The 273,699-nt window shown below is 51.1% G+C and overlaps 19 protein-coding genes and 1 long non-coding RNA gene across 36 annotated transcripts in view; 13 read left to right on the forward strand and 7 right to left on the reverse strand.

The window, feature by feature from the left end:
• The first annotated feature begins 776 nt into the window (after window positions 1-776).
• LOC101517794 (serine protease 42-like) lies at window positions 777-6,093 on the forward strand. Of its 2 annotated transcripts, XR_009247379.1 has the most exons (6): window positions 777-1,064; window positions 1,278-1,434; window positions 1,659-1,921; window positions 2,739-2,899; window positions 3,161-3,231; window positions 5,701-5,838. XR_009247379.1 is itself a non-coding variant. In XM_036497550.2 (5 exons), the coding sequence occupies exons 1-5, from the start codon at window positions 794-796 to the stop codon at window positions 5,932-5,934; spliced, it is 1,086 nt and encodes a 361-aa protein (XP_036353443.2). In that variant the 5' UTR covers window positions 777-793; the 3' UTR covers window positions 5,935-6,093. The 2 variants fall into 2 exon arrangements, 1 of the variants encoding a protein (XP_036353443.2); XM_036497550.2 differs by lacking the exon at window positions 3,161-3,231 and having other exon boundaries at window positions 5,701-6,093.
• Window positions 6,094-11,875: 5,782 nt separating this feature from the next.
• On the forward strand, window positions 11,876-14,773 carry LOC101530275 (serine protease 44). The gene is made up of 5 exons (XM_058679172.1): window positions 11,876-11,945; window positions 12,272-12,434; window positions 12,755-13,017; window positions 13,747-13,910; window positions 14,473-14,773. The coding sequence occupies exons 1-5, from the start codon at window positions 11,876-11,878 to the stop codon at window positions 14,716-14,718; spliced, it is 906 nt and encodes a 301-aa protein (XP_058535155.1). The 3' UTR covers window positions 14,719-14,773.
• A 3,185-nt stretch (window positions 14,774-17,958) lies between these two features.
• On the forward strand, window positions 17,959-31,688 carry LOC131482935 (serine protease 44-like). The gene is made up of 4 exons (XM_058679173.1): window positions 17,959-18,413; window positions 31,085-31,231; window positions 31,436-31,592; window positions 31,676-31,688. Exons 1-4 carry the CDS (start codon window positions 18,332-18,334, stop codon window positions 31,686-31,688), a joined length of 399 nt encoding a protein of 132 aa, XP_058535156.1. The 5' UTR covers window positions 17,959-18,331.
• LOC131482888 (serine protease 44-like) lies at window positions 18,731-23,007 on the forward strand. Its single transcript, XM_058678982.1, has 5 exons — window positions 18,731-18,777; window positions 19,028-19,184; window positions 19,437-19,699; window positions 21,417-21,571; window positions 22,111-23,007. Exons 2-5 carry the CDS (start codon window positions 19,093-19,095, stop codon window positions 22,345-22,347), a joined length of 747 nt encoding a protein of 248 aa, XP_058534965.1. The 5' UTR covers window positions 18,731-18,777; window positions 19,028-19,092; the 3' UTR covers window positions 22,348-23,007.
• Window positions 31,689-31,924: 236 nt separating the features above from the next.
• Window positions 31,925-34,945, forward strand: LOC131482936 (serine protease 44-like). The gene is made up of 3 exons (XM_058679174.1): window positions 31,925-32,181; window positions 32,836-32,996; window positions 34,697-34,945. Exons 1-3 carry the CDS (start codon window positions 31,938-31,940, stop codon window positions 34,943-34,945), a joined length of 654 nt encoding a protein of 217 aa, XP_058535157.1. The 5' UTR covers window positions 31,925-31,937.
• A 6,625-nt stretch (window positions 34,946-41,570) lies between these two features.
• Window positions 41,571-51,003, forward strand: LOC131482887 (serine protease 44-like). 2 transcript variants are annotated; one of them, XM_058678977.1, is made up of 10 exons: window positions 41,571-41,694; window positions 41,909-42,065; window positions 42,370-42,632; window positions 43,521-43,681; window positions 44,907-45,024; window positions 46,906-47,124; window positions 47,351-47,507; window positions 48,192-48,451; window positions 49,511-49,671; window positions 50,530-51,003. In XM_058678977.1, exons 2-10 carry the CDS (start codon window positions 41,926-41,928, stop codon window positions 50,767-50,769), a joined length of 1,719 nt encoding a protein of 572 aa, XP_058534960.1. In that variant the 5' UTR covers window positions 41,571-41,694; window positions 41,909-41,925; the 3' UTR covers window positions 50,770-51,003. The 2 variants fall into 2 exon arrangements, with proteins under 2 accessions (XP_058534960.1, XP_058534961.1); XM_058678978.1 differs by lacking the exons at window positions 48,192-48,451; window positions 50,530-51,003 and having other exon boundaries at window positions 49,511-49,665.
• Window positions 51,004-52,688: 1,685 nt separating this feature from the next.
• Window positions 52,689-61,397, forward strand: LOC101530022 (putative serine protease 45). The gene is made up of 6 exons (XM_058678979.1): window positions 52,689-52,876; window positions 54,351-54,380; window positions 58,931-59,078; window positions 59,514-59,788; window positions 60,444-60,607; window positions 60,913-61,397. The coding sequence occupies exons 1-6, from the start codon at window positions 52,711-52,713 to the stop codon at window positions 61,141-61,143; spliced, it is 1,014 nt and encodes a 337-aa protein (XP_058534962.1). The 5' UTR covers window positions 52,689-52,710; the 3' UTR covers window positions 61,144-61,397.
• Window positions 61,398-62,226: 829 nt separating this feature from the next.
• Window positions 62,227-73,029, forward strand: PRSS46P (serine protease 46). Of its 2 annotated transcripts, none has more exons than XM_058678980.1 (5): window positions 62,227-62,386; window positions 63,119-63,296; window positions 63,469-63,725; window positions 64,589-64,752; window positions 72,683-73,029. In XM_058678980.1, exons 1-5 carry the CDS (start codon window positions 62,302-62,304, stop codon window positions 72,920-72,922), a joined length of 924 nt encoding a protein of 307 aa, XP_058534963.1. In that variant the 5' UTR covers window positions 62,227-62,301; the 3' UTR covers window positions 72,923-73,029. The 2 variants fall into 2 exon arrangements, with proteins under 2 accessions (XP_058534963.1, XP_058534964.1); XM_058678981.1 differs by having other exon boundaries at window positions 62,241-62,308.
• A 1,810-nt stretch (window positions 73,030-74,839) lies between these two features.
• On the forward strand, window positions 74,840-79,169 carry PRSS50 (serine protease 50). Its single transcript, XM_004581730.2, has 6 exons — window positions 74,840-74,968; window positions 75,052-75,222; window positions 76,481-76,643; window positions 77,329-77,612; window positions 78,582-78,748; window positions 78,927-79,169. Exons 1-6 carry the CDS (start codon window positions 74,869-74,871, stop codon window positions 79,167-79,169), a joined length of 1,128 nt encoding a protein of 375 aa, XP_004581787.2. The 5' UTR covers window positions 74,840-74,868.
• A 1,446-nt stretch (window positions 79,170-80,615) lies between these two features.
• TMIE (transmembrane inner ear) lies at window positions 80,616-87,217 on the reverse strand. The gene is made up of 4 exons (XM_004581413.3): window positions 86,631-87,217; window positions 84,585-84,702; window positions 81,621-81,770; window positions 80,616-81,328 (listed from the first exon to the last, which is right to left on the reverse strand). The coding sequence occupies exons 1-4, from the start codon at window positions 86,724-86,726 to the stop codon at window positions 81,228-81,230; spliced, it is 465 nt and encodes a 154-aa protein (XP_004581470.1). The 5' UTR covers window positions 86,727-87,217; the 3' UTR covers window positions 80,616-81,227.
• Window positions 87,218-92,558: 5,341 nt separating this feature from the next.
• On the forward strand, window positions 92,559-107,719 carry ALS2CL (ALS2 C-terminal like). 3 transcript variants are annotated; one of them, XM_058678660.1, is made up of 26 exons: window positions 92,559-92,956; window positions 95,157-95,289; window positions 95,814-96,015; window positions 96,416-96,481; window positions 96,668-96,833; window positions 97,061-97,192; window positions 97,706-97,825; window positions 98,255-98,313; window positions 98,440-98,506; window positions 98,755-98,951; window positions 99,408-99,632; window positions 99,953-100,051; window positions 100,142-100,303; window positions 100,667-100,778; window positions 101,172-101,249; window positions 101,642-101,775; window positions 102,722-102,892; window positions 102,982-103,066; window positions 103,152-103,309; window positions 103,722-103,787; window positions 104,290-104,463; window positions 104,704-104,746; window positions 105,990-106,051; window positions 106,131-106,280; window positions 106,494-106,590; window positions 106,918-107,719. In XM_058678660.1, the coding sequence occupies exons 1-26, from the start codon at window positions 92,933-92,935 to the stop codon at window positions 106,999-107,001; spliced, it is 3,066 nt and encodes a 1,021-aa protein (XP_058534643.1). In that variant the 5' UTR covers window positions 92,559-92,932; the 3' UTR covers window positions 107,002-107,719. The 3 variants fall into 3 exon arrangements, with proteins under 3 accessions (XP_058534643.1, XP_058534644.1, XP_058534645.1); XM_058678661.1 differs by having other exon boundaries at window positions 92,567-92,956; window positions 99,567-99,632; window positions 106,918-107,715; XM_058678662.1 differs by lacking the exons at window positions 92,559-92,956; window positions 95,157-95,289 and having other exon boundaries at window positions 95,848-96,004; window positions 106,918-107,717.
• Window positions 107,720-108,488: 769 nt separating this feature from the next.
• Window positions 108,489-110,183, reverse strand: FAM240A (family with sequence similarity 240 member A). The gene is made up of 2 exons (XM_012925954.3): window positions 110,041-110,183; window positions 108,489-108,594 (listed from the first exon to the last, which is right to left on the reverse strand). The coding sequence occupies exons 1-2, from the start codon at window positions 110,181-110,183 to the stop codon at window positions 108,504-108,506; spliced, it is 234 nt and encodes a 77-aa protein (XP_012781408.2). The 3' UTR covers window positions 108,489-108,503.
• Window positions 110,184-120,591: 10,408 nt separating this feature from the next.
• Window positions 120,592-124,723, reverse strand: CRIPTO (cripto, EGF-CFC family member). Of its 2 annotated transcripts, XM_058678614.1 has the most exons (7): window positions 124,592-124,723; window positions 123,531-123,651; window positions 122,876-122,928; window positions 122,645-122,794; window positions 122,181-122,298; window positions 121,971-122,089; window positions 120,592-121,077 (listed from the first exon to the last, which is right to left on the reverse strand). In XM_058678614.1, exons 2-7 carry the CDS (start codon window positions 123,548-123,550, stop codon window positions 120,944-120,946), a joined length of 594 nt encoding a protein of 197 aa, XP_058534597.1. In that variant the 5' UTR covers window positions 123,551-123,651; window positions 124,592-124,723; the 3' UTR covers window positions 120,592-120,943. The 2 variants fall into 2 exon arrangements, 1 of the variants encoding a protein (XP_058534597.1); XR_009247339.1 differs by lacking the exon at window positions 124,592-124,723 and having other exon boundaries at window positions 122,206-122,298; window positions 123,531-123,796.
• Window positions 124,724-128,717: 3,994 nt separating this feature from the next.
• Window positions 128,718-145,549, forward strand: LRRC2 (leucine rich repeat containing 2). Of its 4 annotated transcripts, none has more exons than XM_058678542.1 (9): window positions 128,724-128,932; window positions 133,309-133,452; window positions 135,548-135,776; window positions 137,428-137,584; window positions 138,503-138,639; window positions 141,282-141,427; window positions 142,646-142,798; window positions 143,741-143,877; window positions 145,334-145,549. In XM_058678542.1, the coding sequence occupies exons 2-9, from the start codon at window positions 133,328-133,330 to the stop codon at window positions 145,381-145,383; spliced, it is 1,134 nt and encodes a 377-aa protein (XP_058534525.1). In that variant the 5' UTR covers window positions 128,724-128,932; window positions 133,309-133,327; the 3' UTR covers window positions 145,384-145,549. The 4 variants fall into 4 exon arrangements, with proteins under 4 accessions (XP_058534527.1, XP_058534525.1, XP_004581469.2 ...); XM_004581412.3 differs by having other exon boundaries at window positions 128,724-128,928; XM_058678543.1 differs by lacking the exon at window positions 128,724-128,932 and adding an exon at window positions 129,801-129,901.
• A 3,874-nt stretch (window positions 145,550-149,423) lies between these two features.
• Window positions 149,424-184,753, forward strand: LTF (lactotransferrin). Of its 3 annotated transcripts, XM_058678793.1 has the most exons (18): window positions 163,115-163,234; window positions 164,333-164,558; window positions 165,784-165,947; window positions 167,611-167,719; window positions 168,006-168,188; window positions 168,489-168,636; window positions 169,423-169,478; window positions 171,711-171,889; window positions 172,157-172,331; window positions 173,017-173,171; window positions 174,969-175,059; window positions 175,844-175,891; window positions 177,334-177,489; window positions 178,931-179,072; window positions 181,988-182,055; window positions 183,065-183,249; window positions 183,764-183,953; window positions 184,622-184,753. In XM_058678793.1, exons 2-18 carry the CDS (start codon window positions 164,516-164,518, stop codon window positions 184,654-184,656), a joined length of 2,127 nt encoding a protein of 708 aa, XP_058534776.1. In that variant the 5' UTR covers window positions 163,115-163,234; window positions 164,333-164,515; the 3' UTR covers window positions 184,657-184,753. The 3 variants fall into 3 exon arrangements, with proteins under 3 accessions (XP_058534775.1, XP_058534777.1, XP_058534776.1); XM_058678792.1 differs by lacking the exons at window positions 163,115-163,234; window positions 164,333-164,558 and adding an exon at window positions 149,424-149,624; XM_058678794.1 differs by lacking the exon at window positions 164,333-164,558 and having other exon boundaries at window positions 163,068-163,234.
• A 9,054-nt stretch (window positions 184,754-193,807) lies between these two features.
• On the reverse strand, window positions 193,808-195,823 carry CCRL2 (C-C motif chemokine receptor like 2). 2 transcript variants are annotated; one of them, XM_058678801.1, is made up of 3 exons: window positions 195,569-195,823; window positions 194,696-194,896; window positions 193,808-194,059 (listed from the first exon to the last, which is right to left on the reverse strand). In XM_058678801.1, exons 2-3 carry the CDS (start codon window positions 194,882-194,884, stop codon window positions 193,844-193,846), a joined length of 405 nt encoding a protein of 134 aa, XP_058534784.1. In that variant the 5' UTR covers window positions 194,885-194,896; window positions 195,569-195,823; the 3' UTR covers window positions 193,808-193,843. The 2 variants fall into 2 exon arrangements, with proteins under 2 accessions (XP_058534784.1, XP_058534783.1); XM_058678800.1 differs by having other exon boundaries at window positions 193,808-194,896; window positions 195,569-195,806.
• A 14,360-nt stretch (window positions 195,824-210,183) lies between these two features.
• Window positions 210,184-213,303, reverse strand: LOC101535443 (C-C chemokine receptor type 5). 2 transcript variants are annotated; one of them, XM_004581411.4, is made up of 2 exons: window positions 213,239-213,303; window positions 210,184-211,879 (listed from the first exon to the last, which is right to left on the reverse strand). In XM_004581411.4, exon 2 carries the CDS (start codon window positions 211,866-211,868, stop codon window positions 210,810-210,812), a length of 1,059 nt encoding a protein of 352 aa, XP_004581468.4. In that variant the 5' UTR covers window positions 211,869-211,879; window positions 213,239-213,303; the 3' UTR covers window positions 210,184-210,809. The 2 variants fall into 2 exon arrangements, with proteins under 2 accessions (XP_004581468.4, XP_058534782.1); XM_058678799.1 differs by lacking the exon at window positions 213,239-213,303 and adding an exon at window positions 212,213-212,548.
• Window positions 213,304-224,142: 10,839 nt separating this feature from the next.
• CCR2 (C-C motif chemokine receptor 2) lies at window positions 224,143-228,379 on the reverse strand. Of its 2 annotated transcripts, none has more exons than XM_058678796.1 (2): window positions 228,203-228,379; window positions 224,143-225,352 (listed from the first exon to the last, which is right to left on the reverse strand). In XM_058678796.1, the coding sequence occupies exon 2, from the start codon at window positions 225,306-225,308 to the stop codon at window positions 224,226-224,228; it is 1,083 nt and encodes a 360-aa protein (XP_058534779.1). In that variant the 5' UTR covers window positions 225,309-225,352; window positions 228,203-228,379; the 3' UTR covers window positions 224,143-224,225. The 2 variants fall into 2 exon arrangements, with proteins under 2 accessions (XP_058534779.1, XP_058534781.1); XM_058678798.1 differs by having other exon boundaries at window positions 224,143-225,357.
• A 9,756-nt stretch (window positions 228,380-238,135) lies between these two features.
• LOC131482870 (uncharacterized) lies at window positions 238,136-266,317 on the forward strand. 3 transcript variants are annotated; one of them, XR_009247359.1, is made up of 6 exons: window positions 238,136-238,267; window positions 238,498-238,668; window positions 239,740-239,815; window positions 244,038-244,281; window positions 265,970-266,096; window positions 266,211-266,317. It is a non-coding gene; the product is annotated as an uncharacterized LOC131482870 (long non-coding RNA). The 3 variants fall into 3 exon arrangements; XR_009247361.1 differs by lacking the exons at window positions 265,970-266,096; window positions 266,211-266,317 and adding an exon at window positions 248,045-248,600; XR_009247360.1 differs by lacking the exons at window positions 244,038-244,281; window positions 265,970-266,096; window positions 266,211-266,317 and adding an exon at window positions 239,930-240,200.
• A 4,356-nt stretch (window positions 266,318-270,673) lies between these two features.
• CCR3 (C-C motif chemokine receptor 3) overlaps window positions 270,674-273,699 on the reverse strand; it is a 3,423-nt gene continuing 397 nt past the window's right edge. Inside the window, exon 2 of the mRNA XM_012925880.2 lies at window positions 270,674-272,081. Within this exon, the coding sequence (XP_012781334.2) occupies window positions 270,992-272,081 (1,090 nt within the window). The 3' untranslated portion in view covers window positions 270,674-270,991. The remainder of the gene's footprint in view (window positions 272,082-273,699) is intronic.

Genomic DNA, 273,699 nt, shown 5'->3' on the forward strand with positions numbered 1-273,699 from the left:
AGGGCACAAGAGAATCCTGAAAAATTGGAGACTGAAACTGGTGAAGGGAGCCTGGCCCCTGAGGCACTCTGTATTACTCTTTTAGTTAGGCACAAGCCAGTGGCCTCACAACAGCTCAAGTGGCCACTAGCACCTGCCTGACTTGAGGGACATGATTGGAGCAGACGCCTGGCAAGGACTGGAGAGTGAGCCATCAGGGAGACTCCAGGGACCCCTCAACTAGTAAAAATGGCTTGCCCTTAAAAAGCAGTAGCTACTTTTTAAATGGGTCCCGGGCCTGGCGCAGTGGCCAAGTGACTAAAATCTTTGCCTTGAACACGCCGGGATTCCCATATGGGCACCGGTTCTAACCCCAGCTACTCCAGTTCCCACCTAGCTCCCTGTGTGTGGCCTTGGGAAGCAGTTGAGGACGGTCCAAAGCCTTGGGATCCTGCACCTGCGTGGGAGACCTGGAAGAGCTCCTGGCTCCTGGCTTCGGATCAACTCAGCTCCAGCCGCTGTGGCCTCTTCGGAAGTGAATCATGGGAGGGAAGATCTTCCTTTCTGTCTCTTCTCTCTGTATATCTGACTTTGCAATTAAAAAAAAGGGGGTCCCAGTGTAAGCGCTGTGTAACCTGGTTGCCCTCAACAACTAGGGGACTGAAGCCCTGCTATAGCAGCCACGCTGCAGAATTAAGGGCCCTCACATTTCCCACTTAAAGAGGAAGAATCTTCTGGCACCAGACCACGTGGCTGGCACGTTCCCGCCACCCCGAGGGCAGGACGCGCGCCGCCGCCACCGCGAGGGGGCGCCATGAGAGGCGCTGCCGGTACCATGGCCTGGGCCGGCGGCGGCTCCCTGGGCTTCCTGGCCTGGCTCTTGCTTTTCCAAACTCAGCTCACGGAGGCCCAGGAAGCCCGGGCGGGGACTCAGACGCCACCTTTCCCGTCACCTCTCCTCTCAGAGGGCCACAGCAGAGACCCTAGAGCCAGCTGGTGGGAACCGCTGGCTCTAGGGGTCTCGGGATCCCTGTCGACCCCCAAGGCTGGGGAGAACAACCTGAGTTTGTTGGCCTTTGACTCAGGTGACTGTCAGCGGAGAGGTCCTGGGGTGCTGTGGGGGGCATGGTGAGGGACAGGGGTAGGGGTAGAGTGTGCAGCGTTACTCCTGGCCTGCGGAGTGGGAAGCTGCTGTGGGGTTCAAGGGCATGGCCTCCACTTGGCCACCTGGGGTGGAGTACAGGGCACAAAGGAGCCAGGGCCTGTTATCTTGAGGCCCTCTGCATTGTTCTCACTAGACTGTGGCGGATCACTTGTGAAGATCGTGGGTGGAGCAGAAGCCATGGAGGGGAAGTGGCCCTGGCAGGTGAGCGTGCGGTTCGAAGACAAGCACTTGTGCGGAGGCTCTCTGATCACCTCACAGTGGGTGCTGACTGCGGCCCACTGCATTTTAAGGTGAGGGCAGCCACATATGTGGGAGCACAAGGGTTCCCCCAACATCCCATCTGCCACATTGGCAAAGCAAAATGCACCACACACACAGCGAGAAAGGGGAAGAGCTGTTGGCATATGCGAGGCTGGCAGGTGGAGCAGTTTGGAGAATGACTAAGTGGCTGGGGAGATTTGGGGTCAGATTGAAGCACAGGGTCTCTGCGAGCGGTGCGTTCTTTCTCCCACAGTAAGACCCGTTACAGTGTCAAAATGGGTAGTCGAAGCATCCATAAGGAAGACATCAGCCTGGTGATACCTATCCGGAAAATCGTTGTACACCCTGGCTTCAGAAAAACTAGAACCGTGAGAAACGACATCGCCCTTCTCTTCCTCTTCCAACCAGTGAATTTTACCTCTGCCATTCAAACAATCTGTGTCCCTTCAGAGATCTTCTGGGTGGAAGCTGGGACCAACTGCTGGGTGACTGGATGGGGCAAAACATCACAGCACGGTGAGGCCCGGAGGCAGGAGGCCAACCTAGGGGCTGGAAGTGCCCTGAAGGCTCAAAGAGGGGTAGGGCTGGGGGGCAGGAGGCAGAATCGCCAGATAGGCAAGCAGGGAGCAGGTTAGCCTCTGCTAGGGGACTGGGTCCTGGTGGGCTGCGGTGACCCCAGAAGTTGTTTTGAGGTCTTTGCTGGCAACACAAATCTGTGATGGCAGCCACTTAGGAAAAGTCATCTCTCCAGGGAACTGGAATTGCCTGGCCAGCAGCAGCGGCGTGTGGGCCAAGTTTCTTTCTGTGTATGGGTGGGATACCATGAGTGCCTGGGGGAACAGGCACTGATGCTCTGGGGGAACAGAGGCAGATCCTGTGATGTTCTCTGATGGGCAGCTTTCTGCTCCAAGGATGCTGAGCTGGAAGTCTCTGCCTTGGTAGGTAGGGAGTTTCCCAGCTCTGCGGAGAGGAGCAGAGCTACAAGACCACCTCAGGTGTGGCTATGGGTTCTCCTCTCTCTGGGAAGAGGATGCATGGCCTGAGAGTCCAGGATCCTGTCCTGGAGAGCAATGATGTCTCTGTCACTTGCTGACCCTCAGAGCGACAGGGCAGGGCTTTGCTTCCTCATTCGGCTGAGACCTTGCCTCTCCTGAAAGAGTTTTATTCCTCCTTTGACGGTTTGCTTCTTATGTGGTCTGGTTTAGGACCTTGGTTTCCCTGCTCTGCCAGCTAGGGATGCTACTTAGCATTTAGCCTTTTTGCAGAGGGCCACTGGGTGCTGGGGGCCCTGGCCACCTGTGCATCTCGACACAGCCCTGGTCTTCTTTGTCAGCGAGTGCCAAGCCTGCAGAGATGCTGCAGGAGGTGGAGCAGGAGATCATCCACTACAAACAGTGTAATGAGATGCTAAAGAACGCCTCACTCTCCAACAAAGACCTAGTCGTGGAGGGCATGATCTGTGGCTATAAGGAGGGAGGAAAGGATGCCTGTCAGGTGAGAGGGGGCCCTTTCAGCATTTCCAAGTGGCTGGACCGCCGTTGTTCAGCTGTCTCCTCCATTCACTTCTAAGTTAAGGAGACTCGGGGGAGGAAACCCTTGCGGCTCCCCAGCGATGTCCGAGGGCACTCATGGCCTGTGCGTGGGAAGCTCGGGGAGCAGATAATGTTGCTACACACTGTGTTCTTTGAGTTCCTCTCCTGTAACACTCCCCATGCCAGTGTGAGCATTATCTCCCGTTGTCTCACAACCCTGCAGCCTAGGCAGTGACCTAAACCTTCATATCCCCCGGTCGGTGAGATCCAAAGGCATTACTTCGAGGTCCTTCTGTGAGTATCTGTGGGACTCCCAGACCCCTGCTGTGCCCTCTGCACCAGCTGCCTTCCTGAGAAGGGATTGCTTAAGTGGGTTCTAGAGGAGTAGTTGGATTTCTTAGAGGAGAATTGCACTGTAGGGAGGTGCATCCATTGGTTTCTCCCCAGATGCCCACAACAGCCATGGCTGTATCAGGCTGACACTAGGGGCCAGGAATTCCATGCAGGACTCCCGTACAGGAACCAGTAACCCAATGATTTCATCTGTTACTGCTACTTACCAGGATACACCTTTACAGGAAGCTGGAGTCAGGCATGGGAGGAAGGTATCAAATCTAGGAATCAATGTGGCATGTGTCTTAACCACCTGCTCCAGAGGGCATTCACAATAACAATTATTTTCTTAATGTATTTAAAAGGTGGGGGGAGAGAGAAAGAGATAAAAATCTTTCTTTAACTCACTCCCAAAACATGTGAAACAGCTTGGAGTAGGCTAGATTCAAGCTGGGAGCAAGGAGTTTGACTGAAATTTCTATGCAACAGGAAGTCAACCACCTGAACCATCACCCACTGCCCTTCAGGGTGCACATCAAGAGGAAAGTGTATTGGAAGAGGATATAAGACTGAATTCTAGGGACTCTGATATTGAAATCAGGCATCTCAAGTGATGGCCTAACCCACTGCACCTTTCTTCCTCCTACTCCTCCTTCAACATGTATTTATTTATTTCAATGATTCATTATTTTTATCTGAAAGGCAGAGTTACACAGAGAGAGGACAGACAGACACAGAACTTCCATCCTCTGGCTCACTCCTCACATGGCCACAGTAGCTGGAGCTGAACTGATCTGAAGTCAGGAACCAGGAGCTTCCTTTCGGTCTCCCATGTGCATACAGTGTCCCAAAGGCTTGGGCCGTCCACCACTGCTTTCCTAGGTCATGAGCAGGGAGCTGAATAGGGCAGGACCCAAACTGGCAACCATATGTGATAGCAACATTATAAGCAGAAGCTTATCCTGCTGTACCACTGTACCAGCCCTATAGAGATTTATCTATTCAAGTCAGTTAAGACATATGCACACACACACACACACACAACAGAGAGAGAGAGAGAGAGAGAGAGAGAGAGAGAGAGAGAGATTGGTTTACTGCTCAAATGACCACAATGGCCAGAACTAGTCTGGTCCAAAACCAGGAGCTTTGTCTGAGTCTCTCCTACATAGGTGCAGCGGCCCAAGGCCTTGGGCCATCATTTGCTGCTTTCCAGGCCATTAGTAGGGTGCTGGATCGAAAGTGAGCAGCTAGGACTTGAACCAGCAGCTGTTATGGGATGCTGTCCCTGCACGTGGTAGCTTTCCTCACCGTGCTGCAGTGCTGGCACCTGGGAGGCACTTCTTAAGGAAATATTTGACAAATCAGGAGCAGTGAGGTGCTCCTGACCAAGGAGGTGGATTGAAATTTGAATATGTGCATCCTGCAATGTTATATCAAGTTTTTGATTTTAGTCTGGTAAGACTTGGAGGTGGGGCTGATGAACACGATCATTGTTTGCCTTTCAGATGAATGGATCCTTTAGTGATGTGTTGCATGGACTGAAGACTATGAGCTTATTTTTATCATGTAAACAATAATATTGAGACCCAAACAGGGCCTAGGCAGTGAAGAGGTCTAAGGATGTGTGTTTGAGCTCTAGGTGACTGTCACCTGTTTTGGGGGGGGGAGAAACGGGGGGAGTGAGGGAGAGGCTGAGATATGATTGGAGGCGAGGCCAATGGAGCAGGTTTGGGAAGAGACATAAGGAGTTTTACTTGAGTTGGGGTGTGTACAGGGGATCCCTAAGAGTGGAACTCAACATGTGGAAGGAAATTGCTTTAGAGGACAGGAGTACTTAAGAAACTTTTGGCTAAATAGAAGGATTCGAGGGCACCACCTTACAGACGTGACATTCACAGTGTTTAACGGCATCTCCAGTAACCTGAGAAATGATCAGTCGTAATTGCCTCTGGGATATTAAACTTTTTCCATGGGTGGGAATTCAGCGCAGCAAACAGGCGCTGTTCGGTACACCTGCATTCTATAAGAAGAGTGCCTGGATTCAAGGCCCAGCTTTGCCCTTGATTCTAGCCTCCTGCTATTGCAGACCCTGGGAGGCAGCTGGTGATGACTCGAATATGTGGGTCCCCTGCTACCCATGCAGGAGACCCAGATGGAGTTTGGGTGGGGGTGGAGGCGCTTTCTCTGCCCGTGCCTCTGCCACTCAAATAAATAAATTGAAAAGTTTGACCATTAGTTTTTCAATATGTGAGTATTCCCACATTCCCCTATTCAATTCTCCTACTCACAGAAGCCTGAGTCTGGAGGGTTTTTGGGGTCTTGGGGAAACCCCATGTGCACCTGTTTCTGCAGCTCCTTCTAGTACAGACAGCCTGCTCTGAGGTGAGTTCCCCTAACATTCCTGAAGTTCATTTCTTTCTCTTTCTCCAGGGAGATTCTGGGGGCCCCATGATGTGTGAATTTAATAAAACGTGGGTCCAGGTGGGGATTGTGAGCTGGGGCATTGGTTGTGGTCGTGAAAAACTTCCTGGAGTCTATACAGATGTTCGCTTCTACAGTAAGTGGCTGATCTCAGTGGTGAACCAGGCTGCCCATATCTATCCAGGGGTCTTTCTCTGCCTCCTCCTGGGTCTGGTGCTGCTCTATAGCATAGCATCCTGGTGATCTTGGAACAAGGTCACCATCACATCCACTCCCCTCCTGCTTCTGAGTCTCACACTTCCATGTCCTCTCCCTCCCAACCTCGCATTTCTTTCCAATGATCTTGCCTCACATTCTGGTTTGGGATCTATCAACTCCATGGAGATTCATATAGTAAAGTGTGGCCTGCCTTGGCCACACCCACAGCCGGGCTGTGCACTTCCTGGTGGGGAAAGAGGGAGTGAACTGATCAAGCTATGGGACAGCTGACTTGCCAGTCAGAGCATGATGGCCTTTGGACGTCTTGGAGAAGACTTACCGAAGAAAGAAACATCGCATCGGCGAAACAAGCCCTAGACGTGGCTCTGAGTTTAGCGCTGTCAACCTGAGACTTTGTCACACAACCTGCTTGGCGATGCTCAGAGGGAGTGAAGGAAGCATCGCTGTAGAGGCATGAAGCCCGAGACTGCAGTATTTGGCTTTGTTGTCTGGGGCTAGGGCAGGTTCCCCTGTACCCCAGTGAGGACCCATCTGTTATTGGACAGCCTCAGGCACATAGGCCTTCTCAGGGCACCCCTTTTCTTGGTGTCTCAATGGCTACATCCATGGACGCCACCCCAGGTTTGTGGGGAGGCAGTGATGGAGTGTGCAGGTTTCAGATGTGAACTGAATAAATGTTTGGAGGGTATTTCCTACTGTGTGCTGAAGCTCTGCTCCCCTGGGCTGTGTGGCCTAAGGTGTTGTTGATATTATCTGCTTGTTTTCATGATATTTGAAAGGCAAATATAGATGGAGGGAGAGCTTTCATTGGCTGTCACTTCCCAAAGTCCCACAAGAGTCTGAGCTGGGCCAGGCTGAAACCAGAAGTCTGGAACTCTGTCTGGGTCTCCCACTTGGGTGGTAGGGGACCCCCAATACTTGAGCCATCAGCTGCTGCCTTCCAGGATGCACATTAGCAAGAGGCTGGGTTGGAAGCGGAGCAGTGGGAGATGTGAACCAGGCCCTGCAATATGGGGTTATTAGGTTCTGTGGTTTGTGCTCCTTAGTAGCCCATTCCCATGTCTGCGTGGAGCTTTGTGGCTGAGCTTGCTACTCATAGTATCTGGGGAAGAGGAAGAGAGCGAGACCCTGGCAGCAGGGGTGGGATCACCATTCCCCATTTTCTGCTGGTTTCTCCCTGGTCCCTATAAGTGGAACCATCTCTGGTCAGGCTCCAATGAAAAGGAAAGGCTCAAGGTTGGGGAGATGATGGGCTGGGTGCTTGCCGTGTCTCTGGTACTCGTGGTCCCCCTGCAGGTCTTTGTTGCTGAAGAGCACAACTTGCTGTCAGTTTCTTTGTTCAAGAAACTTGCAGGTTGTCTCCCCTGGGGAGCGAAAGGTGTGTTTTGCATGTGGGATGGCAGGTGCAGATGAAAGAGAGTTACAGAGAGGGAGGTAGGGACACACACACACACACACACACACACACACACACGGGGTGTGGGGGAAGAGAGAATCTTCCATCTGCTGGTTCACTCCCCAAACGGCTGCGTGAATGGAGCTGAGCTGATCAGGAGCCAGGAGCTTCTTCAAGGTCTCCCATGTGGGTACAGGGTGCCAAGGACTTGAACCATCCTCCACTGGTTTCCTAGGTCATAAGCAGCGGACTGGAACACCAACCTCTGCCTATATGGGAGGCCAGCGCCCGTACAGGAGTTTAGCCTAGTATGTCATGGCGCTGGCTCCTAATTAGAACTTTTTGAAGACTTTTCTAAATTGGCTGTACCATTTTACAGTCTGATGAGCAGTGAGTGAGCGTTCTGGTAGATTCACATTCTCAGCAGTAGTTTTATTTGTCCAATTATAACAGGTGTGAAATGGTTTTTCACAGAAATTTACATTTGCATTTCCCTGTAACTGATGAAAATGAACACCTTTCTGTGGGGTGTTGATCAATTTGTATACCTTTTTAAAAATATTTTATTTGAAAGGCAAAGTGATGGAGAGGGAGAAACAGACCTCATATCTGTTGGTTCACTCCCTCCTAAGTGGCTACAACAGTTGGAACTGACCAAGCTGAAGCCAGGAGGCAGGAATTTCATCTCAGTCTCCCATGTAGGTGCAAGGATCAAAGTAGTTGGACCATCTTCTGCTTTCCCAGGAGATTTAGCAGGGAGCTGGTCAGAAATGGAGCAGCCGGGACACAACCAGCCCTCGACATGGGATGCCAGCATCTCAAGCAATGGCTTCACCCACTTTACCACAACACTGCCCCCCCACTGATCTTCTTTTATGAAGTGTCTTTTCAAATGTTTTGCTCATCTTTAGTAAGTAGGATTTTTATTACTAATTTGTAGATAATTTTTTTCATATATTTTTCCATATATTTTCATATATATTTATTTCATATATTTTATTCCCTTTCTCAAATGGAGGTTGCACAAATTCTCCTATTTTATCTCCTATAAGCTTTCTGGTTTTCGTTTTTACATGTAGGCCTATGATGTACACATGAGTTTTTGTGTTTGTAATGAGAAAAGTATATTTTTCATACCTTTAACGTTTATTCATTTTTTTACAGTACCATTTGCTGAAAATGCATTTGTTTTCACATTAATTTACAATACTAATTGACAGTATATATTTATTGCCTTTTTCTGGACTCTCTTCAGTTTTTTCTTTAAGATTTTTTTTTTATTGGAAAGTCAGATATACAAAGAGAGATAGACAGGAAGATCTTCCATCTGATGATTCACTTCCCAAGTGGCTACAGCAGCTAGAGCTGAGCCGATCCAAAGCCAGGAGCCAGGAGTCTCTTCTGGGTCTTCCACACAGGTGCAGGGTCCTAAGGCTTTGGGCCGTCCTTGACTGCTTTCCCAGGACACAGGCAGGGAGCTGGATGGGAAGTGGGGTCGCTGGGAGTAGAACTGACGCCCACATTGATCCCGACGTGTGCAAGACGAGGACTTTAGCTACCAGGCTACTGCGCTGGGCCCAGTTTTTTTAAACTATACTTTCTTGTAAAGATTCACTTATTTATTTTTATTTGAAAGTCAGATAAGCAGAGAGGAAGATCTTCTGTCCAATGGCCCACTCCCTAAGTGACCGCAACAGCTAAAGCTGAGCTAATCCTAAGCCAGGAGCCAGGAGCTTCTTCCAGGTCTCCCAAATGGGTACAAGGTCCCAAGGCCTTGGGATATCCTCAACTGCTTTCACAGGCCAACAAGCAGGAAGCTGGATGGGAAGCAGGGCTGCCGGGATTAGAACTGGCACCCATTTGGGATCCCAGCATATGCAAGGCAAGGACATTTCATGGATGCTGGGTGAGGGAGACCATCTGTGGCAGCAAGGTCAGAGGGACTCAGGAAGATGTGCTGGCACTGAGTCCCCGTATTTCTAATTTGGGATGTCAAATTATCTTGTGGTTCCTGTCCGTTGGACTTGTAAGGCTTACACAGGGAATTCTGGGATCACGGACACACGGGTTGGATCGGGCCTCTTGGCTGATGTGGCCTACTCCAAAGTGTGTGGGTTTCTGAAACCCTCCTGTCTCAGATTTTGCCAACAGAGACCCCTGAGATGCAGCTGATGCTGCCAACAGAGGAGCTGTCCAATGGTGGAGAAAGAGGTTGACGTCGCTGCGCACCGCCCTCCTGCGAACATCACCGTTGGGATGATGGTCACTCATGCCTTCTCTCTGGTTCTCATTCCAAAGCAGTAGAGATGCCAAAATTCCTATGAAGCTGGACGCCTGGAACAAAAGGTGGTCTTTTCTCTCTTACTGTTATGTGCCATGCTCTGTAGGATAATCATGGGAGAAAGTTGCTGTTTTCTTAACAAGGACAGACTAAGCTTGGTGATCATGACAGTTTTTGTGAAATTTCTCCTTTAAATCCTTATTGTGTAAATCTGATGCATCAGTTCTTTGAGATCTTTTTTGACCCTCACAAACAAACAAACAAAACCTTTCTTTATCTTTCTAAAAGCATTAACCTCTCCATTGTTGACATGTTTCTTGGCTATTTGGGTTTCCTCAGTCATACTTTCAAGGTATGTGCTATTTCAGAGTGGTTTTCAATTCTTTCTTTATTCTCAATTCTGGTTCTTCATTGACTTTTTTTGCTTAAGATTTTTTTAAAGATATATTTTATTTTTCTGGAAAGGCAGATCAGATTTATGGAGAGAAGAGAGACAGAAAGACCTTTCATTCACAGGTTCACTCCTTAAATGGCTGCAACAGCCAGAGCTGAGCTGAGCTGAAGCCAGGAGCGTCATCAGAGTCTCCTTTGTGGGTAGCAGGGGCCCAGGTGCTGGGGCCATTGTCCACTGCTTTTCCCAGGCCATTAGCAGGGAGCTGGGACAGAAGTGGAGCAGCCAGGACATGAACTGACACCGTATGGGTTGCCAGGGCCACAGGTGGTGACTTTATTTGTCATCCTACCACATCAGCCCTAAGATCCTTTTACTTCATTAAAAAAAAATTAATGTATTTATTTGAGAGGAACCTGGAACTCCACCCAGGCCTCCCATGTGGAAACCAAGAACTTGGGTGATCTCCCCAGGTGCTTTAGCAGGGAGCTAGATTGGAAGTGGAGTAGCTGGGACTGAAACTGACACTCATACGGGATGCCATATCATGGGTGGAGCTATGCGGTGGCTTAAAATGCTGAGCCGCAATGCCAGCGCTTTAATTTAATTTGAACAGTGCCATGTAAGGCAACATAATCACAGGTTCCATGGATTGGGATGCACATTTTTTAGAGCTGTAAAGATGTCTACTTCAGGGTCATTTCCAGATGTTGGCAGTTGTGGCTAAAGGTAAACTCTGTAAAGATTTGTGTTTTTGGGCCTGGCAGCGTGGCCTAGGAGTTAAAGTCCTCGCCTTCAGCGCGCCCGGAATCCCTTATTGGCGCCGGTTCCAATCCTGGCAGCTTCACTCCCCATCCAGCTCACTGCTTGTGGCCTGGGAAAGCAGTCGAGGATGGTCCAAAGCCTTGGGACCCTGCACCCATGTGGGAGACATGGAAGATGTTCCTGGTTCCTGGCTTAGGATTGCCGCAGCACTGACCGTTGCAGCCTCTTGGGGAGTGAATTAATGGATGGAAGATCTTCCTCTCTGTCTCTCCTCCTCTTTGTATATCTGACTCTGTAATAAAAATAAATAAATCTTTAAAAAAAGATTTGTGTTTTTTCTTGTGTGTGTGAACATAAAACCCTATTTCTCCGGGCTAATTGTCCAGGAGTATAGTTGATGGGTCATATGGTGATTGCACATTATGTAAAAACTTGCCAGTCTATTTTCCAGAGTGGCTGTAATATTTTATATTTTCCTCCAAGGGACATTCCTTGTCAGTATTTGGTGTCTTTACACTTTTTAAAAATTAAATTCTAGCCAGATGTGCTGATTTTAACTTGTTTTTTTGCTAATGGCTAAAGATGCTGAGCAAACTTTTCCTGTGGATGTTCAAAACGCAGCTCTCTGACAGTGGTTAGTCATGGTAGGGTGTTTCCATTTTGACTGCAAACCAGTGAGGTTCTAGGAAAGCCCAGGCATAATGTGTGCCTGGGGACAGCTGCGTTTTGGGAACACAGGCCGGCAGGGTCGCACCTGCTCCCAAGCCGTGGCACAACTCCACCGGTGGGCGCCTGGTCTCCCGCGAAGGGGTGAAAGACTCTCTGGCCATGCCCTGCCCAGGCCACGCCCACGCCCCGCCCACGCCCCGCTCCTGCCCACGTGGCCAGTGCATTTCCCGCCAACACCAGGTCGGTCTACGCAGCGCGCACAGCGCTGTGAGAGAGCGCCAGGAGAGGCACTTATTTGCTGGTGCTGATGGCGTTGGCTGGCTGCGGCTTCCTGGGCCTCCTGGCCTGTCTCTTTCTCCTTCAGTCCCGGCTCAGCAAGGCCCCGTGCGCTGGAGCGGAGGCCGGGACAGCCGTGTTTACCCCTTCTCCTCTCCCCTCAGCGGTGAGCCACAGGGACCTCGGGATGGAATCGCTCACTCCCGTAACCCCGACACCCCCAAATGCAGATACTGTACCTGGAGACATAAACCCAGGTATGCTTATTTCACGGAATGTTTGGGGGCCCTGCCTTGCTCCTGGGAACTGGCCTTCTCTGAGGGGGTTGGGCCCCTGTTCTAGAAGGGTGTGTGTGAGAGGGGCGGGGAGGGCATTGAATGGCCCCAGCCGCCCTTGAGGTCTAAGGAAACCGAGGCCTTCTGTGGTCAGTCTTAGAGGGACACACACAGCTGCTCTGAAGGGTAGGAGGTGGTGTGGCCTTGCTGGGAGAGCTTCAGCGGGTCCTGGTGGGGGTGGGGCTGAGGTGGGGTCAGCGGCAGGCAGCAACTGCCTTACTTTTTGGCCCCCTTCCTTCACTGTTTAGCTTCAGGCTGCGGCCACAGAGTTGTGAGGATAATTGGCGGAGTGCCAGCCCCAGAGAGGAAGTGGCCCTGGCAGGTGAGCCTCCAGATTGATAATGAACACATATGTGGAGGCTCCCTCATCTCCCATCAGTGGGTCCTGACTGCCAGCCACTGTATCATCGGGTGAGTGGGACTGAGCTATATGGGCCCCCTGAGCCATTGACCTGCAGCTCACACCCTCTTGTCTGAGCTTCCTTCCCCTCCTTTGATAAAAGTGGGGGATGAAGGGTGGGTGATGTCTCCATAGTTACTCAGTTGGGGTGAGATGTGAGAGTTGGCATTTCTACCAAACCCCAAGTGATGTGTGCTGCTGCTGGGCTCTGGTGGGGGAAACTCCAAGGGGAGTAGTCAGGGGTCCTGGGAGGGGCTGTGTGGTGGTTGATGGCTGGCCTGGGGATGGAGTGGAGGGGCAATGTGTGGACCCTGCAGGCTCTCCCACACAGCTTTATGGACTACACGGTGAAGCTGGGAGATGTCAACATTGGTAATAAGAGTACGGCAACCGTGGTTCCCGTGCGAGACATTGTCATACACTACGACTACACTTCTACGGGGACTATCAGGCATGATATTGCACTTGCTCTGCTCGACTTCCCTGTGAACTACTCCTCGTACATTCAGCCCATTTGCCTCCCCGAGAAGACTTTCATGGTGCCAACTGATACTGCATGCTGGGTAACTGGATGGGGTAAACTACATGAAGCAGGTGAGGCTACCAAGTAAGATGGCTTCAACTTGAGAGGTTTGCCCAGTGCCCTGGGCTCAGCCTACAAATTGGAAGAAGGGACAGAGAGACAGATTCTCTAGCAGAGGAGTAGAGAAGATGTTGCCAGGGAGTTAAACCACAGTTGATGCATTTCTGCTGATTTGGCCTGACCTGTGGGCATGGGTACCGAGTGTAGTATGTTCCGCCCCGGGAGGAATTTTTTTAGCTTAGAGTGTCATGAGCTGTCTGGCACTTTGTCTTTCCCAGTGGATGCCCTTTTGTAGATGTAGGGCTTCCTGTATGTGAGAGTCCGGAGAACTTTGAGTGAGGCTGCAGGGGGAGAACTGGAATCTGGACCTTGGAGTTGTTACCCATTCAAGAATCCGATCCTGCTCTAGAAAGCTTTGATGCTTTACTGACACACAGGGATCCCTGTCACTATTGCCACTGCTACTCACATCCATACCTGGTTTTGATTTCTCAGGCTTGGCCTTCCCTCTGCTGGTCTCCCTGGGCAGGCCCTGTCTGGGTTTGCATCTTATGTCCCCTTCTACCCTCATCGCTGCGGGGGCTTATTCCTCTAGTGTCAAACAGCGACAGTGTCAGATGCCCACAAGAATACCTGCTTGTGAACACACTGTACTTGAAATGTAGGCGTGGATTCTGGTGACTCTACTCCTGCCCTGTCTGCCTTCCGCAGATCAACTCACTTCTCCTTTGTCTCTCCAGATCCATCAAACAAGGCACCAGAGCACCTTCAGGAGGTTGAGTTAAGCATTATGCGCTACAAGGAATGCAATAAATTACTCAAAAGACTGATGAACAGTAGAAGTGACGTGACCCAAGAAGGGACTGTCTGTGGCTATAGTGAATTAGGAAAGGACTCTTGCCAGGTCAGTTGCTGGGCCCCATGCTGCCTTGACTTACACCTGTCTCCTCCAAGTTTTCTCATTCCCAGGCAGTAGAACCTAGGTGACTTGCCTAGTCCTGTACTCACCCTTCTTCAATTTGGTGAAATGTGAGAACTCTCCCCTGGGCTAGTCTGAGCCAGTCTTCCTGGAGAGAAAGACTGTTCTACCTACAGGGGTTTGGAGGTGGGACCAGGGCGAATCAGGCAGATGATACTGATCATACCAAGTTCTGTGTTTTTCTCCCCCCTAGTGTGTTAACTGAACTTGGGCAAGCACTTTACTCGCTATTTTCTCAAAGTAGATACCTTTTCTATGCTTATATTCAGATTTTTTTTTTTAGCACACAGTTTTGCTTGAACAGGTACACAGTATTGTTAAGAAGTTTAAATTCACGTAGCTCAGATTCATGGAAGCCAAGAGCTACCGGTTCCTTTGGAATGTCCAGAGATGCCCCTTCTGAGCTTCATTTGGAGCCCCTAAACAGTACTCAGCCTGCTCTGACGTGGATGTATTTCATGCCTGCGGTTTCTCTTTCTCTCCTCAGGGAGATTCTGGGGGGCCCTTGGTCTGTGAATTTAATAAAACGTGGATTCAGGTGGGAATCGTGAGCTGGGGCGTCGGCTGTGGTCGTCAAGGCTATCCTGGAGTGTACACGGAAGTTAGTTTTTATATGGACTGGGTCAAAAGACTTATGAATCAAGCTACGTGTCTGGATTCATCTGCCTTCTTCATCCTGTTCCTGTGTCTGATGCTGACACCCGGCTTCCTGATAACTCTGTGGTCACCCTAGCCCACTCCCCCTGTTGTTTCTTAGTCTTGTACTTCACAATAAATTTCCAACAGCATCCTGTTCTATCTCAGTGCCCTTTCTTGAAATCCAGTGAGGATTCCTTTTTTTCAAATTTATTTATTTTTATTGGAAAGTCAGATATATAGAGAGGAGGAAAGACAGAGAGGAAGATCTTCCATCCATTAATTCACTCCCCAAGAGGCCTCAACGGCCGGTGCTGTGCCAATCTGAAGCCAGGAGCCAGGAACTTCTTCCTCCAGGTCTCCCACATGGGTGCAGGGTACTAAGGCGTTGGGCCGTCCTTGACTGCTTTCCCAGGCCACAGCAGGGGAGCTGGATGGGAAGCAGGGCTGTAGGGATTAGAACCAGTGCCCATATGGGATCCTGGCATGTTCAAGGTGAGAACTTTAGCTCCTAGGCCACCATGCCAACCCAAGAAAGAGATTTTATAGTGTTCTGGCCTAGAGTGGGTATTACTTCGCTCAGCTGTGCTTAGCAATGGCGCTGTGCCCTGGCGGGAAGGAGCGATGAACTGATGGGGCTACAGCGTCAGAAGACCTGACTGGTGGAGCAGGATGACATGGCCATTATTGAAAACAACGCTTGAAAAAGAAACTTCATCAGCGGTGAACAAAAGACCCAGACCGGACTCTGCCTTCAGGACACTCAGCCAGAACTGTCAAATCAGACCCACTGTGAGGATTGTTCAGGCAGAAGTTTGAGGCCACAAATTAGAAGTAGATTATAAGTAGGTGGGATTCTTAGATAAAGGGAACTGGAGGCTGGTGGGCTGCTTGTCCTTAGGAGCGAGCACCCCCAACAGGGAGCATTTCCAGTGCCCAGATTGGGATTGTGACGTCTTGTTGTGAGAAGCAGGGCTTCCTGGAGAGGTGACCCCAAAAAAGGACAGGTGTGCGATGGGGCTGAGAGCTCCTGTCCCAGCAGAGGGCGAGAAAGCACTCCCAGACACCTATGATCATGTCCTTTGACCCAGGCCTCCCCTCCCCTGGAAGAACCCCATAGTGAGGGGTGGTGTCCTGCTCTGTCCCCTGAGACAGTGCCAGCCACCCCCACTCCTGGAGACACTGAGTCACAGCTGCACCTGTCACCCATAGTGCACCAGGTGCAGGGAAGGGATTCCCTCAGGTGATGTCCTGGTCAGCAATTGTCATGGCCACAGACTGGTTGCAGGGAAGTAAGACCCAGGGTCCTTCCCTGATGTGGGCTTGATAGAGGAGTTGTTGTGCGGGTAGTTGGGACCTCAGTGCCACTGCCTTGTGGTTCAGCTCCTGTCCTTGCCTAGTCATCTGCTGTTCAGTTCCCAACATGTGTGACTCCCAGGAGTGTTCTCAGCCAACAATTGCACATCACAGTATCTCAGGGTCTGTCAGAGACACTTGGATTTTCTAACTGCAGGAGGTTGGACAGCTTGACCATCAAAAGGTAGTGATAGGAATCTGAACTAGGGGCCTGGCTGCGTGGCCTAGCGACTAAGGTCTGTGGCCCAAGTTAACAGAGTATATTATGGACGATCCTATTTATTAAAGATTTCATATTTACAAATTCATCGGCATGGTAAAATTTGTTTTAATCCTAATGTTGGTTTAGGGTTCTGACTAAACTCGAGGCATGAGATGGTCTACTTCTCTTGTTGTTTATAATGTACTGCATTATTTATACAATATGCTAGTTCTAGGCATTCTGTTCTCTTGCTGCCTGGTAGTCCCAAGTGCAAATGCCCTTGTGGGTGTGTGTGTGTTTCGTGGAGAAAGCAGGTGTGTTAGGCAAGGTTTGCTCCCATGTTACGGTGTGTGCTGTGGTGACAGCAGCCATGAAATCAGTGAACCAAAACTTGGTGTTAAATGAGGAAAGCACCTAAAGCAAGGTTGTGGGTGAATGTTGAGAACACTGATACCGAATCTCCCGGGCATCTTGCCATATTTCTGGAGAGACAGTGATTCGTAGTAGTTAAGTTGGTGCTTGTGGTGCCTTTCTCAGTTTCTGTGACTGTAAGAGTGCCACTGTTGGCCTCACCGTTTGGTTGGTTCTGTGGGCAGTGGTGATGGTTTAGCCTGAGTTAGCTGTCATGGCTGCATGCACGTGGTGGCTACTGCGTTGCCCTGATGTGCCATGAAGGAGGCCTTTTTCTCCAGTGGGTGGTGATGTGGGAGGCCAGCCAGGGGTAACTCAGCTTCCTGCCTGGGCTTCTGGCTCTGTGGTGGCTGGAGCTGGAGGACTCAGGTCTGAGGGGGTCCAGAGGGTGGAAAACAAGCGACAGCACCTCCTGCTGGTGAGTTCAGAGTTTGTACCCCTCCCTTCTGGCACCTTGTTTGTGAGAGCAAATCACAAGCTGAGGATGGGGAAAAGTCACATTTTTTTTTTTTAATAACAGAGATGTACAATATTGTGACTATACTTTGTAGTGTATTGCTAAGAACTACCACTGAGTATTACAACTTAGATTAAAATGGATGGTCTTTGTACATTTCCCAATGTGTCAAGGAGAGATTATGCAGTTGTAAGACCACACTATTCTCAATCCCCAGTGGATTTATAGATCTGGGCACACATGAAGAAAATCTGGTCACAGTTCCATTGAAAATCTCCTGACATCACTGTGTCCTTCACTCCCCATGTGGGAGACCTGGATGGGGTTTTAGATTCTTGGCTTTCTCTTAGTTCAGGTCTGGTTGCTGTGAAGAGGCAGTTGGAAGACCTATCTCTGCCTTTCAAACAAAAAAGAGAAGGTTTTGTCAAATACAAACTGGTATTCAAGACTGAAGTGTAGAATCCCACGAAGTGGGGCCTGGTGTGATGGCCTAAATCCTTTCCTTGCATGACCCATGATCCCACGAGGGTGCTGGTTCATGTCCTGGCTACACCACTTCTCATGCAGCTCACTGATTGTGACCTGGGAGGCAGTAGAGGATGGCCCAAGGCCTTGGTTCTCTGAACCCACGTGGAACACTGGAAGAAGCTCCTGGTTTTGGATTGAGTGACCTCCGGCTGTTGTGGCCACTTGGGGAGTGAACCAGTCAAAGCAAGATCTTCTCTCTGTACTTGCTTTTCTCTGAACATCTGTCTTTGCAATAAGGAGAAATAAATCTTTTTTAACCTCCCTCCCCCAAATCCCAAGGAGTGGTTTTGTGTGATAACACCATAAAGACTAAGGAAGGATCTATTTAAATGTGATCTTGATGCTTTCACCGAAGGATAGAGTGGCCTCAGACACAGCACAGTTCCATTTCTTATCACTAGTTCTTCATAATGTTTATTTAGTGGATAAATCTGTTGTATGTGGGTTTGAGTATCAGTTTTATTTTACCAGCTACATGTTAAGTAGAAAAACAGAGTGGTACCCATGAGAGAAACTGTTGTGTAGGAAGCTTCCTTGGAGGGCGTCAGTCTTCCAAGAAGACCCAGGAGAGGAAATCAGCATTGCAAGTCCCACCCTTCTCGGCATTCCCTGGAGCAGTTCTGGATCTCCTGACTGGCATCAGGACTCTCAGGAGCCCCTTGCCTGTGACCCCTGACCCCGCGTTCCCGCCCACACGGGCGCTGGGACGCGCTCCACCGCCGGCAGGGGGCGCCAGGGGAGGGTGTGTTGGTGTCGATGGCGTCGCGAGGAGGCGGCGCCCGCGGGGGCCTCTACTTGGGCCTGCTGCTCTGGCTCCAGCTGGCTCAGGCCGTGCTCAGTGAGGCCCCGGGTGGGCGGGAGGCGGCGGTTGTGGGGTCCGGGTGGGCTGTGGGGTCCGGGTGTTGTGGCGTGAGGCGGACCAGGGTACGGGGAGGAGGTCGGGGGCCAGGTTTTCTTCCTCGCTGGGTCTTCTGCAGGTGTGGGTTCCCGAGCCCATGAGGATTCTGGGGTGACAGAGCCAAGTCCAGAGCCCCCGGGACCAGCAGAGCACCCTGAGTTCCCCAGGATCCCAGTTCATACATCAGCCCCGGGGTCTCCAGCGCCGGCTGGGCCTGTGGGACTTCGAGTTCTGTCAGCGTCCACGGTGCCACCAGATTTGAGCCAGGTCCAGGACTCTGAGTCTCAAGAGCTGTTGCCTCGAGGTATAGCTGGGACCAGTGTGGGAGGGCTGTCTGAGGAGGTCTCCGGGCCCAGCATGGCTGGGGAGGCTGAAGGGGCAGATCCTGTGGTTACAGCTGTGTGAAAGACCTGGTAGCTCTCTAAGATAAGCTGATGTGCCCTGGGCTGTCTGGGCAGGAGGTAGGGGTTTGCCTGTGCATGTGTGTGAAGTAGGAGGGGCGGCGGCTTCACTCGGCTTCACTCCTAGTCCGTTCTCTTGACCGAGCCAATCAGCATGCGGCAATAGAGTTACGAAGATAATTGGTGGAGCTCCAGCCCCTGAGGGGAACTGGCCCTGGATGGTGAGCCTGCAGATCAATAAGGAACACTTCTGTGGTGGCACCCTCATCTCCAGGCGATTTGTGCTGACCGCAGCCCACTGCATATTTAGGTGAGAGTGGCGCTGCCCCTGCTCTCCTGATGTGTCTGTGCTCCTAGAATCCACTATGTTCCCAACTTAGAAAGGGAGGGGGGATGCTTCGTAGTTGTTGGGCTAAGGCAGAATTGGCATTGGCCAGGGGCCCTGGGAGGGTTGGTGGTTTGCAGGGACACATTCTCAGTGGATGAGCCCAGTGTGGGAAGCACTGGAGTGTGTGAGGAGGGTGTATGTAGCACCTCCAGGATGTCTGGCCTCTCTCTACAGATACATGGACTACACCGTGCTGCTGGGAGACCGAGAACTGCAAGGTCTATCACAGCATGCACTTATAGTCCCGGTTGTAAAAGTCATCGTCCATGATGATTATGATAGTAGATCTCTGAGGCATGACATAGCCCTTCTTCAGCTGGCCTTCGCTGTGAACTACACTGCCTACATTCAACCCGTTTGCGTTCCTGAAAGATCTTTCAAAATACCAAAGGTGATCCAGTGCTGGATCACTGGATGGGGCCAACAACAAGAGGAAGGTGAGGCTGCCTAGTGGGGTGCTGCTGTGGGGTGTCTTGGTGACTTGGGCAGCCTTGCAGCTCCAGACTGGTTAGAAGAGGTTGCATGTGAGCAGGTGGACAGTGGAACAGCTGCTGCCAGGAGTGCCGTGCAGCTAGCAGGACCTGGGGCGTGGGTAATGGGTGTGGTAGGTTCTCTCCTGCGTGGATCCTGCCTCGAGGGTGATGGGTTGTGGGCCCTAAGAGGTGCCCCTCTCCAGAATTTACCTGTCTCAGTGAGGTGAGCTCTCTGTCCACAGGAGGGGTAGTGGGACAGAGTAACCCTGCTGGGCCTCCTTCCCTCTGAGAGGCTGGTGTGTTCCATTTCTGGGGCTGCCTGTAGGAGCATGTGGTGTCCTGTTCCGGAAGTGAGGGAGCTATCCTGGTGCTCGGGGCTGTCACAATTAGTGCTGATGCCCACGGTGGCAGCTGCTGGCTTGGTCTTCCTTTCTTAGTCTGGCAAGGCCTGGCTGCTCCCTAATGTGTGTTCTCTGTGGTAACTTTTTCTTAATATTTATTTTTTTTTTTTTTAAAAAAACTTACTTATGTGATTTGAAAGTTGGAGTTACAGAAAGGTCTTCCATTTTCTGGATTGCTCCCCAAATGGCTGCAACAGCCAGAACTGAGCTGATCTGAAGCTGGGATCCAGGAGCTTCTTCCATGTGTCCCAGCTGGGTGCAAGATCCCGAGGACTTGGGCCATCCTCTGCTGCATTCCTAGGCTATCAGCAGGGAACTGAATTGGAAGTGGAGCAGTGACACTCAAACTGGCACTGATGTGGACTGCTGGCATCTCAGGGGGAGGCTCAAAATATATATATACATATTAAGTATAGTACATATATATATATTTTTAAGTATTATTTTTACTAGATAGGAAGATCAGATTTCCAGAGAGAAGGAGAGATAGACAGACAGATCTTGCATCTGCTGTTCACTCCCCAGATGGCTGCACAGCCATAGCTGAGCTGATCTGAAACCAGGAGCCAGGAGCTTCTTCTGGGTCTCCTATGTGGGTGTAGGCTCCCAAGGATTTGGGCCATCCTCTACTGCTTTCCAATGCCACAAGCAGGGACCTGGATGGGAAATGGAGCAGCCAGATCAAACAGGCACCTGTAGGGAATCCCGGTGCTTGCAAAGTGAGAATTTAGGCACTGAGCTATAGTGCTGGGACCTTCTGTGGTCTTTTAAGATTTTTTGTTTATTTGAAATACAGAGGGACATAGAGACATGGAGTGAGCGAATGTTAACTTCCCAGAAGGTCACTGCTGTTACGTCTGAGCCTGGCTGAAACCAGGAGACCGGAACTCTATCACGGTGTCCCCATGTGTAGCAGGGGTCTAAGTACTTGTACCATCCTTGGCTGCCTTCTCAGGCACCTTAGCAGGAAGCTGGATCAGAAGCAGAGCAGTCAGGACTTAGCTGGGGTGCTAGCATTGCTCATGGCCGCTTCATGTGCTATACCATAACACTGGCTCCTTTTTAGCCACCTTGAGTGTGTTAGTTTCCCCTCTTCTTTCAACATGGACACTGGCCCTGAATTTCCTTTGAGGTCAAGGGGGGACCATACTCACCACCTTGCTCCTTGTTAAGGGGTGATCTGTGTGTGATCACCCTGGTTGGAACTCAGATAGGGTGCCCATGGCGAGAGTCTTGTCATTATGGTGCAAATTCACTAACTTCAAAATTATTTTCTATAGGTATGCCAGCGTCTGACCTCCAAGAAGCAGCAATTGAGCTTCTTGACTACCGTGTATGTAATTTGATCCTCAAGCAAAAGATGTCAACTAAAAAGAATGTGGTCCATATAGGGGCTATCTGTGCCTTTAGTTTGGAAAATAAGGATACCTGTAAGGTCAGTTGATGGCTCAGCCCTGTTCTGTGTGACATACATCTCCTTAAAGCTTTCTCCCCTGGCAGTAGCACCTGGGCCTTTGCCTAACCTTCCTCTTGTCCTTCCTCAAGTTAGTGGGATGTGAGTACAGCCACAAAGGCTGCTGCGGGCTAGCCTGGGCTGCTCTTTCTGGAAAGGACAGTCATTTCTTCCTGGTGCTGGGGGCTAGGAGGGAGGTCCGGTGAATTGGGCAAGTAATGCAAGTACCATTCAGCCCCCCTTGTGTGTAGCAGGCAGAGTACATGGGTGAGTACTTGACTGATCTTGTTCGTTTTCTGTATTTTGGAGGACCTTTGTTTGAGAAGGTACATGCTTTGTGACTGTTGTTTCGTTCTCATTTCTGATATTCACAGAAATCTGAGAGGTTGGAAGAGCAAGTGTCCTTGGGGAGCTCGGGGATGGCCACATTTGCCTGATTCCTTGGCACCTGCTGTGCAGACAGCCTGTTGTCTGGGGGGGAGAATATGTTCCAAGTGTGTTGTCGGTTTCTTTCTCTTCAGGGAGATTCTGGGGGGCCCTTGGCCTGTAAAGTGGATGAAGCATGGATGCAAGTGGGGATTGTGAGTTGGGGCATTGGCTGCGGACGCCAAGGCTTTCCTGGAGTCTATGTGGAAGTTGGCTACTACAGGAAGTGGATCTTGGAGCATGTGAGCCAAGCTACCTGTCTGAACTGCACTGCCTTCCTCATATTGAGCCCATGCCTGCTGCTGTCCCTGAGGATGCTGGTGACCTCATAATTGTCACCACTTACTCCCCTGTTCTTTTGGAGACTCCCACTCAACCTGTCATGCCACCTACTATCCCATTTCAGTATCCTTTCCTCAAAGCGTTTGTGGGCCTTAGGAGATCCTCACGCAAGCACATGGAAAGGAGACTGGGGCCAACATGTTGGCTCCTCACCACCTTTCCTGGCCAACCCTAGACTGTACTTCCTTGGTGGGAAATGGGGTTAAACGAAACTCATCTAGAAGACCAGCCAAACAGACAAGTGGAGCGAGATGGCTGCCTGACGTCTTAGGGAACTTGGCAGAGAAGAGACCACATCAGCAGTGAGACAAGAGCTGGCTTTACCTCTGGTAGTGGGGTGCTCCTTGAGACTTTGCCAGAGCAGCTGGCCTTGCGATGGCCCAGGTCCCTACAGAGGTGTGAGGCCCTGACTTTCACCTCTGGCTCAGTTGCCTGGGTTTGGTGAAAGTTCCCCTGAACCCTAGTGAGGACCTGTGTGACAGCAGTGGGCCTAGGCACCTGGGCCATCTGGGGAGAACCCCAGTGTGGCACCCCCTTCCAGGGTTCCACATTGACTGTCTCCAGGGACACCCCGCATGTTTGAATTGAGAAAGTTATAGAGTGTGGTGACTTTAGCTATTAGCTGAATAAATGTTTTCTTGAGAGCATCATCTGCTGTATGATTGTAAGCTCTATTCCTCTGTGGGATTTGGTTGCATGGCCCATACTCTGTAGAGTATGCATTCCTGGTCTTCAGTAAACTCTCTGCCCGCAGATTAAAAAACGAACCATCTGTCACTATCGATGGCGGGATCCCCAGAACTGTGTCCTGTTCTAGCCACCAGCATCTCCAGAGCTGGCAGTGTTGGGACATGATTCAGCAGCCTCTGTAGTGAGAGGCATGTTTCCCTGGTTCTCTCTGTGGCACCCTGTGGTTCTGTGCTGTGACTGGATCTCAGAGCTGAGTCCTTGCCAAAGGAGGGCATGTGGGAAAGGCTTCCCGGGAGAGAGGAAAGGGTTTCTGCTTCTGAGTCCCTGCCTGGTGTGCTGAGTCACCCAGTCACCTGTGGACGTCTCAGCCCATGTCTCCTATGAACTCCTCCACCTTTGTCAGTGGAGACCCAAGGCATCAGAGGCCATCAGTCTGTAGTTGTATTATCTGGTGGCTGAGTTTGGTTACAGCTGCGACCCTGTGTTTTTCCAGCCTGCTTGTTTGCAGGGCTCGCGGTAAGTCCCAGGTCACATGAGTGTAGAGTATTTTCCATTAGGTGACAGGGAGCCTGATGGATTGCCACCTGCCTTCATGTACTTCTCTGCAATACAGCTGACTGCCTCTTCTCCATGGTGGTCCTGGGCTGGCATGGCTTGTATGTCTCTTGTTTATTTATTCATTGGTGTGCCAGGGAGAGAGTGATGAGAGTGAGTGAAAGACACAGACACAGAGGTAAAAAGCAAGAGATAGTTGCTGTTTGCTGATTGACTCCAGATGCCTGCAGTGGCCCCTGATGGACTGCAGTAGAGAACCTAGTCCATGTCACCGCCATGAACCAGAGACCCACTAATTAGAGCTTTCACCTGCTGCCTGCTACGGGAATAGGAGCTGCACCTGGGCCTCAAGCTCACAGGCTCAGAAGTGTGCCCCAAGTTACAACTTCAGTTTTTTAGGCCCTAGGGAAAGGGGCTAGGTTGCTGCGAGGAGGCAGCCTCGGCAGAAAGAAAGGTAACATGGGGAAGAAGGGTTTGAGTGGCAGACAGTGAGTGCTCAGGAAGTGAGTGCTCAGGAAGAGGAGGCACAACAGCCAAGCACACAAGCCTGTGGGCTGCTTGTCCCTAGGAGCGAGCACCCCCAACAGGGAGCATTTCCAGTGCCCAGATTGGGATTGTGACATCTTGTTGTGAGAAGCAGGGCTTCGTGGAGAGGTGACCCCAAAAAAGGACAGGTGTGCGATGGGGCTGAGAGCTCCTGTCCCAGCAGAGAGAGAGAAAGCACTCCCAGACACCTATGATCATGTCCTTTGACCCAGGCCTCCTCTCCCCTGGAAGAACCCCATAGTGAGGGGTGGTGTCCTGCTCTGTCCCCTGAGACAGTGCCAGCCACCCCCACTCCTGGAGACACTGAAGACCCAGGAGAGGAAATCAGCATTACAAGTCCCGCCCTTCAGGACTCTCAGGAGCCCCTTGCCTGTGACCCCTGACCCCGCGTTCCCGCCCACAGGGGCGCTGGGGCGCTCCACCGCCGGCAGGGGGCGCCAGGGGAGGGTGTGTTGGTGTCGATGGCGTCGCGAGGAGGCGGCGCCTGCGGGGGCCTCTGCCTGGGCCTCCTGCTCTGGCTGCAGCTGGCTCAGGCCGTGCTCAGTGAGGCCCCGGGTGGGCTGTGAGGTCCGGGTGTTGGGGCGTGAGGCGGACCAGGGAGAGGGGAGAAGAAGCAGGATAGGGGGCACATGGCTGTCCTGTGTTTCTCACTGGCCCTTTTACTTCAGGTGTGGGTTCCCGATTCCGAGATGATTCTGGTGTCAGGGAGCCAAGCCCAGAGTCCTCGGTTACCGCGGGACACCCGAAATTGCCCTGGACCAGAGAAAGCCCTGTAGCTGCATCAGGGCCTGGGAGACCTACTGTTCTACCCGACTTGCGCAGGGCCCGGGACCCTGAGTTGGAACAACTGTTGCCTCTAGGTGCTACTGGGGCCAGTGTGCCGGGACAGGCCTGTGAGGTCTGAGGTGGAGGGGTAGGGGGTGGTGCAGGTTGGGTGTTGTTTGTAGGTGGGAGGCCCAGCGTGGCTTGGGAGGTCACAGGGCCCAGCCTATGGTTACGCGTGTTTGAGAGTCTGGGAGCTTTGGAGGATCAGCTGCTGTGCCCTGGGTAGCATGGGGTGGGGGTGAAGGTCGGAGGCAGCAACTTCACTTCTGGTCCCTTTTTTTTTTTTGGTCGAGCCAATCAGCATGAGGCAAAAGAACCATGAAGATAGTTGGTGGAGTGCCTGCCCCGGAGAGGAAGTGGCCATGGCAGGTGAGCCTGCAGGTCAACGGTCACCACCATTGTGGTGGCTCCCTCATCTCCAGTCGATGGGTGCTGACTGCCGCCCACTGCATACACAGGTGCGTATGGCTCTGAATATGGTCTTCTGATCTGTCTGTTGTCCCAGAGCCAGCTGTGTTTTCCCAGCAGCTTTCTCTTCATCTGACAGAGGGTGAGGCCTCAGTTTATGTTCAGGTGGGGTGAGCTGTGAGGATTGGCATTGGTCCCATGGCCCTTGGGGAGGCTACTGATCCTGGCTCACACGTGAGTCCCATGGGCCACGGTGGTCAGGGTTTGTGGGTGATTGATGCCCAGCCAGGCAAGCTGGTACCAAGACAGGGAGATGTGAATGCTGCAGAAACTCCAGGAAGGCCCTGTGCTTCTCCCCTACAGCTTTGAAGAATACACAGTGAGGCTCGGAGACAGAATGTTGCCTGGTCATTCCAAGAAAACAGTTGAGATCCCAGTGGCAGATATCATTTACCCTTCAGATTTTGATTTAACAACTTTAAATCATGACATTGCACTGGTTGTGCTCACCTCCTCTGTGAACTATTCCACGTGCATCCAGCCCATATGCCTCCCTGAAAAATCTTTGAAAGTGGGACCCAAGACCCCGTGCTGGGTCACTGGATGGGGTCGGGTGTCAGAGCAAGGTAAGATGGCCTAGTGGCATGATGCGGTGGGGCAGCCTGGAGAGGGGGCCATATGTGAGCAGGTAGGCAGTGAGGCAGATGCTACCAGGAGTCCTGTGCAGCCAGCAGGACCTGAGGTGTGGGTGCTGGGTATTTGTGGGTTCTTCCAGTGGGGAGTCCAGTCTGGGGTGATGGACTGTGGGCCCTAAGAGGTACGCCTCTCCAGAAGTTATCTGCCTCAGTGGGGTGAGCTTTCTGTTCCCAGGAGGGGAGGCCACTGTACAACAGCCATGCAGGGCCTCCTTCCTCTGAGAGAGGCTGGTGTGTTCCATTTCTGGGGCCTCCTGTGGGAGCATGTGGGGTCCTGTTCTGGAAGTGAAGGTGCTTTCCTGGTGCTCAGGGCTATCGTGATTAGCGCTGACATGCCCACAGTGGCAGCTGCTGGGTGGGTCTTGCTGCTCCCGGATGTGTGTTGTGCCTCTGTGGTGGTGAATGTGTTGTGACTCCCTCCTCTCTGATGGCCCACTAGGCCTGAGTTTCCTTCTGTTTCCCCACTGCCTTGCTGACCACTATGGGAGCACCTGTGTGTGATACTGTCCAGGACCCAGCATGGGGGCTGGGGGATCCTGTCTTGTTCTCATTGTATAAATCCACTGACTTCTAAATTATCTTTCTATGGTTCCAGTACAATTTCCTATTGCTCTTCAGGAAGCTGAGCAAAAAATTATGCACTTTAAAGAGTGTAAAGCATTATTCCAGAAACAGTTCAGCAAGCCAGCTAGATTCATCAAATCAGGGACTGTCTGTGGCTACAGTTCTCAAGGAAAGGATGCCTGCCAGGTCAGTAGCTGCTCCTGCACTGCCCTGCATTAAGCTTGACCCCACTAAATTTCTCTGCCCCCTGGCAATAGGGTTTGAACCGTTGCCTAAGCCTGCACTCATCTTTCCCCAAGTTAGTGGGATGTGAGCAGAGCCAGGAATAGCCTGAACTGATTCTAGAGGACCCAATAGCTAAGGCTGCTGAAAGGTGAATCAGTCGGGTGATACCAACAATGTCAACTCTATTTTTAGCCAATTCTTTGTAAAAAGCAATGTTCTTGGGCAAGTACTTTACTCATTATTGTCTGAGTAGCCTTTTTAGTTTTTTTAAATTCAAATTTGTGGAACATAATCTTGAGTAGGTACATAATTCTTGCTTGTTAAAAATTGTCAATGTTCAAATCTGTATTCAGAAAAATCTATGGGCTGTAGGTCCACTGAGGAGCCTGGGAGTGCCCCGTCACATGTACCTGATTCCTCAACATCTTGCTGTGTCATCAGCCTGTTCTGATGTGGATTTGTTGTAGGCCTTCAGTTGGTTTCTTGCTCTTTCTATAGGGAGATTCTGGGGGACCTTTGGTCTGTGAACTTAACGACTTGTGGATCCAGGTGGGCATTGTGAGCTGGGGCATTGGCTGTGGTCGCAGGGGTCTTCCTGGAGTCTACACGCAAGTTAGCAGTTATATAGACTGGGTGTATCGGCTCATAAGTTGGGCTTCCTGCTTGCACTTTGATGCCTTCCACATTTTAAGCCTGTGTCTGGTGTTGTCAGTAGGCATCCTGGTGACCCCATGATTACCACAAACCATGCTTCTCCTCTTCTGAGTTTCTGCCAGGCCTCTGCACCAACCTCTCATGACGTTTCACAATGATTGCCTCCGATTCCAGTTGAGATCCTCAGAAACTTTACATAACAGAGTGTGGTCGAGAAACTGCATCCAGCTTCCTAGCCTGGTACTTTGGTCACCTTTTCCAGCCAGGCCTCCATCTGGGCGGTGCTCTATCCGGTTGGAAGGATGGAGGCAATCATTCCCCATAGAAGACCAATAGTCAAGATTAGTGGACCAACATTTTGGAGATCATTTACTGAAGAAGAGACGTTATCTGTGCTGAAAGCAGTCCTAGATCTGGCTGTGGTTTTAAAGCTCTTGCCTGAGAACTCTGTCAAACCAGTCAGCTTGGCAATATTCAAAGTGAAAGATGCATTGCTAGGCCTCTGCAGAGGTGTGAGAATCCAGACTTTCACCTCTGGTTCAATTGTCTGGGGCTGAGAGAAGTACACTGGCACCCCAACATGGACCACCCTACCAGAGAGAGCCTCTGCTACACAGCAGCACCTCATGGGGCAACAGAATCTAGCACCCCCGTAGTGGTGCCCCATTGGTGACATACAGGGACAATCTACATTGTGCTGAGGCAGCTGTGAAGTGTGAAGACTTTGAATGTCAACTGAATAAATTTTTGCAGAGTCCTTTGTGTTCCGAGGCTCTGTTTGCCTGTGGGGTTTAGTTGCATGTGACATATTCTACAGAGAACAAGTTCACTGTTTATATGGGGTGATTATTTATGGTTTTCTTTCCCCTGGAAGCACCATGGGAAAGAAGCTTTCCAGCCCTAGCTAGGTCTGACAGGTGGCCCCAAGCTCTATGATTCCCCGGTCAATGCCCTGCTTTAGCCGTCAGCATCTCTAGGGCTGGCAAGGTTATAATGTAGATGTATGGCCTCTGCAGTGAAGAGCAGGCTGGTAAGAGGGACAGAGTTTGGGGCATGGCACACTCAGTTGTCCCTGTACCTCCTTGCTGCTCTGTATTATATGTGCCTTAAGGGAGCAGCATGGGCTGTGAGCTGTACCATGGGTTACACAGTCAAACACATGAACCCATGGGCCACTAGTGTCTAGGAGCAAATGACCTACAACAATGAACATTTCTGGTGTCCAGATTGTGACTGTGAGACTGAAAGAAATCAGGGTTTCTTGAAGAAGTGGTTCCAAAAAGGACAGATGTGGAGCAGGAATGTGTCCAGTGGGCCTAAAATCACCTGTCAAAGCAGAGAGCAAGATCCCAAGACTCTTGGGACCCTTTGGGAGACCCGGAAGAAGCTCCTGGCTCCTAGTTTCAGATCGGCTCAGCTCTAGCCGTTGTGGTCACTTGTTTGGGGAGTGGATCATGGGACAGAAGATCTTCCTCTCTGTCTCTCCTCCTCTCTATGTATCTGCCTTTCCAATAAAAATAAATAAATCTTTTTTTTAAAGATTTATTTTTTAAATTTTTATTGGAAAGGCAGATATACAGAGAGGAGAGACAGAAAGGAAGATCTTCCGTCTGATGTTTCACTCCCCAAGCGGCCGCAACGGCTGGAGCTGAGCCAATCCGAAGCCAGGAGCCTCTTCTGGGTCTCCCACGCTGGTGCAGGGTCCCAAAGCTTTGGGCCATCCTCGACTGCTTTCCCAGGCCACAAGCAGGGAGCTGGATGGGAAGCAGGGCCGCTGGGATTAGAACCGGTGCACATATGGGATCCTGGTGCGTGCAAGGCAAGGACCTTAACCACTACACCATCGTGCCAGGCCCTAAAATAAATAAATCTTAAAAAAAAAAAATAGAGTTGCGGTAGACGGCTCTGTGGCCAGCATCCTGGACATGGAGACGCTGGAGAAGGTGTCCAGATATATATATAGAGGAGGAGAGACAGAGAAGATCTTCCATCTGATGATTCACTCCCCAAGTGACCGCAATGGCCAGTTCTGTGCTGGTGTGAAGCCAGGAGCCAGGAGCTATCCCTAATCTCCCATGTGGGTGGAGGGTCCCAAGGCTTTGGGCCATCCTTGACTGCTTTCCCAGACCATAAGCAGGGACCTGGATAGGAAGTGGGGCTGCCAGGATTAGAACTGGCGCTCACATGGGATCCCGGCACGTTCAAGGCGAGGACTTTAGCCACTAGGCCACGCCGCCAGGCCCTACTAAGGGTTTCTTTATAAGTCATCACTGTTATGAGTTAGAAATTCAACTGTGCTTCCTGTAATTTTGCTGATTGTTTGGCGAATTGTGCTGGTCTAGTCTGAGCTCACAGCCATGACTGCATTCATGGGTTAGCTCCATTGGGCTGGAATGTTCCATATTGGCTTGTTCATCTAGTGAATGGTGGTATAGGTACATGGGAAGGGATACCTCAGTAGCCTCCAAGACTCACTCATTCTGCAGCAGAATAGACGGGTGGACTCAGGACTCTAATTGCTATGTTAGTTTACCGCACTCTTCCCCTCTAGCACAGTCGGCTGGTTATAGCATATCACAAGGCCAGCTCACAATCAATGGGAATTGGAACTAAATTGTATTGCTTGCTGGGGATAAATATATTCTTGCCAGATTTTCTAATCCATCGCAGTACAAAAAGCAAGGAAATCCATATGATATCCTGGCTGAACAACCCAGCATCTCCAATTGGAGAAGCCCAAGGAGAGAGACGAAGTGCAGTGGAAAGTGCCTCTGACACTTGGTCAAGCAGGAGTGATCAGCTGGGGTAAAGTGTAGAGTCCAGGGAAGCAGGTTCGAGTGACAAACCTGTGAAGACACACCAGGAAAGAACTACAGGACCATGAACCCTCTAGTCTGTGAGGGGAGGCTACTGTGTTTGGGGATACTGAGCCTGTTTCTGGTTATTAATCTGGATGGTAGGCACAGGGATGGCCCCCCTGTTAGGATTATGTCAGCTGCATTCGTGTTCTAGGTGGTGTGGGTATCACTTTCATTTTACCACGGGTGAGACTGAAAATCCCCATGTGGAACCCATGAGAGAAGTTGACATGTGTCAAGTTTCCTTCATACACGCAGTGATCGCCACGTGGTCACAGCTGATCTTGCAGAAGACCCAGGAGAGGAAATCAGCATTGCAAGTCCCACCCTTCTTGGCATTCCCTGGAGCAGTTCTGGATCTCCTGACTGGCATCAGGATTCTCAGGAGCCCCTTGCCTGTGACCCCTGACCCCGCGTTCCCGCCCACACGGGCGCTGGGACGCGCTCCACCGCCGGCAGGGGGCGCCAGGGGAGGGTGTGTTGGTGTCGATGGCGTCGCGAGGAGGCAGCGCCCGCGGGGGCCTCTGCCTGGGCCTCCTGCTCTGGCTGCAGCTGGCTCAGGCCGTGCTCAGTGAGGCCCCGGGTTGTGGGGTCCGGGTGGGCTGTGGGGTCCGGGTGTTGTGGCGTGAGGCGGGCCAGGGTACGGGGAGAAGAAGCAGGATAGGGGGCACGTGGCTGTCCTGTGTTTCTCGCTGGGTCTTCTGCAGGTGTGGGTTCCCGATTCCGAGATGATTCTGGGGTGACAGAGCCAAGTCCAGAGTCTCCAACACTCACGAAGCACACCAAATCCCCCGGGATCCTGGACCGCCCTACAGGCCCGGGGTCTCCAGCACCTGAAGAGCTGTTTCCACGAGGTATAGCTGGGGCAGGTGTGCTGGGGACAGTGTGCATTGCTGGGAGGCCACAGGGCCCAGCCTGTGGTCCAAGTGTGAAAGACTTGGGGACTCCAGAGGATAAGCTGCTATGCTCTGAGCATCCTGGGGTTAAGGGGTCAGGAATGGGGAAGCAGGGGCAGCAACTTCACTTCTGGTGCCTTTTTTTTTGGCTGAGCCAATCAGCATGCGGCAAAAGAACCATGAAGATAGTTGGTGGAATGCCTGCCCCGGAGAGAAAGTGGCCCTGGCAAGTGATCCTGCAGTCTAACGGTGCCCATGTGTGCGGAGGCTCCCTCATCTCCAGCCGCTGGGTCCTGACTGCCGCCCACTGCGTGTCAACGTGAGTATGTGCTGAAGATGTGCTGGTTCATTCAGCTGGAATCTGTCATTTTTCGCTGCCTCAGCTTCCTATTTCTCATCTAGAAAAAGTGGGTGATGCCACCAGTGTTGCTCAGCTGGGGTGAGGCAGGATTGGTGTTGGTACTAAGGCCTCAGGCAATGCTGCTGTTGCTGTGGGCCCAGGGTGGTCGTGCCCCTAGGAGAGATGTGGTTGGAGGGGGGATGTTTTCAAGGCAGGATGGAGTGAGACTAGGAAGCCTAAGTGTGGGAAGGGAGCTGTGCAGTTCCTCCTGGATGTCTCTGAAGATCATGTCCTTTCTCCCACAGCTACTGGAGTTATTGGGTAATGCTAGGAACCCCAAAATTGTATGAGCGAGACCCAAATGCTGTTCTGGTTCCTGTTCGAGGCGTCTTTATTCATCAGGATTACAGTGTTGGAACTTTGATTAATGACATTGCAGTCGTCCTGCTGGCATACCCGGTGAATTTCTCTTCGTACATCCAGCCCGTGTGCTTAGCTGAGAAGATGATGGAAGTGAAAGCAGGGACCCCGTGCTGGGTCACAGGATGGGGTCGAACAGTAGGAATACGTAAGACTGTTGGGCAGGGTGCTGAGCTGGACAGCCTGACAGCTCCAGGCAGGAGAAGGGAGCCACATAGAGTGTGGACTGGGAAGCAGGGTGGAATAGATTCCTGATACCATACAGGATCTGGGGTGTGGGTGCTGGTTGGTGCCCATAGAAGTACCTGCCTTTGTGGGGTAAACTCTCTGTCCCCAGGAGCGGTGGGGGAAGACCAAGGTGCAGCGGCCCCGTCTGAGTCTGTAGGGCCTCCTCCCTCTGAGAGAGGCTGGTGTGTTCCATTTCTGGGGCCTCCTGTAGGAGCATGTGGGGTCCTGTTCTAGAAGTGAAGGTGCCTTCCTGGTGCTCAGGGCTGTCATGATTAACGCTGACATGCCCACAGTGGCAGCCGCTGGGTGGGTCTTGCTTTCTCAGGCTGGCAAGGCCTTGCTGCTCCCGGATATGTGTTGTGCCTCTGTGGTGGTGGGTATGCTGTTATCTCCTCCTCTCTGATGGCCCACTAGGCCTGAGTTTCCTTCTTTGGAAATGATGACTGTGCCACCTGCCCTGTGTGTGTCTTGGACATCCATGTGACCCACAGTCGTTAGGCCCCTGAGAGGTGCTGACAGTCTGGTTCCTTGCCAGTAGTTGCAATGTGTTTACTTGTCCATTGTCTTTCCTCAGGGTCATCACCCAAACCAGGCAACCTTCAAGAGTTGGAAGTGTACATAGTTGACACTGACGAGTGTAAGATGAAGATTAATGAAGCTGTAGGATGCTATGGAATGGGCGTGCGAAGAGGGATGGTGTGCAGCTACCGACAGCAGGGTCAAAGTCCGTGCTGGGTCAGTCCACTGGGTTTTGCTTGTCTCTCCTTATCGAGGGCTGCCATGGACTGGCTAGGCTGCTGCCTCCCCGATTCAACACAGAGAATTGTGGCAGATGCCCGCCACATCTCTGGTTGTCTTTCTGTTTTTTTTCTCATAAGGAGTGCTGCCTGAGGGCACTGCTGCTGTAGGTGAGGAAGCAGGGTGGGCGAGGCTGGTCTGCACCTTGTATGTGATTAGTTCTCTTCATGTCACCGTGTAGTGACATACAAATGAATGAAATTTTACCATTCACAACAAAATGGGCTTTAGCTGGAAACCATTATGCTTAGTGAAATAAGTCAGTCCGAAAAGGACAAATATATGTTCTCCTCTCTGTTAGTCAACAACTGAAAGAACACACACATACTGGCCCGGTGTGATAGCATAGAGGTTAAAGTCCTCGCCTTGAGCGCACTGGGATCCCATATGGGCGTCAGTTCTAATCCTGGCAGCCCCGCTTCCCATCCAGCTCCCTGCTTGTGGCTTGGGAAAGCAGTTGAGGACGGCCCAAAGCTTTGGGACCCTGCACCCACGTGGGAGACCTGGAAGCATCTCCTGGCCCTTAGCTTCAGATTGGTTCATCTCCAGCCATTGAGGTCACTTGGGGAGTGAACCATCAGATGGAAGATCTTCCTTTCTGTCTCTCTTCCTCTGTGTATATCTGCCTTTCCAATAAATGTAAATAAATTTTTAAAAAAAGAACACGCATACACAAATTATAAACTCTACTAGGGATCAGCATACTGGGAAATGACATCTATATAGTATGTGTCTGTAATCTTGAATAATAGTAGGATGCCATCATTATTTTAAATTATGTTTATCTTATGTTACTTTATTTTCTTTTCTCTACATCTGTTAAGCTATGATACATTTAAACATCAGAAATTAAGCCTGAGACATTGAAATGAATGACTTTGCCATTGTAATAACCTGATGTGATAACTTGAAAATAATAAGAGGAAGATTATAGGGAAGGAAAGGGGTGAGGCATGATCCCCTATGCATATAAATTTATATCCAGGGAAACAAAGAAATAATTATATATATAGAAGATAAACTTAGACGGGGCTGGGTAGGCATGATCAGGACAAGCTTGCAGAGGTGGGCATCTGGGGATTTGTGGTCATCATAGCCACCTTGGGGAGGAACAGGCAGAGCTGTGCTTGCGAATATTTTAGGGTGTGTGGTCTCATGACTGGGTGGCACAGGGGAGATCCAAGGGCATAGTGAAGATCTAGAACCTTCCTCGAAGGGATGATACCCTGAAATGTTGGCCAGCCTTGGAGGCCGATAACTGGGGAGTGAGGGGGGAAGCAGCCTGGGGGGTCTCAGAGAATTTCTTAGGCCACAGGCCTTGCCCCTTGCTGCCCTTGAGTGCCAGTGTTGGGGGGCTGCGGAGGGTATTGGGAGGGCCTGAGGCAGGGGAATGGGAGGGTCCCTTAGTGTCATTCCTGTGTGTCTTGGCGTGCCCACTGTCCTGTGGGTTTGGTGTCTGGCATCTGTGGCCATGAGCATCAGCTAAGGGAAAGCATTCCTCTCAGGATGCTGCAGTTTTCCCATGAGCCTTTATGTTGCCTGTCACTGAGTGGTAGGCCTGGCACGCCACAGTGGTTCTGGGCAAGCCGTGTGGGGGCCTTCCCTTCCTGGAGTTTACTTCTTTTTTCCTTCCCTAGGGTGATTCCGGAGGCCCTCTTGTCTGTGAGATCAATGAGACGTGGATTCAAGTGGGGATTGTGAGCTGGGGTGTGGACTGTGGTGTCAATCCCCTTCCTACAATGTACACTCATGTCAGTGAGTACATGGACTGGATAACAGCCATTTTAAGTCAGGCTGCATGCATGGGGTCCATGGGGGTCTGCCAGCTACTCCTGTGCCTGGAGCTTCTGCTGCTGTTGCTGCTGGCCATCGTGGTGCCCCTGTGACCCTGTGTTTCTGAGTCTCACACTTCAGTGTCCCCTGTCCCTTCCAAGTTCTCCTTCCTTGCTCAGAGTGAGTGGAGTGGCCATGGCCAGCTGCCTGTGGAAGAGTGAGGCCCTGCCTTCGCCGTGTGGCTCAGCTATCCGGGCTGAGAGAAGCCCCTGCTCCCCTGTGAGGACCCACCTGTCAGTGGAGAGGCTCAGCTGTGCCGGCCCTCTCAGATCACCTCTCTTTAATGGCTCAGCAGCCACCTCCCAGGACACCCCATGATGTGTGGAGGAATTAGGGCATGTGGCTTCAGGTGTTAACTGAATAAATGTTTGCAGAGTGTCCTGTGTGTTCTGTGGTTTGGCTGCCTGGGGCGGTCGGTGCATCTGCTGTGCTCTGTGGAGAGTGAGGTGCCATTGACCTTGGGAAGATGTAGGGAGACCTGTGTTGGGGAACCATGTGCCCCAGCTAAGTCTGATGAATTGCTTAGGCCTTGTCAGCTGCAGCCTACATCCTTTTATAGCTGTCAGCATCTCTAGAGGTATCAGGCTTGTTGCTGAGTCATCATCCTGTGCTGTGAGTGCATGTCAGGAGAGCGTCCACGCTCAGAGCGAGGACACAAAGATGTCCATTATGCTTGTCTGTTGATTTGAACAGACCTGTCTTGAGGGTACACCATGGGCCATGGGCTGGGCCTTAGTCCCAAAGCACTGACATCTGCAAGGAAGAGGGTTGTGGGGAAGGACAAACTGTGTGAGACAGAAGGGATTTCACCCCTCAGTCTCCTACTAGTGTCCCAAGTCACCTGGTTGGCTGGCTGGAATCCCAGCCTTTGTCAAGCCCCAGGTATCCATGATCCTCTCTGAGCATATCAGTGGTCCTACCTGCTGGCTGCAACCCTCTGCTTTCTGTGGCATCTGGTCACAGCTAATCCCAGTGACTCCTGTCCAGTGAAATGCCCACTAGGCAGACATGGAGCCATGGAGGCCACTGATCTCCATTGTTCCGTGCAACTCTCTGTCCAGTTTTTCTAGCTGGATCTTTTCTTTGTTGGTCCTTGTGCTAGCATTTCCTGTACTATTCCATCTTTGCTTTCTTTTTAAAAATATTTATTATTTATTTTTATTGTAAAGTCAGATATACGGAGAGGAGGAGAGACAGAGATGAAGATCTTTCGTCCGTTAAATTATTCCCCAAGCGGCCGCAAAGGCCAGAGCTGAGCCAATCTGAAGCCAGGAGCCCAGATCTTCTTCCAGGTCTCCTACGTGGGTACAGGGTCCTAAGGCTTTGGACCGTCCTCGACTGCTTTCCAGGCCACAAGCAGAGAGCTGGGTGGGAAGTGGGGTCACCAGGATTAGAACCGGCGCCCATATGGGATCCTGGAGTGTGCAAGATAATGATTTTAGCCACTAGGCTACTGTGCCAGGCTCACTTGTTTTTAAGATTTATTTATAAGGCAGTTTTTCAGAGAGAAGGACAGATAGAAAAAGTTCTTCCATCCACCGGTTCACTCCCCAGATTCCACAAGAGCCAGAGCTGGGCCAATCTGAAGCCAGGAGCCAGGAGCTTTTGGGTCTCCCATGTGCGTGCAGGGACCCAATGTATATTTTAAAGGAGCTACATTGGCTGTGGAATGGCCAGGACTAGAATCAGTGGAGGGAGTCTGTAGGGGAGGCAGGTAACACTGGGTAGGTTAGGAGTGTGGTGAGGCAGTGTTGGACACAGTGGCTTAAGTTGTTTCTTGGGGTGCTGGCATCCCGTATTGGAGTGCCTGGTTTGAGTCCCAGCTGCCCATTCCTGATGCAGCTTTCTGCTCATACACAACCTGGAATGCAGATCATGACTTAAGTGTCAACAGTTCCTGTCACTGTCATGCTCATGGGAGACACAGAGGAGTTCCTGGCACCTGTTTATCATAGCTGGCTCAGCCTTGACAATGAAGGGTATTTAAGAAGTGAACCAGTACCAGTGCCTAGAAAGTACTGTACTTTCTTTCTGCCTTTCAGGTACAGTGAAATGGAGATAGAAGAAAGCAGTAGTTTCTTCCTATAGTTTGAAAACTCATTTTTCAAAAACCACTTCTGATGTTAGAAAGGGCATATATGCACGATATTTTAAAACAAGAAAAAAAGCCAAAAACAAAACAACAACAACCACCACCAAAAAAAAAAAAAACCAAAAAAGCAACCAACCAAAGGCCCAGCCCAGCCTTGTTCACTGAAATTAGACCAAGTTGGAAAGGCGTGTGGGATCAGTCAGGATCTGTTACCATGTCCTTGTGGCTCCGTTCTCCCCTGCATACGATGCTCAGAGTCTCTGTCCTGGAAACCCCGTTTGAGACACTTCGCCTGGCAGAGAATTTTAGGAGATGTCCTAGTGACCTGCTCTCATGCAGCAGATCACCCTAAAACAACACAGAATATTGTGGTCAGTCCTCCTTACTCAGATTCTCATTGGCAAATCCACGGATGGGTGAAATTTGATTTCTTTCCCAAATCAGTACGTGTGTTGCTTTTGTGGTCACTTGTGGAAAGATAAAAGCAGTGGAAAAGTTTGATTCTTTGACATGTGCTTCTTAGCTGATATGGAGATACATTTCTCTTGGCTTTTATAAAAAAGTATGCTTTCAGTGATTTCTTACTGCTGTGTTTTTCATATTTTGTGCCTTTTGTTTATGTTGTTTTAAAAGACTGGGAGAGTATGGCTGAAATACTTAACTGGTGCTCAGTGTAAAAAGGCTATCATAGACCTACGGAGGATTCAAAAGGAATTGATTAGTTCATAGAGCAAAGAAATTAAAGATGAAGATAAAAAATACAAACTACCAAGGTTTAAGAGTTTTATTAGCAGTGATGGTACCATTTCATCTATCCCTAAAGAATTGAATTCCTGGGAATATAACCAAGTCAGTGTCATGTTTTCACATGTCATCTTTTCATTTTTTCAATTGAAGAAAAATGGATGTCCTTTAAGAATGTTTTATGACAAGGAGGCAAAAAGAAAAAGGAGCCAAGTCAGGTCTAAATGCTAGTTGCTGCATGACTCACCATCAGAATTCTTTCAAAATTGTCCTTGTTCACCAAGAGGAATGGCAGGAAACATTGTTGTGGTAGAGAAGAATCAGGGAAGGTTTTTCTGGGTACTTTTCTGCTAGAGCCTTGGCTAACCTCAAAACACTTTGACAGTAAGCAGAGGTTGTCATTCTTTATCGTGTAGAAAGTAAACAGGCAAATCCCTTAAACAAAATATATTCGTAACTGTCGCCATGACCTTCACATGAGATCAGTCTTCCTTTGAATGACTACACCGCTTCCATCACTTGGTGGTGATTGTTGGCTCATCAGGATCCCACTGAGAAAGCTGTTCCTCACCTTTTCTCACAGTCATTTTAAGAAATGGTGCAGGGACTTAACCTGCCCATATTAACTTCCCATTGAATGCTCCAATCTCCTCTGGTGCTGGTCTGGGTGCACCAGGTTAGGCACCCATGAGCAGTGGGTTTGCTGAACTTCAGTTATGCAGTCAGGATTTTGTAAACCAAGCCAAATGAGATGTCCACGGTGTGTCTGCTGTTGTTTCTGCTATTTGCCAGTCCTCTGCCATTAGCATATGAGCCACTTGAATTTTTTTCCTTGAAAAGTGATGTGTCTGCTGCTCTAGGCATCATCTTGAACATCATTTCATCCTTCCTTAAAATGAGTTACCTGTTCCTAAACTGCTGTTATATAATCAGGGCCTTTGGCTCCTACACTTTCTGTAAAATGTGAAAATCTTCCCACTCTCTGTCCCAGCTACACTGTGAGTTTTCCGTGTGCTTCAATTTTAGTGGAATTCGTGTTGCTGTTGAATTCATTTTGAAAGTCCAAATGAGTGTTCACTTTGGACTGATTTCAGTGCCTCAAAGTAGTACAAGTTAGTATGAGTCTGCTTTGTTGCAAAAAAAAAAAATTATGAAACTCATACACAATTATTTCAAAATGTGGATATTCTTTGAAGTTTATGAGGACCCATGATAGATGTTGCAGGCATGTTTCAAAGAGCTGTTGGGGTAAGGGCAGCCTGGTGCAGGAGTTTGAGCCATTTTTTGTATTGCCAGCTTCCAGTTTGGCACCAGTTGGTGTCCTGGCTGCTCCACTTCTTTTCCAGTTCCTTTCTTGTGCAACTGGGAAGACAGTGGAGCATGGCCCAAGTCCTTGGGCCACTGTACCCATATGGGAGACTTGGATGGAATTCCAGGCTCCTGGCTTTAGCCTGGCCTAATTCCAACCATTGTGGCCATTTGAGGAATGAACTGGTGGATGGAAGATTCTTTCTCTGTCTCTCCCTCTCTCTCTAAATCTGTTTTTCAAATAAACAAACAGAATAAAGGGCTGTTGGCTATGAGTTTGATGATGCAGCAGAGAATATTGAAACAGAGGGTACTTGCTGATTATTTGGTGAGAGTCTTTTGACGAGAAGCTCATAGGCACCTGCCCACTAGGGGCAGAGTTTTTGTATTTGCTAATACAGTGCCCATGATGCCTTTATAAATCAGAAGTTCTGTGAATTAGAAAACTCAAATGTGTTTCTCATAATTGTGTTGGTCAGTCAGATGGCTGTACTGTTCAGGTCTGATCTCATTCCTCAGGTAACATACAAGGGTAGCTGCTCTGGAACCAGGGTGGCCCAAGATGGCCTTGCCGAGCTGGCGAGTGGTATGATGTGGGAGAATGGGGAGGGGCCCCTTACTTTCCTCCAACGACATCTCATTCTTTGTGAGGCTAGAGCAGATGGGCTCTGGACCAAGGTGTGTCAAGTGTTAAAGCAGAAGCTGCACTGTTTTTTACTGTTAAATTCATTAATGATTCAGCCTACCTTCTACCACAGTTGATTGGTTACAAAAGGTAAAAAAAAAAAAAAAAAGCCCATGTTCAGCGGGGATGGGGAAATATGTTGCATTCTGTGATGAATGAAGAGGTAAAATAGTGTGACTTATGTTTTCTACTCTACCAAGTAAGGATAATAATTGAAAAGTATTGAAACCTATGAATATGCTCAATTCCACCATTGTAAACGTTTTCCAGCTCTTAATAACAAGACAAAGATGCAAGTAAATCATGATTTTCAATTCCCACTGGATCTGAGGCTCTAGGCCAACATCAACAGCTGATAACTTCCCCAGAGGAATCATCCAGCCATCACTGGCCTTCTAGTAACAGAATGTATTACCTACTGTCTTGTTGACCACGTATTGAATCAAGTCCCACTGTCAGCTTGCAGGAAGTGCAGAAGACAGACATGTTGGAAAGAATAGGAATCTGACCACAAAGTGAATGGGAGACTTTCTTAGTGAAATGATTCAATTCTTCAACTTCAAGAAGAAAGATGAAAAAGTATGGTTGTGAGTCTCTGTAAAGCTGAGTCAGAGAAGCCACCAGCGGGAGTAGAACCCTGGGAAGCAGGTTGGAGTGACAACCCATGAAAACATAACAAGAACTATAGGATTGGGCCTGACACAGTAGCCTAGCGGCTAAAGTTCTCGCTTTACACATTCTGGGATCCCATATCGGCGCCGGTTTGTATCCCAGTTGCTCTACTTAACTTCCAGGTCCCTGCTTATGGCCTGGGAAAGCAGTCAAGGACAGTTCAAAGCCTTGGGACCGTGTATCCATATGGGAGACCTGGAAGAAACTCTTGGCTCCTGGTTCCTGACTTCGAATCAGCTCAGCTCCGGCCATTGCAGCCACTTGGGGATTGAAGCAGTGGATAGAAGATCTTTGTCTTTCCTTCAATCTGACTTTCCAAAAAAATTAAAATATTAAAAAACAAAACAAAACAAAAAACTATAGAATCCTGGGCCTGCTGGTGTGTGAGGTGGAGGACACTATGTTTGGGGAGATACCCAGGGCCTATTGAGCCTATTTCTGATTGTCAACATGGATTATAGATCCAAGGATGACCCCTCTGTAAGGATTACATCAGCTGCACTTGTGTGCTGGGTGGTATGGCTATCACTTCATTTTACCACATTTGAGACTGAAAAACCCCATGTAGAACCCATGAGAGAAGCTCTTGTGTAGGAAGCTTCCAGGCAGGGCGGGGGTTGGGGGGGTGTTGTTCTTGCCTGAAGACCCAGGAGAGGAAATCAGCATTGCAAGTCCCACCCTTCTTGGCATTCCCTGGAGCAGTTCTGGATCTCCTGACTGGCATCAGGACTCTCAGGAGCCCCTTGCCTGTGACCCCTGACCCCGCGTTCCCGCCCACACGGGCGCTGGGACGCTCTCCACCGCCGGCAGGGGGCGCCAGGGGAGGGTGTGTTGGTGTCGATGGCGTCGCGAGGAGGCGGCGCCTGCGGGGGCCTCTGCTTGGGCCTCCTGCTCTGGCTGCAGCTGGCTCAGGCCGTGCTCAGTGAGGCCCCTGGGTGGGCGGGAGGCAGCGGTTGTGGGGTCCGGGTGGGCTGTGGGGTCCGGGTGTTGTGGCGTGAGGCGGGCCAGGGTACGGGGAGAAGAAGCAGGATAGGGGGCACGTGGCTGTCCTGTGTTTCTCGCTGGGTCTTCTGCAGGTGTGGGTTCTCGAGCCCATGAGGATTCTGGGGTGACAGAGCCAAGCCCAGAGTCCCTGGCACGTGCAGGATACCCGAAATCCCCGGGGACCTTGGAACATGCTACGTCCCCAGGGTCTCCAGTGCTGACGGGTCCTGCGGGACCCCTACCTTCTACACCATCCACAGTACGACCAGACTTGACCTGGGCTCCAGGCTCTGAGCCTCAAGAACTGTTTCCGCGAGGTACAGTTGGGGGCAGTGTGCAGGGGCCCAGTGTGGCTGAAGGGGTTGAGGGGCCCAGCCTATGGGGCAGGGTGCTTGTGAGAGACCTGGGAGCTCCCAAGGATGAGCTGCTGTGCCCTGGTTATTCTGGAGTGGGGGTGGGAGTGGGAGTTGGGGGTATGTGTAGGGGGCAGCAGTTTCACTTCCAGTCCCATCTCTTGACTGAGCCAATCAGCATGCGGCAATAGAACCATGAGGATCGTTGGTGGAGCCCCAGCCCCAGAGAGGCGGTGGCCCTGGCAGGTGAGCTTGGAGAGCAATAAGAAGCATGTGTGTGGTGGCACCCTCATCTCCAGCCGCTGGGTCTTGACCGCTGCCCACTGCATATTTGGGTGAGTATTTGGAGCACAGAATGAGGTCCCCAGGTCTCATTTCGGCCTGGAACCAGTGGTGTTCCCCCCGGCTTAAGCTCCCAAACCCAATTCTGACCACAGGCATGATGGCCTCCTAGCTGTTGATGTGGGTTGTAACCTGAGGACTAGTCATTCTAATGGGTCCCCACATGACGCTGGAAGGGGCTGTGGTTTGGTGATGGACTTAGGAAGGTGAGGCCAGGCTAGGGGGCGCTAGTGTGTGTGGAAGGGGAGTGTGCAGACCAACTAGGGTCTCTGCAAAAGCCATCTCTTTTCCCTACAGTGAGAAAGAGTACATGGTGAAGCTCGGAACCACGAAACTGTATACTCCATCGGAAAGTGCTATGGTGGTTCCTGTCGAAGACATTGTCATACATCAGGACTATGAAGTTATCACCTTGTTTGGTGACATTGCCCTTGCTCTGCTGGCCTTCCCCGTGAATTTCTCTTCAAGCATCCAGCCTGTGTGCTTAGCTGAGAAGATGATGAAAGTGAAAGCTGGGACCCTATGCTGGGTCACAGGATGGGGACGAACAGTAGGAATACGTAAGACTGTTGGGCAGGATGCTTTGCTGGGCAGCCTGGCAACTCCACACAGGGTCGGGGTTTGGGAGAGGGCACATAGAGTATAGGCTGGGAAGCAGGTTGGGACAGATGCTGGTGCCAGCAGGACCTGGGGTTGGGTACCAGGTAGAGTGGGTTGTCCCTGGGGTGGATCTAGCCCAGGGTGATGGTTCATGATGGAGCTGCCACTCACTGGCAGTACCTGCCTCGATGGGGTGAGCTTTCAGTCCCAAGATAGGGAGAACAAGGCCAAGCTACCCTGTCTGAGTCTACAGGGCTTCCTCCCTTCGGGTTTGGTACTTTTCTGTCCTGAACTGTGTGAGAATATGTGATCCTCTTCTAGGGGGTAAATGCTTCACTGATGCTCAGAGTGGCAGATGTTTGGTCATCTTTAAAAGAGAGAGAGAAAGAGAGATTTTTAAACTGCTGGTTTACTCTCCAGATGGCTGGCCAGCCTGAAACCATCTTTCTCTGCCCAAACATTTGGATCATCTTCTGCTGTGTTTCCAAGTACATTAGCAGGAAGAGGAGCATACAGAACATGCCTGGTGCTCATGTGGGATGCCAGCATTGAAGGCGATGGCCTGCACATTGCCAGCCCTGGTGTCCTTGTCATCATTTCTCAGGCTGAAAAAGTCCTGGCTCCCTCCTTCTTCCTTCTGCCACCTTGGGTGTGTCCTGATGCCTCCTTTCTTGATGTCACATGAAGGTTGTTTCCTTCTGTGTTAGATGGGGACCATACACACTGCCTTGCTTTCCCTGTAGGGATTTGTGTGTAATTACACAGGTTAACACCAGCATGGGGTACCCAGGACCCCTGTTCACATTCAGGGCTGCAGACCCACTGGCGTGCCCATTGTCTTTTCTTAGGATCATCACCAGCACCAGATGACCTTCAAGAGCTGCAGCAACATATAGTTCTCCGTGATGATTGTGATAAGAGATATAAGAATGAATTTGGACGCTTTCGACTGTTTGTGCAAAAAGGGATGATCTGTGGCTACAGAGACAGTGGCCAAAGTCCGTGCTGGGTCAGTCCATTGGATTTTGTTTGTCCCTCCTTCCCTAGGGCTGCCATGGCCTGGGCAGGCTGCTGCCTCCCCAATTCAGCCCTTAAACACAGAGATCGTGGCAGTCATTCACCACCACTTCGGGAGTTGGTCTGTTCTGTTCTTTTCATAAGGTGCAGCCCATGCTGCCCGAGGGCACTGCTGACGGGTAGGGAAGTGGGGTGGGTGAGGCTGGTCTGCATCTTGCGTGTGGTGAGTCCTTCCTCATGTCACCATGCAGCGTGAGCATTCACCCCCTTAGCTCAAGGGTCACCCCATCACAGCCCTGCAGCCCAGACCCTAGAACCCATTATGTCCCCCTGGAAGGGGAGGTTTTGGTGAGAAACTTTGAAAAGGCTGCTAGACATGTTCATGGTGGGTTTGTGGAGAATCATCTCCCTTAGAGGTGGCCTGGGCCCGGGCACCCAGGAGCTTGTGGTCATCGTGGTGGCTGTGGCTCTGAGCCCAGGCAGGGTCCAGGGCAGTGAGGTGTGGGAAGGAGCTGAGGCTGAGGTTGATCATCAGGTCTTGGTGGCCGGTGGCTGTCAGGGAGGTGATGGGGGTGAGAGACAGGTAGAGGAAGGCCCTGGTTCTCACAGTGATGTTGGTGGTGATACCCCAGGCCACCTTGGAGAGGGACAGGCAGAGTTGTGCTTTCAGATGTCCCAGGGCCCTGAAGGTAGGAGACAGATGAGGGGAGTGTGTTGGTTCATAGCTGGGCAGCAAGGGGAGATCCCCTTTCTTGCAGAGATTAGGTCTCTAGACGTTGACCAGCCTTGGAGACTGAGGATTGGACAGTGAGCAGGTATGGCCTCAGGGTGGCAGGGGTTTAGCATGCTGCTCAGGCCACAGATCTTCCCTTTTAGTGCCAGTGTCAGGGCTATGGGGAGCATTCATACAGCCCCAGGCAGGGGAAACGGAGGGACCACAGTTTGAATCCAGTGTGTCTCGGGGTGCCCACCCGCCTGTGGGTTTTGTGTCTAGTGTCTGTGGACATGAGCAGCAGGGAAGGACAGGCATTCCTCCCAGGATGCTCCAGTTTTCTCATGAGCCTCTATGTTGTCTGTCACTGAGTGGTAGGCCTGGTAGGCCACAGTGTTTCTGGGGAAGCCGTGTGGTGCTGTGTCCCCGCGTCTGGAAGGGCAGTTAGCCTGCCTAAATGTGGAAACTCTTCACTCCCTTGGAATTTTTCTCTTTCTTTCCCTAGGGTGATTCTGGAGGCCCTCTTGTCTGTGAGATCAATGAGACATGGATTCAAGTGGGGATTGTGAGCTGGGGTGCTGACTGTGGTAACACTCCCGTTCCTACAGTGTACACACATGTCAGTGAGTACATGGACTGGATAACAGCCATTTTAAGTCAGGCTGCATGCATGGGGTCCATGGGGGTCTGCCAGCTACTCCTGTGCTTGGAGCTGCTGCTGTTGCTGCTGGCCATCATGGTGCCCCTGTGACCCTGTGTTTCTGAGTCTCACACTTCAGTGTCCCCCTGTTCCTTCCAAGCTCTCCTTCCTTGCCCATGGCTGTGCCTCACACGCTGCTTGGGATCCTTGGGCTCTGCAAAATGCACACAGCCTAGGGTACACGGAGACTGGGTCCTGTGAACACCTCAGCCAGGGAGCTGCCCTCCTGCCTCAGCTGGGCCTCCCTCCCTGTGCTCTGCCCCATGGGAAGCCAGGGCTGAACTGATCCTGTGCAGAATACCAACTAAGCTGCCCTGGGGAGCGATGGCTTCCTGCCACCTTGGGGACCATCTTCCATCAGAAGCGATGTCATCCACAGTGAGACAGCCCTGGGCCCAGCTCTTGTTTTGGGGCTGTGACCTGGAAGTTTGTCAGATCTGTCATGTTGGCACTGCTCACATTGAGTGGAGTGGCCATGGCCAGCTGCCTGTGGAAGAGTGAGGCCCTGCCTTGCCCGTGTAGCTCAGCTGTCCGGGCTGAGAGAAGCCCCTGCTCCCCTGTGAGGACCCACCTGTCAGTGGAGAGGCTCAGCTGCGCCGGCCCTCTCAGATCACCTCTCTTTAATGGCTCAGGAGCCACCTCCCAGGACACCCCATGATGTGTAGAGGCATTAGGGCATGTGGCTTCAGGTGTTAACTGAATAAACGTCTGGAGATTGTCTGCTCTTGTTTCTGACCCCTGCTGCCTATGGCCTTGGGATGCGTGTCCTGTACCCTGCAGAGAGCCTCACTGACTTCCCTGGGGAATGCTTTTCTGTCTCCACTAAACTTGGAAGACCAGTGAGGAGGGGCTGTGTGCCCGCTGTGTCCTGGGTGCTGTGTCCTGTGTGCCCGCTGTGCCTGTGTGTCCTGGGTGCTGGAGCCCGCAACCTCTCTAGAACTGTCAGGCTTGTTGCTGAGTTTAGCAGCTTTTGCAGAGACGTGCAATAGTCCACAGTCACCCAACCCTGTGTGCCTAATAGGAGCAAAGTTTCTGTTTTGCTAGTACACTGCTTGTGAGAACTTGTGTGAGTTAGAAGATTGAATTGTGTTTGTCCTGATCCAGGAAAGAGCCTTAAAACACTAAACCCACTAGGAAGGAACTACAGAACTGTGAGCCCGCTGGTATGTGAGGTGGAGGTCACTATGTTTGGGGACTCAGCTGGGATCTACAAAACGTGGTTCCTACAGATGACCCCCCTGTTAGGATTATGTCAGCTACATTCGTGTTCTAGGTGGTGTGGGTATCACTTTCATTTTACCACGGGTGAGACTGAAAATCCCCATGTGGAACCCATGAGAGAAGTTGACATGTGTCAAGTTTCCTTCATACACGCAGTGATTGCCACGTGGTCGCAGCTGATCTTGCAGAAGACCCAGGAGAGGAAATCAGCATTGCAAGTCCCACCCTTCTTGGCATTCCCTGGAGCAGTTCTGGATCTCCTGACTGGCATCAGGACTCTCAGGAGCCCCTTGCCTGTGACCCCTGACCCCGCGTTCCCGCCCACACGGGCGCTGGGACGCGCTCCACCGCCGGCAGGGGGCGCCAGGGGAGGGTGTGTTGGTGTCGATGGCGTCGCGAGGAGGCAGCGCCCGCGGGGGCCTCTGCTTGGGCCTCCTGCTCTGGCTGCAGCTGGCTCAGGCCGTGCTCAGTGAGGCCCCGGGTGGGCCGGAGGCGGCGGTTGTGGCGTGAGGCGGTCCAGGGGGATGGGGAGAAACATGATGGGCACATGGCTGTCTCTACCTCGCTGGCCTTTTTACTTCAGGTGTGGGTTCCCGAGTCCACGAGGATTCTGGGGTGACGGAGCCAAGCCCGGAATCCCGGAAACCTGTGGGACATCCGAAATCCCTGGGGACCTCGGAACATGCTACAGCCCCGGGGTCTCCCGCGTTGGCTGGGCCTGAGGGACCCTCTGTTCCACCTATATCCAGGCTAGACATGGACTGGGTCCTGAACTCTGAACCTAAAGAGCTGTTTCCACGAGGTATAGCTGGGGCCAGTGTGCAGGGGCGAACCTGGGAGGTCACAGGCTCAGTGTGGCTGGGTGGTTGAGGGGCCCAACCTGTGGTGCAGAGTATCTGTGAGAGACTTGGGAGTTCCTGAGGATAAGCTGCTGTGCCCTGGTTATTCTGGAGTGGGGGTGGGAGTGGGGGGTATGTGTAGGGGCAACAATTTCACTTCCAGTCCCATCTCTTGACTGAGCCAATCAGCATGCGGCAATAGAACCATGAGGATCGTTGGTGGAGCCCCAGCCCCAGAGAGGCGGTGGCCCTGGCAGGTGAGCCTGCAGACAAAGGATGGCCACATTTGCGGAGGCTCCCTCATCTCCAGCCAGTGGGTACTCACTGCCGCCCACTGCATATTAGGGTGAGTGATGGTGGGGGGGCTGAACTTCACAGGACCTGGACCCGGTAATATTTCCCTCATGAGCTTCCTCTTCTTCATCTGAAAAAGGGGGTGATGCTCCTTAATTGCTTTTTGGGGGTGAGACCTGAGGACTGGCATTGCTGTTAAGGCTTCAGATGCAGCTGCTGTTAGCCTGATCCAAAGCTCTGGATCCCCGCTGGCCCGGGTGGGCAGGTGTCCCTGGAGGGAGTGTGGTTTGGAAGCTGATCTGGCTGTTGGCTGGTCCTGGAAGTTGGGCCTGGAAGGGAGTGGGTAGCGTCAGACAAGCAAGCCCTGGAGTTTGTAGAGGGGACCTCTTTTTTTTTTTTTTTTAAAGATTTATTCATTTTTATTACAGCCAGATATACAGAGAGGAGGAGAGACAGAGAGGAAGATCTTCCGTCCGATGATTCACTCCCCAAGTGAGCCGCAACGGGCCAATGCGCGCCGATCCGAAGCCGGGAACCTGGAACCTCCTCCGGGTCTCCCACAGGGGTGCAGGGTCCCAATGCATTGGGCCGTCCCCAACTGCCTTCCCAGGCCACAAGCAGGGAGCTGGATGGGAAGTGGAGCTGCCGGGATTAGAACCGGCGCCCACATGGGATCCTGGGGCTTTCAAGTCGAGGACTTTAGCCAAGGGCCCAAGGGGACCTCTTTTCCCCACAGTTATGAGAACTACATAGCAAAACTGGGAGACCACAGGCTGCGCCCTCCATCCTCCAATTCAATTCTGGTTCCTGTTCGGGACATTGTGCTGCATGAAGATTTTGACTCCTCTTTGAGAAACGACATTGCTCTTATCCTGCTGGCCTTCCCTGTGAATTTCTCTGCATATATCCAGCCTGTGTGCTTGCCTGAGAAGCAGATGGAAGTGGAGAAAGGGACTGTGTGCTGGGTCACTGGATGGGGCCGTCTGGAAACAAACTGTGAGAATCTTGGGCAGGATGCTGAGGGGAGAGGCCTGGTGGCTGGGATGGCCTTGCAGCTCCAGGCAGAGGGGAGAGGGCCACATGTCAGCAGGTGGGTGGTGGAACAGAAGCTGCCAAGAGTCCCATGCGGCTGGTAAAGTTTCCTGGTGCCAACAGGACCTGGGGCATGGATGCTGGGTATGGGGGTTCTTCCAGGGTAGAATCTGGCTTGGGGGTGATGGGCCTTGTGCCCTAGGGAGCTGCCCCTCACTGGAAGTACCTGCCTTGGTGAGATGAGCTCTCTGTCCCCAGGAGGGGTGGGGGAAGACCAAGGTGCAGCAGCCCTGTCTGAGTCTGCAGGGCCTCCTTCCCTCTGAGAGAGGCTGGTGTGTTCCATTTCTGGAGTTTCCTGTAGGAGCATGTGGGATCCTGTTCTGGAAGTGAAGATGCCTTCCTGGTGCTCGGGGCTGTTGTGATTAGCGCTGACATGCCCACAGTGGCAGCTGCTGGGTGGGTCTTGCTTTCTCAGGCTGGCAAGGCCTTGCTGCTCCCCAGTGTGTGCCCTGCTTCTTTGGTTCTACCCCTCATTTGTTTGTTTGTTTGTTTGTTTGTTTAAGGGTTCATTTATTTATTTAGAAAAAGTGACAGAGTGTCTACTCTCTGGTTAGCTCCCCTCATGACTGCAACAGCCAGGGATGAGCCAGACAGGTGTCAGGAGCTTCATCTGGGTCTTCCACATGAACAGAAGGGGACCAAATACTTGGGCTGTCTTCAGCTACTTCTAAGGCATGAGCAGGGAGCTGGATCAGAAGTGAAGCCACTAGGTCATGAACCAGTGCCTGTAGGGGATGTTGGTGTCTCAGATGGAGGTGGCTTTATCTTCTATGCCGTGCCAGCACCATCCCTCCTCTCTTGATGTTGTACTGGGCCTAGGTTTCCTTCTGAGTCAAATGGGGACTGTATACACTGCCCTGCCTGCCCCTGGGTGGTCGTTGTGTGAACACAGTGGTCAGGTCCCAAAGTGGATAGTGAGCCCCACAGTGCATGTCCACTAAGTTCTATGTTGTCTCTCCTCAGTGCAAATACGACCACCAAATGACCTTCAAGAGGTGGAGCAATACATTATTCTCTACAAGGAATGCAATGTGATTTTCCAGAAGAAACTGAAATTGTCATCAAATCTGGTGCAAAAAGGGATGATCTGTGGCTACAGAGACAGTGGCCAAAGTCCGTGCTGGGTCAGTCCATTGGATTTTGTTTGTCCCTCCTTCCCTAGGGCTGCCATGGCCTGGGCAGGCTGCTGCCTCCCCAATTCAGCCTTTAAACACAGAGATCGTGGCAGTCATTCACCACCACTTCGGGAGTTGGTCTGTTCTGTTCTTTTCATAAGGTGCAGCCCATGCTGCCCGAGGGCACTGCTGACGGGTAGGGAAGTGGGGTGGGTGAGGCTGGTCTGCATCTTGCGTGTGGTGAGTCCTTCCTCATGTCACCATGCAGCGTGAGCATTCACCCCCTTAGCTCAAGGGTCACCCCATCACAGCCCTGCAGCCCAGACCCTAGAACCCATTATGTCCCCCTGGAAGGGGAGGTTTTGGTGAGAAACTTTGAAAAGGCTGCTAGACATGTTCATGGTGGGTTTGTGGAGAATCATCTCCCTTAGAGGTGGCCTGCGCCCGGGCACCCAGGAGCTTGTGGTCATCATGGTGGCTGTGGCTCTGAGCCCAGGCAGGGTCCAGGGCAGTGAGGTGTGGGAAGGAGCTGAGGCTGAGGTTGATCATCAGGTCTTGGTGGCCAGTGGCTGTCAGGGAGGTGATGGGGGTGAGAGACAGGGATAGGTAGAGTCTGGGGAAGGGCCTCGTGCCAATCCTGTGTGTCTCAGGGTGCCCACCAGCCTGCGGGGTTGACATGTTGTATCTGCAGTGAAGGTGGAGCATTCCTCCCAGGATGCTCCAGTTTTCCCATGAGCCTCCTGTTGCCTGTCACTGAGTGGGAGGCCTGTAGGGCCACAGTGGTTCTGGGGAAGCCAGGGCAGTCAGCCTGTCTGGATGGGGAAACTCTTCCCTCCCTGGAACTTGTTTCTCCTTTTCCTTCCTTAGGGTGATTCCGGAGGCCCTCTTGTCTGTGAATTAATGGAGACATGGATTCAAGTGGGGATTGTGAGCTGGGGTGTTGCTTGTGGTAAAACTTTTCTTCCTGCGGTATACACGCAGGTTAGCCTGTATAAGGACTGGATAACAGCCATTTTAAGTCAGGCTGCATGCATGGGGTCCGTGGGGGTCTGCCAGCTACTTCTGTGCCTGGAGCTGCTGCTGCTGGCCATCGTGATGCCCCTGTGAGCGCCTCAGCCCACTCCCCTGTGTTTCTGAGTTTCACATTCCATCAGCCTCCCCTTCTTTCCAAGGCCCCCACCTCAAAATCCATTGGGGGATCCATCTACTCTCTGGAGAGCCACACAGTACTTGTGGCAGGGAGATGGCTGTCTGCCAAGTGTCCCAGACTGCTGACCCCGTCTCTTGCCTCAGCCAGGCATGATGCAGTGGCTATCTGTCCCCCACCACAAGTTTGTTATTGGCATATCCTGGGCACGATATGCCTCCTACCAGATGTCACAGAATGACTGATGACCATCATGCACAGCAAGTCCTAGATGTGGCCTGCATCAGGGCTCTTACCTACAACAGTCCAACCAGGCAGCTTGCTGGATCCTCTGAGCTGGCCAAGGGGGCATGGTTGGGTTTCCTATTGAGGTGTGTGGCCTTAACCTCAACATCTGGCTTAGTCAGTCTGTGGCTGTGGAGAGGGCGGGGCAGGTACCCCCTTTACGCCCTGTAGACTTGCCTATCCGTGGAGGGCCTCTGCTACTCAAACCCTCTTGAGACAACCCAGGCTGGCACCCCTTCCTCAGTGCAGCAGCAGTTGTATCTGGGTCCACCTTACCTTGGGTTGAGATAGCTGTGAAATATGGAGATCTCCGGTGTTTCCTGAGTAAATGTTTGCTGTGGGCTCTGTGTTCTGAAGTTGTACTTGTTGTGTTGGCTGCAGACAACGGCCTTCGTACCGTTGCCTCAGTTGAGCGGGAAAGTCACTCTTGGGTCTTTCTTTCAACCTGAAATGGAGAGGTCCTGGGTCGGCCTGCTGTTGAGTCCTGGGTTGTGTGGCTGTACCAGATACTGCTCCCTGCGTAGGTATTACAAGGCGTGCTGTATTTCTATTTAATAACTGCTGCATTTTTTAGGGTAGCTGAGGAGACCGGAATGGGAAGTGAGAGTGAAGTGGGCAGGAGAAGGACTCTGCTTCTAGGTTTGTTACCTACCTTCTCAGAGAAGAGGCAACTCCAATCTCCTGCCTTTGGCCTATCCGGGTGTCTCTGGGTTCTGGGTATTGACAGGGGAGGCTGGGGGTAAGAGGCTGGCAGGCCACCTCAACCCCCATCTCTAAATGAATATAGGGCCAGCTGCCCAGCTTTTGAAGGCACTGAATAAGAGTGGATTAGCAAAGTAAGCAAGACCATCCCAGTAAGGTGTTCTTGGTCAGCAGGTAGCTCTTCTGCATTTAGGGCACTATTCGTAGCTCTGGTTGAGGCTCTGTCTGCCCACCATCCTATGAGTGCTTAAAAGTCAGATTTCCAATCCTGTAAAAGTAGGGTAGATCTGTGGCTAAACATTCCCAGTAAGTTCCCTGGTGCTGTGGGTCTGGGGGCCTCACAAGGCTGGGCATGGACAAGAGTAGGAAAGGTACTGGGGGTTGGGGCGGGATGAAATGCCACACACTACCTTCACAATGTTGATCCACTCTGCTGCGGGTTGGGTGCCCAGGCATCAGACAACCAACCACACTAGACCAGGGAAGTGAGCATCGAGGTGGTCCTCTCCCAGCCTCTGCCCAGCACCACAGACCCACCGACAGCATGTGTCTGTAGAGAAGCTGCCAGGAGCCCACCAGCCCTCACGCCACCACCCCTGGGTGGCTCTGATCTTACTGGAGCTCTGCAGGAGAAACTGGCCCTTCCCCGCTCAGTTCTCCAAGACTCCTAGGCTTCGTCTTAACTGCGTCTCCGGTATGAACACTTGGGGGGGACCTGGCCAGGACCTGCGGGCGCTGTCATAAACCAGGGGGTGGGAGTGACTGGGGTGGCTTCCTGCGGCCAGCCACCACAGACGCAGGATCCAGCCAATGGTGGCCTCAGGAGCCAGGAGGCGGAGGTAAGTTCAGGGGTGGGCGCCACGTTCGGCAGGGTCACGTGTCAGGTGTGGTCACGTGCTCAGCCGCCATCACGCATGGGCCGGGGCAGCTCTGCCGGCTACTGCGACTTGCCATTTCCGGAACTTATGGCTGCCATGCTGCGCAGTGTGGGCGCTGGGGCCTCGAAGCGGCCCTGGGGTCTGAGCTCCCGGGTGGTGTTGCTGCTGCTCCTGCTGCCGCCGCCACCACCCCTGAACCCCGGTGAGGGGCGGAGGACATTTTCTTGGCCTGCTCCACCCCCTGGGACTTGGGCTGGGCCCACACCTGTCCCTGGGCCTCTACTCCCCTCCCTCAGGATGACGCAGGGATTTTCCATTTCCTGTTCTTCTGCCTTCTCTGCTCAGGCCACACCTGCCCTGCTGGCTCCTGTGGACACCGGTGGACCAGCGTTCCCACCCCACGCTGCCCGTGGGGACACCCATCCTAAAGCCCCACTCTCCCAAGTCTCCGCCTCCACAGCAGCACCCCTCCACCCCGCCCCGAGCTTCCCAGGCAGCTAGGCCCCACAGGGTCATGCAGGTTGGCCTAGGCAGATTTCCTGCCCTCCAGCTGCTCTCACCCTCATCTCAGAGTCTCAATTCCAGGCCAGCAGAGCTCCCAAGGAAAATAGCAATCTTCAGGATGCTGTCTCCTCGGACCCTCCCCAACCCCCAAGGGCCTTTCCCAGCCTGGTCACGACTGTTCCAGCTCCTTCAGGAACCAGTGGGACCTGGCTGCTGGACAGGACCAGCCTGTCTTGTCCTCCCCCTCACACTGTCCAGCCCTGACTCACTGGTGCTTTCTAGTGAGCTGGTTGGCAATCCTGTCCGTTCCTTCTGCCCTACTCCCCTGGTGAGCTCTCCAACCCCAGGGAGCTGAGCTGCCTTTTGTAGATGGTGCCTCATAGCCAGCATGGGACAGGCAACCACTTGCTGGGCTTGTGCACCTGAATGACCTAGAAGCAGCTCTTGAGGGTGCAAAGCCGAGGCTTCTGTCTCCCCTGTCCCCCAACACACATACACCCTGGTATCCAGGCTCACCCTGTGTTTTTGCAGCAGCCACTTCCTCATGCAGACTCCCCGTTTCTCCCTGTGGCTCTGTAGAATGTCAGTCAAAATCTCAGTGCGCTCGGTGAACTGCCTTCACGATAGGGCCTACCTAACCTGCCTTTTCCTTGACCGGCCTCCAAGAGGCTCCTGGTCACAGCTCTGCAGGCTCCTGCAGGTGTCTCACAGAGATATCCCTCCAGCCCCACCCTGACATCATCTGTTGCCGTTACAGGCCTTGCCTTGGTCCTTGGTGTGTCTGCCATACACCAGGATGGATGTTTGTCCTGTAAAGGATGTCAGGATCACTTCATTTCTCTTTTGTTTTTTCCCCTTGAAGACCTGGCTCCAAAGGTGCTTCTAAGTGGGACACACTGGACACCTGTGGTCCTGTCCCTGAATTACTGTAATTGTGAATGCACCTGCCCTGGTCTGCAGGTAGATTGTGTATTCCTGTCTGTGCCATCTGCTGGACAGAGTATTCCTCCGGGCCAGGCTCTGTCTGGTGCACCTCTAGTCTCAGGCTGGGCAGGAAATGAGAGATTAGCAAAATTTAGTGAGTGAATTAACAAATCATAGCAAATGCACCTCTCCTATCACCCTGTCACAAGCTGGTGCTTCACCTATACCCCTCTTTTTTTCTTTTCCAGGTTACACAGTGGATAGCAGAACCACACAAGGTGGGTCATGTGGGTTCCTGGGAATATGTTCTGACCAGGATCACGTAGATAGTATTTTTGGGTTTGGGGAGACAGGGGTTTAGTCTCAAGACCCGTTTCCTAAAGGACAGCTTGTGGCTACCAGGACTAAAGACCCACACCCAAAGGAAGTGGTGTCTGAGCCTCCTGTGCAGTGTGTTCAGGCTCAGCCCACGCCACATCCCATCAATGCCGTGTCCAGGAAGCTGCTCCAGGCCCCTTCCACAGCTTTTGGGCTCTGCACTGCTCAGCTGCAGCTGGAGTACCCCCTCTCTCCATGCCCTGTTACAGGGTCTGCAAAGCCTGACTCCTGGGGTTGCCTGTCTTTTCCTTTAGATGCCTGGGGCAGGGAGTTGGGTTGTTCTTGTTCTTTGGGTCATGGCCCTGTGTTGTCACAAGTTCTGCCAGGCCTTTATCCTGGTCCATTATCAGCTGCTTGGTTGATTTAGTTGTTCCTGCATCCGTGCATGCCTCAATCCTCTTCCCCTTCTCCCTCTGCCATTCTGGTATGCTAAGTGTGGCTCTTTGTGTGTGTGTGCTTGTCAAAACACATACTGCTGTTTGCTCAGCATATGTTTCAAAACATGTATAAGTTGGATGTATTCTAAGTCTCTTTCTGTTTCCCTTTTTTCATTCAGCCCATTACAACTTTTTAGAAATAGTCTTAGAATGACGAAACACTGCAAAAATACAAATACTACAAGGAACTTATAAATATTTTTTTTTCAAAATCAGTGGACAGTGCATATAGCATGGCTCTTTGTTGTTAAATGTTTCAATATGTATTTTCTAAAAATATTCTAAATATATTCTTTTTTTAAAGATTTATTTATTTTTATTGCAAAGTCAGATATATACAGAGAGGAAGAGAGACAGAGAGAAAGATCCTCTGTCCAATGATTCACTCCCCAAGTGACTGCAACAGCCGGTGCTGCACCGATTTGAAGCCAGGAGCCCAGACCCTTTTCCTGGGTCTCCCACACGGGTGCAGGGTCCCAAGGCTTTGGGCTGTCCTTGATTGCTTTCCCAGGCCACAAGCAGGGAGCTGGATGGGAAGCGGGGCTGCCGTGATTAGAACTGATGCCCTTATGGAATCCCGACGTGTTCAAGGCTAGGACTTTAGCTGCTAGGCCACGGCGTCGGGCCCAAAAAATATTCTCTTATATAACCACAATCTGCTGGTCAACTAATAGATTATACTGATGGGCTCAGCACTGTGATTCTGCAGATTAAACCACTACTTGGAATGCTAACATTCCTTAGTGGAGTGCTGGTTTGAATCCTGGTTATTCTGCTTCCTGTCCAGCTCCCTGTTGATGAACCCGGGAAGGCAGCTGAAGATGGTCTAAGTACTTGGATCCCTGCCACCAACAGGGAGACCCAGATGGAGTTCCAGGCTCCTGGCTTCAGCCTGGCCCGTTCCCTGCCATTGCATCCAACTGTAAACGGGATCCATCTCTCTCTCTCCTCTCTTTCTCTCTTTTATTCTGCTTCTCAAACAAATAAACCTTTAAAAATAACTTGGGAAAAACCCTCAAATTTATGCTGGTACCATGATTTTATCTTTTGTCCATCTTGGCTAATTTGGTCAGTCTCTCAAATTCCTACTAACAGTTCATGAAGGAGTGTTGCCAAGGCCTACCAACTTTTTTTTGTTGTTGCTGTTCTCTGTTAACTGTTTTAAATTTTAGCATATTTTATTTTTGTTTTATGATATAGTTTCATAGATTCTGGGGTTGCCCAGGCCCTTCCCCAAGGTCCCTCCCTTTCCCCCATTGCAATAATTTCCCCTTTAGTTTTACAATGGCTGCCCTTCAGACCTACCAACTCTTGATCCAGATTTTCCATCTTTTTGCCAATCTAATCAGTAAAACATGACTTACTGATTTAATTTGCATTTTTCCATTGCTAGCAAGTCTGAGTGTGTCTTACTGTGTTTGCGCCTCTCAAGGGTCCTCTGTTGCTAAAATGCTGTGTCGTGCTTTTTTTTTCCTCACTGAGACTATTGCAAATGTCACCTCCACTGTGTTCTTCCATTAACTTTGCTGCTGGGGTCAAGACTCCTTGATCTGTGTATGTTGTCAAGCTCATCAGTTTTACGTGCTCTGGTTTGTATTTTGAGGTTTAGTTTCAGGAGCCTTTCTCACCGAAGATCACAGGGCTTCTTAATTTTATTCTCACCTTCCATCCCTAGGCCTTCAAATGTTAGCAAGGATGTGGTTTTGTTTTGATTTCCTGTGTGGTGAGTCAGTTTTCTCTGCTACTCCACAGCCTTGCTTTACCCACTGATTTTAGTGGCTCCTCTTTCTTTTGTTTTTAATTTTGAAAAAAGATTTCTTTTTAATTGGAAAGGCAGATTAACAGAAAGGAGGAGAGGCAGAGATGAAGATCTTTCATCCCATGATTCACTCCCCAAATGGCTGCAATTGTCGGTGCTGTGCCGATCTGAAGTCAGGAGCCCGAAGCCTCTTCCAGGTCTCCCATGTGGGTGCAGGGTCCCAAGGCTTTGGGTTGTCCTCGACTGCTTTCCCAGACCACAAGCAGGGAGCTAGATGGGAGGTGGAGCAGCCAGGATTAGGACCAGTGCCCATATGGGATCCCGGTGCGTGCAAGGTGAGGACTTTAGGCTACTGCTGGATTGATCTGTCAGTCTTTTGGATAGACCATGAGTCTGTCCTTGCACCAGTATATCACACTGTTTGCTGCTGGTTTGTGTTGCCTGCATTTTAATATCTGCTAGGGCAAAGGCCCCTATGTGACTTTGCTCTGCTTTTCCAAAACAGAGTGATTGATGGGCTTTCATTTCTCGCGTCAGCTTTATAAAGGTACTTAACAATTCTAACTTTGAAAATGAATTTATAGATTAATTTTGGGGGAAAGGAAAGTCATTCTATTTCAGAGCAAGAATTCTTTTATGCCAATTATATGTTCTTCTTCTTTCCTATTTTTGTAAAGATTTGTTTATTTATTTGAAAGGCAGAGTTACATAGGTAGATACACAGAGAGAGATCTTCCATCTGCTGGCCCATTCTCTAGATGACCTCAACAGCAGGGCCTGAACCAGGCTGAAGTCAAGCGCCTGGAACTCCATCCATGAGGGTGCAGGGGCCCGAGCACTTGGATCTCCTCTGTTGTTTCCTCAGGCACTTTAGTAGGTAGGAAGATGGATTGTAAGTGGAATAGCTGGGACTTGAACTGGCACGCTTGTGGAATGCTGGTGTCACAGGCAGCAGCTTAATTCACTGCTCTTCTTCGTCAATCACTTAATATGTTCTTTATTAGGATTTTAAGTTTATTACCACAAGAAGTTGGGGCTAGACTTAGATAAGTTAATTTTTCTGTATTTCATATTTTTTGCTCTGGAAATGTGATCTCATTTTGAGTATATTTTCTAGTTGGTTGTATTGGGAAGGAGAAGTGTTGTTGATTTAAAAAATAAATTATTCTTCTCAAAGTTTATCAGCATATAAAAATATTGCACAAATCCTGAGAGTCTGACTCGAAGACTCATCACACAACTATGTGATCGTGAAATAGACCCTTCTGATACCCAGACCCTCCCTTTACCCAGCTGTCCAGTGTGCCACCACGGTGCCCTCCTGGAGACATCCTTCCATGATCATGGGACATGGCCTTTTTTTTTAAAGTGGCCTCCTAATATTTTATTTAGAATTTTTAATTTTAAAATTATTATTTATTTATTTGAAAGGCAGAGTTATAGAAAAAGAGAGAGATGGACAAACAGAAAGAGGTCTTCCACCCATTGGTTCACTCCTTAAATGGCCACAATGGCCTGGGCAGGGCCAGGTAGCAGCCAGGAGTCAGGAGCTTCTTCCGGGTCTCCTATGCGGCTGCAGGGATCCAGGCACTTGAGCAAACCCTCGCTACTTTCCTAGGAGTGTTAACAGGGAGGTGAGTTGAAAGAGCAAGGAAGCTCAAACCAGCGCCCACATGGGATGCCGGCTCCACAGGTGGCAGCTCTACTTGCTGTGCCACGGAGCCAGCCACTTTATTTAGAATCACTGCCTCTGTGTTCATTCATGCCCTGGACTGTTAGAACTCCATGCCAACTGAGAGTACAGGAGGCTGTGTGGCTCCCTGCTTCTGATCTGCAGACTAGGAGCTTGCCTTGACTGTGAGTCTGGGGACAGAGGCCTTTTGCACTGGAGGGATGCAGCAAGCATAGCTCATGTGGCACACGGCCTCCCCCACTCCCTCCCCCAGGAAGTGTCCTCTCTGTCCTGGGGCTCTGCTTCTGCCTTGTTTTGAGGTTCCTTGCTGAGTGTTGTTCTGTGACTCTCAGTGTCTCTCCTGCTGCTATGCGTCTATGCTTCTGATTTAGGTCTTTTGTCTCTGTCACTTTCTGTGTAGCTTGGTCACTCTGGGTAGCCTGGTAACTCTCACCTGCTCTCCATCCTCCCTTCTCTGAAATGGGGATGAGCGCGAGTTAACAGCTGTGCACCTTAGCCCTGGACAGTGTCACCCTCCTCTTTGCCATCACCATGTCTTCCCTGTCTACTTTGTTCCCAAAGGGTGTGGTGAACCCTGGTGGTCAGATGATGCCCCCCGTACCCGCCATTGGCCCTGGGAGGTGAGCCTGAGGACGGAAAACGAGCATATGTGCGGAGGGGCCCTCATTGCCTCGAGCTGGGTGGTGACCGCTGCCCACTGCATCCAAGGGTGAGTGCAGCTCCTGGCTCCAGGGCCTGGAGGCCAGAGCTGCCATGGGCCAGTCTCCTTATTCTATCGTATCAGGGGAAAGGGGATGGGAGGGGGAAATGGAAAGACATGTCCAGAACAGAGAAGAAGCATGTTCAGGATCTTGTGGTGGGCGGGGAATGAAGCGGGACAGGAGCTCAAGCTAAGTGGTTAGCGGGAAAACCCAGAACCCTTCCCGCCCTGCACACCCATGGACCTGCACACACAACACAACTTGACTCCCCTGACTCAACTTGACCATGAGTGACGAGGCAGGCAAATCTCTGGCTCTGAGGGCCCCAAGATCAGATGAGGGGTAACCAAAGCAAATCAGGCAGGCCTGCTGGTGAGGGAGGCAGAAGTATCCTCGGCTTGGGGCCCTGGCATGTACCAGGTGGGACTTCATGTCTCCTGCAGCACCCAGGAGTACTCGGTGATGATTGGCTCCTCGCGGCTGAAGCCTTTGTTTCCCTCCATGGCGCTCTGGATCCCCGTGAAGGACATCATCATGCACCCCAGGTACTGGGGACAGACCTTCATCATCGGTGATGTTGCCCTTCTTCGGCTGCGCACTCCTGTCACCTTCAGCAAGCACGTGCAACCCATTTGCCTCCCCGAGCCCGGCCTGAACTTGAAGGTTGGGACACAATGCTGGGTGACCGGCTGGAGCCAGGTGAAGCAGCGCTTCTCAGGTGAGTCCCCCAGAACCCCACCGCAGAGCCCACTCCTTTTCCCTCTTGGACCTCCATTGTGATGCCGTAGAGGAAGCTGGTGGCTGCCGTCCCGGAATGGGTTAGGACCAGTTCCCATGTGTTCATGGGTCATGGTTTTCATAAACACCTTGTTCTGACTGGCAATTTGTCAGTTCACTCACTCATTTGACAGACTTCAAACAGGTGCCCTGAGTTAGGATGCTTGTCTTGAAGGAAATCATCACTGAGTGTGGGAGGGGCTTGGGCTGACAAGAAAAAAGGCAAAGAGCTTGTCTGGGGAATCCTGGGATCAAATCCAGAGAGATGTGTGATGCATTCTGGGCAGAGGGGCTATGTGTGCCCCCTGAGGGCACCAGCTCCTGTTGGGGCCACCATGAGCAGCCAGTGCAGGGCTGGGGAGAGGGAGAGGGACAGCACGGACTGCCTTGGCCCTCCGATGAGGATCTACTGCCGTCTTGGATCTCACATCTGAGCCTTACAGGATGAAGGGCTGAACTGACAAAGTCTACACCGCAGGGGGAAGGACCAAGAGAAAGAGAATAAAGAAGTGTGAAGGGGCATGGGTATGGTTTGCCTGATTAACCCTGGGCAGAAGTCAGGGCCGAGTGGGGCCTCACTCTGGGCTCATCCACAGCCAACACCACGCCGACGCCAGAGCTGCAGGAGGCCGAGGTGTTCATCATTGACAACAAGAGGTGTGACCGGATTTACCACAGGAAGTCCTTGTACCCTCGCATCATGCCCCTTGTCCTGGGTGACATGGTCTGTGCCACCAACTATGAAGAAAACTTGTGCTATGTGAGTTTCCGTCAGGCTCTGGCAGCCTGTCCCGTGGGTGAGAGAGCTCCTTGGGTTGGGGGATGTCATGGGCAGGGATCTACTTGGTCACTTCCACCCTCAGCCTCGCCGGGCAGCCCTCTCCTCTTATTTTCCTTCCTGTCTCATTTGGGTTTGGGCTGCTACCAGGGCAGGGTCTCCAAGGAGGAGCTGAAGGAGGACTCCGGGTAGTGAGATTCCCCAGTAGCTGCCTAGCTTGTAACAAGAGTGCAATGGTGGCTACTCTGGGGCCTGCAACCTTCCATCACTTCTCTCTCATTGTCCAGGGTGACTCCGGGGGGCCGCTGGCTTGCGAAGTGGAGGGCAGGTGGATTCTTGCAGGGGTCTTGTCCTGGGAGAAGGCCTGCGCCAAAGCCCAGAATCCGGGTGTGTACACCCGTGTCACCAAGTACACCAGCTGGATCAAGAAGCAGATGAGTAGGGGGACAGTCTCAGGGGTCTGCACCCCCTGGCTTCTCCTCCTGTTCTGGCTGCTGCAGCTCCCGCTAGAACCCTGACTGCCTTCTCTGTCCTCTCCCTGCCCAGCTGCTGCTGAAAGTGACCAGGTGGACTTGGCCATGGGTCCACATTCACCAGGAGTCAGAGCAGGAAAGGAGGAGTGCCCTAGGAAGCAAGGACCTTCTTGGGTGACCCAGCAGAGTGGGATGTAGCAGCTGACAAGGCCTTGGGGTGACAAGGAGAAGGGAAGAATGACCTTAGAAGTTGTGGAAGCTGAGACCAGGAGGGCAGGAATTAAATGCATGCAAATGAATTTGTGAGCTCTGGACTGTTTTTTTTTTTTTTTTCCATCTTCTGAGGTTTAATCTAGAGGTTTGGGGTGGGTAGGAGGGTGAGGCCTTGTGGAAGTCATTCTGCTGGGAAACTCCCCGGAATAGGGGATGGTCGCTTTTGTTGTGTTGCTAGTGCCTGAGTGTGTGTTTCCACTGCCCTTAACTATAACCCAGACCCAGTGTGCTAGCCAACTAACCCCAGGTGGGCACTGACCTGCGCTCTCCCCAGCAACGTAAACCCATCTGAGGTGAGACACATGTGCAGCCTGTCTCTGAACTTGGATGGGCTGTTGGCTGTTGGTGCCAAATTCAACAAGGGGACCAACTCAGGCAAAGAGAGGACAACAAGAAGAGGTGGGACTTGTCAACCTATCTGGGTAAAGTTTCTACACCTCCAGAGAGGCTTCCTGAAGGAGCTTAGGTTGAGCACCAGGGGTGCTCCACAGGCCAAGTACCAGACCCTGTCACCAGCCAGATGCCTGATGCTGTCATGGACCAGACACATGACGCCATCACAGACACAGGGCTAGATGCAAGGTATCACGAGGCCAATACCGGACATGGGGTGCACTGTAGAGAGCTGGCCACAGGAGACGCTGTCATGGGCTTGGCTTTGGGCACGCAGAATCATCCCTGGGCAGACCCAAGAGCAGCAGTACTTCGTGCTCTTGGCAGAGCCTGGACAAGATGGGACCACATCCTCTCCAGAGCCACTGTGCTGCACAGCCGAGTCAGTCCTCAACTGTGGGGCCCATGCTCCGCTGTCCTGAGTAAACAAACCATGAGTTCTAGAATCCTCATATAGCAGAGAGAACCCACCCGCCCGCCTCGCCCCGCCCCGCTCCAGGTTCCAGGGTACCAAGGGAAGCTGACCGTCTGTGTGCCATGGCTTGTGAGCAGGGGGATCTTCAGAACCCACTCATACCACCACTGTCTGCTCCAAAACTCAACACTCAATTCAATGTAGAAGGTTGGAGTTCAGGGGTGTGGCCAAGGGTAGGGGATCTGGTTCCCTAGGATCTGTGCCAGCTATCCCTATGATCCATGGGCCCCATTTGTCCATATCCTGATGGGTGTATCCTTTGTAGACCAGGAACTTGACTCTGGGTGGTTCCAATCTTTTTTTTTTAAATATTTATTTTTATTAGAAAGATATACAGAGTGGAAAAGAGACAGAGAGGAAGATCTATTGATGATTCACTCCCCAAGTGGCCACAATGGCTGGAGCTACGTCAAACTGAAGCCAGGAGCCCCGAGCCTTTTCTGGGTCTTTCACGCGGGTGCAGGATTCAAAGGCTTTGCACTGTCTTCCACTGCTTTCCCAGGCCACAAGCAGGGAGCTGGATGAGAAGCAGGGCCACTGGGATTAGAACCGGCATCATTATGGGATCCCGGCATGCTCAAGGCGAGGGCTTTAGCCACTAGACTACCATGCCAGGCCCCAGTTCCAAGCTTTAGAGTAACCACAGAGTTGTGACAGAAGAGCTGTGTTGGAAATGGGAGACCAATGGCTGGCCTTGTGGCACTGTAGGTTACCACCACCTGTGATACTAACATCCCATAGGAGTGCACACAGTAATGGACTGCTTGTGGCAGAGTGGAAGGTGACTCTTCCCACCCACAACCTGGGCAGTCTGAGTGAGCAGGGATGTGTGGGTCCAAGAGCCTAGAGCACAAAGCCTCCTCCAATATCTTTCCCCAGAGTCATGGTTCCAGGGCTGCGGTCACACTAATGTGTCCTGCAAGGTGATCAAGGGCAAGTTGGTGGAGGTGGGCAAGTGGCCATGGCAGGTGAGCATTCTCTACCTGGGCATCTACATGTGTAGCGGCTCACTCATCCACCACCAGTGGATCCTCACAGCTGCCAACTGTTTACAGAGGTCAGTCATGGGGGGCTCGCTGGGCCCCAGAGACTTGACTTCTGGCCTGGGGCGCACTGGGGAAACCGGGGACCTGGGAGGAAAGAGACCCTTCTGGGTAGCCCCATGCCAAGACCCCTCTCTCCAGCCAGAGACAGCCTCACCGCCTGATATCCTGCCTTCTACCCACCAGATCCAAAGATCCCAATCAGTACTCTGTGAAGGTGGGAGTCCAGCAGCTCCCAGAAAACAGCACCCAGCTCTCGATCATCCACATTGTGATCCACGAGGACTTCAACAATTCTATGTCCCAGGACATTGCCCTGCTGAAGCTCAGGGACCCGGTCTCCTGGTCCATCCTCGTCCAGCCTGTCTGCCTCCCCAAGAAAAATTTCAAACTACCCATCGGAAGCACATGCTGGGCCATTGGCTGGGGATCTACAGGGAAAAGTGAGTGCGAGGCCAGCAGAGGTCTCAGGGCATGTGTCCTCCAGAGCACAGCCACGTCCTGGGCTTGGTCATTCATTTCTTCCTTCACTCATCCACTCAGCAGGCATTTGCTGTGTACCTGCTGTGCTTTACACTGTCCCATCCTCTATCCTATCTGAAATTTTGTGTTCTCCCCAAATGCCCACCACAGCTTGGACTGGGTCCGGCCAAGGCAAGGAGCCAGGAACTCAACCTGGATCTGTTCTCTGGGTGGCAGGTACCCAACAACAAGCTGAACTGCACATGGAAACAGAGCCTGGACTGTGGTACTAGATATGGTTGTTCCAAGCAGCGTCTTAACCACTGTGCTAAATACCTGCTCCCTCACTCTCATTTGAAAGATGTACTTGTCCTGCATAAGACCAGATTCTCAAAGTTGTTCCATGGCAATAAGTTAATCTTCGGCTATGACTGGGATTGCTGGTGGTGGCTGTGGGTAGCCTGAGGGCCATGACCTCAGGAGGCACCGAGGCACTGAGGAGGCTCCGGTAGCCACCGTGGGTTCTGCTTACCTTGAAGGTCCTGGAGGTCTGATTCCAGTTGGTGCTACCCTGAGGCCCTAGCGTCGGGGCACCTTTGCAGGGTCCTGCCTTCCAGGACCATACTCTGGGTGCTAGGGCCTTCGCTCACAGCTTCTTTCATTGTCTACAAGTCCCTCCAGTGAGCTGGGGCATTTTCCAAAGTCAAGCTATGGGCTGAAGCCTCGGTAAATGAGTGTCCCAAGAAATGACGCTGCCACCTACATTGGCCAGGGTGGACGTCTCTGAGGTGGAGTTATGGTGAGCAGGAGAGGGGCTCACTGTACAAGAGCTGTCTCTCCACAGAGATCCTAAAGCTCCCATACAGTCTTCAGGAGGTGGCCGTCAGGATCCTACACAATGAGGCGTGCAACCAGAGGTACCGCTTCCTCCGGTCCAAAGGCCAGAAGAAGTTCATCGGGAAGGACATGCTATGTGGCGGCTCCGAGTGGGGCCTGGACACATGTCAGGTGCGGAGTGTGTGGGCCTGGGCAGGGACCTGGGCAGGGACTTTGTGGTACTGGGAGAAATTGGGAGAAAGGTCCTAGTCTGTGAAATACCCTTCGCTGCCACCACAAGGATGGAGCTAGGAGTGTGGCAGAGTATTTCCCACCTCTTAAGTTCATCTGCACGCCAGCCACAAGCTAGTTGCTGGCTCAGCCAGTTCTACATTTACAGCGGTGGCATCCTGTTCACGCGCGTCTGCCATTCGCACCTGCTATGCAGCGTTGTTTTTTGAGATTTGTCCATCTTGACACACACAGCTGTCATTCACAAACAGCTCTGTGACAATCTCTGTTGTGAATGTGCCACAATTTGTCTGTCCTCTAGTTTAAAGACATCCAGGGAGGTCCCGTTTTTTTGTTTCGCTGTGTCTTCGTATCTCAAACTCTGCCACGCATTTTCCTATGTATATATTGTAGAACTTGCACACGGAAGTAGTGGAGTCACAGGTGATATTTTCTTTCATCCTCCACAGTCATTGCCAGATTGTCTTCCAAGACGGTGGTATCAACCCACGTTCCCACTGCTCCCTGAATTTGATCCTTGCCAGGTTTTGGTGTTGTCAGGCTCTGCAGTGTTTTTGTGCCCGTCGTACTGCAATGTGCGTGTCACAAGCACAGGTGCAGCAGGCGTTCATGCACCAGGCTTTTGCTCTTCTGTGAGTCACTTATCCACAGACTGTACATGTTTTCTATGGCTTGCCTTTTCCTTCTTTTTCAAAAGTATTCTGGATAATACTTCTGTGCTCATTGTGCCTGTTGCAAAATTCTTAAGTCGGTTTTCCATTTATCTTCATTTTGTTTATACTGACTTTTGTAAAAACAGCAATGTGAATTTTAATGTCGTTAGATATATGGTGTTTTATTGTTTAAGAAATCTGTATTTTTTTTTTTTTTGAGGCACACAGAGAGGTTGTCTCCTGTTCCCAAAGTTTAGAAATTTCATTGAATTCACGTGGCATTTATTTGGTGGATGGCAAAAGACAGGGGTCTATTTTCATTTATTTCCTGTGGAAGCTGTTGGTTGCTGCACACTGACTGCACCCAGTCTCCCCCAAATGTCAAGCTTCTAGACACATGGGGGCTTTCTTCCATTGTGCACACGGATTCGTAGCTTGGAGCTTGCTGGCTTTCTAGTACAGGTATTTGAGGCTAGAGATTTCCCTCTACCTACTGCTTTAGCTTCATGCTATAAAAAAACTGAAGTATAGTATTTAATTTTTTTATTGTAATGATCTTTACATAATTGATTAGGGCACAAAGGGTTAAGGGCTATAGGAAAGTGGGTACGACCATTGTTTCCACATTCTCTTTTTCCTTCCTGTTTCTGGGAGAAGAGAGAGGATAAAGGGAGAAGCCACTGTCAGCCTCCCAGCCATCCCAGGATCCCCAATGTGGGGCATGCTCTGAGGGCACTGCTCAAGTGGTTTTGGTAGTTCAACAGTTCTGAATGACTGCCAATCTCACCATTCCAGGCACAATGAAATCTTTCCAGAATCCACTGGCTGACATAGTCCATGTTAGAGTCTTCATTTGCCCAGATTTTCACTGCCAATGCTTGGCTGGGGTAGTTGATCAATTTGTTCTGTCCTCCATTCTCTGCTATGGTAGCAGGTGTCCTCTGCAGGTTCTAATGTACCATCGTATCCTCCCTGTGCAACTGGCTATGTTGTCTGTATTTTTTTATTCTTCTACAGCTCTAAATATTTTATGTATAATTTTTGTTTGATGATTTTATTCTTTTTTTTCTGTTGCTATTGATTTGCCTCACAAGATCCAGTGATCATGTGATCATGAAACTAGCTCTATATTGCTACCAGTTAGATGGAATATTCTGAGACTTGTTTGGTGTTCTTGTGTGTGGTTAAATTCTCTAATGGTTATTTTATTATTTTCAATTTCAATAAATTTATTTTCCATGGACTTGATATTCTTTTTTTTAAGCAGAAATTTCTAGCTTTCTGTTTAAAACATTTTTTAAAAAAAGATTTATTTATTTTTATTGCAAAGTCAGATATACAGAGAGGCGGAGAGACAGAGAGGAAGATCTTCCATCCGATGTTTCACCCCCCAAGCAGCCGCAAAGGCTGGAGCTGAGCCAATCCGAAGCCAGGAGCCAGGAGCTTCCTCCAGGTCTCCCATACTGGTGCAAGGGCTCAAGGCTTTGGGCCATCCTCAACTGCTTTCCCAGGCCACTGGCAGGGAGTTGGCTGGAAAGTGGAATAGCTGGGACATGAACCAGCGCCCATATGGGAACCTGGTGCTTGTAAGGCAGAGGATTAACCACAGAGCCACTGCAGCTCGCCCAAGATTTTCATTCTTTTGTTTTCTTAGAAATGCCTTTTTCATGATAGTAAAAGTATTTAGGTGTTATGTTCTAATTATTTTCTTTAAATATTTTATTGCATTTTTTCAAATTCCCTTCATCTAGAAGGTTGGGAGAGGAAATTCTTCTTTTCCTTTTCTCTAAATGCACAGCTAGATCTAGTCATTCACTGACTCCTGAAGGGTGTTTTTCAGTGATGATTAGACAAGTCCTGCTCGGACAGCCTCAATCCCCATCTCACTTCCGTCCCTCTCGCCTCCTCCCAGGGTCATCTCTAGGCCACCACCACTCTTTAAAATGATTGTAGTTTAAAGTTGTTTTGTTTTGTTTTGTTTGTAGTGAGACAAGTCTCTCTTCATTCTTCCTTGTTTGAAGCATTTTCCTGGCAGTTCTCGAAGGTTCATTGTAATTGAGCAATCTCTGAGATGTGTTGTCAGAAGGGGAAAGCATGTTGGGATTTCTGGCGGAAATTGGCAGTCAGAGGCGGGGACCCTTGTTTTTTCCTCTGTTCCCCGTGTCCCCAGGCCAGGGGTCTGTGACACTCATAGTCGTGTCACCACAGGCTGCTGCTTCACCATATCCCTGGGTGTCACAGAGGTGGCTTTATTGTGAGCGGAATCTCCCCTTGTGCTGTGTTTTCTGCTGGTCTCACGGGTTTCGGGTGCATTTGCTTTGTTCTAAGCATCCTGTCTGGGTCGAGTCTGGCCAACCCAGAAACATAATACCTACCGGCGGCAGCAGCTCGCCTCTGCTTCGCTGTGTGTGTGTTCCCTCCTTCTCCACCCTGTCCCCTGCAACGCCCAGAACACGGCCGTCTTCCAGGAGACTCTGTGTCATTTGAGGTTTAGGTGTGTCTCTGGGAAACAGCCGAATGCCGGATCTCTCAACGTGTCTGAGGGACTGTCCTGACATCCGCTTGCCAGAGACGACTGTGGTTTCTGTCCCTTGACCTTGCATTTGGTTTTGATTTTTCTCCCCTCCCTGCACTCTGGTTTAATGGGTGAGAAGTTACACATGTAGGCTGTGTTCTGCTGTTGGCCACCCTCTGTTTTCCACACACATAGTTAAAATTGAATTAACACCAAGGATTCATCCAAGTCTACGGCTTCCTCGGCAGGGCCAGAACCTGCCTGCCTGCACGGTTTGCATTTCCGTCTCTTGTGGAAACTCCTGGGCAACTCAGCTTACGGAGGTCCTCCATCCTAGCTGGGAGTCTTGGTGTCCCTGTGAGCCGCCATTCCCAATGGCATCAATGATTTCTCCCGAAATTTTCCACAGTTTTGCAAAGCTCTTCCATGGACATCCTGGAGTCACCCGCTTTCTCACACTTCACCCTGGAGCCTCGTGTGGGGCTGAGTCCATGCTGGAATCTGGTCCCAGGAGTCACTGCCATGTGCCAGGAGTGCCATGGCCGCACTGCCAGAATAATGCCAAGCTTTTACTCAGCGTGCAGAGCCTGTTTAATGGACAGTTATACCTGGCCCCTTTCCAGGATTATCCGTCCCCTACCCAGCGTGGTTTTTTTTTGTTGTTGTTGTTGTTGTTGTTTTGTTTTGTTTCATTCATCTGCTGGATTCAGGTTTATACTCTTTCAGTAAAACACATTTTTAACGACCTGTTTACCTAGCAGACAATGGCTGCTGAGCCCAGCTCAGGTATGGGACAACAGATTGCCCTTGGGTCTGGGGAAACAAACCCTTCCACTTGGCACAATGCAAAATGTCTTTTGTTCTCGTCCCTGCTGTAAAGCTGGACTCCACTTTAAGGAGTGGAGAGGAAATTACTGCTCCTGGCATCTGGTGGGAGGATCAGGACTGTAGTTCACTTGCAGAATGCTCGTCCAGCTTCCAAAACAATTGAAACAACGCCAATGATCCCCTCCTTGAACACAGGATCCAAGTTGCTGAAGAAGCCTGTTCTCATTTGAGTAGTTGCTCTTGGGCAGTATCTTCAAGTTGTTTAGCTCATCATCCTGGGACGTGACAGGCTTTCTATCACACTTGGATGAAATTGTTTGCATTTTCTATAGAAACTTTTCATTCCATGCAGAGTGTAAATTCACAAAGAGGAGTTTGTCAACAGAGTCTTGAGATTCTGCGACAGTGTGCTTTCCAGGGATGTGGTTCTGGCCTCTGTTCTACTCAAACCACAAAGCATTTGCATCCTCCTTGTCTCTGGTTCTCTTCCTGAAGGCTCACAAGTGGCTCATCTGTTACTGTGGAAGAATAAATGATTGACTTTCTCTCAAGCCTATGATTTTTCTGCCTCCAGATGCATGTCTTTATGAATTCCTCTTTGTGCTAATAAAAGTAATATATTTTGTTCTCTCCTGTCTGATAGGTACGTGTTTGAGAGCAGGACTCCACTTGGTGCAGGGCAGGCCCATATCCTGCAAGGGAATATGTGGTGTCCCTCTCTTCCTGCACTCTATTTGTGTAATTTAGCACTTTTGAAAGTGACTCGTTGTTCTGTGCCGATGAGCTGATTCATATTTTGTGACTGGGTTCTGACGTTATTTCACTGGGGCTTGAGCATGTCCACATGCAGCAGACATGTGAGGGCCTGTTGCTCTGTCTCTCGGCCCCCTCTCCTTTCTCTCCCCCTTTAAGGCCTGCAGTTGATTGTGGCTTCACGCAGTGAACCTCACACTGTCATGCTGCCCTCTTCCTTTGCCCTCCCCGCAGCAAGCGCCTGCCTGACTCTGTAGCACAGCGTGTCCTGAAAGGCTGGTGCAGCTTTGTAAGCTGCGCAGTGTTGTTACATGTGTGTTTAATCTGCATAGATGATACAGCAGTTGCTTCATGCTGGGGGGGTTCACAGTAAATGGTTTTCTCTTTTCAAACTGTTGCTTCCACATGATAATGTCAAATCTTCCTTCTTTCCCTGCAACATAGTTTTGGACTGAGTTCACAATTTTCAACTGCTTTCATTATGAAACCTGGTCCGGTTAGAAGACTCCATGTCTGAGTCGATTGGATTTAAGCCTTAATGCACACGCAGAGGTCAGTGAGCTGGCCACAGCAGTGTCCTGGCTGTGGAGGCTCTCTCATGTCTCGGCTCTACTAGTTTCAGGAGGTGTTATTGGTTGCCCTCTAACTGCTAACTTCACTGAGACTTGGTGTCCTTCACGGGTTAGCCTTAATTTTGACAGATGAAATCTGACACAGTTAGTTCCCTCTCTTGAGAATTGTGGGTTTCAAATCTTATGTTGAAAAAGATGCTTCCTCTAGAGTCATATAGGCATGCACTAAGTAATTAGCTTTACCTTTTTAATTTTTCATGTCAGAGTTTTTCATTCTCCTGGAGCATGCTATAGGATTTGACTTCATTTCCTCCACCTGTGAGCCAATGCCTGCCCCATTCTCAGAATAGTCCTGCTTTCCCCTAGACTTGACGTTTTCTGGAACCCATTCAAGTCCCTTCGTAAAGGCACCACTGTCCCAGTGGTCTCTTTTTCTGTGTTTATGCTGGGGCTTTGCTGCTTCCATGATTATAGCTTTGAAATATATCTATGTAGTAGGAAAATCTGTCCTGAGCCTGTCTCTCCAGTTGTGTCTTGTTTACCAAAACTGTCACAGATTTCATGGATCAGTATAAAATTCAATATCAATTTTAAAATCAGATTGGCAAATTCCTGAAAAACACTCTGCTGGTATTTTCTTTTTAAAAATCTATATTGACTATTTTCCCTTTTATTTAAAAGGCAGAAAGAGAGAGAGAGAGGAAGAGAGAGAGAAAGAGGTCTTCCACCCTCTGGTTCACTCTCCAAATGCCTGCAACAACCAGGACTGAGCCAAGCCAAGGCTAGCAGCCAGGAGCTCAACCCAAGTCCACCCTTGGATGACAGGGACTTTTGTGGCTGAGTGCTCACTGGCTGCCTCCCAGGGTGTGCATCAGCAGGAAGCTGGATCAGAAGCAGAGGAGCCCAGACCCCAACCAGACCCTCTGATATGGGACTTGGAAATCCCATGCAACCATCATTCCACTGTGCCAAAGCATGCCCTTCCTCTTCCTGCTGGAATTTTTAATTAGAATTTCTTGAACTCTAGATATTAATGTTAGAAGAATTTACATTATTAAAACTTAAAACTTTTTTTTTACTCTGTTGAAAAGACAAAGAAGTAATAAGAAAACATACATGGGAAGTAACGCTGAACACAAGCAGCATTCATTCCTCTATCAGCAAGCCCGAGAACTGTGAAGGGGGCCCAGGATGTCAGGGAGAATACGGATTTAGTTCCTTTTCCAAACACTTGTTAAAGTCCCTTCACAGCGACTCCTGTGTGATAGCCCCCGTCTCCAGGCCCGCGGGCCCGGACTGTGCTCTCGGATTTTCTCTCGCCTGGCACTGCTGTGATGCCCGGCCCTCTCCATGGGCAGGGTGATTTGAGGACACATGCTGCTGGGTTTGTCTTTTGTCTCCCACATGCAGCAACGAGGCTGGTGTTGCTGGCTTTGGCAAAGGGCTCTGGGGCAAGAGCCATCTTCTGGGCTCTTCTGAGCTCCCTGGATTCCTTAGGGTCCTTCCATGCTGGGTCTTTATTTTCCTGTCAGCATTTATAACCATACAGTTTGGGCTCCAGGTACAATAGGGTTAGGTCACTACCTGTGACGCCAGCTTCCCATATGAGCTCCAGTTCAAATCCTGACTCTTCCACTGGTGAACCAGATCCCTGCTCACAAGCCTGAGGCGGGGAGAGGAAGACGGTTCAAGTGTTTGGGGCTCTGCCCCCAATGTGGGAGACCCCAGGGGAGCTCTAGGTGCCTGGCTGCAGCCTGACCCAACTGGGCCCTTATAGCCATTTGGGGAGTGGACCAGCAGATAGAAAAGCGCTCTGTCTATAACTGCTTTTCAAGTAAATAAATAAATCTTCTTAAACAAAATTTTAAATAATAAAAGGATACTTTAAAAAAAATCTTGCATTTTTCATTATCTTCAGCAAGAGGTCCATGAGAGTATCTCAGGTTCTGCAGTGCAGGAAACCAAACTCTGAGACCTGGGATCTCTCTCCTTTCCTGTCGCTTGGCCTCTGCTGCGCACAGCAGTCTTTCTGCACCTGGGTAGTGATCTTCTCTTAGGAGCTTAGACCTAGCTTTCTTATTTTTTTTTCTTTCAGTATTTTATAGCCTCTACATTTGATTATGCTCTGTAAATCCTAGTGCATGCTACACACACACACACAATAATAATAACAAATGCAACAAGCTGCTTTTATGATTTATAACATTTCCCAACACAATGGGAGAGTGTAAAGAAAAACTTTAAAGATCCCAGGAATGGCAGCTGGTACCTTTCAACCTACACGTGATTCCTACACACCCACAACCGCTTTCCCACAGAAAGAGGGAACTGGCTCCACGCAGCTCACTCTCACTCTGCAAGCAAGTGGAGATCCTAGGGGGAAAGGTCAAGGGTAGCACCTTGGAGGTCATCAGGGTTGAAGGGAAGGTGGAGAGGGGAACTGAGGAGGGAACTTAAAATCCAATGCAGAGCGAGCCAGCCAGGTCTATTCCTCTCTGAGTGGCCAGCGCTCACGCATCACTCCCCCCCCCCCCCCTTGTGCTCTGCAGGATAACTCGGGCAGCTCCCTCGTGTGCCAAGTCAACGACACCTGGATTCAGGTGGGGGTAGTGAGCTGGAGCTTCAGCTGTGGCCGGCGCCACTTCCCCACCGTCTACACCAGCACCCCCCATTTCACCCAGTGGATCGAGAAGCAGATCTCCGACATGAGGTTCGTCAGCCGGGCCGGCCCTGCCCTCCTCGCCGGCCACATCCTGCTCGTCTCACTGGGCTCCCTGTGGCTGCTGTGAGCAGAAGTTCGGGCTGGTCACTCCTGAGAGGGCGGTGGCTCCTCTCGCCCCTCTGCTGTGTGCGGGAGAGGTGAACGCAGCAGGGGGCACTGGAGAGCAGGGCAGAGTGACAGGATCCCAGATCAATGAAGACCTGTGAGCCGCTGGGGTCGTCATCATCATCGTCTTCTTTGGCCAGAGCCCTTTAGACCTCCCTGTTGAACCTGCCCCCAGGGTCTTGCTCATTTTTATTTATTTGCTTTTTAAGATTTTGGTTTTTTAATTTGAAAGGCAGAGTTATAGAGAGAAAAGGAAAGAGAGTTCTTCCACCTGCTGGCTTACTCTCCCAAGTGCCCACAAGGGCCAGAGATGGACTGGTCTGAAGCCAGGAGTCAGGAGCTTCTTCTGAGTGTACCATGTGGATGCAGGGGTCCAAGGATTTGGGCCATCCTCCGCTGCTGTCCCAGGTGCATTAGCAGGGAGCTGGATGGGAAGTGCAGCAACCAGGGCTTCAGCTAGCACCACAGGGTGGAGGTTAGCCTACTGTGCCTCAGTGCTGGCCCAGGGTCTTCCATGCGGCCCTGGAGACTGCTACAGATTGAAGCCCCTGCTCGGTCTTCTCCACACTGCAGCCATCCCTGGGGTCCCCGCGTCCATTCCCCGGCTCTCAGAGCTTAGGGTTCCTTTCCCCAAGAAGCTGCCCTTGTGCCTGGGGTGCTGGAACCTACAGGTCTCCCCCTCCACTGGTGTCCCTTGGGATCTGGCAAACCTTCCTGGTCCCTCCCCTCCACAAGCTGGGACTGGGGCGCATGGGCCAGGCAGGAAAATGGGTGCAGTGTGCACACCGTGAGCTTCTGGGCAGCCTCTGCCACCACCAAGGTACCTCAGACTGGATTAAAGGGTCTCCCGCACAGCCCCCCACAAGGCAGACCTGCGGCATCAGGATCTGAACTGCCAGGCACCCTTGTCTTTGGGGAGCCATCTTCCTGTTTTCTGAGATTGGGGCCTTAAGTGGCCAACTGGAGTGTCTCTTCCCCAGATGCAGGGCCTGGGTCAGTGTTTGCATGTCCTGGCTGGTCGCATGTTCTGTCAGGTTGCGTTTTCCAATAGCTCGGAATTAAGTTTTCTTGCAGGATTTTCCAGATTTAAAAAAAAAAAAAAAAAAGAATCAAGTAGCAGAGAGACAGAGCAAGGGAGCAGGAGAACATGTGAGAACTCCCCAGAGGCCCATGGCATCCAGGAAGGGGACTGGGTGAATCCTGGGGCCGGGAGCTCAATGCAGCTCTCTCGCGTGGTGTCAGGGACCCGGTCACTTAAGCAACCCAGGGATCTTGCACTGGCAGGCAGCGGATCCATGCGGCTCTCTGAACCACGGTCTTCCTCGTACTATGCATAAAATCTCTCATCTGGGGTTGGGGGTACATTATTTTCTGCAGCCCAAATTCCCTGGATAGGGTTGAGAGTGGAAGGGTCCTTGGAGGCAAGTGCATAATGATACATTCTTTAAAACCATATTAGCCCGCTCCATTTCAGGGCCCTGGGCCAAGGCTTTTCCAACTGCAGCCACAGTGGGGCCACGCTAAGCTCGGGCACTAAACACACACACACACACACACACACACTCACACACACACACCTTGTCCTTGGTTTTCATTGCCTTGCATAACAGTGCCCCGGGGCGGTGGAGTGAGGGGCAAGGAGACCCAGGTACTGGCAGAGAGTGGCCTGAGCTTGGAGGGGCAGCTGGCCGTACTGGGCAGCCTGGAGAGCACCAGTTCAGGGCCTAAGACATGCGGATTGTGCGTCACGGGGCCGGCTCTGCGGGCGGGGGCCGCCAGGGGGAGCCCGCGCGGCCCGGGCACCAGGAGCGTGCCAGCCGAGCTCAGGCGGGCGGCCCGTGGGGGGGCGCCGTCTTGGGGACGCGCTGTGAGGCGAGAGGAGCAGGGAGGCGGTGCTGCTCTCCCAGGATGGAGGCCTGGATTGCCGCGCCCCGCCGCGCCAGCACCCGTGCCCCTCTGCTTCTGCCCCTACTGCTGCTGCTGCTGCTGCTGCTGTGGAGACCCCCAGGTGAGCCCCACTCTTGCTCTCCCCAACGCGTGTCTGCGCCCGTGGCCTCATCACCCCCTCACCCTCTCCGTGTCCTTCCACAGGCTGCTCAGGCACGCTTGACGCCTCAGAAGCACCCGCTGTAACCATTTCGGCCATCCAGGACAAACCCAGCGTTACCTGCACCCTCAGCACCAGCTGTTTGTCAGACAGTCCTCCAGTACGCCAGCTTGGCACCCAGACCTCACCCGAGACTACGGTCCAGGTGTTACCTTGTGAGTCCAGGGGTCCCGGTGGGACTACTGCCTCATACCCTGCTCCAGGGTCTGACCCGGTCTGTGCCTGAGATAGGCCTGCTGCCAAAGGTCCCACTTCCCCCTATCCACAGAGTCAGGATGGCTGTGGGAACAGAACCCTTGAGCCAAGTTCTTTGAGAGCCCTGTAGGAAACACATGAAACCCAGAGGCCAGGGCTGTGCCAGGAGTCCAGAGCTCAATCCGGCTGCCTGTGTGAGTGACAGGGACCCCAAGCACTACAGTTGGCGCCTGCTGCCTCCCAGGACCCATGCCCCTGATTGCGCTGCCACGGAAATTCTCTGGCTCAGGACCTGCCCCGTCCATGTCATCCACTTTATCCCACCTGCTCCTGTGCCCGGTGAGAAAACACTGGGTCGCTGGCCAGGTGCATCTCCAATGGAAAAGCTGTTGCCAAAACTCTCCTTGACAGAGGAGGTCCCCAGCAGCAGTGGGCACTTATTCTGGGCAGGAATGCACGCCACCCCCACCTGGTATCACAGGTGCTTAGTTTGCAGGCAGGTGGTGTGGAGTAGAGCTTCAGGCATTTAAATCTGAGGTCAGGAGTGAGACACATGGACAAGTCACTGCTTGGGATGTCTGTACCTCCACAGCCAATATTGAAGTTCCTAGTTTCTGTCCCAGCTGTTCTGCTTCTGATTCCGTTCCCTGCTGATGTGCGTGGATGATGATTCTCTCTCTCTCTCTCTCTCTCTCTCTCTCTCTCACTTTCTCTGCCTTTCAAATAAATAAAATGAGAGCATCTGTTTTTCCCTGAGGACCAGTGGGGGCAAATCAGCTTTTGCGGCCACTGCCACTGAGTCTCCTGCTCAGGCTGGGGCTGGGCACACAGGTCGTCCACTTTTCTCTGGCTGAGCCACAGGAGAGGGTGCTGAGTGTGGGTCTGGATGGAGTGCCCAATGAAGGGTCTACTGGGTACTGCAAGGGCTGGGAGGCTGGAGGAACCACTGGGGTCATGGGCTGATCAGCAGGGGTCACCAGCCTGGGCTTCGGGGCCAGGGAGAGGGACACTTGGGCAGTGGCAAGGTTGGTCTGAGCACAGACTCACCTCCCTCCTCCCGCCACCTGCCACCACCTGTCCACACATGCGTAGCTGCAGTGTGTAGCAGGAGCGTTGTTGGCTGAGGCAGCCATGCCGTGGTGGAGGGGAGGCCGGAGTCAGGGGCTGTGCCACTGGATGTGACTGTATCCCTCCTCAGGCTCCTGTCTTCCTCCTCAGCCTGCGGTATCTCCAAGGAGCGGGACCCTACCCTCAGGGACCCAGAGGCCATGGCCCGGCGGTGGCCGTGGATGGTCAGTGTGCGGGCCAACGGCTCTCACATTTGTGCTGGTACCCTCATTTCCTCCCGGTGGGTGCTGACCGTGGCCCACTGCCTGATCAAGTGAGTGGGGGACCCTGGTGGGGGAGGGGAGAGGTGGCCCAATTACCCTGCAGGGGTGGTCCAGCGATGTCATCTGTGCCCTCTGTGGAACCTGCTGCCTAAGCCCCAACTTCTCCCTGGCTGTGAACTAGTCAATGGGCGGAAGGGGGCTGAGTCCCACAGAAATCTTCTGGGACAGTCCTTGAGTACCCACCTGGTCCCTTGGGAACACACCTTGGCAACAGACCCTGCTCTTCCATTCCTGCCCCTTTACTGCCACCAACTCAGTCCTCCTTTCATCACAGGCATGTGAGCCAGTCTGGCCCCAAGTGTAGGGGGTCGGGAGATTGGGGGATTCCGCTCAGACCCAAGGCAGGTGGTCCAGGGGCATAGGACACACAGCAGGTGTGTATGGGTATACTGGGAGTGAGGGGCATGGCAGAGACATATGTACCAGCCTCCAACACCAAGCAGGGGACCCACCAGGACAGGCTCAGGAGCTGGGATGCACACTTCAGCTCTGCTGCTTCCTGGCGACAGTGTAGCTCCGAGCAGGGCATGGGGCTTCTGTGTACACTTTTCTCCCTCCGTAAGGTGCAGGGCTGTCGTGAGGACTGGCAGCAGTGTGGGTGGGGTGGCTGCCTTAGAGGGACGGGACTGGGGCTGACGGTACACTTCCCTCCCCACCCTGGGAGGCACTCCTCAGGAAGGACGTCCACTACACGGTGCAGATGGGGGCCCCGTGGTTGAACCGGGAGGCAGACACCATCTCTGAAGTCGCCGTGACCCAGGTCATAGTGAACAGCAGGTTCCGGGCCCAGCGATACTGGTCCTGGATTGGCCGCGCCAATGACATCGGCCTCCTCAAGCTGCAGCGGGCCTTCGTGTACAGCAAGTACATCTGGCCCGTCTGCCTGCCTGGCACCGACTTCGCTGTGAAGGAGCAGAGAGTGTGCACCGTGACGGGCTGGGGGCTTTCCAGGGCCAACAGTGAGTCAGCGCCGCCGCCCCACCCCACACTACTCCTGCAGGGACTGGTCCTTGGGTGGACATTTCTGTAATGCTCCTGTAATGCTCCGAGGCCTCCTTTTCCTCAAAGGCCTCAGCAGTGAACACATCCTGGCTACTTGGGCATCGGGGAATGCATTCTGCCCACACATGACTCCAGGGCATCAGGCACATGCAGCAAAGCTGAGCAAGAGGGACAGGGAACACGCCTGTGTGACGCCTCACCCCTAGGGAGTCATGTGGGGTCATCTTGTGGCCCTTGACACCCTCAGGACTCTCAGTCTCCTGTCTGTGCAGTTGGGGAGCAGGCCCACCCAGGGTGCTATGCCTGCTGGGTCCTAGGAATGCCCATTTCCTTTAGGGAGCCCCCAGCCCACCAGAGAGGAGCCCCTCCCTGTGACCAAAAATCATGGCTCTGGGGGCCTCGAGCCTATGTGGAAGGAGTAGGGGGTGAGGACTGGCCTACTGGTCAAAAGTGCGCTGTCTCCTAGGAGCTGAGGGCAGTGAAGGAGACCCCTGGGGTAGAGCTGGCCCCTGGTTCCATGCAGGCGGTCTGGGAGAGGTCAGGGTGGAAGTGGGGAAGAGGCCTTTGCAGAGGACATGAATAACAGGAGGGCTGTGGCCCTGAGCAAGGCCAGCCAAGCACTCCAGAGCAATGGAGTGGCCAAAGTGAGATGCCCAGGGGGTGAAGGAGACCTTAGGGGACCCCGGGGGATTGGGCTCTGCAGGAGGGGGAGACCAGGTGTGAGAAAAGCAGGTTGTGGGGGCAGTGTGCCACAGGCTCTGTGCCCATGCCAGCTCAGACTGTGACACAGTGTCTAAGGAGGTCCCCAGGCTGTCCATGGCACATCCAAGAAGCTGGGGGCAGGGCACGGAGAAGCTCAGTGAGCAGACGGGGCAGGGTGGGCAGCAGTGAGGGGCCAGTCCTGAACAGGAGCCTCTGTCTCATAGGCACGTGGCCCCAGTACCAGACCATTCAGGAGAAGGAAGTCACCATCATGAGCACCAAGGAGTGCGAGACCTTCTACCACAGGTTCTCCAGAATGCCCAGGGTGGTTCGCATCGTCAACCCCCAGATGCTGTGTGCTGAGGACAAGGACAGGGAGGAGTTCTGCTATGTGAGCATTCTCCCTGCTCGCCCTCCTCCAGGCACACCTGGTGGGGTGGACCGGGGGGGGGGGGGGGGGAAGGAGGGGCTGCCTGGAGGATCCATTGGGTGTGCCCCAAGCTGAGGCCCCTCCCCCACCAGGTCTCACTTTGATCCTCATCTTCTGTGTCCTCCACCCGTGCCCACAGGAGGAATCTGGCGAGCCCCTGACCTGCCTCTCAGGGGGCACATGGTACCTTCTGGGGATGGTGAGCTGGGGTGCAGGCTGCAAGAGCGAGGCTCCGCCCATCTATCTGCAAGTCTCCTCCTACCACCAGTGGATCTGGGACATAATCAACAACCAGCAGCCCGGGAGCCCACCTGCCCCCTCCAGGGCCCTGCTGCTGGCACTCCTGCTGCCTCTCAGCCTCCTCCCTGCACTGTGTCACTGAGCCGGCTGCCCTGCCCCAAGCATCTGGGGTGCTGCAGGGACGACTCTTGGAATTTCACGAGACAAGATGGAAGCCAGGTGCCCAATTAAATGCTTTTCTTTCCCAGGGCTGCCTTTTTGCCTGCACAGGGAAACAGAATGGGGGTGGGCTGGGGCCTTGGGACAGCTTATGCTGAAAGGTACACAGACCCAAGCCCCCAAGGTCTATCTCTGACCAAGGGCTCAGGGCAGGAGTCGGGGGGGGGCTCCTGTGGAAGAGGGGGAGAAGGGGCAGGGATGACACCAGGGTCGGTTGATGGAGAGCCTAGAGTGTACTGTCAGGACACAGCTTGTAGCTGGGCAAAGGGCAGTGGATCAGGTGCTCCCTGACTGTGGCTGCCTTTCAGACACCAAAGAGCCCTCGGGCATGCTGACCCTCTAGTTAGGTTGCTGCCTGGAACCCAGGACCAACACCTGCCGGGATCGGGCAGGATCCTTGTCAGTAAGACACACCAGCCCACCAGGGTTACCAGAGGCCATGGGCCGGGACTAGGGGTGGCTGTCCACCAGACTCTACCCGCTGCTGTCTGGAGTGCCCACTGGGCTCATGCTGTCTGAGCTCCCTGGAGGCTCACAGCCTGCGTGGGCAGCATGACCACTATGAGAAGCCCATGAACCAGGCTCCAGGGCAGAGGGTTGCCCCAGCTTGGGGTGCGAAACTCAGAGCCTTCTTCCATGCCCGGGCCTTCCACATCTCTGCCCCTCAGGCCCTGTGCTCCTCCTTCCTGTCAGCTTGGGTCACCATCCCTGTGTTGTGCTGACCTGGGTCCATGTGACTCAACTCTGAGCCTCCAGCCGCAAGAGCAGCAGGCAGCAGCTCCCCCTCAGGCTGAAGCCTGTCTCTCGGACTTGGGTACCCCATTCAGGAACCAGGGAGGGGACATCAGTCTGGCCTGAGCCACCTTGTCACCATCATTAGGTCACCTCCCGCATCAATACCCCAGGGACATAAGTGTGAATGCAGGTGTATAGGTGAACCACTATGTGTGAGAGCATATGAAGCATCTGTGTGTATGTGTATGAGAGCACATGTGTGTGAGTACATGTGTATGTGTGACTCTGAGAGCATGTGTTGTGAGTGCATTGTATATGTGTACATGTGTGCGTGTGTGCAATGCACGTATGTATGTGTGTGAGTGCATTGTATATGTGTAGGTGTGAGCGACTGTGTGAGAACATGAGTGCATGTGTATGTAGGTGTAAGTACATGTGTGAGTGCATGTTCGTGTGTGTGTGTGTGTACGAGTGAAGGCCTTCACCTCGCCCACCTCTGGAAGCTGCTTCCCTGCAGGCTGGCGTCTCTGTCTCCCGTGTCCATGGGACTTTGCATGCAGCAGGAAGTCCCTCCCCCAGGATTTAGCCCCTGCCAGCCCTGGGGCCTTTGGTGTGGGTCAGAAACAGTGGAAAGGAAGCTGTGTGCTGTTTTATTCAGTAGGCGGAAGATGTATGGATGCCAGCCTGGGCAGAGACCCCAGCGGGTATGGACAGGGCCGTGGGGACAGCCGCAGGGCCCCCTGAATGCAGGCCAGCAGGCCCAGGCCCCTGCTTCTTCCCTGCTCCTACAGCCTTCCTCTGGCTCCTCTGGGCTGGCACCCCGGCCAGGAGCGGGCAGTCTCCTGGTAGCTGTCTGGCCCGGCTGGAGGCCTCTGTCCCTGCTGTCCCAGTTCTTCCCGCTCACAGTCAGCTGGGGGCAACCTCAGAGCCCCACACTGGGCCACTCGATCACAGCCACTGCTGTCCCTTGCAGAAAGGCTGGGCAGAGGCCCGTCTGGGTGAGGAATGTAGTAGTGTGCTCTGCAGAGGGACAATGGCGACAATGGCACGGGGACCCCTTTGCCGAGCAGAGTGCCCACAAGAGGGCATGAGAGCAGCGGGGTTCGGGCAGACGCCTGCTGGGCTCCGAGGACACAGCTGTGGGCTTCCACCTCTGGCCCGCTGGGGGCCATGTCTGAGCTGGGAGCTGGCATGCGGACTGAGCTCCAGGGCCAGCCAGCCCTGCTGCCACCTGCAGGACACACTGTCACTTCTCCCCTTTCTTCTTCTTGGCCTCATTCTTCTCATCCTCTTCTACCTTGATGGCCACTGTGTCCACACTGTCCTTCTTCTTCTTCTTCTTCTCCTCTGTGGGGGAGGGAGAGAGGCTAGGCAGTGACAATGAGACCTGAGCCCCGCAGGGCCCCTGCATCCTGGCCTGTCCTTGGCTCCCTACCGTGCCAACCCTCCACCAGCCACCTCTTCTCCTGCTGTCATCGCCTCCCTCTAACTGTCTCTGCATGGGATCTCCTGGCCACCCTGAGCCTGCTACAGGCTGAGAGAGGAACATGGACACTCCCAGCCACAGCCCTGAGAAGACTGGCTGGCTAGTGTGGCAGCGGCATGGGACAGTGGCCGGGGCTGGCCAGGGCCCACTCACCTCCCGGGATCTCCGTGAGTTCATTGAGTGGCGGCACGGTCTCCAGCTTGTCCGTGTACATCTTGGCCGCCTTCCGCTGCAGGTAGCGGGCTTCAATCTCCTTCCGGGTACGTGGCACACGGCAGTTGAAGATGCAGCACAGGGTGATAACTGCAGGAGGGACAGGTTTGGTTTCCAGGGAGCAGCTGGGGCAGGTGCTATGCAGACAGGCCAGGCTGGGTTTCCGGCTTTGACAACTGCTCCGCAAAGTTTACAGAAGGGACCTTGCTTTTTCCAACGTGGCCTGGCCCCTGTGAGATGGGCAGCCAGCCCCAACCCTGAGGGTCACACCCATTGGGATAGGGGTCAGGGTGGGCACGGGGAGACCCTGGGCTACAGCTTGCCTAGTGTTGGGGCTCCCTAGGGCCTGTGGGGCTACTCCCTGGGCAGCCATACATCTCCTCCTCAGACTCCAGGGAGCCGGGCCTGAGCTGGCTCACACCCCTATGGACGTGACCGCATCCCCAGCCTCCCTGAGGATTCCCACTGGCCCGGGAGGGAACGTGCTGTGCGAGGGCCCAAATTCTGGCCAGGGCGTTCACCTCACACAGAGCTATTCCAGGAGTGGGGTTCCAGCCAAGGGCTTGCTGCGCCCACACCAGTTGGGCCAGGGCATGGAGTTGGCCTGTGTGACAAGAGGCAGGGCAGGGCTGGGCTGCCAGGACCTGGCTGGCTCAAGCTTGTTTGTCTAAGCCCCCACAGTCTGACCACCTTGACCCCAGCCCCAGGGGAAACGAGGGAGCTGCTTCCTATAATAAATCAGATGACATAACTTCCTGGCAGACGGCAGCCGGCAAGGGCAAGCCAGGCCTATTTTGAGGCATCGAACCAGACCTGTGTAGTCTGGGCCAGAGCGCCCCCCGAAGTCACCTCGTGCAGTCAAAGCAGTGTTCCTTCAGGCAGATACGAGGGTCCCTCAGAAAGTTATGGGGAAGGAACTGAAAAGCTGTTTATTTTGGTGCAAAAAAAAAAAAAAAAAAAAACCTTGCAAACGAGGGATTATGGAAAAATGTGTATCATGAAAAAAGGACGCATGGATTTCAAGGAAAGTTTGCACCAAGATAAACATCTCGCAATTCCATTTCACATGGGTTTTGGATGTTTCCTCATGGTGTGGTCCCATTTTTTCTCTCCCAGACCCTTAGAAGGAAAAAAAAAGTGAACGATTGAGTCTCTGGGATTGAGTGACTGAAGCTGAGACCAGGACCAGGCTGCTGAGTAGGGGACTGGAGAGTCCAGCACATCCGGGCACCTGCCATGAGGACTGCTGCAGTCTGTGCACCACTAGCAGGGTGAGGGGGTGGTGGAGTGATGGGACAAGATGGCATACCTTTCTCATCCCAAAGCTAGACTTGGGTCTCCTCTAGACCCGTGTGTGTGTGTGTGTGTGTGTGTGTGTATGTCTGTGCCTGAGACCCAAGGTTGGCCCCCGACCTTGACCCTGCTGGCTCCTGTACCTCATCCTTCCTCCCACCTCACTCCCCCCACTCCGGCACCTTCTCAGAACTAGGCCCACTCAGTCTCCATAGAGGCTGGTCCCAGGCCTCACAGGCTGAGACTTCAAAGGGAGCTGAGCGGGCAGCTGCTGGGAGGTGGCAGAGCCAGGCTCAACACCACCACCCTCACTGTAGGCCTGCCCCACCCCGCTGCGTGCTCTTCAAACAGAAGGCTCAGGGATGGAGTTCTGGGACCGAGGCAGGGGCTGAGGGACACCAGCTGCTGGGCTGAGGAAGGCACTTCATGTGACACAGCTCCTCTGCCCGTGGGTTCTGAGGTGCAGTGGTACCGCGGAGGCCCAGGCTGACCAGGAAGTAGGACTGTGCGACCAGAGGCAGCACGTTTTGAGCACTGCCCAGGGGCTGCTGGGCCTCGGCAGTAGAGTTGGCCTAGGTCTAGGATGGGGGGCGCATCATGTTGGGGCACCTCCTTATGTCTGCAGCTGCTCAGCCCGTTGGCTCAGGGCCCTCACACTTGTTTGGTTAGGATTGAACAGATGAGGTGTGTGTTGGGGGCAGGGAGGGGAAACACTCCTGGTGCCAGGAGAAGCTCACACAATTCAGATGTCACTTATCTGGCTTGGAGCCCACACATCTGGACCGGCCCCATGCTGGCCATCCTGCCCTCTAGGAAGGCTCCAGCTGGACCCTCAGTGCAGTGTTGCCCCCCAGAGGTCACCCATGACCTTATGTGGAAGGAAAGGACTACTCCCCAGCCTCTGCTCCCACCCCACCCAGGTTTGGGGATGCCTTTCCCGGCTGGAGTCTGTGGGGTTGGGGTTCTTCTGCTCTCACTGCCTGCACCCAAACCTCATCCCCCAGGTAGTCTTCCCAGCCTGCCCGCCTGCTGTGCTTTTCCAGGGCCCAGACCCCCAGGCCGGGAAGGGATGGCACCGAGCTCACTTCTGCCGCATGCAGCTTTGCACGTGGAAGACCCCAGCAAAGGCACCAACCTCCTGCTTTTAACTGAGGCGGCTGTGAGTCATCTGCACCCGGGAAACAGTGTCTGACAAGGCAGCATTCGAAGCCCAGGAGAACCCCCCATCTGTGAGGCATCTGGGACATCTCGGCAGGAGGGTGGCCTTGCTTGGGCCCTGGGCGTGGGCCCTTCAAGCTGGCCCGACTGCAGGAAAAGCATCAGGAGGCCAGGCAGGAGGGAAAAATGACAAGTCCTCCTCCTCCAGTTCCCTATAATTACTGTAATTGCCCTGTGGCTGCCTCCCTGGGGCCGGCAGAATGCTTTGGGTCACCAGTGTCCCATCAGCCCTCCCCGGGGGACCTTGTGTGCATCAGAAGGTGCCAGAAACCACCGTGCAGGCCTCCTGTGGGTGTCCAGCCAGCTTAAACTGTGAGCCCGAGGTTGGGGACATGGGGCGTAGGGGTGCCGCGCTCCCATTGCACAAGACAGAAGGCACGGGCAGCTACTCACTGATGGACAACACGAAGAGGGAAAAGATGCCCACCACGTGCCACAGGCGCATGTCCCAGAATACCACCGTCTCCTTGGTCAGCGGGGGCGGCTTGGGCTTGGGCGGAGCTGTGCTGGGCTGTGGGTCAGGAGAGAGGCGGGTGAGCAGGCCAGCAGAGGCCATGCGGGCTAGGCCGGGACCACAGGGACCCCGGGTCCCAGCCCAAGCATCTCCCAGTCCCCTCTAATCAAGCATCCCGGTCATCCACAGCCAACAGCCTAGACCTTGGAAAGTTCCAGATTAAGAATGAGAGAGCTGAACTCCAGACCACAAAGTCGGGGGGCGGGGGGCTGGCAATGGAAGAGTGACTGATGAGCCCAGGAACCTCAGGGTTTCCCTGCTTCAGCCCTGCCCTCCTCCCCCATTAAGGCAGGTGCAGGTGGGGTTTCAGAACCAAAGCCAAAGACAAGGCCAGGCCCGGGCTGCATGGGGACGGACTGTATGCTTTTATTCTGCCAGTGGGGTCTGGGAGTGGAGGTAGGAGTCAGGGCCCTAGAACCCTTCCAGTCATCTGTGACATACCCTGGGTAGCCTCTTAAGATGGGCCTGCTCTATTGAAAGTCACTTTGGGTCAGGAAAGGACCACCTAGTAAACTGCAGTGCAATAGCGACACCTGGAGGCCAAGGCAAAAAATATGTGTTGGAGCCTGAGCCAGGCACAGCCACCTCCCAGCCTCCAATTCTCCCCTTCCCCCCCTCCCCCATGCTACTCCGTGAAAGTGCATGGCTGTGTGGGGGAAAGTGGGGCTTAGGCCTCTTTCCATGTCTGTAACAGCAATGGATGGTTCCAGGCATCCCCCGGTTGGGGGGGTTGGACACTGACAGGAGGACCCCGGTCCTCTGCAGCATACTGCCCCGATGCACGGGTGGGCCCAGGCATAAGGACACGTGTGGGGTTGGGCACATGTCTATACGTGGCAGGATCCCTGGATCTCCAGGCTCAGTGTGTGGGCCTGACAGGGTTGTAGGACTAGAAGGCTGCAGGAACCAAGGTCAAGTTCTCTGACTTCACAGGGTGGGAGAAGAGTCCTTCACTCAGAACCGACTCGACCCTGGCCCAGCCCCGGCTTGTACACATGGCCAGCTCCGTTCTGCATCAGAGGCCTCCAGGGTCCAGCCTGCTCGTCTATCCTTTCAGGGACACCAGAGCTGACACCTGACTCCCGCCCAGCCTCCTGGACACGCCCCCTGGTCAGCAGCAGCAGGCAGGCACAGGACTCCCTGGGGTGCAGGGCCCTGACCCCATGTCCCCCTCAAAGCCCCCACTCCAGGCCCGTGTCTCCTCTGTCACCTGTTTTCTCTGCCCCCATCCTCCCCCTCTCCAGCCCCCACTCACTCCTGGACTCCTCTGTCCCTGCGTCTCCCCAGCCCTGGGGTTCCTCTCTCTCTGGCCTGGCACTCCAGGAGGCCACACCTGATGACTACCTCCTTTCTGGCTCAGCAGGAGTAGGGTGCAGAGGAGGCCAGGAAGGTTGCAGGTGCTCCTGATCAACACCCCCATCTCCCAGCTCTCACTCTCCCTGCCCCTGCCAAACCAGAACACCTCATCAGACACTCCCGCTCTGAAACCTCCCAGAGACCCCCTCGATCACCAGGGATGAGTCAGACTCCGCCTCTTGGGCTCCACCCCAACCAGGGCTGCTTCATCAGCCCCACCTCCATCCCAGGGCGATGCCTGTCCTCTCCCTCCCCAGACTGGATCCCTAGGAAGTTAGGAGGCACAGGCCACTTCCCAGTTTAGGGTCCAGATCTCCCCTAGGCCACTGGTGTGTCCCCCAATTCAAAGACAGAAGCCTAGGGGAACCCAGAACTCTGAAGGGTGCGCTTCTCCTGCAGACTTTGAAACTGAAACCGGGGGCGCTGAGATTGGGGCCCCGAGGATCCCTGAGGCTCCCCGAGGCCGGGCTGCGCCTGGGCTCCCCTCCCAGGACACCAAGAACGGGTAAAGCCAGCCTTTAACTCCAGCCCATCCTCACCCCGACCCCCCGCGCGCCGCCCAGCCTCACCTCCACCAGCTGCCCGGCGACCCCCGCGAGGCAGATCCCCAGCGCCGTGCCGCCCAGCGCCCAGAGGGGCCCCGTGCCGGGCCACGGCCGCGCCATCTTCGCGGCGCCCTCGCGCGCGGCTGCGGCCGCCCAGGGGAGCCGGGTGATGCCCCTGGCCAGCCAGGTGGCGCTCAGGAGCGGCGGCGGCGAGCGTCGGCGCGGGCGGGCTAGCGGGCATCATTAATTCATCATGGGTGTCGGATTCCTGTGCCACTCGTCCGCATTCACACTGCGGGTGGGGCAGGAAGGCTGCAGACCCCCTCCGGCCCCGGGCACACAGCAGAGGTGCGGGCGAGGAAGTGGGGGTGGGTAGGGAGGGGCGCCACAGGTGGGGGTGTCAGCTCCTGCATCAACAGGTCCCCCTCCCTTCCCCAGTCGGGAGCAGGCAAGGGGCTGGCCCTCCTCGCCTTGAAGTCGGCCTTTGAGAAACGAACTGGATGTGGGGAGGGGGGAGTCCAGAGCCCGGGTTGCCATGGTGACAGGCGCTCGGGGATGTCCTGGGCTTGCTGGCCTGGCTTCCTGCCCAGAGGCAGCTCTGGTCACTGGGCACCAGAGCTGCTAGGGATGAGGGGGGGGGGAGGTGGAGTGGGGAGCAAGGGTTGGTACAGGGATGCCTTCTGCTGAGGCTGTGGAAGGTTCCCGAAGTCACCGGACATCCTACGCCCTGTGGGACAGGGTGGGCTGAGACTTGACTCTGACCTCCACTTGTGATAGTGTGGCCCTGACCTCTCATTGGGCCTGACCCAGGCTGCAGCCCTGACCAGCCCGGGTGTGCAGTGGGGTTCTGAGGGTGAGGAGTGCTGAGGCAACTCACAAGGGACAGCTGTGCAGGTGCAGATCTCCTGGTGCTCCCCTACAAAGCATACCTTCAGAACTGGGGACCCTGAGGAGACAGGGCTGCTGAGGCCTCTTAGGACCAAGGCTGACAGCAGCGGGAAGCAGCAGGCAGGGCAGGAATCAGGATCAATGTTGGCACAGCATGGCTGGCTCAGGGTGCCCATGAAGAGACCCTTGCGGGTGGGCTGGTCATCCTGTCCTCCTCGGGAAGGAAGCAGGAACTCTGCTCAAGCCCAGGGCACCCCCACAGCTCTTCATTCCCTCAGGCCAGGTTGGGGGAAGCTAGCCTGAGCAAGGTCACGGCTGGACACGTGGCCAGGGAGGTCAGGCTGTGCTGCTGACCGGTGCTCTTCCTCCCCTGTGGTTCCTGATTACAGACTGGGGTGGGCCAGCCTGGGGCAGGGGTGAATGGGAGGCATATTTGGAGAGGGGTGCTGGCCCTTCTTCCTGTCACTGAGTTCCCCTTCAAGGCTCAGCCTCCGCGGGGAGGAAATACTTGGCTTTGTTCAGTTTGCTCTGTGTGTGTGTGTGTGTGTGTGTGTGTGTCCCGTCCCATATTCCCTGAGGATCCATGTAGACCACTTCCCTGCTGGCTCTAGGGCATAGCTGGTTATCATTTACCTCTGTCCCCCAGGCTCCCCACCCAACACAAACACCCTAGCCAACCGCCACCCATCCCTCCATACATGATTAGTTTGTGGGTCCTAAAATAAGAGTGCCCTGAATATCTTGGTGCAGTTTTTAAGCTTTCAGAATGGCAGAAGCAAAAAGCTAAAAGTCAATGAGAAACATCATTTGAAATTTTAACATTTGGGGCTGACATTACAGCATTCTAGGTAAAGTCACTGCCTATGGTACTAACATTCTTCTGGGTGCTGGTTCAAATCCCAGCTGCTCCACTTCCCATCTAGCTCCCAGCTTATGCACCTGGGAAAGCAGTTGAGCATGGCCCAAAGCCTTGGGACCCTGAACCCATGTGAGAGACCTGGAAGAAACTCCAGGCTCCTGGCTTTGGATTGGCACAGCCCCGGCCGTAGTTGCTGCTTGGAAATTGAATCAGCGGATGGAAGATCTTTGTCTAGCCAGAAGGGAACTGGATGGGAAACGGCGCTGTTGGAATTAGAACCAATGCTCGTATAGGATCCTAGTGTGTGCAAGGCGAGGACTTCAGCTGCTAGGCTATCATGCCGGGCCCTAAACAAATGAATCTTAAAGTTTAATGACTTAAATTCCCCCTTGTCACCCTCTGAAGATGGAAAAGGTTGAAGAATAAATAATGTCGTTATCTAAAACTTCAAAAGTAGGTAGCAGAAAGAAAATGTAATTAAACTTTTAATGGCGATTGCTGTCAATTTGTAAGCTTGTGTTTGATAACATCTGAAGTTATCAAAGCTCAATGCTGCACTTGCACTTCTGGCGCAGGATCAAAGCTGTGAACTCTCAGGCACCTGCTTAAGTGCTGTGTGCCTCAGTCCCTCACCTGCCAAACAGGTACCCACTTAGGCTCATAGCGCTCACCCATCACTAGCTATAATTATGGTTGTCATTGTTATGTTCTTTTTTAAGATTTATTTATTTTATTACAAAGTCAGATATACAGAGAGGAGGAGAGACAGAGAGGAAGATCCTCCGTCCGATGATTCACTCCCCAAGTGAGCTACAACGGGTATGCACCGATCCGAAGCCGGGAACCAGGAACCTCTTCTGGGTCTCCCACATGGGTGCAGGGTCCCAAGGCCTTGGGGTGTCCTCCATTGCTTTCCCAGGCCACAAGCAGGGATCTGGATGGGAAGTGGAGCTGCCGGGATTAGAACTGACGCCCACATGGAATCCCGGGGTGTTCAAGGCGAGGACTTTAGCCGCTAGGCCACGCCGCCGGGCCCTGTTGTCATTGTTGTTAAATGCAGTGTAAGATTACACTCCATAAAAAAAAACACACAAATGGAGCAGGCTCTTGGTTTGGTGGTGAAACCACAATTGATGACTGTATCCAGTGCCTGGGTTCAAGTCCCAGCTCAGCTCCAGTTCCAGATTCTTGCCCATGCAAACACTGGGAGGCAGGATTCAGGGCTGAAGTGACTGGGTTTTTGCCGCCCACATGGAAGGCCCAGATGGAGTTCCTGGCTCTGACCTGGCCATTGCGGGCATCAGAGGAGTCAGCCCTCCAGCTCACTCAGTCTCATTCTATGCCACTCGCTCCCTCTCCGTCTTCCGTGTAAAATACATAAACAAAATGTAAAGGGCTGGCATCCTGGTGCTGTGGGTTAAGCTTCCATGCCATCTTCCCGAATGGGCTCTTGTTCAAGTCCTGGCTACTTGGCTTCTGATCTAGCTCCTGGGAAAGCAGTGAAAGGTGGCCCAAATATCAGGCTTCTGTCAGCCAAGTGAGGGACCCAGGTAGAGTTCTGGGCTCCTGGCTTCAGCCTGGCCCAGCCCTGGCTGTTGTGGAATGAAGCAACAGGTGGAAGATGTCTGTTTCTCTCTCTCTCTGTAACTCTACCCTTCAAAAATAATAATAATAATAATAATAATAATAATAATAATAATAATAAACAAACCTTTAAGAAACAAATTTTAAATTTTATTTTTATCTTTTTAGTAACAAAGCAGGGGTTCTTCCATCTACTGCTTCACTCCCCAGATGTCTGCAATGGTTGGGCTGGGCCAGGCTGAAGCCAAGAGCTAGGAACTCAGTCGGGGTCTCCCACATGGTTGGCAGGCATCAAGCACTCCAGCCATCATTCACTGCCTCCCTGGGTGCCCATGGTCAGGGAACTGGACTCAAATCAGAGGGGCTGGGACTTGGACCCAGGCACTCTGATACGGAAATTCAGGCACTCCAGGCAGCATCTTGACCCCTGTGCCAAGTATATGCCCCCGAAAGCACACCAGATCTTAAAAGAACACTATCTCATTCAATCGATGCCTTAGGGGCTCACATTTGTTTCTGATTTGCCAGCAGAAAACACCATGTCGAAACGAACATCTTGCAAGCTAACATCTTTTTCATCTTCAAGTTGTTTTGCAACACTTGCCATGACATCCCCTCTCTTGCTGATTCACAGGGTCTAAAGCCCCAGGAAGGAGTTGGGCCCTTCTCAGACATGTGGGCCTCCAGCTCAGTCTTCTGCCTGCTGGCCAGTATGGTTCTAGTCCCTGCTAAGGTCACCAGGTGTCGGGTGGGGGAGCCTGGCTGCCTGAAGGCAGTGTCTGCTCAGTGGGGTTGTGATGTGGATATGGCCAGCGCAAGCCTGTGTGTCCTTCCCTCCTGTACTATTTTTAGCGCCTTTGGGTTTCCTGTGGGGACCAATGCAACATCCAGGGCTTTGGGGTTGGAAGCTATTGGGGGTGGGGAGGCAGTGAGCAGTGGTGAGGGAAGGGTTCATGCTCAGGGGAGCCCTTGCCTGAAACCCCAGGGGACTCAAGAGAAGCTGGGGGCAGTGAGTGCAGAACCCCCCCTCCCCCAATTACAAGAGCAAGCTGAATTTTGGGGAATAACAGGCTCAGCCGGGGGTAGGGGCGGCAGCGGGATGGTCTGAGCCCGGGATACAGTGGCTGTGGTCTGTTGTGAGCTGGCTGTCCCTGGACTTGTTGGCCCCAGGACCAGCCTAGAATAGCTCTGGGGCTGAGTCAGGCCTGTGTCAGACCTGCGTGTGCACAAGTATGTGTTTGTGTACAAAGGCCCTGGCAGAGGTGGGAGAGTGTGGGCTCCCACCTGAGTCCACGCAGCACTGCCTTCCCCCAGTTACCTGTACCCGTGAGGAGACTGAGGTCAGAGCGGGGATGGGACCACCTGAAACACCCAGCACTAGGTCCCGTCTACCCTGTCCCTGTCTGCTCACCCTCCCTAGTCCGCACCTGGGGCCTGGGGGACGCACAGGGGTGCTAAGTTCCTGTGTGTACTTCAGAGTCCTCCAACCTGCCATACCCGCATTTCCCCAACAGGAGCACCGTGACTCCTGGAGGCCACACACTGGCCTTAGTCCACAGCAAGAGGAAGGCAGCTCAAGGCTGCTTTCTAGAACACCTTGCTGCCTTCTCCCGCCCACAGAGAACCTAGAAGGCCTGTGTAGAGTGGAAGGCTCCAGCTCATTTCACACTTGGGAATCAATGGTTCAGCCCGGCGGTGCTGCAAGCTGGGGGAGACCGAGTGACACAGGGCAGTGGAGCCTACAGTGGACACAGTGTAGCAGGGTCCTGGGAGCTGACTCAGACCTGGTACCTAGGTGCTTGCCTCTGCCCTCCACCCTCCTGAGGCAGGTGCATCTGACTGAATCTCCAGGAAAAGGGACAGGCCACCTACCCCTGCCCTAGGAGGCGAGGAGGCAAGGAGGGAGCGTTTCCCCTGAGGCAGCCTTTGCGGGTGAGGGCAGGTGGGTGGAGGTTCTGGGGAACGGAAGAGAAAGGGAAGGACTTTGCGGGCACAGCCCCACAGCCCGGGCTACAAAGGCGCCTTGGCCGTGTGTGGGGTGGGGGAGGGTTTGGGAGAACAAGGTCTTCCCTCTGCTCGTTCCAAGGTCGCTGGGCCTTGGCGCGGAAAACCGCCAGGCGCCGGTTTCATGCTCTGCAGGGCCCTGCTGAGACACCCGCTCGCGGGGGCAGGCGGCTTCCCAAGGTCAGAGGCAGGAGTGGCGGCTGCCTAAGGGTCAGGGATCCGCCCGGCTCTGGGTTCCCCTGCGGCTCCAGTCAGCTTGGGGCGGGGCTGGTGGGGAGGCCCCGGGGCTGCATGGCCCGCTGCCGGCGGGGGTGGCTGGGGTAGCCCGGGCTGCTTCCCTACGCCACACTTTCCGTGGACCGGCCGGGGCTTGGGGGTGGGGCGCAAGGCTCGGAGCCCGCCCCCAGCCGTCGGTGCCCGCCTCCTCGCCGCCGCGTCCCGGGAGCGCCCGGAGCTAAGGAGGGTGCTCTCCCTGCGGAGACCCGGGCCGAGCTGGGCCCGGCCGGGGGTGTGCCCGGTCCCCTGTGAGCCACTCCCGCATCCCCGGTGCGCCACAGCCGCTGCCCGAGGCGGGCGCGCGCCGCTCAGGTAAGGGTGCGGCGCCCGAGGTCGCGTGGTTTGCGAGACAGCCAGGCCACCGGGCTGGACCGACCGGCGCAGGGAGCCACTGTCGGAAGGAGGCGGCCCCAGGCTCGACCGGGAAGCCGAGAAGGTGACGCTGTCCGCCGGGCGGGCTGGAACAGGATGTAGTGTTTTGGTCACTCAGGGGACGGGCAGGGAGCAGGAGAAAAGCGGGAACACGTGCGAGGCAAGATGCAGTGGAGGCGGGGCGGGTAGGGTCAGGAGGAGTTTGGAGCAGCTGTGAGTGGCAGGCGACCTGAGCGGAGGCCCAGGTGTGACTCGGGGCCGTCTGTGTGCCCACCGTCCACCTCCTGGCCATGCTAGCTGCCTAGGACATCCTGGGCAAAGCCCCCTTGACCAGCAGAACTTCATGTCCAAACCCGGAAATTCCACAGTAAGTGCCATGGCTGGGTGTGGTCCAGGGGCCTGGCCTGGGAGGGGAAGGGCGAGTCTTTGGCCCTGTCCTGAAGGGGGGACCTAGTGTGGACAGAGGCCAGGAAGGCAGCAAACAGCACAGGCCTAACTCCAGGTTGGGCAACTGACTCACCTAAGCAGGCAGCAACTGGCCGGTCCTTTCCTCACGCCACCTCATGCAGAGCCGGCAGAGGTGCAGGGGGCTGGGCCCTGCTGGGAAGTCACAACGTGCCTGGGTGAGTCACCCAAGCTGTGTGAGCTACTTAGCTCAGGTGAGCTGCTGGGACCAGGAGCCAGCTCTGCAGGTGCAGGCCATGCAGCATTGTGGACCCCTCCTGGGCCTTGACTTCCCCTCCTGCCCAGCCTGCTGTTACTGTACCTGTGCCCTGGCCGGAAGGATCAAGTGAGGAAACCCACTTACTTTTTTTTTTTTTTTTTTAAGATTTATTTATTTTTATTGTGAAGGCAGATATACAGAAAGGAGAAATACAAAGATCTTCCTCTGCTGGTTCACTCCCCAAAGTGGCCACAATGGCTGGAGTTAAGTGGTCTGAAGCCAGGAGTCAGAAGCTTCTTCTGGGTCTCCAACACGGGTGCTAGGTCCCAAGGCTTTCGGCCATCCTCCACTACTTTCCCAGGCCACAAGCAGGGAGCTGGATGGGAAGTAGAGCAGCCAGGACACGAACTGGGATTCCAGCACTTGCAAGGCGAGGATTTAGCTACTGAACCATCGCACTGGGCCTGTCCTCATCTGTCAGTGTGGCTGGGAGTGGAGAGGTCACCGTTCAGGACACCTATCCATCCCGTCAGTTTCTGAAAGTTCCCTGCTGCCCCTCAGTACCAGGTTGAGCTCCCTGGGTCTGCTCAGGCTGCCCCAGAGCCCCCTGCACTCCATCAGATGCTCAGGGCCTGGGGTCACCCTGGGGACCAGCAGAGGGAGGAGATGGCCACAGCTGGGCATCCAGCTGCTTCCCGTTCCTGCCGCTCCTCAGCAGGAAAGGTGGGGCAGGAATTCCTGGGCCTGTGCTCTTGGCTCTTGGCCACAATTCTGAGACACCTCCCTGCTGTGCTCCTGTGCTAGCTGCCTGGGAGTGCTGGGTTCTGCCTGGAGCCTAGGTGCCCCTGCGACATCCTCGGAGAGTGGTGGGGAGGGCTGAGACCCTTCCCGTTGGCCCCTTTGGGGTTGCCTGGGTCACTTGGCCATTGCTGGCTGGCTGCCTTGGATGTCCCTTGTCCTGCTTAGGCCGGTCAACTCTAGAACCTAGAGAGTGTCAGAAGTGAGTCTGCGCTGACAGCTTTGGGTGGGCCTTGTGGGCAGGTGCTTTGCCAGGTGAGGGCACAGGTCCAATGGGGGAGTGCCTTGTCCTCCTGGAAGCTAAGCCTTGACTCGGGCTGGGCTGAGCTCAGGCTCAGGAGCTCAGGCTCCATTCAGGACTCCGTTCTTGACTGATCCCTGCCTGCTTTGAGGGTCCTTCAAGTCCACATGTGTCCCTACCTCCACTTGAGTGAGGCCCATTGGCAGGCTCAGCCTGTTTGGCGAGATGGGGGAGGGTCTAGACTGCCCCCTGTGCTGGCTGCTCGCTACCATCTCCTTTACACCTGTCACCATGTGCTTCCCATGTCTGGCTTTGGGTTCTACCTCTGCCTTGCTCTGACATCCCCTGGAACTCCTGATGGCTGGCTGCCAGCCTGTTAGGGTGCCGCTCAGTGGGCAACCCTCAGGGGCCAAGCCCTCCCACCCAGCAGTCTCATGTCCCTTTCACATATTCCGTGTCCTCACTTTCTCTTGTCTCATCCGTGGCTCCAGCAAGAAACCCCCTGAGCCAAGGCTTTGAGGACAGCCCTGGACTGTCATAGATGTCATGGACTGACATAGATGTCACCCTGGGCACTTGGGATCCAACCATGGATCCCATCTCACCTGGGCTTGAAGAGCCCTCTGCCCTTTTGGGTAGAAGGGGAAGTGTCCCTCTGTAATACTGATCCTCTCTACCAATTTTTTCAGCACCTGCTAAGTGCACCCAGGCAGAGGGCAGGGCAGCTCTGGGGCCAGTCCAGGGACCTACCTGGGCTCCTGGCCCAGCTCTGATGCCGGTGGATGGTGAAGGGCCTTCCTCCCGGGGATGCAGGTCTTACTCTCACCCATGCCATATGAGCTCTCAGCTGTGCCCCCCTCCCAGGAAGGAGCCCGTGCGCCCAGCTCGCTGGCCATGTGCAGCCCCCCGGAGACTGCCCTGCTGAGGCTAGAGGAGGTCTTCTTAGCCACCCTCGCCCGCGTCAACAGCCTCGTCCTAGAGCCTCTGCTCGTGGCCAGTAAGTCCTAGCCATCCAGGGGAGGGCAGGGGCGTGTGGAATGATCCCAGCAGCAGGAGCCTGGCCTTGCGGGACCCTCTGAGCCACAGCTTTCACGTTCTCACGCGGGCCTGGCGACACTGGCATCTGTCTTCTAGGGGAACTGTACCCAGGCCCCTAGGCTGGCTTGGCTGCTTTTGCTAAAAACCCCGAGGGCACAGGCCATGAACCTGGGCTTGTAGCCCAGAGCCTGGTGACAGCCCTCTGCCTTCCATTTGCCCCGTGCCCCATGCACCCACCCAGCACAGCATAGCAGGTGCTGCTGGGGGAAGCCTGCCTACAAGACAGGCTACCAGGGCCTAGCTGCCAGCCGAGGTCCACTCTCCCTGGGATCTCTGTACCTGTGGAATGGCAGCCAGACCAACTTAGGTCCTGTGGACCCTCTGCCCTGGCTGGGTTCTGGGAGTGGGGTGGGGTAGGGCACCAGTCCTGCCCCCAGGACCCAGCTGTATGTAGCTCAAAGCCTGGTTGTACTCCCATTCCAGCTTCAGAACCTTCTGCGGAGCCCCAGAGCCAGGAGTGCCTACAGCTCTTAGAGCAGCTGCATGGGAGCACCCAGCAGCTCTGGGCTGTGACAGAGGAGAGCCTGCGCACGCTGCAGGAGCGGCTGTGCCACCCTGACTCGGCAGGCCTGGAGTCCCTGCTGCTGCTGCGCCATGCTGACCGGGTTCTGCAGGTGCACATGGAGTAAGGCGGGGCTGGCCATCACCTTGGGGGATGGTGGTGCTGGGGTTGCTGGCTCCCCACCCTGGAGGTGCTCACCTTGGTCCGTGCTTCAGCAGAGATCTGGGTTTAACCTAGATGGGTGGGTCACACCTGGGTGCAGGTGTAAGCCTGGTGGCAGCTGACTCTGACACACTGCACCTGAGCCTCTGGGGCGTCCCCCCTATAGGAACAAAGACTGTGTGTTAGGTCTGTTTGCATGGGTCAGGACTTGAGGCCAGCAGCACCCAGAACTGGGCCGCCATCTGGGCCCACAGGACTATGACTGCTCAATGGGTGGGATCTGAAGACCCCCACAGAAAGGCAAGGCGTGGGTGAGGAGTTGGGCGGCTGTGCCAGCAGGTGGCACCTCTGCTCCCCTCAGGTACATCGAGTCCTACACAAACTGCCTGGTGATGCAGGCTTTTCAGAAGGCAGCAAAAGGAAGGAGGTGAGTGCAAGCCGACTGACGCCTATACCATGCAACAGGAAGGGGGCAGGCCAAGGGGCTTCCGTACTTGAGCTCTGGGTCAGGATCAGGGTTGGGTCTGGGACAGTAGCCAGGACAGGTAGTGGGACTAGGGCGCTGGGCTGGAGGAGGGAGGGCAGGGGTGACATGTGCCCCCTCTACCCACAGGGAGTACTGGCGGGGCCGGCGGAAGGCGCTGCGGCAGCTGCTGTGGGGCGTGAGTGCCGAGAGCTCAGCGGGCACAATGCTGGTACAGGCCCTCCGGCAGCCCCTGGCACACCACGTGCAGCAGTGTGTGCTGCAGCTGCTGAGTCTCAGTGGTGCCATTGGGGAGGTGGGTACGGGGGTGGGGTAGGGGTTAGGCTTGGGGACCCAGCTATTAGGATGCCGGTCCCAGATGTCCCCTGTGAGCAGCAGGGTGGACTTTGGATATCGGCCTCTTGAACAGCTGGGGTCAGGGCAGCTGTCATGGGTTTGGGCAGGGTGAGGTGGGAAGCAGGGAGGGGAAGGTTCCAGCAACACTCCCCTCAACACACACATTGGCTGCCCCCACCCCTGCAGCATCACCCGGCCCGGGAGCTGGTGGTGCACGCGGCCACCGTCTTTGGGAACCTGCAGTCGTACATGCAGCAGGCGCTGGACCAGGCCGAGGCCACACGGAGCCTGTGGCACAGTCTGAGTGGGCGGCTGTGGGTGAGTGGGACCTGGTGGGGGGGCTGGGGAAGGGGCGGAGGGCTGCTGTGTGGCTTAGACTGCTTGCTGTAGGTGTGACCCCACCTGGAAGGGGTGGAGGTGGGTGGCTCTAAGGCATCTGCTGGGCCAGCCCTTACTGGGCTCCCATCACAGGCCCACCACAATGCTTCCTGTCCCTGTGGGGAGAGTCCCTGTGTCCCTAGAGGGCATGACAGGCCTGGCTCTGGGGCAGTGTTGGGAAAGTAGATGGGGGAGGCAGGGATGGTGAACCCTAACTCCACCCACAGGGGAGGGTGGGGTGGGCTGTGGGGAAGGGCCACTGAGCCACTTTGCTGGGTGGGCAGCTGGGAATAGCCCCTCCCTGCCTCCCTGCCCCAGTACCTGCCTCTGACTGGGGCTCACTCCAGGTGAACCTGAGGAGGCATCTGGGAGGAACCTAGGGTGTGGTGTTGGGTGGGACACCTGAGCCTTTTGCCCCATCCTTTTGTAATCTCCCCTCCATCCCCTGGCCAGGAGATGCTGTGCAGCCCTGTCCGTCGGCTCTTGCTGGACAGCCACGATGTGCCTGTGACGGCTGCCCCACTGCGCGCCGAGCGTGTGCTGCTGTTTGATGATGCCCTTGTCCTGGTGCAGGTCGGGATTCTGGGGTTGGACTGGCCAAGGAGCAAGAGAAAGAAGAGCAGCTGGGATTGTAGATGTGGACTGGGGAGGTGGTGGGGGGTAGGCAGTGATTTCCGAAGAAGCCAGGCTGGCCTGGGTTGCCCAGCTGGTGGGGGGAGAGCTTCCTGGTGGAAGAGATCTTGGATGGAGCTGTCAGACTACCTCACAGGCAGTAGGAGCTTGAGGCAGGCTGGTAGGAGGGTGAGGCAAGGGGTTGTGGTATCTGGGGTGGGCACGGACATGGTCAGGCCCCCCAAATCCTGAGAACTGCTGGGCCCCAGCAGTCCAGAGTTGGGAACAGAGCTGGGGAGGAGTTGGTGCTGGGGGGTTCCTTGTGGGCTCAGGGGCCAGCCTGGGGCATGGGGCAGGGTCTGATAGACACCTGTGTGCCCCTTCTGACAGGGCCACAGTGTCCACACCTTTGACCTGAAGCTGCTGTGGCTGGAGCCTGGGCAGGATGGGTGAGTAACACCCAGGCCCTTCCACCCTCCAGCTGACATCCGCCCCCAGCCTTGTCTCGGGCCTTGCCTGCCACCCTTGTGGACTGAGCGGAGAGGCAAGCCTCCTCTTCAACTCCATCTGCTTAGGTGCGTGTTTCACCTCCTCACACCTGAAGACGAGTTCTCCTTCTGTGCCAAGGACCGTCAAGGCCAGGTGAGAGGGGTCGGGCTATGAGTGGGGGTGGCAGGTCAGGGGTCCCTGTTCGCCCTCTGAAGCCAACCTTGGGCCTGACTCCATCCCTGCCCCCAAGGTCTTGGCAGGTCCTGGGAGCAATATGGCGTGGTCAGAGGTGACCCCCCCACACCACAGGGACAGAACACTCCCTCCCCCAGCCCCAGAGCTATCCCAGGAGGCGCCCAGAAAGGGCTGTCACCTAGCCCACATTTCATCATCCCCACCAGGTGATCTGGCAGTGGAAGGTGACACAGGCTGTGTGCCAGGCCCTACGGGGCAAGAAGGACTTTCCAGTGCTGGGGGCTGGCCAGGAGCCTGTGGAGCCCCCTGCCTACCGCTATGGAGCCTATACCTTCCGTGCTGGGGGCCGGCTCTGCCACGCCACCTATGAGGGCGAGTGGCAGCGGGGCAGGCCCCACGGCAAGTGAGTAGCCCCAGCTCCAGCTCAGGGATGGGGGTGACAGTACCTTCCTGGACATGATCTCCGTGCCCCAGGGCCCCTTCCTGGGTTCAGTGGGTTGACTATCCCGCAGGGTTCTCTCTCCGTCTTCTTGCACAGCAATTAATCTGTCTGCTAAGGTATTGATGGAGAGCAAGGCCAGCTTGTGGGGCCCATGCTGGCTGTGTGGTCTATAGGGGAGGGAAACTGACTCTGCAGGCTTGGGTGTCTTGGGGAAGGGGTTTGCACATAAGTGTTACAACAGCAGAGACCCACGTGTATGGGCAGGTTTCAGGGGGTACCTGGCCGCGGTGGCAGGTACATGAGAGCCCTGAGACAGGCAGGCCTGTGGAGAGGATGGGAGCCATCCCGTGCTAGAGCTGAGCAGCACAGGGCTCCAGAGATCAGCCTCTCAAGCTGTCCATTACCATCTGCTTCCAGGGAGAGCTGGAGGAGGCTTAGAAACAAAACATGGGCACGCATGCCTTATTGGCAGAGGGGAGGCCCCCAAAGGGGGCACAGGATGGGGAGAGCCTCAGAGCAGGCGTGTTCAGGGAGGGTCCGTGGGCCTGATGCATGGGGGTCCTGGCCATGTTGCAGGGGAACCTTGAAGTGGCCAGACGGGCGCAACCATGTGGGCGATTTCTGCAATGGCCTGGAGCATGGGTAAGGCTGGTAGGTGGCGCTGGGGGTGGGAAGAGGGGGTGGTGGACAGAGTGGTGGTCTTCTCCCCTACCTGGCCAAGCAGGAGCTTTGAGTCTGTCTGTGGCTCACCTACAGCCCCTCATTGTACGTAAAGGGGCCTGGGCCCTGAATAAGGAACTAGGCTACAGCTCAGCTCAGGGAGGTCTCCTAGGGTGGCTGGGGGCTGTGATGGAGAGAGAGAGATACCTCAGGAAGGAGGAGGGGGCTGGGCACCTTGCAGGGACATGGTGGTGTGGAGGCATGCTGACCCTGGCCCTAACTCCCACTGGCCACACTGGCAGCTTCGGTGTCCATCTGGTGCCCCAGCCCCCTGAGGACAAGTTCGACTGCTACAAGTGCCACTGGCGGGCAGGCAGCATGAATGGCTATGGCATCTGTGAGTAAGTGGCCCTCAGCCAGGGCAGGGTCGGTCCCCTCCCTCCAGTCAAAGCCCCTGGGAGCCCTGGCCAGCTGTTTGTGACCTTCACCAGGTATGGCTCGGACCAGGTGTATAAGGGCTACTTCCAGGCGGGCCTGCGGCATGGCTTTGGGATCCTGGAGAGCCCCCCGCAGGCCTCCCGGCCATTCAAGTACACAGGCCACTGGGAGCGGGGCCAGAGGAATGGCTATGGTGTGGAGGAGGACCGGGACAGGTGAGTGTGCACAGCCCCCAGCCAGGTTTGGGGGACAGGGACACCCCCCGACACACACCACCACCACATTGTTCCAGGGCCATGGTTCCCCATTGGTACCCTCTGACCTCACCCTGTGTGTGCCTCCCAGGTTTCCCCAAGCCTCTCTGCCCCACCCTTTGGCACCTGTTCATACCTCCTTGGCTTAGCCCATGAACCCTGCCTGGGCACACTTCACCCTTATGATGCCCTTGTTGGGCCTAAGTTGAGTGGGTTTGGGGGATGTCACTGTCTTTCTCCCCTGCCCCTGGCCCACCCCCACCACCATGCCTGCGGGTGCCCAGGACTGGTTCTGATCCAAGCCTGTCCCTCCTCTCCCCATAGAGGCGAGCGCTATATCGGCATGTGGCAGGGTGACCAGCGCCATGGTCCTGGGGTTGTGGTCACCCAGGCAGGCGTCTGCTACCAGGGCACCTTCCAGGCGGACAAGATGGTGGTGCGTGCATTGTTGCTCCCCCATCCCACTCATGTACCCCACTTGCTATGGGGCCCTGAAGCTAAGAGGAAGTCACTCTTCAGTGGGGAGGATGAAGAATGAGGCCTGGTTCTGCTAAGCTCCCACCCTGGCCTTGGCTACATCTGTCACGCTCCCCAGCAAGCCAGGCTGATAGTCTTGATGGTGGCCTCAGGGAAGTGGTAGGAATGACTGTGGTAGCCTTAGGACGGAGTGCTCAGAGTCGCCCCCACACCCACCCACCAGAAGGCTGGTTGTGAGCTAGGCCTCCTACATCATTTAGAAGGTTCTTCCCTGGGTCTACGGGTTGATGTCCTCATCCATAGTGATGAATGACCAAGAGCTAGCCCTGCTCTTCCCGGCTTCCTTCCCAAGGGCCCTGGCGTCCTCCTGTCCGAAGACGACTCCCTGTATGAAGGTACCTTCACCAGGGACCTCATCCTGGAGGGGAAGGTGAGAGCAGACACTGCCCAGGCCCTGTCTGCCCGTTCCAGATGGGCACAGCCCCTGCTCCCGGCCCGATTGTGAACAGGCTAAGAGCATCCATGTGCCTGCTAGCATCCGAGTCCCCTTGTTCTGCCCCCATGTCCCACCCTGTCCCTGGCCATCACCCCCAGCCCATACAGTCACCACCTTTGTCCTGCTCATGCTCACCTAGTAGAGGGACCCTGCTGGGCCATCAGAGGGAGCCAGAGGCTTGAGGCGGCTGAGGGTGCTATGGCCTGGAATGGGTGGGACTTGGGGAGGTGGTGAGTGGGACAGGTCTCCTGCCCACCACCTTTGCCTGAGGCCAGCAGGGTCGTGGGGAGGGGAGACTGGCAGTTCCCCTCTCTCCTGGTTCACAGGGCAAGATCACCTTCCCCAATGGCTTCACCCTGGAGGGTACGTTTGGTCCTGGGTTCGGGCAAGGACTACACACACAGGGCGTGCTGGACACAGCTGCCCTTCCGCCGGATCCAAGCAGCAGCAGCTGTAAGAGGTGAGAACCCACCGGCTCCCTGGTGCAGGAGCATCTTGTTCCAGGGGTCCTTTGGGAGTGCCCAGACTCAGATTGGAGGAGGAGGAGGTGAGGGGAGAGGGTATAAATTCCATAGACCACAAAACTAGAGAAAAAAATATCATTGGAAACCTGTTCTTAGGCCCCTTTTCTTTCTTGCTTTCTTTTTTTCTATATAAGAGTTCAGGCGACTTTACAAATAGGAAATAAAAGCATGAGTTGACCCTGAAAAAGGTTTGCATGACAGGCCCCACAGTGGCTATGACTGAGATGAGCATGGCTCTGAGTTCCCTGATAGGCATGGTGATGAAGGAAACTCACGCAGTGCAGTTATCAACTTCAGGGGGTTTGGGGTGGGGACAAGGGGAATAGCCTACTGTTCTTCAGGGGACAGAATTCTCTCTTGGAAAAAGTTTGAGGGGTGGCTCTTTGCTGTATGTGTTGAAGACTGGGTGTCCTGCAGGGAGAAGGGCTCCAGTAGGCCACACCTGATGGGGTAGCAAAGTCACTGAGGCTGGCCGTGGAGTGCAGCTGGGGTATGACCTGTAAGTCCAGTGCACAGGTTGGGCTGCAGGAGACTATCCACTGGATACACAGCTGGGCCCCGGCTTGTCAGCCAGGTTGTGGTCACCCATGGGGAGAAACCATAGGCGCGGGGAGAGCTGGGTGTCCCAGCAGGGCAGCCCTGGCCTCGGGCATGGTCGCTGTTGAGCCAGGACCCACCTCCACCCTCACACACACGGTCCAGATACTGTGGTCTGTCTGCTCTCTCACAGGTTGGGGCAGGGGGTGGGGCAGTCTCTGGCCCCTTTGTGAAGCCTTAGGCCAGGTTGGTACCTTCACCCTTCCCGGGGCCTGAACAGGGTCCTGCACACAACCCTGTCTTGTGTCTCCCCATCCCTGCCCTGCCCCCTACCCTCCGCCGTAGGCAGCTGGGTCTAGGCATCTTCCCAGAGTGCCGCTGGCCAGGAGTCTACCGCCCCTTCCGAGACTTTGTGGCTGCCGGCTGCCCTGCTGACCTGCAGGAGGCGCTGCTGGGCTTCCATGTGCAAAGCCCCCGGAGGCTTAGCAGGTCCCAGGAGCACCTGTGCTGTGAGAGGTGAGGCCACTCACCCCCGAGGCACCCAAGGTAGAGGGGACCCAGGTGGCCCTGGAGTGGCTGAGGGAGGACTGTGTATCACATCCCAGGGACAGCGTGGGCAGCCTGGCTGACACCCTGGAGGAATTGCTGCAACACCGTCAGCTTGAGGCCCTGCAGCGGTACCTTGGCAAGGTGAGGGCCCCTGGGGCAGGGAGCAGTTTGAGAGGCTCCTGGAAGACCTGACCCTGAGCACTTCTGTCGCCTCCCGCCGGCCTAGGCCTTGAGCCACCCCCAGCACCCGCTGGCCAAGCTGCTGCGGACCCTAATGCTGACCTTCCAAGCCACGTATGCGGGCATCGGGGCCAACAAGCACCTGCAGGGGATGGCCCAGGAGGAGGTGAAGCAGCATGCCCGGGAGATCTGGGCTGCCTACAGGTGATGCATGTGCTGTGCCCGGGAAGTGACTATGGTACTGGGGCCTCAGGGATGACTTGGTAGCTGGGGAGGGTAGGCCAGTGGACAGGGTGCCTGCGACTACTGGGCAGAGGGGCTCGGAGGAGACGAGGGCATCAGCCCCAGGCCTTGCGCTGACCCCTGACCCCAGAGGAGTGCTTACCCACTGTACCCACCACAGTGGAGCCAGCCCCAGGGTGAGCCATGACTACTGAGTTATACGCGGCATCACATGTGGAAGGGTCCCTGAGTGAAGGCTTGGGCTCCACAGCAGTGACTGCTGTGGTTGGTGGTGTTAGGAGTGGGCCCCATAAGATCCCCTAGGGACTGTGCTGGGGGCGCTGTGGTCTTGGGGAGGGGGCGACCGTGCCATCTTAGTCTTCTCGGCTTGCAGGGGTCTGCTGGGGGTCGCCTTACAGCACAGGGGCCAGATGCTGGAGGAGGAAGACGCAGAGACAAGGTGAATGACCTGGGGGCTGCAGACGCTGACCTAGGTGATCTCAGGCCTCTGACCTCTGTCCTGAGAACAGCTGGGGAGCCAGGGGCGCACCCTCAGTGTGTGGGCACGTCTTTATGTGTCCTGGCTTTGTGGCTCAGTCTCTCCTGTTTCAGCTACACACCAGTGGAAAGACTGAGGCCTGGCCAGGGTCGAGGCTGAGAACTGGGGTACAGGCCCAAATCTTTGCACTCACTCTCAGACTTCAGGCCCTCCTGGGTCTGGCCATGGAGGCACTATAGGAAGCAGTGGAAGGGGCTCCTTGCCAGGGAGAGCTTTGAAGGAGGAAGGAGAGATGGTTGAGAACAGGCTTGGAAAGGGAAGGAGGCTGCAGACTGCCTGCTGGGGAGGGAGGGAGTTGGGAGGAGTTCCATGGGCTGGGTCACTCTTGGGGTGCTGTTAGGGGGGCCTCCTGTGCAGCGACCCCCACCCCAGACTAACCCCAGGTGTTCCATCTCCGGCCCAGGGAGCTGCAGGTGCATGACCTGGTGCTGCCGCTCGTGCTGCCCAGTTTCTACTCGGAACTCTTCACGCTCTACCTGCTGCTGCACGAGCGTGAGGACAGGCTCTATAGCCGCGGCATCGCCAGCCTTAGCCTCTTCCCTGACACCAAGCTGCTCAAGTTCCTGGAGGTGCAGAGGTGAGCCCCCTCCATCCTGGCTGCCACATGCTCGACCCAAGCATCCTCAGTCATGGGGCCCTGGAGTCTGTGCCCGGAAGTGGTTGGACCTGGGTGTCTGACTGCACCATGGAGGGAAGCCCCTTTGCCCGGCAGCTCCCCCTCGGAGGGACGCACGTAAGCCCTGAGCACTGCAGGTGTATGTCCCCACCCCCAACACGGGGTCACTGTCCGTTCCCTGTCTTGCTTTGTTGACCTCAGGCACCTCTGGCCCCTGAAGGACCTCACACTCACCAGCAATCAGGTAAGGGGGTGTGGCCTGAATTGGGAGCAAGGGTAGGCTGTGTGTTTGTGTGTGTCGGGGCAGGTCAGGCTCCTGTGTTCTGGCCTCTAGGGGAGAGGGCGGGTATAGCCACTGGCCCAGGAGGACTGGACTCTGCGCTCTGGCTGTGCCTCAGTTCCCACTGCTGTATGAGCCGTATCCTGGAGCTGCCCTTGGGTGCAGCGGGTACCCGAGGCCTCTGTCCCTGGGGAGTGCCAGATGGGCAGTGTCGGTTTGGAACCTACGAAAAAGTGGATCCTCAGGCTCACCCCGGACCTCCTGAGTCAAGTTCAGGATTGTGGGTGGGCATTGGGTGCATTGGTTAAGTCACTCTCAGGAGGTCGCATCCCGTGTTAGAGTGCTTGGTTCAAGTCCCCATTCCTCCACAGCTATTTTGTTATATTGGAAAGGTAGATATATAGACAGAAGGAAAGACACAGAGAAAGATTCTCTATCATCTGGTTTACTCCTCATGTGACCACAATGGCTGGAGCTGCACCAATCTGAAGCCAGGAGCCAGGAACTTCTTTTGGGTCTCCCATGCGGGTGCAGGGTCCCAAGGCTTTGGGCCGTCCTCCACTGCTTTCCCAGGCCACAAGCAGGGAGCTGGATGGGAAGTGGAGCAGCCAGAACACAAACTTGCAGCCATATGGGATCCCGACACATGCAAGGCGAGGATTTAGCCACTAGGCTATTGTGCCAGGCCCCCGCTCCTCCACTTCTTACCTGGCTTCTCTGGGATGGCTCAAGTGCTTGTGTCCCTGCCTCCCTGGTGGGAAACCCGGATGGAGTTCCTGGCTCCTACCTTCAGCCGGGTCCAGGCCCAGATGTTGTAGGCGTTTGGGGAATGATCCAGCAGATGAAAGATCTCACTTTCTCTCTGCTTTTGAAATATAAAAAGATGAAAATGAATTATTAAAAAAAAGAAATGGACAAACCTGGAACCTCAGGGAGCAGACCGGGAATCTGTGATTCAGAAAACCTTTGTGTCTGGTCCCACTGATTGAGGTGCCTAGAATGGGACAGACGCCAGTGGCCATTGGTGCTGGGATTTTTAATCCATGTTGCTCTCCCGGCTTCCTAGGGCCCATTCACCCTGCCTAATATAGACGCAAAAATTGAGGCCCACAGGCAAACTGTGACTTGTTCCGGATTACTCAGTGCTCAGGGTAGGGATGGTTGCAAGCGAATCTCAGTTTCACCCACTCTTTCCCCTACCACACAGAGGTACTCTCTGGTCAAGGACAAGTGCTTCCTGTCAGCCACTGGGTGCCTCCAGAAGATTATGTGAGTCATGGCCTGGTGCAGGCTGGGGGAGCCCAGGCCTCCACTGGGACTGGGCCTGGACCTGGTTCCTCTGCTGCAGGACCACGGTGAACCCCCGGGAGAAGCTGGAGGTGCTGGAGAGGACGTATGGGGAAATCGAGGCCACCGTGTCTCGGGTGCTGGGCCGAGAGCATAAGCTGCCCATGGATGACCTGCTGCCACTGCTCATCTACGTGGTGTCACGGGCCCGGTGAGTCCTAGGCAGGCAGGACTAGGTGTCCTCTGAGCTCCTGGGGCTCTGGGGTCGTGGGTGCGGCTTTTCCCGGGACAGACAGGAAAGCATAGACATACCCCGTGTCTGTTTCACTGGTGCTAGAGGCAGAGTGATGAGCCCCAGGGGTCCAGCCCCTGCCAGTCAGGCCCCTCCCTGACCTTACATAAAGGCCTCTTCTTCACCCCCTAGAATTCAGCATTTGGGAGCCGAGATCCACCTGATCAGGGACATGATGGACCCCAGCCACACGGGGGGCCTCTATGACTTCCTGCTCACGGCCCTGGAGGTGAGGGGTGGAGGTGGTTACCCCTGGGCGGCCAGGCCCTTTCTTGCCCCAGATGCCATTGTAGGGATGAGTTCAGGTGCCCAGCTCTGGTGTGCCTCTGGGAGGGGACCTCTGGGCACCCTGGGTTCTGCCCATGTTGAGGGACCCATTGTGCCTCCCAGGCCCCGGGACTCTGGGAAGACCCTGTTTGCCTGGTAGAGAGTGGCCAAGGGCAGAGTCGGGAATGCAGTAGTGCAGGCTGGGAAGGGCTGCCCTGGAGCCCAGGGAGTGGTGAGGGGTGAGACTGGTGCACCAGTCCCAGCCTCACCCTTGCCCCTCTGCCTCCAGTCCTGCTATGAGCACATCCAGAGAGAAGACATGCGGCTGCACCGCCTGCCTGACCGCCGGGACTCCAAGGAGCCCTTCTGCTAGCCTCATGCCTCTAGATCCATAGCAGAGCTGCTGGGCCTCCACACCCTGCTCACAGGAGCAGCTGGGCCCACCCTGTGGCATCCTGTCCTACTCTGCTGGCCCAAGGCAGCAACCAGACTCCTCCTGTGTGTCCTATAGGGCTGGTGCCCTGTGCTGCCCCACCTGCTGGAGCTTATGGGTTGGCTACCCAGTCCTCTTGTGTCCTGGTGGCTCTGTGGCCTGACTGAAGCCTGTGGACTTCCTGGGCAGGGAGAGTGAGCTGTGTGTGCCACACCAGGGTCCTTGGGCCAGGGGGATGCTGGAGCGCCACCCATCCTTGCTCTGAGTCTCGCCTTGGCATCATCCCTGTGTGTGGCAGGTGCTAGGGACTCCATACCTCACATCCGTCTGTGCCTTTCTCCTGGGTGGACATCTTTGCCCCAGGCCCAGTCACAGGTCACACCCTCAGAGGAAGCAGCCGGGGGTGCTTCTGGACTCGAGAGATGGCCAGTCAGTGACGAAGTCTAGACTGTGTGCGGCAAATGCTGTTGTTGGGGTGAAGGTAGAGATTAGCTGAGCTGAGAACTTCCAAATCAGGTCATGGGGGGATCAAGCCGCCGCTTGGGCTTCCCGCATCCCAGGTCAGTGGATGGCTCAGGTGCTGGCTGTGCCCCTTCTGATCCAGCTCCCTGCTGGTGCACCTGGGAAGGCAGCAGAGGGTGGCCCCAATGCTTGGCTTCCTGCTTGCTGTCTGTGTGGGAAACCGGGTGGAGTTCTTGGCCCCTGGCCTCGGCCTTGCCTGGCCTGGCCCCAGGTCCTTGCAGGTATTTGGGAAGTGAACCAGAGAGTTGGAAGATCTGTCCTCTGTTTTTCAAGTAAATAAATGAGTCTATTTTTAAAAATAAAGTAATAAATCTTAAAGTTCATGATGAAAAGAAAGACCCTATAATATTTAAGCACACACACACACAAACTCTAAAACACTGGGAAAAACAGAGCAAGCACACAGTGAGGGCAAGATACTGAGTTTTATTCAAAGGATCCTGTCTGTAAAGGGCCATGTTTGTGGAAGTGCCACTGAGCTCCTTGGAAGGAGAAGGAACATTTGCATGTTTTGTTTCCAGAGCTGTGCTGGTGGTTATTTACAACATTTTGTCCTACAGATGGGCGCGCTCCTGTCCTCACAGGAAAAACAAAAGACAGTGAAAGATGCTTCCTGGGTGAGTTGGCGGAGCAACTCTACTAGGTGACACGAAAAGCATGACCTCAAAGACCGAGTGTCCCGCCCCCACTGGGTGCACTTGGAGATTAATGGCTGCAGGCCATTCCGAAGAGAAGGTTCCAGGCATGTGGTGTGCCCTTCCGTGGGCAGGGAGGTGATGTAGGGGCTGCGTCCCAATGTGCCCTGGGTGGGCTTTGGAGACACACGCCCTTGCCGATGGGGAGATGGTGGTGTGACGTTGGTGGGTATAGCAGAGAGACTCGGGGCTGTTCCTGGCAGAGGACTCGGAAGCTGGAAGCTCTTAGCCGAGGTGTATTTGCTTCTCAGCCTCGTCCGGGTGGTTCCGCAGCCTCAGCTTCATTTCCAGCTTCTGCCTCCATTCTTCCCTGAGCCTACAAGCGGAAGCAGAACCCAGCCACATGGCACGTGCCTCCCATGACTGCTGACTATGAGAGGCCCGCTTCCTCCTTTCCCCTGCCAAGCCCCTGGGAGGCAGTGCAGAATGATCTGAGTCCTTGGGCCTCTGCCACCCATGGGCAGGGAGACCAGGCTGAAGTTCTTGGCTGGCACTGGCTTTGGTCTGGGAGTGAACCAGCAGGTGGAAGATCTCTCGTTCTCTCTGTCTGTTGCTCTGCCTTTCAAATAAATAACCTTTAAAAAATGTACTATATGTAAGAAAGAGTTAAATACCCTCAGATATTTTTCTGGGGAAGTCAGTTTTTGCTTTTACAAAATAAACAGAGACTGTGAAATGTCCCTGAAGGCTCACGGCTGTTTATGACGCACCCCTGAGCAGGATGGTGGCCAGGGCCTGGTGTGGGGGGGGGAGTTGGGGGCAGGCAGAGGGGAGACACAGAGAGCAGATGGGAACTCTTTGCACCTACTACTCAGTGTTGCTGAGACTTAAAAGCTGCACTGAAACGTGAAGTTTGTTGTTTAAAAAATATATCTTTCTTTATTTGAAGGTATAGTTCTAGAAAGAGCAAGAAAGAATGGTCTTCCATGTATAAGTTCATTTCCCAAGTGGTTGCTATGGTCAGGGCTGGGCCAGGCCAAAGCAAAAGCCAGGAACTCCATTTGGGTCTCAGTTGGTTGCAGGGGCCCAAGCATTTGGTCCATCTTCCACTGTTTGCTTGGTTTATTTCTTTTTTTAAATATTTATTTATTTTTATTGCAAAGTCATATATATACAGAAAAGAGGAGAGACAGAGAAGAAGATCCTCCGTCCTCTGATTCACTCCCCGAGTGACCACAATGGCTGGAGCTGCACCAATCTGAAGCCAGGAGCCAGGAACCTCCTCCAGGTCTCCCACACGGATGCCGGGTCCCAAGGCTTTGGGCCGTCCTCCACTACTTTCCCAGGCCACAAGCAGGAAGCTGGATGGGAAGCAGGGCTGTTGGGATCAGCACTGGCACCCATATGGAATCCCCGCACGTGCAAGGTGAGAACTCTTAGCCACTAGGCCACCATGCCGGGCAACTCTTTCTTTTTAAAGATTCATTTATTTTTGTCGGAAAGGCAGATTTACAGAGAAAGAGATGGAAAGAAAGAACTTTCATCTGCTGGTTCATTCCCCAAATGGCCGTAATGGCTGGAACTGGGCTGATTGAAGCCAGGAGCCAGGAGCCTCCTCTGGGTCTCCCATGTGGGTGAAGGGTCCCAAAGTTTTGGATCATCCTCCACTGCCTTCCCAGGCCACAGGCAGGGAGCTGAATGGAAAGTAGAGCAGCCAGGTTTGCTGAAGGGGGTTGTTGACATCTTAGGTGGGCACAATGTTATGTCACAATGCTGGCTTTTAAGACCTGAGTCTTACAAAGTAGACCAACAAGCCACGTACCTTCTCAGGGCACTTCTGCCTAGGCGGTACTCCTCGGATTCCCGGTAGTAAGTCTGCTTGCCAATTTCCTGTTCCCAAAAGCGTTTGAGCTCGTGGCACGTGTTCCCACAGAAGATCTCCCGGCGGGCATACTGCTTCTTCATGCTCTGAAATCGGAAAGAACAGCTGAACCCCAATAAAAGGCTATCGGGTGCATATGCTGCAGGTAGTGGGTCGTGCCCGAAGTACAGCCCCTCTGCAGGAGGGGCACACAGACTGGTTACAACTTCTCTGACTGCAACAGCAAGAATCCCATCCCCCTTGTTGCTTGGTCCTGGTCTGGATGTAGGGGCTCCCTACATGTGTGCCAGGCACAGGTGCCTCTTCTCAGAACAAAGATTTCTTGGGGATACATGTTGAAGTGCAACAGGCTAAGCTGATGCCTGCGATACTGGCACCTGTATCAGTGTGCTGGTTCAGGTCCTGGCTGCCCCACTTTTAAAATCAGCTACCTACTAATGGGCCTCGGATAACAGCAGAGGATGGCCCAAGTGCTCGAGCCCTAGTACCGAGGAGGGAGACCTGAGAGAAGCTTCTGGCTTCAGATAAGTTCAGCTCTTGCCATTGTCACCATTTGGAGAGCAAACCAGAAAATAGGCGATTTCTCTCTTTCTCTGTCATTCTGCCTTTCAAATAATTCAGTATTAAATAATAATAGTAATGAATATTTTCAGCATGTCAGCAGGTAATGTGTGCTGGCATTCTGTGCCCATCTGGCCACTGGGCTGTCATAAGATGCCCAAAGGTTGGAGCAGGGTCACCTTCCTCCCTCACTTGATCCATGACTTCCAGAACTTCGCCTGTGCTTCCGTGGCAGAAACTGGTGAGGGCAGGCTTCAGACTTTGGAAAACCTCGGGCTGCTTCTCGAGTGATTTGTTACAGAAATGTCTAGAACTTACCAAACTTAAACGAGGGAGCTCTTAGTCCACGTGAAACCCAAATGGAGATAGCTGAGAGCTTTTCTTGCTTTTTTTTTTTTTTAAGATTTATTTTTATTGGAGAGTCAGATATACAAAGAGGAAGAGAAACAGAGAGGAAGAACGTCCATCCGCTGATTCACTCCCCAAGTGGCCGCAGCAGCCGCAGCTGAGCCTGTTCAAAGCCAGAAGCTTCTTCTGGGCCTCCCATGAGGGTGCCATGGGCTTTGGGCCATTCTCAATTGCTTTCCCAGGCCACAAGCAGGGAACTGGATGAGAAATGGGGCTGCTGGGATTAAAACTGGCACCCATGTGGGATCCTGGAGCATGTGAGGTAAGGACTTCAACCTCCAGGCTACCACACTGGGCCTGCTAAGATCTTTTCATAACAATAGAAAATCAGTTTTGGGCTCTGTTGATCATTCTTGACTTGTTGGCTCAAGTGGCTCATGATGTAGCAGGTGCCTCTGCATCCTGCCAGCATGCCAATTGTACATTTCGAATTTCACTGCAGCAAGTGTTTCATCATCCAATTCCACCTCTCCAAAGGTATTGCTAATTACCTAGAAACTTTGTGACCCTGGCTGTCACAAGCTGAGAAGGGGCCCAAGGGCTCCAAGGAAGGCGAGGGGTGGTGCACTCATCCTTGTCTCCTTAAAAAATGGAACCTCTGAGACATGGCGCAGTCATGTGGACACTGAGTATCCCCCAGTGGAAGGGGCACTGGGGAAGCTGGGAGTTTTAACTGCCCTTGTGTGGCACTCATTGTCGGTGTCTACTCAGTGTAGACTCTAGGGGCAGCCTGAAATCCCAAACTGGGATTGAATAGACATCCGCATCCTGATGGCTGCAGGGAGGAAATAGACTCCTCCCGGCTCAGGGGTGGGGCAGAGCAGGGCAGGGAATTCTTGTTTTTCCAGGAAATACCAAAGTAAAGAACGTGTGGCTACAGCAAAGGAACTAAACTGTAGTCCCACCTGCAGGAGGCCTAAAACCCTTGGGGCAGAAAACCTTGCTGTCTTGTAAGAGGAGGTGGGGACTGGTCCTGGCTTGTCTGCTGTCCCTCTCAGTTCTCTTGGCACTTGGCCCAGCAGTTGGTGCACCACAGGAAGCACACAGCTGAGCTGGGTGACCCAAGTACTGGGTTTCTGTTCAAAAGCCTGCAAGAGGGGAACCCAAAGAAGTGGGAAGTGCTAGGCAGACTTAAAGGAAGCTGCACCTGAGCCCCTTACTGACTTGTGTCTGAGTTGCACCCATGTGGCTCCAACCCCACACAGCAAAGACTTATAAAGAGCCCAGCTAGGATCTGAACACATGACCAGGCTGTAGCCTGGCCCTCGGCAGACACACACCTGCGCCTGGATGGCCCTGCCAAGGCTTCGGAAAGGAAACAGAGGCTGCAGCCACAGCTCACAGAAGGCTGTGGGGAGCCTACGCCTCATTGCAGGAAGTCTTCTAAAACACAGACACCGATATTCCCAAAAAGTTGTTCACCCGACCTTGAGCAACGTAGTAACGGGATCTCAAACACACATACATGGAGAACCAGGAAAATCTCAAGTGGAGCGAGGAGAAATAACCGACAGATGCCAACATGGAAAGCACGCAGAGGTAATTCCATACCAGTCTTAAAATAGCCATTATAAAAATACTCTGCGAAATAAAGGTGAACACCCTGAAAGTGAATGGAGTGGAACTCTCAGCAAATAATAACAGATGTAAAGAACAACATGGAAACGCTAGAACCAGGAAACGCACTAAATTAAAAGAATTCACTGGAGGAAACCATGGTAGCAAGGAAACGTTTGATTCATAGAAATCACCCAGACTGAGCAAACAGCTGGTTCCAAAATTCAGATGGAAAGAAGAGACTACAGTAATGAAACTGCTGTTGAAAGTGCAGATAAAATAAGGAAGTTGAAAGAATCACTTGGCTGGGGTGCGTGATTGGGATGGGGGCAGGGAAGCTGTTGGGAAAGGAAAGGGCACATCGTCCAGGCCCACAGTGGGGCAGCAAGGCACTCAGAGGCCGAGTCCGGCGATGGAGTCAGTCAGCCAATACATGGGCATTTAAACAAAAACCAACTCAGGTGTGAATATAGTGTAAAACTCAGAATGTAGAGGAACTTTTCCTGGCAAGGGGTTAGGCAGAGAGCTCTCAGTGCAAGCAAATCAGTACATTCAAGAGAAAACGGAATAAATTGGAGTTTGTCCAAATTAAAACCATCCTCTGTTAAGGGAAAGAGAAGACGAGGCACAGACTGAGAAAAAAAGTCTGCAAATTGCAAAATCGACAGGTTGTGTCTGGGATCTCTAAAAGTCCTCCAAACCCATCAGGAGCAAAGCAAACAAGACTGTGTACGGGAACTTACCAAGGATGTAACATAAGGGAATTTAGGGAGACTGGAGTTTCCTGTATTGTGGGGAGGGAGTGGTTATGTAACAAAGCTGCATGTGTATTTTAGAATTCATGCAGATGGAACCCGCGCTGCGGCAAACCGGGTTGAGCTGCCAGCAGGGACGCTCACATCCTGTATAGGTGGCAGTTCATGACCTGGCAACTCCACTCTGATCCAGTTCTTTGCTAAGGGCCTGGGAAAAGGAGCAGAAAATGGTCCTAGTGTTTGGGCCTGTGTGATCACTAAGGGAGAGACACGGAGAAAGCTCCTGGCTCCTAGTTTTTGCCTGGCCTACCCCTGGCCATTGCAGGCATCTGGAGTGTCAACTACTGGGTGGAAGATCTCTTTCTCTTTGTAACCCTGCCTTTTGAAAAAAAAAAAAAAAAAAAAAGTTTACTGATTTGTGTTCATGAAAAATTGCTTTTGGGGCCTGGTGCAGTAGTCTAGCAGCAGAAGTCCTACCTTGCATGCTCTGGAATCCCATAAGGGTATTGGTTCGTATGCTGGCAGCCCCGCTTCCCATCCAGCTCCTTGCTTGTGGCCTGGGAAGGCAGTGGAGGACGGCCCAAAGCTTTGGGACCCTGCACCCACGTGGGAGAGCTGGAAGAGGCTCCTGGCTCCTGGCTTTGGATTGGCTCAGCTCCAGTGAGTCAGAGGACAGAAGAACTTCCTCTCTGTCTCTCCTCTCTGTATATCTGACTTTCCAATAAAAATAAATTTAAAAATCATTTAAAAAATTGTGCAAAAAAAACAGAAATTTACCCAGCACAAGAGTGTTTCTAGTAAAATGTATATTTACTTTTTCTTTGTTTTGTCAAAGATTTACTCCCAGTGCGTTCAAGGAGAGGATTTTAGCTGCTGGACCACAATGCCAGGTCCTTGTATTCACTTTCAGGGATCTGATGTAGGCCTTATACACTCCGAGGTTACTTACTTTGGCCAAAACACTGCTGAACCTGCTACCCACTGACCCAGGAGCTGGCCCAGTGACATCACCTAGGAGCTGGTGCGAGTGCAGATTTCGTCAGGACCGGATAGCCCTAACCCGATCCCCCAATGATGCCTGCATGGATTATAGCCTAGGGTGCTCTGAGCAGTCACGAGTTCTTGCAGCAGGCAGGTGGACACGCGGACAGCCCTTGTTCCCCTGGGGGCCAGGCAGTGCCCCGTTGACAGGTTCTGCTTTGCCTCTGTGCGAGTCCTCGTTGCTGGCATGCTGGCTGTGATTTCTGTCTTCTCACAAAGTTCAGCTTGTTCTGGCTGTGTCCCTTAACTGTATGAACTAGGCAAGGAAGCCCACATAAGACTGAAGGAAGAAAGTTCTGAGAGAAAGAGGAATCCCAGCAGCTGAGCAAGGTAGGTGTGCACAGGAATCAGCCCTTTCTTTCCCCTGGGAATGTAAGGTGTACCTCCATCCCCCACCTTTCCCCTGCCCCTGCACAGCATTCTTACCTTTGAGGTGAAGCTGCTGCTGTCCTGATCTGGTGCAAGGGATCCGAGTGTTGTGGCTCTCGGCTCTTCAGCTCTGGGGCTCACGAAGGCCATGATCTGGCCCCAATACCCCTGGGTGGGAGCCCTTTTTATAGGCAGGTCGGAGGAGTTAAAGGAAAGCTTCAGCTGGCAAGGTCGTGTGCACCAGGTTGGTATCTGAATCCCAGAGCCTTCCTTCCAGGGCAAAGGTGGCCTTTTCCCTGATGGACCGACTCCCACTGCCCACCCCAAAGGCAGCGGGGATTTTGCTCTGGCAGGCATGGCAGGCCGTGACTTGGCCATCTGCAAGACTGCTCTTTAAACATGCTCCTGCTCATAGGCACCTGTGAATCCCTGTGCATCAGGGCCCTCCGCCCCTCGGGGTGTGAAGGAGCCCTGGATGGTGTGACAAGTCACACTTTGGGGTCACCTTACAGGATGACTTAGTGATGCGTGTTGCTCTTTGCAGCCGATAATCCAAGGATAGAGCTGGTGATGACATGTTCCCATCGCTTAGTCCCCCCGCCTGGAGGAGTGGGCACTGGCCGCAGGCAACTGTGTTCCTGTGAAAGCCACCAGACCAGCGGGTTTCTCAGTTGAAGGTGCCCTTTCAAAGGGCATGTTGTGCTTTTACGCCCACATCTGGAATGGTCTCATGTCTAACCACACATACGGGGATCAGGTTGTGATCAAACTGCTCTGACACTAGGCATATCAATGACACGCTTCGATATCACAGGTGGCACCTCTGCACACCAGGGAACTTCAAAAGCTTTGTGGGAAAGCAGAATTTGATCCAAAAAATGAAATCTATGCTGATTTTTTTCATTCTACTCTATCTTAAATGAAATTTTTCAAGACCCTTTTTGTTCATGTATTTCAAAAATTTGCACCAAAAAACAGCTCATTGAAGTTTCTTCCTGTATTTAATCATGAAAAATCCTCATTTTGCCTCCAATGTTTTTTTTTTTCCTGATGATAAATGTTATATACAAACAGAGAAGATAGAATAAAAACAGTAGAATGTTTTTGGTGTAAGTTTTTAAATACTCATTTCCTCATAAAATCAGAGAAAATGAATATTTAACAGGTAAAAGATTATCTGGAGAAATGTTATCTTAAAATTTTTTTTTAGGGGGATGGAAGCAGTAAACACTGGGAAAACTCTCTGAAATAGTATTTATTTTAAATCTCATCAGTTCACAGGGGCTGGCACCGTGATAGTGAGGTAAGCTGCAGCCAGTAGTGCCAGCATCCCATATGGGCACCGGTTTGAGTCCCAGCTGCTCCACTCCTATTCAGCTCCCTGCAGATGTGCCTGGGGGTATTGAAGAATAGTCCAAATGTTTGGTCCCCAACACCCACATGGGAGACCCAGAAGTTCCTCACTTTGGCCTAGCCCACCCCTAGCCATTGCAGCCATTTCAGAAGTGAACCAGCAGATGGAAGATTTCTCTTGCTCTTTCCTTTTTTTATTTAATTCTACCTTTCAAGTAAATACATAAAATCTTTTCAAAATAAATGAAATAAGAAAAATGTTAAAATGAAACATTTTTAGAAAAAAAAAATTAGTTCACTCCCGAGTAGGACCCAAGCCAGCGCCCTGAGAGCAGCTGCTGGCGTCCCAGATTGCGGCTTAACCCAGGACACCAGAACACTGGCCCCAGAAAGCCTCCTTGGCTACACTCAATTCCTCAAACTTTATTGAGGAAGCTGTTAGCAAGTCCTTGAAGAAAAAGTTTCTAACATGAAGCTGAAGTTTTGCTACTTCCCACAGGCTCACGAGAGCTCTGGAAAAAAGCCTCGCTAATCCACTAGCACAAAACGTCACTGTCACCATTACTTGTTGATGTCATGGAAGAAACATTTATGATTTTCCCAGTTTGAGCAAATTTGAATCAACAACATGAGTTTCCAAATGCTTACTCTGCTACTGATTTAATTAATTTTTAAGAGTTTTTTTTTTTTTAATTGGGGCTGGAGTCATGGTCTCCCATGGCTAAGAATCTACCATTTGGGTACCAGTTCAAGTCCCACCTGTTCCACTTCCAATCCAGCTCCCTGCTAATGGCCTAAGCCCTTGGGCCCCTGCACCCATGTGGGAGACTCAGAAGAAGCTCCTGGTCAGCTCAGCTCTGGCCCTTCTGGCCATTTGGGGAGTAAGCTGATAGATGGAAGGTCTGTCTGTCTCTCCTCTCTTTAAATTAACAACACTTTTGTGTAGAAACTTTTTTTTTTCAATGTCTATTGATTAATGCATTTCCCCCCAAAGGGAAGGAAGGTGAGTATTAATATTTTTTGTTTTTTTCCCAAAGATGTATTTATTTATTTGAAAGGCAGAATTAGAAGGAGAGAGAGAGATCTAGCTACCGGTTCACTCCCCAAATGGCTACAAAAGCCGGGCCCAAACTGGAGCCCAGGGACCCAGTCAAGGTCTGCCATGCAGGTGGTAGGGACCCAAAGACTTGAGCCACCACCTGCTGCTCTCCAGAGTGTGCAAAGCAGGAATCAGGGATGGCAAGGGGAGCCGGGACTTGAACCAAGGCACTTGGAATGTGGGGGGTCCCAAGCCTTGTCTTAGCTACTGGGCCAAATGTTTGCACCTAATGGGAGGGAGGGGGATGGCACACAAGTAATCAGGGAGAATAGACGCTCCTCTGTAGTCAGAGTCTCCGCTCCCCACCGCCTGTGGTAACCACTGACGCATTCTCCAGCTCCAGGAACATTCTATAAATGAACCCTGACAGTGTGTGATCATTTGAGGCTGGCTTCTTGCCCTCAACCTAATTTCCTTGAGTTCTGTCAGAACTGTTTTATTATCAGTGGGTTTTCCTTTTTATTGCTGTACAATATTCTAGTGTTAATGTGTTCTTATGTATTTTTTTATTAAGATTTTATTTTTTTATTTTTATTACAAAATCAGATATACTGAGAGGAGGAGAGATAGAGAGGAAGTGGAGCTGCCGGAATAAGAACCAGCGGCCACATGGGATCAAGGCGAGGACCTTAGCCACTAGGCCACGCTGCCGAGCCCAGTTCTTATGTATTTTTAAAAAATATTTATTTTTGGGCATGGCGTGATAAGCTAGTGGCTAGTCCTCGCCTTGAATGCACCGGGATCCCATATGGGCGCCAGTTCTAATCCCGGCAGCCTCACTTCCCATCTAGCACCCTGGTTGTGGCCTGGGAAAGTAGTGGAGGATGGCCCACAGCCTTGGGTCCCTGCACCTGTGTGGGAGACCCGGAAGAGGCTCTGGGATCCTGGCTTCGAATTGGCGCAGCTTCAGCCATTGCGGTCACTTGGGGAGTGAACCATCGGATGGGAGATCTTCCTGTCCGTCTCTTCTCCTCTCTGTATATCTGCCTTTGCAATAAAAATAAATAAATCTTTTAAGAAATATTTTTATTTGAAAGACAAATTTATAGAGAGAAACACACATACACATCCCTTCCATCTTCTGGTTCACTCGCCAAATGGTCACAACAACCAGAGCTGAACTGATCCAAAACCAGGAGCCAGGAGCTTTTTCTGGGTCTCCCATGTGAATGCAGAGACCCAAGGCTTTGGTCCATCTTCCACCGCTTTCCCAGGCCACAAGCAGGGAGCTGGATGGGAAGTGGAGCTGCCTGGGCTAAAACTGGTGCCCACAGGGGATGCTGGTACCTTCAGGTGGAGGATTATGAGCCTGCTGAGACACAGCACTGGCCCTTTCTGTTTTGTTGTTTGTAACTTTTGGTTTTGACTAACAAGGCTGCTCTGAAAATTGATGAACAGGTTTTCTTTGTGAATGCGAACTTTGATCTCTCAGAGGTAAACCACTCAAGAAGTTGTTTCTGTCACTCCTGGGGGCTGTGCCCCTTACTCCACCCTCTCTGGGTGACTTTGACTGTGGGCGCCTGCAGCAGGAGCACAGGGATGGTGGAGCAGCAGAGCATCTTTCTCTACCTGTGTGTTTTCACAGCAGGTCCCTCCCCAGGCCTGAATCCTGGCTTCTGGAGACAGAAAACAGCCAAGTCAAAAATGCTGAGCCACAGTTTCCATCCTGCAGGGACCAACACACTTTGCAGAGCGCCTTGACAAGTCATGCTAGAGAAGGGAAGATAAAAAGTGCAGCAAGCACAAAGGACCAAGCTGAGCACAGAAACTGCCCCAAGCGCAGGAAAGGCTGACCGGAGGCAAGGCTGAGAGCTGGGAGGGAGCTGCTGGACAGCCCTGGCCTTCACCGAGATCTCAGGATGCCCGTGCACTCTGCTGCCTGCCCCACACACTTGGCTCACACTACTCCTGTGAGAAGTGTGGCCCTGGGTGGAGTCCGGAGGCTCTGTCCAAGGCTGTGGTTACCTCCCAGGCTTTCCTGGACCTCTTTGTGGTGCCTGCATCCTGCAGGAGCTGGACGGCTGTGCCCCTGGGAGTTCATCTTCAAGGACCTCATCCCAGACCAGATGTTGCAGCCTGTAAGTCACAAAACTGACAGGGTGCGAGTGTGTGTCTTAGCATCACCTTTCCCAACCCCTGCATAAATCCACCCCAAACTCCTGTCTTTAGATGTGCCCTTGAGGCTGAGGCCAACCCCTGTGGTGCCAGCATGTACGCCATGGTCTTCCATATATCCTTCTCTGGGGACACATGAGAACAAGATTCCCTGGCAGCACGTTCAGGTAAGTTATTTTGGGCAAGGGACTTTCTGGGGTCTTTCCAGACCCTCGGGATGAGGTACTGAGTCCAGCCACATCTGCCCAGGCATGTCCTCAGGTTCCATGGGCTACAGTTGGGGAAGGATAGGGACCTGCAGAGCAAGTGTCTGTGGTGCTCGAGGCTGGTGTTAAGGGGACACTGGCTAGAAGACCTTCCCCATGCTGCCACCTAGGGACGGGCAAGCAAATTGCGTGTGCAGGCCCAGGGTGGCCTGTACCCTGGGCCTGGCACGTGGCAGCAACTGGCAGTTGGACCCAGAATCCCTTCTCTTCAGGGGTCTCCCAAGGCCAGCATAGCTGGTCCCTGCCCTGGGCCCTATCTTTTACCTGTCCACTAAAGGCTTTTGATAGCCCAGCCAAGGGGACTTGGACAGCCCAGAAGCGCATTTAGGATAGGGGTCCACTTCTCTGAAAGTCACTTAGCATTCCAGGTTCTCCTTCTAATCATCTGTGAAGCGAGGGGCTCTGAAGTCATTTCCACTTGGTATGTGTGATGATTTCAGAGAATTATTTTTAGTTTAACAAACTTTATTAATTTAAAAAGCAAAATGACAGAGATTGATCTTCCATCCACTGGTTTACCCCTCAGATGGTTGCAACAGCCAGAACTGAGCCAGGTGGAAGCCAAGAGCCTGGAGCTCCCCACAGAGGGAGCAGGAAGCGAAGCACTGTGGACCGTCCTCTGCTGCTGTCCCAGTGCATTAGCGGGGAGCTGGATCAGAGAGAAGCAGCGGGGACGACCCAGAATCCAATACAGGATGCTGGGGTCAAAGTGAGCTGTGCTCCAGCATAGACTCCTGTAGGGAGTTCTGATTTCCAGAACTCCTTGGGAAGCCCCCAATGACACATGCACCTGTGCATCCTGAAAACAGAGTCCATGGTTTCTGAAATCCTCGGAGGGCTCTGTGTCTTCAGTGAATTAACCCACTCTGCTTCTCCCTTCACCCCTCGGGCACAGATGGTTCGTCCAAGGTCAATAGTGGGCTCTGAAGTCCATTCTCTTCACTTCTGTGTGGGAAGGAAAGTTCTTTCCTAGGGGTATCTGAAAAGCCCCCCTCAGCACCAGAGGCATTGTTGTAAAGCTTAATAAGATCTCTGATGTTAATATCACAATGACAGCAATAATCTGACTCCTATGAATGATTATAATAGATTAATTTCGATAAATAATAATAGCATCATGCTATGGGGAAATCAGTGCATGGATAACAGATAAACACAGTTTCATTTCACAGTAGGTGCTGGACTAACTAGTCTTTCTGCAGATTTTTATTGTCTTAACTTTGATCAGCTCCCCTCAAAACCCTTTTGGTTTCCCATAAACCACACAGAGCCAGCTTTTAAAGGGTATCACACTCCGTATGACATCTAAAGTTGTATTTCTAAAAAAGGTCAATGTAGGTCAGTAGAAACTGTACAGCAAGGCAGGTGCCAGCGAGCATTAAAGTGGAACCAGCATGTGCTGAAGATCCTGGAGTCCTGGAAGCCAGGAGGTGCTCATTTGTCACGTGGCCTCCTGCAGGGGACAGACAGTGGTGGTTAGAGACCCCAACCTCCCTTCATCCTACTGCCCACACTGTGGCATATCTGAGCCAAGAAGGGTCAGGACCCCACATTGGAGGACACCGATTCCATAAAAACCTTCCATGGAAAGTTGCCACGGCTGGCATTGTGACACAGCAAGCTAAGCTGCTCCTTGCCAAGCTGGCATCCCATAATAGCCATGGTTAGAGTCCTGGCTGTTCCACCTCAGATCCAGCTTCTTGCTAATGTGCCTGGGAAAGCAGTAATAGTAGGTGGCCCAAGTGCTCGGGCTCTTGCACCCACATACAGTTCTGGATGGAGTTCCTGGCTTTGCCCAGCCTCAGCTGTTCTAACCTTTTGGGGGAGTGAACCAGCAGGTGGGATATCTGTCTATCACACTGCTTTTCAGATAAATGAAATATTAGGAATTTTTATCCCTGTATGCTCTTATCTGGGAAGATAGCCCAGCAGGTGGCACCTTCACTTGTGGTGACTAGGCTCTGATGAGGGACAGCACTCCTGGCACCCTGAATTCTAGGATCTTCACCCCTAGGTATCAGATACCTATCCTGGGCTGGCCTACAGGTTGTGCTTTGCAAAGACCAAATTTCTGTCTCGGTTGGTATAGGGTGGGAGGATCCCCATCTTGTACTCAGAGCGGAGTTTCATTTGTTTCCTGGTCTGGAGCATTTTCAATCCCTAACATCTGTGCAGGTCATAAGTAGAGAGCATGTGGAATTTGGGGGAGCCCTGGGCTGCAGTCCGGAGAGTACTCACTTCCTCCAGAGCCTGCCCTGCTTTCTGTTGCTTCTCCCAGGTCAGGAGGCTGCCCATAGGCAGCCAGGGCCGCTGGAAGGGTCTGGGGAGTGGGGGGCGTCTGCTTACCCTGCTTCTCGCAGCCCGGCAGAAAGGCCTGGGACACACAATGCATCTCGCCTTGCCAGCATTTGCAAATGGAACACCTCTTGGGCAGCCAGGTATCGTGGGGCACAGACCCACAGCTCCTGAGGACAAGCACATTTTGAGCCCCTCCCACACCCATCCCTCCAGCCCTGGGCCAGGCCTTCCTTTCCTCCTTCCCTCTGAAGGCTTTACCGCCGGATCCGTAGGTCGTGCTCACAGTTGCGGCCAGAGAAGGAGGGCGGGCAGAAACAAAAGAGCCCCAGCATGCAGGTGCCGCCGTTGTGACAGCAGCTTCTGTTCAGCTCCCTACCTGCAAGGGAAGAGGAGGTGGCGGGGATCTGAAAGTCCCAGGGCAGTTCCTGTAAACAAAGGCCAAGGCTGCGCCCTCAATCTCCCGTCTCCCCAAAGCATCTGTGCACATTTCAAACTGTATACCCTGCAGATACAACCCTGGCGAGGAGTTCCTTTTTCTACCCGTGCACAAGCTGGTGGTGGCAGTGGCCCCGTCCCCAGCATGAGCTGCACGAGGTTGTCTCACTTTCATAGCCAAACATCTCGTCAGTTTCCCACCACACTCCAGACTCAGGTGCCCCACTTTCTCAGACGACAGGAGAGGGACCGGCATAGAGAAGGCCTATAAGGCAGGTAGATCTTACTGTCCTGAATTCTCATAGAAGGCACAAACTGGGAAGACGGAGGACGGGAACGGATGGCAGGCTCCTTCTCCTGGGACTGATGGCTGCCCATGGTGAGGGCCAGGTCTCCCAGAGATGGACTAGATGGTGCAAGTTCATGGCGGTCAGACCCTTAACGACAGAATCAGCTCATAAGACCCTTTCAGGCTCCGTAAAGTCGTGAATGTTGAAAAAAAAAAAAGCGTCTCTCACCAGCAACGCATCCCACTTCAAGTGTGTTGGAAATGGCCACGATCAAGATGAGTCTGGGAAGAAATCAGAGGGGAACCCTTCAGCCAGCCCAGGGCCGCAGACCCCTAAGGAGGTCTGCCGTTCTTTATGACGGCTGAATAATTCATATCACAATGGAAAATGCCAAGACAAGTCACCAATAGCCAACTCCCCACAAAATGCATCCTTGCTTTTCAAACTTTGCCTTCTACATACCCAGTTCTGAGTAGGTGTATATCTTTGATTTTCTATTGGATGTAACATATTTTTCCTCCTATACGCAGGTTCGGTTAAGGAATTAAAAAATGATTGTATGGCATTCCCTAGCATCTCAATATTTTAGAAAATACTTCATTTAAAGCAATTCCTTAAAAGATCTATAAGTAAAAAAATTATTTTGCTGTTATTAACCTTTGCAGAAGCAGATTATTAATTTGGTTGGAATAGCAAGCAGCCTTTGTTTGCACAAGTTGCAAAGGAGGAACGCCATTGGCAAAGTGGGGAGTTAACTGTGACATTCCACTGGGGGAAGCTATCGGAAGGTTTGAGTAAGACAAAGTTCAACAGAGAGACAGAAACAGTCTGGTCTCCTGAACCAGCGACCTTGTGTACCCCGAAGTTCAAAATCAGCTCTTACCTGGCAGGGAGGCACTCCATCTTCCTTCAGTCCACGGCTTTGAGCAGTTTGGGAAAGAGAGCTGTGGCGTGACTTCAACTTGCAGTCATTACGAACAGGCTCCAAGGTAACCGTCAGTGTCCTGAAGTGAAAAGTGGGAGAAGGAAAAACATCCCAGATGAGAAAGGTCCTTTTTCCGGAAGGTTTTAGAAACAGGAGCCCACAAGTGCGGGAAACCAGGGCCTCTCGGTCCTAAAGGATGTTTCGGCTTGGTGCTGAGGACTTCCTGGGGGTCCTTCCTTGCTTAACAAAAAGGCCCAGGTGTGGCCCCCGGTGGGCGGGGAGGTGGGAGGCGCCGAGACCCACAGCGACGAGGGTGGAGTCTTGTTTCTCCTGCCCGAAAGTCAAAGTCACTGCCGTTGAAAGGACAGTGTGTGAAGGACATTGGGAACACCGTGATAGAACCTCTTGCCTGTTTGATCTTTGACTGTTGTAGCACTTGGAACTTGCATCTTTGTTTTCCCCAGAAGGGAGTGCCAGGGCCACGAGTGGAGTCGTGGAGTTGGGAGAAGTGTGCCGGTGAGGACTGGGGAAGCAGTGGAGACCCAGGGTTAGGGTCAGGGTCAGGAGGCGGCTCCTTAGGGGTCTCTGATTTGGTGCGGATTCCAGGCGGACCTGAGCTGCAGACAGAGGCTGGAAGGAAGCCAGAGCTGGCGCCAGGTGTCCAGGGGAGGGCAGAGGAGGGGCGGGCTGGCTGGGAGGTGTGAATGTGGAAACAGGGGCACCCGACAAAACAGGAGGAGGTCATTAGCACCCTGCCAACAGGCTTTCCTGGATTTTTATCTCTGTTTCCACCAGGGTGGCCTGCTCCCCCCCCCATGTCCCCACCCTCAGGATGCCAGGAACTAAGCCCAAATTCCACCAAGCCACGTGCCCCAGATGGAGAGGCACGTCCTTGAGCCGAGTCTTCAAGTGCAAAGTCAGGAGCTGCTCATAGATCTCCTTTAAAGGACCTGGTGTTTCGTGTCGTCTCCACACATATGTGGCTTTTCCACAGCCTTGTCACACTCCCTGCTCCTCACCGAGTTTAGGCTGCACGGATGGGCGCCAATCAAAGTCCTTTAGGCTGCAGGGTTTATCTATGTGAAATGCAGCTGACCTGCCGGCATTTGCTCGGCAGAAGTCCAATTGTTTTTTTGGCTGGGGAGCAGGATACCCTTAGAGCTGCAGTGGGACGAAGGGCGGTACTCTGTGTAATGCTTCAAGTTCTGCTCTGACATTCACATGGGCATTGAGCTCTGGGGATTCACAGGGCAGATTGGTCGGGTACAGAGTGCACCAGGACCCCCTGTGGCCCACTGTGCTAAGAGGTGAGCAGTGTAGACGCTCAAGTCACCGTGTGGACTGCATAAGTTATCTCGCTGTGAGATCTCACTGTCTGCTCCTCGAAGGCGTGCAGCTCTGTGGCAGCCCTGGGAACAGACCCCAGCCCCCTGCAATGCTGCTGCCTTCACTCTATGACCTGCAGAGACCTGCTACATCCCTCCCCCCACCTCCCCCCCCTGCCCCTCCAAGCAAGTCAGGCAAGGTAGCTTGGCCAGGTTGAATCAGCAGGGACCCAAAATGCACAGGAAGCAATTGAGTGACCAACAGATGGAGCCTGTAAGATTTTGGAGGGAGGGAGGGAAGGGGAGGCCAAGCCAAAGGTGCCTCAGCTCAGGTACTTTTTTTTTTTTTAAAAGATTTATTCATTTTATTACAGCCAGATATACACAGAGGAGGAGAGACAGAGAGGAAGATCTTCTGTCCGATGACTCACTCCCCATGTGAACCGCAACGGGCCTATGCGCGCTGATCCGAAGCCGGGAACCAGGAACCTCTTCCGGGTCTCCCACGCTGTTGCAGTGTCCCAATGCATTGGGCCGTCCTCAACTGCCTTCCCAGGCCACAAGCAGGGAGCTGGATGGGAAGTGGAGCTACCGGGATTAGAACTGGCGCCCATAAGGGATCCTGGGACTTTCAAGGTGAGGACTTTAGCCGCCAGGCCACGCTGCCGGGCCCAGGTACTTGTTGTTTGCTTTTGGACTGGGGACTCCAGGACTGTGACGCTCATTCATTAACAAGTTAATGGCCTTCTGTCTCCTCCCATTGAACTTTAGAAAAAGCAGCTGTAGTCTGTTTGCCAGGGGTCTCTTTGTGGGGGTTAGGTGAATGGATGCCTGCATTCCAAGCCCTGCTGTCTCAGTGGGGAACACGGATTCCAGGTGGGAATGGAGGAGGGCTTGGAGTGACCCTGTGGTGTCTGGGGCTGGGGAGTTATTTTATATTGTTTCTTTGATGGGCGTGCCAGCAATGATTTTTATCAGGGAGCAGTCCTGTCCCTTTTGTGAGCTTCCTGGCTCATAGTTCTATCTGGGTGACTGGGCAGGAGCACACCCACTTAAGGTGTCTTAAGTTCAGAACTGCTACTTACCCACTGGGAAGGGCTGTGCCAGGTGGCTGTCCCGTGGGTTTAGCAGCTCTGGATGCCAACGATTTACGTCAACGAATTACGTGAGAAACGGCGGCCTTATTGTATTTGCCCAGCTTTTTGTGTGTTGGGTGATTGTCTTTTGCTTCCTGGGACTTGGCTGATGGCTGTTAGGGCGCACTTGAAGTGGCTTTGACGGAACAGGTGTAATTCGTTGGGGGAGCCCTTCCAGACACTGTCTTCTCAGTTTCCTGGCTTTTTTTTTTTTTTTTTTTCTCTATCCAACCCTTCCCAGTAGGTCTTATTCCACCTGCCTGGGAGATCCAGAACCCTCTAGTGTAACCACTTCTTGTGTTGATACCCAAATGGTTACCTCTCACCCCACCTGCCATTTCATGGCTGGAATTTAATTCCTGGGGGTGAGGTAGGGGAGGGCCAGGTCTTTAAGAAGCACTCCAGGAAGACAACTGGTTTCTGCACTCCTGAACTTGGAAACAACCCAAAGTAGTTCTATTTCCAATGCAAGTCAACAGATATTCACTGACCAGCTAGCCAGCCTGAGCAGTGTAGGTATGGGGGTGCTGGTGGAGACAGATTCTTAAGATTGGGCTCTAGTTCCTTCTTCCCCTCTCTTGAGATAAGACCAGCCTAGTCATCAGAGGCCTGTGTCATTTTAGTGTGACCAAAACCTACGCCAGGGGAGGTACTGTTGTTCACCTCTGATTCCCCACTGACAAGGTCAGAGTCAGGCAGCCAGGCAGCCCGTCCGCTAGGAGTGACCCGTTTGCCAAGACCAGCTGGTCCTGCTTTAGGAGAATCTCATTTGAAAGTGTAGTATAAGTGGATTTGGGATTCGATGACCTCCTGACCTCCAGGCTTTTTTTTTTTTCATAGCTCTTGAAGGGTTTTGAAATGGATGAAAAGCAAATGGAGGGCAGGAGGCAGGGGTCCCAGACTCCCAAGCTGCTGTCAGAAGTGGACCCCAGGTCTCCAGTGAGATGTGCTGTAAGTCTCTGTTTTCCCATCCAGTCTCTGAGCCAGGCTGGACTCATGACCTGGAGAAGCTGTGGAGCAACAAGTGGGTATTGTATTAAGTCATTCAGTTTAAGAGGATTTGTTACACACTGAAGGGAAATGAATAGAAGCACTTTTTAAAAAAGGTTTATTTCTTTTTTTATTGCAAAGGTAGATTTACAGAGAGAAGGAGAAACAAAGATCTTCTGTCCACTGATTCACTCCCCAAGTGCCGCAATGGCGGGAGCTGAACTCGTGTGAAGGCAGGAGCTGTTTCTGGGGCTCCCACGCGAGTGCAGAGTCCCAAGGCTGTGGACTGTCCTCCACTGCTTTCCCAGGCCACAAGCAGGGAGCTGGATAAAGAAGTGGAGTAGCTGGAGCATGAACTGGTGCTGGTGCTCATACGGGATTCCAGCACATGCAAGGTAAGCCGTTGCACTGAGCCCAACAGTGTTTTTTTTTGTTGTTTGTTTTGTTTTGTTTTTTTAATTGGAAAGGCTGACCTACAGAGAGAAGGAGAGATGAAAATCTTCCACCTACTGGTTCACTTCCCAAATGGCCACAATGGTGGCTGAGCTGATCTGAAGCCAGGCACCTCCTCCAGGTTTCCCACATGGGTGCAGGATCCTAAGGCTTTGGGCTGTCCTCCACAAGCAGGGAGCTGGATGGGAAGTAGAGCAGCTGGGACACGAACTGCTGACCACATGCGATGCTGGTGCTTGCAAGGGGAGGATTAGCCAGTTGAGTCATCATGTCAGGCCCAAATACTTATATTTGGTGCTTTTAAATTTTGTTGTTGAAGGGCAGGATGCCCTTCCAATGTGATCATAACCCTAACATTGTTGGGGAAAATTTTTATATGTAAATGTGATGAAGCTTTGACATAGTTAGGTCTCTTCTAAGCTGAAATTGTGTTGACCTGGTAGGTGAACTGGAACTGCCTTTCAGCTTCTGTTGCTTGGTTTGGAATATGAGGAAACAACAAAAACCAAACAGAAAACACTGATTACTAAACAGATCACCTGCATTATTTATGAAAAGAGATTAATAATAGTTCTAAGATATAAAAAGCTCACTTCAGGGGCCTGGCTTCTGGCTCTGGATCAACTCGGCTCTGGCCATTGTGGTCATTTGGGGAGTGAACCAGCGGACGGAAGATTTTTTATCTTTCCTCTCTGTCAATCTGCCTTTCCAATAAAAATAAATCTTAAAAAAAAAAAATAAAAAGCACACCTCAGACTCTGAGGTAAGGTGAACACAGTCACAAAGATGAATTTATTTCAGCCTTACAAATTTCTAGTAATTTAAAATCATTGACTTGTTAATGTCAATAACTGATGTTAAGAATTATAAGTGTTCACAAAAGGAAGAAGTCCTTTCAAAGTTAAAGGATTTTGTAATTGCAATACTTACCAAGTCCCTATTAGATGAAAGGCATTGTTAGGTCGAAGCTGTTGCAATGGGGGGAAACACGTCCCTTTGTCACAGGGCTGGCCACTAGCCACACGAAGATATCATGTCAGTAGACTCTCTAGAGAGAGCCTAACCTCACATGGCCTTAGGAAGCTAAAAACACAGCCTCTTGGGCGACTACTGCTTCCATCACGGCAACCCTTGGGCAGCTTGCTCAGCCTGAGGGAGCCTGGTGGGTGTGCGCTGACCGGCTATGGGGTCTGCCTTCTGGGGTGGCCTGGCCACCTGCGGGAGGCATGTGTCCACCGCTTAGGATTGGCTTGGGGCCTCCCCGCCCCCTCCAGGTCTGTAGTGGCTGAGTCACAGAGAATAGATAGTTTATCAGCACATGTCCTCCAGATCATGTTCTCGGCTTACAAATATAGCCGGTTAGCGCACTGGCTGGGAGGTTCGGGGCCCTGTGAGCGCTTCCGGCTGCGGATGTAAACAGCCTCACAGCGTAGACCACTGCCGGCTGGGCAGGTGAGTGTCGGCCGGTCCCAGCTAGCCAAGTGGAGGGCCTTGCGGGAAGCAGGTGGGAGTGGCCGGCGCTGCGCCTGGGAGAAGGGAGGCAGGGGACTGGTCGGCCCGCACCCTGGCTGGACCCTTGGGGTGCACAGCCCCCGATCCATGCCAGGTCGGGGCTAGAAGCTGGTGCATAGCGAAGATCTGGAACTAGACCTGGACAGGGAGGAACGCGGGCAGCAGCTGGGCAGGGGCTCTGGGTTGTTGGCTTCCTCCCAGCTCTTGCTTGGAGCTCAAGGCTAAATGGTCCAAAGTGCTATTCCAGGGAGATGAATCAACTTTGCGTCTTATTTGAGGCTCTGACAGGGTGAATGACACCTGCTAGGGTAAATCCGACTTCCTGGAAGGCAGTGCTTCCTGCAGCACCTCCAGGTTCAGGGAAGGGGTGGGAAAGTGACTGAAGCCAGGGGAGAATTGTGTGGCCTTGAAGCTCTCAGCACTCCAAGCTGCTGAATTCTGATGCTCTTGTCTTGTTTGTGACTGGAACAAGGAGCCGGAATAAATTTCTTCAAATAATTGACCTTTCCTCAGCCTCAGAAGGTGCTTGGGGTCTTATCTCCAGCTCCTACCCCATGTGATTCCCCGTCACCTTGTCGTAACCCCGTGAGCCAGCTGCTGTTGTTGCATTGTGTCCCTATGAGAACACCAGGCCAGGCCAGGCCAGGCCAGGCCACGCGACGGGGCAGCATCCCAGCCCCTAGGGGCTGACTCAGAGGCTGTTGCCTTAATCCTACCTGCTGCCACTCCTCCCCTGCCTGGATTTTCTAGCTTAACAAATTGCAATCAAAATCATCAGCTGTCTCCCTGGGGACAGACCCCATGGAAGCAAATGTCTTAGAATTCTGAGTTGGGCTGAGAAGTTGGAGCTGTTTGAAGGTCTGTCTCCCTAGTTGATCAGAACATTGACCTCTGCGGGGACTGTATGGAGTTTGTAAGTTACCAGGGCTCCTTGTTCCCTGTATGAATGTCCCTAGAAGTTCCTCTGGCTGCAGTCACTTTGTGACAAGGGATTCACATCCTGGAGGGTGCCTGGAGTAGCCGGTAGCCCACAGGAAGAGGGTACTGGGGCTGTTAGGGGTTAGGGCAAGGGAGCCTGGAAGTCAGGCCTTTCCCTCTATGCCTAGCTCAGGTGCCCCCTCCCAGTCCCCGCTCCACCCTCCTCCTCTCTCCCTTCTCCCGGCTTCCTCCCCTTACTCTTGCCTCGTTTGCCCAGTTTCAAAGGGAACATCCAAGCCATTCCCTTCAGTGGACCTCCCACACTCCCCAAAACCATCCTATAGCACTTGTGCCCCATATACCCTTTGCTCACAGCCCTATCAGGTGACAGAAGGGAGCACCCTGGGCAACCAGCAGGTGCCCCACTCCCAGCAGAGTGGAGATTAGCGATGTGTGCCCTGGGACTTATTTTTCTACTCATGCCCCCTGACTTGGAGGCAGGTGGCTCTGTAAAGTGCATCTGAGGTACTGGATTGGGGAGGGGGCAGCAGGCTCTGCCCTCACTCCTGCCGGGCTGGGCCTGAGAATGTCTGTGGCAGGTGGCAGCTGGGCCTGAAGCCTGCGCACTCCTGAGGGTGGCCACTAGGGAGAGATAGGCCAGGAGTTTTCACTTTGATTATGTTAATATCTGCACACACAGTAGCTTTGGTTTTGCCCACTGACCTGGGAAGCCTTCAGTATTGACTGTCTCACCCTTGACTGGAAATATTTGCCCATCTCTACGTGAAAGCAAAAAGCTTTCCCTTGAGTGTTTTTCTTCCCACTGTGGATTTGATGATGGTCCATGTTTCCACGCTGTGGCACCTGGTACCCTTGGGCACAGAGGAGAGGGCCTGGCAGCAGTCCCTGGCATGTGTTCTGTCCTTTGCCACCGGTAAAGGCATGTCTCATCGCTACCTGTATTTTCTTTGAAAGATGCTCTGGGCCTCGGGGACAGCACAGCTGAAATCCTGGGGGGTTGGCTGGTGAGCTGCTTCTCATCCCGCCTTGTAATACTGATCCATAGCCTGGAATCAGACCAGATGCTGCAGGACCCTGGGCATGGGTCATCCACCACCAGGAAAACCTGGGCAAAAGCTTTGTACTTGCTGGGCTGTGTTGAGGATTTCCTGGACTATATCCTGTAATGATGAAGCTTGCTCTGTTCTGCTTTGGGGCAGTGTAGGGTGGGGACAGTCCTAAAGAATGTCTGTGCATGGGAAATGACATTTCAGGTGTATGTGCTGACTAGCAGAGGTTAGACCATCTCTCCCCTGAGCTGCTGAGGAAGTAGCACCTGTGCCTGTCCCTGACTCCTGCCACCTGTCTGCATCCCAGTCAGCCTGGAGGCCCTCCACGACCTGGGCTGGCCCACAGACTCCTGCAATAAAGCCTCTTTCCTGGTCTCAGCCCCTATGCAGACTGCTGCTACCTACTGGTCAAACTTGTCCTGCTGTCTGCTGGGACCTGGCCTTGGCCCTGTGCTGCTCCGGCTGCCAGGGGCTGGGCCTGGCACCCAGGAGTCTGGCTGTCTTAGCTTCCCAGCACCTTGGAACGTTATGTGTAAATCTTTAGCAACCTCATCACCTGCTGTTCCTTACCATTCTCACGCCTCCAGTTTTCATTGTAAGCATTGGCAATCTGAACTGCCTCTTCTAGGCGAGAACTTGACTTAAATCCTCTTTTAATTTTTTTAGATTTATTGATTTCTGTTTGAAAGGCATATTTACAGAGAGAAGGAGAGAAAGAGAGATTTTTTTTCATTCACCAGCTCACTCCCCAAATGGCCTCAGTGGCTGTTGCTGAGCTGATCCAAAGCTGGGAACCAGTAGCTTCTTCTGGGTCTCCCACACGGGTGCAGGGTCCCAAGTCTTTGGGCCGTCCTTCACTGCTTTCCCAGGCCACAAGCAGGGAGCTGGATGGGAAGTGGAACAGCCAGGATACAAAACGGTGCCCAATATGGGATTGCAGCACTTGGAGATAAAGGTTAGCCAGTTCAGCCAATGTGTCGGCCCCATAGTCCTCTTAATTGAAGAGCAGAATCTCTTCTGTTTTTGCAAGTCATGAGGGAAAAGGTGATTGTGTTTGGGATGACAGATAGGATGTATTCTTTGCCACCCTGAAGCTGAGTGTTGTGCTGATTTACAACTGTTTAAAAAGATGTTGAGTACTTTGCTAATTCAAGTGTGTGCACGCCTGGAGCTTATGAAAGATGATTATGTCATTTTGGGTTGATATAATCTAATATTTAGAGCATGAAGACACGCAGACCAGTCCCATACGACAGAATTTGAATTGCGTTTCTCCAGATAATGTACAGACACCACTGGGCAGGGAGGGCCCCTGTGCGGAGGCTGGCTGGGAGTGGGAGCCAGAGTGACGTGTGGGTCATGCAGACGCACGCTCTGGACAGCAAGCAGTGCTTGGACCACTGGGCCGTCCGTGCTGCCCAGATGCATTTACCGTGACCTTGGCTGTTCGGTGCACTCTCGTGTGGATCTGAGATTTGTGCAGATTTCCTCTGGGAAAGCACACTGAGCGATTCTGGTTTTTTTTTTTGTTTGTTTGTTTTTGTTTTTCTCTAAGGCTGTTTTCTTTGGCCTTGGCTTTCTAGGCTGTCTCTTTCAGACCCTCAGAGAACTTGTACCCAGCTGTATCATTGTTAACCTGGAACAAATCAACGACTCAAGTCCCCATTTATTTTTGTTGTTTCCTTGAAACGATGCACAGAGCAGAGGAGAGATCTCTCGTCATTTTTTCATCCCCCAAATGCCCATGCCAGGGAGGGCTGAGCCAGACCAAAGCTGGGAGTCCTGTTGTTCTGAAATGGGATGTTGGCATCCCAAGTGGTTGTTTAGCCACTGTGCCACACAGCTACCCCCAAGTAACAACTGACCAATGGTGCAACCCCCATGCAAGGCTATGTTTCAGAACTATGGATTTCTCAAAGTAAACCATGGATGCCAGAAGAAAAGTGACATTTTAAAAATATATATTTATTTATTTTGGGGCTAGCACAATAGCCTAGTGGCTAAAGTCCTCGCCTTGCATCCACTGGGATCCCATATGGGTGCTGGTTCATGTCCTGGCTGCTGGATACAGGTGTATTTCGAGATCCATCACTTGCAAAATTTTCCTCTCATCATTGAGTCTTTTCTGTCTTCTCTCTGTAAAACTGTCTTTCCGGAAGAAAAAAAAAAAAAAAGACTCTGGACAGCAAGGCGGCTTTGGGCAGGTGGTCCGTGCAAGTATCATGCTTCTCAGAGCGCCCGTTATGCCTGTGTTCTGCTGTGTGTGTGTGTGTGTGTGTGTGTGTGTGTGTGTGTGTATGTGTGTGTGCTGACCTGTGCATTTTTCTAGTAGGACATTTCATGCCGTCACGATGGGACATAAAGTGGTCGTGTTTGACGTTTCCACCATCAGAGCCTTGTGGGAAACACGAGTCAAGAAGCACAGAGCGAGGCAGAAGGAGGAGGCTGAGAGGCTTGAGAGGAGCGCGTTGGAGAAGTACATGCCCTGCATGGCCTGGGTGGGGTGTCCCCAGTGGGAAGCTGGGCGGTCGGGCAGGGAGAGGAGAGCTTTCCTTCAGGGGCCCACACACTGTGGTTCTGTGTGCATGCTGTGATCCTGCCACAGGGACACCTGTTTTATCAGGATCTGCTTACAGTGACTACTTCAAAAAGGTCATGGAAGACATAGTTGAAAGATGAATCTCTTTTGGGATAAAATTTTTTCAACCCACACATTGTTTTTCCATAGTATGCCTTTTTCATGAGCCTTTTGAAGACACCTTATACACTTCAGGCAGTATGATGGCTGCAGGGAGAAGAGATGAGCTGATAAATTTCTACTACAATACTTCAAAGACCGATTTATATATTTGAAAGGCAGAGTGACAGGGAGGAGAGGAGGGGTTGTTGAAAAGAGAGCTCTCTGATTCACTCTGCAGATGGCCATAGGTTAGAGGGAAAGCCCTTACATCCACTGGTTTGCTTCCCAAATGGCCACAACAGCTAGAAGTCTGGAGTCAGGATCTTCCCCAGGCCACAAGCAGGGAGCTGGATGGGAAGTGGAGCAGTTGGGAAATAAACTGGCACCCACTGGGATCCTGGAATTTGGAAGGATCAGCCATTTGAACCATCATGCCAGGCTCTCCAATATGGTTTTTTTAGGAGCAAAACATCTAAGAAGGTGACGTTTGCATATGCATAGGGAGCCAGCCTTGTGGAAAGCTAGGAGTTGCTGCTAGGCAGACCTAACAGCAAATTCAAGTGCCCTGGGGGAGAATGTTCAAGGCCCAGCAGGGAGACTGACATAACTGGGCCATGAAGGCAAGGAGTGCAGGGTGGAGGATGAGGTCAGACCACTTGCCCACAGCAGCCAGGTTTGGACCAAGCTGAAACTAGGAGACTCCAACTTCATTCAGGGTCTCCCACTCAGGAGCTAGGGACTCAAGTACTTGCGCCATTAGCTGCCACATCCCCGGGTACACATTAGCAGGAAGCTGGAATCCGGAGCAAAACCAGCACAGGTGCACAGGAGCCCAGTCGCCCCAATATGGGGTGTTGCAGGTGTTAAGAGTGACATTTATTTATTTATTTATTTATATTTTAAAAGTGACATCTTAATTGCTACCACCAATGCCTACTCCCCCATAAAGGATCTTGGTTTTGCACTACAGAGAATATCTCAAAGTCCTCAAGCCATAAACAAGTCACTACATGGAGAAAAGCAGACAGGTGCAAAGTACGGTTTGACAGCTGCGTGGGCATCAGGAGGGCAGTGGCATGTGTGCGTCATTGTCATGGAACTTAGGATCACACGGGAGGAGGACCCATAAACGTGGAAGCAATGAAGCTATAGAATGAGCACTGGCTTTGAAAATCAGCAGCTGCGAGGCGCTGAGCAGTGGTAGTGGGGCAGGCATTGAGTGGACAGGCTAACAGTGGTACCATTGCTAGTGCCATTGTGTGGCTCTACATTCTAAAGTCAAGCTCTCATAAAATGGGACCATCCCTGTTTCTATTCTGATGCCCCTGAAGGGTCAGCAAAGCCCCGTGACCCTGCAATCTTTACAAGACTTAAGTTTGCATAGTATGACTTAGGGTAGAGATTTATTTATTTATTTTTATTGGAAACTCAGATTTACAGAGAGAAGGAAAGACAGAAAGATCTTCCATCGATGGTTCACTCCCCAAGTGGCCGCAATGGCTGGAGCTGAGCCGATCCAAAGTCAGGAGTCAGGAGCCTCTTCTAGGTCTCCCACGCGGGTGCAAGATCCCAAGCCTTTGGGCCATCCTTGACTGCTTTCCCAGGTCACAAGCAGGGAGCTGGATGGGAAGCAGGCAGTTGGGACACAAACTGGTGTCCATATGGGATTCCAGAGCATGCAAGGCAAGGACTACTGCTAGGCTACCACGCTGGGCCCTTGAAAAGAGATTTTGGCCAGAATTCCCATCTAATGTCCTTAACATCTTTAATTAAGGTTACTAATCATTTACAAAAGGGTTTTAGATGTCATTCTGTCCCCAAGATGGGTGTGTAGAGGGGGCTATTTGGCCCACTAGGTTCACCGGAGTGGCCCTGGCTGCCATGGTTCTAGGATCAAGGAGGAGTGGAACTTCGTGGCGGAGTGCAGGCGGATCGGCATCCCGCAGGCCGAGTACTGCAAGAACGGCTTTGTGGACACAAGCGTGCGGCTGCTGGAGAGCATCGAGAGGCGCGCCCTCGGGAAGCAGCAGTGTCCGCTGGCCGAGGACAGAGGCGAGCCGGGCGAGCCGGGCGAGCCGGGCAACGCCTTTGTGTTTGAACTGTCGGGGGAGCACTGGAAGGTGAGCCTTGGTGAGCCACCCCTGAGGAATTGTCCCAGGGCTGGAAGGTGACAAAGAAGTTTTGCAGATCCTGTACCCTTTTCCTTGTCTGCCACCCTGAAGTCTTACCGGATACACCTCCTTGTTCTCCCCGGGGCGTTGGCAGTGCGCCTGCCTCCTGTTCTCTCCCCCAACCTGCTTCTGGGCATGGGGAGGCATCCCTGGAGCTGTTGTGATTTCAGACGGAGGCCGCGTGGGCATCTGGACTGGGGCTTTGAGAAAAGAGGCCCCGGGCAAAGGAACTTGCATAGTGTTCATTTCAGTGGACTGGGTCCTCTGGAACCTGCCCTCCCGTCTCTCCTTTTTGCATTTAAATTTTAATTAATTTGCTTCAGAGGGGTAAGGTGGGGAGAGCACTCCCACCTGTGGGTTCACTCCCCAAATGCTTAGAGCAAAGTTGGGAGCCAGGAACTTCTGGAGGTGCCAGGAACGCAGTTTTTTGAGCCATTGCTGGTGAAATCAGGAGACGGAGTAGGTGTCAAACCCATCACACTGTCCCTCTATTTTGTGGCTGAAAGGACCCAAACTGGGATTCTAAGTATCTGGGACGATCTCAGTTCTTTACGAACCATGTGACGAGATCGCTGACTCCTCTGCTTACCTGCCTTTTATCACCCTCAGTGGTGAATTGAATGCACCAGCTCTGAGCTCCACTCAGGGAAGCATACAGGTCTGCCGAAAAGCAGAGTTTCTCTGTTGAGATCAGCAGGGACAGGATGCCACCTACTCTGGGTCAAAAGGCAGGGGTGGACATCAGGACTAGTGGTTAAGATGCCCACACCCCATATTGAGGTGCTTGGGTTTGATCCTCCCAGCTTTTTTCCAGTGCATGCCTTGGGAGTCAGCAGGCGGTGGTGGTGGCTCAAGTCCTTGGGTCCCTGGCAGGTTCTCAGAGGACCCCAGCCAGCCCCGTGGCTCTCGACATGCCTTCCGCGCGGAGCATTTGATGGCCCAGAGTAATGAGGTGGAAAGTAGCTGTAACTGGGCAGGCGCAGGGAGACTCTGCCGCGCTCACTGATGACGTCATCACCCGCAGCCTCCCTGAGGAGCCTGTTCTGACTGGATTCCACCTCATTTGCCTTCCTTAGTATGGGTTTGTCTGTGTGTTTTCTCCCCTAGAGAGATTTGCACCCCAGCCTTACTTATCCGTAAAAAGTCTGAAGTTTTGTGAAGAAAATTTCCAGCCGCTGTCGTGCTCCGAGATGGTCAGGGAGTTCTGGCCTCTGGTCATCCCGGGAAGCGTGGACCATGAAGGGCGGCTGGGCCTGGGGCTCTTCTGGGCCCTTGAACAGTGGCTGGTCTTTGGAGCTCCTTTCAGGCTGGTTGGGGTCCACGTCTCTGGCTGGACAGCCAGGTGGGCTGGGGGCGGTGGTGAGGTGGCCATCCCTGCTGGGAGTTGGGAGCTGTGGGCCTGCTCTCTCAGGGGCTGCGTGAGGGACGAGGACTCAGCTACTGGAGCTGTCACCGCCACCTCCCAGGAGAAGAGGTTTCAAAGTTGAATACATGGACATTGCATTTTTAGAGACTGTTCATTGGATAGGTTAGAAATAAGCAGTATGTATTGTGACTATGTATGTAAACCTGGTTGCCCATGTTCTTTTTTCTACTTCAGGAGCTCCCAGATTCGTTGAAAGAGCAGACACACTTGAAAGAATGGCACATAAGCAACACCTTGATTCAGATCATTCCTGCCTACATTGAGCTGTTTCAAGCCATGAGGGTTCTGGATCTACCCAAAAACCAAATCTCGCATCTCCCAGCTGAAATCGGTATGTGGCCCAGTGGCCGCCTCGTGCCGCTTGTCTGTGGTGGGCAGGGCACTACAAACGCTGCGTCCCCCCCACTAGCTGCCAGGCGCAGCTGTTCCCAGGTTCCCCGGCTGCTTGTGTCTGGTGTCCCACTTGGGGTGCTGGTGCTGGGATTGCCCCAGATGACTCAGCACTTAGCCTCTGTAAGTTTCATGGGTGAACAATACTTTGGGTAGGGACTTTTTTTTCCCCCTTTTATGTGCACTGATAAGTTTAGTATATCTTTTTTTTTCCTGGTCACATTGACCATGAAGCCAGGAGTCCTAGAACTCCATCTGGGTTTCCCACCTCCTGTGCGGGTCTTGAGTCATCCTCCACTGCTTTCCCAGGTGCATCAGCAGGGAGCTGGCTGGAACTGGTACCTAATGGTATGCTGGCACCACGAGTGAAGGCTTAACGTACTGTGCCATGGTGTTGGCCCCAGCTTCCTTCTTAAGAGCCTCCAACAGGCAAGAGCTGGTGGCATGTCTCCCAGGGGCTGTATCACACCCATGTCATTTCCTGCACCCTGATACTGTGAAGGAGTTTGCAGTCTGGTTGCTGGGCCTGAGCCAGCCTGCACAGGAACAAGGTTGCTGTACTCACCTTGCCTAAGTTTTACAAGGGATCATACAATTCAAGAGCAAGGAAAAATAAACAAGCCAGTGACTTTCCCCACCTCCTCCTGTCCCCTACACCAGCAGAATGCTGTGATCAGAAACAAAACACTGGGATGCGCAGGCTTTTGCTAGAGATGCTTAAAAACGAACGAACAAACAAAAAAACAACGCACGATTTTGTGCAGTGCTTGGTTACCGATCCCAAGGCTTGGTGCCCCGGCTTCCTGCTTTGCTGCTGAAGGACTTGCTCAGTCGTGATGCTCATTGTTTCTGACGGCAGGTCGTTTGAAGAACCTGAAAGAACTCAATGTGAGCTTCAACCACCTGCAGAGCATTCCTCCAGAACTAGGGGACTGTGAGCACCTGGAGAAGCTGGATTGTTCTGGAAATCTGGACTTAACCGAGCTGCCCTTTGAAGTAAGAACCGAGCCATCTCTGCGCTGTGATTTCCTGTGACATTTGAGATGGAACGGTGTGTGATGTAAGGGAGAAGGGCTGAAGGATGAAATAGCTCATCATTCATGGGTTTATCTGTGTGAGAGGCAAGAGCAAGCTCACATTTGCTGACTCAGCCCTGAGTGGGGCCAGGCTGAAGCCAGGAGCCAGGGACTCAGTGTAGGTCACTCATGTGGGTAGCAGGGGCCCCACTGTTTGTGCCAACACCTGGTTCCCCTCAGGAAGCTGGACTGGCCAGAGCCATGAACGACAACCAGGCAGTCTAGTATGGGGTGAGGGAACTGTAGCCACCAGGCCAATTGCCCACCTCCAGGCTCATTTTTTTTTTGTTTAAGATGTATTTATTTTTGGGCTCGGCATGGTGGCCTAGTGGCTAGGATCCTGTCCTTGAATGTGCTGGGATCCCATATGGGCGCCGGTTCTGGTTCTGGCGGCCCCATTTCCCATCCAGCTCCTTGCTTGTGGCCTGGGAAAGCAGTCAAGGAAGGCCCAAAACCTTGGAACCCCGCACCCGTGTGGGAGACCCAGAAGAGCTTCTGGCTCCTGGCTTCAGATTGGCTCAGCAACAGCCGTTGTAGCTGCTTTGGGAGTGAACCATTGGATGGAAGATCTTCCTCTCAGTCTCTCCTCCTCTTATCCTATCTTATCCCAGAAAATGCCCCAGAGTGGTGCCCAGCCCAGGCTGTGGTCATCCCCACAGGTCTGCTTGTTGCCCCTCAGACTTCCCCAGTCCAGGAAAAGGCTCCATCTTCAATGCAGATGAAATGAACTTATCCTTGGCTTCTCTGGCTCCCATGCCCATGTTCCATCTGCACAGACATCCTACTGGGCATGCTCTTCACAGTACATTCTGTGTCCGACCTCAGGCCAATGCTGTCTGCCACCTTGACAGGGTCTGTCTTTCTGCTGGACTTTTTGTTCCTTCCTCTGTTTCCCCCCGCTTTATTAAAGGGGATTATAGGGTATAATCTGCATCCCGTAACATTTACCCAGTTACAGTTCATTGTGTTCCCTTTTCGCATATTTCTGCCATCTGTTCAGAGTCACTTTTGCCAGCCTATTGCTAATTCCTACTCCTGCTTCCAGAACTTGGCAGCCACAAACATGTCTCATGTCTCTATCAGTTGACCTTGTCTAGAAATTTCATATAAATAAAATCATACAGTAGTCTTCTGGCTTCCTTCCCTTAGCATGTCTTTGAGATTTTTTGTTCACACTGTATCATGTATGGAATGAGTTAGCGGTGTAGGTTCCATGGTTTTTGTTTTGTTGGATGTGGTTATACAATTTTCTTAGGAATTTTCGTTAAAAAGATTTTTTCCCCATTGAATGGTCTTGGCAGTTTGGATGGGAAATCAATTGACCATAAATGTAAGGATTTACTTCTGGAATCTCAACTCCGTTTCCTGGCTCTGCTTGTCAATTCTGTACTGTTTTAATTGCTATGACTTTATAATAAGCTTTGAAATTGCATAATGCAAAGGTCTCCAGCGTTGTCCTCTTTTTTTCAGAATTGCTTTGGCTAGTCTACATCTTTTGGATTTCTCTGTAAATATTGGGATTAGCCTGGCAATTTCTAAAAATAAAAATCAGCTGATATTTTAGTAGGAATTTCAGTCAGTTTGCCAGCCAGTTGTGGGGAAAATTTCACCTTAGTATCATTAAATTTTCCAGGGCTGGTATTTGATATAGTAGTTTAGCTGTTGCTAGGGAAGCCTACATCCTATTTTCATGATGCCTGTTTCAAGTCTTAGCTCTTTCACTTCCCATGCAGCTTCCTCCTAATGCACAAACCCTGGAGCATGGCAACAGGTGATGGCTCAAGTACTTGAGTCCCTGGCACTCATATGAGAGCTCTGGATTGAACTCTGGGTTCTTGGATGTGGCCTGGCTCCAGTCCGGCTGTTTTAAGTGTGTGTGGGTAGGAACCAGTGGATGGAAGCTCACTCTATATCTATACCTGTCTCTCTCCCCTTCTCTTTCTGCATTTCAGATAAAATCAAAATGAAGATAATGTTTCTTCATTTATATAAGTATTTTTTCTTAGCATTGTTTTATAGTTTTAATGTATTCATGCAACCCTGTTTCATTATTTCTGTTTGTGCTGTTATGAATGGAAGTAATTTCTCCCCTTACTGTTTTAATGCGGCTGTGATTTTCCTTAAATTACTTCCTTTAAATATCTTTAGGCAGTTACTTTAAAGTCTACAATGCATTTTCTGCATTTACTGCAAAATGAAGAAAAAAGAGATCTTGACTTTGCTGCAATACAGAAAGATTAGATTAAATTGCAGACATGTAAAAGTCTTGCCTGATAATTCCCCTGTTATAGTACCATATTCACATTTGTTTTTGTAAGTTAGGAACAAGAGCAAAATTAGTCCTTCTTGGAGAAGGGGCCACCCTGTACTGTTTTGCTCAGCATTCCCTGCAGATCGCCCGGTGAGTGACATGCAATGTGGCTGCCAAAGGCATTCGCTGTGGACATAGATGGGCACTCAGAGAAATGCCTCAGGGGTGGATACCTCCAGATAAAGTTAGTAGTTGGGGATAATTCCCACTCTTCCAGGGGTAATTAGAATATTTTATTCTTTCCCTTCCAGTTAAGCAACCTGAAGCGAGTTACCTTTGTAGATATCTCAGCAAACAAGTTTTCCAGCGTTCCGATCTGTGTCCTGCGGATGTCTAATCTGCAGTGGTTTGATATCAGCAACAATAACCTGAACGACCTGCCACAGGATATAGACAGGTAGCTGCCTGCACACACAGGGCAGGGTCCACTGAGGGAGCCGCTAACGCCTCATGCCCTGCTAACATGGAACACCTGCAAGTGCATGTACATTTCTTGAAGTCAACTAGTTTTCTCAAGTGTAATTTCCCAGGACTTGTATAAGACAGCCTGCAGTTTGCATCCCATGTATAACGTTCAGGTTTCTGTGCACTTGGACTGTCACCCTCATTGCTTCATTCTCCAACAGAATGGCTCTGCTCCTTCACCTGACAGGAGCAGAAAGATGTGTTTATGATGTGTGAAATAGAAACCCATCCCTCTCTGTTTAGAATCTCAGGGAGGGAAATTTATGTGAGCTTCATTTAGTGATTTATTATACCTAATCTTTCAAGCAAAATGGCTAAGATTAGCAAGGGTTTGAATTAGGTCATTGTAGCTATTTAATGTTTAAAACTAATTATTATATGAAGCCATGTGCAATTGACTCATGCCACCAATAGTGAGTTTTGGTTCCTGGATAGTAGGTCCCGAGAGGGGCTGGGTTTAAAGTGGTTTAGAAGACACAATCTCTGACCTTCTAGAATCTACTGTCTTCTTTATAAAGAGCCCATGTAAGCTGTCGGGACACAATGGTGTAGGCCTGAATATCATCTCATATAACATCCCTCTACCCCAGTAACTGTGATGTTTATTCATGCTTTCTGTGAGTAAGTTGGAATTATTTAAATTTGAAATACCAAGGAACTGTGTGAAATATTTGTGGAATTAGATGTTTTGCAAATGAGTGAAAGAAAAATCTGCAGGAAGTCTCACTGAGTTAGAAATAAAATGGAAAACAGAATATATTTCCTTTTCCTTGTGCAGTTTTCTTCCTATTTTAAAGTTGGAAGATATCACAGGTGAAGAATAAGTGTGCTCTGAAAATATCGGAAGGGAATATGTTGCCCAAATCTGAATTCTTACTTCAGCTCCGAAATGCCTTCTGCCTGGTGTCCCATGAACTCTTAGGGATGCCCGGAGACATGAGGAAGAAGGGCTGCATGGTGTTCGGAAGCTTCACCATATCGCTAGCTGTACAGTGAACTTAAAAATATACGTATATTATCCAGTTTAACTTGTGGTGCTCAAGGTCCATGGCTATGGACCTGGGCAGGGCTGGCCTCAAAGCAGCCACTTGTAATTTACATTGGTTTTTGGGCTGACTCTGGGCGCTTTGGACCCATTTCCTCTTCCCAGGCTCGAAGAACTGCAGAGCTTCCTGTTGTATAAAAACAAGCTGACCTATCTCCCGTACGCCCTGCTGAACCTGAAGAAGCTCGTCCTCTTGGTCGTCAGCGGGGACCATCTGGTGGAGATCCCGACTGCCCTTTGTGACTCATCCACGCTGAAGTCAGTGACCCTGGCAGAGACCCACTCAGGCCCCGGGGATGGGGTGGGTACGTGGGGAGGAACCTGCAGATGCCGGGCGTCTAGCCCTGCCTCAACACCAGGTCAGACAGTTCTGGTCGCCTGAGAGTCCCATCGCTGCTCATAGACACTAGGCTGACTGTCCATGGCATCTTGAAGGCTTGGCCCGATGGCACCGCGGGAGGCAGTGGTCAGAGGATTGGTGGAGGAAAGCAGTGTGTTGGTTGTGCAACAGGTGCATTCCTGAGCCCCGGCCGTCAATGGGCACTGTGTGGCTGCTGGCCTGGAAAGCCTGCTGGTGCTGAGCGAGCCATCACCCTTCTCCCGGTTTTCTGACATGAACCCATAAACCACTGGCATCCAAACTCAGAGACGATTTTCTTTCCCTTGGGCAAGACATGGCAGAGCCCCGGCTTCAGCCTCCCGTAACCTAACTCCAAGGCCACTGAGGGCTTCTGGGCAGCATGTCCTCCTGGAATATGGGGCTTGTCTCATGGCCTCTACCTTGGCCCATTTGCAGCAGCCTGGTGCCTCATAATGATCTCATTGGGCAGTGCTAGTGAGCGCCACCTTCTCTCTGCATCCAGAGAGGCCCAGCTGCCTGAAGAGCAGTGACTTGGTAAAGCCACCATGGTTGCGGGGGTGGCCAGGGAGCATATTTCTGGATTTCCCATTCGGAGGTGAGTGTCCCAAGCACTTGGGTCATATTCTACTGCTTTCCCAAGTACATCAGAGGGTGCTGGATCAGAAGCAGATCAGCCAGGACTTGAACTGGTACCAATATGGGATGCTGTCATCACAGGTGGTGACTTAACTCACTACGCCACAGCACTGGCCCCTACAGGTTGACATCTTCTGTGAGAAGTTTTGCAGTTAAAACTGCACAGGTGAACGTGTGATGGTTTCTGCACTTTGTTCCAATAGGTTTGTAAGTCTGATGGACAATCCTATTGATAAGACCCAAGATCAAGATGGTGATGAGAGGATGGAGACTGAACGGGATCGCCAGCATTTTGATAAAGAATTTATGAAGGCCTATATTGAAGATCTTAAAGAAAGAGGTGGGTTACTTCTGCTCGGAATTACTTGATTTAAATATGTAGAATTCCACTCACTCATGCAAGAGAAGTTAATTTGGTTCCCTATATGTCTTCTTGCGACTCCAAATGACACATTTCCTTATAATATCACATTTTCCTGGTACATTTGAGTACTTTATACGTCATTATTTCTTAAAAGGTGACATTGTGTTATTGAGCATGTTTTTTTTTTAATTTTTTTAAACAAAATCATGTCAACAAAACAGTATTTTAATTTAGTGGGAAATTAAGATTCCATTAAAAAATTCTAGTTAAAGTCAACTTTTGAAAAAGTTCTAGAAACCAAGGACCACCTATGAAAGAATCACGCAAGGTAAGATTTGCAGGTGGCAGGCCAGGGAGCAGGTGCAATTAGCTCTGATTTTCCAAAGTTTGGTGAAACTCCAGAGACTGGGAAGGGGAAGACGGGGAGTGTCTTTGCCAGAGTCGGATCTTGGCAGCTTCAGGAGTCCTGCCATGTTTTGCAAGGCCCAGGACTTCTTACACAGACAGTCCCAGCAAAGGGGCTTAGAGTGGTCTTTGTCCTCCCATGCACCGTCTCCTCTCTGGCTGGGGGTTCTGGTTCTTTGCTGGCCAGGTGTGTATGGGTGTCACACAGGAATTAGAGAGAGGTGGCACTGGCTCGGGTGCCTGTGTGGCAGAGTGTCTTCGAGCAGGCAGGTTCCTTCAGTCCTCCTGGGGAGAGTGGCACCTGAGCACTTCTCGCCCTCACCAGACAGGGGTCTGCTGAGTGACCAAAGCTGACGGGTCATGCTCAGATTGCCACAGGTATCAGTGGCATGCAGGAAAAGTGCCATTTATTGAATATACTTAAAATTTTTGGTATCTATTAACTTTTATCAACTACAGTGATATAGTTTACAAGATATTTTTTTTAATGTTTATTTATTTATATTGGAAAGGTAGATTTACAGAGAGAAGGAGAGGACAGAGAAATATCTTCCATCTGCTGGTTTATTCCCCAAGTGGTCACAAGACTGAAGCTGATCTGATCTGCAGCTGGGGAGCTTCTTCCGAGTCTCCCACGCGGGTCCAGGGTCCCAAGGCTTTGGGCCATCATCGACTGCTTTCCCATGCCTCAAGCAGGGAGCTGGATGGGAAGTGGAGACATGAACTGGCACCCATATGGGATGCCAGCACTTGCAGGTGGAGGATTAGCCAATTGAGCCATTGTGCCAGGTCCCGTTTCTAAGATCTTGATGCAGCTGTGAGCTGGGTGGAAAGATTGCAGATGAATGAGCATTAAAGATTCTGTCTTATATCTAAACATTTGTAAAGCTCAACTCCATGTAATGGCTGGCTTAATCATTACCAAGCATTATGCTTAACACATGTGTCCTGCTGTAGGCCATGCCTTGTGGTTCCATTTCACCATGACCTGGTGGATGGCTGAGTCTGGTTCTTCATTCTGTTACAGAGTCTGTTCCCAGCTACACCACCAAGATCTCCTTTAGTCTTCAGCTTTGATCTCATCTGGCAGATTACTGCGGAATCTCAGCACCCAGTGGGGCGTTAAATCTTCGCGTGTGGGTCACGTTATGCGGGAGTACCGACTTTGTGTTTAAAGATACATTCTAGAAACCACTGTCACAGTTGTCAAGAATATGAGCTTCCAAGTTCAAATGCACAAGAATCTCCCTCTGAGCTGAAAAATCAGTAGTTGGCTGTATGTTCATATTCAAAACTCGTTTGCATAGCTGCAATTCCAACTAATGTACATTTGGTATTTTAGAATATATATTCTTTTTAAGGATTATAACTTCAAGACCAAATTCTGAAGTGGAATGTGTTGTTTTTAGGAAGTAAGGGATAGAAGTGCTGTGAGAAAGGCATTCGTCTTGGAATAGTCGGATGAAAGATGGTCATTTTGAAAGAATTTTACTGCATTATTTCTGTTATTGGAAAAATTTTCTTTGGCTTTATACACATGGCTGTTTCTGTATCCCCATTATGTTTTGGCAAATGCTGGCTCTTGGGAGAGTTTGGGTTTCATCTGAGTCTTCTGGGGGAATGCCCACCTGTGCATTGGGCTGGCAATGCTTACATGGGTTGCAGGGAGCCCTAGGCGAGGAAGCATAGTAAGTCGTGGGTAGCTTGCAGTATTGGCTCATTGCCCATGTGTGTGGCTTCTCTGGGGAGGATCCCAGAACCCACCTCAGCGCAAAGAGCAAAGACAGTGTTGTTAGGGTCCTCTCCCCCAAGGTGGTCGTGTGGGACAAGGGGGACTGATGGGGAGGCCCTGGGAAGGCCCCCTTACAGGTACTGCTGGGGTCAGAGGGGCGATGTGATTGTCTCACATCGGCAAGGGTGGGGTTCATCACAGGGGTTTGGATGCCTGCATTACCTAGTAGGATTTGGAGAGTTTTTATAAAGTCTCTATTTTTATACTATTGTCTTGGGTTAAAACACTCATAAATGGGATGTGCCTTACTGCATTTTATTTTATTTGTTTTTTTAAGATTTATCCATTTATTTGAAAGGCAGAGAGAGAGAGAGAGAGAGAGGGAGATCTTCTATCCACTAGTAATTCCCCACATGACTTTAGCTGCTGGGGATGGGTTGAACTGATGCGAGGAGGCAGGAGCCTGGTTCTGCCTGGCCTCCCACCATGTCCTTAATTGAGCATCTCCCATTGCTTTCCTGGACACATTAGGAGGGAGCTCAGATCAGAAGCGGAGCAACTGGGACTCAGCCAGCATTCGAACATGGGCTGCCAGTGTTGCGAATAGTGGCCTATCCACTGGCACCTTGCGCTGGCTCTGGCTTGCTGTTCGGAGATAAGCTTAGACAGGCAGCTTTTTTGACTGAGTAGGGAAATACGTATCAGTTTGTGTAGATGTTTACAAGCTGACTCCTCCATGGTCTAGCCCTGTGTTCGCCCAAAGAGCTCTCTGCAGTGATGGAGACCTCCTGCCCCTGCACTGTCCACAGCTGTCACTGCCACACTTGGGCAGTGACGGTTGTGACCCAAGAATTAAACTTGAGATGTGACTGAGTCTAAATAGCCACATGTGGCTGCTATACCTGACAACAAGATTTTTGGGGAAGTTTGGGAAGTTGACCTGGCAATTTAAAATTTTCTTGCACTTGAAGAACTAGTCCATAGTCAGGGGCTTGCCCCTAGAGAGTCACTTCTGATGCGAGCCTCAGTCTTGGTCTCGAGGGACTTTGTCCTTGGGCTAGTTGTTTCCTAGGCAGCAGGTGTGAAGCCAGCAGAGCCGTGTAAAGCCACGAGGTCGTGCTTTGGTGGACAGCGGCTTCCATCCAACGCTAGGGAACAAGTTAGGAGAGCAGAATGGGACAACAAGGAGCCAGGATGGGACAACAAAATACGGAGCCTCAGGCAATCATATTTTGATTTTTAAGGTTTAAAAACAAAACTCAGATGTATTAGTTGTACTCTTTGAGTGATTTTGGAATTTTATTTTATGCTGGTGCATATGTTCTAGGTAGCCAAGAGAAAACTGTAACGGGAAGGAGGAACTTCCACACAAATAGTTGTCCATAACTGATGTGAGTTTTATCTCAATAAAAATCATTCTTACTTAAAAACCTTGTGTCCAGATCCCATATAAAAAAAGGAACAACTATTGCATTAGAATAGAATATTTTGTGTTCTATAACATCCCAAAGCAATGTATTATAGTTGAGTATATGTATATAGGTATTGATTTGTATTAATATAAATACAGAAAGATTCTGTGGTAAGATATACATTTGAGTAGAAATAGCATAGGGATTTGAATATTGACATGATGCATATAGACTAGTACATATTAGAAAAATTCTTGACATAGCAGAATGTATATAGAAGCATTATTATTAACACAAGAATACTCCTAGAATACTATTCTTATTCCTAGAATATTTTTAGAAGAAAAATGTGCTGGTTCTGAAAAATCTCTTATCAGTGTTTTCTACATTGGACGTGTAGATACCTTTTGGTAGGTTCATGGCTGGGGCTCCTATAACAAGAAAAAGCATGTACATGTGTTAATTGTTTGTCATATATGACGCGGGAGTCTTCACAGACAAAGGAACAGATAAGGCTGAGGAGTGTCTAAACCCACTGTGCTGAAGAAGTGAATGGTGGCCAGAGATGGAAGATGATCTGAAGGTAATGAACTTGGGGGATCTCTCTTGTTCCATTTGTTGAGCTGCTTGGGTTCTCGCTTTCATAGTAAGAATGTTCCTTTCCCCTGGGGCTAAGGGGATGGTACTTCTGGAAAGAGCATTTAAATACCCTCTACAAAAATGAAGGTCAGAGAGTTCCTTGGTGGTCGTCTGGGCGCAGGGGAGGAAGGGGAAGATCAGGTGCCCTTCCTGCTTCGTTCCCAAACACCACAGTGTTCCATCCTGGGGGTAGCATGTCCTGAATGCTGCCTCTGTTCTGATGACTCACTTCACACACGAGCAATCACACAATGGGCAGTTTTCCAACTTTACTCACTTGATGTGAGAGGTGGAGAGAGCTCTTTCTCATCCGCTGTTTCACACCCTGAATGTCTACACTGGCCAGGGCCAGGCTTGGTGGCAAAGGTGGGAGCGGGAATGCAGTCCGTGTCTCCCCTCGTGGGTGACAGGGACCTGGCTAAACCATCATCTGTCTCGCGGAACCTGCCTTATGAGGAAGCTACAGTCCGAGACGGAGTGTCAGACTCTCGCGCTCAGCGGTAGGGTGTGGATGCCCAGGTCAGATGCCCTCTCAGGTTCTCCACTCTCAGCCTTCACGTGATCGCATTGGGACCCCTGGAGAATTCAGGAGAAATTCCCGTCTCAGGTTCCTTAAGTTTCATCACACCTGCTCAGACCTGTGTGTCATGAATTTATGGGCATGCGTACAGGGTGGTGATGTAGGAAATAAAAAATGAGACAGCAGCTGGGAGGTCCCAGGCTGAGGCAGCCCTAGCCATGAAGTAGACATTGAAGGGCAAGTCCAGCAAGGGGCAGAGGAGGCTACAGTTAAATTCCCCTCCTTCCCGGTGTCCAACCCTCACCTTAAGGTTAACAGCTCCAGGAGCACCAGGGTGGGAGATACAAGTTAGAGTAGGACACATGGGGAATGGGCCAGGGAGGCCCCGACTATGTAGAAATCCAAGTCTCAGCAGGACCCTGCTGGACCAGTGGAGTGCCCAGCACACTGCACTCTTCCCCCTCTTAAAAAAAAAATTATTTTTATTGGAAAGTCAGATATACAGAGAGGAGGAGAGACAGAGTGGAAGAGCCTCCGTCTGACGATTCACTCCCCAAGTGGCTGCAATGGCTGGAGCTGCACGAATTCAAAGCCGGAAGCCAAGAGCCTCTTCTGGTTCACCCACGTGGGTGCAAGGTCCCAAGGCTTTGGGCTGTCTTCGACTGCTTTCCCAGGCCACAGGCAGGGAACTGGATGGGAAATGGTGCACTGGGATTAGAATTGATGCCCATATGGGATCCTGGCCGCATGCTAGGCCAGGCCACTAGCTGCTAGGTTACCATGCTGGGCCCTCCCTTCTTCCCTTGGCTGCAAGCTCAGGGACCCTCCCTCTAGGGGCACATCTCAGCTACCAGGTTCCCACCCCTCATGTTCTCATCATATATAGCATTGCGAAAATTGCTCTATCATGACCTCACTCATCGCCGTTTTGTAATTTGTGTATCTCGTCTTGGTTATTTCTTCCATAGGAACCAAAAACGTGGCCAGATAAGAGGGGAGATTCAGCTTCTCACAGGTATGGCATGTGCATCTGCCTACACTTCCCTTCATCCTGCTCTCGGCACACGCTGGCTCCCCAGCACCTCTCCCCAGGTTAGGAAGAGGAAGAGGGCAGGGAGAGGCAGGCCTGCCCAGATACCCGCCAGTGCATGGCAAGGGGTGGTGGTGGAAGCCATCTTCAATCAGACGGATGGGACTGTGTGTGTGGGCCACAAACCCTAGAGTAAGTGCATTATCACTTGGAGCAGTAAGGAAGGAGGCATTGAGAGGTGGATGTAAGTGGCATCAAGAGGCAGATGGGATTTGTGAGTAAAAGTCTAGGGGTGGGAATGGAAGGTCATGAGCACAGCACATAGAGGGATGAGAGATGCGACATGTTGCAAGGGACGACGAAGCAGCTGCAGTCTGGGAGAAGCAGCTGGCGGAGGACGGGCCTGGGGTGAGCGCAAAGAAGGTGTGTGTTTCTATGTTAAAAAGCTGCTGGGGTGGGTCTTAGCAACTGGTCCTCTCAGAATGCTTGAAGTTAGCTTTGGTTTGAGTCATGGTGAAAATCCACCCAGAGCCGCATGCTTGGTCCCTGAGAACGTGCGGCCCCCATGTTTTGGACCACATCACATGGTCTATGAGAAGCATTGCATGTGTGTTCCACATGTGTGTGGATTATTCATGCTCATTTGTGCATACCATTGCCCTGACACATTAGCATACATTATACACCACACCCTAGGAAATAGTACATCTTGCAGGAAAGTTCTAGAATCTCTCCTGCCTCCCTGGTGTGCATCTTGCCTCAGCCTTCAGTGGTAGGTACCTCCTGTAGAGACCTCAGATTTTCAGCTGTCCCAGATACCACCAGAGATGGTGTGAACATCTCTGCGGAAGAGCCCCTTGGCTTTTAGACTATTTCCAGGGGTTTTAGGAATCACAGCCTTAGTTCTCTTGAGAAAGAATAAAACTATAATCATAGATAAATACAGACTGCCTTTGTACTTACATGTACTGAGATAACAAAACCAAGCACTTTACAATTTGGGCAAGCGTGGCCTATCAGGTTAAACAAGGTTGGAACTGCTGTATTCCTTCTTGGAGTGCTGAAAATTGTGGCTTTTTTCCAGAAAACTCTTGGCTTTGGCCCTGCACCGGTCAAGCTGTGGCAAGGCCTTTGGGGAGTGAACCAGCGGCTAACAGGAGCTTTCTTTTACCATATCAGTAAGATTTAAAAGCGTCACATAGATAGAATCAGACTATTTGCATCACTTTGAGTGTTCTTGGGCACACATGGGAGTACATCTGCTGTTCTACCCAGCCGTAATTTATCCATTCTCAGCCCCATCTGTTCTGCTGAGTGGGTACTGCGGTGTGTGTGTTGCGTACAGTTGTTGCCTGTTGTGGTTGTGGTGTTACACACACACAGTCTTGACTGTGTCTTCCGGAGGATCCATCTGTTTCTAAATGTGGTGGCGCCATGTATGCGTCTCCTTGGCTCCACATCCTTGCTAACATGTGGTATTGTCACGTTTCTCACATTTGGTGTTTCTCGAGCTGGCAGAGAGACCTCAGTCCAGTTTAAGTTTATGCTTCCCTGATTCCTGTTGAAGTGGAGCATCTTTTTCTAGCCTCAATTGAACCTCTGTTGGTTTGAGGAAGACTTTGCTTTTAAAAATGACTTATCTTTTCTCTGTTGGCTTATTGGAAGTTTTGAAATATATTTTTCATGTATGACTGTCTTTCATGCAGCCTAACTTTCTGCTTTGGAAATTTTTCTAACAGAAAATTCAAAAACTTGGAAGAACAGCTTCCTAAAGTTGTAGAACTTATTAAAAAGAGTTAGCAACAAAACAGTCCTCTGAATATCGAGGAAAACCATAAAAGCTGGTGCTAGGTTATATGGACTACGTTGTATTCTAATTGTCCTACAAATCATTCAAAGAATAGAAAATTCCAATTTCATATAATTCTTTTCCATCACATGTCATAGAAAAAGAAAATCAGTATTTTATTAGGCCACTATAAATTTAACTTTGAAAACAATCAAGAAGATATATTATAGGCCAATATCACTTAACTAATTATTAAACAAACAAATTAGTAAAATGACTTCAGCAATGTATTTTAAGCTGTATTTTGACTAAGTTAAATCTTAAACCTTCCTAGGAAGCATGTATGGGATGTAAGACTGTTCTAACAGTAGGAGCTATGTGATTGTAATTCTCCATCCTAACCTACAATCGTGAAAATGTTGGTAAATAACAAGGGCTTTCAGTAAAATCAAAGTCTGTGAAAGGCCAGAAACAAACAAACCAAGCCCCTAAATTCCAAACGCGCACTCTTAGGATGCTAGAAATAGAAGGGAATTACTTAGTCTGATGGAAACCTACAGCAAAGTAATGCCGGAAGGGGAAACAGAATCTTATCCTTTAAAAGCAGAGAGGGTGAAACAGTCGCCATGATCTTTGAAAATGTCAACTTTTATTCAACCTGTAATAAGGTCCTAGCCCGTGAGCGAGCTGTTCTTTTGAAAGGTTTGCAGAGACTAGAGAAAAGCTGTTATTTTTTATATTATATATTCTTTATATACGCGTTGTCCAGAATCTACAGAGACATGCTGAGGATGAATCAAAGCTCAGTAAGTTTTCTGGATGTAAGATGCATACACCAAAGCCACATGCATGTGTATACGCCAGTAATAATTAGGCAATGGAAAGAAATACAAAGGACGTTTATCATAGCAGTATCTGAGGGCTGGCAGGAGAGCCCTACAGTGTCCCTCTAGCGCCCTCTACTGAGAAAGCCAAGCTTTGTGCTCAACGTAAAGGCGCGAAGCTTACAGAATGTGGGCCCCAGAGCCACAGGTGAACCAACTTTATGAAATAAGGTTGAAAAAAAGCCACTGGGTGGGGGGTGGGGGTGAGGGGAAGAGAGAAAAGCCACCAGGACAGGTACTTTCTGGCCTTGCTCCACTTTCACACACTTCTTTTTCTTTGCTCCTTACGCGTTGTCCCCTCTTCAAACCCTGCTTCATGCTTCTTGGATCATTACCCAAAGACAAAAGAGTGGTCACCTTGAAACAGCAACTTAAAAGGGTTTGATACCCTAGTGGGAAACATTCTGTCTAGAAGTTGGTCTAGTAATCTAAGATTTCTCTGTTGTACATGCCTTGTTCAACTACAGAGCTCTCTGATTGCTACTTTCCTGAAATAAAGATCCGGGCAATCTTGGTATCCTTCCTGAGAAAATCTTTTGCCGTCCTCAACGTGATTCTTAAGAATACTCACGTCTTGAAAACAAAGGGCTGTTGGTACTATATGCTTAAATATCCTGTCTTCTAGACAAACTATTTCCCCGAGTCTCCGAGATTGCAATAGTTTGGGAATGTAAAAACCACTTACCTATTTCCTGTTTTTTGGGTTCAAAAATAGCTTACATGTTCTCAAAACTTGTAACTGCTTTAAAGTAATTGTGCACATTTATTGAAACGATTCTTTTTTTTCCTTTTTCAATTTATAGGCAGAGGATTGTTTGTGATGTAAATTAAAGGAGCCAGTAGGTAAGAAAGGCTAATCCTTTTTAATTAAAGTTTTTCTGTTTTGTAAATGACCTAGGTAACAACATTTTTTACATCTCAAAAAGTTTCCTGTTAACTTTTATCGAATTTAATTGCTTTCCACAGCTTTGGTTAAAATGCTCAGGTCCAACTTTTACTTGGACCAAACGGTTTATTTTAGCCGTGGATGATTCTTTTACAACTAAAGCTCCAAAACAAAACAAACAACAAGTCTTTGACATTGAAGCTTCCAACTGGAACCCTGGAACTCTCAAAGATGGGGAGCGGTTATAACTACCTGGGCCTGGTGTTGTCCATGATTAAGCAATTGGAAACCTAAAATTCCAGGCTGTGCTTCAAGCAATGTCCCCTGAGAAAGGCTACATCCACTCTGAACCCTAACAACAACCCCAGAGAATGCCCCAGTGCTGTCCCTTAACACCCCTCTCTACATGAAGTAGGCGGGAGTGGTGGTCGCCTCCCAGTATCTCCAGCAGCAGCAATTGGGGTCCATTCTGCTAGGAGAGGGAATGTAAGGGGATGGATGCGCAAATGGATAGTTTGCCAGAGAACAAGAGTCGTTACCCATCACTTGCAGCAAGTTTTTTCCTTAACCTTTTAGAAAACACATTGGGGAGATGCCACTGGCAGAAGTGTTTTGAAAGAACTCTGCTAAGGCATTCAGGGGCAAGTGTTGATGTTAAACTTTGTTGAGATCCCTAGGAAAAGTTATCAGCTACCAGAGAAGGACCCAGATAGACCAGGGTCAGGTGTCTGAGAGCGGAAGCCCTAAGAACAACAGAGCACTGTTGTGTTAGGCTAGGCCAGAGCTCCGGCAGCACTGGTTCCTAAGGTGATTGGCCAGGTGCTCTGTTCTGCTTGCTCTGAGCCTTCAGGGATCCACCCACGCCCTCCTGGCTGGGTTGACGATGAATCAGTGAACAGAAGTCCCACAGGTGAATGAAGTTGACAGGAAACAAGGTTCCCCACAAAAGCTGCCAGAGCCAGCCTTGAGTGGTTTCTCTCTCTCTAAAAGGAACCCTCTGGCCTGCTCCACCTTCAAAAACTTCTCACCCCATTCTTCAAACCCTGCGCTGGCCATATCAGGTGGACACCACACTGTGGGTCTCTCCTCCTTACCCGTGTGCATCTTTCCTGCCTGGCTGGGAACTCTGCTGTTCGGTAGACAGTGCCTTGCAGCCAATGTGGGCCCGGAGCCCAGCACCCAGGCAACCGACTTAGTCCTGCCACCCCCGGCTCTCCCAGCCCCACCCCTGAGCTCTCAGGTCCCAGAAGCCGCAGCTGGGTCTGACTTAATTCAGAATTGGTTCGATAGAGGGGAGGGAAGAAGGCTCACCTCCTTGGTGCTGTCAGGTGCCATAGCAATCAGAGGGCAGAGGGTAGCCAGGGAGGGGGGCATGGCCACTTCCTTCAACTCTCAAGGTGGGTGGGATGAAGGAGGTACCTGTGCCCACAGCTGCTGAGAGCTTGATCTGGTATTTTCCTGTTGCTTGGGGGGCTGCCTTTGATGTTCTTGCTTCAGCAGCCACAGCTAATGCTGACCAGCGGCCATAGGCCAAGCACCTAGGCCTGCAGGGCTCAGCTCCAATGTGGGAGGAGGGCGGTCTTGGCAGAACATTCTGGCCCTCTTGGTGCTGCCTAGCCAGCAGTGACTTGTGATTTTTCCAGGGTAGCAGCAGAACACCTCTCCCTGGGCACCCACGTCAGGCTGGAGGACACGCTGGTCTCCCTTGGCTCCTCAGCCTCAGTCTCCCAGTATGGAAGGTGGGCAGGAGGGACACAGGCCCTGCGTTGCAGGGGTAGCGGTAGCTCTGTGTTCAGAATAGCAGCATGCAGGCCTAAGTTCTCGGAAGGCGTTCTGGGTTATCTGCTTCCTTCCTGGCTTTGCCAAGGTGCATGCCCTAACTCACTGATGTGGTGCCCAACATCAGGCCCCCTCCCCTCCCACCCTCTCCTCGCTGGCTGTGGGTAAAAGCTGACATTTAAGAGAGGAGTTGAGTTTCAAAAACTGGCTGTGGGTGCTCCCCAAATCGGGTGCTGGGATGAAGTTCAGTTCTCCAGGCCGCAGTCAGTCATCTGCACGCCCCCTGCTGGCAACTTTTTAAAAAGAAACCTATAGAGGAGCTTGATAGGGTTCGTAGGAAAATGTAATTAAAAAATTTGTTTTTGCACAAAAGCATTTCCCAGACATGAAGACAGGCTCCTCTCCCAACTCCCAATGGAACATACCTGGGTAACATCTGTGCCGCCAGATGAATGATTGCAGAGTAAGAACCCTCCTGTCATTTCCCTGGGGTTGAGACATGAAAACATTACCAGCCCCCCCTCCAAATTCCACTCCTGCCCCTGTCAATCATTTTCCCTATCTCCTCCCCCCTGAAGTGAACATGCTCCCAGCTTTGAAACATCCTAGGTGATCATTTGATCTACTCTTGAGCTTCATAGATGTTCCACTGGCTGCCAGATTGTTCTTTGGCATCCAATCACCTTTGCTCAACACTCAGTGTTGGTGGCATTCAGCCATGCAGGGGCAGGGAGCAGCAGCCAGCTCATTGTCACAGAAGGAATTATAACATGTGTCCCACTTCCATGGGGACATTTGGGATGTTTATGGATAAAGCTTCTGTGAGTATTCCTGTTTATGTGGTCACACAGGAGCATGCTTCTGTTGAGTGTGTGGCTCAGAGAGGTGTTGCTGGGGCCTGGGCTGTGTGTCCTGGAGCTGGCGCCTGCTGGTTTGTGCGAGTTGGCTGTTGGTCAGGAGTGCCCCTGCATGTTGCCGCCCTCTGCCCTGTCTTCCCCTGCATCCCTGTGGCTCTGGAGGTGTAGCTCTCTCTGGTACCTGCGTGGTGGGAATTTTGCTCACTTCTTCCCAACTCCAGATTCCAGTGATGTCTGTCCGTGTTGGTAGGGAAATTGTATGCCGTGGAAGTTGGCAAGTGCTACAAATTGGGGCTTAAATGTGTGTCTTGTTTGTTGATCATCCAGGGTGAGACCTCCAGAGCTGGAGCAGACCTTGACAGCACAGGGTCGAAGTACAACGTGCTACCCTGTAGCTGAGGTATTTCTCCAATATGGGGAAACTATTTGTTTTTTAAAAAATATTTTATTTTTATTGTAAAGGCAGATTTACAAAGAGAAGGAGAGATAGAGGAGATCTGTTATCCGCTGCTTCACCCTGCAGGTGGCCGCAATGGTCAGAGCTGAGCTGATTTGAAGCCAGGAGCCAGGAGCTTCTTCTAGGTCTCCCACATGGGTGCAGGGTCCCAAGGCTTTGGGCTGCCATCAACTGCTTTCCCAGGCCACAGGCAGGGAACTGGAAGGGAAGTGGAGCAGCCAGGGCACATACTGGTGCCCATATAGGATCTCAGTGCATGCAAGGTGAGAATTTAGCCACAGGGCCATCATACCAGGCCCTGCTGTCGTCCATCGGGAGGAAGCTGTGCTCCCCTGTCTAGGATCCTCTCTCAGCCCGAGTCCTCAGACCTTGAAGTTCTTTGCCCAGGTCTAGTCTTGTTCAACTTCTCTGTGTACTGCCACCTGTGGGCAATGCAGGTGGCCCAGAAAGTAATGCAGAAACCTTTTGTCCCAAACTGCAAGAAAGTCCTCCAGAGTCTTTGGAGTGTGCCTGTTGTGTCCCTGGAAGCCTGTCTTTTGTTTTTCCATGGCAACCCGTGATGGTACAGAGGCCCCTCCCATTCTACCTATGAGGGAAGAGCAGCAGAGGGGCCCAGCCAGGGGAGTCACAGGCCCGCATAGTTGAGGGCTTGAGTAGGGGACAGGGCTCTGCAGTATGTCCACGGGCTCACAAGGGCGCTGTGATCTTGCCCTCAGTCACTTGGTTCTAGCTATGCTCACCTTGAGGAGGTTGCTGAATACTCCTGGGGAGAGGGCAGGGCTCTCTCCATTGCAGGCTGGGTTGTCTCCCTGCCCTACCCCATCCCAGAGCTACTGCAGGTGGTAGGCAAGCCCCCAGCCTGAATAGGACACTGGGTACTGCCCTTCCATTACTGTGACCGCTGGGCAGGCCATCAGCTGTGCTGTGAGTGCCTGCTCCCTTCCTGCGGTCCTTGGTGACAGGAACCAAGATGTCTCGTGTTGGTGCCCCCATGCCCAATAGGGATCTAGCCCAGGATGTTCTCGCTGGAAGAGGGAGCCCCCTGCCCCACTCCCAGTGTGGGAGGCAGCAAGCCTGCGGGTATCTGTCCCAGCGAGAACAGGCGGGAGCAGGCCGCATGCCTCTTCTGGGCTCAGAGACCACCCCTCCCGCCCCGCCTCACTTGCAGGGCAGCGTCCAGGGAACCATTCAGTCCTCTCTGATCAAATTATGTCACAGGTGCAACCTCAAGCCAGACCATTGCTATATATCTCAGAAACTGCTCGCTGTGACTCGACTCTTCCCTTGGTGCCCAAAGAGCTATGGAATTCGGCTTGGTCCTGGGTCCTCGGCTGTGCTGTGCCAGATCTGGTGCATGCAAGCAGAGGATTTAGCCACAGAGCCACCATACCAGGTCCAACCCTCCCAGTGTACCTGGCTCGAGTCTTGGCCCCTGTCAGTACCATCTATCCGTGACTTTGGGACTAAACTGTCTGCCTGGGTACATCAGTCACGTCCTATTTGAACCATGGCAATATCAGATAGGCCCGATCGCTCTACCGGAGCTCTGTGGGCTTCTGGGAGTTGGACTGCCTCCTCCCACCCTCAAAACCTGGGAGGGTCCTGGCGCAGTAGCCTAGTGGCTAACGTCCTCGCCTTGCACAGGCCAGGATTCCATATGGGTGCCGGTTCTAATTCCGGTGGCCTCACTTCTCATCCAGCTTCCTGCTTGTGGCCTGGGAAAGCAATTGATGGCAGCCCAAAGCCTTGGGACCCTGCACCTGCATGGAAGACCTGGAAGAGGCTCCTGATTAGCTTCAGATTAGCTCAGCTCTGGTCGTTGAGGACGCTTGGGGAGTGAATGAACAGACGGAAGATCTTTCCCTCTGTCTCTGCTCCTTTCTGTATATCTGACTGATCAATAAAAATAAAATAAATCTTAAAAAAAATCCTGGGAGGAGCCTGTTACAGGTGGTGGAAAGCGAAAGGGGAGTTGTGACTCATGCTCACAGGTGAAGAGGCGGCTGGACAGCAGAAACCCCAGGCCTTGCTTCTCAGCCCTGTTTGTGGCATGAGACTGTGAAATATCCAGAGATTTTGGGGGGTAGGGGATGAAACCCATGAAAGTAACTATTCCTAGCATGGAAGCCAACAAATGCTGTTCACCAGGGAGGTGGCCGGCTGGTCCTGTGACTGTGGAGTGGGAAGAATTAGGTGGGCACAGATCACAGCCAGTGCCTGAGATGGGAGGAGATGGGTGGGGATTCCCTGTGTTGGCCCCAGGAGCCTGAGTCTGGCCCCTGCCTGGGCTGGTGTATCAGAGTGTGAGCGGGCTCTGGAAGGACTGGCCCAGCAGAGAGAAGCTCTCTGCTAGCTGGGTGCTTCAGAGGTGTCTCGCCCCAGGCCCCTGGTTTCCTCCCAGTGCCCCAGCCACTCAGGTTGCAGTCAGCTGAACATCAGGAATGTGGTCCACTTTTTTTTTTTTTTTTTTTAATGAGTACTGTCTGGAGGAAGACTGTTCAGAAGGAACACTTGCTGGGTGGATCTGGTGGGGGAGGAGCTGGCTCCCCCTCGCTGCTCCATCTTTGTTCCCCAGCGGGAACACAGAGGAAGTGCAGTGGACAGGATAGCCTGGGAGGGGACCAGAACCAGCCCTCTCCACTGTTCACCTGCTGTGTGGCTGTGGGAGGGCCCGATTCAGTGGAGATACACACTTGAGGGCAAGTCTGCGTGAGTTCTCAGTTTGAGTTCCACTGAATAAGATTTGGGGTTAATATCTAGAGCTGGGAGGGAGAAGGAAAGCGGGGATGAGGTGAGGTGATGGGGCAGGGGGTGGCCCTGGGAAAGCCCAAGCAGGGAAGGCCAGGGAAGGCCAAGGGGCCCTATGGAGATGCCTCCAGGCCTCTGAGGGTGCCTGAGGGTTTTCATTCCTAGACTCCACAGCCCCCACCACTTACTGGTGGTCTCTCCCAGGGCCCTGGTCCTTATCCTAGTGAGCTGATGGGGCTGGAGGGGAGGCCCTAGGACAGAAGTGGGCCAGAATTTCCTGGCGATGGAGGCGTCTCCTCTTCAGCCTGTCCATCCTCGGCCCTCCTCCGTCCTTGGCCCCCCGGGGGAGGTGCGTGGGCTCCCTGGCCCCCTCTCTTAGCTCTCTATATGCTTGTGTGGGGTTTGTCTCACCCTGTCCCTTTAGAGAAGGTCTGAGACCACCCCCTACTTCACCCTGTTCAGCTCATGGCTTCTGCTTCCCCTAGGTCAGGTTCAAGGCTGACATTCCACCTGCTGAGAGATCTCTGCAGGGCATGGGCTGGGGAGGAGGGAGGACAGTCTAGGCTCTCTCAACATCAGGTTTACTGCCACCCATGTCTTCTGTGTCCTTTTCTCATGGTAGGGGACCTGAGACTGACATAGACTGGGAGACAGGCCCAGACCCTGCTGGGGGTGGAACCAGTGCAAACTAGGCACTCAGCCCCATCTCTGCTGCTGGAGTGTCAGATGAATGAGTGGTGGGGTGAGGGCTTGCATTGTGCAGGGGCTGGGCCTGGCAGAGGGATCCGCTGGAGGGGCCTGGAGGGACCACTGCAGAGTGGAAGGGGCAGTGCTGACCTTGCCCAGGGAGCTAGAGGGAAACCATGGCGGCCTGCTGGGAAGTGTCCATCTTGAGCTCTTACTTGGTTGGTGAGGGTGGAGGGACTGCAGGGTGGAGACAATGGGCACAGAGGCTGCCAGCAGGGAGGGCAGCCTGGGCAACGGTGCTTCCTGCCTGGGGCATTCCCGGGGCCAGAACCTCATTCCTTGTGGGAAGACTTTGGCGTGACTGGCCGTCCTCCAGGCTGACCGCTACTGGCACCTTCCTGGCTGGCCCTCTCCAGGCCTGGCCTCCTCCCATTCTTCGCCATGTGCTGGTGATGCTCACGCTGGTCCAAGGGACCCAGGTGCCCCGTCCAGGACTGAAATGGAGGAGACCTGAAACCAGAGCTATTTCTCCCACTTTAGCCCCCGGGGGTTGGTCCCCAGAAGTGGGGTTCCCAGAGGTGCAGAGGGTCCTGACTACACGGAGGGGAGAGTAAGGAGGAGAAGCTGGAAGAGGAGGGCAGATCCCAGGCAGAAAGAAACTCTGTCTTTGTGGATCCTTTGTGCATTGGGCAATGTTTGGCAAGGGGATGTGGTGGTTAAGGAAGCCAGGTTTCCTTCCTGCTTGTTGCTCTACAGCTGGGCTTCCTCCTGGGCGCCATTCCCCCTCCCTCCCGCGTACCCCAGAGACAGGCCAACCTCCCCTGGGCCCCCATGCTGAGCCCCTTCTCTGGAATTTGTGGTCTCTGGGATGGGATGGTGTGAGGACTCGGGATGGAGGCAGGGAGCTTTTCCCCTCACCTCCGCACCCCATCCCCAGCCCCAGTCCTTCTCATTTTCCACCTGTCTCTCCAGGATGATGGGTGAAGGAATGACAGATGCCAAGAGGACCTTGGGATGGGGACTGGGCCAGTGGTGGTCAGCTGTGTGACCAGAGGTGCATCCTCACATCTGGGGGAGTGGGTCAAATGAGGCAGCTTCCATAGTGATCAGAAGCTGTATCTGGTCTGCAGAAGGGTCTCATTGTTCCTGGGCTCCCTTCCTGCCAAGGTCCCAAGAGCAGTCTGTCCCTTGGCCTTTATCCTTTCCTCTTGAGCTCTTGGAGGGTCAGCAGGTGCTACAGAAGAGACAGCCCTGCCTGTGGGCCTCAAGCAAGACCTAGGGTGAGCTGGGCCTCTGTATCTCACCACAGCATGACCATAGGCAACCCTCAGTTCACCTGCTCTGGGAATGGAACCCATGAATGTGTTAACGCACAGAACTGCTGCTAACGTCTGATGAGATGAAGCTGTGGCCAGTTTGGTTTGTTATTGTGTCATTTGAATGCCAAGGAGTATCTTCCTGCTAGGGGCTGGCACAGCCACCTTGCATGGACACTCTGTGGCGCAGTGGGGAGCTCTCAGGAGAATGGCCTTGTCAGCATTTGCCGGCTTCTGTGGTGGGAATACAGTCACCACAATGGGTCTCGTCCCCCCCCACAAGAACTCTGAATTTTTTTTTTTTTTTTTTTTTTTTTTTAGATTTATTTTATTTTTATTACAAAGTCAGATATACTGAGAGGAGGAGAGATAGAGAGGAAGTGGAGCTGCCGGGATTAGAACCAGCAGCCATATGGGATCAAGGCAAGGACCTTAGCCACTAGGCCACGCTGCCAAGCCCAAGAACTCTGAATATTTTGCAGTCTTATGCCACAAACAGGACCAAGAAGGAGGCCACTATCCAGCCTCCTCTCCGGCTGTGAGTGCGAATCGCGGCAACTCCCCCTCTGCCTTCCACTGCCTGTAACAGGTTCCCTCCCAGGTTTTGAAAGTGGGAGGAGGGAGTCATCCTCTCACACCTCCCTGCTGAGCACCAGCTCCCAAAAGTCCACAGAGCTCCAGTAGAGTGATCAGGCTTATCTGATATTGCCATGGTTCGAATAGGACGTGACTGATGCACCCAGGCAGACAGTTTAGTCCCAAAGTCATGGATAGATGGTACTGACAGGGTCTGATGCTTGAGCCAGGTGCTGTGCTGGGAGGGTTGCATTCGGGGGTCAGTCGGTCACTGGGGCTGTGTTGAAGGCAGTTCTAACGCAGGACAAGGTTGCTTGTAGAAACCCGAGGCAGGCCCCGTTGTCCCCCTCTGCTTCCTAGTTTGTTATGTGCCTGCTCCCCCCCACGCACACATACTCACTCACTCTCTCTCACTCACTCACTCACTCACTCTACCATTGTCCCCAGCAGCCTCACCTGCTGGTGGAACCCATGGGGCTACCGCACCTTGAACTGCAACTCTTTCAAACCTTCCTCCCCAGGTAACATCAGTATTTTGTTGCTGCAGGGAAAAGTTGACTGCCGCGCTTTGTGTGAACTGTGTGGGGAAAACCACCAAATAGAAAATGGTGCTTTGCTTTCTTCAAGTCCTGTTTGTGTGTTTAAATTTGTTCTTGACATGTACTCCAAAACTGTGTGTGATTCCTACACATCTGATTTGTGTTGATGTTTGTTAACCAAACTTCCTGGTTAATTGCTGCTTATTATAAACTCATTTAATTTTTATTTCATTTTCTTTTTTAATAAAATTTATTTATTTTTATTGCAAAGGCAGATATACAGAGACGAGGAGAGACAGAGAGGAAGATCTTTTGTCTGATGATTCACTCCCCAAGTGACCACAATGGCCGGTGCTGTGCTGATCCAAAGCCAGGAGCCAGGAACTTCCTCTGGGTCTCACACATGAGTGCAGGAACCCAAGGCTGTCCTTGACTGCTTTCCCAGACCACAAGCAGGGAGCTGGATGGGAAGTGGGGCTGCTGGGATTAGAAACAGTGCCCATATGGGATCTTAGAGTATTCAAGGTGAAGACTTTAGCCGCTAGACCACTGTGCCGGGCCCTCATTTAATTTTTAAAGAAAATATTTGAAAGACAGAGGCATGTTCCCAAAGCCCACAGTGGCTGCAAGGCTGGAGCCAAGGGCTGGGGACTCCATCCAGGTCTCCCTTGTGGTCACCTGAACCACTACCTGCTGCTTTCCACGCGTATCAGCAGGAAGCTGGATCTGAAGCGTCTGTTTCTTGCACATGCTGTAGCTGCAGGGGAGAGTCTGGTGGCCTTGGGCCTCCCACCTCCATCTCCTCTCTAATTTGTATTCAGAGGTTGATTTTTTTTTTTTTATAATCATGAGTAGGCGAGGCCTGGGTACTCATTTGGGCACAGAGGTGCTTGGGCACACCTGAGAGTGAGTCAATTTTGTATTTCTACAGGATTTTTGAAACATGTTATTGCAATCCTTGATGAAAGCCCCCTTTAGCATTGCAATACAGTGTTACCAAACGGGAGATCCTGGACCGATTGCCCCAATGCCGGATGGTGATGCTCCACCGAATCTCACACCCCACTGTTGTGCCAGGTAAGCAGGACCCTTGAGCAAGCCCCACCCTCAGCCTCTTGGCCTTGACAGGGTCCAGAGGTTGGGCTTCCAGCCCCTCATGTCCCCTCTCTGCTTCCTGGGGGCTAAGTGCCTACTGGCTCCCTCAGGCAATGCTCTTTTACTCCAAAGGTGTCTTTTAATAACCAGGAGTCTGAGCAGAGCAGAGTCACGTACTGGCCAGGCTCACCTTGGTGAGCCTTAGAGTCCATGCGTCTTGCTCCTTCACTTTGTCACCTGGGCCAAGTTCTCACCCTCACTCACAGGGCTTCCTTGTGCTTCCTGGGGTGCTCAGCGTGTTCCCCTGTATGCTCAGACCACCCTCCCACACTCTATAGAAGTGGATGTTCAGTTGGTCATGAGTCAAGGACCTATGGAGATGCCTTGGCAAGGTCCTCCTTCGTGAACCAGTGTGCATGGCAGGAGTGTATTTACAAGATGTAGAAGCAGCATACTAGCTTTGCATGACAAAGTGGCTTCCTCCCAATGTGAAATGCATGGCATTTACTAGGATTATGATATTGATGAAAATTACCAAGGCTGAGGTTTTTGTCTCCCACCTTCTGTCACTAAAACACACAAAGAGAAAAAGCCCAAGCTGTCAGGCAGAGTCCTCGTTTGCAAGTGAGAGGGAAGAAGGAGCCAGCCCAGGGTGGGGCACTGCTGCCCTCACAGCCTCAGGCTGTTTCCTGGGGACAGAGGGACCCCATCAACCGCTGCATCTGACCCCTGTTACCCGGGTTGGCTGACCCAGGCTGGTGCTGCGCTGGGCAGCTGAGGCCTTGTATCTTCCTTAGACCTCCCACTCACAGCCGAGCCACCTGTCCTAAATGGTTCCCAGACACTCTCCATGCTAAATGAGGATGAGGCTGTGTCACAGGTCAAGGACAGCATAGATGAAGACCCCTTGCTGTGTGCCCCACCCTCTAAAAGACAGGAGTGCTATGGGTCAGTGGGTGAGACCTGGCAGAGCAGAGCAGGCTTGCCAGGTGCAGAGCTGACAGGGTTTCCCCTGGGGAGGTAGAGCCCTGGCTGTGCATCAATCCCCGACCTCCTCCTCCTCTCTTCTTCTCCCCTCAGGGCTTTCCAGAGCTTTGAGGAACCAGCTGAGCTGGAGACAAGAGGGGCGTGGAGAGAGAAGGGCTGCGAATTGGGCAACAGGGCGGAGCAGAGCCCTTGAGGTCACCAAGCCCTGGATAAAGGGGAGCAGGGCAGGTGCAGGCGGCAGAGCCTTCACTGCCAAGTCACTTCAGGACAGCAGAGATGAGGCTCACCTTTTCCAGCCTGATACTCCTGGGGGTGCTTGGTGAGTGCTGGTGCAGACCTAACCCTGAGCCTGCAGCCTGGGAAGCCGCTGTGGCAGGGAACCAACAGGGCTTAGACAGGGACAGGAGCAGGACTATAGCCTGGTCCAGAGCTTTCCGAAGTCCAGAAAGGGCTGGGCCAGGGCCTCTTGCTGCTTTAGAAGTCTTCTGGGGCTGGAGCATCTGAGACAGAGTCGGTGGGAGTTGAACCCTGTGATCTGACAGCTAGAACCAGCTGAAGGTTGGGGCATCCTAGGAGAAGCAGGGAGGGAGGAAGCCTCACATTCCCAGAAGGAGTGGTCACAGCCTGTGGCCCAGCACTCTGTCGCAGAGTTGCATCACAGCCTGGTTCACTGGCAGCTGAGTTTTGGGCTCTCTTGGCACCTGTGTTGGTGGGCTGGAGGCCTGGATGCTTTGGGGCTGTAGAAAGCCTAGTCCTGTCTCAAGGAAGTGGGGCAGCTGCCCTATAGGATTCCTGCTTTCTTCTCTCTCAGTAGTTGGGGTCCAGACTGGGAGGGACTTGGGGGGTTTCCTGTTTGACCCAATGATCTGTAAGGAAGGATGGGTGGAGCATATTTCACCTGTCCCAGCTCTTACCTTGGAGGCGAGGGTACTGTGCTTCTACAGGAGAGGGTTGGGGCAGCATGCTTTAGTGGGACTCCAGGAAGGCCTAGGTGGACAGCATCTGAGACAGCAAAAGTGGCAGACCCAGTTCTGCTTCGGGAAATACTCGACTTTAAACACAGCTGTTGAAAGCCAACTTGACCTTGAACGTTGCATATTTCAGAAAATTCACCTGTTTTGTGTACCATCCAGTGATTTTCAGGAACTTTATCAAGTGGCATAGCCATCACTGTACATCAGTGTTGGAGCATTTCCCCCTTATCCTCAGAAAGACTTTTCATGTTCACTTAGAGCTAATTCTCATTCCCACCCATTGTCAGACAACCATCGCGTTGTTCCTGGTGTTAGGGGGAAAGCGGGTAGGCGTTCACCATTGTAATGTGTTGATGAATTGGTAATTAGGCAAAATTGACCCATCCGGCCTGTGGTCCACAGGTACACAGGGAAATGAACCTATGTGCTCCCCAATGACTGGTCCTTGGGGAAGGGCCTATGGGATTACAGGGGTGGAGGGCAGCCAAGGGCAAGCTTCTAGAAAACTATCAGAAGGCAAGATGGCCATGGCCATGGCTGAGTGATCCCTCTTTGTTCTTCTTCTCCCAGCACTGTGTCTGGCTGTCCCCAGGAAGGGCATTCGATGGTGTACCAAGTCCAGGGCAGAGAAAACAAAATGCTCTTTGCTGCAGAAGTACATGAGAAAGCAGGGTGGCCCACCCATCTCCTGTGTCCGGAAGCCCTCCATCCAGCAGTGTGCCTTGGCCATCGCGGTGAGTGGGTGCCACCTGTCGGGTGGAAGAGGAGCAGAATGTGCTCCCTGACCTCCTGGGATTCACTTCTGGGGCACCTAGAAGTGGGTAGCAGATCCTCCCTCCAAGGAATGAGCTGGCCTGGCCTAACCCTGGTTGTTTTAGCCATCTAGGGGACTGAAGTAGCAGATGGAAACTCTTTCTTTATGTCTGTCTGTCTTTCTCTTTCTCTGTGTTTGAAATAAAATGAAAACAAACCAATCCCAGAGTGAGAGAACACACGCTAGCTCATACAGGCAATAGCTGTGTATACATTAAAAGACAAATTCAAATTGGTAAGGCGTAATATCATTTAACAAAAATGTTGTATGCAGAATATTTGTGCCATGGTGTGGATGTTCATTTGGATGTCAAAGGCCTATGTGTTGGAGAGTTGTTCTGCAAAGTCTTCTGTTAATGGGAGCAAGAGTAGGAAACGATCCAGCTGTGGTATTGGAGGCAGGGCTTTCGGAGGGAATTGGATTGGGTTGGATTGCTGGAATGGACTCCCTAGGATTAAATCCTGGTGGCTTCAAAGAGACCTTAGAGATACAGAGGCACACCCTTTCAGTACGCTTGCCGTTAGAGTTACTAGGATAGAACTTGCAGGAAAAACCCAACTCTACTGCCTTCGACTCTGCTGGAAGGAACACCTTTTCTAGGGCCCAGTTACTGGGACCTGCCTGTTCTTGGACTGTGAGCCTGTCGCACTGTAAGCCTTACAACCTCATCTTTCCTCCTTAAGTAGCTTGTCTCAGATCTGCCGTTGTGGTCACACAACACTGATCAGTACGGTCAGAAGGAATCTTTTTTTTTTTTTTTTTTAAGATTTATTCATTTTATTACAACCAGATATACAGAGAGGAGGAGAGACAGAGAGGAAGATCTTCCATCCGATGATTCACTCCCCAAGTGAGCCGCAATGGGCCGATGCACGCCGGTCCGAAGCCGGGAACCTGGAACCTCTTCCGGGTCTCCCACGCGGGTGCAGGGTCCCATTGCATTGGGCCGTCCTCAACTGCTTTCCCAGGCCACAAGCAGGGAGCTGGATGGGAAGTGGAGCTGCCGGGACTAGAACCGGCGCCCATATGGGATCCCGGGGCTTTCAAGGCGAGAACTTTAGCCGCTAGGCCACGCTGCCGGGCCCCAGAAGGAATCTTTAATGAACATAACTGTACAGTGTTTCCCTGAAACATCAGACCAGAGAAATCTGTTGGCACCTGCCTTTTCTGGGAGAATCACAGTTCCCAGAAGGACATCCTGGGCTGTCACTGGTTCTGCTGTCCTCATGGTTAGTGCCATTTGGAAACAGCACTCCCAGTCTTCTGGAAATAGAATGACAGCAGCAGCTGGGGAGGTGGCACGAAGCATGTTCTTGGCTTTGGCAATTCCACCACCTAAGTGCCTTTCCCCAGGCCTTGGGCTAAACCACCCACGAGAGCACAGTTGCCACAGCCCAAAGTCAGAAACAGTCGTGCTGGGGGAATCCTTTTATAAATCAGGAATTAGGCAGCATCCAGCTTATCGTGCACTGTTGGCAAAAGTGTGTGCATTTCTTTGTGAGGAAGGGGTTGCTGAAAATGTACTTCATGCTGCAAGCAAGGGATATGGAAGCCTCATTGTTGACTGGCCTCTGCATTTCCAGAGAAACAAGGCAGACGCCATGACCGTGGATGGTGGCTTGCTGTTTCAGTACAGCCAGGACCCTTACAACCTGAAGCCTGTTGCTGCAGAAGTCTACGGGACCCCAGAGAGTGAGTCTTCCCCAGGGACCCAGCAGGCAGGTGGCCCTGGCTTTGGTCCTAGGCCCTGTAGAGCCAGGAGTGGACAAGCATGTGGGTCAGTGTCCTGTGTCTGGGACAGGATGTGCTGGATTCTCTGGGCCAGACAAGGTCGTTGCCACAATTGCTGGGCTGAGAGCAGGGCTGGGGGGAGGGCGGGGGCAGGTGTCCCCTCACGTCAGTGGCTTGGTTGGGCAAAGTTGGGTATCATTCTCCTGGTCCCAGCCAATAGCTTCCGGTTCTCTCCACCCCTCCGTAGGGCCGCAGACCCACTATTATGCTGTGGCCGTGGCCAGGAAGGGCAGCAGCTTCCAGCTAAACCAGTTGCGAGGCCTGAAGTCTTGCCACACAGGCTTGGGCAGGACGGCTGGCTGGAACATCCCCATTGGGACACTTCGGTCATTCTTGAACTGGAAGGGGCCGCCCAAGCCCCTTGAAGAAGGTGAGCTGGCCAGGGCCCATGGGTGATCTGGTTGGAGCAAGGGTTTCTAGTTGGCAAGCATAGGTGACTGTGTGGGGTGAACCCCAGTGGGGAAGAGGTGAACCAGCTCGAGATGGGTACCCAAGGGACCCACTGCACCTGCAGCCCAGGCCACTTCTGCCTTTTCCTCCACACATGGAGGTTGCCCTGTGGGTCTGGGAGAGGGCTTCCTGAGCTCTTGGCAAGGGGCACTGTTAGGCTGGGTGGGAGGGTGTCCAGGGTTGACTCCCCCTGCAGTTCAAATTTCTCTGTGCTCCACAGCCGTGGCCAAGTTCTTCTCTGGCAGTTGTGTGCCTGGGGCAGATGGAAATCGGTACCCGAGCCTGTGCCAGCTGTGTGTGGGGACAGGGAAGAACAAGTGTGCCTTTTCCTCCCAAGAGCCCTATTTTGGCTACTCTGGTGCCTTCAGGTGAGTGGTCCTGTCCCCTTTACCCAAGGGACCCAAGTGCTACCTATTCGCAGAGTTACAGATGGAGAACTTGGAGCCCAAGATGAAGCTCGCCCTGCCCAGCACATGGCTAAGTCCTCCAGACCCTGACTCCTCCCAGCCCGTACCCTGCTCCCCAGGCTTTGCACCAGGCTGGTGGGCCTTCTGTTTCTCCCAGTGGCCCTCTCTGTCTACCCAGAGAGCCCTGGATTTGACTCTGCTCCCGCACTGTCCTGGACTTCTCCTCTAGCTTCTGAACCTCTCCTAACCACACAGAACTGACAGGGCTTGTTGGGAGAATGTCTAGTCCAGGACTCCCAGAGGGACTGCTGGTGTTTCCCCATTCCCTCCCAGAGTCAAGTGACCAAGGACCTGGTCTGGCACTGTCCTCTATCCCCTCTGCCAAAGTCGAGCACCCTTTTCCCACCTGATCTTGGGCACCCTGCAGAAGTGGGGCTCCCTAGCTCTGCTGGTTTGGGCACCAGGCCTGGGACTTCCAAGGCTTTCCCTGCTAGAGCAGAGGCATACACATGCTCTTTGCACAGAAGAAAATTTTGTTGGCTCAAACCTGCAAACAGAAGGCAGGAATCTTGTTCCAATTTTAGTATATATGCTGCCGAAGCGAGCACAGAAGGCAGGAATCTCTAAGCCCCCTCCTCCTTAGAATCTTACATGCCCTCTGGAGTTAGGGGTCAGGGGCCAGTGTCCTCCTGGGAATAGGGTGAGGCAGGGCTCCCATGCTCACCTTTTGGGCTTTCTCACTCATAGGTGCCTGAGAGATGGGGCTGGAGATGTGGCTTTTATCCGGCAGAGCACGGTGTTTGGTAAGAGCGTGGGCACTGCCTGCTTCCCCCAGGGTCTCTTTCCATCTCAGTTCCCACCGTGGAGCTCGGCACAGTTCCTTGTAGGGCTTAGCCCGCTGCCTCCTGCCCTCCTCATGTTCAGAGTCACCTCCGCTGAGGCACATTGATGTCGCATGTCCCCTAAGATGGAGATGCATGTGGTCTGGCAGGGCAGCTCCGTGAGCCTGGGACAGCAGGCTGTGGCAGAGGCATCTGGCCTCAAAAAGCTGGGCCTGTGGTATGGGTAGCTGTGTGGATCTTATAGTCCAGGGCTGTCCTCCGCCTCACAGCCAGCCCACAGGTGGTCCTTGTCCGCCACCCACAGGTGCCCTTGCATGAACCTCAGCCACCACCTCCCAGGACTCTTGCTCTCATCACCTCTCTGCCTGTGGTCTCACTTCCGTTTGGGTGCTCTGGAACTTTCCTGGTGGTTATTTTTGTCTAGATGGTGGCTTCAAAGTTGTGGGTACCTTTGTGGCTTCCTTTGTGTTCCTCTGACTTCCTGTGATTGGATCAGCTCTACACATCTACTGGGCTTTGTCTTACTTAATCTGCTGACAGTTTTTTTCTGTGGTTTTGTGCTTGGTTTCTTGGGTGAAGGTACGAGTCTTTCCCTTGATAGAAAACAATTGTTCTAGGCTTCAGGAATGTTCTTTCTCAGTCACGATCCTGCACCCAGCAGCCTGTGCAGCGCAGCAGTCTCTGCTGTTGATGAGTTCAGATCTATCACTTTTGCCTGATTGATTTAGGTTCTGGGGGGTCTTCATGTTCACCCCCAAACTGCAAGGATTTCCTGTAAGATGAAAGATCCCTCCACCCCCTGCTCACATACCTATCTGTGTCATCCACCTCACAACTGGGTGTGAGTCTGTCTGTCTCACTTTTTCCCTTTCCAGTGATACACTTTCCCCTGTAGTGGCAACTACACAACTTCCAGATGATGTGGGTAGTCAGCCTAATCGACTCTGAACTGCTTGTTTTCTGAAACAAGCAAGTAAACAACAACAACAAAACCCCACATGTAGATGTTGAGCACACGTGTGTTTTTCTGCACCTGTTAAGGTTAAGGCAAACTCATAGTTTTTCTCCTTTACTCCTTTGATGTGGCGGATTATCTTATTATTATGTTTAACGTTCAGTCATTCTTTTGTTAACAGAATAAGCCAATAAACCTTATTCCTGATTTACCAGTGTTTTAAAATACTGTTAGACAGAGTTAGCTATTACATTGCCTGGGAATTTTATATTTTGTTCATAAGGAAAATTAGTTCCAGGAATCTTCCCCCTTCTTTCTCTAATTTTGGCAACAAGGTTGTACTAATGACAGATTCTTATATTATTTTTTAAAGTTTTTTTTTTTTTTTTTTTTTTTTTAAATTGGAGAGGCAGGTTTCTAGCGAGAAGGCAAGACAGAGATCTTTCATCTGCTGGTTCACTCCCCAAATGGCTGCAATGGCTGGAGCTGGGCTGGTCTGAGGCCTGCAGCCAGGAGCCTCTTCTGGATCTCCCATGTGGATACAGGGGCCCAAGGACCTTGGCTATTCTCCGTTGCTTTCCTAGGCCATTGGAGGGAGCTGGTTTGGAAGTAGAACAGCCAGGACTAGAACCAGGGCTCATAGGGGTTGCTGGTGCCATAGGTAGATGCTTACCATGCTATACCACCATGCCAGCCCTGAAATTCTTATATTAGTATGTATTCTGAACATATGGATTAACATTTCCAAGATCTGGTAGAACTTACCCACATGTTCTTTCCCCTTCTTTATAGCTGGTGTGGGAAAGTGACTTGTGCTTTGTACCTTGACATTTCTGTCATTTTTGTTCTTTCTAGAGGTGTAGGTGAGGCAGCCTCCTATGGCTATCCCCTGGGTTGCCCTTTGCAAGGTAATCCTTTTCCAAACAGCTGTCTTGGACATGAATGGGGTCCTTTTTACCTCCCAGGCTCACCAGGCTGTAGCTGCACCTGCACCTGAGCCCAAGACTGGTGCACTTGCACCTGAGCCCAAGACGACTCCCTCTGAAGTTACCCCTTGGCAGGCCAGAGCTTCTCTAGGCAGTGTCTTGTCTTGTCTGAGCATTCTGAGGGTAAATCATGACCTGCAGTGGCTGACCGTGTAAGATGGGAGTCTTTGGGGAGAAGGCCAGCTGCTAGTTATGCCAAGAGTGTCTCCTCTGAACTCTCTACCCCTCCCTCCTACTGTTCCCCACAACCAGAGGACCTGCCCGACAAAGCTGCGAGGGATGAGTTTGAGCTGCTGTGCCCAGACAACACCCGGAGGCCAGTGGGCGAGTACGAGCAGTGCCACCTGGCCCGAGTTCCTTCCCACGCTGTTGTGGCCCGGAGCGTGAATGGCAGGGAGGATGACATCTGGAATTTCCTTAACCAGGCACAGGTACCAAGGTCCCCATGCCCTGGCCCCACCTACCTCTTTGACCCGTGAAGTCCCACAGGAAGCCCCATGCCTCAGGGACTGCTGCAGAATACAAGTGCCCCACTGTCTTAGGGTTCCTGGACCCAGGAACTTGGCACAGCCCAAGTCACGGGTGGCAGAGCTTGTGTCTTGGGGGTAGGAGTCTACCAAGTTTCTTGTTTTCAGTTAGGATCAAAACAAAGAAGCCCTGCTCACCATTGACCCCGTCCTTCTCTTTTCCTCGTTCAGGAAAAGTTTGGGCACAACAAGTCGCCAACCTTCAAGCTCTTTGGCTCCCTTAGAGGGCAGAAGGACCTGCTGTTCAAGGACTCTGCCATTGGGTTCTTGAGGGTCCCCAAGAAGATAGATGCTGCACTATACCTTGGCTTCAGCTATGTCACTGCACTCCGGAACATGGGGAAAAGTGAGTGGGTGGTAGGCGGTCCCTAGAGCCAGCCAGTGTGGGGTGAGCTGTGGCGTGGCCTTCTAGGCAGCGCGGCCTTGTTCATCGGTGGTTAGCATGATGGGCTTCATGGAGTTATGTCTTCTGTTGACCAAGCTGGGGCATTTGAGGGATTTCACCCAGCTTGTACCAGCTGGAGATTGTTTCTGTAGGCACCCATGTGCATTGGGCTCCCCAGTTCTGGCTGAAAAAATCAAGTTGGCATATAGTAAGTGAAAATAGAGCCTGGGGAACTACCCACTGGTGCTGGTCCCTTAACCCCGAGGCAATGTCAGCCATGCTGTTCCTTTACTGGGGTCTTGGCTGTGGGTTAGGATTAAGCAGGAGGCTGCCCTGGGGTTCGCGGTGGTGACATCGAACCTTAGGAGAGGTCAGGCAGGTCTCCTGGTCCCCTGGACTGGATATTGCTTTCTGTGTCACTGGGCTTTGACCTTGAGATAGTTGCTAGACATGCTGTCCCGTTAGGGGTTGGTGGGGATGGAGGGCTGGAGACTAGGGAGGGTGTCCCAAGGGATGGAGCCGCAAGTCTGGGGAGCTGAGGAGTGGAAGAGAAAGGATCAGATAGGAGCCAGGGCAGCCACGAGGTGGGACCCCTGTGCCAGGCAAGCTCAGGGCCCCTGCCCACCTGTGTCATTCCCCTGGACAGCCGAGGCGGCTGTGGCAGCCCGGGAGTCGCTGGTGGTGTGGTGTGCCGTGGGCAGCAAGGAGCAACACAAGTGTAACCAGTGGAGCCACCTGAGCAACGGCAATGTGGCCTGTGCCTCAGCACCTACCACGGAGGACTGCATCACCCTCATCCTGGTAGGTGGCAGGGTGTGGGGCAGGGTTGTATGTGTGTGTTGGGGGAGGATGTGTGCTCACCTTGAAAGACCCAAGTCCAGGACTCAGGGTCCCAGAGGTCACCATGGGTGTGATGAAGCCAGACTGACTCAGGGCGGGGACTTCTTTTTTTTTTTAAGATTTATTTATTTATTTATTTATTTATTTATTGGAAAGGCAGATGTACAGAGAGGAGGAGAGACATAGAGGAAGATCTTCCATCTTATGGTTCACTTCCCAAGCAGCCGCAATGGCTGGAGCTGAGCCAGTCCGAAGCCAGGAGCCATGAGCTCTTCTGGGTCTCCCAAGCGGGTTGCAGGGTCCCAAGGTTTTGAGCTGTCCTTGATTGCTTTCCCAGGCCACAAGCAGGGAGCTGGATGGGAAATGGGGCTGCTGGGATTAGAACTGGCACCCATATGGGATCTTGGTGCATGGAAGGCAAGGACTTTAATCACTACGCTATTGCGCTGGGCCTGCGGGGACTTCTTGATAAAAGGTGTGGTGCTGTTTTACATGGAGCTTTCCACTCCAGCTGTTGAAAGAACATTTTAGGGTGATGGGTCAATTACCTGGGAAATATGGGAAAGCTGGATGTAACACAGACTGGCAGACACACACACACACACTAGAGGCAGTCGTATGAAGGGTTTTTTTTTTTTTAATTTATTTTATATTCATTGGAAAATCAGATATACAGAGAGGAGGAGAGACGGACAGGAAGATCTTCCGTCTGTTGATTTACTCCCCAAGAAGCTGGAATGGCCGGAACTGCACTGATCTGAAGCCAGGAGCCCAGAGCCTCTTCCGGGTCTCCCATGTGGGTGCAGGTTCCCAAGGGTCTCCCATGTGGGTGCAGGTTCCCAAGGCTTTAGGCCATCGTTGACTGCTTTCCCAGACCACAAGCAGGGAGCTGGATGGGAAATGGGGCCACTGGGATTAGAACCAACACCCATCTGGGATCCTGGTGTATGTAAGGTGAGGACTTTAGCTGCTAGGCTACCATGCCAGGCCCCGTATGAAGGATTTGTTTGTTTCCTGTGTGTCCAGGGTTCTGTACACGGTGACGCTGGGTTGTAGCCTCCGAGCCCCTTTTGCTGAGCCATGGGTCATGGGCATTCTTCCACCTGAATCCCTCTTTTTGGGAAACATTTATGAGTAAATGATTTCAAGATCTGTGTCTTATGGCTGTGGCTTAGTTGGAGTGGTGACCGTGGTCTGTGTCCCCTGACTTGGCTGTCACCAGTAGCCCCAGGATGCCCATTCTGGAAGGGAAATCTAGAAGTGTACATCTCCAAGTGCTTTCCATACAGCCGTAGAGAAAGGGTTTCTGGCCCAAGAGGGAGCTTTACAGTGTGGGCGGAACCATGCCTCTGTGTGCCGAGGGGGCTCGTCACACCAATGGAGAGTCCAGGACGGGGGAGTCCTTGTGCCATGGCTGCCCCATAGTTTGCTGGGTGCTGTGCCGACAGGGTGAGCTGTGAGCGGCCAGCTCTCCCAACTGTTTGTCTCCTCAGTGATTATCCTGTGTCCTAGGAAATGGAGTGTCCTTGGCTTTGTTCAGGGGACAGAGAGTTAATGCAACTGACCCTGGTCTTTCCAGCTGTGTTGATGGAAGATGCAAGGCCCATGGGGCTGAAGGTCCTTGTGGCACCATGGTATCTCCTCTGGGTGTTGCCTCTCTGGGCCAGCTGATGTGAAGCCAGCTCTTGGCATGCTGCAACAGTGGGCAGAGGTGGGAGCAGCCTCACTGTGCATCGGTGTTTTGCTTTGTCTCCTCAGAAAGGGGACGCTGATGCCATGAGTCTGGACGGAGGGTATATCTACACCGCGGGCAAGTGTGGGCTGGTGCCTGTCCTGGCTGAGAATCCAAGTAAGTGGAGTTAGTGACCTATTGGGGTTTGTTTCCACTGGCACCTGGGATGCGGGTGGGGAGCAGTAGCCCCACTCATTGGATCTTGAGGGGGAGGACAGGTGCCAAGGGAATTGGGAACAGATCAACAGAAGGGGCCATGTTGCCCATACAGCCTGTTACACTTTGAAGTATTGTAAGAGAATGTCAGTTCCGCAAAGACAAGGGTGCACAACTCAGTGACAAACCATGTGCCCCGTGCACCTGTGCCCAGATGGAGACACAGCTAAGTTCGGCCACCTTGCTCCCCTGCCTTCTCAGAGCGCAGGCTCAGCTCCACCTGCTTGTATGTGTTAACGGAAGGGGAATAGCACAGAATGGATGGTGTTAAGGTTTGATTTCCCTGGCTCACAAGTCAGCATGGCACCTCCAGCGAAGTGTGCAGCTGGTGACTATCCGGCCCTTTTGTCACAGTGTCCCTTCCAGGGTCTCTGCAGTCCCTCATCTGTGTGACAGTGGATGGGCATTTGCGTCATTTCCAGCTAGTGGCCACTGCGAGCCCTGCTGCTGTGAACATGGTGCCAGGTCTTTGGGTGAACACACAAGGAGGGTACTTCCAAGAGGGTCAAAAGATGGAATTGAGAGTATTTCCCATGAGCTTGCTAAGACACTCTCATCCATTTGTTCCTTTAGCCTGGGTGAGCTGCCTTCGATTAGATTCTGCGCTGTTGAGATTTACAAAGGAGGCTTCTCTCCCAGTGAATATGAGTGTTTGATGATGTTTTTGTTCAATTTGTTCTTTCAGCATCCCGAGAGCATTACAACACTGACTGTGTAAACAGAGTAGCAGACGGTGAGTCTGGGATTTGTCACTTTCAGGATTAAGTTCTTGGAGGAGGAGGTGGCAGGAACTTCTATGAAAGTTCGCAGGTGGAGTGGACATGTGGTGCTCCTCGGGTGGTGCACATGCCATGCCATGTGGCTACAGTCCTGGTTCCTCTGCTTCTGGGTCAGCTTCCTGCTAAGGCATGCCTGGGGAGACAGCAGCTGATGGCTCAAGTACTTGGATCCCTGTTACGTACATGGGAGACCCAGATTGGCTTTGGTCTGGTACAGCCTTGGCTGTTGCAGGCATTTGGGAAATGAACTGGTGGATGGAAGATCGATCTCTCTTTTTTCTTAAATAAAATGAAGATAAAGATTAGGGGGGAAAAAAGCACCAGAAGCCAGAAATACTTTCAGAGATGTAAATAGTTCACAGAGAGGATTGACTGTAGCTGATGCATCCAGTGGCCTTCACTTGGCAGAGAACTCTCCGACACTTCCCTGTTGTGGCCAGCTCGTATGGAAGGAGAGGCGTTACTTACCCTTCTTTTGTGGGTGAGGAAACACTGGACCCAAGGGCCCCCCAGGGCCCAGGATCCCAGTTACAGCTGCGCACAGGTTCTGGCAGATCTCGGCTGTGAACCTTGGTCTCTTGTGCCAAATCAGGTGCTGGGGTGTCCATCCGGAAGATGGAAGTCATGTTCAGCCCTGTTCGGTGCAGGGCTGGGCTGGACTCCGTCAGGATGGTCCTTGGAGAGGCGTTCCCTGGTGTCCCCAGCTGCTGGTCTGGTGGCAGTCGCTGCACTCATCCCATGCACAGCCCAGCGGCGGTTTGGCCCAGTGTGCTGTTCGGTGCCTGCTGCTTCACCAGCCGACGTCTGAAGGTGAGCTGCTACTTTGCAGCTCAGACATTTGTGGCTGCTCCTGGTCAGTTTCCTGCCACCACTAAAGAATCAACTTTTCTATTTTTTAAATCAATTACTTATTTGAAAGAACTACAGAGGGAGAGGGGCAGACAAGAGAGAGGTCTCGCATCCTGCCAATTCTATCCCCAGATGGTCACAGTAGCTGAAGCCAGGAGCCAGAAGCTTCTTCTAGGTCTCCCACATGGGTAGCAGGGGCCCAAGGGCTTGGACCATTTTTCTGTTGCTTCCCCAGGTGTATTAGTAGGAAGCTAGGGAGGAAATGGAGCAGCCAGGACTGGTACCGGCTTTTATTTGGGGTGCTGGCATCCCTGGCAGTGGCTTTACTGGCTATACCATAATGGTGGCCTGCAGGATCAGCTTGTCTTCCTATTTTATATCACAATTCTGATCAGTGTCATCTGAGTATAATGGCAACAGCCTAGGACTTCACGGTCTACCCAGCAACAGGCAGGTATCTGGGGCAATGGTTAGCTGGATTGTAGATAACTGCTGGGTCAGGCCTCCTGTGTGTTGAATCCTTCTTGTTTGTCATTGGCTGTGCCAGGGTACCCCGCTGTGGCAGTGGTGAAAACATCCAACCCAGAAATCACCTGGAACAATCTGGAAGGCAGAAAGTCATGCCACACCGCCGTGGGCAGGACAGCAGGCTGGAACATCCCCATGGGCCTGCTCCTCAACCGCACGGGCTCCTGCAAGTTTGGTGAGGCAGGCTGAGGGCGTGGTGGGTGGGGAGGACTGGGCAGGCTGATGGTGGTTGGGAGTCTATTCTGGTGCAATGCATAGCGACCCTAGGAGACCCCCACCCAGCATTGTTGATGCCCACCCATGCCCGCCAAGACCAGAGACCAGGGCATCAGTGGGCTTCTCTGTGTCCTTGAAATGGGTGCAGGCCTTGTGAGGTGCACAGTTGTTTTTGAGCTCTGGGTCTAGACTCCTCAGAGGTAGCTTCCCAGCCCCTGCGAAGGCACCTGCCTGCCACCTGCAAGATGACCTCTTTACTAAACAGAACAAACTCCCTGCTCCACTCCATGCATGGCAAAGGAACCAGATAAGACCTTCAGGGTCTGCCCTGGCCCCGACTTACCTGGATCAGCACATGACAGGCCCTGCAGGTTGTGGGCCACGGGAAGGGGGGCAGCATATGATCTTAATGCCATCGATACCTGCTAGAGCAGGGCTGTACTGCGTTGATGCACAAGTTTTGGTCATGGTTAGACTCCACCCGTCCCCAGCAGGGCACAGTGTAGCCACTCTTCCCAGTCTTTGGAGCTGTGGGGTGGCTGCCAGGGTGTGGTGGGCTGCTACCCAGCCTTTCCTGAAGCTGACAGAATGGGCCTGCTCCAGAGGGCAGGGGTGAGGGGAGTCTGCTGGGAGGTGACAGGTGCTCCATGAGGTACCTGTATTTCCTCCTTCTTGGGTCCAAATCACACAGTGAGTTAACTCAGCTTAGGCAAAGCTGCAAGGAATAGACCCCCATGTCTACCACCAATACAAGAGACATGAATAGTAATGCTGTCATGTGAGTCAAGTCCAGAGGGGGGCTGTCCAGAGCTGGGGAGGGATGGGCACACTGTTATCAGTGGAATCCATGATAAAGGGGTCACATCCCACCTGCTGGAGGGCCGGTCCCTGCTTCTGCACTCCATGTGCAAGACAAGGGAAGGAAGGAGAAGGGGTGAAACGAGTTAGCTGCATCTGACGCTCCTGGCTGGGACCCAGCCACATGGCTGTACCAGCCCCAGGGCTCGGAGAGGTCTTGGTTAACCAGGTAGCCCGGGTGTTGGGGGTGAGGTGCAGGGAAAAGCAGGGTTTCCATTACTGAGGAAAAATGACGGTTGGCTCCCTGAGTGGGCAGCACAGAGAGCAGGCACAGCCGCCCTGCCAAGGCTGTGGTGGCAGGATTCCCCTGTGATGTCATGGTTCCCTTCCCAACTCCTGCTGGGCTTCGTATTGATGCCTCAAACTGACAGGTCCTGGGTTGTGTGGGGGGTGGTCCTACACCCTCTCGGTGACAATGGATGTCCTCCATCTGTCCTGGGCAAGGTTGTGAACTGGAACCCAGCTGTGTCTCTGGTGATGTAAAAGCCACGTGTGCTGGCTGAGGGTTGCAAGAGCCAGCATCCCACATTTTCTCCCTGCAGACGAAGTCTTCAGTCAGAGCTGTGCCCCTGGCGCTGAACCCGACTCCCTTCTCTGTGCTCTGTGTGTGGGGAATGAGATGAACGAGGACAAGTGCATGCCCAACAACAATGAGAGGTACTACGGCTACACTGGAGCTTTCCGGTGAGTCTGTGCCTGGGTGCCCCCGCAGCACTTTGCTTAGGAGCCAGGGAAGAGCTTCCCTAGCCTTTTCCTCCCTTCTCCACCAGATGGCGCAGTGTACCTGTGAGTCCCAGGAGCAAATTGTGTGGGACTGGTGCAGCGGATTAACCCAATTAACTGGCTTTGGCGTCAGTGATGGGAGGGTATCAGAGTCATTTTGGCTATATCCTATGAGGCTCTGGAAAAAAAAAAGAAGAGAGAAAAAGAATGGGGATTGTGCAAAGTTCTTTACGTGACTAAGGCTTTTCAAATAGGAAGATTGTTAAAGGATTCCACTTGTAAGTATGCAATAGCTACATGTCTAAAAAAGAAATCAAAGAGACTGTGTGGTTCCTTTCTTCCCCCAAACCTCCAATGAGGTGTTATTTTCCTGGTAACACACCCTCATAACATCCCTGTCATACCAGAAGACACAGTTTTGTCTTTTTCAAATGGCATCTGTGCTGTGGACATTTGTAACAAGGTAGTTGTGAAGTTTGGGACCGGAAACCTGACGTACCCCTCTATTTCTGACATTCTTACACTGCTGGCTCTTCATTTTTGACTTTGAGCTATTTTCTGCTCACCTGCTACCGTGGACCTTTTACTTCATTTGTGTCTCTTCCATGTGACCCTGCACACTTCACTTGCCTGCAGCATCCAACACAGTGGTCATGTTCACGGTGAACATCATGCTCAGATGACCTAGGGCCCATAGCAGGATCACATTTCCTTTAGGGTAGAGACTTTCCATTTGACTCTGGAGTTCCCAGATGTCTTAATCTTAAAAATTTCTGTGCTTCTCAAAATTTACTCATTCGTCTCAGAACTGTTGGCCAGTAGAGTAGCAATCTGCATGCACACAGACACATATGGAATGTTACCTGTTTTCTTCACGGACTGGCAATGTCAAGTTTGTAAAGACTTGGGCTTACCGGAGGTCCTAGGCCGCCTGCCATGTGTGACCGTGGCCACCCTCCTGGGCTTCCCTTTGTCTTCCTTCCCGTTAAAAACCTGTTTCCTAGTCCCTCACTTATAGCTTTCTTGATTTTGTTCAGAAGAGAGCACGGTTCTTGTTGTGTCTTCATGAAAAGGAGTGAATGGGAGTTGCTGTCCCTTGGGTATTGAGTTGGAAAAACATCCTTATCCCCTCTCTCAGCTGTGATTCACAGCTCGGCCGAGTGGCCCAGTCTGTGCTGGAGAACATTTCCCCTGGGATTTTGACAGAGTTCTTAGCGTGAGAGATGGAGACACTCTGTGCTGAAAACACGGACCTGTTCTCACAAACCTGACCCCACGAGGTTCCAGGCACTCTCAGGCAAGAGTGAACCAGATGTGCCTTCCACCACCGCACGGACTACCCCCGAGAAACTGAAAGCACAGTTTCTTTTCTTTTCAAGATTTTGTTATTTTAAATTATTTTATGATACAGTTCCATAGGCTCTGGGATTTTCCTCCCCCCGCCAAGTCCCCTCTTCCCCCACTAATTTCCCCCATATTATTACAGTAGTATAGTCCTTTATAAGCAGTCCTAAGTCTATCATTCTGCTCTTTACGTTTGTCCTGACATTGTAGGTATGGACAGTGGCAGAGAGCCCAGCATCCTGTTGTTAAGATATATTTAACAGTTTCATTGGGAGTCCATCTTTGATTTGGAAGTAGAGATGCATACTGCATTGTATCTTCACATTTGGATATAATAATCCCTATTACACAGTTACCATACATCCTGTTAAATGAAAAGCCATAAAACAAAATCAACAATAGGAAGAAAAGTAGGATTTTTATAACAAGAGGTAATTAAATAACATGTTACTGATTGACCAATGTGTTGCTGAAGAAATGAAAAAGAAAATAAAAAACTTTGAAGCAAATGGCACTACTGTGTGACCTATGTCAGTAGAGAAATAAGAAAAAAAATTTTTTTGAATAAATGAAAGTAAAAGCAAAAATATCAAAGGCCATGAGATGTTCCAAGAACAGTATTGAAAAGGCTATTGATCTTATATTTTGTGTGAAGGTTGCCTTATATCAGAGACAAAATATGATATTTGTTCCTTTGGGATTGACTTATTTCACTGAGTATTATGGTCTCTAATTGGAACCATTTGGTTGCAAATGGTAGAATTTAATTCTTTTTAACTGCTGAGTAGTATTCCATGAAGTAGATGTACCATACTTTCTTTATCCACACTTTTGTGAGCATCTGGGTTGTTTCCATGTCTTTGCTATTGTAGATTGTGTGGCTGTAAATATAGGATTACAGATCCCCTTCTCACATGCAGTTTTCATTTCCTTTGGGTATAATCCTAGGAGTGGGATAGCTGGGTTATATGGCAGGTTTATTTGCAATTCTCTAAGCATTCTCCATATTGACTTCCATAGTGTTGTACTAGCCTACACTCCCACCGACAGTGAAAGAGGGTACCTTTCTTCCCACATCCATGCCAGCAGGTGGTATTAGTGGAATTCTGAATGTAGGCCAATTTCACTGGAGTTAGGTAGAATCCCAATGTGGTTTTCATGTGTACTTCATGACAGCTAGGGAACCTGAGCAATCCAAACCAGGAGCCAAGAGTTCTTTTCTGGTCTCCCACGTGGGTGCAGGGACCCAGGAACTTGGGCCATTCTCTACTGCTTTCCCAGACACATAGCAGGAAGCTGGATTGGAAGTGGAGCACCCAGGGCTTGAACCAACATCCTCATGGGATGCCAGCACTGCAGGTGGAGGCTTAGTCTGATATGCCACAGTGCTAGCCCCCTCATTATGTTATGTTAAACCCAAAATTTCTGGAAGCATTTATTTTTTACTTTTATATGTTTGCCTGATAGTTTTTGCATTGTCTATTACAAGTATTAAAACTTCTGTGATGTGTTTATTTTCTGGAATGTTCTAGGTGCCTAGCCGAGGACACTGGAGATGTTGCATTCATCAAACCAATCACAGTCTTGCAGAATACCAATGGTAGGTGCAGTAGTCTGCCTGCTTCCTTCCAAGTGGTGTCCTGGGCATTACAGCATGTCTTAGTGTTCCAACTTGCAGCTGGAAGATAGCATAACCCTTTTCTAGACATTTGTTTAAAAGAACTCCAAAATTCTTTTTTTTTTTTAATTATTTTTTTGTTGGAAAGTCAGATATACATAGAGGAGGAGAGACAGAGAGGAAAATCTTCCGTCTGATGATTCACTCCCCAAGTGACCGCAACGGCCGGTGCTGTGCCGATCCAAAGCCAGAAACCAGGAGCCGCTTCCGGGTCTCCCACGCTGGTGCAGGGTCCCAATGCTCTGGGCCGTCCTTGACTGCTTTCCCAGGCCACAAGCAGGGAGCTGGATGGGAAGTGGGGTTGCCGGAGCGTTCAAGGCTAGGACTTTAGTCACTAGGCCACAGCACCGGGCCCAAATTCCAAAATTCTTTAGATCAGACAACATGGGAACATCTGGAGATGTCACATGAGTTTTGGAATTGAATATTCTCTGTCTAAATATTCTCTCTCTGTCTCTCAGATGGGTTTTGGAACTGAACTCTCTCTCATTCACACACACACACACACACACACACACACACACACACACATACACGTACAGGACTCATTGGCTTAGTCTAGTCAACTTCAGAAACACACTCTTAGCTGGCACCAGCATATGCAGAAGGAGGTAGAGGCTTCGTTGGGTGCACAGATCACTGGTCAGGAAACTCCTTGGGAGTTAGTGATGACAGAATGACAGGCAGATGCAGGTGACGGCAGATGGTCTACCAGCCAGACTCTGAACTTTCACTTTCCCTGAGAAGGAAAAAAACCTGATTCTTGATCCCTCAGTCACTTGCTGCACAAAAGATTGATAAAAGATTGGTGAGGGCATTTTGGGGGACAGTGGGAAGCTGATCCCACCCCCCAGAAAGATGCCTATGCTGAGCAGGGCTCTTGGTGCTGAGCAGGGCTCTTGGTGCTGAGCCTACCATCTCTCTCCTCCAGGAAACAACAGAGAATACTGGGCCATGGGGCTGAGGTTGGAGGATTTTGAGCTGCTATGCCTTGATGGCAGCCGGAAGCCTGTGACGGAAGCTAAGAGCTGCCACCTGGCTGTGGCCCCCAATCATGCTGTAGTGTCGCGGAAGGACAAGGTGGAGCGCCTGGAGCAGGTGCTGCTGCAGCAGCAGGTAGGGGCTGGCAGGGCCCGGAGCTTGGCACGTGAGTGTGAACAGAAGGAAAGTCTGACCCATCCTTCAACTCTGGGATCCGTGGTTACAACTTCTGTCTTCCTGTGGACACACCCTGCCCCTTGGTGGCCCGGATGTAGTAGACCCGGGGCCATCGCTGGCCCTGCCGAGGTCCACCTTCATCACTGCATTTGGGAGCCAGGCTAACCCTGGTGTGGTTACTGAACATAGAGGAGGAGTCATTGGCTCAGGGGGCCTGAGTGACCAGCCTGGGGCTGCCTCCTGGTTAGTTGTAGAAACTAGCTGTTCTCATGTAGAGAAGGCTGGTCTAGGGGAATGTTGTAGGTGGTCCGTGTAAGAGGCAGATCTCAAAACTCCTCGCTATCATCAAGTCACCTGCGAGAAGGTTGATGGTGCGAGGCCTCGGTCTTGGACGCAAGACCAGAGGGGGTGTGCTCGCTTGCTCTCCGGCTCTCCTTGGCTGGGCTCTGACCGTCTGCTCTTTTCCACACAGGCTGAGTTTGGGAAAAATGGAAGTGAGTGCCTGAGAGAGTTCTGTTTGTTCAAGTCCGATGTCCCAAACCTTTTATTCAATGACAACACGGAGTGTCTGGCCAGACTGCCCGGAAAACCAACATATGAGCAATATTTGGGATCCCAGTACGTGGCGGCCATTGGTCATCTGCAGCAGTGCTCGACCTCTCGTAAGTGGATCCTAGGGGAAGGCCAAGGTTGTCAGGGTCTCACAGCATGCTAGGAAGTAAGACAGGCGCTCAAATATCCAGGCACTGCAGTCTCTCTACTCAAGGAAGTTACAACCTCAAGGACAAAGTGAAGAAATGAAAAAAGAATGAAATAAAAAGAGTGTTGATGTGCTAATAGTGACATCAGCCCTGAAAACTGTTGATTCATTTCATTTGGAGGAGTGCAGCAGCAGGTGTATTCGCAATTGCATGGAGAAATGACAACATCTGGCTTTGAGATAGAGAGGATGCAAGTTTTCAAGGCATTTCTGATTTATTTAATCCTTGGAGGCATTTTGGTGATCCTCAGAGCAGGGCAATGGTGAGGAGTCTCCAGTTCCAGCCCTTCAGGTTCCCATTTCTGGCCCCTCTCCCACACAGTCACAGGCCCTGGGGGCTGCTGTGGGTCCAGGGTTGGCCACATAGCTCTTGAGGAGACAGCTGGCAATGTCTGGAAGTATTTCTGATTTGCATAGCTTAGCAGGTGCTTCCAGCATCTCTGAGGTTGAGCCAGGGATGCTACTAAACAGTGCAGAGGACAGCCCACCACCACCCCAGGAGGAATTAGTACCAGGCCCCAGATGGCAAGAGATCAGCCTCTGAATCTCCTTTTCTCTTGTGTTCCACAGCACTTCTGGAAGCTTGCGCTTTCCTTGGGAAGTAAAAGCCTGGAGGAAGACAGGCTAGCCTCACTCAGGAAGTCTCAGCCCTTCCCAGCGCTCTGTCCCGCCCCCACCCCCAAAATCATCCCTGGGGTCCCCCGTCCTCCCTTTGCTTAAATTGGGGTTGGCCAGCCCATCAACTTCCATAGTTCCCTGCGTCATCTTAGCCAGGAATAAAACAAGGAGTGCTTGTGAAACGTCACTCGTCATGTGTAGACTCATGCATCTTGCCCAATTCCTACACAGAGGCCAGTCGCTAGGCTCCTGGGGGCTCCTAGCTGTGACCTAACGAATCCTTGGTGCCTTCTGGCCATTGACCCATGCAGTCTGTTGTGTTTGCTGACAGCAGTCTGGGTGGACTGAGAGGCCAGCTGTCTCTTTTTCTTTCTGCAGATAGTATCCATGGCAGCTTGACACCTTCAACTTTGGGGAAATTTCCATTCATACCAAATAAGTCAAAGAAAGGCTTAATGAACATCTCTATGTATTCTCCATTTAGATTTGCTGATGTTTATTTCTTTGGCATAATTTCCTGCCTTTATGTATACAGTGTGTGTGTGTGTGTTTGTGTGTGTGTGAGAGAGAAAGAGAGCGCGGGCGAGAGAGATGCGACTGTTTGCACTACCACGAGGTTTGCTGTGGACTATGTGTTTGAATGCCCCTCAACCTGCAAACCTGACCTTTAAACTGAAGGTATCTGGAGATGGGGTCTTTGCGAGATAACTAAGGGGACTGGTATGATGGCTCAATTTTTAAAAATTTTATTTTTGATAGTGTTTACATAGTTGAGTGGGATAGGAGTGGCTGAGGATTAGGGGAAAGTGGGTGAGACCATTGTTTTCACATTTCCTTTTTCTTCTGCCTGTATCTGGGGAAAGGAGAGAGAACAGGGGAAAAGCCACACCCAGCCTCCCAGCCATCCCAGTACCCGGGATTGGGGAACGGCCACCCGATGTCATCCCAGGGTGCCCAATGTGGAGCACGTTCTGAGGGTTCTATTCAAGTGGTTTTGTTAGTTCTGACTGCTGTTGATCTCACAGATCCAAGGATGAGGAAATCCCTTCAAGGTCCATCAGCTGACACAGTCCATCTCCATTCACCCAGAAATTTGCTGGCAAGCTTTGCTGGGGTAGTTAACCAATTTATTCTGGATAGCCCAATTTTTAATCTTCTGCCTGCAAGTGCTGGCATCTCATGTGGGTGCTGGTTTGTGTCCCGGCTGCTCTACTCCCCATCTTGCTCCTGTTTATGCCCTGGGGAGGTAGCTAAGTCATGAGGGTAGGGGACTGAAGATGGGGTTAGTGGCCTTCTAAGAAGACAGGTGGAGAGAGCTGGCTTCTTGGTTTGCTTTTGGTTTGTCTCTCAGACAAGGGTGAGGATGCAGGAGCAGATGGCAGTCAGGCCAGGAAGTGGCCTTCCCCAAAGCCAAAGATGCATCCCCAAAGATGCAGTCATCTTCTGATGGCTGCATTCTGGACTTCCCAGCCCCTAGAACTGTGAGAAATGATCACTGCCTAAGCTGTCCATGCTGTGACATGTTGATTACAGTCACCTGAACAGAGGCAGGGTTTCACTATTGAGTTCTTCAGTAGGCATTCCCTTAGAATAAGGACATGCTCTCACCTCACTGTAATTCTGTTAGATTTGGCCATGATCTCTCCATATCCTTTGATACCCTGTTTATACTCATATTTTTCCAATTGTCCTTAGGTTGTCTTCAAGGGGTTAAGAAACATACACACACAAAAAAACATACCCATGCCTCTTCCATTCTCTCCCCAATTTTCTCTAAGTAGCTTCTCTCTTGACTTCTGACATCATCGACTAGCTTGCCTGCTGTTGTAGTCAGTCTGTGGGAGTGGGATCACAGACTCTAGATTCTTCCATATCATGTTGGTGAGGGGCTCCCCTCCTGGTGATACAAACATAGAGGTTCAGGTTCTTTCCCCTGCTCCCCCGCCGTAGAGATAGCCAACGCATTCAATACCTTTTAATGAGACTATTATCCTTTTTCTACTCATTTTAAAAATATAGTTTATTCTGATCTGATTTCTACAAAGCTTGACAAATTGCAGGGTTGGTGAACTTATGGAGCTTGGAATTTAACTGTGGACCAAGCTGACTGAAGGAGCACCAGGAAGCAGTCGATGAATGTGAGCCTGTGCCTACCTGGCAGTCCAACCATCTTGCTCTATGGGACACCCCTCCAGCTGGTCTCCAGGTATGAGCCTTTCAGGGGGGCCTGTGGGCGCCCACTCTTTCTGTAATGAACACTTTATTTTCCCTCTCCTTCTCTCAGGAGTGGAGTTTCCCAGATGGTGTTTTGCATTTGATAGTGCAACAGAAAACACGTCAACTTGTTTTATTGAGCAGAATTTGCAAAAATGGGAAACAATACTTCTGTGGCTGATTTTTTTAAATATAGATTTTTTGCATGAAGTATTGATGTTAATATGTAATGGTTGGGTTTGTTATTGGATATAAAAGGATGTAAGGATATAAAATTTTTTGTGTTTGTATTTCTCATGTTAGAAGTTGACAGATAACCCTACATCCACAAAAGTTCTTTGGTCTCCTCAATTTTTAAGTTTGTAAAATGATTCATTAAAGATTTACTTTTATTTTATTTGAAAAACAGAGCTACAGAGAGAGGGAGAGAGAGACACAGATAATTTCCATCCCTGGTTCACTTCCCAATTGGCCTCAGCATCAGGGCTGGATCAGGCTGAAGCCTGGAACTCCATCTGGGTCTCCCGTGTGAGTGGCAGGGGCTCAGACACTTAGGCCATCTCCTGCTGTTCTCCCAGGCACATTAACAGGGAGCTCTATAGAAAGTGGAGGAGTTGGGACTTGAACTGACACTTACATAGGAGGCTGGCATCCCAGGTGGAGATGTAACATGCTGTGCCACAATGCCAGCTCTGAGTAGGATGCTGATAGCCAAAACATTTGTGAACCGTTGCCCATGAGAAATTCTACACGGCTGCACAAGGAGATAACGTGTAAGAACGTTCAGCTGAGCTTTACCAGGCACCGGGAATGATGGCCATTTTCATGCCTACCATCAAGAGAGGAGGGAAATGAATGGAGTCTGTTTTTCAGGTGGAAACAGAAGCAGTCACAGCTGGGTCTGTACAGATCAAAATGAGCCAGTGCTGAAGGGCTGACATGATGGGACTATTCGCATGATTTTGAAAAGCATGGTAAATAGCACTCTGTTGTGTTTGTGCATATGTGCGGTTAAAAACAAAACAACTCCCTCTGTGGCTCAGAGCGAGCCAGTCTGTAAGATACTGCAAGATTTTTTTAAAAAAATTTTGTCCGGAGCACAGTCTGAGATTGAGACTATTCTGTTCTTGGTTTCTGGCCTTCTCAACTAAAACCAATCAGCTTCTTCTGGTTTTTGCTAACAGGATCAGAGAAAAGACACCTTTGACTACATGCCAGGTGCAAGGGGCATGTGGCTCGGCCCTAGCCATGAAACCACAGCTGAGATCACAGCTGCACTGGCGTGTTGTTGGTGAAGCTTCCAACTCTTTACCGTTGCCCTCCAAGATGCACCTGCCTTTTGCACAAACCAGTGAGGTAAGCTGTGGGGGAATCCCCATCCTTCCTCTTTCAAGTCCCTCCAGATGCTCAGTGTTGTTTTCTTTTGCGTTACGGTAGGTGATGCTGTAGTGGTGTCTTGTACTTGACCCTCCCTCTACTGGGCCTGAGAATCAATGTGGGGATTCTGCTGATAGCTGAGGTTTTCCATTCCAAGTGTGTATGAAGAAAGGGGGAAACAGCGTAGGTTGGGTGCTCTGTGAGTAAACGTTTCGGCACCTGGGTCCTTGCTTCACTGGGCTTAAGGACAGGTGTCAAAAGATGATCGTTTGAGTCACTGTTGAGCTATGACAATCTGCCAGGACCTTTCTTTTTTTAACCACGGGAAACAGGGTCATCAGAGCTTTGACGTCTAATCAGATCAGGGAACCAATTCCGGAAACCCAGAACCAATTCAGAAAGCTTATCCTGAAGGATGCTTTTCTCTACAATCACTTTCTATGCTGTCTGCTGTGTCACTCAGAGTTCAGACTTGGAGACCCAACTGGGAGGTGCACTAGGGATTGGCCTTTGGGATTCAGCCTGACACAAGTGTGTAATCTAGCTCAGAGGGTGTTGTCTTCAGGCCTGATTTGGAACTTTAACTTCAGGGAGGACAGTTGGGAAGGGATGATGGGCGACAGGGGAAAAGAACAAAGGTGCATGGGGGTTCTGCAGCATAAGCTGGAGCCCATGAGGACAGAGTGAAGCTGAGTTCTGGCTGCTCTGCCTTGCTGATGAGTATGTGTGGCCTGCAGAAGTCACGGTCCCATCCCAGAGCTAAACCACTCTGCACTGGGACCAGCAGCTGAAGATGCTGAAGGAGGACATGGCAGTGGTTGCAGGCCTGATACATCCCGGGAGACGATAAGGGACAATGTGTGTGAGTTTGTCCTGGAGTGCAGCCCACCCAGACACCAGTGAGAGAGACTGGCTAGGTTGATACATCACAGAGCTGCCGCCGTCCTCTATGAGGAGCTTATCCTCAAAAGCAACTCCTCAGAAGTATGAGGTCTTTATTTACTGAAAAAAGTCATAATATAGAGGCTGGTGTTTGTGGTCTAGTGGGTTGGATGCTATCTGCAACATGGGCATCCCATTTGAGTACCAGTTCAAGCCCCACCTGCTTCCCTTCTGATCCAGCTCCCTGCTAACACAGCTGGGAAAGCAGCAGAGGACAGCTCTAATGCTTGGATCCTGTTACCCACAGGGTCCCATAGGATAACAGGGAGACTTCGGTGAAGCCCCTGGTTCCCAGGTTTGACTTGGCCCAGTCCTGGGCGTTAGGGCAATTTAGGGAGTGAACTAGCAGATAGAGGATCTCTCTGTCTCTCCCCTCCTCCTCTCTAGAAATACTCTGCATTTCAAATAAGTAAATCTTTGAAAAAACATTATCCTGTTCTAGAACTCAGTCTTTGATTCACTTAAGCATATCAATGTGATATTATTGTACTGTATAAAAATAAGATTTATGGGCACTATGCAAGGAAGAGATATTTATAGATTATAGAATTAAGGAGACTGGGAAATTCTATTGCAGTGTTAGCATGCAGCTATGCAAAATTTGTCTGCAGTGGAAGCTGACAGCAATGAAGCCAGCTGTGAAGGATAACTGTGAGTTCAGTACTCTAATGATTGTTGTCATGGTTTGCTGCCCAGGAGCCACTTCCCCCAACCAGTGACCCCAGAGCTCATCGTGGCTGAGAAAGTAGCTGCTGCCGCTGACGAGGGAGTGCTACCTCATGCTGATTCTTCTAGGTTTTTTTTTTTTTTTTTTAGTTTATTTATTTAAAAGTCAGAGTGACAGAGAGAGAAGGAGAGACAGACAGATCCTCCATCTGCTGGTTTACTTCCCAAATTCCCACAACAGTCAGGCCAAAACCAGGAGCTGGGAATTCCATCCGGGTTTCCCCCTCCATGGCAGGGGCCCAAGTACTTGGGCCGTCGTCTGCTGTGTCCCAGGCATGTGAGCAGAAAGCTGGATCATTGCAGAGGTGGAACTCAATCCTAGGCACCCCATACGAATGCAAAGTGACGGAACCTGCCCCGAGTTCTTTGAAGTCGAACACTAATGTTGAGAAATGAGGAAAACATTCTTCTGGTGTAAAAATGTTGTCGTCACTTCCTCTGTGCTGTCATAATCAAAGGAGCAACCCTTCACGGGAGATGTTGCTGTTACCCGTGACCTTCCAACCCAGGCAGGTACTGGCAGCACCACCCGCGGCAGCCACCTTTCGCGAGGGGCTAGGCCATGGCGCCCCTGTGTTGCCTGCAGGCCACCTCTTGGTGGCCTTCTCACTTATCCGCTTTCCCAATTCCTCCAGTTCTTTCAGAGAGAAATTGGACTTAGACTGTGTCCTTGAGTCAGTCTGAGCTGAGGGTGGGAAACATACGGAGTCTGGGTGTGAACTGTGTCAGATGGAATTGGGACAAACCTGGTGATGTGGAGTGTTTGCTTTGCAGAGGATGTGTGTGTGTGTATGGGAGCGGGAGCGGGAGCGGGGGTGGGGGTGGAGTGTGTTTGGCCCTGGGTGGCTGGCCCTGGGTGGCTGACCCTGCGTGAGTAGGCTGTGCACACACCCAGGAAGTGTGCAGTGGGGGCTGTGCAGACAGAGGCTAGACAGGCTGTGGGCAGCAGCTGCTGTGAGTGAGGCTGGCCACAACGCCAATGCAGCAAGCCCGCTGAACTGATCACGAGCTCAGGCACCATCTCGATGGAGGCAGTGAAGGACATAGTGTGGCAACCACCTGCAAGGCATTGCTCAGCTCGGGAGGGGAGGCACAGTCCATGTTGGGTCCCATAGAAAGATGGTAGCCATGGCAGGCCCTTGGGGCAATGCTGTCTGCTTGGAGCTAAGGGCTGCAGCACTTGCAGAAAGCAAGGGACTTGAAGGTCACAAGTGTGGATCCATGGTTTTCTCCTGGTGGGTGTGCCTGAGTGGTCCAGTGCCTGAATGGGAATACAGAGAGCAGTAATCCTGGGGCTGCCAATCCTCAGGGCTTTGGTCTGCTGTGAGCTGTAGTGGGGTGGAGGCTGCGTGCAGTAGTGCCAGGTCAGGGGAAGGCAGGGCTGCATTAGCCAGCAGAGGAGAACAGCACCTGAGTTTGAGAGCTGAGTGACTTAGACCTTCATACACAGGCCTGGGCATGCGGAGTTTTCAGGTTCGGAGTCTTCAGATGAGGCTCACGGTGAGCAGTCCTGCTAGTGGGGCTTGGCAGGGGATTCTCTGGGGCAGCTGGGCACGGTGCAGGACACAGAAAGGTAAAAGGAGAGACGGCCATGGGAGAGAGTTGCTCAGAACCCAAGTCTGGAGTGCCAAGGGGGCCAGCCTGGGATTCCGGCTTTGAATCTCACAGTAACAGGGTCAAGGTGAAGTGCTGCCTTCCTAACTCTGAAGGAATGGCCCAAGGAGCAGCTGGGATGCCTCAGTGTCGCATTTTATCCTAATAAAGGAAGAGACAAGACTTGGGGGGCCAGGGGCTTTGCCCACCACCCTTTAATGGCCTGCTCAGAGGACTTGTGGGTCATTTATCTCTGCCCTGGATCAGACCGGACAAAAGAAAAAAATTTTTTTTATTTTTAAAACATGAGTCAAATATCTTGGGATTATGGATGGCTACCAGATTTAGCAAAAGGGAAAATAGAGGATATGCCGCATTAAGTCTGAATTTCACATACACAGCAAAAACCAAACAGCACAAAAACTATGACTTCTGGGATGTGTCTATTCCAAAGTTTGTTGCTTGACTGAAGTTCAAGTGTGACAGGCATCCTGTCTTGCTTGGCTCGACTTCAAACTATTGCTTTTTGATTTGCTGAATCCATGTGTTTCCCATTTTAAATTAGCTCTCTGTGTCTGCAACTGCCCAGCACTGAGAGGAAGGTGGGGGTGGTTCTTGTGATTGGAGTGTTGGTCTCCAGTGCCCTGGAATGTAGTTTGGAGCCATGATGATCACTCACTGTCACCTGAGGGTCTCCTTTGTGATTGCAACAGATTTTTAAAATATTTTGTCTAAAACATCCATATGGTCTTAAGGAAGCCGGTGGCAATCTCATCAACATAAAGCAAATGTCCGCCTACTGCTTTTTAGTTAAACCTTTTTAAATCTGCAATGCAGACAGAACAAAGGTAGAGATAGGGTTAGGGATAAAGATAAATAGATTGGTAGATATAGGCAGACATAGGGCTTCTATCTGCTGGCTCACTCCCGGGATGCTCACAACAACCAGTGCTGGGCTGAAGCTGGGAGCTGGCAGGCTGAACCAAGGTCTCCCATTGGGGTGGCAAGAACCCAAATACTTATGCCATCCCTGCTACCCCCCATGGTCTGCATTTGCAGCAAGTTGGAGTGAAGAACGAAGCCAGGGGGCCTGGCAGCATGGCCTAGCGGCTGAAGTCCTCGCCTTGAACGCCCCGGGATCCCATATGGGCACCAGTCCTAATCCTGGCAGCTCCACTTCCCATCCAGCTCCCTGCTTGTGGCCTTTGGCCGTCGAGGATGGTCCAAAGCCTTGGGACCCTGTACCCATGAGGGAGACCCGGAAGAGGTTCCTGGTTCCCGGTTTTGGATCGGCGCAGCACCTGCCGTTGCGGCTCACTTGGGGAGTGAATCATTGGACAGAAGACCTTCCTCTCTGTCCCTCTTCCTCTCTGTATATATATGACTTTGTAATAAAATAAATAAATCTTTGAAAAAAAAAAAAAAAGAACTTTTAAAAATAACTTGTGGCCATTTGGGAGGTAAATCAGTGAATGGGAGCTCTGTTTCACAAATCAAATGAAAAAAATTAAAAAGAAAACAGTGTGCCTGAAAAAGTACTTCTGTAGAAATGCATTGCCTCCAATTTGGAATGTGGTTTAACTGTTTTTTGTTTTTTTTTTTTTTTTTTAAAAGCACAGTATTTATTTCAGAAGTTACATAGTTTTTGCAAGTTTGGTGTGCTGGACTATATAGCACAAGTTCTAGACAAACAATAGCTGTGTTTGTGTCTCAGTACTGCTGCTTTTTTCTGTTTAAAAAATATCTACTTATTTATTTGGAAGGAAGAGGAAAGAAAGGAGAGAAAGAGTCTTCCATTTAGGGTTCATTCTCTAAATGCCCACAAGCTAGATCCTGGCCAAGCCAGGAGCTGGCAGCTCCATCTTGCTGTCCTGTGTGGGTCGCAGGGGCCTACAGTTCGTGGACTGTCACCTGCTGTGTTCCCAGGTGCACTGACCAGGAACTGGATCAGAAGCAGAGCAGCCCGGACTCGCATCAGCGCTCCAATATGGGACACTGGCATTGCACATGGTGGCTTAATGTGCACTGCTACCATGCCAGCCTCAGCCCTGGGTTTTCTACCTGTGTGACCCACAGGCACATTTCTATGTCTGCTTCTTTCTCAGAGAAACGGAACTAACTTCTCCCCCACTGTGGGTACATCAGGAGGGGCAGAGTTGCTCAGGCACCAGTAAGGTATCCGCGATAAAGTCAGTGCTTGGTAACTGCACACTCACCACCCCCCAGCTCTTTCTGAATCCCATGCCTCCCATTTGCGCAAGCGTGTAGGAAACTTACACCAGGCAGGCAGAGACAAGGAGCAGTGTTTATTTGGAAGCTAGCTTACAAGTGAGTGGTAAGACTTCTTCGCGAGGCCTGCCCAGCGTCCTCACCAGCTCGGTGTGGAGTGCACCGGCTTGGATGGAACAGGTGGCTGAGGTATTTCCGGATTGGCTTGTGGAGAGTCACACAGAGGAGAGGAGTCATGCAACTGTGGCTGGTGGCGATGACTTTGGTGATCTGAACACTCGCATGCAGGTGGTAGCTGCTCCGGCAGTCCTGCAGCGGGAAGCATTCTTGGAACGTGGACAGGAAAAGTGCGACATGGAAGGGCGCCCACATCAGAAGAAAGGCAAGCATGATGGCCAAAACCAGCCTGCAACAACTGTCGCCCCCAGCCCCACTCCTCAGCAGTTTTCTTATCCGCACGGAGCAGCAAAAGACAAACACACACAGGGGGAGGAAAAACACCAGGATGTTCATCTTTAAAGTCAGAAAACGCTTCCATAGTGTCTCCTCCACCGCCAGGAAGTGGGGCCTGCGGAAGGAGCAGCTGAGCTTCTGACCTTCCACAGGAGGTTTGTAGAAGATGGATTCCGGCAAAGTCATGGCGACCACCACGATCCATGCCAGCATGGTGGTCACCACGCCACAGCGTGCCTTCCTGGCAGCCGAGGGCCCTCCTTGCCTCTGAGAGAGCGCCAGGGAGCAGCTGTGCACCATCAGGAGGGAACTGAAGCACGCCTCGCCATGGATGCCTGTCCAGTAGAGTCCGGCGAACGTCTGGCACCTGGCGTGGTCCTCGGACCAGGCACCCAGAGCCCAGAAGGGAAGGCTGAGCAACAAGCACACATTGGCAATTGCCAAGTTCAGGAGATACAAGTTCTCTGTGTGTTTAAGTCCTTTTTGTTTTACTAGGATCAGCACCAGCAAGATGTTGTCCAGCAGGCCCAGTGTGAACACAGTGAAGAGCAGTGGCTGAAGCAGGTGGGGCGAGAGCACCTTGGTGGCGTCCATGTCGCACGGCGGGGTCTCGCTGCTCTGCAGGTCACCATCTATGAGCACGTCGTACTCGTCTTCCGGGGCCGCCGTGGAGTTATCCATCTCTGTGCTGGCCTGGGGGAGAAACCAGAGCTGATCTTCCTGCTCATCCCAGAGGCAGCCACCAATGGGACTGGTGCCCGGGTGGCTACACCATCTCTTCTCTGTTACTTCATTTCAGCCCACATTGATGTCCATCTGTCAGAAGCCTAAGATTCCTCAGATACCCACCCCACCTGCCCCAGAGCCACTAATCTTCCAGGAGACTCCAAAAAAGCACATGGAAGATCAGTTTATTTTGGCTGAGAAAAATCTGGAAATCCGTGCAGAGATTTTTGGCATAATACACATTTCTACCCCTGCCCCCACCGGAACCTTTGGAAGCCCTCGCCTCAGCCAGCCACTTATTCGCCACCTGTGTCCTCAGGGTGCCAGGCACTTGGGCAGAGAGAGCAGGTGCGATGCTGGTTTCCCATCAGCCCTTTCAGCAGAAACAAGCCTTATCCACTTGACAACGGCATGGGAGAGGACACACCACCCAACAGATACAGGCTTAAGTTCAAGAAATAAGCGCAGGTCATTCTTGCCCCACATGCTTCAAAGGATTGGCTCACTCCCTTGCTGCAGCTTCCTGTGGCTGGCTTAGCTGTTTCCCTGAGGGTCTAAACGAGCCTTTGCAAAAGCGAAACTACTCCAGACTGACCCACGGGCGGGCACAGCTGGGGGAGCCCTTTGGCAACTACTTACCCCGTGACTGTGTTCCTGGAGAGCCGGGCACAGGCTCCCCACCCACTACGCAGGCCACCGTGGGAATGTCTGGGCCTCCTGGGCAGTGAAGCGCTTCCTTCTGGACTGCTCCTGACCCTGAGGGGTGAGGGAACCACTGCTGCCTGCCGCCTGCTCCCCCGCTCCCCGCCGGTGGCTCTGCCCACTCACTCAGCCGCAGACCCGGGGACGAGCGAGGTCAAGATGCTGAGAGCTCCTCAGACCGCTGCCTCTGTCTGCTCTCTGGGCAGGCTCTGCGATAAACTGGGAAGTTGTTTCTCCTCCCCCTTGGCCCTGCACCCCGCCTTTGATTTCTTAGTGGCCTTCAGTCAGCTGTCCTCCTGGCTGTCCTAGATAAGGGAGCCAAGTCCCTCCGCCTCCAGTGATATAGCCGGGCAGTGACGTCCAGGTGCTGAGGCTCACTGCTGACACTGAGCCCTCTGAGTGGGCAGCAGCCACCAGCTCCGTGCTGGCAGGGCAGGGGAATGCCCGAGGTTAGCACAAGGGCAGACCTGGGGGCTGGAGGCAGAAACCTAGTGTTTTCAGCACAAACACTGCTGAGGCATCCTGCCTGCCAGGCAGCCGACGGGCAGAAAAGCCCAAGCCCTCACAGGCAGGTGGTGTTCTTGAGATAACAAGCTCACACGTCAGCTCCTTAGTGAGAGTCAGCAGCAGCGGCCAGAGAAGGACTGAGAACAGGGTGCCAGGTGTTCGAGAATGGAAGCTGTAAGAATAATGGAGGCTGGTAGAATATCATCACAGTCAATTAAGAGTCCCAATATAACATCAACAGCAATTTGCAATATTATGGAATTGACATGGTTTTGAGTAACCAGTATGTTAAAAAAAAAAAAAAGAATAATGGAGGCAGTAGTCTTGACAAAGGCCTGTGGTCAGCAAGGCCAGAGCCCCAGACAATGTACCTTCCAAAGCTAAAGGGCGCATGCTGTGCTCCCTTCCTGCGCATGTGAGGCCCTCCTGGCTGGGATGATGATGAGTCAGCAAACCTAAGTCCCTGACTTAGTTTGATAGGAAACAAGGTTTCCCGAACAAATAAAAGCTGCTGGAACACCTCAGGAGGTTTTTCTCTCTCCACACTCAGAAGAACTCTAAGGTTGCCTGCTCTCAGAAAAAACTTCTCTTTTTCTTTTTCCCTCACATATGCATCAATCCCTCTCCAAATCCTGATTCTAAATCTAGGAGCTGTGTGTTCCAGATAAGCGGTGATGTGGGGACTCAAGACAAGATGTAGGGGCGGGGGAGGGGAACTGAAGCCACAAAATGACGGCCGTTGGCAAGGGGATGGGGGAGAAGATACTGAAGAAAGCAAGCAGTTTTGCAAGCAGCCAGAAGCTGGGGTGCCTGGGGGGAAGCTCACTGCTCTGAGCAAGGGACTTTGGTCCGGGGAAACCCATGGTGGGCACATGACGCCACCAAGTCGAGTAGGAAAGAAAGATGAACCCCAACCTGAGGCTGGTGAGGAGGGGCTGTAGAAAGGAGAGTCAAGAGAAGGGAAAACAAACTAGTGGAACAAGGGGTGGGTGGGGGGCAGGAGAAGGTGAGGAAGAGGAACTTGGGAAAAGGGGTTGGGTAAACTTGACCTCAGGGGTAGACTAGCTTTACTATGGGCTTGGCATTTTTTGATGCTGGTTAAGTCACATCTGTTTCAGGCTGAAGATGTGTTTGAAGTAGCATTCTAGGGAGAATTGTGTTATCAAGAACGAGGCAGCTCTTAGAGCAAGCAAACAAAAAGGTCCCAGATATGCCAGTGAGCTTAGCTCTGAAATCCAAGCAAACTGACATCGTGGCAAAGGGAATTGTCGGGAGGGTGCAGTGGGAACCGGGGCTGTCGCTACTTCCCAGAACTTCCCTACCCGGCACCCTCACGCGTGGGGCATCTGAAGCCCTGCACAGCCAGGGGTCAGCAGGTCCTGCCTCCAGCTGCTGGGCCCCTTGGAGCCCTCTAGTACCTGGAGTGAGCTGGGGCTTCTGCAGTGGGCAGCCCCAGAGTAGGGTGGGGGAGCCCCATGGAAGCTCACACTGCTTGCCCAAGTGTTACGTGGCCACACGCTGCTTGTGATAAAGCCATGGCACAGGGAAAGTTTCCCAAAGAACCCAGTTTGCTAATTTGGGCTTACCCTCCCTTCCTGTTGTTTGTGTAGCCTTCGCTTTCCTTCTCTTGGCCTGACTCCCAGTGTCCTGCCCACTCAAACTCGGGTCATGAGATTCTTGAATGTTCCTTCTCCATGGGCAGGAAGGGGAGGTTTAGCAGTTGGAAGCTTGGGCCTAAGAAAAGTTCTATTTTCTGTCCCAATATCTGAAACTCTGGTAGGGCCCTCCTTGCAGGCGAAACTCCCTGGCATTGGGCGGCTTCAGTGTGTGGCTCACAAGTTTGTCCCTTGCCCCTCTGGCCATCTTGGCACCACTGAACCCCAAGTTCAGTCTAAGCAGCTTTCCCCCCGATACCCTCACTGCTCTGTGGGAAGACTACTCGTGTATTCACTCAAGCTAAATAAAGAGCCAGGGCCTGCCAGGCTTCGGGCCCGTGTTCTGGGTGCTGCGGATGAGAACATTAATAGACAAAGCAGGCAAACATCTGATGTTCAAGGAGATTGCATTCTGTGGACTGAGACAGGCAGGAACTGCTTTTTGAGAACAAAACTCTGCTAAGGTGTTGGGTGTACAAGGCAGCTGTCAGCCAAAAGCCTTAAGGGACAGGTGGAGAGCTTAAGGATGCAGGTGGAGAGGGGAAAAGTCGGTAGAAGCAGAGAAGGACTGAGACAGACCCTTGCCAGGTGTTGGAAGTGGAAGCCATAAGAGTAACATGGTCTAACGAGGCACGTGGTCAGCAAGGCTAGAGCCCCGGGCAGCACATGTTCCTGAGCTGGAAGGCTCCATCTAAGACCCGCCTGGCTGGGGCTATGAGGTGTTGGCCAACAAAAGCCCCAGAGGTGAATGAAATTGGTAGGAAATAAGATTCTCCAAATAGAAGTGGCCAGAACAGGCCTTGTATGACTTTTCTCTAAATTGAACCCTCTGGCTTACTCCACTTTACAAAAACTATTTCCTTATGCATTGGCCCCTCTTCCAACCCTAGTTCATGCTGCGCTGGTGGCAGTCATGGACTAAAAATGGGGGAGAAGAGCTGGGAGGGGGCATAGAGAACCAGAAGGACCAGGACAGGAGGGGGATGGAGGTTCCGTGTTCGAATAGGAGTGTCAGCCCAAGTCTTGATGAGAAGATGAGAAAGTAATGAGGCCTGATGGTGAATGTGTATGTTCTTGAAACTGAGCAGTTAGAGAGGTTGGACACACACTGGGTGTGATCATATGGGCAGCACTATTTTTTATAAAGATTTATTTTTATTGGAAAATCAGATGTACAGAGAGGAGGAGAGACAGTAATATCTCTCGTCCATTGATTCACTCCCCAAGTGGCTGCAATGGCCAGAGCTGCACTGATCCAAAGCCAGGAGCCTGGAGCCTTTTCTGAGTCTCCGACGCAGGTGCAGGGTCCCAAGTCTTTGGGCAGTCCTTGATCATTTTCTCAGGCCACAAGCAGGGAGCTGGATGGGAAGTGGAGCTGCTGGGATACCAACCAGTGCTCATATGGGATCCTGCCACGTGTAAGGTGAGGACTTTAGCTGCTAGGCTACCACGTTGGGCCCGTGGGCAGCACTTTTACAGCAGGTGCATGGAGACTCCTTATGCTGCACTGGATCTCAATAAGAAGCAAAGGGTGCCACATACCTGTTCTCGGGGTGCTGATTCTAGAGCTGGACGCTGGGTGGGGAAGGGTCACTGAGAAAGGTCAGAGCTGTTTTCTCCTGGTCCCAGGATTTGATCTGATTCTGTTTTGCTTCCTGGATTCCAAGACAGATAGGCAGCCTCCCGGAGGGCGTGTCTCATCCCCATGGGGGTGGGCAGCTACTTGGTGAGCGTTGCTGGCATCCCGAGAATGGCTTCTTTGTCGGGGGTCTGCAGGAGACACAGTGGCGGGGGGGTGTACCTGTCGCTCCTGGCAGTTCAACCTGTGGCACCTCAGGACACTTGCTGACCATCAGGGGGTCCTAACTGTACCCCCTTCTCACAAGGCTGGATCTGCCTGGTGTATGTGTGTAGGGGGGCACAAACCTTGCTTGTTCCTTCCCTAGTCAACCTGCCTGGGCACAGGAGTAGTGACCACTCGTTCATTTGTCTGTATCTTGAGTTCCCTTTATTCTTCCCAGCAGTGCACCCTGTTTCGTTATCTTAAAATTCTCTGAATGCTCATACTTCAGGTTATTGATGGGGGTTTCTGACTCTTGTCAGGAATACAAAATCACAGAACACTTGGAAAGAGAAGAGAAGAATCTTGTTGATGTTCCCAAGTGACAGCTACCATCAGTTTTAAATACCACTGCTTGCTAGTGGAAAACATAGAAAACCTTCTAGAAAGCAATCAGTTTCCTGCTACATCCCTGGTTTGGTGTTGAGTCACATGCGTGGTGATTTAAAGGACTCTGAGAACAGCTCATTCTGTTCCCAAATTTCCTCCTGAAATTTCCATTCCACTTGATGGCTTAGCTTTCGTAAGACTGGGGTGCCTGGTTGGGCAGAGAAGGAAGGAGAATCTTCTATATCGCAATCGTGTTGAGAATCCAATGGAGGTTTCACATGAACAGCTGTGAACTGTCCCCAAGGCAGCCATTCTCAGGCGTGTGCAGTTTTGTCTCTGATCAATTTCCTTTGGATTCTAAGTCCCTGAGGGACACACCAGCTCCCATACACTGGAACTGTGGCAGGTCCCTGGAGGAAAGTACAAGGGCAGAGTTGGACCCATCCTCTACCCTCATGGCCTTGAACATTCTGCAGGGAGGTACCTGGGTGTGCAGCTGACCAGACGGGAGTCACATGCTAGGAGCTATGAGAGTAGCCAGGAAGGTTCTGGGGTGGATGTCCTCCAACACCTGAGTGGGAGGCAGCCAGGTGAGCTGGGGGAGGGCCTCTGGCTCTTCTTGCCACTTCTAAAATTTTCTTTTTCAGGCTTTTGAAGGGACCATTCCTTAGTCCCTTGGAATTGGGGCAAAGGAAGGGAAAGTAACACAACACAAGGTAGTGACGTCTCATTATTGGGACTGATTTTTGGTGGAAGAGAACATTAAAACCATGAGCCAGATCCCTCGAGATGGAAATCCCGAGGATTCAGAGCTCGGAGGAGAGCTGGTGAGAGAGGCTTCCAGGGACACACCTGCAGAGGGGACAACTAGGCAGAAGAAGGAGCCGCCCATAACAAACAGGGTCAGGACCGAGGCTTCAGCCAATCCCGGGAGAAGCCGCACAGAACAAGCAGAATCCTGGGTTGAGGGCAGGGGCCTCATCAGTGGGGGGTGACTGGCCTCAGGTCAGTAAGGGGTGCAGCTGAACCTCATTGCCCTGAATGTGTGGCCACTAAAGGGGTCATTTGGGCAGGGTCTCACAGCCTGTACTACATGGGCCGGTGTTCTAGAGGGCCTGCATCACCCTGTGTGATGGGAAATGGAAATTGACATTTTCAAAGCCCCCCCTTTCATAAACCAGGAAACCCACACTGGGCAGGAAATCACGTGCCCACAGGGTTATGCAGGTTACTAACCCACTGTCGTCAGCCAGAGGGGAAAGGCTGAAGAGGAACTAGCATGTACCCTCCTAGCCCTGCCCCCCTGCCCCTCCCACACCCTCCTACCTCCTCTCTCCTCTCCATTCCTTCTCCATCTGCTCTCCTCTGACTTTGATGGGGATAGGGGAGGGTTGGACAGTCCCTTGTTACAAATGGGTAAGAAGGGCCCGGCAGCATGGCCTAGCGGCTAAAGTCCTCGCCTTGAAAGCCCCGGGATCCCATATGGGCGCCGGTTCTAATCCCGGCAGCTCCACTTCCCATCCAGCTCCCTGCTTGTAGCCTGGGAAAGCAGTTGAGGACTACCCAAAGCTTTGGGACCCTGCACCCGCGTGGGAGACCCGGAAGAGGTTCCAGGTTCCCGGCATCGGATTGGCGCGTACCGGCCCGTTGCGGCTCACTTGGGGAGTGAAACATCGGATGGAAGATCTTCCTCTCTGTCTCTCCTCCTGTCTGTATATCCGGCTTTCCAATAACAATAAAAATCTTTAAAAACAAAAAACAAAAAACAAAAAAACAAAAAAAAAACAAAAAAAACCACAAATGGGTAAGAAATGCTTCCTTCATGAACAAGGGCAAAAAGTACTACTCCCAGTTAGTACCCTCCTTCCTCCTTGGAGAACATTTTCTTTAATACGATCCAGGGATGAAATTTTTCCATGGGACACAGGAGGGTTTGGATCCTGGCACTTAGCATGAGAGGGATTGCCCTGGCACCCCTGGTCCCCACTAGGTGGGAGCTGTGAAAACTTAGTCTCCCCCAGTGATGGCCTGCACTCCCTTCCCAGGCCCCCAGCTTCCAAGGACTTGGTTGGTACCAGTGGACTCTGCACGGCGTGCTCAGCCCCCATCTCCTTTCTGTCTCCATCCTTCAGCCATGTTTTCTGGAAGGGGGCGTGGACAGCCACCTAGTAAGCCGGGAACCCTCAGCTTCGCTCCCAGGGGTGTCGAACACACAGGTACAACACAGAGAACGGAGGGGAGAGGTCCCTCATGCTCCAAGACCAGGCGGGTGTTCCTGGGCCACTTCACCAGTCCGCCCTGTCCTGGAGCCTGGGGTGTTGTTTCTGCCCTTTTCTGTCTTGCTTCTTGTCTAGGCAGCACTTGTCACTGCTGTCACTTCCTCCTCTCCTTCTAATTGCTGACACCCATCCCTGCATCCCCTTGTGAGAGCCTGCCTTCCTGGACATGTGTTCCTGCCACTGATGGGGTGTCTTTCATGGCTCGAATTTCTTGCAGCATTGTCTAGTGTCCACGGTCTACCCCGTGTGGCTATCTGCTCAGTTGCTCTGCTGAGTTTAATCCCACCCCATCTGGCTTCCCTCAACACTTCCATGGGGACATTCAGCAGAATTTGGACTTGGCGTTCTGTGAAAGAAGCCACGTTGCCACACCCAAAAACTGGTGCTCTCTACCTGTCCTGTACCCTCTCTAAGCCTGGGATCTAGGACCCCATCTGGACTCTCCACTTCCAGCATTCTGATCCCTCAATGGCTCTAGTGAGGGGTGTTATGCTCTTCTACGTGGTCTGAAGCCTCTACCACATCATCTTTCTCTGGTGGCTTTGCCTTCCTTTCTTAGACTTCTCATTGCCAAGGCCAATCCAAAGTCCAACATAGGGCGTGCCAGGGAGTTGGGTGGTGGTGCCTTTTTTAAAGATGTATTTATTCTATTTTATTTTATTTGAAGTTTGTTTATTTTATTACAAAGTCAGATATACAGAGAGGAAGAGAGACAGAGAGGAAGATCTTCCGTCCGATGTTTCACTCCCCAAGTGAGCTGCAACGGGCGGGTGCGCGCCGATCCGATGCCAGGAACCAGGAACCTCTTCCAGGTCTCCCACGCGGGTGCAGGGTCCCAAGTCTTTGGGCCGTCCTTGACTACTTTCCCAGGCCATAAGCAGGGAGCTGGATGGCAAGTGGGGCTATCCACTCCTGGCACGTTAAAGGTGAGGACTTTAGCAAGGAGAGACAGAAAGATCCTCCATCTGCTGGTTTACTCCCCAAGTGGCTGCAATGGCCAGAGCTGAGCCAATCCAGAGCCAAGGAGCTTCTTCTGGGTCTCCCACATGTGCAGGGTTCCAAGCCTTTGGGCCATCCTCTACTGCTTTCCCAGGCCACAAACAGGGAGCTGGATGGGAAGTGGAGGAGCCAGGACATGAACCAGGGGTGGAGGGATCTTTAGAACGCTGATAGAATGCATGGTTTGGAAAAACTGCTAGATCTCAAATTGACGTGGCTGCAAAATTTAACTCCATTTTCATGCAAACTTTGAGATGCCTTGGTGGGTAATTAAGGTCTTGTTTAGAATCTCCTGCATATATGGGCCCACACTCAACACGGCCTGTCCTTGTGCCCAACCCTCCCCCCACTTCCAGCTTCTAGCCTCACTCCTTCCACTTCCTTTTTCTACTGGCAGGAGGCCATTTACCGTCCCCTGAAGTCCTCCCTTCTCATACCTGCATGTTTTCCCATACACCTGTTTGCACTGGAATTCTGTTCATACTCTTGTGATCTCTCCATAAGAGGCCCTATCTGACCCACTAGATGTGCCAGTGGTGAAAAACACCTGACACTGTTGTGATCTGAGGATGCTCTGCCAGCTGTGGACATGGGACACACGCCGTCCCCAGTCCACTCAAGCCATTGGTGAGGCCCAAGAGTGGCACACTGGCCCCCGGTGGTATTCAACGATGATGTGGGAAGGCCATGGATGTGGAGTAGTGTGATACAAATAAGTGGATAGTTTCTGTGGCCATGCAAAGAATCCAGAAGGTTCTGTTGTCGGCAACGCCCGCGTCACCGCGTACCCCAAGCCGAGCCGAGGGACTAGGGTTACAAAAAGACAACACAAGACAACACGCAGTGGGTCATTCTTGTAAAGAGAATGCCATTTATTTGAGGTTAGCCTGCCTCTTTTATAGTCTGCCCAGTTCCTCCCAGTATTATCCCAATGCTCAAGCAACTCCTAAGCTCCCCTGAGGGCATCTTAAAAAAGGGGAAGTAAGGAAGAGGGAGTTGCAGTCAATCCAGGGGCTAAATGTATCAGGCCAAGATTGCCCATCCTGTTACCCCTTAGAAACAAGCTAAGCTGTGGAGTTAACCCTTGGGAGACCGGGGCCTACATTCTGTGAATTAGGAGTAAGCTGCAGAAAGTTGCCAGGGGCCTGCACTGACCCCACGCAGCCCCAGTCAGAGCCCTCCTGCATGAGGCTGTAAAAGTGACAGCACTAGGGCTGGGATGATTCACCATGGCCCTGCTGACCTTGGCCTGGGGAAGCCTGTGCTGCAGGGAGTTGCCCTGTGCGTCGGAAGAGGCTGAATGGCAGCCTTGGCCTTCCCCTCTGTGGATGCAGGAGCACCGGGTCCCTCCTTCCTTCATGGCAAGCAAACTCCCTCCAGATATCTCCTATCTCCTGGGGAGAAACAACACACCTGCTAAAGGACCACCCCCCCGCCCCACCCACTGCATGAGAAGGACTAACTCAGGTATGGGCAAGGTGATGGCTCATGGCTAAGGCTAAGGTACCGGAAAGGGATCTTCTGCATCTTGAACTTGACTGAAAGACTGCAGGGGGTGAAATGGAGCTTGGCACCCAGAAAGAAACCGAAGGTTGGTTAGGAAGTCGCTTTGTGCTGATCCAGCCATGAGACCCTGGAGGGTTCTTGGTCCCTGGGCTTCAGCTGAGCGCACCCTAAGGAGCCCATTCTAAGCCCAGCAGTAGGCCAAGGGCCCACCCAGTGCCCTGGAGCTCTACGCTGCGGCTGCTCCGGTGCACTCCTTTGCCATTCTTTGTATACAGGACCTTGGGCGAGCACTGGCAAGCTAGCTTCTCAGGATGCATTCAAAGTAGGAATGAAGAATCTAACATGTGGATCTCTGTCTGTTATGCCCCCCTTGGAGGGAGGAGAGGACCCTTTTGTGACCTGTTATATGATCAGGACGCTTCTTTGAAAGGGGCAAGGATCTATTTTGTAATGACTGCAAAGGACCTTGAAGAAAGCTAATTGCCAAAGCAATAGACAAATGCCTTGTGTTGGGGGCAGGTGTGTCTCTGAAAACCTGTCTACTCCTCTGGAAGCAGTGGCCATGGGAGGAATAGCAGTGCCCCCTGGGGTTGGTGGAGGGACCCTGGGTGTCTGCTTCTGTTAATGGCCTTGGGACATGTGTGACAACATGGGGCAGGGAACACAGGTGGGCTTGGCCCTGGGGAAGCAGGACCTCCTGAGGGACAAGGGACCCACCAGAGTGGGCCTAGGCCTTGTCTTCATGCCCTGCCTCTAGGGGGCCCTGTCATGTTTCTCATCTCTTTGAGAATCTGACACTTTGGGACAGGGACAGACGAGACCCAGACAAGGCCCGGTACCTTGCCATGGGGTGCACCCATCTCCCCACTTTCTTGTCTATTGAGCTCAGCCTTCACCTGCAGGACGGGTGGAACTGGCCAGTCAACACAGTTGTGCTTTGATTACATAGCAGGAAACCATTATAGGTTTTTAAAACACGATTGTTGAATAATCATAGTTAATAGAAATCTAAGCAGAGGTGTTTTTAGAGTAAATACAGACTGAAAAGTTATTTGAAGGAAGAGTTAGAGAACGATAGCTGGATCAGAAATAGAGCAACTGAGATTTACATGGAACGTTGGCACCACGGGGGCAGCTTATCCCTCTGCACCACAGTGCAGACCCCCTGGATTTTCATCTTCATTATACTTTATTCAAAAGTAAGTACTTTCAAAAAGACATTGTCTTGATTCAAAACTAAAAATGAATCAAGGATTATGATGCTTCCAGGAAAGAGGCCTGGTGTGTGTGTGTGTGTGTGTGTACGTACATGTGCCTAAACATATGCCAGGCCCCATAAGAAGTTGTTTGTGGCTTGCTGGCACAATCGGGCCTGGGCTCGCAGTGTCAGGGATGACGCCTCACCAGGGGCGCGGTTACGGAGATGGGTGGGAGATCTGTCATCAACATAAACAAAATCTGTCCTGATTTGCAACTCGGCTCACCAAGATTTTTCTTAGCACTAGAGATCTGCTCCCTCTTAAGGGCACCATGCACCCTCTTTTTTCTGTGCATTTTTCTGTGCCTCCTTAGTCGCAGGGTAGGGTGTAGTCTTGCTCAGACAACAGCCTTCACCCTCAGTCTGATGAGCTCTAGTCAGGGGTTCTCCAACCGGCTATGCTTGGAATTCCCTGGTGAGCTTTCATAAGGCAGAACTCTGGGCTGCACTACAGACTGATCCCATCAGGAATGCTTTGGAATAGGACTTGATGCTGCTGCTTAAACTCCAGAGTACAGCTGAGCCATGAAGCCAGGGCTGTAGCAGGGGCCTCTTGAGGTCCATGGCCAGGCCCCCTGCTCCATCTGGGTGCTGACGGTAAGGAAGCTGGAACTGCTCCCACCTCCCAGACTCCAGAGCTTGTGGCTGGCTGGCTGCCGGACTGTGCCCAGCTGGGAAAAATCCAGAGCTTGGGCCCTTCCTGGAGCTCCTGCCTCAGCATCTCTGGGGAGACTGTCCCTCACCAGGAGAGTGAGGGGCCTTGGCTCCTGTCATCAATCTTGAGGTTCCAGAAGGAAGTGTGATCTGAACAGTGACAGTAAGGAGGGACGGAGTGCAAACACTGGAAGCCAGTGCCTCCCCAATCATCCTTGGTTGTCTCAAACTTCTTGGCTGCCCAGGATTGTAGCAAGAAACCTGCAGTGGGGTTTATGGGATGCTTTGGGGACTGTGAACAGTGCGTGGATACAGGACATTTGTTGGGCTATTGAGAGAGTTGTGAGGTCACTGCACACAGACCTTGGCATGGCAGCTGGAACCTTCAGTTCTCTGAAGGCCTCCACCTGGGTCCTCAGACCAGGCTACTTTTGCTCTTTGGGAAGAGCGGGTTTGAGGCCTGTGATTGGCACCTGGAGGGTGGAGCTGGCAGAGATAGAAGGCCACTGACTGTGTGGGGCTGTGGTCAGTGCTGGTCAGCTGCCACCCTTGTTGGTTGGTGAGTGGCCACAGGAGGGCAGTAGAGCCCAAGGTTCTTCTTGGCCTTTGCATCTAGGTTAAAAAGGACTTGGGCCCCTTTGCAATCTGCTTAAAGACATTGGTTACCACCTTAATAAAGTCATCTGCAAAACAGGACCATCTGAGTGACACAGAACTCATGGTCACACTGGATGGGTACCAAGGTGGAATCAATCATGAGTAAGGCTTAACAAAAATGCTTACAGAAACAGTGAAGGGGGGGAATGTGCATCTTACATAAAATATGTAAGGAATGTAATGTGACAAACTTGTGCTTTGGAAAAGTACAGGCATTTTCTAGTGAATTTCATCTTCATAGCAATGGAGCTGGGACTGGCCTTGTGGCATAGTGCGTACAGCTGCTAGCTGCAATGCCAGCACTTCATATGGGTGCTGCTTTGAATCCTGGCTGCTCCATTTCTGATCCAGCTCCCTGCTAATAGCCTGGAAAAGCAGCAGAAGATGGCCTAAGGAGTTGGGCCCCTACAGCCACATGAGGAAGACCCAAATGAAGCTCCTGGCTTCGGTGTGACACAGCCCTGGTCACCGGGGAGTGACCAGTGGATGAAAGATCTGTCTTACTCTCTGAGATAAACCTTAAAGCAAAACAGTGGGGCTGTGGAAACTTTTTGTCTCATCCCTTGGTCCCTAGTCCCTTCCCCTGCATGACACTGCAGTTGGAATCTTGAGGGACAGTCAGAGGAGAGGGGGATGGACGGGCAGTGGCTGGGAGTAGATTCTAGAAAGACCACTGACACCCCAGAGAGCTTTCCTCCATGTTCGCTTCAGGTCCAAGCAGGAGGCTGAGAGAGGGGGGTGTGCCTGACATAGGTCAGCCAAACAACCGTCTGCTGGTCTCCCTGGCCCTGGCCCTTTCCTCCAACCCCAGTCCCTCTCGCCCTACCTGGTTCATCCCATCTTCTTGGCTGAGAGCCAGAAGGCAGCTGCCCAGTCCTGTGCTTACCTCGGGCATTTCTGAGTAGGCCCACGGCTGCCTGTGACCCGCTCAGGAAGGTGAGCTTGCAGCTGGGGGCAGGTGTTGTGGCATTGCAACTTGCCTCCTGCAATACTGACAATGTCATGCAAGTGCCTGTTTGAGTGCTGGCTGCTCCACTTCAATCCAGCCCCCAGCTAGTGTGTCTAGTGGTGGAAAATGCCCCTGTTGCTCATGTGGGAGGCTCAGATGGAACTCCAGGCTTTGGCTTGAGCCTGGCACAGCCCTGGCTGTGTGGCCATCTTGGGAGGGGAACCAGAGGATGAAAGATCTCTTTCCCTGTGTATTCCCCTCTGTGTAGTTGGCTTTCAAATGAAATACATAAAACTTAGAAAAGATCTCAGGCAGGTTCTGGGAACGATGGTTCCTTCTCGGGATACACAAGATATGCAAGCGCCATGTGTTGGGTTAGGGTTAGGAGGGATTCGACAAGAAAGAGAAACAACTAAATAGCAGCTAGCCTTGCCTCACACACCACGTGTCAATCACTTGGGGCTGCTGGTAAGCCACCAGGGGCCCTGACGTGGCAGGCAGGCAGGCCTTTGTCAAATGCAAACTTGGGCAACTAATTTGACAGCACCCAGTGGTTTCTCAAAAGCAAGTCAGCTCTGGGCTTTGAGCACAATGCAGTTTGAAATGGACAAGCTCTCTGTATGTTTTATTCAGAAACATTCTCTTAGGAGCTAGCATTTTTACCCCGCCACAGCGATGTGTTCCAGCAGAAGGGCCGACCTTAGAAATTCTCCAAAGGCCATATCGTTCTGTTTGTTTTGCAAAGCAACTCCTTATAAAATGATATGTGATACCTTTATGTGCTGTTCTCTAAATCTACACTTAACTGGAAGAATGAGTAGGCTTAAACGCTTTAGAAGGCAATTTATTAGCTGTGTATTTTCTTCCCAGCAACTTGTAACTTTCTACACCATAGAACACACACACACACACACACACACACACACACGGCTGAACATTTTGAACTTGACCCATAGGGCTGGATCACTTCCATCCATTGCTTCCTGATGACAGCCACAATGTACATGATTCAAAGTCAGATCTTGAGAGAAATCAGTAGTACCTCTTACAATTCTGACACCTTAAGTCCCCGAGAGATTCTCACTTCTTTGGTGCTTCCTCACCTGCCACTCCCAAATTCAAAACAACTTCAGGTGTGCACAAAAAGCAACTGGGGGAAGGGGAAGGAAAACCAAACTCAAGACCAAAATCCTAACAGTAGTAATAAAATGAAAGCATGCTAATGCTTCCTCTGAAATGAACAGATCCCTTAGTGTTGAGGGTTTTTAGGACAAAGCCTCTGAAAAAGATTCCTGGAGTCCTGCCTCAGCTGGTAAGTTGCTGTTTCTGAATGAATAAGCTGCTTCTCCCCCTTGGCTATTGGTGGTTCAACCCAGAAAATGACACCTTTAAGCACTGTGACCCTAGGGAAGGCCCAATGTTAGTCATTCTGGCTTCCCGTCTTTGGGGCCCCTCTGTTCAAAACTTTACCAGAGTTCTGGATTTTACTTGCCCACATAGCTCATCCCCTCCCCACCCCCCGCCCCACTTTGACTGGCATCTGGGATCTGCAGCTGTTCCAACCCGGAGCTCCGTGCTCATACATCTAGTGTTTGCAAACCTCCTGGATAGACCCGCTCATTCCACTAGGCTGGCAAAGACTGCTGGGAAGGCCAGAGCCTTCGGAGAGGTGGCCAGTGCTCAAGCTCAGAACTAGCCACCTCGGCCAACACTAGCCCCTGCTCTTCATTTGGGATTTGATCTCTTCTCCAAGGCCACCTCTAAGGGGCTTTTGAAGTTGAGGGTTCATTCTGACCTCTAATCTCCCTTTCTGTCAAACCCACCCCACGTCCTGCCAACTCTGTCTGGAGCACTCTGGGGCCTGCCTCCTTGCTGTGGTCAGTGTACCTCTCTTAGAGGAAGGCTGTCTTCTCCTTGGCCCAGTTCTTGCCCTCATAGCTCACCGTTTGGGGTGACTTTGCAGCTGTGTGGTGTAGGCTTTCTGCAACACTATCTGCTGTGCCCATCATGATCTTGAGGCTGGCAGATCCCCCAGTCAGCCACGGGGTCTGCCCACCAATGAGCTTTGCCCATGCAGTGCCTCCAGCCTCTTCTCCTCCAGCCTCTGGGACACTGAAAGCTGTGGAACCTGCTGACTTTGCCTGGGAGGGGAAAGACACCTTCACTAACCCCCAACACGCCTTTTCTCCCCACCCGTGTGCTGTCTTGCATAGCCAAGATGCTGTACAATGTTATTTCTGGATTCATTTTCTTGGCTGCTCAGATTGCCAAGCTCAGGACCCAGCAGCTCTTGGAGGTATATTTTGTAATAAACTTGGCAGGAAAGAGCTTGCCCATGACTTGTGTGTGGAGTGGAGGGCAGTTCATCAATATAAATTGTTTTCGCTTTTGAGAAAGGATGGGCGTAAAAGACCTGGCATAATTCTAACAGATGTCGGATAGATGGATCCCACTTGGGCTCCTCCATGACAGTAATTTCCTTTCTAAATGAACTGCTCTCCAGCCCAGAATGCGTCTTGGGTGGCACGTGTAACCCAGTCCTGCTCACAGGCCAGTGGAGGGCTCCTGCTCTCCAGTGGATCGGGTGTAAGCTGAATTGGCTCGTTCAGGAGTCTCACACCGGAAGAACAGACAGTGTTTGCAGAAGCGTTTGCTGATGTGTTTCTGGAAAAACAGCAAGAGGTACCTGCGGAACTTCTCCCCAACAAAGGCGTAGATCACTGGGTTGATGCAGCAGTGTGTCATAGCCAGTGTCTCTGTCACCTGCATGGCTTGGTCCAGTTGGTTGCTGCTGTCACAGTTGTTCAGACCAAAGGCCTCCTGGAAGTTGTTCAGGAGGAGGACGATGTTGTAGGGAGTCCAGAAGAGGAAATAGATGATCATGATGGTGAAGATGAGCCGCACAGCCCGGTGCCGCCTCTTCTCATTGCGACAGCGAAGCAGTGTCCTGAGGATCCCTGAGTAGCAAATGACCATGACAAGCAGGGGCAGGATCAGGCCCAGGATGGTCATCTGTAATGTATGGAAGTTCTTCCAGAAATGATACTGACTGGTTGGAAAGTGAAAGCTGCATGTATACCGCACACCTTCTTTTTGAGATTTGGTGAAGATAATGGTTGGAAGAGATGCTAGGACTGCAACCACCCAGGTGACCCCGCTGGTCACCACCCCGAAGGTGACTGTCCTGGCTTTTAAAGCAAACACAGCGTGCACGATGGCCAGGTACCTGTCGATGGTCAGGAGGATGATAAAGAAGATGCCGGAGAAGAAGCCGATGAGATAGAGGCTGGTCGTCAGCTGGCACATCGTGTTTCCAAAGTCCCACTGGGCTGAGGCGTAGTGAGCCCACAGAGGGAGTGTCAACAGGAACATCAGGTCGGACACGGCCAGGTTGAGCAGGTAGATGTCAGTCATGCTCTTGAGCTTCTTGCAGTTGACCAGGGTGAGGATGACCAGCAGGTTGCCCACTAAGCCCAGGATGAACACCAGCGAGTAGAGCGGAGGCAGGAGCTGGGCTGCCACCTGCTTCACATTGATCTTCTGGCAGGGCTCTAACATCCCATAATCGATGTCATAGAGGGAGGTGGGCGTTTGATAATCCATCAGGCTCAAAACTACACAAAAAAAGAGAACTCCTTAAAGTCCTGTATGTCTCTGGTGGCCTACCACAAGTGCCAGTCATCTTAAACATGGATAGATCTTACATGGATTTCTACACTTAATTGGGTTCCCTTTTGGGGCCCGACAATGGCGCCATGCTTTGAAGGGAAAGTTTCCTGCTAATTTCTTTGCCTGCCTCCCACCCCGACTTTGTTTAAGTGAATTTCAGCCCATGTCCCCCCACAAAATTCTCATTTTGCATAGTACGGTGAAGCCACTGAAACTATGACATCACCTGGCAGCCTTCCAATCGGAGTCTCTGCTGCAGCTCCCTGGAGTTTACTCACATAGAAGAGACATGAAGAGTGGAACGGGAATCAGCTAGAGGTCCCATGGGCACACACTGCATGCCCATCAATATGACCCTCCCGTTCACACAGGCCATTTCACAATTTCTCCAAGCACTGAGATGAGTGATTTGCTGAGACTATGAAGACAGGCAGCTTTCATCCACTCTGCTGCTCTGTGCCTTGCTTCTTGGCAGGAGAACTAAAGGGTAGGATGGACTATGTATCTGCTGCTTTTGCGAGATCAACCAGAAGCCAGTCCATTTTAAGTCCCTGCTCTTCCTGGCTATGAACTTGGGCTAGTAGCCCCTGAGGAGTCCCGATCAAGAGCTCCCTTACAAATACAAGAAATAACCAAGTCAAAAACAAACAAACAAACAAAAACCTCCCCTCCCACCCAGGTAAATATCGCCCCTCCCGGCAGGTGAGCCTTTCCAATGTGCCCAGTCTACTGAAGTCCCACGGCTATAGGTGAATGTGTTCTCTAATCCTGGTGATCCCAAACTCCCGAACTTCCAAGGACAGCTTTGAGACAGCTGGAAGAAGTTCCCAGAGAAATCTCACCTTTACATTTTCTGAGCCAGATTAAATAGACATTCCCTGTGCTGTGGAGCCAAATACATGTTAGAGGGAAATTACTTCTAAATACTAATCTTGTATGGAATTGCACATTTGGGCTTCCCCCTTTTTTTTTCTGGAGGAAAAAAAAGAGAACCAGATGTCAAGCTCATGTTCAGAGGTATTGCTGGGAAGCTTTTAGCTCTCCCTAGCTGGGGAAAAGTCTCCTAAAGTTTTAGCCAAGACTCCTCCCTCTCTCTCCAGAGCTTTCTTGGCTGAGATGAGGACTGCTGGCTTTAAGAGTCAGGTCTTTGATTCATTGTCTTGTCCTGTATCTTTGATGTTCTGTATCTTTGATTATATTTTAAGATAATTCTCTAAACACCTGCTCTGGGTTTCCTGTAGAAGCTTTTACTCATCACACAAGCTGAGCGGACTGGTAGCCCGGGTGAGAAAGGAGTAACTTACCCCAGGGTGTGTTCTTGTAGGGGGAACAGATGTCTCGGTGCCTCTGGCCAGCTGAGCTGTGCAAATCAAACATATAGACAGCAGAAAAGTAGGAAATGCTTTTAAATGGGGGGTGGAGCTTAAAGAGCAAGTGCATTGTGGAGTGTGTGTGGGGGGGAGAACAATCGACTAGAGTTCTTCTTTTTTCAAAATTGAATTTAAATGGGCCAGGGAAGAGATTCCTGGTTCTTGAGCTTTTGGTGGGCTACTCTCCTGATCTCAGTTTTGTCCTCTGTTGATCCATCTATGTAGAGTGTGTTGGAAAACAGAATGAAGGGGGGAGAGTACACTTGGGAGAACACACTTCCATATTTTGCTCAAGAAACTGCTGTTTGAGAGAGAAGCAGTGGTTTGAGTAAGAGCACAGGGCTCATCCATGCAAGGTGAGAATTTGGATTCTCTTCATGGTGGCCCTTTGATAAAGCCAGTTCCAAGAAACCCCACATTTAAATGAAATCCTGTGGCTAACACGAACCTTACACTCCCTTTATCCATACTGGTCCTTTCCTCGCTCCCTCGCTTGCTCACGCATGCTCACAACATGATTTTTCTCTGCAGATTCAAACAACTGGCTGGCTGAAAGGTTATGTCTTAAAAGTTCACCTGTGAGCTAAATACATTTTGCATCTTTCTCTAGATATGGTATCTGGGACAGAGGAGAACATGATCAATTTTTTTAAAGATTTATTTATTTATGTTGGAAAGGCAGATTTACAGAGAAGAGGAGACAGAGATCTGCTCTTTCACTCCCCAGATGACTGCAATAGCCAGAGCTGAGCTGATCTGGAGCCAGGAGCTTCTTCCGGGTTTCCCACACTGGTGCAGGGAGTCCCAAGGCTTTGGACCATCCTCTGTAAACTTTCCCAGACTGCAAGTAGGGAGCTGGATGGGAAGTGTAACAGCCGGCACACAAACTGGTGCCTGTATGGGAGGCATTTGGAGGTGGGGGATTAGCCAGTTGAGCCATCACATTGGTCCCTCCAGACCAGCTAGCTTTCAGGGCGGGCTCCTTGCCCCAAGCACCTGGAGATCCCAGAGTAGTGGCAGAGTGTGTAAGGAGTCCAGGAGTCTAGGACAAGGTCACATGCAGTCATAGCAAGCGCTCTCGGCTGTTGGTGACTCTAAAAACCTCAGTTATTAACAGCTGAGAATGTAGCCACTGCTGGACCACAAGTCTCTCTGGACTTCCGTTGCCTTGGCTACAGAGTAAGCAGCATTGGTCTGTGAGCTACGAGCAGATGAAAGAGACCCCAGACAACACAGGGGTAGGTCCCCAAGCCTGTGGAGGCAGCTCAACAGAAACTCTGCTGTCAGACTGCCAAGCAGGAAGTGAGTCTCTGCTCTCGGTTTGCTCATCTGTACATTGGGCTTAATAACAATAGGCACTTGAGGGATCCGTTGGGAGGGTTCTATGAAACGTGCACCAACATCAATACAAACTATGTATGTGAGAAGCTCATGGTTGCTCACCTTCTTTGAAAGCTTGTTTACCCAAGGGTTCTTAGCTAGAGCTGATTGTCCCCTGCAAAGCTGAAACCAAAACAAACAGCCAATGGCCTGTGCTGGGAGAACAGAAAGACACAGCTATTCGAACAATCTGGAAAAGCCCAGACAGACCAGCAGCAATCAACCATCCCCTGGGGATGGGGGTGCCTGTCTGTGTTACAACACAGCTGGGTAATGGCAAGTGAATGGCCATTGCCAAAGTGAATCGCCAAAGGCTGTTCAAGGCCCCCCCCACCGGATGCAGCTCACATGCAGTGGTAGGAACCGGAGTCATGCAGCTGGGGTAAAACCCCAGCCTCATTATTGACTGACTCTAATCACGTCGTGGAATCTCTCTGAGCTTTAGTTTCCTTAGCCACAGTTTATTTTATTTTTTTTTAAGATTTATTTTATTTTTATTACAAAGTCAGATATACTGAGAGGAGGAGAGATAGAGAGGAAATGGAGCTGCCGGGATTAGAACCAGCGGCCATATGGGATCAAGGCGAGGATCCCAGCCACTAGGCCACACTGCCAAGCCCAGTTTATTTTCTTTTAAAGCCCCAATCCTAAACCGATTCTACAGCTCTGTGCTCAAAATGGACTGAAACTTGCCCAGGAAGCAAGAGTTTCAGATCCCTGCTCTTGATGGGCCACTTAAGCAGAAAAACGCATCCTTATGGAAAGAGCTCCCCAAATGGGTAACAGATATAAAATTCTGTGGAAAACGTTCCCCTAAATGCCGTGCTCCTTGTTGCTGGACAGCCTTGTGGCCATGGGTGACACCTTGCAGGCAGTTGGACGCAGGTTATTTCTGCTTGGAAAGGTGGCTGCTTCTCCCCCACGTTGGGCTTTGCTATGGTCTGTGTAGCTAAGGACGTGCACGTACTCGGCTCCAGAGGGCGATGTGGAGCGGTGGCGACTGAGTGGCTAGCTGACTCCGTGGGTGCTATGACCAGACTTCCTCTCTGAGTTTTCACTTCCTCATCTGTCCAGTGGAGCTGGGCCAGGCCTGGTAGCAGCTCTCACCCTGAGTGTCCCATGGCTCCGTGGCCAAGTGTGATTGGATGGGTTGGGCTGAGGCTTAGCAGAGCGTGTTATCTTGAGAATTTCTGGTCTAGGGATGTGTTCTGGCCACCCCTTGGGAAGATGGATGCATTTCAAGGATGCAGAAGTGGGGATGTATGGGAAATTCTTCAGCATCTAATGAAGGACCTTCATTCTAGCTACAACAACCGCTAGTAGCTGAGCCTTGACATCTTGGGCTCTGCTTTTCTTTTTACTTAATCCTTCCCAATTTGTTTTCACACTTACTTGAAAGAGTTACAGCAAAAGGAGGCGAGATCTTCCATCTGCTGGTTCACGCTGCAAATGGTTGCAGTGGTCAGAGTTGGGCCAGGCTGAAGCCAGGAGCGAAGAACTCTAGGTCTCCTGTGTGAGTGTCAGGGGCCCAAGCACTTGGACCATCCTGTCTTCCCAGGAGCATAAGCAGGAAGCTGGATCAGAAGCAGAGCAGCCAGGACTAGAAGCCATGCTCCTATAGGATGCTGGCATCACAGGTGTTGCCTTAACCTGTTGCCCCACAATGCTGGCCCTCCTACAAATTGAATTGAAGCTCTCCATGGAAAGGATCGTCTGGTCAGTTTGTCACATTGGACTCAAGGTCTGTAGTGGACAGTGTCTCATGCCACCCTGTTTGGGGTGTTAGTCAGTTGGTAGACAGCTGCTCCAGGTCTGGGCATCTGTGTCCATGTCCCCAGGGTTGCTATGCTGTCCTTGTGAGCACACGTGTGGGCCCACACAGTGCACCGCCAAAGGACGGAGAGAACATGGGCTCTTGCCCTAGGACACAAAGGGCCAACTCCTGAACACAGTGAGCTCACCTTGCGTGGGGCTGGCTCTGGTAGGTGCCTGGGTGCTACCAGAGCCCACCAAAGATCAGTATCGGTTAACAGGGAGAAGGGCTGAACAATGGTGCTGAGTCTCTTGTGTAGCTAAAATGGTAAAAGCAACACGTGCTCTGTGTATGAAGTGGGGAAAAACAAAGTAGGGAAAGTTAAGCATGTGCTTGGAAACTCAAAGCAATCCTCCTTAGCATAGGATGTATGCCGATTCTGACCTCCCATGCACAGGTTTTTTTTTTTTTTTAATTGAAGAATAGAGTTGGGGGAAAGATGGAGGTACACACACACACACAGCACTGCAGTTGCTGGTTCACTCCCCAAATTCCCACTGGATTGCCTAAAGCTGCGAGCTGGGAACTCAACCCAAGTCTCTCATGTGGGTGGCACAAACCTAGTGACTTGAGCCCTTACTACTGCCTCCTGAGGTCTGCGTTGGCAGGAAGCTGGAGTCCAGGAACTGGAGCTGGGAGTTAAACCTGATGCCAGTGTCTTTTCCTAAAGATTTATTTATCTGAAAAGACAGAGTCACAAGGAAGGAGCTATAGACAAGAAAGAGCTTCTATCCATTGATCCACACCCTACATGGCCACAGTGGGTGGGGCTGGGCCAGGCTGAGCCAGGAGCTGCTTCTTGGTCCTCCAGTGTGAGTGCAGGGAGCCGAGTACCTGGATCATCCCCTTCTGCTTTCCCAAGCGTGTTAGCAGGAAGCTGGATGGGAAGTGGAGCAGCTGGGACTCGAACTGGCCCCTGTGGATGTGTCAACTGATGTCTTAACTGTGAAAGTGCCTACCCCTTGCACATTTTGTTCCCACGCAAATGCCATGCTGTATTCTACTAAAGAGGACAGTGTGGGTGTTTCCCCACACTGCTAAAAAATGGTCATGAACACCATTCTTTCCCTGACGTTTTGTTGAGGTGAAGCTTAGGTGCAGCTAAGTGCACCGATCCCAGCTGTACAATGTGGTGAGCTTAATGCGCACACAGCTATGTTAGCACCACCTAGTTCAAGGTGACACCTGGAGGTGCCCTTTACCCCACTCGGGGTAAGGGTCATTGCAACTTTAGCTGGATTCAATGATTGTCTTTCACTTTCTGATAAGTAGAGTCAGCTGCTGTCCTCCTTCCTGGCTGGCCTCTTACAGCTGTATACCACTTAGTGTGTACCTCAGCTATTGGACAGCTGGGCTCTTGCCAATCCTCACTACATCAGCGGTGCTGTACTGATGTCCACGTCGGTACTCTGATGCCCCTAGCCAGCAGGGGCTGCTTGTGTGTCCCCCAGGGCCACCTGCATCAGCACATCCAGAGAGTTCTCTGTGGTCCCCATAGAAGCAGGAAGAATCCTCCCCCTCTCATGTCACACTGTGTCACCTGTGTGCCTCCACAGGGGTGTGTGTGCTATCCTGTGACTCCCAGCTCCCTGGTAGGGAGAGCCCCTTCCCTTTTGCCTCAGACACCTGTCGTGGCAGGTGGGTTTGGGAGGTCATCCTGCTGCTCTCCATTCCTTCCCTGCTTGCAGTCCATGCAGCACATCTTCCCTAAGCCCTGTGCAAATCCTCAGCGAAGGGACCCCTGCAGGCTGTCCCTCAGGCCACGGAATCCTTTCGCTCAGCCACAATATCTGCTCTATATGGTTGGGGTGTTTCTTGCAGATCAGCGCCCAGCAGAGGGAACAAAAGCCTAAACTCTATCCTTAAGATACACAGTAGACTCACTGTACTCTCAAGTGGGGTCTGACCTTCCTCAGCCCTACGATCAACTCTGTGTAGGCCAGGATGTTATGTAGGACTGTCCCGACAGCCCCAGAACTGGTAACTATTGCCTAAGGTGAAAGACAAGGTGGGTGACAGTACCTCATGCTTAGCCTGGAGGAAGACCATCAATACCTCTGCAGGGCTATGGCAAAGTGACAGAACCAGCATGTGGCTCCAGCTGTTTTCCCTGCACCCCAGTGTGTTAGGGTCAGGAGAGGATTTTGGAAGGGTTTGGGGTTGATGGTGGCAGAATGGGGTTTATGTCCTCACAGTCAGGGGGAGGGGCCATGAGTAGTAAGGGCTTGCAAAAGAGGAGGTGGGTACTCTGATGGTGATGGGAGGGCACTGAAAGGTAGCCAGTGAACAAGGAGGAGGGTCAGAAGAGGGTAACAGGTGCAGAATGACCCTGAATAGCAAGGATGTTTTCCAGAATGCTGGTGTTCTGGGGCCACATGGCTAACCCAGGAGATTAGGCTAGAACTTTACTGTCTGTTGGATCCCACTATCTGATGGAGGGGACCCCAGTGCTTGGGTATCAGTGAGCTGGGAGAAGTTGCTCAGATTTGTCGCATGTCCAGGAGGTGTGGTGGTGGGGACCCTTCCTATCTCCATGCCCTCTGTAGGAGACAAGCATGCACCTGCCATGCCAGGATGCATGGGCCTCCAGGGAGGGCCTGTGACTGGGACTGGTTAGATGGAGACACGCCTGTCCTCCTTCCTCTCTGCTCACTGTTGGCACCAGCTAAACAGAGGGGAAGCACAGGAGCTTCTCCCCAAGGTGGCCCACTAGTGCCAAGGACTGGAGGCGTGGCCAGAGCAGGCATGGAAGATGCACCATTTCCCTCCTCTGCAGAATCCTCTAGAATCTAGGCAATGCTAAGGCCCTGATGGCACAGTGGCTGGAGGGGAAAGAAATACTTCCATATTGTGGCTGATTGCTTTAGAACATTTATGGGAAGGGGTTCAGTGTCATCCAGTGGCATCCAGTGTCCTGCCTTGCCCTGCCCTGCCCTGTCCTTTGCTTGCCAGGTTGCTGAGCTGGGAGAGCTTGTTGGGGTGGGAGCAAGTGACTTTTCCCCTTACAGCCCTTTTCAGGCTAGGCCACCATGGCTGCAGATCACATATTCCAGATTCCCTGTTAACACATACACATATTTTCCTAAAGTTACAGAGGATGCCCTATAGCCATGTCTGAAGAAGTCTCTGCCCTCCATGCCCACGCCTTCCCACACTTGGCCCAGGCTCCTGCTTTGGGTCCCAGCACCACACGTTGGAAGGCCAGTTCAACAGATCCAGGGCCTCTTCATGGTATGTTTTGCTGGGTGGCCCTAGATGGCTTTTCCTATTGCTGCATTTCTCTCTAGCCTATTTCAGGATGTCAGGGAAGTTAAACCAATGGTGAGCAAAAGCAAAAGAGGAAGGCTAGGGTCTTGATGCTTTACCCTCTGGGCCTCACTGATCAGAGCTGTGGCTTGGAGTAGGCTGTTTACAGCCCTCTGCTCTACTACAAAAGTCTCCACATGCCATGCACTGGAATGCCTGCCTCCCCTCTGGTCCCCTCTATTGGCTTGACCAGCAAATCTCTTGGTTTTGCATAAATGAGGATCCAAGTCTGGACATGGACATGACTGATAACTTTCTTTAATTAGAGATGCTATCAGCTGGTTCAACTCCCCCAAATACCTGTAGTTGAATCAGCCTGAAGCTGAAAATAGGGAGCACTTGGTCATGATCTCCCATGTGAGTGGCAGAACCCACCCCAACCACAAATCCTGGTGGCTGCATCTGAGGATGTGCATTAACAGGAACTGGGAGTGTAGCCGACACTTGAACCCAGGTACTCCTACGGACCATGCGGGTGTCCCAAGGGGTGACTTCATTGCTAGGCCAAGCAACAATGGAACAAGTGGCAACTTTAAAATGTTTTCTTTTTCAGTTGGCAACATTTGAATGTTAGTTTTGGTAGCTCTGTTCCATGACACAGGACCATGACTGGATTATCACTCTGTTCCTGTCACTCTAGGATCGTCTCAGATGACATGTACTCTGGGCCCAGCACAGTGCACTATGATTGTGCCACGCTCCTGCCTCCAGTGGGCTCTGGGTTCTAAGACTTGCAGGGCAGGGTCTTGCCAAGGGTGTCTTCTCCCCATTGGAATCTGGCATAGGGATACTTGGTAGGTTGAGTTCCACAACGGAGAACAGATAGATACTTCCCCGAATGTTGTGGAGTCACTCAACACCATGTGTGTTGATCACCATTTTGTGTCTAAACTCACTGGATACCCTGTGCTCAGCTGTGGCCCTGGCTTTGTTCCTTTGGCACATGAGCCAAAGACTGTGAACCACCTAGGGGACCTCCGTATGGCTGGAAAGAATGGCTCGGCTCAGCCACGGGTTGGGCTCTGTATGCACAGAGAAGCCCCCTGTCCCTCAGGCTCACAGCCCAGTTGCCCTGTTGGCTGGGATTTGGGGCTAGAAGAGGGCTAGAAGTTTGTGGAACATCTTGTAGTCGTGAGGGCAGATGTGTATGTAATTGTGCAGGAGAAGGAGCTCACAAAGTTATCAACCAGACACAAGACAGATTTTTTTTTTGACAATAAGTTGAGAGTATGGATTTACTCCAAATCATAGTTTGTTAAACCAGTATTTACATTATTTCATGATTGAAATACAATTGGATACAATCATCAGTATAATACAAACGTTCGGGAATGAGACTACTCCCTACCCTGCCCTGCTTTCTGGAACCTTCTGTAGCCAGATGGCAAGGAAGTAGAACTGTGGGAACTTAAGAGCAAAGCAGCTGCTTTCTTTCTTTTCTTTTTTTTTTTTTAAAGGATTTGTTTTTATTGAAAAGTCAGATATACAGAGAGAAGGAGAGGCAGAGAGGAAGATCTTTCATCCACTGATTCACTCCCCAAGTGGCCGCACTGGCTGGAGCTGCACCAATCTGAAGCCAGGAGCCTGGAGTCTCTTCAGGTCTGCAATGTGGGTGCAGGATCCCATGGCTTTGGGCCATCCTCTACTGCTTTCCCAGACCAAACAGGGAGCTGGATGGGAAATGGGGCTGCTGGCACTTGAACCAGCGCCCATATGGGATGCAGGCATATGCAAGGTGAGGACTTCAGCCACTAGGCTGCCACGCTGGGCCTGCGGCTGCTTTAACTGAGGGTCTCCAAACTTCCCAGGCCTTTGAAGTAAGCAATTCAGTGCTGCTCTGATGAGCAAGCCCCTGCTGGCCAAGTGGGAGCACTGTGCTTGACCAAGGACACCCTGCGAAGCCCTGAAGTGCTAACGCATGGCAAGATCGTGGCTCTGTAATAGCAGAACAGCAGAGTTTTCAGCAGCAAGACAGGATGAGGAGACAGTGACAAGGACAGCTGTGGAGCTGAGGGTCTGTAATCCAAATGACACTGTTCCTAGAGTCTGAGTCACTACTGGCTAAGCACACAGCTCCCCAGTTCTTGGCTGCTCAACAGCTATAAGGGCACTTCAAAAGGTCTGTGGATAAAAGGGGATTAAATGATAGACTTGTTTTAGTGCAAAAAATTTTAGAATCCAGGCATGGTTTTTTCACAACACATAAAGATGCTTCGAGATGCAATCACTTTGAATATTTTGCCCCAAAGCAAAATTACCCTTTAAAGATTGTGTATCATGGTTTTATGTGAAAGGCAGCATGACAGATTTTCCATTCCTTGGTTTATTCCTCAAATGATTGCAATAGCTGGGACTGGGCCAGGTTGAAGCCAGGAGCCTGGATATGTCTGAGTTTCCTATGTGGGTGGCAGAACCCAAGTACTTGAGCCATCACTGGTTGCCTCCCAGGATCTGCATTAGCAGGAGGCAGAGCTGGGACTTGGACCCAGGCACACTGATAGGGAGACGGGTGTCCAAGGGGGATGTTAGCCTCAGCTCCACACAGCTGTTGAAACTTTGTTTTCTATAAACCTTTTGCAGGACTCTTGTATTTGTGATGATTCATCAGTCTACTAAACATACGATTCCAAAACTTTCAAGATAAAAGCTATAACTGACTGTATGTCTCACACAGTATTTTCAAAAGTGACATGATAGTAACCGTTTCAAACAATACTTTACCATAGTTGCAAGCTGCAGCTTCTAGCTTTAATTTTTTTTTTGAGGATGTCTGATTTCTGAGCTTTCATCCAATCATGCAGTGCTGGGAAGTATGTTCTTGGAAAACTTTTTCTTTCCCAATCCATCTAGTCTTTCTCATCTGGCTTTGCTCTGCACTGTTATTCAGATCCCAAGATTCACAGGCTGGGGGCATGGTTCTGAAGTAAATGACTGTCTGCTTCCTCTCCAGGGTCTTCCTCTGCCCTGAAGAGATGTCCCGAAACCCCCACTGGTTTTCCTCTTGTACAATTTCCATCATATTCTCCCCCAGATCTATTCTCATGCACCTCTACAAACTGCTGGTGAGGCAGGATGATCCAGGCTGTAGGGGGTAGAGAGGCGAGGAACAGCTATGCAGAAGCAGCTGGGTTCCCAGCAGGAGTCTTTGTAAGGTTCCTGTGTATCCATCCCAAGCTTGCCCCTCTTTGTGGATTCTGGAAACATCCTTGCATCCTGTCTTCATTAACCCTGTCCTCTTGTTCCGACCCCTTCTCACCTGATAGAAAAACCCATCATTCTCTACCCCTGCTTCAGCCTTCCCCTCTCTCAGGGGGAGACCACATACAGGCTTCTAGTTCATCTTCTAGCTTCAAAAAGGTCTATGTTTCTTTTTTTTTTTTTTTAAAGATTTATTCATTTTATTACAGCCAGATATACACAGAGGAGGAGAGACAGAGAGGAAGATCTTCCGTCCGATGATTCACTCCCCAAGTGAGCCGCAACGGGCCGATGCGCGCCGATCCAAAGCCGGGAACCTGGAACCTCCTCCGGGTCTCCCACGCGGGTGCAGGGTCCCAATGCATTGGGCCGTCCTCAACTGCTTTCCCAGGCCACAAGCAGGGAGCTGGATGGGAAGTGGAGCTTCTGGGATTAGAACCGGCGCCCATATGGGATCCTGGGGCTTTCAAGGCCAGGACTTTAGCCGCTAGGCCACGCCGCCGGGCCCAAAAAAGTTCTATGTTTCTATACAGGAGAATCCAACCTGCTGAAGAAGTGTGTGGACAATGGGACATGATGTTTCACAGATCTCAAGTACTGGTGCAGAGTTGCCATAGATACAATGTCACAGAGAAACAATATCATGCAGTTATACAGAAGACAATCACTGAATCCAATCTAGGCTTCCCGAAGTTTATTATGGCCCCCCAACTCTCTATGGCCTAGAGAAGCTTTCAGAGATACGAGTGGGAGACAGGGCATATGGCCAGCACCACTTCCTGGCTGGACATCTCAATCTCTTGGCTCACCCTTTTCTCCATCTGGGTTCAGCCACTCTTGTCATGCTTACAGTGCTTAGCCCTGACTCCACGCCCCCTCATTCCCTATCACTCTGTGCCTTGCCTGATTCCCCTCCTCACCTCCAGGTGGGGCCTTGGCTAGAGAAGATTGGAAATATCAGAGACTGAGCAAAGAAATGGCGACGACTGAGAAAAGGACATTCAGACAAGATGAGCAGGTGTTTTCTGGGACTGAGATAGGCTTACTGGAGGGTCTGTGTCTCTGCCCACAGTTGTCCTGGTTTGTTCCCCAAGCACACATGGAGTGACATGAGTCTGACTTGGTGCACACAGCCCTGAGGACCCTGAACCTCTTGTCCCCTATGGGTCTCTGTTCTTCAAAAAGCCCTTGAGGCTTTTAAAAAGAGCCAGAGGCCACTGCTCCTCAGAGGCCAGCTGAGACTTCCTGCTCTCCGGTGGAGGGGGTGTATGTGGAGCTCATTCGATCCGCTGCCTCCCGATAGAAGACCGGACACTGTTTGCAGAGGCGTTTGGCTATGTGCTTTCGGAAAAACGTCGAGAGGTACCTGCGGAACTTCTCCCCAACAAAGGCGTAGATCACTGGGTTGATGCAGCAGTGCGTCATGCCCAGCGTCTCTGTCACCTGCATGGCTTGGTCCAGTTGGCTGCTGCTGTCACAGTTGTTCAGACCAAAAGCCTCCTGGAAGTTGTTCAGGAGGAGGACGATGTTGTAGGGAGTCCAGAAGAGGAAATAGATGATCATGATGGCGAAGATGAGCCGCACAGCCCGGTGCCGCCTCTTCTCGTTGCGACAACGAAGCAGTGTCCTGAGGATCCCTGAGTAGCAGATGACCATGACAAGCAGGGGCAGGATCAGGCTCAAGACAGTCCTCATGACTGTGTGGAAATTCTTCCATCTGAAAGGAACATTGGAACCGCAGGTATAATGAGACTTTTCCTCTTGGAATTCGGTAAACAGGATTCCGGGTACAGAGGCCAGCAGAGCCACCACCCAGGTGACCCCGCTGGTCACCACCCCGAAGGTGACTGTCCTGGCTTTTAAAGCAAACACAGCGTGCACGATGGCCAGGTACCTGTCGATGGTCAGGAGGATGATAAAGAAGATGCCACTAAAATAGCCCAGGTGGTACAGCCCTATAGATAACCTGCACAGGGCCTCTCCAAAAACCCACCCGTGGGCAGCATAGTGAGCCCACAGAGGGAGTGTCAACAGGAACATCAGGTCGGACACGGCCAGGTTGAGCAGGTAGATGTCAGTCATGCTCTTGAGCTTCTTGCAGTTGACCAGGGTGAGGATGACCAGCAGGTTGCCCACTAAGCCCAGGATGAACACCAGCGAGTAGAGCGGGGGCAGGATCAGGCCTCCAAACATTTTCACGTCTAACTTGTGACAGGGCAGGTTGTATTCATAGTCGTACATGGTAGTGGCTTCCTCAGGGCTGCTAAGGATGCTGTCCATCAGCAGGGAGTGCGCCGTAGGCAGCATGGTTGTGGGTGAACCAGGGAAAAGGGTCTGGGCCCACCAGTCTCCTGTTCTGGAAACAGAGAAAGACGTGATGACCAGATGGTACACACACCACCCTCCCTGACCTTGCTCTCAGTGACCTCCCAGTCCCTGGTCCCTCCATCACAGTCCCTCACTTGAAAACATGTGTGCCGGTTGATGACTCCTCTCTCACTCCTGGTAGCAGTCACCTGCCATCTACACAGCAGCCACTTCCCCTAGGAAGGTCTTCCTGACCAAAGATTCAGAAGCACATTTGCCTCTACTGCTCTGCAGCCTGTCTCCTTGGGACTCATGCTTAGCATCACGAATGAAAGATGCCAAGAACCAGAGTGAAGCCAGGAGGAGTCCCGATGCCATGCTTGAACGGCTCAGCTTCTGACTTACTGCTATTGGAGAAAAACCAAACCCCTGTTTTAAGACCATGGTGACCTAGATTTCTGTTCCTTGCAGCCCAAAGCATTCCATTAACCATCTCTACATTCTGCCTCTCTTATCCCTTCAAAGTGTCTCCTTGTCAGGGTCCTCTGTTCAAATGGCTTAGCTTTCTCCCAGTTCCATCTGCATGGAGCCCATATTTGATGCTTCTGCTAACTGCTTATGTATAATATTCTTCCTGGCTTCTAGGTGGTAGCTTCCGCTGACTGTTTTAGGAAGGTGGCTTTGTTGGCAGTTCTGCTCATTGCCCACCCCGTGAGTCTCCAGGCTTCACACTGACTTTTTGGTTATCTTCTCTTTTGCTTGTTAAAGCTTGTTCCAAAGTTCTTCCTGAGTGGTGTTATCCAACCTGCACTTTCTAACTCCCTTCTGTGCTAATTGACTGAAGCTCTGATCAATTTTACTCCTCAATCTCAGAGTGAAACTCTCCCTTGCCTCCTAAAAGCAGTTGCTTTTTTCTCCTTTACCTCCTAAAAGATTTGCTTCACTGTGAGTTTACAAGTAATGGAAAATATGTACTGTAAAAGTGTGGATTTAAAAATATTCTGCACCAAATTATCTGTTATAAACAGGCTCAGCCTGTTTATAGTCCTCCTTGGATGCTCATGGGGTAGAATGAGCCAGCCCTTGGGTGCCTGGGGAAGGGGAAGACAGTGGACAAGGGTGCTGTCCTCCCTTTCTCAGCTGTCCACCCATATCCTCCCACCTGACCTGAGGGGAGGGGTCTCTGCCCCATTTGAGGAGGGGGTGTGAGCGAAAAGGGAGAAAGATTTAATGATTTACTCTACAAATCACCGTGAAAGCTGGGACTGGGCTTGGTGAAAGCCAGCAGCCAGGAACTCATTTCAACTTTCTCAAGTGGCAGCAGTCCAGCTGCTTGAGTTATCACTGCTACTTTTTGGGGTCTGCATCAGCAGGAAGTTGGAATTGGAAGTTGAAGCCAGGTCTTGAACTGAGATACCCTGATATGGAACATGAGCATCTGACTTGCAGGTTATCTTCCAGGCTAAACGCCTATCCCTAACTTATCTTTGAATTCCCTCCCCCAACCCCCATGAACTCCTTGAAGTACTTTCATATGTGGTGGGACCTCAATGCCTATGCTCTGCCTGTCTACCTTGCCTTTTCTAAACTTGTTTTTCAGCCTGATTTTTGCTTCTTGGAGCCCAAATTTGGTACTTTAGCTCGCTGTCCCCTCAAGCTCATTGTTTCCTTCACACTCCGTGGTTTTGCAGATGCTCGTCTCCACCTGCTGCAGCCAATGAATTCCTGCTCTCCCTTGCCACCTCCTGTTCAAATGTTCTCTCTGTCTGTGAAGCCCGATCTGCATTCCCTACCAAGTCACTGTTACCCAAGAACACTTCCAAGAATGCTGGGTGCTTTCTACACAGGCACTTGTGCAACTCTCAAGGTCAAAGACTGATTACCAGCTCTTACTGGATAAAGGAGTCACCGACAAATGCTTACAGGATGGGTGTGCAAGACTCCTTTAAATAACGATTCATCTTGATCTTATGTGGCCTGGATTCTCAGGAATTAACACTTCTGGTAGCGATTGAGTTTGCTTTCATCCATCTACCCTTCATCTTTCTGTTTGTTCAGTGATGGAAACTTTCCACAGACCTTGTTCTCACATCACTGAGTCAGATTCTTGAAACCTATAGGAGCTAAGTAAGCGCTCTGATCAGGGTTGGAAAAAAAAAACCTGCGTCATCTGAGAACTACAACTGTGAGCATCAACTGTGTGCTCTCACGGCTCCAGGCGCCACAAACCCTGTGTACACATTCAACGCATGAATGAACTTCATCCCTACAACTAGCTAGCAGCTAACTCCCTCCTGCAGTGACCCACCAGCACAGCAGTCGAGATGCACTGGCCTCGCTTCAGGTCAGGTATGAGGACACATCACGCAACACTGATAGAAAACTACATCTCAGAAGCTGAAGCCCTATTCATGTCTCTGGGGAGGGACTGCTGAATTGAGGCAAGAGGCCACTTTGGGTCAGGGCCTGACCTGTCCCACCTGTAGTCTAGAGGGGCCAAAACCTCCAGAGAAAGGCTCAGCCTGTTTATAGTCCCCCTTGGATGCTCATGGGGGCAGAGTGAGCCAGCCCTTTGGTGCCCGGGGAAGGGGAAGACAGTGGACAAGGGTGCTGTCCTCCCTTTCTCAGCTGTCCACCCAGCTCCTCCCACCTGACCTGAGGGGAGGGGTCTCTGCCCCACCCTGCGCTTCCTCACTATCAGCAGGGTCTCTCATACCTCCTGCTGCACATGGCATCCTTCACTGTCCGCTCCTCATCTTGATCATTCTCCACAAGTGCACAGCCTTAGCTGTCCCGCAGCATGTGCCCAGAGCCTGCCTTTGCAGCTTGAGGAGTTTACCTAAGCCCACGAACCCACCAAGTCACAAAAAAAGCAACCACAACTCGCCACTCACCAGTGGATGGCTGCTCCCCGGGGACACGGGTGTGTCAGGCTTCTCAGCCACAGCACCAGGCAGATCTGGAGGTAGAAACTTGGTGTGCAGAAGTAGGAAATAAAGTTTCCTGCAGAACGAGAAGGCGGAGATACAAGGGCCAGCAATGGTAAAGATTTGAAGCATACACACACACACACACACACACAGATACACACACACACAGACACACCAGAAAGATTTAGTTCTTCTTTTCCAGCCAGGAACGTTGCACCCTTTGTTGAGGTCTCCCCAAGTAGGATTTATTTTGAAATCTCTTATGCAACCTTGAGTGTGAGTCAGGCAATCTATACATCTGCCCTCAATGTCAAACGACTCCGGGTTTTTGTATCTTGTGGGTCTCTATCCATGCCCTGCCCTCCTGCTAGAGATCATTTGCATGATGTGAACCTAGCAGAGCTTTTCAGGTCCCAGAGAATAACACGGGGCAGAGGCTGGTGGTGATGCTAAGAGGAGCTCCATTGGAGTGTCACTGAGACTGTGTGTCCTGTTTGCATTGGTACCGTAGACCTGGGATCCGGGTAGACATTCTATTGAGAAAATATCTTGTAGTAGAAAGAGACAATCAGATGGTCTCTTGTGTCAAGGATAGCTCCTAGAAGGGAGGATCTAGGTTACCGTTAAGCCTCACTTACTGGAAAAAGTTTGTTTCCAGAAACTGCAAGTTTTGCATTAGAAAGTATCATGCTTGGAACGACCATTTTACGGTTCTGCACAGATAGAGATCAACCGAGTGGATCCTTGAAAACTTCTGGAAGTCAGCACACCTTAGAGTTAGGATCTCAGGCTGTGTGGCCTTGACAAGTTTGTAAGCTTCCATTTCTCTGACCATAAAATATAATTAGATCTCTGTGGTCTGTGAGGTTTAAATGAATGTAACAAATGTAGAAGCCTGTCACGCTGAAGAAGGTAGAGAGGGACTCTATTAATCAAACTTATTAAGGAACTCGTGGCCTTTCCACAGTGCTGGCCCTAGACTCAAAGTCCCTTTCCATTGTCTTAGTCACCTCTCTTGTTGGAAATGTTGTATAAACTGGAATTCAAAGCCACGCCTTTGAGAACTACTGGTTCCCTAGGTATCTCATACATATAGGGAACATTAGTATTAATGAATGTGTTTATTAGTAAACTCGTTGTTTTTTCCCCCTCTTGTTAACCTGTTACTTAAACAAGTCCAAAAACTCCTAAGGGCTGAAGGAAATTTGTTCTTCTGTATAGGTTGAACGTTCACTCAGACAATACTGAGAGTTTGAGGTTAAGGGGTGGAGCTACCACTAGAAGTCTGGCAACGAAGGTGGGCAGCAGAACATGATGCACCCTGCCCTCCTGCTCCCACACTCTGATTTGCTGCCAAAGCCAATGCTTCCTGTGGCTGAACCTCCTGGGAGAGGGAGCAGTGGGGAGTCTGAGTTGAAGGACATGGGAGACGATGGCTTCCCAAGGGAATCTATGGAGTATGGCCAATCACAAAACCTCCATCTTTTCCCTCCTCTTGCTTCTCATTTGGTCCATGTGGATAGTTAGGAAGTTGGGAGCTTTCAATAGTACATTTTTGAATCAATTCCTTATGCTCATGGAGAGAACTGGGAAGGGGGAATTCTTACACAAATCTGAGAACTCTATCAATCTGCTGACACTAGGTTCATGATGGGGCAATTCTTAGCCTGGAAGGTGAGTACCATATATAATCTCTCCAATAGATCTGAGGAAAAGCTCACAGACTACCACCTAGCTCTGGTGTGCCTGCTGACCATGCAGGAGCACGCAAGAGGCTGAGTGGTGGTCACCTCAAAGGGGACTTGGGGTGGGAATGAGGCGAGGCTGAATTCTGCAAACTAATGAAACAGAAGCAACTTGTCTTCCCTGAAAACCAGAAGACCCAGACCACCCATGGCTAGGAGACATTTCAGAAGAGTCTGCAGGTGAGTTGGGGGCTTGGACCCCTGATGCTGAAAGTGAACTTTGTTTTCTGCCATAGCATTGATAGCAAGACTCCCTCAAAGGAAAATACAGAGGAAAGAATGGCTAGAGAGCATGACTGGTGGACCAAGAGAACAGGAACGGCCTGTAGGGATGGCGGTGACATCCCTGTGACGTTCCTGTTCCTCGGCAATGGATGTGTTCAGTTGGCACCTTTCAGATCCCAGAGAACTTCTTGCCTCTTGTCAACCTACTGGTTCGTGGTTTATTGTGGTTTCTATGGTTTGCATGCTTCCTGTGACCTACTAAAATAGATTCTTGAGTTCTAGGATTTTATATCTTTGCTTCTGGTGCAGCGTGGTCAGGACTGATAGAAGACCTCCAGAAAAGGCAGTGATGTTACCTCCCTGTTTTGGTTGTGTCCTCAAGGTGAACACCCCCGCCCCAGGTGATTCCTACCTCTTCTCTCCCCTGTGACAGTCACATAACAGCAGAGTCACACCAGAAAGGCCAGCAGCTGCAGAACCGTTCTTAGAAAGGAAGTGTCAAGTAGCAGTGCTCAAACATGAATTCTCCCCCAAGTCTTCTTTTAAGTTCACCACAAAAGCCAGATGAACCAAGAACAGACAAGGCTGTATTACTGAATGTGGTAATGAGAGGGGCACCAAGAAGGTGACTGGAGCCTTTACATTTATTCGACCGGTTGAGTTGGATAGAGAAAGAGACAGAAAGATCTTCCATCCACAGGTTCACTCCCCAGATGGCTGCAACAGCCTGAACTGGGCTGGTACAAAGCCAGCAGCCAGGAACTCCTTCCAGGTCTCCCACATGAGTTCAGGGAGTCCAAGGCCTTGGGCCATCTTCCACTGCTTTCTCAGGGCATTAGCAGGGAGCTGGATGGCAAATGGGGCAGCTGGGACGAGAACCAATGCCCATAGGGGTTGCCCAGACAGCAGGTAGAGGATTAGCCTGTTATGCTATTGCACTGGCCTTTGATTGGAGTCTTAAAAACTAGAGCATATAAGGAACAGATCTGACAGTTCTGTACTTGCAGGCCAAATTATTTCTTTGTGGCGGGAGAAGGGGGAAATGATGAAGTCAGATCCGTAATCCATTTATTTGCTATTAAGTTCCTGCAAGTGATTGGAGAAGGCATTTGAATCTTGTAGGGGAGGTAGCCCTGGTTTTCCTTAGTCCATATGTTTTTAAATGACTCCTGACCAGTTTTGGATCTCAACAGACACATCTCGGAGGTAGGCTGTTGTGGGGCTGGATTGGGGGAGGCCAGGAGAGAGTACTTCAGAGAAGGTCCCAGGGCATGGCAAGTGCAGGTTAGCTCTGGTTCTGAGGCCTGGCATCTGGGATTTGCCCTCGCCACAAGCATCTCCCCTGCCCCAAGGCTTGGTGAGTTGGCACTAATGAGATGAGGTTCTTGCATATATTTCTGGCTTCTGAGGTGTCCCAGGAAGGGGCACAATGCTACAGTCAGCACCAGGAAACCCAGATTGTACTCTCGGGAGGTACAGGTGGCATAACAGGAAACACACAGGACTAGCAGCGGTGGAGATCCTGCTGTGTGTGCAGAGCTGGCCTCATCCTGGGTGGGTAGCTGTTGCTGTCCCGCAGCGACGGACTTGGTGCACGGAGCCGATAATAACACGCGTGGACCCTGACTGATGGTCAAAAGCCGTAGTTTATTAGTGGCATCAAACTTTATACACTGAGGGCCATACAGGATAAGGGAGGAAGTATTGAGCTCATCAACAAAACCATTAATGCTTGTTTGGAACTCCTTTTGTCTTGTATATTCCACCAGGTGTTCTCATATACATATGCAGATGATATCCAATAAGGTATACAAAAGCTAGCCATTTGGTTATTCTCCTCCAAATATTATCCAACCAACTGTAATCCTGTGCTCACTGACCTTTTCGGGTCACAATGTCCTCCTACAGGTAGCAAGTGACAGAGATAGGGATGTGGGACCTGGCCAAGTATGGCTGGTAGGGGACACGCTCAACTGATGACATTGGCTTTGCAGGAACCATATTAAACCCTTCTGGTAGGGAAAGGACAAGTGGGGGGAGGGGAGCTCATGTGCAGTGCAACACAGGCATAAATATTAGTGTCTAAGAAACAATTTGTGGGTCTCGGTGTAATAGCATAGCAGTTAAAGTCCTCGCCTTGAATGCGCTGGGATCCCATATGGGTGCCGATTCTAATCCCAGCAGCCCCGCTTCCCATCCAGCTCCCTGCTTGTGGCCTGGGAAAGCCTGGCTTTGGATTGGCTCAGCCTTAGCCATTGCAGCCACTTGGGGAGTGAACCATCGGACGGAAGATCTTCCTTTCTGTGTCTCTTCCTCTCTGTATATCCCCATTTCGGAAAAAAAAAAAGGCAATTTGTGCTGAAACAAAAATGGATTCTTTCAAAGATGAACAATGGTTACACCTTTGCTACAGTAAGAAAAAAGGGAGAACATTGCAAATTACTAAAATGGGAGGAAAGTGAGGACATTATTACCAAGTTTACAGAAATAAAGGTTATAAGGGAGTATTGTGAACAGTTAGAAAGCCAGAAAATTAGGTAATCTAGGTAGAATAAGCAAATTCTTGGAAACACGTGAGTTTCTGCAATCTGACTCAAGAACAAATATCTGAAAATAGTCATAAGAACAAAAGATTGACTTAGTCATCAAAAATCCCCTTGGCCGTGATATGTAGCAACAAGGTAGGGGGATAAAGGTTCTATGAGATGGAGTTTTTGCCAGCCCCGCATTGTAACTTCATCCCTTTACCTGTCAGTGCAATATTCCTGACTTCCCATGTTAACACCTGTGTCCCATGTGGGACTAGGAAGGAAGAAGACTCCATTGGGGAGGCACCATGAAAATTCCAGAAAGTCTCATGTATGCTAAATTCCATCCAGGCCGCATCCTCCTGGAGGAGGCTCATCCCATGGGAAGGCTCCTCTTGACCCTGCTTTGGGATCCTGCTTCAGCCTTCCCACCCCACCCCTTCATAGGCAGCCCTGGTTGGCATCACTCTTGGTTGGCATCTCTCCTTGTGGATGCCCACATCCGTGTAAACACAGGTTCTCTCTCCCTTGCAGAGAGTCCTGCCCTGTTTGTGTCTTGTATCACACCTCTTTTTTTGAATGCTTATCTCTGGGGTGGGGCAAGAATCCGGAGTAGAGATGAAGATATACAGGGGCATAACAGCCTCACTGGTGAGTTCTCCAAACATTGACAGAAAAAACAGCAAGACTTGATGATGATAAACTCTTCCAAAGCAGGAGAAGAGGTGATAATGTCCTCACTCATGCTGTGAAGACACAGCATTGGTGTAGCAAAGCTAGACACCACGCACACAAATCCCCAGAGACCAATACCACTCACGAACCCAGAGGCAAAAACTCTCAACTACTAGCAAACAGAATCTAGCAGCATAGTAAAAAGAGTGTACACCACCATCAAGTGGGATTTATTCTAAGAATGCCAATATACTCCAACATTAAGAAAAAATCAATGCAATATATTACATTCATAACCTGAATTCTTAAAAAACAATCCCATTTTTTCTGGGTCATTATAATTAACTCAGAAAAAGCATTTTGACAAGTACAACGCTCAAAAAGTAGAAATAGAAAGTTCTTTAGCATGAGAAAGAATTTCCTTAATCTGATAAAAATCTGAGCGTCATGACACAGCAGGTAATGCTGTTGTTTGTGACTCCAGCATCCTGTATGGGATCCAGTTTGTGTCTTGGCTGCTCCACTTTTGATCCAGCTCCCTGCTAATCGCCTGGGGAAAGCAGCAGCAGATGACCCAAGATGCAACCCACACGGGAGACCCAGAAGTTCCTGGTTCCAAGTTTGTTTGGCTTTGCACTGGCTGTGACAGCCATCAGGGGAGTGAACGAATGAATGAAAGATCTCTTTCTGTGTAACTCTTTCAAATAAATAAATCTTTCAAAACTAAAAGCAAAGCAAATCTCCCAATCCTATAGCTGATACTCTGTTCTGAAAGCCTGAACAATTTCTTTGTGACATCAGGCACAAGACGAGGATGCCCATTTTCACCACTGCTATTCAGAATCACACCGGAAACGATAGCCAGAAATTAGGCCATGAAAGGAAATAAAAGGAATTCAAATGAGAACGGTGGAAGTAAAACTGTGTTCACAGATGACATAGCTGGCTGTACAGAAAATTCCAAATCATACACAAAAAAACTACAAGGTTTACCAAACAAAGCCAGCAAAACTGCAGCACGTAGACTCAGCTAAAACCAATCATCTGACTTTCTTTAAAAATTTTATTTTCATTGGAAAGGCAGATTTACAGAGTGAAGGAGAGAAAGTCTTCATCTGCTGGTTCACTCCCTAAATGGTTGCAATGGCTGGAGCTGAACCAATCCGAAGCCAGGAGCCTCCTCTGGGTCTCCAGGCAGATGCAGGATCCCAAGGCCTTGGGCCATCCTCGACTGCTTTCCCAGGCCACAAACAGGGAGCTGGATGGGAAATGGAGCAGCTGGGACACAAACTGGTGCCCATATGGGGTGTCTGCGCTGGGAGGGTGGAGCGTTAGCATTAACCTCAAGTAAGTTTCTGAGTACTAGCTATGGGCAGCCCAACAGGGATCAGCGGGAAAAAATCCCATCCATAATAACACTAAAAATAACAAAATATTTCAGGAAATATGTCAATAAATAAGTGAAAGACTTGTATTCATCCACTACCGAACAAGCCTGAAAGAAATCAAAGAAAATTAAAGTGAAAAAATAGCTCATATTCATGAATTGAAGGCTATCTGTGGCTCCCAGTACTCCCTACCAAAATTGGAGGGGCTCTTTTGGTGGAGCGAGAAAAGCCAATCCTCAAATTCGTATGAAATTACGCTTAGAAAAACATCTTCCCAGGAAAAGGACAATGATGGTGGATCCACACTTTCTGAATTCAAAACCTAATGCAAATATGTAATAATCAAAGCAATGTGGTATTAGCACAATGAAGTTAAATTTGAGTCCAGAAATAAATTCAAACATCTGGTAAACTGACTTCCAGTGAGGGTGCCAGGGCTCTTCAAGGCGGGAACGAGAAGCTCTTGGTGACCAGTGCCCGTGTTCCCGATCGTCCAGTTGAGGAAGGGTGAAGCTGGGCCACTGCCTCACATCGCCTGTGAAAATGAGCTCAAGGGCCCGGCGCGATAGCGTAGTAGTTAAAGTCCTCGCCTTGAACACGCCGGGATCCCAAATGGGTGCCGATTCTAATCCCGGCGACCCCACTTCCCATCCAGCTCCCTGCTTGTGGCCTGGGAAAGCAGTCGAGGATGGCCCAAAGTCTTGGGAACCTGCACCCACATGGGAGACCTGGACGAAGCTCCTGGCCCCTGACTTCAGATTGGCTCAGCTCCAGCCATTGTGGTCAGTTGGGGAGTGAATCATCGGATGGAAGATCTTTCTCTCTGTCTCTCCTTCTCTCTGTATATCTGCCTTTCCAATAAAAATAAATCTTTTTTAAAAAAATGAACTCAAAGTAGGTTCCTGTCCTAAACATAAGAGCAAAAGCTAGGAAACTCCCAGCAGGGGTAAATAAAATCTTGGATTTTTGCTATGAAGACTTCGGATCCCAAATGCATAAACAATAAAAGAAAAAATTGACAAAATGCACTTTATCTGAAAATAAAACCTTCTGAGCATCAAAGGACTGTCAAAAAAGTAAAAAATAGAACCAAAAGAGTGAGAAATATTTGCAAGTTGTGTATCTGATCAGAGCCTAGTAGTCAGAATATATTTAAAGATGCCTATCTCAACAGATAAGCCAGCGAAATTGAGCGAAACATTCAAGACATTTTATCACAGACCTGCAAGTGGCCAAAGAATACACAAAAAGGTACTTTACTACTAGCCAATGCAAATCAAAGCCACACTCAGATACCGCTCTATTACCCTCAAGGGCGGCTGTGCTTATAAAGTGGGAAATAACAAGTGCTGGCAACAGCACTGAGCAGAAGTCAAAACTTTCACATTATTGACAGGGAAGTAAAATGGTGTAAATATTTGGAAAAAGACAACTCTAGAGAAAAAACTTTGCATAGAATTATCATATGACTCTACAACTCTAGTCCTAGATAAGTATTCTAATTGATTGAAATCAGGGAATGGAAGGGATGAATATTCATTGATCATGAATATTCATAGCCACACTCTTTGCCAGCCAGAAAATAGAGGCTAGCAAACACTGATTTGCAGCGGGGAGTGGATGAGTTCACACTCGCGAAATAGGAAGAAGCACTGGGCTCATGTAGACGGGCATTGAAAACATGACACCAAGTGGAAGAAGATCCCAGACTACACAGCTCACGTGTCACACTCTTACCAAAATATCCAGAATAGGTTAATCCATTGAGACAGATAGCAAGTTGGTGATGGAGAGCAGAAAATGGGCAATAGCTGATTAATGGGTTCACTGCTTTGGAAGGAAGTTAGCAGGTCACTTAGAGTAGAAACAAACAGGACCAGAGGCCAAATGCATAGTCGTCATTGGGTGCTGGCTGAGAGCCTGAAGCATTTTGGGAACATTGTTAATGAAATACTGAGGTGCCTAAAACATGAGTGTGCATGAGCCTTGAAGGAGATGACAACATGGCAAACTGGACACATTTGAATACAAGGCATATCTGATGATGGTCACACGGGCAGGTGCCTGCTATGGCAAGCTCACAGGGGCATCTTGATGGGGTTTAGGAGACATAAGGGTGTTTGGGATGAGCCTTGCAGGATTCAAGCTAGACAGATGTACGAGGGAAGGGCAGTCCAGGCAGAGCAGGATGGAAACCCAAGGAGAAAGAGTGCCTGCGTGGAGGAGGGTGTGGTGAAGGCCTGCATTGACTATCAAGCCAGGAGGTTGACTCTCAGAAGTCAAGATCTGGACTGCTCAGTGCAGGAGTCTTAGGTGGGGGATGAATAGATTTTTAACCCCAAAATTGCTTTCAAGAATGGATGCTTTGGGGGACGGTATTTGGTTAGTGATTAAGACACCAACATGCTTCATCCAGGTGTCCGGGTTCCAGCCCTGGCTCTGCTCCCCCTTCCCCCTTCCTGATAATGCAGAGCCCAGCAGCAGGCAGCAGGTGATCTCCAAGGACTTGGTCCCTGCCAGCCGCATTTAATGTCTAAATTCCTGTCTTTAGCCTGTCCCAGCCCTAGCTGCTGTGGGCACTGGACACTGACCCAGAAGATGGGAGTATGCTCACTCTGTCTTGCAAGCGATGAAGACACTGAACTTGTGCTTTGGTAAAGCAAAGGTGATAGAAGTGAGCAGTATAGAAATCAACTGGAGAGATGATTTAGGGGCCATGGTCAGAGCTACTTGGCTTAAAGTAACAAAGGGGGCAGCAGAAGGAAGGCTGGACAGAGATGAGCCATTCAGAATGGACAAGTGGTGTGTGTGTGTGTTGCTGATTAGCAGTGCTGTGAAGATTTTAGACTCAGATTTGTGGTTGTTTGCTTGGTTGGTTTTGTCTAAAGGCTTATTCTACTTGAAAGTCAGAATTAGGGAGAGACAGAGGTCTACTATCTATTCATTCCCCAACAGCTGCAACAGCTGGAGCCGAGCTGGTCCAAAGCCAGGGACTTCTTCCAGGTCTCCCATGTGCATTCAGGGGCCCAAAGTCTTGGGCTATCCTCTGTTTCTCTCCAAAGCTTACGGACGTGGAAGAGCCAGTATTAGAATCAGTACCCATAGGGGATGCCAGCACCACAGGTGGATTAGTTAGCAACATTATTGCACCAGCCTCAGAACTATGGTTCTGAATCCTTTGTACCATCAACCTGATCAGTGCTCAGACCAGGGTGTCTAGGGCCTCATTGCTCCAAGGTTGATTCAAACAGGCTGGCCACAGCAGCATCCGGGACTTGATTAGACATGCAGATTGATGAGCTCCACTGCAACTGTGGAATCGGAAATGCTTGGAGGGAGAGGTGAGCATTTGGACAGTGGTTAGGACACTGGGCTGGGATGCCTGCATCCCACATCCGGTGCCTGAGTGAGTCCTGGCTCTTCTGTGGATTCCTGTTTCCTGCTGTTGTGCACCCTGGGAGGCAGCAGGTGAGGACTCCAGTCCTGTTACCTTTCACTCATGTGGGGAGTCCCAGATGGAGTCCGCAGCTCTTGGGTCTGCCTGTGCCAGTTCTGCCATCTGGGTGACATTGAAGAGTGAAATAGGCAAGGGAAGAAGATCCCTCTGTCTGTCTCTCCATCTTTCCCAGTCTCTTAAATTAACAGAACAAAACACAATGTGGCTTGCTTCCCCTCAGACATTTCGTAACTTTTTCCAGATGTTTCTGGTACATACTGAAGTTTGAAAACTACTAGTCTAGAAAAGGCTTTCCTGTAGCAGAAAGGGGACTTGATGTACCACCTAGAGTGTGGGGTATAGGGACTTGGAGCTCCCCTGTAGTGATCTGGACCCTCACTGGACTCCACCTTTGTGCCCATAACATAGTCAGGTAAATGGAGGCCTGATTTCTATCTTCACAGAGCTTTAGAAGGTATCCTCCCCTACAATCAACAAGAGCGCCAGCAGTCTGAAAGCCCTTTATGGAACATGTGAAGGATTATTTGTGCTGTCAAAGGGATGTCATTCCTTAGCCCCAAGGCTTTAGAATCTTGTTCGTCAGAATTCTCTGGTGGATTTGCTCAGGTAGTGGTGCTGGGGTGGGGCTAAGAATGCAAACTTCCCTAAGCTCACAGGCTAGGAGGCTGCCACAAGCCACAGTCCATCTCTGCAGTCACCTTGCAGAGAGTGGCTAATTCCAGGGCTTCCGGCCTGAGTGGTCCTCTCTGGGGTGGGAGGTGTGGAGGTGTGGGCATTTCTACCAGGTGCTCTTGCAGTTCAAACATACCCGCCGCCCCTTTGCCAAGAAATTGTCCCTAACTCCCAGCGCAGGTGGCTTGAATTCTCGGCGCTGTTTGTCATTCTCTACTTTTCACCATTGTTGATGGAGCAGCTGGGGAGCCAGGGCTGGGTGGGCAGTGGGCAGTGAGTGACTTTTCTGTGTAAGATTATTCAATTTCCATTCCTCTTTTTCAATTTGTCACTATAATTTTACCTTCCTCTTTTAGTTTCTTACTCCCGAGCCCTGCCTTCTCTGAAATGTTTCAGTTCCCCATCCCGTATTTTTAGACCAACTTTCTATCTTTCAACAGACATGAGACGGGACTTCGGGTAGTGTGGCCTCTGGGCCAGGTCAGGAAGGGAGAGCTGTTCTGGGCAGAGACATGGGATGAGGCTCTGAATTCCTTCATCCCACAATGACTTCCGGTTTCAGGTGCTGGTGTTGAGGCCCCTTCCAGGTCTGTGCCCTCTTGGGAAGTGTTCACCTACGTAAAGGCAATGCCAGTTCATTCAGTAATGTTTAAGATTTTTTTTTTTAACCTCTCAGTACTTGGTTGTATTTTTCAATGTTTCTTTAGCTGTTTTTAAACATCTGTGAAGAAGCTCAAAGTACAACCAACGCTGCACACTCATGGGGCTCTTCATGCCAGCTGTTCCTCACTCCACCTGCTTTTCTTCTCAGCTCTCAGTATTGAGGTCAGATGAGTAAAGTGGTCTCTTTAATACATTTGCTCCGCTCTTTAATGTCAAGATTATAGGTAAGAATCTCTAGCACCATTTGGTCTTTAATTTGGGTGCCAGAAGACCAGAAACACAAAGAAACCATTTTATCTGTACACTCAGATACATTTTTATAAAATGTGTTTTTAAAGGGAAGCCTTTCAGATCATGAGAGACTAGAAGCTTCTGTGATCACGAAGACAACAAGGCTGCCAACCCCCCTATTGCTGTTCAACTCAGCCCTGAAGTCTCAAGCAGAGCTACTGGTCAAGAAGCCATGAAAGACCTTGAAATTGGAAGGGCAGAAGAAAGAATATACCTGTTGGCAGATGGCGTGATTTTTCATAAAGTCTAAAGATCACACGAATATGTTATGACTCATAAATGAATCTGACCAAGGCAAAACTAATACACAAAATTGAGCTGCACTTCTGTGCATTAAGAACAATTACAAAAGGAAATTTAAAAAAAATGTATGTGTAATTGTACTAAGAAGAAAAAGGGCAGGCATAACCTAAGTGAGGAGGTCATAGAGCTACATGTTAAATTATAAAAGTTGCAGAAAGAAATTAAAGAGGGCACAAGTATGTGAATGGATCTTGTGTTTAGTATTGTTAAGGTGTCAGTTCTACCCAAAACAATCTACATAGTTAATGTAATCCACTTCAAATAACAATGATAACTTTCAGAAAAAAAAAATCCAAAAATTCATTTGGAATCTCAAAAGACCTCAAATACTCAAAATGGTCTTGAAGTTCACATAACTCTTGATTTTAAAACTTAACTGTATAAAACTGTATAAAACCAAAAATGACATTAAAAAATATATAGGCTAACAGTAAAATAGAAAGCCCAGAAGTGATTTTTTGATAAGGGTGCTAAGACTATTTCATAGGGAAGGGGACAATCTTTTCAGCAAATGGTATTGAAAGCTGGATAAACTCACACTCACACACACATACTACACACAAATGGAACTGGAGTCTTACTCCACCCCATAGATAAAAATTAACTCAAAATGGTCAAAGAGGGCCTGGCACGGTGGCCTAGCGGCTAAAGTCCTCGCTTTGAACCTGCCGGGATCCCATATGGGCGCCGGTTCTAATCCCTGTGGCCCCGCTTCCCATCCAGCTCCCTGCCTGTGGCCTGGGAAAGCAGTCGAGGATGGCCCAAAGCCTTGGGACCCTGCACCCATGTGGGAGACCTGGAAGAAGTTCCTGGCTCCTGGCTTTGGATTGGCACAGCACCGGCCGTTGTGGCCACTTGGGGAGTGAATCATCGGACGGAAGATCTTTCTCTGTGTCTCTCCTCCTTTCTGTATATCTGCCTTTGCAATAAAAATAAATAAATCTTAAAAAAATGGTCAAAGAACTGAAAACACATCACTATAAGATCTTACAGGAAAGCGTAGAGGGATGTTTCATGATACTGGATTTCGCAACAATTTCTGGGATATGACACCAAAAGCTGGTGACACTGGCATCCTATATGGGTGCTGGTTTGAGTCCCAGCTGCTTGACTTTCAATCCACTTCTCTGCTAACACAGCTTGGAAAGCAGTGGAAGATGTCCCAAGCCCTTGGGTCCTCTGCCATCCACATGGGAGAGCTGGAAGAAGCTCCTGGCCTCTGGTTTTGATTTGGTCCGGGACTGAATCAAATCGGAGGATGGAGGCTCTCTCTCTCTCTCTTCCTTTTTGAAATTCTTTTTTTAGTTGAATAAAATAAATCTTAAAATTTTTGCACCAAAAGACACTATCAACAGGTTATAAAAGCAATCCATGGAATGAAATAAAATATTTGGGAATCATGTGACAAAATATTAATATCTAAAAGACATAAAAAGTGCAATTCAGGAAGTACAATAATAAAGACCAAGCTGGTTCAGAAGGAGCATAGAACTCAAATGGACATTTCTCCCAAGGGGAAAACAATCAGCAAGCACAAGAAAAGATGCTGACCATCACTAACCCTTAGGGAATACAGATCAAAATCACAATGTCCTGTCACTTATTTGAGGATGACTGTTTCTTTAAAAACTAAAGCATCAGCACAGATGTGGAGAAGTTGGAACTTTTGCAAGTTGCTTGGAATATAAAAGGCTGCACCTGCTACAGAGAACAGTGGTTCCTCCTAGAATTACCAGATGAAGATGCTGACAGCATTACTGAAACAGGTGTTTGTACACTCCATGTGGCCTTCCTCAGAATAGCTACAAAGTGGAAGCAACATGACTGTCACAACTGTCCACTGTTGAGTAAATAGAAAAACATGCAAATGGTATATGTAAATGGTACCCAACTTTGAATGATTCAACTTAGAAATTTTTTTTGACTGCATGATAGCATGAAAGCAATACACATCCAGTATTTCAAATTTTTATAACAGCCGACTCTGTCATCAAAGGGGAATAACCAATTCTCCAAGTGGCCTTCTTGCATCTGATCACCTGCCTCCATCCCAAACCTCATCTACACATCAGAAATTGTCACAAAGCTGCCAGCCTGCTCTTGGGAGTGGAGATCAGACCTGTATGTGCATTCTGCTGATTGAAATCTGCCCTGCTGCCCTGTGGGGAGTGGCCAACCCCACATGTATGTTAGGTGGCCACAAGATGGTGGCTAGCCGAGGGCCAGGAAGCGGGATTTGTCCCGCCAATAGGCAAACAGGAAGTCACAGAGATAGGCTAATGCCCCCTCCCCCCGCAGTTGCTGGCCTATCAGCGCCCAGTGGACCCACAGGGAGAAATGATTGGTGGAGAATTACATAAAAGTAGCCGGTAAAAGCTAGACGGACAGACAGACGAAGACGGACAGAGGACGGACGGACGGAGCAGACGATGAAGAAAGACTGGGGGGCGACGAGGAGACTGGGAAATGAAGCAGAGAGTACGGGAAGAAATGTGGGAAGAAGGGTGGTGGAAAACAGGAGGAAAAGGTGGAAGAAGCGGGTAGGAAAGCTTAGACCAATGGGGACAGGAGCAGCAGAGAAGGTTTTAAATGCAGCCGCTTTTGGCAGTGAAGGGTCCGGTTGCCAGCTTTTCCTGGACCTCTAAGAGTATGACTCAGCGTTTTAGTGTCGCCGCTGCTGGGCGGCGGCGACACTGCCCCATGTACCACTTCATACAACAAAGAATTCCCTAGTGTGGCACAGCAGACCTTTGGGGTTTTGGGCTTCTGCTGTGCCCCTGCCTGCCTCTATCCCACTCCTTGGCCACTCACTCCTGAGGGGCCCTGCAGCTTCCCGCCATCAAGCCTTTGTAGATGTCCTAAGTCGTTCCTGAATCCTCTTCCCCACATCATACACCATTTTAGGGGTCCTGTCCTCTCCAGGCAGTCTGCTTCATGCCCCGTCTGGACCAGTACTACCCACATTGATAGCAAGATGTCCCACCCTCCATGGTCATGGGCATTGCTCCTTGCATTGTGTGCAAGGAGTGTCCAGATGGCATGGACTAAAACTTTGTTTTTGATCATGGATGGCTTAGTCAATTTAGGGGCACAACGAGCAACTGACTTCAAGGATCAGCCAGCTGATATGGGAAAGCTTCTGGAAGATGAAGCCAGAAAATAAAGCAGATTGGCAGCACGGGAGGGTCTGGTACAGAGGACTGGAAGTGAGGATGTGTTTTTAGGAGTTTAGTCCAGTGGCAAAGCGGGAGTGGGGGATGAGAGACTGTGGGTAGAGGTGGGGAGGGGTGGGGAGAGTGCGCAATGTTATTTCACCTTGGTGGTTTTGATGCTTCCTGTGGTGTTTGGTATGGAACAGATGCAGGAAGAGAGCAGAGAGCCCAGCCCTGGGCTTGATTTCAGATATGGATGGATCACAGTTCTACAGGCAGTACAAGTAGTTTCCAGTCTCTCTAGTTTAGCATTTAGACTTAAAAAAAAAAAAAACTTTAAAACTTTATTTCATTTGAAGCAGGGGAGTGAGGTGCAGGGAACAGAGGGAGACAGAATAATATGATAGGTAGGTTGGTATATAAAAGATCTCCATATACTTGTTGACTCCATAAGTGCTTGCAACAGCTGGGCATGGGCCAGGCTAAAGCCAGCATCCAAAAACTCAACCCATGTGGGTGATGGGACTCAATTACTTGAGCCCTTACCTGCTGCCTCCCAGGGTGGAATGGAGAGCAAGTAAGGACTCGAACCCAGGCCCTCCAATAAGGAATGCAGGCATCCCAAGCAGTGTCTCACTCGTGTGCCTGATTGGCTTATTAAGTGTCCAGAATCGCTCACCACACTCTCCGGCTCTGACAGGAATGCATGCTTGCTCATTTGCTCTCAAGTGCAAACAGTGGTTATAGCTGAGCTCAGCAGATTTCAGCCCCACTTCCTCTGTCTGAATCAACTGTGGTAGAGGAAGAATCATGTCGTTTCCTGGACAAGCAGAAGTTGGCTGGCTGAGCCCAGTGCATGCCCATCTTCAGTGTGCCTAGGAATCCCATGGGTGCCATGCAAGAAAAGTCCATTCTGCTTCAGTAGCTCTGGGGAGGAGCCAAAGGTGAGATTTTGTTTTTAAAACCAAGGTCTTGGTTGATGCTGGAAATGCTGGGCTGGAAAACCCTGTCAGGTTTTTGCAGAGCCTTCTAGATGTTTCTAGAGAATGGAAGGGTCTTAAGTGGCCTGGAGGTTAAGTTTTCTGCAGCTTGCTTGGTCTTGTTGGCCCCGTTATGCTGGACCTAGTATTATTTTCCATGGTGGTGGTGGTGGTGGTATGGCGTGCAAAACATCGACTTGCCCTTTGCCAATGCATTGCTTCTTCAGTTTAGTTGAGTGTCCTAGTTCCCATGTGGACAAAAACACAAAGGCTAAGCTCTGTCCTACTTCCAAAAGCTGAGCTTCCAGATGATTCTGATACACATCCATGTTTGAGAGCCGCAGAATGACGCATAACTGGGTTATCCAGAGTTAAGGACATGAGGTTTAGGTTGCTGAAACATAGCGGAGCAACTCAACCACTGCTAGTCAGAAGTAGGCAGACTTACCTTTGTGCATTCATCAGCTGATCGACAAAGAGGCATTGAGTCCCTGGTATGTTAGGAGTAGATCTGAATACAGAAGGCACGGATGTATAGAGCTAAATTAGGCAGGGTTTCTTCTGGCCAGGATGTCCCAGGTGGGGAGACAGATGCAATCTGAATGATGTGACTCAGTAGCTGGAGCTCACACTCGTGAAGAAATAAGACATGTATGTTTGTGAAGTTCACTGCTAGGTAAATGGAGAAAAGGAAACAAGAACAGGTTAATGAGTCCTTGAAGTCCCGGATGATCACTCAGAGAAAGTGGGGTCTTTTCTGACTCTGTCTTGGGACTGAGGCCTCATGCATCACCATGGAAGTAGGATGGGTTTTCATCCCACACATCTGGTACTTGTAAACCTTTTAAAGTGCCATCCCAGTTATGTCCTATCCATGACCATCATCCATAGGGGACCAGAGGAGCAAAGATTTTGATGCCTAATCTTAAGAGACACATCTTCTTTTGATCTTCCATGGCCTGCGCACAGCATTGGTGTTGGCCCCAGGCACTTTAACTCCTCTGCCATAATCCTTGAAACAGGTGGGCCCTAAATTTTCAGTTACATAGATGTGACATACCAGAAAAGGGAGGGAGGCCCCTGCCCTTTACATTACATTACAGGTCTGCAACTTGCTTCAAGCTGAAAATGAATCACCTCTTCTGACTTGGCTTTCATGTTAAGGCCCAGAAGTGCATAGTTAAAATCAAGTTCACGAGGAAAGCTTTGCAGGTAGAACTCTGACCTTCTCCACTGTAACTGCTCTCACGATGAACCTGGAAATCAAGTCGTCCACCTGACTCAGGGTGCATTTCAACCTCTATCTTGGATTTGTTTTGCCAAGCATAATCAAAAGAGGAAGTGAGCATCTCCATCTTTGGCAGTGAGGAACCGGAATACTTTACACATTGAACTAAGCATTACCACCAATGCACATTAGTCAGTCTACATTTTTTTTTTAAATCATGTTATTTTAAAATACCAAGGATACTGCTTCACACATTTTAAAATTGTATAAATTTTATTTTTGATAATCTTTGCACATTTGATTAGGGTGTGAAAGGGTCAGGCTAGAGGAAAGTGGGTGAGACATTGTTTTCATTCTCTCTTTTCCTTCCTGTATCTGAAGGGAGGGGATAGCTAAGGGGAGAAGCCACACCCAGCCTCCCAACCATCCCAGGGTCCCCGATGTGGGGCATGCTCCAAGGGTCCTGGCTCTAGAGGTTTTGATAGTTTCAACAATCCTGTATTGCTGCAGATCATGCCACTCTAGACACAATGAAATCTCCCCAGAATCCACTGATTGACATAGTCCATCTAAGAGTCTATTTGCCCAGCTATTCACTGCCGACCCTTGGCTGGGGTAGTTGAGCAATTTGTTCTGTCCTCCATTCTCTGTTATGGTACCAGCTATCCTCTGCAGACTCCAATGTACTGCCATATTCTCCCTGTGCACCTGGATATGCTGTCCACTGCTCCATCTGAGCCACTAAAGAGGCCCAGCTCTGACACATGCACTCCACAGTCAGATCATGGAATCTGAAATTCTCTCCATGGTTGGAATTCTGAGTCCAGCAATTCAGCCGGCAGGATCCCCAAAGAAACTTTTTCTGAGGTGATCCCAGACCAGATTCTTGTGTGTACTTTCAAGTACAGGGCCTGGTACAGTCCATCGCCCCAATGAGCTGGTTGTTGGAATTGCTGGGTCGATTGTTTCCAGCCCTGTCTTCCACTGGAACCAATGGGTATTGCAGTCCAGCCTGATTCTGCCCAGCATACACTTGGCCCTCACATAAACCAGTGGGAGCTGTAGCCTAGTCAGAGTGACCCACAATAATCCCCACCAGGTCCGCCCCCTACCCTGGTTCCCGTGCTTGCCAGTATGTGCAGCAGACTAGTCCAATCTGTCCCATTCAGTTCTCATAGATGTCAATGGGCATTGAAGCCTAGATCAACCCAATCCAACCCAGTACCCAGCCCAAACACATGCCATGAATGCCACTCTCTGTCTAGCTATGCCTGTGCCTGTCCTTGCTCTCATGCTCACTAGTTGGAGTGGCAAACCAATAGGGAGGTGCCCACTGTTTCCCAAATGGAACTATACTATTGTAGCAACATGGGGAAAATCTGTTGGGAGTTGGAAGTTTGGAGGGGGAATCCCAAATAAAATAAAATTTAAATTAAATTTAAAAAAGAAAAGAAAAGTGCTTCATTTTAGTATGAAAAAATAAATTTAAAAAATCACTCTATGCTTAAAATTGTTGGGTACATTCCAGGTCAAGATTTTCACCAAGGGACAGGTGTGGTAGCCTGGGGGTCTTGTAGGGATCCCATATGGGCACTGGTTTGGATTCTGGCTGCTCCACTTCCCATCCAGCTCTCTGCTTGCAGCCAGGGAAAGCAGTGAAGAATGGTCCAAAGCTCTGGGACCCTGTTACCCATGTGGGAGACCTGGAAGAAGCTCCTGGCTTCGAATTGGCTTATCTCTGGCTGTTGGGGCCATTTGGGAAGTAAGCTAGCAGATGGAGGATTTTTCTGTCTGTTCTTCTCTCTGTAAATCTGACTTTCCAATTAGAATAAACCTTTAAAAAACTTTCACCAACAAAAGTTATGGATCCTTAATGGTCACACTCAAGCAGAAATTTTTGACACATGAGTAGGTGATAAAAATCAAAGCATCCTGTTTATAATGACTCAAAATTATGCAACAGCTGCAATGATTTTGAAAGATCCAATCTCTTTCATATACATAGGTAATGTTGAAATGTTCTGTGATGGAAAAATACCAAATGAGACTTCATATCAAAAATATCAAATGCTTTTTATGGAGAGTTTTCAAAAGGATGAAGCTCTACTGTACAAATCCTGCAGAAAGGGGTCTTCTAAGCTCACATACCCTCACAGAGGCAGTGCTGTGGTGTAACCGATTAGGTCACCACTATGACACCAGCGTCTCTGAGTGCCAGTTCAAGTCCTGGATGCTTGATTTCACACAGAATGGGAGATGACCCGGGTCCCTGGGCACTTGTTCATGTAGGAGACCCGGGTGGAGTTACAGACTCCTGACATCCTGGCTCATTCTTGGCTGTTGCAGCCGTTTGGGGGAGTGACCCAACACATGGAAGATCTTTCACTTTTGTCACTTGGTCAAATATATCTTTTTAAATTGCTTATTATGAAAATCATGGATTTCGAAATACTTCTGCATCAAAACAGTTTTTACGTTTTTAGTTCTGTTTTTCTACAGGTTTTCCTTTGAAATCTCTTCATGTTCTTACAAGTCAGCCCTGCAGTGGTTTGGATGCCACTAATGAGTCACCTCAGCTACAGGTGGATGAAAGTGACCAAAATGTGCAAAACAGAGATCCTGCTGCCTGAGAACCCCAACTCAGCTTTCCCAACACTCCCCCAACCCCATAGTTTTGCCAGAAGGATTGGCTGTGCTCTGCGTTCCTGGACCCCTAGAACCAGAGATAACCGCTCTTGCAATCCCAAGGCCCCTTGTTCTGGATGGGTAGCTAGGAACTCGGGCAGCTGACTGGAGCAGTGGTGGTCCACTAAGAGATGCTCTGGGCCAGCACATTGGTGTGTTGTGGCTGGGGTGGATTGTGCTCAGGTGCACCATCCCTGGGAAGCCTGCAGAGGAACCCTACTCCTATCAGTCTGCTGATTATTATGATGGCTGATTAGTCAGTACCCAGTTGTCCTGAGGGAGGAAGAAATTGCCATGTCACAGCCGCATCCCTGGCCCATGCCTCGCTTACCAACCCAGAAGCCCTGAGCCAGAGACTAGGTAGGGGACATTGACATTCAGAATAAAACTATTTGCAAATATTTAGGAAGATAGGCTATCACACAGACCACACTGACCACAATTTAAGAACTGTCTTCCTGCTGATCATTAAAAAAAAAAAAAAAAAAAAGAACATGGTTTTAGAAACTACAAGATACATTTCTAAGTGGCCTATGAGATCAAAGTGAAAGCAGGAGGAAAATAATAAAACATGTAGAACAGAATGAAAACGAAAGCCTGCACCCATCATCCACAGGCCACAATTGTGATATCGAACAGATTTCAACAATGGAAACTTGGAAACTTATTTTCAGCACTGATTCTGGCTCAGAATCTGATCTGAGGCCACTTGGAATCTTAATGGTTTCATCTCTAGCAAAAACAATGGGAAAAGATGAAGCATCAGCAAAAACATGCTGAACTTAACCAGGCAGGGGCTGTCGGGAGAGAGTTCAGCAGCACATTTGAAAAATCTGGACTGAGTGAATGAAATTGGATGCATTTACTTATATTTAAACAGCAGCAAGGAAGCCAGCAGCCAGGAGCTTCATCTGGGTGTCACATGGGTATAGGGGCCCGTGTTCTTGGAGCATCTTCTATTTCCCAGTTGCTTTAGCAGGGAGCTGCATCAGAAATGGAACAGCGGGGATTCCAGCGGGTGTCCATATGGGATGCCGGCATCCCAGACAGCAGCTTCACTCACTATGCCCTTAGTGAATGACACAAGAAGACCCTACGTTGCCAACATCGACTCATGAGAACACGAAGGACTGTACCAACTTGGAAAGAAATTGCATTATCTCTATTTCCTCCCCACAACAGATTTCTAGAAGAGGAAATACAGATTGCCAATAAATGTGAAAATATTACAGCACGATCAAGCACATGCAAAAGGAAATTGTGCTGGGCTAGCATTGCTCACTCATCTGATTAGTAAAAAATCTAAGCCTGGCAATGCCAAGAATTGGAGAGGATGTGAAAGAACATAGCCTCTCTTGGCTCACAGGTAGATGTCTCAATGGGCAAACCTCTTAGTAAGCTGTTGGTCACATGTAGCACAAGTGGACCTGTCCTGATTCAGCACTTCCAGTTTCTGGTTTGTATCTAGCCTAGGGAGACTCAACACACGTGCCCAAAGAAACAGCATGGAGCCCGAGGGGCAGGAGCTAAGGGATTGGAGAGGAACATGGTGGGACCCAAGGCAGTCAGGCCATGAGGGAGGACCCTGCCCTTTCCTTGGAATGAGCTGGGGAGGTGTTAGAGGGCTTTGGGTCGTGCAGGCACCACTGATTGTGTAGAACTTTCTGGTTGCTGCACAGAATGCATCCTGTTCATAAGGTGAGGGCAGAAGTGGGCACATGAGTAATGCCAAAGGTTCCACTCCAGCACGGTGGCTTGGGCAGGGAGAGGAGCAGTGGCAGTGGGGAGAAGTGGGCTGCTGATATGGAGTGTGCTCTCACAAGCTGCTGTGAAAACAACCAGAGGGCCCCTCCTTGTTCTCCAACTTCTTGACTTGGTGTGGAGTGTGTGGGGGTCAGTGTAGGGGAGCTCCCATGCAGGCTGTGGCTGTCGCATTGCATTCTGTGGTATGAGGCCCTGGCTCTTGACTCAGCTGAAATGAGTGGGATAAATCTCTTTAAAATTTTTTTTTTTTAAATGTGTTTTCATTTGAGAGGCACGCAGAGATCTCCACATCTGCTGGTTTGCTCCTCAAATGCCTGCAACAGCTGGGGCTGGGCCAGGCCAAGCCAGGAGCCTGGCATTCTGTCTGGGCCTCCCATATGGTTGGCAGGACCTTAAGTGGTTGAACTATCTTCTGCTCCACCCAGCATGCACATTAGCAGGAAGCTGAAGTGAAACCAGAGCTGGATTCAAATCCAGGCACTCTGATAGGAGGTTGGGTGGGTTTGGGGTTGGGAGAGCCCCGATCCTGGGAGATGCCTCTCTTCTGCACCACGCTCTCACCTCAAACCTCTTAAGTACCCAGAATTGGGTATGTTGTTATAGTGACAGAAAACAAACTGATACACAGTCAGATTATGGCTATCGTGGCAGACCACAAGTCTGATGTTAAGCGTATACTGACATGGCCACACTGTCACTCACCCTACCAGTTGGAAGGGTGGTTTCACAAATTCTAATAGTGAGCAAGGCATGTGCTCTGGTGTGTACATGCTGCAAACCAACTTCTTCTTTTCCTTTACTTCCCTTCCTCATTGGAAGCAAGGAGACCACTCCTATTTCTGTTAAAATTTCTTTTTCTAAGTATTTTTATTATTTTTTTTAAGATTTATTTATTCTTATTACAAAGTCGGATATACAGAGAGGAGGAGAGACAGAGAGGAAGATCTTCCGTCCAATGATTCACTCCCCAAGTGAGCCGCAACGGCCGGTGCTGCGCCGATCCGATGCCGGGAACCAGGAACCTCTTCCGGGTCTCCCACGAGGGTACAGGGTCCCAAAGCATTGGACCATCCTCTGCTGCTTTCCTAGGCCACAAGCAGGGAGCTGGATGGGAAGTGGAGCTGCAGGGATTAGAATCGGCGCCTATATGGGATCCCAGCATGTTCAAGGAGAGGCTTTTAGCCGCTAGGCTATGGCACCAGGCCCAACTATTTTTATTTGAAAGGTAGAGTTACAAAGAAAAAGAGAGGCAGACACCACTCACCCACTGATTCACTCTCCCAAATAGTTGCAATGGCCAGAGCTGGGCCAATCCAAAGCCAGGAGCCTCTTCCAAAGATTTTTATGTGGGTGCAGGGGGTCTAAGGCCCTGGGCCATCCTCTACTGCTTTCCCAGGCCATAAGCAGGTTGTTGAATGGGAAGGGGGAGAAAATGGGATACAAACTGGTGCCCATAAGTGATGCCGGCACCACAGGTGCAGGCTTAGTCTACTATACCATGGCTCTGGCCCTGAATTTTGACTACTTTCTGCAAGTGAAAGGGTATGTCCATGATGAGTTGTATGCAGCTTGGAGACAGCTGGAATGGACTAGGAGAGCAAGTTCCATAGCAGATCACCAAGATCTCCAAGGAGCTGGAGAAAAATTGCTTCGGAAGCAAGCATGACACTCAAGGAAGTCGTTGTAAGGGGATGTTGATGACTTTGGGCCCTGGAGCAATGCCAGACTGTTCCGTAGTTGGTGCCTTTTCAGGTGTGGACCTGCCTCCTTGTGGGGTGTTATGAGGATGAGTCTCCCCGCCTCTGCCTAGACACCAGGGGATTATCTTATTTGAGCAGAACCCAAGTCATTGCTTGAAGTGCACAGTCAACTTGCACATGTGTAACTCCAGTGAACCAGCAGTGGGGTTTGCTCAGCTGGACCCCAGGGCTATTGCTGGCCCATGGGTTCTGAGCCAGGCTTGATGAGCAGAGCACGTGGGTGGGCTTTAGTTGGCCTGACCCCACGGCAGGAGTGGCATGCTTGTTGAGACCACAGCCTGCACAGTTGTCCTGACCCACCCCTTCAAACCCAGTGTTAGTAAAACCCAGAGCCAAGGTTGCTTTATTTTGGCTCTGGTTTGGTTCCTCTTTCTTATGTCTGTTGAACTTTTGTTTCTGTCTTTGGATGATCTCTCTACACCTCTCACTAGCTTTCCTGATCCACCCCAGCTTGGGCAGGACTTGTCACTTTGGTCATGAAAGTTCACGATCAACTGTCAAGAGTTTTGTTGCAGCTGTCTAAAATTCAGAGCTGTGACTCTGAACTTTAGGCAAAGTTTAAGCTGTCTCCCCTCACTCCTCCCTACCCCCCTGCAGACTTCCCAGCTCTATTTCAATGTTGTGGGGAGCAGCTGAGCCCACGTGTATGTTAGGTGGTCACAAGATGGCGGCTGGCTGAGGGCCAGGAGGCGGGATTTATCTCGCCAGCAGGTAAACAGGATAGGCTAGTTCCCCTGCTGCGGTTGCTGGCCTATCAGATAGCCCCGTGGACCACGGGCAGAAGTGATTGGTGGAAAAATGATATAAAAGTAGCCGGTAAAAGCTGGAACGGATGGGCAATAGAAGACTGGGGGGGGGGGGGGGGGGGGCGACGCAGAGACTACTGGGGGCGACGAGGAGACTGGGGAATGAAGCAGAGTACGGGAAGAAATGTGGGAAGAAGGGTGGCGGAAAACGGGAGGAAGGGTGGCGGAAGAAGCGGGTAGGAAAGCTTAGACCAATGGGTACAGGCGCAGTGGAGAAATGGTTTTAAACGCAGCCGCTTTTGCCAGCTTTTCCCGGACCTCCAAGAGTAGGACTTAGCGTTTTTAGTTGCCGCTGCTGGGCGGCGACACAAGTGGTGGACCGTATGGGGGGGGGCGGGTAGGGGGAGGACTTTCAGCCTGCGCCAGCTTAGAAAAGCAAACGGGGAAAACAAGCGGCCGAGACAGAAATTTTCCGGCCTGCGCTGGCAGAAGAAAAACAGCAGAGAGAGACAGGAAAATTTTCAGCCTGTGCTGGCATTGGAAGAAAAGCGGCAGAGAGTACCTACGCACGGGGTATTCCCAGCCTGTGCCAGCATAAAAGTTATTTTATTTAGTGCCCTAAGAGGCGGGATTTTTCTTTGCCCGAAGTGGCGGAATTTTTGCCCTAAGGGGCGGTGGTTATGAAATAAGAAGAGACTCCTGAACCCCAAAACGGCAGGCACCCTTAGAATTGCGGTTGGGAAGTCTCTAGGGAAATTAGGCAACTAGTTCAGGGTCTTGAGCTTGGAAGTCGCCCACTAACCCTGGAACCTTGCTGAAAAGGACTTTAACACTGTGGCCATGAAGGTGGTCGAAATCAACCCCTGAAAATCATCTTAACAAAAAATAAAAAGGGGGGAGAAGTTTAACCAACATGTTTGGCCTGGTTTGCTAATCATGAACTGATGAGTGGAGTTGATTTAAGAACAGGTGGACATGTTATCTGAGGTCTTCTCAGTTTCCAACTTGCGTTTACATGCTGGAGAAGCTTTTCAGTTTATTTGTATAATTTACACACTGGCTGCACGGGAAAAAATTGTAACCATCTTGCCACCCAGATGGAGGTGGCTCCTGTGGGACAACGGGTTTGTCATGGGTACAATCTGTGGTCCGCTGGGGCAGACAATGGCTAGGGGTTTTGTCCCTTGGAGGATTATTGTGCCTCGTGATCTTCCTGCTTGTCTGCTTTATGTGCCTGAGACATCGGCAAGATAACGCCATTATGTGACAGACCCTGATGGCCCTGGGAGCAGGGGCCTTCCCCCAGGTATAGTTAAGCATACTAGACCGGTAGTTAAAGATGGGTAAGACCTGCGGGGGACACCTACCAAACTAAGGGTGTAGAGCTGGAAGCTCTGCCACCCAATGACGGGTAAGGAGCTAGTCCTGCTGCGGGCGACCTAAGACAGGCACGGCCTCACTTAAATAAAAAGTGGGGAGATGTGGGGAGCAGCTGAGCCCACGTGTATGTTAGGTGGTCACAAGATGGCGGCTGGCCGAGGGCCAGGAGGCGGGATTTGTCCCGCCAGTAGGCAAACAGGATAGGCTAGTTCCCCTGCTGCGATTGCTGGCCTATCAGATAGCCCCGTGGACCACGGGCAGAAGTGATTGGTGGAAAAACGATATAAAAGTAGCCAGTAAAGGACGGACGGACGGATGAAGACAAAGACGGGGGACAGGGCACGACTGGAACGGGTGGACAATAGAAGACTGGGGGGCGACGAGGAGACTGGGAAATGAAGCAGAGTACGGGAAGAAATGTGGGAAGAAGGGTGGCGGAAAACGGGAGGAAGGGTGGCGGAAGAAGCGGGTAGGAAAGCTTAGACCAATGGGTACAGGCGCAGTGGAGAAAAGGTTTTTAAATGCAGCCACTTTTGCCAACTTTTCCCGGACCTCCAAGAGTATGACTTAGTGTTTTTAGTGTCACCGCCGCACACTGTGAGACTTCTGGAGCTTTCTTCAACTGTGGCTTCCCCGATATTTCCTTCCTTTTCTGTGATGGCCTGGAGTCTTGTAGTTTTGAGGTGTCAGTGGGTTCAGCTCTACCTCAGTCTGTGGTGCATAGACAATCTCTGACCACACCGGGGGGATCTGAGGCTTGACCACGTGTGCTGGGATTGAGCCTGCGGCTTGGGATCCCACAACCTGACCCTGCAGATACTGTCCTGTCCATTGTGACTCAATGCCACTAGCTCTAAGGGGTTCCAGATCTTTTTTTTTTTTTAAGATTTATTTGTTTTTATTACAAAGTCAGATATACAGAGAGGAAGATCTTCCGTCCGATGATTCACTCCCCAAGTGAGCCGCAACGGCCGGCGCTGTGCGCCGATCTGAAGCCAGGAACCAGGAACCTCTTCCGGGTCTCCCACGCAGGTGCAGGGTCCCAAAGCATTGGGCCGTCCTCTGCTGCTTTCCCAGGCCACAAGCAGGGAGCTGGATGGGAAGTGGAGCTGCCGGGATTAGGACTGGCGCCCATATGGGATCCTGGGGCTTTCAAGGCGAGGACTTTAGCCGCTAGGCCACAGCACCGGGCCCTCCAGATCTTTCTTGCAGCGCTCCTAGGACTGTATTTTAATCCGCTTTCTTGGTCATTTTTCTCTTTGATCTAGAAGACTGTCATTAAAAGAAACTACAGTAGCCTGAAGTTAGGAGGCCTGAGCTTCAGTCTTGGCACTGCCAAGGAATGGCACAATGATTATGGTTTATTACCCAGCAGGGCTTAAGTTCCTCTAACAGCTGGCAGCTCTAAGAGCCAGTGTGGTCTCAGGTTATCACTTCCTGTACACACTGTGCCTTCCAGAAAAGAAGTCCCCACCCTGGACATCGTCCCTGCCCAGGTCTCTCTGACCTGTTTCATTCTGACCCTAGAGTAGTGCAGCCAATGACGATCAGGGTCAGGGCAAGGCAGGGCTTCTCTAAGCTGACAGGCCTTCTGAGCTGTCCCTGCGTCCTCTCTGGCAGTAACTCTTGACTGTTTTAAGATTTGTTTTTGTTGAAGCTGTGCTGCCAAGAGTTATCAAGAGGTTGGCCGTGCAGGGCTGATTTATTTATTTATTATTCAGACAAATATAACAACCAGGAGTTTGAGTACCGGTATGTCATGCTGCCTGAGGACATAGTCAAGCTGGTCCCTAAAACCCATCTGATGGGTGCAACAGTTAGGATGAGCCCGCTACATGATCCACAGCCCACAGCCCCACATCTTGCTATTCGGAGGCTGCTACCAAAGAAACCAGACAAAGGAAGCTAAGCCACTTGTCAGCCCTGGACTGCACACAGCTGCCCTTACTTCCTAACACCTCTGTGATACCATCACATTGCCTCCCTTGGGTATTTAAAGGATGTTCAATACACTGTTGCAATGTGCTACTAGCTGCCCCTTTGCCTCACCAACCAGGGGAGTGTTCTATGGGCCATGGCCATAGTCGCGTGTGATCCCGCAAACCGCTGTGTGTCCTGTGGCCCACAGAATATGCTGGGCAGATGGAGCGAGCCTCTGGGAGGAAAACCCAGGGTGTCACCAGGATCCTGTGACCTTGCTGCTTTGGGTTTCGCTTTTTTGTCGTTTTCTTTTTCTTCTAAGTGTTGTACGTATGGGGACTTGTAATTTTTTTTTAAATTTTGTGCTATATTGGAAACTTCCGTTTGAGAAGTCTTCCAAGTTAAAAGCCTTAATTAAAGAAGACATTTTTATAAATCTAAAAAAATTATTGGAAAGGCAGATTTTCAGAGAAAAGGAGAGACAGACCTTCCACCTGCTAGTTCACTCCCCAGAGGGCTGCAACAGCTGCTCTGAGGCCAGGAGCTTCTTCTGAGTCTCCCATCTGGGTGCAGGGTCCCAAGGACTCTGAATCATCCTTTGCTGCTTTCCCAGCCCATAGCAGAGAGCTGAATCAAAAGTGGAGCAGCTAGGACATGAACCGGCGCCCATATGAGATGGCGGCGCTTGTTGGGATTTAGCCATTGAGTAGCTCTTGACTTTGTCCTTGATAAAAACTAGATAGCCAAGGCCCCCCCAGGAGTTCCTGGTGTACTGGTGTAGCCCAGCATGGCTGCCAACAGACTCAGCTGCTCTGGGCCATTGGGGATGTGGCGGGGAGGGCTCATGCACTGAGAATCCCAGGCTCTGTGGGCCTCTGCTCTAAGCTAGCGACTCCTAGGTTCTCTGTTCTCAACCTGACCTCTTTCCCAAGTACTTGGCACGAAGAATGTATGGGACTTTGTAGAATCAACCCTGGCTTCCATGCACTTGATTTGCAGAAGGGTGCTGAGCCTCAGCCCATAGCCGTGTTGCCCAGGCCAGAGGTGGGCACCTGATTCTTGCCAAAGAGCTGCTCCCAGGCTGCATGGAGTAGGAATTAAGCTCTGTTTTCTCTGTGACAAACTCTCATCTTGAGGAAGTAGAGAACAGGAAGTGCTCCTCTGTAGCCATGGAGGGAAGAGGAGGAGGAGGAGGGCGGGAGGAGACCAAGTATTCTTGAAAGCAAATACCTGTTGGCTGAAGTCCATGCTTTTCAAGTTTTCTCATGCCTCAGTTTCCCCTGGAGGGCTGGTTAGAATGTGTTGCTATGTGCCACTCTCAGAATTTGAAGCAACGGCTCTAGTGCAAGGCCCAAGAATTTACATTCCTACTAGCTTCTCACTGGTATGTTACCACTACTCAGGAAACCTCACTTTGGAAACCACTGGCTGGCTTCTGAAGCAACCTCCTCTTCATTGCTCAGGATTTCAAGCAAGCCTTGTGCCCTTCCAAGTATCTATGCTGTGGCTTACAGAGTCAACTCTTCAGTTCTTTGTGAAGGGGGAAGCCATAGCTAGGAGAGGAGCAAGCAACTCGGTCAGTGTCCCCCTGCCAGTCAGGGCTGCGAAGCTTGGAAGCTCACGTTCTTCACACAAGTTCAATTTCACTTCTCCTTCCAGCTGCCCAGATCTGTTGCCGCCTCCTAGCCATGGCTCACACCCCAGACCTTCTGCCCACGCACATCCTGCCCTGACTGCTCCTTCGCCTGGTGACTCTTCAGAGTCCACACAAAACATTCCTTGCCCATGGAGTGCCACCAGTTCTGCTAAGGTCCTTCTCGTTTAGGCAGCCACTGCACTGTGATCTCTTAGCCACATGCCACCAGCGCTGTTGCCCAAGCTATGAGTCTTTTGAGGCTGGGGACTGACACTCATTATGGATCCATCCACCTCTATCTATCCACCCAGCACGGGTGCCACCAACACACAACACCCACCCAGCCCTTGGCAGATGACTCTAAATTTGCTATACAGAAAGGAAGAAGGGGTTGGGCACTGGGGGCAGACTCTGCAGAGTGTTGGCAAGGGGAGCGGGAGAGGATGCCCTAGGACTGGGAGGAGCTGGGCTGCCCTGCAGAATCCTGCAGTCTCAATGGCTCCTGGGAGGCGCTGTGCTGGGGTGGTTCAGCCACAACCTGAAAGGGACATGACTTTGGGCAACTTGACTTCTTCTAGCTGATGTAATTGTCCAAAAAGGTGACTGCTGGAGTGCCAGCAGTATTGCCAGAACTGGGCAGGGATGGAACTCTTTAGTTCCCCAGCGTAACTGTGTCACACAGCTACCAATGCAGCCCTTTAAATGACTGACCCCAGTCCCTTAGTCCTGGTCTCCTGCTGCCAGTTTCCTGCACCTTGCATGCAGCCCAGTTTTGGGGTAGCCTTTCTGGTGGGAGCAGGCCATTCTAGCTGACCACCCAAATCCCATGTCTCTTCTTGTCTCATCCAACATGATCAGTTTCAACTGTCCTGGTAGCTAGAGGAGGCCGTGGTGCAAGAACCCTAGCAGAAGTCGGCTGTGGCTTCCTGGGACATTGTCCTTCCCTACTCTGGTTGAAGCAGTCCAGCCCCCACTGGGGCGCATATGGCCACCGCAGCACTGACAGCTCTGTTCTGGAACGGCACAGAGCCAGATGCAGCAGCTGGGGTGTTGTGGGATTGCAGAGCCATGCCCAGCTTGGCTTCTGCAGCTGGGGCCCTGTTGCTCATAGGTGTCGTGTGTGTGTGTGTGTGTGTGTAGGGAGGATGTCAGCTGGAACACACTAGAATGATCCATCCATCCATATCCCCCGTGTTGTTCTGGCTAGGGCTGGTGCTAGCCACTTGGCACCTTGTCCTGGTGTGCCTACAAGTACCCAGGTCACCCTGTGAGCCAGATAATGTGTCTTGGACTAGGGGAGCTGATGAAGAGTTGGCAAAGCAGGGAAAATCTGTCTAAAATGTGGGTATGGAGGAGGCCAGGAGCAACGTTTTGGCTCTGAGCTTCCCAGCAGCCTATGTCAAGGGGGAACCTCCATTTTTTCTGTAGCTAAGGTCAAGGTGCCCTGGACCCTTCACCCTCTAACACTCACCCCTAGTGGCACATGGCTATCCTCAGCATTGGATTTAAGGAGAGCAACGTGCTCCGAGGGCTCCTTTGAGAAGGTGTTGGGAAGCATGACATCTGTCCTGTGCGAGTGTTAGACACGAGATGTTCTGAAACTATGGTGAAACCAGTTTGGAAAGCACCCATCTCTGAGACTCCTCCCTGAAGAGTCCCACATCAGTCTGCAAGGCTGGGCTAGTGCTCCCAGCCAACATGTCAACAGCCTGAGTTGCCACCGCTGGGATGAACAGGCTGCTGATTCTCGCTTGTCTGTCCGGGGGCTGCTTGTTATAGCAGCTGGGAGCCTCTGGACCCTGGAACAAATATAGACTTGCACTTCAAAGGCAATTTTGAAAGAAAATGCTCCTTTATGTAGGTCAGGGGGAACCTTTTGTGTTTTGTTCCAGGGAGGTTTTCCACAGCAACACCGCCTCCAGGCAGTCCCCCACCTCCTTGGCCCTTCTTGCCCTATCCACATTTCTCAGGCTGCTTCTGGGGATTTTCACAATACATACAGCTACTGATTCAGTGGGTCTGCGGTGGGGCCCTTCTGATAAGCTCCCAGGTGATGTGGAGGCTGTCAGTCTGCAGATCTCGCTTTGAGTAAGGAGGCCCCACTTCAAACTGGGCGGCACTGTCGTTTCACACTTTCATGGCCGGAGGTGGGGAGAGACCAGGCATCGCTGTGCACCCCACAGTGCTTCACGCCAGACTGGAGTTGTAGACACCGTTCCTAAATGCTTGCTGGGTGCGCTCAGAAACCTCACAAGGCACCCCAAGCTTTCAGAGTCTGGACATTCACAGTTGGGGATTATTGGCTGTTCCAGGGCCTGACGTGCCTTGGCTTTGGGACCCATCTAGGCTGCCTCAGTTTCCATTCCTGGGTGGAAATGCCCCATGTCCCGAGCCCTCCCTCACTTTCCCTTGGATTCGGCGAAACTAATAACCTGTAAGCTTGAGTTTCCAGGGAATTCCCCAGGCACAGGAGGCGCCGGGCTTGAATAGCCTGGGTGTGACTCGTCTTTGCGCCTCATTCCCACCCCCACTGACACCTAAGCCCCCTCTCTTCTGGGCTGAGTGGGAGCTACCTGCTGCATCAATTGCACTGCAAGACCACCCACTGCCCCTGCCTCATCAACCCCTCTGCCTACACTGTGGATGTGCCCACGGCCACAGCTGGCTGGCCCCTCTTGGCACATCGCCTCTATGCTGCTGTACTCCAGGAGGCACACCTGACCCCCGGACCGCTGGAGTATTGAGTTACAGGGCACGAGGCAGTATTCAGGTTAACCACATGTAGGTCACAGACAATGGAAGGAAACGGGCCCAGGGCTGGGCCGGGGGTGGGGGAGATGGCTGGATAGCAGAAAACACCTCTGGAGGAGAAGCTGCCATGTGGAGGGTCCTGGGTAGGCCCAAGGAGGTGTCCTGTCCTCCGAACAGCTCAGCCTGGTGGCTGAGGTCTGGTGGTGAGAGCCCAGACACCCACTCGGGTCTGTAACCCCAATCCAGCAATCTGTGCAGGAGGAGCCTGGCAGAGTTTGGAGTGAACAAGGCTGAGGGCATCCAGGGCGAGGAGCAGGGACCCCTCTGCAGTAGGTGGGGTGGGTTTCTGGGCTCCAAGTGGCTGAGCCGGAATTCATGGCATAGTACCCCAATCCCTACCCCTACACAGTGCCAGCGGCCCAAGAGAGGGAAGGACCACTAGAATGCCTTCTTCCTCCACAAGGAAGGCAGCCAGTGGAGGCATGGGGCCAGAGCCAGTCAGTAATTCTGGGTGGCGCTGGGGTTGGAAGGAAGTATGTGTGCTTTCCCCCACCTGCGACGATGTTGTAAGGTGTGCTGAGAACAGAGGTGTGGTTGGACCGCTGATCTAGCAAAACTTGCTCCAAGCTGAGGGGAAACCTCGCTGTGGTCTGAGAGCTGGGTCCTTATGTCAGCAAGGTGTGACTTTCAGGGCCTTTCTGTGGGCTTTTTTACCTGCAAATTCATAAGAATTCTGCATTCTGGGGATATAAATACTTTCTTTGTCATCTTCGTAGCAAGTTACTTTTTTTTTCCCCTCTCCAACCAATATTTTCTGTGTTGCCCCTGCTTTTTGGTTTGGTTCTACACACACACACACACACACACACAAAGTTGAAGGGCTTATGTCATCAAAGACACTTGTGTTTCTTGCACAGCTTCTGGATTCCCCAGTGTTAACTTTTATTGCCACAAAACCAAAAGCCAGATGCAATAAGTCACTCCAGGAGGCCTTTATATCAGTGGGGGAGGCAGCATGGTGCAGGAAGAAAGCAGGAGCAGATAGAAAAGCAGAGAAGAGAGGGTGAGCACAAAGGGAAGAGGTGCCCTTACAGCCTCGAGGTGGGTATGGGGGTGCCAGGTCAGGGATTGGCAGGTGCAGCTGTAGGTGGATAAAAGCCTCAGGGGATTGGTGGAGCACTGGGTTTGAACCCGCAGGCCACTAAGCTTACTTAGGCTAGTGGGCCTCAAGGGGGCTGAGATCTAGAAGATTTACGGTAGTGCTGGGTAAGCCAGCATTTAAGGCATTCAAGGGGGCTGTGGGTGCAGAGCTGTGGGGTCAGCCTCAGGGTGCTGTTCGAGGCACTCCTTACACCCAGCTCAGCTATTTCCGATGTAAGGAAAAGCTGCTGATTCTTGTGTGTTCCAGAAGGTTGATTATTATTTTCCTTAGACACTTGGGCACAAGTGTTTGGATAATATCCATGCCTTGAACTTGGTATATTCTCATTCTGAGATGTTACTGCATTTCATGAAACAACATAATGTCATGTTTTTTTTTAAGATTTATTTTTATCAGAAAGGTGGATTTACAGAAAGAAAGACATTCCATCTGCTGATTTACTCCCCAAATGGCCACAATGGCCAGAGCTGAGCTGATCCAAAGTCAGGAGCCAGGAGCCAGGAGACTCCTCTGGGTCTCCCACACAGATACAGGGTCCCAAGGCTTTGGACCATCCTTTAATGGTTTCCCAGGCCACAAGCAGGGAGCTGGATGGGAAGTGGAGCAGCTGGGACACGAACCAGTGCCCATATGGGATGCTGACAATGCAAGGTAGATTAGCCAGTTGAGCTATTGTGCTGGCCCCCACATATGGATTTTTTTTTAAGTTTTTAAGTGAAATTGATATGTAGTTGCCTGGTGGTATGTTGGAGATTTTTTTTTCCCACACTTGTGAGTGCATAACATGAATGTGTCACTTTTTGAAAGGCTTATTTATTTGAAAGGAGAAAGAGGCAGAGAGAAAATTTGATTCATCCTCCTAATTTTCTCTAACAGCTGGTGCCGAGCCGGAACTCCGTTTGGGCTTCCACATGGGTAGCAAAGATCAAGTACTTAGGCCATCTGCTGACTTCCTGGGGTGCACCTTAGCAGGAAGTCGGGTCCGAGCCGGAAGTCCAGTCCTAAGCCTTCTGCTGTGGATGGCGACTCGGGAGCAGTGCCTCAGCCTGCTGCAGCGCAGTGCCTTCTTGCCTTCTGTGCACGCCACCTTTACAATGCACTGCCTTCCCAAAGTGGCCTGGGAAGGTTTCTATCTTTTTATGAGCTGGAATAACTTGAATATCATAAAATTACCCATTTTTTAAAGTGTAGGCAGATTTTTAGCTGTGAGCATATCTAGTCGTAACATCTTTCCAAAAATACTCATTTTCCTTTGCAAGTTTTCTGGGTCAGTTGCTCTATTCATATCTTCCATTTCTTCTTGGATGAATTTTGGCTTCTTAAACTTTCCGTTGAGGGTTTTCAAATGTGTGGCCGTGGAGTTGTAGGTAAAATTTGTCGAGCATTTGTTCACCTCTTCCGTAGCCATGAAATGTCCTCTTCCTCATCCTTGATGGACAGACAGTTCACAGGAAACAGATGGCAATGGCTGGCAGGCCTAGAAACATTCTCAATCATAGAAACTGCACAGAACTTGAGGGCCCTGCCACCCACGGTATGAGCTACATTTGGAAGAGTGGGAATCCCATCAGATGGGATGATGAGCAGTCAGAGTCTCTGGTCCCTGGCAAAGTTACCTTTTAAAATGTAAAATCATGCTTTTCCTCGTTTCTTAACATTCCCATATCCCCCCTCAGAAGATGGTGGCTAAGATCTCCGCTGATGGGAGCGGGAGAGGAAGCCACCAGTCCCAGCCTTCTGATGGCCTTCAGCTCTGGATGAGGTGATGGACGTTGCTGCCTATGGCGAATGAGTTGTTTTTTTCTTTCTGTCCCTTGGGTGACTCATGTGAACCCCCTCCCTGAGATGATGCATAAAAGACACCATTTCCACCATTTCCTTGGTTTGTCCTTCCTTGGAGCCCCCTCCTGTCGCTATGGCAGGAGAACTCGCACTCTCTTAGATAAATCTTGCTTTGCAAACTAGAGTTGTTTGCATGAAAATTCTTCTTTCGTGGGAGACAAGAAACGAGTTTGCTGCCGTGTTCTGCGTCGAATTCCCTGCAACAAACATCAGCTTAGTGAGCCGGTGGAGGGTGGAGAGAGAGGTCCCCTGATACATGGCCTGTGGAAGACTAGACAGTTGTATAATTCTTTCAAAAAAATGTTCTGGCAGAGTTTTACCACCTGAAACATGCAGCTTGTGACTCCTCATTTCCGCTCCTCGGACTCTGTCACCAGAATGACAGTACTAGTGACTGAGGTCTAAGGGTGTTTGAGAGCAAAAACCTTGGGAAGTGTTGAGTCTGATATCTAACAGTGAAGTACAGCCATTCAAACTGTGTGCCTGACGATGTGGAGAAAGACAGAATTAGAAACACAGCCTCTTTGGAAGAAGAATTTCCACCAAGTTAAAAAAAAAAAACAACTCCAAAAGTCGGAGATAATGACACATTAACACATAACTCTTCAACATGGCCCCAAGCCGCTTCTCCGTGTGGGTATGAATGTGTTAGACAACATGAGTCACTTGGGAAACCTGGGGAGGCCCAGGGGGGAGGGATCAGGAGGTTGGTAGGAAAAAAGAAAAAACTGTGTACCAAAAAGAAATCAGAGTTTTGCATGCACAGGCATAATGTGATTTTATAAAAGCAAAATTTCACATGGATTTGTGTTTTGACACGAGAGAAGATGGAGAGTTAGACATGTATTAATCAGGTGGAGGGATAGTTTCTGATAAAATGAAACATTAGCAAATTGGCCTACCAATGAGAGTATGTGGGTGTGAGAGATCATGGCAGACAAGTCTGAAATGCATTGAGGAGTCCTTGTTAACCAAGCTTCGTGATAACAGGGCCCATTAGAAATAAGCAAATGACAAGTCCGCGTAGCAACCTAGTCTGAATCAAAACCCTGAGAGGAACAAATGGTCATTACCACAAAACCCATCCATTAAACTGAAAACCTACGTCCCAGCTTCCACAACAAGTTAAGTTATCCTAAGAGACATGGAGCAAATAACCTGGGCACACTTACAAAGCTGCAAACATTCACCTTCTTCTGGCTTCTCTGTCCATATTCCATTACTGCTAGGCCTCATCTCTCCTGGAACTCCCAATACTACACAAGTTAGAAATACAAAACACCTTAGCATTTGCATCTTCACTGACTCACCCAAGCAGTGAACAGAGGGTGAGGAATACAGACACACAGGGGCCATGCTTAGAGGCCACCTGTCCTTGGAGTCTGTCCATGGAAACCAGAGAGCAAGCAGGTACTGGAGGGAGGCCAAGAGTTGGAATGTAAGAATGATGGAAGCATGTGACCAAGAAAGAGCCCCTCCCTGTCCTGAGCCTTTATGGGGACTTGAGAGGGAAGTGGTTGTACAACAACACAAGACTGCCCCTCTCAGTAGATGAGTTTCACAGGTGGGCAGAAAGCACCACATAGATGGATGAGGTGAGACTTTCAAGCTGTGACCCTGAACTAGCTGCCTTGGACCACAACACCAGCAATATTCCATTGGTGTTACCACAGCGCCAGCCTCCAGGAACCCATTTTTTGCAGCTGACTTTACTGGGGCACAGTCATTACCCATTCATTGGCTACTTTCTTGCTACAACTGCAACATTGAATAATTGTCACAAAGACAATCTAGGTTGAGAGTCTAAAATATTTACTACCTATCCTGTAAGAAAAAGTTTGCCAATCCCCTTCCTAGACTCATCTTCCCATGACTATGATTTGCCTCAGCAAGGGAACCAACCTCAGAAGAGCACACATAGTTGATATCTTCTACTGATTTCGGTGTGATCTTCCACTTCTCCCCAAGACCAAGAGCCAACAGTAGTTGTTTTGTTCTTGCCAGCCACCCTAGAGCATGAGGAGTTGTGATAGGAATCAAAACACCTGTGTCTTATCTGGGATGAAATGCTAAATATCTGTTCAGAGTGTGGTTTCTGCTTGTCTGCTTTGGTCTTCCTCCCACAGTAAACATTCTCCAATGCCTACATGTCAGGGTAGCCAGCCCATCTTTGAGCACACTCATTTCAACCCAGCATGGAAACTGAGGCAAAAAGCTCGAGGTGGGTTCAGGGTCACACTCTGTCTAGGATCTAAAGGTACTACACCAAAACTCCACTGGCTGGTTCTCCCAAGTTCCTACTCTAAGGATGACCACGATGATGCCTTGGTCCTTTGGAATTGCTCTTACTTGCAGCCAACACCCTGCTGAAGCACTTGGTATTCCAGCAAAATGGGCAGCAGGACTGTTTGGGTAGGGCTTGGGGGAGTGTCCACAGGGCTTGTAGTGTTGTAGAGTGCTTCTTCCAAGGTGTGTGGTTGGGTGTTGGTTTTATGAAAAGACATCTGAGAACTGAGAGAGAGATCCATTCTCCATGTGACTCAAGACAACCCTGTTTTTTTTTTCCCAAACCTGGATTTTCTTTTAAAGTTCTTATTTTTTTCTCCATTTACTTGAAAGGCAGAGAGAGAGAGAGAAGAGAGAAACTTCTGATTGTTCACTCCTTAAAGGCCTCCACAGCTGGGCCTCCAGGAGGGACAGGAAGCCAGCCCAGGGAGCTCCTGGAGCCCTGGCAAAAGTCCCATGAGATTTGCTGGTTTCTGTTGCATCTTTCACCAGAAGCTCTGGCTGTAACTGGGCTGAGGCTCCTCTGGGCCACCCAAGTTCAGAAGACCTGGGAAGAGCCCAGAGATGACCGTGGGACAAATCAGGAACCAGGCAAGCTCCCCAGACTGGGTCTAGAGTAGTGAGCATCAGATAAGTTCAAGCTCTTGGCATTTAAGGTTTATAAATCAGGCACCATGACACCCTTGACCCCAGGTTGCAGTTCACAACCTGCCTGACTTCTCTGCTCCCACAGATTTGTCTTCCAGACTGCCTTTGCTGAGTGTCCCTCCCGACCACGCACCCAGAGATGTGGCTTCCTGTCTTGGAGGTCCAGTCTAGCCCCTCCCTCCTCTTCCGGGAAGACTTCCTTGAACATGTACTCTGGGCCTTTTTTTTTCCTTCCCTATGCTGTATGTCGTCTCTTAGTGTCCCAGCAGAAAGCAGCTGACAACATTCTATGGGGCAATTTGAGAGGAATCAATGAAGGGGCAGCACTGTCCAGGGTGATGGCAGTCCTGTGGGGTTCAAGGTCAGGATGTAGTCCCAGGCTCAGCCCGTCGGGGCTTCAGAAACAGCACCCTGACTGAACAAGGTAGGACGAGGACCATGTGTGCCCATCCATGTTCTCCAGTCCTGGGCAGAGAATAGAGATTACAAGATATGGGTCAGGCAACCTCGGGGAGCCATGGGGGACTCTGTGGGTTTTGTCTCCTGTCCTGGGCAAGCGTGGTGGTGCACAGACCCTTTCAGCACAGGCTTCCCTCGCAGACCTCCAGCTTGAATCTATGCTGCTTTGTCCAAGTGCTAGTACCCCTGCTACCCACACGGGAGACCCTGCTGGAGTGTCTGGCTCCTGGCTTCGCCTCGTCGAACTCTTGCTGTTTCAACCATTTGGGAAGCGAACCCGCAGATATAAGATCTCTCTGTCCCCCACCCCCTCTCTCTGCCTTTCAAAGAAATAATTTTGTAAAGGTCCCTTATATGCATGAGCAAGCTGATCCCTTCTGCCCTCAAGTAGCAATAGCCTGAAACAGGGTGTGCCCCAGAGGGGCTGGTCCCATTATTGTCTTGCTTTCCCTTTGTCCTTTATTTCACACTCATTTCCAGCGTGCCTACAGCGCTGGGTGTGGCCCTGTGGAACCAAGTCTGAATGATGGTTTAATGGAGGGGTAGCAGAATTTGCCAGCTTGAGCTGTGAATTGCTTCATCAAAGCCTCACAGCTGTAACTCTATTGTCCAGCGCCCCCTAGCGTCCACAACGCCCCTGCAGCTGTGACAGCGGTTGGTATTGGCAAGGAAACGAAGGACTTGGGACCAGAGACACTTGTCTCAACTGGAAACTTAGATTTTACTGTATCGAATTGAACCTAGATTTTAGAAGAAGGCCTTTATGCTGATGGGTAAATTGAGGAGTGACCAGTGAACTTGCTCAGTCAGGAAAAGTCAAGGAAGGATTTTAAAGACATTCATTATTGGGGATTTCCAAATTCAAGGCCACAGCCACTCCTGTCCTTACCTATTTTTTTAGCTGCATGTATTGTTAATATCATGACTTTACCTTTTAAATGACTCATTCATTATGGAACTATATTATGAAAAATTAAAATTAAAAGGTTTATTCATTTGTTACAGGACAGTGACAGCAAAACCATGAGAGAGAATTCCAGTTTGCTGGTTCTCCCCCCAAATGCTTGCAATAGGTGGGGCTGGACTGGGACAAAGCTAGGAGCCAGGAACACCAGCAGGTCTCTTCAACAGATGGCAGAGATGCAGCTACCCTGGACATCATCAGCTACCTCCCTATGTACATTAGCAGAAAGTTGGATAGGAAGCAGCATTACCAGGACTCAAACCAGACACTCTGACATGGTATGTGGGTGACCCAAGTGCCAGCTTAATCTATAGCATCACAATACCAGCCTCAACACAACTTTGTTTTCCTTCTAATGTTTCTCCACCAGGAGCTGTATTGTTAACACTTGTTCAAGTCCTTCAGGCCTGGAAATGCATGGATTTGGAAATGGGACAGCTGTGTCTCCAACTGGCCCTCTGAGGCAGGATGCTGCACCACAATGGCAGCCCTGTCGTGGACTTTTGAGCTGCTGTCTGTTTCCAACCCACAGGCCCTCCTGCCTGGAGACCACTCTCACTTCTACCCTCTGCTTAGTGGAAGAAATGTTTACAAATCAGTTTAAATAGGGGGGAAATGTTCGGCCCTTCCAGTCTCAGCCATACATGCTCAATTTGCTTTCAACGCGCATGTCTGCATCTTGTTGCCCAAGAATGTTTCTCCAGAGCCATGCAGGCATGTCTGTATGAGCCAGGTGAGCTGAAGTGTTGTGGAATTTTCCCAGGGAGCAGTTCTCAGCAATGGCTGACTAGCGTGGAGAATCCATGCCCCCGCTCCCGTATTCCTCGAATGGTATCATTGAGAAAGAAGTATGTGTTACAGTAGCTTTCTCTCCACTCACATCTCCCCAGAACCAGTGAAGGTGGTTTGATAATGTACCCTGCGTTAGCATCTTCCACTTCCCTGTTTTACTTTCTCATGTCACTGTTAGCTTTTCCTGAGCTTCCTGAGTAAACGTTTGGCTCTCAAACCTTTGCTTAAAGTCTGCACTTGAGGGAACCAAAAGATGTCACCAGCTCTTCCATGACTCTACTGCAATTTTTAAAAAGGATTTATTTTTATTGGACAGGCATATCAGATTTAGAGAGAAACAGACAAAGATCTTCCATACTCTGGTTCACTCCCCAAGTGGCCGCAAAGACTGGAGCTGAGCCAATCCGAAGCCAGGAACCTCCTCTGAGTCTCCTATATGGGTACAGGGTCCCAAGGCTTTGGGCTGTCCTTGACTGCTCTCCTAGGCCACAAGCAGAGAGCTGGATTGGGAAGTAGAGTAGCCAGGACATGGACTGGTGCCCATGTGGAATCCCAGCATTTGCAAGGGGAGGATTTAAGCACTGTGAGCAATTACATTGGGCAGCAGTCGTCTTTCTTATGGACATTTGAATGAGGAGGCTCTTGTCTGCTGTACAGCGTACAAGTTTTCTAGAAAGAGGCCTCTATTTCTGCACGAATTTCACCACTGTTTTCCCAATTCTGTCTCCAGGAAGCAGCATCATTGGATAACAGAGCAGGAAAAAAAGGCACATTTGAAGGGAACCAGTGCAGGCCACATGTGGCTGTTATTAAAATCTAAAGTAATTAGATCAAAATGAAATTTGAAAATCGAGGTGCCGAATTACACAAGCCATATTTCAATTGTTCGGTAGCTGTGGGTCATGGTGACAATGGACATTAGATACAGAACATTTCTGCCATTGCAAATTGCCCTATGGTCACACAGAACAAGCACAATTCCTTTTGTGGTTGGGTATTCATGGTTGTATGTGAATCTCAAAGCTTCTAAATGCATTCATGAATAAGGGGGATCTGAACATGAAACTGAATCCTGTACTTGTAGTTACTTCATAATGAAAGAGAGAACTATGATGTAGAGTTTTTAAATGATTGTTTTATTTACATTTTGGCTGAATCACACACACACAAAAAGATATTTCAAGCTTCCCAGCTGAATTGAAGTTGGCATTCACAGCTTAAGAGTGCTCCAAGTTGACATTTTTGTGGCCCACCTAGAGTTTTTTGTGAGATACGACAATACAAAGTCAAGAGTTGATACAAAGTCAGAGACTGTGAGAAGGTTGAAATGAATAGCCAAGGGCATTCAAGCCCCTTTTCAAGCCTTCGATGGGAAGTGAAGAATAGTATCTAGTCTTAACATGGAAATCCTTCTTGTTTGAGTTGGAGTGAGGCATTGGCCATTTGGTTCTAAGACTGATTTTGAACCCTGTCAGTGGAGGAGCAATCCATTGGTGAGCTCTTTGCGTCCAGGGTCCATGGTCTGTCCACCATTTTTTTCCTCAGGACTTGGCCAAGAACAAGGTAAGGGCTCAGCAAACAACCAGCAGAATGGATAAGCGATGATGGGCAGTGCCCAGGTCTGCTGGCCAATGGTCTACCACTCCTCCTCTGTTTCCCTTTTATAATCTCTCTCAGAGGTTTGAAGCTCCAGATCCTAATATTTTAGCAAGATTGGAATCCACTGGGAGCTGTAAGGGGGCTCAGAGATGATTGACTTTAGTCATTTTATTATATGATTGAAGAAGGGCTGAATACTTCAGGGCAGGCTGCAGAGTTCATTCATGGCAAGAAGCTTTCACATCCCAGTGGCTGCTAGAATGGAGACTTCTGTCTAATGTCAGAAGGAGCCTTGCCTTTTAAGCTTATTCAGAAGTAGCATTCTAAATTTTTCTTTAATTTTTCCAGTAGATAACAAAGTTCAAAGGACACAAAATTCATTCTCCTTCTCTATTCTCCAACCACCCACGCTCTTCCCTACAACTTCTATGTCCTTTAGGAGATGGGGTCTGGGCATTCAAGTGTGTGCGTCTGTCCCTAACCAACAATGCATCCTGTTGTGCCAACTGATGTTTATGATCAACCCCCCATCATGCCGGACACTTCGGTGCTCCTTCTTGCTGTCTCTCTTGATCAGATTCTTCACTGGGTGCTCTTTCCCCATGTTTGGTTTTTCCACTGATCTTTTCTGGCCTCCTAACTGTTTCCGTTCCCTAACTTCTTTGCTTACACACTTCTGGGCCTCCACATACCCCTCCACCACCACCACCACCACCACCACCACCACCACCACCACCACCACCACCATCAAAAGGATGCTGGTGAAAGTTGAGGTTTCAAAATACAGAAAGTTTTACCTATTTATAGCTGCACATTGGAACTAGCATTCAGGTGCATGAACTTTTTAACAAATCAAGCAAAGCTTGGCTTTCCACGGTTGCCATTGGTAATGACTTTGGAGCGCATTGTACACGTGTGAGTATGAGAATGTCTTCAAAAGCTTCAGTCATGCCAAGGATACATAGGGCTGATCTAGGGGTCAGTGGGGTTGATGTAGCATATTTGCTTTATCCGTCTTGCTCATCTCCTTTGGGCAGTATTTTGCACCTGCCTTAGAACACAACCGAAAGGTCTGGATCACCTGATGATGGGGAGATGGAGCTGGCCCTTTCCAGCCTCTCACTAGGAAGGAATGGGATGTATTTGCTCAGGTAGATGCCTACATGCCTATGGAAAAAGTGATGCAGGTACTTCTGGAATTTCTCCCCTACGAAGGCATAGATGATAGGGTTGACACAGCAGTGGGTGTGGGTGATCACCTCTGTCACCTGCCTGGCCAGGTCCAGCTTTCTGTTGCACTCACAGCTGTTCTCCAAGAAGACAGTTTGAAAGGCAGAAAGAAACAGAACTAGGTTGTAGGGTGTCCAGAAAAGGAAAAAGACCAACATTATGAGAAAAATGAGCCGGATAGCTTTGCACTTGGCTCTGTTGGGGCACCTGAGCAGCGTTTTAATGATTCCAGAATAGCAGATGGCCATGATGAGCAGAGGCAGGACAAGTCCCAGGATATTCATTTTCAGGGTGTGGAAATGCTTCCAGGCCTCTTCCTCGTTCGTGGGGTATGCAGGGCTGCATGTAGACTCTTCAGGCCCCCCATGGAACTCTCGGAAGATGAATTCTGGGAGGGCTGCTAGCCCTGCGAAGACCCAGGTGAGGACACTTGTGATGACCCCAAAGGTGACCGTGCGGGCTCGAAGGGCAAACACCGCATGCACGATGGCCAGGTACCTGTCCATTGTCAGCAGGATTATGAAAAAGATCTCACTGTACAAGCCCAGGGAATACAACCCCGAGAGGAACTTGCACATGCTGTTGTCAAACACCCACTCTTTCCGCCTGATATAGTGAATCCAGAAGGGAAGAGTGAAGAGAAAGAGCAAGTCAGAGATGGCCAGGTTGAACAGGTAGATGTTGGTCATAATTCTAAGCCTCTTGTATTTTGTGAGGATCACCACCACCATAGTGTTGCCCAAGAAACCAACGATGAACACCAGGGAATAGAGTGGGGGCAAGAACTGGGCCCCCAGCTCTTTGATGCTGACTTTTTCACATGGAATTCCCACAGCATAGTCGTAGATTGTAGTCCCCAAGACTTCGGCCACAGTCTCAATCCTGCCTGTTGAGGTTGCCATCTCATTTGTCCTGTCATGGAAGAAAAAAAATAAAACAATTAAGCATAATCACCCCACACACTTTGGGCGTTTGGGGAGTGGACCAGCAGGTAGGATCTCTCTCTCTCTCTCTCTCTCTCTCTCTCTCTCCGTCTTAGATAAATAAAGTTGTGTGTGTGTGGCTTAACCTACTGCACTACAGTGCCAACCCCTTGTACATTGTATTTTAACAATGAAGCTTCAAATGGAGCTCTTTTTTGGCTCTGAATACCACAGCCAATTTTTGGCTGACATGCCACTGAGCTGAAAGAGCTAACGATGGCTGAAAGAAGGCCCTGTGCAGTCAACGCAATGTGGTTCCAAGTGGTCCCTGTGATCAAAGGAGTGGACATGCTGGGCCTGGGACTTCCACCTCCAGTGTGCCAGGGCAGGAGTTTTTCTTTCTTCCTGGTGCCATATGTGTTACAATGGATACACTTGCATAGATTGGTGTATTCTTTTATTACCATTATTAGTAATACTATTATTACTTAAAGACTGAGAGAGAGATTTCCCATCCACTGGTTCACTCCTGGCATGTTCCTAGCAGCCAGGGTAGCCCAAGCCCACATCAGGAGCCTGGAGCTCCATCCGTGTTTCCCTTGGGAGTGGCAGGGACCCACGTACTGGAGTCATTCTCTCCCGCCTTACAGAGTATGCACTGGCAGGGATTTGGAATTTGAAGTGGAGCCAGGACTCAAACCCAGACACTCTGAAATGAAATGTGGATTTTTCCGATTGGCATCTCCACTGCTTTCCCAAATGGCCAGCTCTCATTTTGTATTCTGACACTCTATATTCTATATCCCACACTGAATTCTATGTGGTTAAAAATTATTTGAAAGCAAGATTTGTAATGATTTCTACCTATTATGTAGCCATTCATGGTTATTTACTTATTGCCTTATTTTGATACGATTATAACAGTACAGACTGAATTATTTAAGTAACATGGTAATAAAAATTATTGTCTGCATAAGCTATTTTCTGGGGTAGCTCTTGTGGTATATGTGTTAAGCTGCCACTTAGGATGCCACATTCTGTGTCAGAGTGCCAGTTGGAGTCCTGGCACCTCCATTTCCCATGCAGCTTCTTGGTGATGCATCCTGGGGGGGCAGTAAACGCTGGCACAGTTACCTGGGTCCCTGCACCCACATGGGAGGCCTGGATGGGGTTCCTGACTCCTGACCTTGGTCTGCCCCAGCCTGGCTGTTGTGGCCATGTGGAGAGTGAATCAGGGGATTCACTGCCTTTCAAGGAGATAAAAATTTACAAAAGTTTCTTTAAAAATTTTTTTTAAAGAGAAGTCTTTTTTTTTTAGATTCTCCAAAGTACAGTTTCTATCAGATATTGTATTTCTGAGATTCTTAATGCATTTTGCATACTGCTTCCAAAACGCATACCATCATGTGTCAGGAATATTCCTCAGTCTTCTTGAAGTACCTCATATATACACACACGCATGCATGCACACACACATATAGAAATACAGATTTTCACTATTTTGTGTACGTCTGTACCCATAAATGCCAACTACTAAGTTTAATCCTTTTGGAACGGTCATACACTCCATCAAGCGTTTGTGTAAGTACAGGAAAAGCAACAGGAAA

Source organism: Ochotona princeps, chromosome 21 (genome assembly GCF_030435755.1).
Source record: "Ochotona princeps isolate mOchPri1 chromosome 21, mOchPri1.hap1, whole genome shotgun sequence".
NCBI lineage: Eukaryota > Metazoa > Chordata > Mammalia > Lagomorpha > Ochotonidae > Ochotona > Ochotona princeps.

Excerpts from the sequence above, each read along its gene's own strand:
- CCRL2 (XM_058678800.1), bottom strand. The coding sequence starts at position 194,884 with ATGGATAACTCCACGGCGGCCCCGGAAGACGAGTACGACGTGCTCATA.
- FAM240A (XM_012925954.3), bottom strand. The coding sequence starts at position 110,183 with ATGAAGAAGCAGTATGCCCGCCGGGAGATCTTCTGTGGGAACACGTGC. Across the intron at positions 108,595-110,040 it reads GGCAGAAGTGCCCTGAGAAG|GCTCAGGGAAGAATGGAGGC; the intron begins GTACGTGGCTTG and ends TTCCGCTTGTAG.
- PRSS46P (XM_058678980.1), top strand. The coding sequence starts at position 62,302 with ATGGCTTGTGAGCAGGGGGATCTTCAGAACCCACTCATACCACCACTG. Across the intron at positions 62,387-63,118 it reads CACTCAATTCAATGTAGAAG|AGTCATGGTTCCAGGGCTGC; the intron begins GTTGGAGTTCAG and ends ATCTTTCCCCAG. Across the intron at positions 63,726-64,588 it reads CTGGGGATCTACAGGGAAAA|AGATCCTAAAGCTCCCATAC; the intron begins GTGAGTGCGAGG and ends GTCTCTCCACAG.
- LOC131482888 (XM_058678982.1), top strand. The coding sequence starts at position 19,093 with ATGGTGAGCCTGCAGATCAATAAGGAACACTTCTGTGGTGGCACCCTC. Across the intron at positions 19,700-21,416 it reads GGGCCAACAACAAGAGGAAG|GTATGCCAGCGTCTGACCTC; the intron begins GTGAGGCTGCCT and ends TATTTTCTATAG. Across the intron at positions 21,572-22,110 it reads AAAATAAGGATACCTGTAAG|GGAGATTCTGGGGGGCCCTT; the intron begins GTCAGTTGATGG and ends CTTTCTCTTCAG.
- LTF (XM_058678792.1), top strand. The coding sequence starts at position 149,477 with ATGTTCTCATCATATATAGCATTGCGAAAATTGCTCTATCATGACCTC. Across the intron at positions 149,625-165,783 it reads GGAGATTCAGCTTCTCACAG|CACTGTGTCTGGCTGTCCCC; the intron begins GTATGGCATGTG and ends TTCTTCTCCCAG. Across the intron at positions 172,332-173,016 it reads ACTCCGGAACATGGGGAAAA|CCGAGGCGGCTGTGGCAGCC; the intron begins GTGAGTGGGTGG and ends TCCCCTGGACAG.
- LOC101530275 (XM_058679172.1), top strand. The coding sequence starts at position 11,876 with ATGGAATCGCTCACTCCCGTAACCCCGACACCCCCAAATGCAGATACT. Across the intron at positions 11,946-12,271 it reads ACCTGGAGACATAAACCCAG|CTTCAGGCTGCGGCCACAGA; the intron begins GTATGCTTATTT and ends TTCACTGTTTAG. Across the intron at positions 13,911-14,472 it reads TAGGAAAGGACTCTTGCCAG|GGAGATTCTGGGGGGCCCTT; the intron begins GTCAGTTGCTGG and ends TTCTCTCCTCAG.
- LOC101517794 (XM_036497550.2), top strand. The coding sequence starts at position 794 with ATGAGAGGCGCTGCCGGTACCATGGCCTGGGCCGGCGGCGGCTCCCTG. Across the intron at positions 1,065-1,277 it reads TTTGTTGGCCTTTGACTCAG|ACTGTGGCGGATCACTTGTG; the intron begins GTGACTGTCAGC and ends TGTTCTCACTAG. Across the intron at positions 1,922-2,738 it reads GGGCAAAACATCACAGCACG|CGAGTGCCAAGCCTGCAGAG; the intron begins GTGAGGCCCGGA and ends CTTCTTTGTCAG.
- PRSS50 (XM_004581730.2), top strand. The coding sequence starts at position 74,869 with ATGGAGGCCTGGATTGCCGCGCCCCGCCGCGCCAGCACCCGTGCCCCT. Across the intron at positions 74,969-75,051 it reads GCTGCTGTGGAGACCCCCAG|GCTGCTCAGGCACGCTTGAC; the intron begins GTGAGCCCCACT and ends GTCCTTCCACAG. Across the intron at positions 78,749-78,926 it reads ACAGGGAGGAGTTCTGCTAT|GAGGAATCTGGCGAGCCCCT; the intron begins GTGAGCATTCTC and ends CCGTGCCCACAG.
- LOC131482935 (XM_058679173.1), top strand. The coding sequence starts at position 18,332 with ATGGCGTCGCGAGGAGGCGGCGCCCGCGGGGGCCTCTACTTGGGCCTG. Across the intron at positions 18,414-31,084 it reads GCTGGCTCAGGCCGTGCTCA|GTGTGGGTTCCCGATTCCGA; the intron begins GTGAGGCCCCGG and ends GGTCTTCTGCAG. Across the intron at positions 31,232-31,435 it reads TGAAGAGCTGTTTCCACGAG|CATGCGGCAAAAGAACCATG; the intron begins GTATAGCTGGGG and ends TGAGCCAATCAG.
- LOC101530022 (XM_058678979.1), top strand. The coding sequence starts at position 52,711 with ATGGGCCGGGGCAGCTCTGCCGGCTACTGCGACTTGCCATTTCCGGAA. Across the intron at positions 54,381-58,930 it reads GGATAGCAGAACCACACAAG|GGTGTGGTGAACCCTGGTGG; the intron begins GTGGGTCATGTG and ends TTGTTCCCAAAG. Across the intron at positions 59,079-59,513 it reads GCTGCCCACTGCATCCAAGG|CACCCAGGAGTACTCGGTGA; the intron begins GTGAGTGCAGCT and ends TGTCTCCTGCAG.
- LOC131482936 (XM_058679174.1), top strand. The coding sequence starts at position 31,938 with ATGCTAGGAACCCCAAAATTGTATGAGCGAGACCCAAATGCTGTTCTG. Across the intron at positions 32,182-32,835 it reads GGGTCGAACAGTAGGAATAC|GGTCATCACCCAAACCAGGC; the intron begins GTAAGACTGTTG and ends GTCTTTCCTCAG. Across the intron at positions 32,997-34,696 it reads AGGGTCAAAGTCCGTGCTGG|GGTGATTCCGGAGGCCCTCT; the intron begins GTCAGTCCACTG and ends TTCCTTCCCTAG.
- ALS2CL (XM_058678660.1), top strand. The coding sequence starts at position 92,933 with ATGTCCAAACCCGGAAATTCCACA. Across the intron at positions 96,016-96,415 it reads GTTCTGCAGGTGCACATGGA|GTACATCGAGTCCTACACAA; the intron begins GTAAGGCGGGGC and ends TGCTCCCCTCAG. Across the intron at positions 97,193-97,705 it reads GTCTGAGTGGGCGGCTGTGG|GAGATGCTGTGCAGCCCTGT; the intron begins GTGAGTGGGACC and ends TCCCCTGGCCAG.
- LOC131482887 (XM_058678977.1), top strand. The coding sequence starts at position 41,926 with ATGAGGATCGTTGGTGGAGCCCCAGCCCCAGAGAGGCGGTGGCCCTGG. Across the intron at positions 47,508-48,191 it reads GCCGCCCACTGCATATTAGG|TTATGAGAACTACATAGCAA; the intron begins GTGAGTGATGGT and ends TTTTCCCCACAG. Across the intron at positions 49,672-50,529 it reads GTGGCCAAAGTCCGTGCTGG|GGTGATTCCGGAGGCCCTCT; the intron begins GTCAGTCCATTG and ends TTCCTTCCTTAG.
- LRRC2 (XM_058678542.1), top strand. The coding sequence starts at position 133,328 with ATGGGACATAAAGTGGTCGTGTTTGACGTTTCCACCATCAGAGCCTTG. Across the intron at positions 135,777-137,427 it reads TGTCGGGGGAGCACTGGAAG|GAGCTCCCAGATTCGTTGAA; the intron begins GTGAGCCTTGGT and ends TTTCTACTTCAG. Across the intron at positions 142,799-143,740 it reads TGTGACTCATCCACGCTGAA|GTTTGTAAGTCTGATGGACA; the intron begins GTCAGTGACCCT and ends TTGTTCCAATAG.
- CCR2 (XM_058678796.1), bottom strand. The coding sequence starts at position 225,308 with ATGCTGCCTACGGCGCACTCCCTGCTGATGGACAGCATCCTTAGCAGC.
- CRIPTO (XM_058678614.1), bottom strand. The coding sequence starts at position 123,550 with ATGGAGTGCCTCCCTGCCAG. Across the intron at positions 122,795-122,875 it reads TGAAGTGGGATGCGTTGCTG|GGTCTGACCGCCATGAACTT; the intron begins GTGAGAGACGCT and ends TCTGTCGTTAAG. Across the intron at positions 122,090-122,180 it reads CACGACCTACGGATCCGGCG|GAGCTGTGGGTCTGTGCCCC; the intron begins GTAAAGCCTTCA and ends GCTTGTCCTCAG.
- TMIE (XM_004581413.3), bottom strand. The coding sequence starts at position 86,726 with ATGGCGCGGCCGTGGCCCGGCACGGGGCCCCTCTGGGCGCTGGGCGGC. Across the intron at positions 84,703-86,630 it reads TCGCCGGGCAGCTGGTGGAG|CCCAGCACAGCTCCGCCCAA; the intron begins GTGAGGCTGGGC and ends CCTGACCCACAG. Across the intron at positions 81,771-84,584 it reads CCTCTTCGTGTTGTCCATCA|TTATCACCCTGTGCTGCATC; the intron begins GTGAGTAGCTGC and ends TCCCTCCTGCAG.